This window comes from Ictidomys tridecemlineatus, chromosome 7 (assembly GCF_052094955.1).
Source record: "Ictidomys tridecemlineatus isolate mIctTri1 chromosome 7, mIctTri1.hap1, whole genome shotgun sequence".
Classification (NCBI taxonomy): Eukaryota; Metazoa; Chordata; class Mammalia; order Rodentia; family Sciuridae; genus Ictidomys; species Ictidomys tridecemlineatus.
This window is the reverse complement of record NC_135483.1, coordinates 95,216,735-95,505,092: the sequence shown is the minus strand read 5'-3', so window position 1 is coordinate 95,505,092 and position 288,358 is coordinate 95,216,735.

Below are 288,358 nucleotides of genomic sequence, written 5' to 3'. Positions count from 1 at the left end.
TATTTGTCCCGTTCTTTATTTATTTATTTTTTTTTGGTGAAATGAGTTCTGGAACTACAACCTAGGGCCCTCTTGAAAAATGTTCTCTACCTATAGCCTGATTGCAACTCCTGTGTTTCCATTGACAGATTCTATTTTCATCAGATCAGAATAAAAACCACTTCACTGTAATGTCCCTGTTTGAGCATTCAGTTTAAGTCCTCAAACCTACTATAGAAAAACAAAAGCACTGATGTGAAAATTGCTTCCCAATCATTCTCTGCATATTTATCAACTCTGCTACTAATTTCAGAAAATAATTATATAACTTTACTCTATTGCATTGTTATTTGTTACTTGTTAGGTGTAAAACTTATTTCTAAATTAAATTAGGTCAAGGAGAATTTCTTCCTTCTTGTCTTAATTTTTTTCTCTTACAAAATTCCCACTAAGTACTGATGTGTTTAACTATTACAGATATTGCTTTTTAGAGCCAAAAGAATAAGTTCTCTTTATTGAAATACAGAATACTTCATCATCCAGGATTTTCTCCTCTACCTCGTCCATTGAAGCAAACTCTGAAAGTTGCCAATGATGTCATTCCCACCTCAATAAGTTGACTTTACTTCTTTTAAAACTATATAGAGGGGCTGGGGATGTGGCTCAAGTGGTAGCACGCTCGCCAAAAACTATATAGAAATGAACTTATAAAGTATGTACCATGTAGCATCTAGCTTTTTTTCACATAGCTCAATGTTTCTGAGATCAGCCTATGTTATATGTGACAGTAGCTCATTATTTTTAATGATGTGTATTATTGCATTGTATAAAACAAGTTATTCATTAATCTGTTAATGACCAACTGGGCTGTTTCATTGATATGTTAATTATAAACTATTAATATGGAGTCATAATTTTTTGTGAGAATATGCTTTCACTTCTATTTGAAAAAAATAAATAACAGAGTAAGGTTGCTAGGACATCAATATTTAATAATATAAAAATATTTAAAGGGCTGGGGATGTGGCTCAAGCGGTAGCACACTCACCTGGCATGCGTGTGGCCCAGGTTCTATCCTCAGCACCAAATACAAACAAAGATGTTGTGTCTGCCAATAACTAAAAAAAAAATAAATATTAAAAATTCTCTCTCTCTCTCTCTCTCTCTCTCTCCCTCCCTCTCTTTAAAAAAATATTTAAAATATTTTATAAAGAATTTATACCTTTATACACTCTCAAAAACAATGAATGAGAATTCTAGTTGCAACATATTCTTGCCAACACTCGATCTTGTCCTTTTAAAAATAAACTTTATTGGGTATATTTAAGGTATAAAAGTTATGTTGTGAGATGCATATTGATAGTTAATATAGTGAAGAAAATTAGCACCTATCAACTCACATATATATTTTATTTTTGTTGCAAGAGCTTATAGAATCTCATTTAGCATGAATTCATACACAGTGCAATTTTGTTCTGTATTAATCCTAGTATTATTAATAAGCATTCTTAATACCTATATCCCACATACCTGCTACTTAGCATCAGACCTACATCTCGCCAATTTCTTCTTTGCCTCCACCCCTGGCAACCACTGTTTTGTTCTCTATTTCTCTATATTTGATTTTTTAAAGTTCCCACTTATTAGGGAGATTGTGCAATATTTTTATGAAATACACAGAAAGAAAAATATTGCACAATCTCCCTAATAAGTGGGAACTTTAAAAAATCAGATATATGTTTTATTTCACTTAGCATAATATCCTCCAGGCTCATCCATGCTGTACTTTGGAGCTTAAAACACACACACACACACACACACACACACACACACACACACACACATATGTCTATATATACTCACTACATTTTTATATATATGTATATGTATTTATATAAAATCACAATTTTTTTATTTTATCATCACAGTGTGTGTATATTAGTATATAATTGTATTTTTATTTGCATCTTCCTGATAACTAAGATTTCTTATTGGCCATTTGTGTTTCTCCTTTTGTGAACTGCTTATTCAATTATTTTGTCTATATTGTTGAGCTCTTTGTTTTGTTAAACTGAGTTGTAGGAATTCTTTAATACTATAAATAAAAAATAAAAATACCTTGTCAATACATGCATTTTTTGCACTTAGTGACTTGCCTATTTATTTTCCTAAGGGTGCCACTTGATAAACAGCCACTTTTAATCTTTATGAAGTTCTTTCATTATTTTATCTCTATTGCTATTGCTTTCCATATCTGCTTTAAGAAATATTTGCATACCTCAAGGTCAGGAAGATGTTCTTTAATGACTTCTCCAAGAGTTTTATTGTACTAGTGTTTGCATTTGGGTCTATAATTCACCTCAAAATATATTTGTGCTTTGAACTAGTAACTTAAGCTCATATTTAAGAATAATACACATTTTGGTTGCTCTAGAACTACTTTTTGAAGAATTTATATTTCCCACTAAATTAGTTTGGTCTCCTAATAAAAATTAATCTCATTTGTTATGTATAGATCTATTTCTGCACACTGTTTTGTTAAATTGATCTATTTTATCTTATGTTATCTTGAATGCTAGAACTTCATGGCAAATGCTGGAATCAGATAGAATGAGTTCAACCTTTTCTTCACTTTTAAATAGCCTTAGCTACTTTAGGTAGGTTCTCCCAACATAAAAATTTTGAAATATTTTCCAATTTCTGTAAAAAAAAGTCTACAGAATTTTGAACAAGGTTACATTACATCCTTCAGTTAATTTGCAGATAATTTACATTTAAAAAATTATTTGTTCTTTTTAGAAATATGACAGAATAATGTATTTTGACATATTATTACACTTACATGGAGTATAACTTATTCTAATTAGGATTCCATTCTGTGGTTGTACATGATGTAGAGTTTCACTGGTCATATATTTATATATCCACATAGGAAAGTTATGTCCGATTCATTCTACCTGTCTTTCTTAATCTCATTCTCCCACCCTTTCTTTCATTTGTCTAATCCAATGAATTTAAGGTAGGGGGAGGGGAGAAGAATAGAAGTTCACTTATTTACATATTAACAATACTGTTATCTTCCAATCATAAGCATTTTATATCTTTAGATTTATCTAACTCTTATAAATTAGTTTATCAGAAATATTGGAATATTGAAATGCTTTCAGTAGAGAAGTTATTTATTACATTTAACTATAAGAAAGCATTTTATGTTTTTGAATATAACAGTAATTGGTATTTGTTTTAATTTTCCTCTCCCAGGTGTCTGTTGTTATTACACAAAAATATAAAGGACTTTGTCTACTGGCTTTGTGATTTAAGACATTGTTTTATTAATTTAATCATATTAATAGTTATTTGAAGTTTTCTTAGATATCCTATGTGCAAAATCATATATTCTGTGGCTAACATAACAATGCCAATACAAATGGTGAGATTAAATATCCTTGACTTTTTCCAAATATTATGGGGAAAGATTTTAATATTTCACTATTGATTATTGTATATGGACTATTAAAGATTTGTGTTGTGTGTGTGTTGTGTGTGTGTGTGCGTGTGTAAATCTACCTATTGTATTAGGTGTTAGTAGTTTTCAGATTGTATTAGTCAGATATATATGTGAATCAATATATTGTACTAGTCAGGTTTTTGTCCTTGTGACCAAATTGCTTGACAACAGCTTAGAGGATAAAAGTTCTTTGAGATTAATTGTTTCAGAGGTTTTAGTGCACAGTTGGCTCACTACAATGCTCTGAACCTGAAGTGATATAGAATATCATGGTATAAGGGCATATGTATTAGGCAGGGTTCTCTAAATCATGTATTCTATGGCTAACATAACAATGCCAATACAAGTGGTGAGAGGAACAGAATCAACAGAAAGTATAATAATAAAAGGGATTTGTTAGGCTGGTTTACACGACCAGAAACTGGACAGTCCACAATATCCGTCTGCAAGCTGAAGAGCTAGAAGAACCAGTAGCTGCACAGTCCAAGAGGCTGAAGCCTCAGAACAAGAGAGATCAATAGTGTTATCCTAGTCTGAGACCAAAGGCTTCTGGAGAATCACTGGCAAAGTCTGCTTTGAAAGAGTGAAGAAGTGAGAGTCCCATATCTCAGACCATCACAGCAACAATCCACAACCCATTCAAGAAGAATGGAACTCGCATCTGCTGCTGCTTCCTTGTTGTTCCAAATTTTATTCCATCTAAGCCATCATTATATTGAATGGTGCTGCCCAAGCTTAGGGAGGGTCTATCCCACATGCCAATCTTTCCTAGTATGTCAACACCCTTGTTGACATACTCATAAACTTCTCAAACATTGGCTTCTCTTAATCCAATCAAAGGGACAATTCTAATTAGCATTGCAGCATAACAGGAAAATTACTTAGCTCATAAAAACTGAGAGAAAGAGAGAGAGAGAGAGAGAGAGAGAGAGAGAGAGAGAGAGAGAGAGAGAGAGAGAGAGAGAGAGAAGGGAGGAGGAAGAAGTCAGGGGTATGAAATAGTCCAAAGTCAGGTCTCCAGTAAGTTACCACTTAGTAGTCCATTCAAATCTTTAATCCACTAAAATGATTAATCTATTGATGAGGTTAAAGCTCTCATAATTCAATCTTTCTCTTCTAAACATTGCTGCCTTGCCTAACACATGAACACTTTGGGGGCACTCCAAGGAGTTTGGCTACATGGATCTAAACCATAACACCTAGATATAAAATTAACATGTATAAAATATATACAGTTATATGTAATTACATATTATATATGTCAATTAACCTATGTACAGTTATATATAGATTTTAGGTTAATAGAGCTTAATGAACATATATAACCATTTCAGTTACATAAGTACATATATTATGTATGTATATATGCTACACATAAGTATATATGGGGCATGCTTAGCTGTTACAAATATGTTAGTATAAGTTATATACAGGTAAATTAATATAGGTTATTAAGTATATATAACAGTTTCAGTATGCTAATAGTATATACATATTTTAACCATAGAAATGCAATGTTGATTTAACAAAATAACTTCAATCAACATAATCATCACATTAATAAAGTAAAAAACTATGATAATTTCAATAAATACAGAAAAAGTTAGGGATAAAAAAACCCAAGTTCTTGTAACTCTCATTAACTAGAAATACAAGAAAACTTCTCCACATTACAATGGGAATGTGTCTGTGTGAGAAAGTGTGCATGTGCATTTATTTGGAATTTTGTTTGTTTAAAGCTACCTCTAATTTATAAGGTACATAGAAAGAGAAATTAATTTCATGTTGAGATTTGGATCCCATTCCCAAGATATCTCATTATGTGTATGGAAATATTCCAAAATCTGAAAAATGTCTGAAATCTAAAACATGTCTAGACCCAAACATTTCACATGAGGGACACCCAACCTACATATACATCTAATAAATTTGATCAAAAAGAGAAAGAAAGAATATTCATTACTAATACCAGAAATACAGAAGCAACTTCTACTAAAACTCCTATGGACTCTGAAACAATGAAGTGATATTATGAATAACTTATTACCAAGATGGTTAGCAAACTAAATGAAATGAGCAAATTCCTTCAAAACACAGTTTTCTCTGCCAAATCTGACATTAAAAAGAAACAACAACAACAAAAAGAAACAACAACAAAAAAATAGATAGTACATCTACCAAAGTAATTTAAAAAAATAATTATAATTCAAATGTTTCCACAAAGAAACCTTTGAGCTACAGTTTAATTCTTTCAAACATTTAAGTGAGAAATAATGCCAATCTTTCCCAGATTTTTTCAGAATGTAGAGTAGGAGGGAACATTTCCCTGTTCATTTTTTGAGGCCAAAATAATGCTGACAATAATAAGTAAACCCTAAGAAGACTATTACAAGAAAAATAAGTTACAATTTCACATCACTTATCAACATAGACGTAGAATCCTAAAACAAAATAAAATCAAACTGAGTCCAATGACATGGACATTTTAATAATATAGATTTTCTCTCCACAAGATGAGAGAGATATTTAAAGAGAAAGAGCCACAGATGAGAATGAGAGAAGAGCATACAAATTAGCCCTGTAACAGTATCAGGAATAAAATAATGAAATTACCACCAATTCTACAAATATTAAGAAAATACAAATTTTAAAAAGACAGCTAAACTTATCCAATTAATGTCATTTTTACTCATTTCTATCAACAGAGCAATTCTTTTCTTTTGAAAGAATGTGGAAAGAGACAATAAACTGATGTTGAAACTTCTAACAACAAAAAGAGACTTAACAGCTTTGGAATTACTCCTAACATATTCATGATATGACATATTGTGTGATTAAGAAAAAGAAAAAAAAATCATACATTCTTTTGAAAACTGCAGATTATTCCTTTGCTTGTTTTTGTATCATTTGTTCATTTACACACTTAAGAGGCACATTATAATCCATGAGCAAAGTTAGAGGGGATTAAAAGATAAACTTTCTTCTTGATATTATTAATTGGAATAATGCATTTTACATCTTTTTAAAGATTTGTTTTTGTCTAGAGGCATGTGTTTCTTCTTTGGAAGCCCTAAGGTCCTAAAATATAAAACAACTTATTGTTTTTTCTTCCTTTAATCTTGAAAATAACCCAGAATGAATAGCATAATTATGAGGGAGCCAAAACAAAATGTTGAATCAATGGAATTTTTTTGAGAACACCAATAACAATTGCAAAATTATATTGTTCTTGGAAGCATTTGTCATAGCTATAAGTTAAAATCGTTAAAATGTTCTTTCCATGGTTTTTAGATCAGAAACATACCCCAGTCACTCTCATTGATCTTGACCTATGAAAAATAAAGCTATCTTTTTTCCTTAGGGAACCTGTAATTTGGCCACTTTTAAATTGATTAAATGGGAAAGCTCACAAAAACCCTCTTATAAAGATTGTTTTATTGCTACCTTTGTAATTATGAATTCATGATCTATGAGTTACTACATACACAGCAAATATCCTGTAATTATGAGTAAAAGGGAGGAAGGGAGAGAAAAAATGGGGAGGAGAAAAGAAAGAAAGAAGAAGATAGTGAATGATACACCTGATAACCTGATATTGCTGATGGTCTGATTCTTTCAAAAAACGTTGGAACTGAAGTCTCAGTTTTAATTTAACACAGCATCAACATCCACATGTGAATTTAAGGATCTATTACCAAGCATTGTCAATTTTGTCCCATACCCCTAAAAAGAAAAAGATCAAGTTTAAAATCATACTAACAAATCAATACTTGGCTCAAAGTGTTCTTGGGAGTGAATCGAGTTATCACAGAATCTATGTTAGTTGAATTTATATTTTGCAGTCTATATTTGTTCTTACCACAATTTATCAACTCAACTCAAGAGATACACTAATTTCTTTTCAAGGGAAAAACATGTCTTTGATTACTCCTTATTTTCTTATGCAGCCTGTGATTTGTTGATTATTGTTTTTGCTACGGTTCTTTGAGATAGCATCCAAATTCAAAGGAAATATCTCTTGCACGTTGGCAATTTTTTTCTTGGCCACTTTGAGTATCCAAGTCCACTCAGGCTCAATCACAGAGTCCCAAGAAAGCTGCTTGTAGAAGCTTCATTTAAAATTTGTAGGTTTGAAAGTTTAAGGAGTGTTTTATATATCTCAGTAAAATAGCTCTTTCTTCTAAATAATGAGCACTTGCTTTTAATTTATCGGGTTTCTTTGGTTAAAAAAATAAAGACTTTAAATACTCTTTCTGTTTTAGTGTATGATAGTAGAAGTGGAAATTTCCAGAGCAATTTAGACAAGTACAATCAAAACTCAAGGGTTGGTGACAAGGTTGGTAATAGATATATGAACAGAAAGAAACAAGATAAAGTTACAAAACAATTTGAAGTAATTCAAAACAATGGAGCAAGTTATTTGGTACTTTGAGGGAAATAGACTATATATAGAGTAAGAATGCCAAACAATGCCTCAAGAGGCCATTATAGTCACAATGAGGAACTGATAAGAAGGAATTACGCTCAAGACCTGGCCTCCAGAATCAAAATCTAGAAGCATAGACTCTAGGAAAGGAATATTAAAAAAAAAATTCTCAGGTGCTTTTTAAAAATAAAATCAAATTAAAATTTGAAAATATATGCTGTGGGAGGTCAATTTATAGGAAATTCTGAAGTATTGTATTATTTCTGGATTGGGGAAGAAGAAGAGGAGAAATAGATAAAACTGAGGTCTGTTGTATACAGTCCTTGAATGGCAAACTTTTATACTCAGATGTCCCAAGTACCATTCTGCATAGTAGATTCAGCAATTCAACATTAAAGATGAAGACTCATGCGATTGAATATTTGGGGGTAGATCACTACTATAGGAAAGCCCAGAACTGGAATTTATCCTTTATTATATCTGACTCTAACATTCCACTTTACCATTCTAAGGTTTTATTCAGTACTGTTTAACAGTGTATAGATGAAAACTGGTGTTTCAGTGATATTGTATTATGTCCAGGCTGTGCTCAAAAATAGTGTCCTCGGTGATTCTGAGCCGCTTAGTCACCAGATGCTATCTAAGACCTTGATCCATTTTTCACAAGCCCTAAAGGTAACACTTTCATTTCTTAATTGAGGAGCTTTTATACTAATACCCTAGAAGGGCTGATTCAGGCTGCCTGCCAATGAACCACACGGGCCATTTTCTTCTTATAACCCAGTGAAAACTTGCTCTTTAGAACACTGTAACTTACATTCCACAGTCTTGCTCTCAATTCATCCCACATTTTTTGATTTGGGGTCACAGCTTCCTTGCACTATCTGGAAAGAAAAAGGTAGGACACCCATTTAATGGAAACCAGTAAAATGAAAGACAACCTTTGAAAAGCAAGAAACAAAGCTTTTTTTTTTTTTTTTTTTTTTTTTTTTTTACCTTTACATTCAATTGACAGTTCAATAAATATTCGGTCTTTGGTTCTGTTCGTGTTAATCACTGCTATCTAACGCCCCAGCAGAAGCTCAGGCTCACAGCCAGCTGTCCAGAAGTCTGAGTTCCTGGCCTTCAATCCTTGCTATTGCTGTGACATTAGGTACACAGGTCTTTGGGAGATAGCGCTGTCGCTCTGTAGCTTTGGATGTTTAACCTGCAGAATCTCCCATAGTTCTTGACTGTAGGTTGGAGAGCGAGGTCTACAGGCAACCTTATTGCATAATTATGTATGACTTTATCCTCACTGGAGAGGGCTGAGCTCATGCACTTGTTATTTACTCATGGTATATTGCCAATCTATACCTAGTGGTCTCCAGTGATTATCATCTAATTCAGGGTTAAGGTTTTTTTTTTTTTTTTTTTTTTTGCTTCCATCTTGTCAACCAAGAAAATGGTGGGTGTTTGAAGGTTTCTAGATTTTTGTAAAGTTGGAAAAATGTCAGTTTTTGATTTTTGCTTCTTAAAGTGTGCCCTCAAATCTCAAATTTCCTTCCTTTCACCTTCATCTTTCTCTTTGTTCCTTTCTTGTACAACATGTTAGGTGAATTTATAGCCCACAAATTAGATATGTATTTATTCTCCACTAATAACATATTGACTAGATAATATCTCACGGATATATTTTGTTGACTTTGTGTTTGCACTTTGAATTAATGGCAATTTTTTTCCTCTACAATGTGAAAACATTTGCTCAAACATACAGAAATTCTGACTTTAAAATGGTAATTTGTTTAAATTAGTGATAGAATGTGATGTTTCTCTCACCTTTGAGGAAAAATAACCCAGTTGCATTTTAAGAGTTAAAGGTATTTTGCCTTACTCTCTTCCTTATACACACAATAGGACTTCCAGAGAATTATTACTATATGTTAAGGATACAAAATTGATTATTTACTCCATGGACAATCATTCTAACTTTCATTCTAATTCCCAGGTTACCCACCACTTTGATCACTGGAGCAAAAGAAATAATCAAAAATTATGTGCATATATCTCTAGATAAGTATCCTCACTACAGTAGCATTTATAATGATTTTTTCAATGATAAATACATGAAATGTATAATAGAAATAATGTTTAAAATGTAAATCACAAGACATCCAGGATAGTATATTTGTATTTATTGAAAATGTTTTTGGTGACTGCTTCATTTTTAAAGACCTTTAAATGATGTTTAGAAAAATGATACGGTTGATAAAAAACAGTGATAACAAAATAACCACACAGTTATAAATGGGGAGAAATGAAGCCTTAAGAAAATGAATTGAAAATATAAAATTTATATAGTCAGTTCTCCATATCCATGAGTTTCACATCTGTGGATTCAATCAACTGTGGATCAAAAATATTCAGGAAATAATTGGTTTTGTACTGAATGTGTACAACTTTTTTGGTCATTATTTTCGAAACAATATAGTATAACAATTTATTTACTTACAATTTGTGTTGTGCTAGGTATTATAAGTAATATGGAGATGATTTAAAGTATAGAAGGATATTTTAAGTTATATTCAAGCACTATGCCACTTTAACATGGGGCTGGGGCATCTGTGGGCTTTGGAATGCAGAAAGAGGAGTTACTGAACTCAGCCCCCACAGATAACAGATATCAGTAGACAACTATGTTCCATATTTTTAATATTTATTTTTTAGTTGTAGGTGGAACCAATACCTTTATTTTATTTTTATGTGGTGCTGATGATGGAACCCAGGGCCTCACACATGCTAGGCAAGCGCTCTACCACTGAGTCACAACCCCAACCTCTGTGCTCCACATTTAAGGTTAACACTGACATAGTGCTACAGTCATTGAATATGATAATAACGCTGCCATCCTCAGTCATTCTTGAACACCCAGGAAAGCTTCTTCAGTTGTTTGCCTAAATACCATTATCACAATGAGTCTTTCTATGATGTGTCTTAAATAAATGCAATATCAATCTCTATTCATACCTTAGTGTTTCTGTCTCCTTGTTGCTTGCTCTGTTCTTAACTCCATCTGTAACAAACATTCACTTATTTTTTTTCCTACTCATTTACACCCATAAGAATGTATCTTTCTTGGGGGCAAGGATATGGGTCAATTTTGTTCTCTGCTTTACCTTCTGCTATACATTATTGCCTAGTACTTTGTGGACTATCAATAAATATTTGTTGAATGAATTGATAATCACATGGAGTTGAATTTTTAAAACAATTTTAGTTGTAAATGGACACAATACCTTTATTTTATTTATTTGGTTGGTTTTATGTGGTGCTGAGGAACGAAACCAGTGCCTCACACATGCTAGGCAAGTTGCTCTTCCACTGAGCTACAAATCTAGCCCCTAATTTTTGTTTTAATATTTTACATTATGTTTTTTAAGATTTATATTTTGCATTATGCTTCTTAAGATTTATATTTATATTTTTCCAAGTTTCATTCTATTATTGAATTTAGAGGAAAATAAACAAAAATCCTTTGTTTGAGGTGGCTTTTGTTACCATGACAGTAACTCATTTTATCCCCCGTCACTAAAAACTAAGTGACAGAGTGCTTCACTGAACATAAAAGCAAGAATAACAAAAACAACAACAACAACAATAAAAATTACTTTTTCTTTTTCAAGGTAGAAATAAAAGAAAATCTAAAAGAAAAGTTATTGTCTTCAAATGGGGAGAGTCATAAGTCTCATGAGGCGTGAGGATTGCAAGGTATGTATTATAAGGAAGAAAACTAGACTAAAGAGAATTAGAAGAATAAAGTGACCTACTAAGAATCAAATTTAAATGGCTAGAAACACTAAGGTGCTAAAAAAATTTATAAGCTCAGCATATGAACATTTCATGTTTTTAAATGGCTTATGAAAATATATGAAACTCAAACACCTTAGTACAAAACTATAAGGAAAAACCTTAAAGTGAGAAAGAAATGTTTGATTAAATACTATGAAGATTCCAGTTTTCAGCTTACAATCTTTTTACTTATTTACTAGTGATATACTTAATATTGATGTTTTTTTTATTATCATCCAAATAAAACAAAGACATAAGGTATTATGGTTTAGATATTAGGTATCTCCCAAAAACTCATATATGAGAAAATACAAGAAAGTTTAGAGATTAAATGATTGGGTTAGAAGAATCTTAAACCAATCAGTGAATTAACCCCCTTGATGGGATTAACTGGGTGAGGGCTGAAGATGGGTAGGGTGTGGCTGGAGGAGGTGGGGCATTGAGGGCTTGTCTTTGGGGTATAAATTTTTTATCTGCTGAGTAGAGTCTCTCTCTGCTCTCTGATCATCATGTAAGCTGCTTTTCTCTGCCACACTCTTCCGCCATGATGTTCAGCCTTATATGGAGGCCCAAGGAATGGAACTGGCTGTCTATGGATTGAGTCCGCTGAAACCATGAGCCTTCAAATAAACTTTTCCTCTTCTAAAATTGTTCTTGCCAGGTCTTTTAGTCACAGCAGTGAAAAAGCTGACTCAAACCTGAGGTAATTTATTCAGGTTTTCACGTTTATGGGTGGTTATTCTATGTAATATCTAAATACATTAGGACACCAGTCTCATTTCACTCATGCATTGGTGTGATTCATTCTTATTAAGAAATTAAAATATTAATTTTTGTCTTGTTTGAAAGTCAAAAGAATCAATATTGCTTGGAACTTATACTAGGAAAATACAAAGTAAGATACTTTGAAAATGGAAAAAGCATACAGCTCTACAGTGCAAAATGGGGAGATCAATTACACAGGGGCATTAGGGAAGGTTAGGTGTGAGAACAACTGTATATCTTGATTATTATGTGATTACACAGTGCATATATTTTTTAAAACTCAGAAACCATACCTCAAGTGGGTGCAGCTTCTTTTATATGAATTATAGCTCAATGATATTGATATCATTAAAAATGAACTATAGAAAATGAGCATGGTTAGGGAAAGGCATGAAGATTTCCTTTAAACTTCCCAATGCACAACTCAATTTTCTATTCGAAAGCCATCAGCATCTTTAGTCTTTTAATAATTTCTGCATTTGTTCCCAAACCAAACTTACACCACTCCATCTCTTATTATGCACCCACATAGACCCTCCCTTTGAGCAGGGTCTCCCAATAACATGCCTTGCCCTTTCCTGACTTCCTCCTCTTCCTCATAACATCTTTCACCTCTGTGTACAGTCACTCCACTTATTGATAAACACCAATTCATGTAGTTGCCATACGAAAGCCTCCCTTTTCCCATAAAACCTCTTTGGCTTTTCAAAGAGAAATCTATCTTAATAGGATAACCTTAAAATTTTAGTGCTGCCACCTTTTAATGCACTGATTATTATCCTAAATGGGCTTGCACCTCCCTGGTATCAGGCATCTCACTTAAATGCTATTGAATTCTCTATCATGCTTTTCATATAGTAAGTGGTCTCCCATTATCTGTTGACTGATAACCTATATACTATAAAAAGCTTCCGATTGTATGGGGAAAAATGATGCCAAAGAGTCAAAGACATATTGTTTCTACTTCTGCAGATTTGGAAGGTGGATAACTATAATTAGGAACAAAAGAGAAACATAATGAATCAATTTGATAGCAAATAATAACACAAGATCAGTAGGCTCTCTTTTCTTCATATAGTTCAATGGAATTATATAGATGAAGAATGATGAAGGAAGGGATAAGAATATTATAATTACAGTTGCCTTCAATTTCATCATATTAATTTAGAAACCCTAGCAACTGTGCTCCACGGGAGACAGAAAATGATGGATGTTGCAAATTACTGTTTCCTATAGCAATGTGGGAGTATTCCTTCAACTGATTCTTATCAATGGTCAAAGCAGGACCAGCAAATTAGTGTCACTGAAGTGAATCCTTTCCAATTTAATTATATCGGGTGAAATCATGAAATCGAAGCCAATTCTTTACAAAACACAATTTATAACTTTCAAGAGATGGGCTAGAAAAATAATTCAAGCAAACAAGTGAATTATACACATTGGAGAATGAAGGCCATGGGAACAATTGGATGTAGGAGGAATATCTTTTTTGAAATGGAATGATCTTTACTCTCTCTCCTCCCTTTTGTATGTATGTGTACATGTCTATGTATGCATAATACATATGAGTATATGTGTGTATACAATATATCAATTATTAAAATTTGGAAGGAAATATGCACCATATAATTTAATGCATATGTGATGAATACCTATTGTTTTTCAGATATTGTGTGATGTCCTGCAGTTGAAGTTATGAACAAGACACAACTGCTTCACTCAAGCAAAGTTAGTGAATGATTCAAAAGAACGAATGGAGCATTTTGAGTCCATGGTACAGGCAAACACAGTGATATAACAGCCCCCAGAAGAGGCTGGGAGCAAAGTAGAGCAAATAAATCATCCACCATTACTGGCCCCATAGGAATTGTGTCACTGATGGTGAATAAGGGAGAGAATGATAGGAAAGTTCCAGTAGAGGGAATGGTGTGTGTGTGTGTGTGTGTGTGTGTGTGTGTGTGTGTGTGTGTGTGTAAGAATGTGATCAAATTCAGCCTAACTTGTAATTTCCTTATTTATTTCCTGTTTCAACTGAGCTAAGCCAATTTGAGTCACTCACTATCATGGAATCGTTTAATGTGACTATTAGTAATCTCTGTTATTGAAAGAAAAAGAGTGATGTGACTCTATTTACCTGACCTAATTTCTAGTTGTGTGTAAAAATTAATAAGGTACTTATACCAAATTTTGCCATATTTAAAATCATTGAGAATTATCATGCAGAAACCTGGCTACTCTAGGAAGTTAAGGCTTGCACAATTTCTGCTCATTTTCTTCTTTCTTTTCTTTTGTGTACTGGGGATTAAGCCCAGGACACCTTTTCAGTAAGCCCCATCTCCAGTCCTTTTTATTTTTTTTGAGATTAAGGTTTCACTAACTTGCTGAAGCTGACCTCAAACTTGTGACTCTCTTGACAGACTCTCAAATTGATAGGATTATAAGAATGCACTACCATGCTCCATTGCTCATTTTCTGTTTATCTCAAAACAAGAAATTTCATGAAAAATTCTCTCTAATTAAAATGAAACAATACTGTGGTGGCAGAATCAGGCAAATTTCTTAAGATTGCATCGCAGATTCCTCTAATAAATGGACCTCTAGACTGAGGATTCTGCTCCAAAGGAATTAAATATCTGCATTAAGCAGGTCATTACATACCACTTATAATTACATTCATCACATTGCATACTTACTTAGTATTTTAAATATGAACTAACTGCTCTGGGTTTAAATTAAAAGAACTTCATAAACACATACTCTACTCTCTTGATACAGTCAGTGCTCTACATGTGCAGTTTCTACATGTGCAGATTTAACCTATGCAGATTTAGATCCATTTAACTATAGATCTAAAATATTTGAAAAAAAAAACCCAGAAATATCTTAATAGTGGAAACTAAGGTTGACTTATTTGTATTGATTTATAGTTTCTGTTAAATCAAAGGGATTCCATTCAAAATGACTTTGGCCACTTTTCCCCTAAACACTCCATCTGATCCCTAGTTACAAATCTGATTGATCCATTTGATTTCCAATTATAAGGAAAAGTACTGAGAGAGATGGGCCTAGATGCCAGCTGGAATTTAGTGTGCAGAGAAAGTTTGAGACTGTTTGGGATTATCCTGGTAGGAAATCAGGTCATGATAAGTTCAAAAAAAAGAAGAAGATATGAAAAAAATAAATACATTTTGATTCTTTTTTCCTAAATCATTTCCCTCAGTGTTTTACTTGTCTTTTTCCATTCTAAAATAAATAAATAAATAAATAACCCAAAGAAAGAGACTGAGAAAAATGGCAAGTGATGGATTGAAGTCTGCAAAATGGCAGACGAGAAAAATCCCAGCCCATATCTTCTCACAAAAGCAATGATTGACAACTACCCACATGTAAGGATACCTCTAGAAGAGGTCCAGAATACAACCAAGAAGTACAGATAAGTTTTCACTTTAGTGAACTAGAAATAGAAGACCAAATTAAGACCAAAGTCAGCCAAAGAATTGAAAGAATACACAGTAAAGCAAAAATAAGTTAAAATAATAACAGAAAATAATAGAAAAAAAAATCTACCAAACTAAAACTGTTTTTTATTCAAAAGATAAATAGAATTGAAAAACCTCTTCATTAGACAAATGATAAAAATAAAGATTTAAGATTCAAAATCAGAAGTCAAAGGAGACATTACAATGGATACTTCAAAATAAAAGAATACCATGAGACTATTATGAACATTATATGCTGACCAATTGGATAACTTAGAAGAAATTAAGAAGTTCCTAAAAATATACAACCTTTCAAAACTAAATAAGGAAAATTAAAAAGCTGGAACAGAACAAGTTTGAAAAAGGAGAATTGAATAAGTATTTTAAAACTTCCCCCAAACAATAACAAAAGTTCAGGACCAGATGGCTTCATAAACTCTCAAAAAAGAATTAATATAAGCCATTCTTAATTCTTTAAAACCCAGAATAATAGGATGTTAATTCCAGACTTATTGAAGAGGTCAGTATCACATTAATACTGACAACACAAGAAAAGAGAACTTAAGACTAATGTCTGTAATGAACACAGATGAAAAAATTCTCATTACAATACAAGCAGAATTAAAAATCAGATTAAGAGAATCCTACACTATGTGCAACTGAGACTTATCTGGGATATGCAAAGAAGGCTCAATATATGCAGACCATCCCACTTGATGCATCACCTTAAAAGAAAGAAAAGATAAAAACACACGCATTCATCTCAGTAGATGAAGGCATTTAACCAAATGAAACATCCATTCATGATAAAAACTCAAAAAATAGGCATAAAAGGAACTTAATTCAACACAATAAAGATCATATATTAAAATACCAAAGCTAACAGCATAATCAAGGGGAAGAGTTGAAAGTTTTCCTCAAAGATTTTATATAAGGCAAAGATGTCCACTCTTCTCTCTTCTAGTTAACATAGTGCTGGACATCCTAACCAGAATAGCAAGGCAAGAAAATGAAATAATAGGCATCCAAATAAGAAGGGGAAATATTAAACAATTTTCTGTTTGCAGATGACATAACCAAAGAGTTGTAGACTTGGACACTTAACATTTTAAGTGTTGATGAAGGAAATTAAAGACCATATTAATTAAATGCGAAGACATTTTGTGTGCATGGATTGGGAAAAGTCATATTGTAAAAATGTCCAGCTATCCAGAGAAATCTACAGATTCAATGCAATCTACCAAAATTCTAGTGATATTCTTTACAGAAATAGAAAAACACAGTTGGAAACACACACACACACACACATACACACACACACACACACACAAAGAAATCCCAAGTAGCTAAAGTAGTCTTTAGCTAGGACAAAGCTGGAGGCACCACGGGTCCTGATTTCTTTCTTTCTTTTTTTGGAATCAGGATTTTTGGAACCTGAACTCAGGGACATTTAACCACTGAACCATATCTCCAGTCCTATTTTATATTTTATTTAGAGCCAAGGTCTCACTGAGTTGCTTAATACCTTACTTTTACTGAGGCTGGCCTTCAACTCACAATCCTCCTGCCTCAGCCTCCTGAGCTTCTGGAATTATAGATGTGAACCATTGTGCCTGGCCCCCAGCCATTTTTAATTTTTTATTTTGAGACAGGGTCTCACGAAGTTGCTTAGGCACTCACTAAGTTGCTGAAACTGGTTTCTGCCTCAGCTTTCCAAGCCATCGAAGTTACAGGTATGTGCCACTGCACTCAGCTTCCTGATTTCAAAATGCATTACAATGCTTCAGTAATCATAACATTTTGCTCCTGGCACAAAAACAAATTTATAGATCAAAGGAATATAAAATAGAGCTCAGAAATAAATTCTTACATCTACAGTCAACCAATCTTCAACAAAGCTAGAAAGAACACACAAGAGAAAAGAATATTCTTTTTAATAAATGTTGAAATAATTAGGTATCTCCATACAGGATAAAAACATTGAACCTTTATCTTATTCTATGTATGAAATTCAATCAAAATTTATTGGTGTAAGACATGTAACTCTGAGAATATTTGAAGAAAATATAGAGGGGACACTTCTGAAATGGGCCTAAATAATATTTCTTATACGACACTAAAAACAGACAACAAAAGCAAAGAGACAAGTGGGATTGCATCAAACTAAAAAGCTTCTGCATAGCAAAGGAAATGATAAACAGAGTAGAGACACAACACATGCACTGGGAGGAGATATTGGCAAACCATAGGCCTGAAAAGAAATTAATATCTAAAAATAAAAATAACTCAAATAGCTAATAGCAAAAAAAAAATTCAATACAGTTAAAAATAAGCAAAACCTAAATAAACATTTTTTTCCAATGAAAACAAGTAAATGAATAAAAAGTATATTAAAAAGATGTGCAGTATTATTGTCATGGAAAAGAAAACTTAGAAAACATAATATGATATTATCTCATAACTGTGACTATGGCTATTATTTTTTAGAAAGTTACAATACTGACACATATTGGCCAGGGTTTAGAAAAAGAGGAATGCTTGTGAACTGTGGGTAGAAATATAAATTGGTGTAACCATTGTAGAAAGCATTATGAAAATTTCTCAAAAAATTAAAAATAAAAATAAGCAACAACTTCATTACTAAATTTATAGCTACAGGAAATGAAATCAAGATTTTGAAGAGATTTTTGCACTATCCTCTTTATTTCAGAGTTATTCACAATAACCAAAATATGAAAACAGCCTAAATGTCCATGGACAGGTGAATGGATAAAGGAAAATTTTACGTGTATACATATATATGTTTTATATAGCCAATATATATTAATATATGTGTACTAATGAGTGAATCACATCACAAATATACTAATGCATATTTGATGTGTAAAATAATAAATATAAAAATATATGGAATATATATAATGTAGGGGTGACATATTTCATGTTTTATTATATGTACATATGAATGGATAACTACAAATTATATATGATAAACATATATACACACATATGTATTCCATTTTATATATGTAAAATCATACATATGATTAAAATTATATATATGAATTGACAGTAATATGTATTGAATAATTTTTTATTTGTTATCCTTTATTATCAATTTATTTTCTTTATCCATACCATTTTTATCCATCTTTTTATGCAGTATTAATAATTATGACTGAATATTATTCAGCCATTTTTAAAAAGGAAATCTTATTTTTTGTGATAGCATGTATGAACCACACACATGACATTATGTATTATAAAATAAACCAGACACAGAAGACAATACTGCATAAGCTCATGTATGAGGAATCTAAAGTAGTAAAACTCATAAAAATAGAAAGTAGAAGATGGTTGCCAGAGACTATAGGAGGAAGATATGGGGAGATGTTAGTTAAAGGGTACAAAGATTCATTTCATCTCACTTGGGTCAGAATGACAATTATCAAGAGTACAAGTAAAAATAAGTGTTGGCAAGGATGTGCGGAGGAAAGGTACATTCGCACATTGCTGGTGGGACTGCAAATTGGTGCAACCACTCTGGAAAACAGGATAGAGATTCCTCAGAAAACTTGGAATGGAAATACCATTTGACCCAGTTATCTCACTCCTTGGTGTAAGGTTAAATTTAAGTTTTTCTCTCCTGTTAAGTTTAAGTTTTGCTTTTCTGTAAGTTTAAGTTCTGTTTTCCTGGAACCCGAAACTTCTGTTAAAAAACAGTTACTTATGTCAAAATGTACCCTGGCCCAACACCCCCTGACAAAACGCATGATTATTCTGTAATGGTTATTTTGTAACAACCCCACTCTCACACTCTAACTGCCATATGAACTTCCCTGTTTAAACACTGTATAAAAACTCTGCTTAAGCTGTACTCAGGGCTCCAGTTTCTCTCAGGAGAACTCTGGGCCCCAGCATGCTGGTCCCCACCCCCCCCAATAAACCCTTTGCTTTTGCATGAGACAGGTCTCTTGGTGGTCTCTTCCTCCGACGTTTGCCTGACCCTAACACTTGGTATACACCCAAAGGTCTTAAAATTAGCATAGTACAGTGACACAGCCACATAAATGTTATAGCAGCTCAATTCACAATAGCTAAGCTATGGAGCCAACCCAGGTGCCCTTCAACAGATGAATGGATAAAGAAAATGTGCTATATATACACAATGGAATATCACTCAGCCAAAAAGAAGAATGCAGTTATGGCATTTGCTAGTAAATGGATGGAACTGGAGACTATCATGTTAAGAGAAAAAACCAATACCTAAATATCTAAAGGCTGAATGTTCTCTGATATGTGGATGCTGACTCACAATAAGCTGGGGGAGGGAGGAATGAGGTTCACCCAATTGGACAGAGGGGGGTTAGGAAAAGAGAAGTAGGATGGGAATGGGAACGACAGTGGAATGAATTGGACATTACTTTCCTATGTTCATATATGAACTCATGACCAGTTTAACTCCACATCATGTATAACCACAAGAATGGATGGGAAGTTGTACTCCATGTATGAGCAATATATCAAAATGCATTCTACTGTAATGTAGGACTAAACAGAACAAATAAAATTTTTTTAAAAGTTTTATTTGGCAAAGTGAAGAGTACAAAATTTCAGTCATGCAGAGGGAATAACTTCTGGAGATCTAATGTACAGCAGTAAATTATAGTTAATAATAATATATTTTTAATTGAAATTTATGGTGATTATATGAAATATTTATTAATATTAAGGTATCCCACTATACATTTTAAATATACACAATTTTGAATTATACCCTTGTAAAGCTCAAAAAAGTTACAGGTGGATGTGCTTTTCCCATAATTATAATGATATTCCAAATTCATGTATGCATTTATGTGGAAAGTATTAAAAAATTACTTTTCAGATTCTCCTACAAGGTGGGCTTTTAATGAATCAACCACCAAATCTCAATGGTGCAATTTAACAATGTTTACTTCATGTTCACACTATGAGTCTAGTGTGGAGTGGGAGTTACTACACATACAGAGTGGAGATTGCTGTCTTGTAGCTGAGCCATCTGGAACACAAGGCGTTTAGCACCAGGGAAGAGAAAGCATAGGGGTTGTATATGAGCTCTTAAATACTCATGCTCCTGACGCTTCCAATCGTAAGAGAGGCTAAGAAATGCAAAATGTTACGTGCAATATCTACTGGCTAGCTATTTTTCTCATCAATTTTTATGGATCAAGCAGGAATCATGGGAGAAAGCTAAGAAAATTGTAGAACATGCTTCAAGTTGGGAATTTGTTGTTCAAATTCTATCATTAAGAGAGTCTTCATACACAGAGGAAATGGCTCCTGAGTTAGCTAGAGTACAGTACAACACTTTTTAAGATACAGCAGACTTTTGCCTTAGAGAAGCTTGACCAAGGATCTAGAACGGAGGCTGAGATTCCACTAAGAATTCAGTCCCTAGATGTAAATTGTTCTTAAGGGTGAGTAGAGCACAGAGGATCTCAGGTTTCTATTGACATACACCTCACACAAAAGGTGCCCAACTCCATTCATAGGCCAGGTAAGCCCTCTAGTAATAGAGCCATGAATTCTAGTGCCTGCCCAGGGGCGATTAAGTCTTGGACGTGGCTTCATTAACTATGTTCTTCTTGGCAACTCATTTAGACAAACAATTATGTGCTTAATTTTTGTTTCAGTTTTAGTTTCTCTTCTAAACCATTGTATCAGAAATGCACTTCAGATTTTCAAGCATTAAATGTTTTTTTCAACTGGGTATGAAAGACATGTAGAAGAATATACTCTGGAAAAAATATTCCTGTAATTGCTTCTCTGAATAAAAATTGTGAATCTAATCATCAGAGAAGTTTTTACTGTCTGTGTTTTTTTTTTTTTTTGTGTGTGTGTGTGTATGCACACATGGGCATATGCATACCTGCAAACTGTCCCCTTTAGCCAAAAAATCTTAGGTCTCTCTGCTTTGTTTATGACTAATATAGCAGTGAATAGCCTAGCGTGACAGTGTTTGCAGAGCCATGTCCCTGAGAATTTTTCATTTCATACATCATTTACAACTGGCCCAAGTGATCCCATATATTTTAGACCTATATACTTTCACTGAAGGAAGGTAAAATAAAATATATATTTATTCATAAAAAGTGCAGACCAGTCATGCATTGCCTCTTCTTTCCACTTCATCCCATCAGATTGATAGTTAAATAGAAAAAAAAACAAAAGTGCCTGAAACACTCCCAAGATACAAACCAAATTTGGTACTGCAGGACTTCCATTTGTCTTTTTATGAAGGAATTCATTTCTGCTGCATTCTGTCCTGCTGCCTAAAACATGTAGCTGAAAAAAAACCAAAAAACAAAAAACATTTGGGAGAGAAACAGCCTCAGGTCATTGCCCAGAGATCCTTGCGTCCACAGTCCAAGAGTCCAAGATAAGTTTCTTTTTCCATGCCAGTGACTTAAATCTGCAATGACTTAACAGGCTGTATCTCCCTGTGCCTTGTAGGAGTAAAGTAATTTTAGTTCAAAAGTGAACACTGGGAAAGGTGCAAATTGATACACTTTTGTGTAGGGGTGAAAGGAATTTCTCCTGTCTCTGAGAATGAAATCTTGGTCGGCTGAAATAAACAGGAAATAGGTAGAATAACAGGAGAAAAAGAGATCAATTGTTTTCTTTGCATGGGCAGCACAGGAAGGAGTGTACCCAATAGCCCAATGAAGTTTAGAGGTTTATGGATCTTTCTTCATAGGAAAGTGTGAGCTGCAGGTAATCTTCGAGGGGTAATATGTAATTTTTAGGGGAGTTGAATGGACCAAAAGGCAGACACTATTCAATCAGGAAGTTCCACTGGGCTCTGGGAATGATGCTTGCCTTTCAGTCTCTTCCTCTGTGATATGAGTTTAATCTAGCTTGGTTAATGAAATTTCAATAGATCAGGGTAATCACATTCCTTTTAGGGAACTTCAAAGCATATCCTCATCCAGCATCTGCTGATCCACAGGTACTTTAATTTAAAATGATCAGCATACCAAAGTGCTATGTTTTGGGGTGACATTCCCTAGACTCCTTCATTTGCAGTGAGCGTATTGGAACATCTCGACTCCCTCAGGCAGACCCTTTGTTGGAAACTATGTGTATAACTAAAAGTAGAGCTGTGGTTGTAGCTTAGCGGTATAGTAATTTGCCAGCATGCATGAGACCCTGGTTTGGCCTTTAGTACTGCAAAAGAAAAGTAAATAAACATGAAAGTAAAAAATTGGGCTCCTCCTGTAATACTGATGGTTGGGTTAAGACAAGACACCATAGTTCTAGAGGCAGTTCAGAGGTGAGGCTAGTAGAGCATGTTGAAATTCCTGCCATTATGTAGCTCTGTATGGTGTTGCTCTACCTTCTTACACCTAGGTCTCTTGACAACCACAAATGTGTGCTTTCAGCTTGAGATTTGACTGCAACCCAGCAGTATCTGCCTTACTTCCAACACTGAGAGTCACTATTTCTTCTGAGAATTCCTGTGAACTGATAAGATTGTGTCAAGCTTTACTATAGTTCATATTACAGAATAAGTATTTGTTGCTTTTTAAATATTTTTATATTGCCATGTATTAAATTATAATAATGGTTAATATTTATATAACAGTAATATCAGATACTGCTACATATCACAAGTGTCAACTTATTTACTTATTTAATCTTTAGAGAATCTTGGAAACAATTAATCATAAGAACCCCATTTACCAAAGAGAAAACTGAGACTCAAAGAGGTTTTGTGATTGGCCCCAAACCATGACTCAGAAGCATCAAAGCTAGGGTTTGAACCCAAGGAATCTATCCCTAGTATTTATGGTTTTAATTATTACAACTGTGTGACTTTTAGAAAAAAAATGTACATACTTCTTCTCAATAGATTATGGTGATTTTCTTCCAGAATATCTCTTCTCATAGCTACACACACACACACACACACACACACACACACAACTTGAATAACACTTCTTTTAATATCCTAACCCACAGGGTTCTCCTTTTCCATGCCACCACTATTGCCTGTGATATGTTTTGTTAATGATTCCCTTAAAATGCAGATGACTATTTCCTACCTGTTTCTCACCTAAAAGTGCTGTGAGCACTTTTAAGTCATGTGCAATATTTTCATTTTTTTTTGTAAATCCCTGGTATCTAGCAAAGAGATGTGAATGAAATAGGTCCTCAATCACTATTTGTGGGATGAATAACACTCATATTCCAGATTTGACATAAGATATACTTTTTCACATACCTTCACACACTAAGCCCGGTCGTTTTATGAATCAAAACTTGACATTGAGCAGTCATCAACAAAAGTAGAAAAGTAAGGATTTCTGAAAACTCCTTCATAAAAGCAACAAGGAAACTGGGGAAATTTGTCAAAATCCAGTTTTTTGAAATTCTGAAAATTAACTGAGGTCTTCAGGGCAGTGTTTCAGAGGAAAGCAATCAGGGGAGTATTTAATTAAGAAAAAAAAATGACCAGTGTTCTTTGTAGAATTCTAACTTATATTCTGATACCCCTCTAGCACCTCCATTGTAGCCCTGAAGAATACCCACAATCCCAGGAAAAATCAGAATCCTGGTAGCCACTTAAGTATAGAGGACAGAGTGGAGTTAGGGTTCATTCAAAGCCTATTTTAGAGAACTGCAACTATTAGACCCCAGAATATGGTAGAAGAGAATGCCCATACTTTTAAGGTCTAGATTAAATTGTTCAAATGGCTGTGGTCTGTGAATATTTAGATCTCACGCAGCAACAGAGAGCAGGTAGAGCTGAAAGAGACAGGCACAGGCAGGGAGAGATTGAAAAAAAAATCAAACACTACAGCAGGAATAAATTCTTGAATTCAAATTAGCATCTTATTGGAAGATACAGCCTTGCTGAGAAAGACTTGAAAACATTAGATGACTGAATGGACTCGGATATATGAATTAAGAAAGAAGGAAACGAATCTCATTAGTGGACTGATTGCTATAAATTATTTCATCATTATTTGATTAGACCTTAACATATTAAACCTGTGAAATCATTTAAATATACTTGGCCACCATCCTTTACCTGTTAATTGACAAAGTTGATAGAAGAGACTTAAAAAAAAGAGGTATTGTTTGTTCTACACAGGTACTGTTTGTTCTACACATAAATAACCTCATTTCTACATGGTTAAACTATACACTATCAAAATTTTTTTTAGGAAAAATGTATGGGGAAAGGCTAATAACTGAATGGAATGGTTAAATAAGTCCCAAACTGCAACAGATCTGAAACATTGCCTATCTATACACTAACAAGTTAGCAAGACACTGTTTTATTTCCACATTAATACAAATATACCAACATTTTTAGCATTTTAGGTTGGATCCCCAAGCTCTGTCATTTCATCAGGTGACTACAAGAGTGTGATGCTACCTGTACATGCTGTGAGGGTTAACAACTGAATGGGGAGCCACACAATTATGAAACTCATTGCAGATATGTCATTCTTCCCCTGGGGAGAGGTACAGGTGAGAATAAGAGATTTTTAAATTCTGGAATCTTCTGCAGGGAGAGGGCAAGGTCTGTGGGTCTATTACATTGGCAGAATAGGCAAATAACTCCAGGAAAGACAGATACTTAAGTTCCCCTAACTTCCAAGGTGAGTTTCAAAAGTCCTTTCATCCGGGTTATTGGTATTCCTTACTCAGAAAGCCCAAGGCTTTCAAAAAATGTAAAACTCTTCACGAAGACTTGTTTGACCAACCAAGGCCATTATCATTTCTTGCGAATTAAAATAACTAGAGTGCAGGGATTTGGGGCTTTGAGAAGGAAAGAAGAGTTTCTCTTATAAAACAACCTATGTCACTAGATCTGAGCCAAAACTTGCATTTTGGGGGTGGGGGAGGTTGGAACATAATTTTTAGAAAATGATAATATTAATGGAATTTCAGCATGCATGTAATGCCACCATTTCAAACACTCTTTTTGTGTCATATGTTTTGAAATATTTTGCATGTATTTTTCACACCTGGTACAGGAATGCCCATGCTGAAGAAATGTAGTGTTTCCTTGTCTCGATGAGTTACTCAAGGAGATGTCATACTTATCTGATCTATGTTCTTATTACCTCCCTTATCTCTTATGTCTTGGGAGCATGGGCACAAGACTCTTCAGTGTGTTACAAGTAGCAACATGTGGCAAATCTTTGGAGAGTCAGAACACACAACCTAATCTCCTTGGCACAGACTCTGTGCAGGTGACATTATTATTACGGGCCATATTGATGATAGACTTGATCAAGCTGGAGTATTGCTTGTTGCATGATCCATTGCATGTCCCCTGTGTTCTCTTTGAACATGGCCATCACTTTAGTTGATTGGCTCAGATTTCCTCTAGCTGCTGTTGAATGCTGTGTGGCCTCTTTCAAAGGCTCATTACCCACAGCTTTGCAGTTTATGTTAACTTTCACTATCATGACAGTGGCCCACTACTATCTTCCTTTTCTCCGCTAGGAAATCAAATACTCTTTTCTTTCAATGTTTGAATTCTGTTTTTAAGAGGGTACTGTTTAGTCTTATCTTCACAAATCATTATTGTTAACTTTATTCTTTTCTTTTTCAGTTATGATCAGTTTGAAGCTACTGAAAAGTCACCACAGCATAAATGATAGAGAATCAGCAGACTTAAATCATCAGATTCCTTGCTAACCCAAGGTCCCTGTTGATAGAAATTAGTGATTCTGCCTTGTAGAGTTCAAATCAAGCCAAACAGACAAGCTGTTATTCTAACTCAAATTTTATAACCAAACCAAATTGAATTTTTATGCAGGAATTGCTTGAATCTCGATGACCAAGATACTTATGGTCTAATTAAAAATGTGGGTTGCTTCTTGGCATGCATATAATTTGAAATTTTAATTCACTCTGGTAATGGAAAATCTTATTCACATAAATTTAACCATTTCATCAAGATGATTGCTGTTATAGTTTACATATGAGGAGTCCCTCAAAAGTTCATGTATGAGTCAAAGTAAGAAAATTTAGATGTGAAATGATGTGTTGTGGGATCCTTAACCTAATCAGGGTCTTAATCTACAGACAAGGATTAACTGGATGGTAACTGTAGGCAAGTAGGGTATGGCTAGAGGACAAGTGTCAGGGGCTAGAAGGAAGTTCTCCTTCAAAGAATAGCCTGCCATTTACAAGAAACAGCCCCCTGGGAGACATCCTGCCTGGGAGACATCCTTCGGCCATCTGTCTTTCTGAAACATCCTGTGGTTATCTCACCTTGTGCAGACATCCAGCAACTGCCGATAAGAGAGCTTCCCCATCCTCAGCATATAAATACCTCTGTGTGAATAATAAAAATTTGCAGCTTGATCAGAACTCCTGTCTTGCTATCATCCCTCGTGTCTCTTGTCCCTTCATTCCTTCCCGCCTAGGTTCACCGCCCTCATTGATGTGTCCTGCCGGTCAGGACAGACAAGGGTCACTGGGAGTTTGTCTTTGGTGTTTCTATCTAGAAAAGAAACTTTCCTCTTGGATACAAAAACTTAGAACACTCACAGTCATTTACTTCAGGTTTTTGAAGTGAGCCCTTATGTCTGTCTTTGTGAGAAGCATAAGGTTTGGGTTCATTCATGATAAAGTTCATTGTTTCTTCATTCAGAAATAATTCAAACAGACTCTTGGTACTCAAATCATGTGTGGGGGGTTTTTCAACTTAACAGTCTGGCCTGAGTTACTCTGGAAAATCTAACCTGATTTCTCTTTTATTCCACTTTGACAGAGGATCGCTTGACTTCTTTGACATGTTCTATTCCAGGGTCAGAGATGCTGTTATCTGAATAGTGACTTTCTGAAGTGTTTTGGGTGAATTTTGCATGTAGTCTGCCTCCTTTCCTTCTGAGTCTTCATCAGTGCTGTCCTCATGATTCAGTTTGGTGTGGAGGTGGCAGTGATATAGATAGATTGATCCCATGACCCGGGCATCTTCTTCCATGAACACTGAATATCTACCAGCTTCACGAGTCCAAAGAGGTGGTGAGACCCTCAGATGATAGGTTCCTAAAATACAGTTTATTGGTTAACAGAGAAAGAGGTAAGCCAGAATTGGGGAAGTAGGAGAAAGGGACACTCTTATGAAGACTTATCAAATTAACTTCAGTGGTTCATTCATTCCCCTGTCTCTGCTATGTTGAAGTCACAATGAGAGAAGCAAAATTATGAAGGTGGGAAAGTTCAGTGCAAATAAATATTCACAAATGGATGCTACAAGACAGTGAAAGTCTGAGATTCGTTGCAGCTGTGGGATCATAAGTGTTAGTGGAATCCTGGAGTGGGGCCTACAAGGGCTCTTGTTGAGTTCTTGGATTCATGAGGCTATTTTGATTTAAGGAATGAAGCACATTTATCATTTCTCTGTGTTCTTTTTCAAAAGCTGGTCTAAAGTTCGTCTTGAAAGCCAAAACAAGTGTCTACCCATCAAAAACAGTAAACTTTTAAGAAGAGTAAAGTATGAAATTTACTCCTTAAGGGTGAAGTCATGACTATTGGCCAAAAGAGCCTGCTTCATGAAGAGGATGGTCAAGGGCTGGGTTCGAGTCTCAGCACCACACAAAAATAAATAAATAAAATAAAGATATTGTGTCCAACTTCAACTAAAAAATATTTTTTTTTTAAAAAAGAGGATGGTCAGACCCAAGGTCAATTCTCTTTCATAAGCGCGCTCTCTCTCTCTCTTTCTCTCTCTCCATACCACTGTGTCGTGTGTGTGTGTGTGTGTGTGTGTGTGTGTGTGTGTGTTGACATATATAGGAGTCATGATTTTCCCTTTCTCATTCTAAATTATACACCTACATAAAATAAATTAAGCATTGGTCTAGTTTTGCAATAATTCAAACATATAAAAACTAACAAAATGAAATTCAAGAGTACAATATCATTTCATAAGGTCCTATTTTAGGTATTGTGAGGTTTGGTATTATTTTTAATAAATAAAATAGAAGAAAATAAAAACTTTATATTTTGCAACATGTTTGATTTTATTTGGAATAGTTTGCATTGACATCTCATATTTTTCCATATGAAAGGATTGACCCTAAATGAAACTGAAAATTTGATGGAGACCATTTCACTGTTTCCTAGCACAGACATTGTTTTTCAAAGATTTTTTTTCCTATAGAAGTAGAGTTTCATGTCAAATCCACTGTCTTTCTTGACTAAAGAAAACAAAAATTTATTGATTATTTTTAAACCGTTACTAGGTAGATCACTGCAAAGGAAAATGTCAGGAGCACGGAGGAATATTAAAAAGATGCCCTTACCTAGACGGAGTTGAAGAACCATTTACAGACAGAATATATATAATTATTAAAAATAAACAATGCAACACATTGCATGAGCACTGATAGTAAACTTGATACACAACTCAAAATGATATACAAAGATAGGGGAATGGAGTGAAACCATGGATACAATTATCCTTCATCCAAGGAAGGCATTTAACAATTTTCTGACAGGAAATACTGCTACAAAATATTTTGTACCAATTTGAAGAATTCCAAGAAATCTCTATCTCCTTTTCTTTATATCATATCCAATGCCCCTCCTAAAAACAAATCACATCTCTCTAGACACTTCAAATGTCCTTGATACAGTTACAGGAAGCGGCACCTTGATGTTAATATTGTGGGCTTGGGCCCTTCCAGCCCTAATACTTGTGTTACTTACAGTGAGATGGGCGTGGTCTGAGGAGGAATGGGCGTGGCCTGAGGAGGAATGGGTGTGGCCTGAGGAGGAATGGGCATGGCCTGAGGAGGAATGGGCGTGGTCTGAGCCCCCCTCCTGACCGCCTCCTGGCCAGTAAACTACTGTCTTGAGAATGATCAAATAGAAGAGTGGGGGACAATACCAGAGGGATAAATAAATAAATTGAAAAATAATAAAAGCTTCTAAATGAAAACATGTTCAGATTGCAGGTGGAACATTCCCTCCTTACTTCCTCCTCCTTCTCTTTCTCTCTCTTCTACCTTTCTTCCTTCTCTCTTTTCTCCACCCCTCTTTCCTTCTCTTTTCCTTCCTTGATAAATTAATTTAGAAATCTCTCAACAATTTGTATGTCGTGGGCAAAGGCAGTGTGTTTAAAGCTTGTTCTCCTCACGCCAGCCTCTCTCTGGTGCTAACCTCCTCCTTCAGCTCCCAACAAATGACCCAGAAGCTAAGGTAAAGACAGCTGAGGACTTCTGCTAGTCAGAGACGCCCCCAGCCCTGCACCAAGACATCAGTGGCTTTTTAAATGCAGTCCTGGAAACCAGGAGCTCCTTCCCTCACACGAGGTCGCAAAGCCCTTTGAATTCCATGGGAAAAGAAGCCCTTATTTCAGAAATAAACTTTGAAGTTGTTTGAAGATGAAAGTGGAGACTTTCCTCTGAGCCAGTGTTGAAGCAGTGGGGAGGGACTACCGGTATTTTGAAATGTGCTTCAGAAAACCTTATTAGAATTTAAAAGGATTGTGCAAACAGATCCCCTATGGCTCTCTCCCACTGAAAGTATGTGACAAGGTTTTAAGAGCATAACTGAGTCTAGGGCTGGTGCTAACTCCTGTCAAAGTCTTGTTATTTGATTATACAAAATGATTTCTGATTCAACACAGATGATGGAAAGCAATTATTTTCAGAAACTTATTTGTGAACCTAACTCTACTTACTCCCTCAATCTCATTTAAAATTAGAGAAAAAGAAGAGGGTTACCTTGCACTTAGAGTCACCTCACATACAAAATATCACATTTTTCTTTTCCTTTTGTGGTCTTTGGCTTTGCCTCTGTCAATAACCAATTGAACTATACTAACTTACAAAATGACAAACAGATCCTACCTTTTGTAATCAATTATTTTAAGAATCATTTGAAATACCTTCATATAGGTTACACTAAGCACTACTTACTGGATTGTAGATTATACCCATATATATCTACTTTACATCAATCTTCAAAGTGGAAGTTATTAATCCTGTTAAACAGATGAGACTCTGAGACATCAAGCAGTTCTTTCCAATCAACTCAGATATAATCAATGGAACTGAGAATTGTGATCACAGAATAAAAGGCATGTGCTATTTCCTTACAGTTTATTATTAACTGATATAGGAACTGTTCTATCCATCTTCCTCATTAATCAATGTTCTGAACAATCCAAAAGTTAAACTGGTCTAACCATTGAAAAGCATCATGTGCTGAACTGAAAATTCAGCATTTCTAACCAGTTTAGGCTTATTACTTGACAACAATTACACCAATGGGAGTAATCAGGCAGAAAAGAGTTATGTGTGGATTAAAAAACATGCAGGTCAGAAGTTTGGAGCACCTGAGTTTAGTGTATTGTTAGACAAATTTTTTTTTGGTACTGTGGTTTGAACCCAGACCCTCACATATGCTAGGCAACTTAGCAAACTAGGTGACTGATTTTTCTTTTTGTCTTGTAAAAATATAGAAGTAAACTTACAATAAATAGTTTTAAGAAGAAAAATTGATATTTAGGTAGACTCCTATAATGTCCTTAAATTTTTGAAACATTTCCCAACATATGTTCCCTCTTATGAACTTTCAATTTAGCCCTTCTGCCTTTCTGCTTTAAGACACAGCCATGCGGGAAAAGGAGAAATATGTCCTAAATCAAGGGAAAGTTGAGGCGAGACCTAAGGAAGAAAGGATTTTAAAAGGAAAAGGGTCAAACATCAGATATGGATGGTCTACTTTCTAAACCCTGATAGTTTAAACTCCACTGCGGTGTAGAAACAAGCTCAATCCCTGCAGGAATCCTACAGTAGGTCTTTCTCTGGTCTGTCTGTGCTCGGTTCAGGGAAATCCCAAGCCCCTTAGGAAAGCCTTATATTTAGCATGATGCAGGAACTAACCACACGCTGCTGTCCAAAGATTAGAAAGGTATGAGATGTCCTCTGATATCTCATGTAGGAGACAAGGCCAGAAAGTTTTAAGGGGAAAGGATTGGGTTATGAAAGCCTTCACCCAATCAGTCAATTAATCTCCTCAGAGAGATTAGCTGAGTTAATTGAAGGGTGTGGCTGGTGGAGGTGGGTCATTGAGGGTGTGCCTTTGGGGATATGTTTTGTCTCTGGCAAGTGGAGTCTCTCTCATTCCTGGTGCCATGTTCTCAGCTGCTTGCTTCTGCTGCACACGCCAGCCATCATGTTCCGTCTCACCTCAAGTCCCCAGCAATGGAGTTGGTCATCTGTGGATTGAGACCTCTGAAACTGTGAGCCCCTAAATAAACTTCTCCTCCTCTAATTGCTCTTGTAAGGTCTTTTGGTGACAGCAGAAAAAAAAAAAAAAGTCGACTAAAACATTCATAGACAATTAAAACCCAGAATCTGGCGCAAAAATATCTTGGCACGCGTTTGTAGAATCCTGAACATAAATCTTGGCCCAGAGTGTCATTATTCTATAGGACACCTGGGGTTGGAGTGGACTAGGAGACATATACCATAGGACTAGATGATATAGCAGAACATATGCATTTCAGAGGTATGTATGGTATAATTTTCAGATGAAGCAGGACTAATAAGGCATAAAACTCTATAAATACCACTCCAGATCACTCAGTGCCCACATAGGTTGATGGACATATTCTACAAGATCAGAAAGGAACCAAACAACAACACATACACTGCAAGCATATTAGAATTCTGACTTCCTGATAACAGGACTGAGTATATTAATCTTTAGCCAAGTACCAATGCACTACACTGTACTCATGTATTAAATTGTTTATATAAGAGAGAGATGTATGTAAACAATTTAATACATGAGTACAGTGTAGTGCATTGGTACTTGGCTAAAGATTAATATTAATCTTAATATTATATATATTAATTCTAATATATATATATAAAGCGGGATTGAAATCATACTAACATTTACGTAGTGATATGTGGTTTCCAAAATGATGTTATGTGTATAAATTAGACATTAGAGTTTTTTTGTGATGATAATAATACCCTCAATCTAGTATTAACCCAAATTACTGTACTTAAACCCTTAGATGCTTCAACTGTCATGAGGTTCACCCTGACTTCTTCCACTATGTTGTCCCCACCCAATAATATATGTGAATCTCTTTGTAGTTCAGGATAGCCAGGGGGCTATTTCTGCCTACCTCTACTTCATCAGTTTGATAATACATCCAGGCCTGGTTCATGGACAAAGAGATTGACTACAATATAAGGAAGGAACTCTAGTGAATACAGTAGATTCCTAGACCTTTGTGTCTTTTCTTCTGTAGGAGTACTTTATCCATAATGCTTGCATCACCTTGAGGATCAAAGATGATGCTCACAATCTTCTTACCTAGTACAAAAGCTAGCCATCTGGTTCCATAATCAGAGGCAGAACTACTACGTAATTATAAGGTAGACCTTAAAGCCAATTTGCCTGGGTTCAAACATGGGTTCTGCCAGTTATTAGCTGTATGTCTTTGAACAAGTCACATAACTTTCTTTGTTCCTTAATATTCTCATTTGTATAATGGACATAAAGTATGGCACAACATTATTATGTCATAGTACATGTGTTGGGGTAGAGAGCCTTTTAAAGACTCACTCATGTAGATATCTGACCCTCACAAAATATTACTTATATATCTGGACCCTAGGAAAATGTGTGCCTACTTTTCTGATGAGAATATTGCTGAGAATTCACATAAATAATATTTGTTTCATAATGAAAAAAAGTTGTCATTCTGTCTATATTTCTACCAAAGGACCACCTGGGACAATTTATGTACGTTCCTTCTTACCAGGAATATGACTCAATATTTTAACACACTAACAGTCTCATGAGGTGTGTATTAATGTGTCCATTTTATGGGTGTGGAAATTGAAGTTCAGGGCTAAAAAGGGAAGTTAACATTATTAAGTACAAGGCATGTGCCATATACCTCTTTACATGTATCCTCTCACTGAATGTTGCCAGACAGATCTTATTATCTCCATTTTCAAGATGTGGAAACAGATTAGGAAAGAACTCAGGGTCACACAAAAGCTTGGATAAGAATGTGAACTTGTCTTGAATCTAGTCTACATTAAATTTGTTTTCCTCTACACTTTGATGGCTCCACATTGGCTACTACAATTTTTCAAACTTGAAATACTTGAATAGTTAAGAGTAATTATTAGAGATAGCCCACACTTAAACTAGTTATAATGTTCTGTAAATGTGTGTAAACAAAAATGAGGTATACACTATTTATATTATGTCTAATTCAATTGTTCAACCAGTATGACAACAATATACTAAATGTAAATAATCAAAAACTATGAAATTTGGCCAGGTGTGATGGTCTATGCCTGTAATCCCAGCGATTCGGGAGGCCGAAACAGGAAGGAGGATTGCAAGTTCAAAGCCAGCCTCAGCAAAAGCAAGGTGCTAAGCAACTCAGTGAGATCTTGTCTGTAAATAAAATACAAAAAAAAGACTGGGAATGTAGCTCAGTGGTTGAGTGACCCTGAACTCCCCGCCAAAAAAACTATAAAATTCAATTAGCTATTTCATTTTACTGCCATGTTAATGTCATAAGTCAAAAACCAAAGAGAGACTTGAACCATAAATGTGAGCCTTGGTGCTAGGATAAAGGTGCTTCTGAATCCACTGAGTTCACATGCCTCCTATGGTTGCACAGTGGAATGATTCCACTCCCTACTGGGATCTGCATTCCAGCCACACAATGCCTCCAGTCATAGTAAACAGGCATTTGTCATAATTGGCAGCGCTAATCTGTGTAGTGTGACACATGGTCATGTGAGGCATTCATATAGCTTCTGGCTTGTGTCCATTAAAGTATATGGTATCCCAAATATAGTATCCCCAAACATTATATGGTCTCCAAATGCCAAACAACAACAACAACAACAAAAAAAAAAAACTTTCAAGCAATTCAATTTAGGAAGTAAAGTCTTAAATCTAGGGAAAGATCAATTTCACATTATGAGTGGACAAGAAAAAAATCTTTTAATTGCTAAGATAACTCAGAATATTACCAAAGAGAATAACATTTTGACACCATATGCCAAATTAACGATTGTCAAATATCCTGACAATATATTAAATAATAAATTTTGCCACTTTCATTAAAAACTAATTCCTATTTTGACTGCAAACAGCATATCCACAAAATAAAAAGTATGATGCCAGTATGAGGTAGTGCTTATTTAGACTGCCTTCACTCAGATAATTCAATATTTTTATGTGTGCATATACATGATTACATTTGTGTCTGAAAGCACTAAATGTTCAAATTGTCTTCATATTATTGTTAAAATGCACACACACACACACACACAAATGCACACAAAGCCATACAAACACATACATGCAGCCTATTTAAAAATCCTAGTTGAATAAACTCTAACCTTTATAAAAGTTCAAACTTCTTAGAATGACTTTGGAAAACTCTGAAACCTAGATTTTATATAACTTTTCTAATCTTTTAGAATTATTCATGTGACCTTTACTCTTTACTAATGCAAAACTGTTTGTATTTTTTCTGCACATGTAACCCCATTACAAGATTCCGTATCGGCACATGCTGACTCTTCACCTGCAATACCTTGCCTTTCTTCAAATGCTTTGTTAGTTCTATTTCAATGATCCTTTATAAAAACTTCTCTCTTCCTCACCCAAGCACAAAAATAGCTGAGACCTTCTTGCTTTGCGATACTGCAATCTCTTCTACTTACAACATTTGAGGCCTTTGTCAGACTGTTTTAAATTTGCTTTATTTCCTGGACATCTCTCCCATCAGTTTGCTCCTTAAAATTGAGAAAATGTCTTATTCATTTCAGCTTATGTGGCACTTGCTACAATACATAGCACAGAGTAGGTGTTCATTAAATGATTATGTAGTAATGAATGTACTAGATTCTGCAAAGACATATCAAAAAAGCCATGGGCTTTAACAATAAGGAACTCAAATCTAAGTTACATAATAATTACATCCTAGTTGTATTAGCAGAAAACAAATGTCTTGAAGGAGTAATAATCAGAAAAATTGCTGTAGGAAACTAGGAGAAGAAAGTCATGGATCTGGAATGTTTGATGTGGTGGCATTTGCTAAAGCAAATTGGCATATACAGAAAATGATCCTTACCATCCTCATGGAATTACATGTCTCTTTCTTTGGAAAGAAATTGTAAAATAACAGAACAGGCAGAAGTTAGGACAATGGGTAAGAGACAGAGGAAAAAAAAACAAGATACAGAATAGTGTGTATACACCTATTTGAGTAATATGCAGAATTTAGGAGAGGCTTGCAGTGCATAATATATGTACTACAACTCAACATCTCCCTTATTTAGCATGAAAGACACAATCTCTCCATGACATGCTGCCAATATGGTGGCACTCAAGTGGGAATACACAGATTGTCAACGCTGTTGGTTATTCATGTCTACAAACCAGCCAAAGATGGAACACATGTAGAGCAGGGAAAGAATTGAGTTTGGGCAGTCTAGAAAACCATTACTCACTCACTGAAAAAAAAAATATTGTTCTGTAAAAAAATGCACAATCCATGTTAGTCGAGTTATGAAATCAACTCAGAATGAATTTACAGGAGTTAAACAAGGGGCCTTTAGAAGGAGGATATTTCAAAGCAATTTGCTTAGTGAATTTTATAGCCTAGGGGCCTGACATCTGCAGACAGCCAAATGCCTGTAGGAAACTAACGAGGGAACATACAAATTAACAGCATGCAATCTAAATTTATAGCATTTCTTAAGAGAGGTGAAAACATGATCAAAAGAACAAGAGGGGAGTAAGTAGGTGAAAATCATTCCTGGCAGCCTTATTCTTTGCATTTATTGGAATATAAATATTTTCTCTAAGATGTGGATATATTTTCCTTCTTTAGTAAAAATTAAATAATAAAGAGAAGGCTCCAGACCTAGATGGACGAGGGCTCACTCCCTGGTCCTACCCCCTAGAAATTGGGTATCTCCCTTGAGTCATTAATTTTCTCATTTGTAAAATGAACAAAATGAGCCCTAGCTTTCAGACTATTGTATAAAATTGCAGCATTTCAAAAAAAGTAAAGAGAACTTTAGTGGTGCCACCAGAGATTTTAAGGTAAAGGCCTAAAATCTAGGGATCTCAACAGACCAGGCTCAGCTACCTGTGCATTAACTAGTGTGACCATGATAGGAAGGAAAGATAAAAAGGTACAGGGACCAAAAGTTGTCTTCAAGGGGCTTAGAGAAATTTGAGCTTTTATAGGAAAGGGACAAAGATAAGTGTTTGGGCCTTGCATGGCTAAGGTTTGGCATTGGCATAACTGGTCGAGTAGGGTATCCTGGTAAGGCTATGACCTGGTTGATCATTTTCTCAGGACTGTTTCTTCAAAGCTTCAGGAAAGCCATTGTTCCACCATGAGTAATTGCTCCCACATAGGAGAAAATTCCACCGTGGTGTGATCTCTTCTGCAAAGCTGGCCATTGCTTGGGTAAAGTTTGGATTCCTTGCCCTAAAGAAGGCTAGCAATCAGACATGCTCAGAACAGAGTGGCTCAGAGGAAAGGGTTAAACAGAAAAGGGAATCAGAGAAAGACAAAATAGTGTTGGTTAGGTCAGTGGCTGGGTCTTCCTTCAACAGGATCTCAATAAAGGCCACTTTGTTGCAAGACTTTAGGATTGTTTTGTTAACCATGCATCAAGAATTACCAACACTCCATTTTTTCTTGCCAAACTGGAAACTGTAAAGCATAACTATCTATTTGTCTTGATAAACTCCAATGTGAGGAATGTTCTTTCCCAGCTTGCTGATCTTTATGCCAACTACTTCTGGTGATCGGGGAACATGCGCTTTGCCATATGCTATGGTTTGAATATGTCCTTTCCAAAATTCAGGCATTCAGGCCACAGTGATAGTATTAAAAGGTAGGGTGAAGGGCTGGGATTGTGGCTCAGCAGTAGAGGTCCCCGCCTAGCACGGGCAGGACCCATGTTCGATCCTCATCACCACATAAAAAAATTAAAGACATTGTTTTGTGTTCATCTACACCTAAAAAATAAATATTAAAAAAAAAGTTAGGGTGACTAAGTCATAAAGGTTCCTCCTTACATGACTAGGCTCAAGGCTCTTATAAAAGAGGCTCCACACAGCATTTGGCTCATTTATCCTTCTGTATTTTGCCACGTGAGGACACAGTGTTCCTCCTCTAGCAATAAAAATGTGGCACTTTACTATGTATATTTAAATTTTGCCCTTATGTGATATTTACTCCTCTAGGGCAGGGGTGCCTTAGAGTTTTTGGTGACTATTGAATGTCACTGACTTTTTACGACCATGATGATGACTGTATTTTGGATTATTCTATAAAATTCACTGCTTTTCTCCAGAATCGTAGTAGTTACTCTTAAATAAGTTAAAATATGCAATCAGGCACTCATATTTGCTTAATATATAGTTTACATTCGTTTAAATCAAACAGGTAAAGATATAAAAATGTGGGATAATATCCATTCATAATGCTCTTAATATTTACATGGGTATATAAAATATGAAGCAGTATTATATATATATATATATATATACATATATATATATGTGTGTGTGTGTGTGTGTGTGTGTGTGTGTGTGTGTAAACATTATGTCTCATTAAATGGAGTTTGCTTTTTGTAGTACTTGTAATCAGTTGTTCAAAATACCTAAAATTTTATAATATCACTATTTCCTTAACAACTTACAAGTTGTTTCAAAAGTCATTTTTAGTTATTACCTGGGCTATTATCTAGATGAGCCATAATTAACTGAACTTTTGTCTAGCCAAGATGGGTGGGAAAACCACATTCTCTCTTATCAGTAATGATAGGCATTTCTCATGCTCTCCTCCATGAGTCACATTGAAAATGTGCTACTTATTTTGTGTCACTGTGACCAAAATACCTGACAAGAACAACTTAGGTGAGAAAAATATCATTCTGGGCTTCCCATTTCAGGGGGGTTCAATCTATGGTCAGTTAACTCCACTGCTCTGGGTTCTAAGTGAAGCAGAATATCATGGTGAAAGGGTGTGGTAAAGGAAAACTGGTTGGATCATAATAAGCTGAAAATCAGAGAAAGAGGGAGCTTGTGAGGACAAGAAAAGATCCCTAAGGCCAGGCACCTAGTGACCTACTTCCTCCAGCCACATCACACCTGCCTATAATTACCACCCAGTGGCCCATTCAAATTATTATTCCATCAAATGGCTCCATCCACTGATGAGATTATTGCTCATATAACATATCCACTTCACTTCTAAGCATGCCTGCTTTGCCTACTAAATGAGTCTGGGAGAGACATCTCATATCCAACCCACAACAGATAGGATTGCTTTGAGTCTCTGACTCACATTGGTTAACTGTTCGTTTCTGTTTTCTGTAGATGAGTTATGAAATTCAAGGTCATTACTCCAAATAGGAATTGCTTCTTTTTCATATTGACTTAACAGGACTCAGGGAGGACTCTCTTCCTTTAAGCTTTCTTACCCTAAACACTTTTCTCTACAGACCCAAGGTAAATCCTTCCCACAATGGTGGGAAGGTTGGCCAGTTCTGCAGGTTTTTATCTATAACTCTGGCACTATTCATTTTCCACTCCCACAGGTTCATTTCAAGTCAAGATTTTTTGGAGGCTAAGTAGGGAAGTAGCAAGTAGAAACTTTTTTCAAACAAACAAAGGTAGTATTTTGATAAATTCTAACATATGATCATTGAATTTGTTCTATGGATTAGAAACCAAAGGAACAAAAAAAAAATCTACCTACTCTATCTAGCCAAAAAAAACCAAGTTTGGAACCTAATGTCATAGATCAGATTATTATCTGGTGACAGTTTTCATAAAAATGCACAGAAATAAGTGCACAGTAAAGTGTATACATCTGACTATCCACTAATAGAATCACCCTAGAGATTTTCAGCCTGATGCATTCCAGTGAATGCTCAGCAGTGAAAGATTTCTACTGTCATTAATTAGTTTCACTTTTTCTTGGATATCATATTTAAAAAATCAGATGTGTACTCTTTTATGTTCACTAGATGCATCCATGTTATAGTATGCATTAGTATTATATTTCTATTCCATTGAAGGAATAAATTAAAATCTATTTATTGAGTATTCTGTTGATGAATAGTTGGGTTGTTTCTGGCATTTTCTTCATGTTTCTAAGGACACATTTTTCCTCTTTTTTGTGGATAAATACTTTGAACTTAATTCCTAAATCATTGAGTTGACATTGCTTTAAATTTCTAAGAAAACATAAAATAGTTTAACAAAATTATTGTAATGTACACATTGTTATTAGCAATATTTGAAGTTTCTGGGTGTTATGCACCCTCATGAATATTATGAATATTTGGTGTGTGTTTTCATTCTTTCTTTTTTCTTTCCTTCCTTCCTTCCTTTTTAGTTTAGTTTAGTTTAGTTTTGATACTAGAGATTGAACCCAAGGGTGCTTAATCCTTGAGCCACATTCCCAGACCCCCACCCCCACCCCATTTGTTTTTAGCTCTTATGAGCTTTTATTGTGAGTTATAAAGAATTATCACTAATAATCCAACAAAGGAAATAAAATGGAATAAAAATTGCATAGTTGTTCCAAATGAAAAGGGGGGAAAAGGAAAAGGATAACAAAGAACAAATGGAACAAACAGAAAACAAATATCAAGAGAATTAAATCCAAACATTACATTGATCTTGACATGTCATTTGAAAAAAAAATTCACTTAGGCAGTTCAGTTAGAAAAATTAATCAAAATTAATAGTTAATTAGCATGGTATGAAGTGTCAAGTTCTTCACTTTTGAGAGGAAAAATATAGATAAGGAGATTTCAAATAGAATTGGTAAAATTGTGGAGCTATTTCTCTGCAGGGGTTACATGCCGCAGTCTGGCTAGGCACAAATCACAAGCCACTCAAGCAGGAACAAACTTTATTTCCAAACTCCACCAGCACACTCCACCCAGGCTCCCCAGGAACCTCTCCCGAATGCCACCCACGTGGCTCCTCCAGGCACACACCACACCAACCAGAAATCCCTCCTCCTGACCTTCCCTAACCAACTGGAACCCTCCAGGAATCCGAGAACTCCAAAGCAGTGAGCAAGAGCGTCCATTGCCCAACAGTAAAGGTCAAATATACAATACAATCAATCCAGCATCACAGCAATTATATATAGCTTAACTCAAATCATCATCTCAATGGTTCGCTGGCGTCACCTTTCAAACATTCCCTCTAGCAAATGCCAGGCGGACTAGGGCCTTGGCTCTCAACAGTTACATAATTATTATTATTATTTTTTGCAGAAAGATGGTGTTAAGCAATTTTAGATAGAAATAATGAAAAAAATATTTAAAGAACTGAAAAGACATGATTTAGAAATGAAGGGGATGAAGGGAAAAAGAAACATGAATTTGAGAAAAGAAATAGATAAACCTTGAAAAGGAGTCTTAGTGGCTAGTGGCTGTTTTGTCAGTATAAAAATAAATACAATATGATGTTGTTGGTCTTGTTAGGCATTGCCGATATTATTTCTCAATAAAGTTGCCAGTAACAAGTCTATAAAATGATAACTTAGTGTTTTATTTTATGATTTTTTTCATTTATTTTTACCAATAATTTTGTATATAAATTCTTAGATGTTCACTTCTAGTTTTTTTTTTTAAAGTTTGTGCAGTATTATACTGAAACTAATATCTAATCCTTCATTCAGACAGATACAGACATATTGAATAACAATTAAGAAAATACAGCCATGGTGTGGTGGCACACTTCTGTAATCCCAGTGGCTTGGAAGGCTGAGGCAGGAAGATCACAAGTTCAAAGTTAGTTTCAGCAACTAAGCAAGGCCCTAAGCAATTTAGACCTTGTCTCAAAATTAAATAAATAACAAATAAATATAGCTCAGGATGTGGCTCAGTGATTAGGTGCCTGGGTTCAATCCTTAGTACCGAAAGGAAGGAAGAAAGGAAGGAAGGAAGGAAGGAAGAAAATATATTTATATATTTAAATATTTTTGTTTATCTTAGCACAGTTTGCTTCATTCTTAGTTTTCTGAAATACTAACACTGGTTTTGGTAAAATAATGATCATAGATGTACATATTGCTCATTTATGTTAAATGAATATATTCTATTCAATTTGTGATGTATATGACAATTTTATTGCTCTGAAGTCAGGTATCCTGGGCAGAAATAGTGTAGGAAGCCATGAAAGAGATATTTTTAGGAGATTTTCTGTAACTCTCTAGAGATATTTCTCAAATACTATAATTCTAGGCCCTCAATATTTAAAAAAACAAACAAATAAACAAAACCAGTGATCTGCCTAAGGGAAAAAATGTGTCATAGTGTAAAATTAATACAGACACACAGCAGCAGTGCTTCATTTTTGGATAGTTTAGACAATTCAACTCTTGGGTATTTGAAACTTTTGGTTATTTAGAATGTAAATGTATGCTAATTTTTTTCCAAAATTCTCTGAACTGAATTAAATAATATTTTCAGATACATTACTGCAATACTAGATGATTCCTACCATAAACTAGAACTGGATCACCTTAAAAAATACCCTTCCCTTCAAAGTCACAAAGTCCCCTTGCCTAAAATCTCATTTACTTATGAATCTAGATTTTATGTGTGTGTGTGTGTGTGTGTGTAGCAATAGTCTTTATTATTTGGTAAATTTGACAAGAGCACGTTTAAAATGGAAACTATGAAGCCATAGATGTATTAGAAAAAGAATTAATAATTGCAAGTATCTGAGTAAACTGCATGTAAATCTACAATTATCTCAAAATTGAAAGTTCAACTAAATATATTCGATGAAGGAGAAAGTAAAAGAGGAAATGAAAATAAACCAAAATTATTATAAAGAACATAAGAAAAAATTGTGAAGCAGGCTCATTATGCACTGGCTTCCAACGTGTCTGATTTGGTGAGACAGAACACCCATGCAGTCAAAAGTTATGTGGAAGGATTTTGCATATCTGCAGCAAGGTTCAGTGGAAGCCTGGGATTCATTTGGGGCCAGTCCCTCAAGCTCAGAAAGCTGCCGGGTGGATAGAACCTCATGCTCGTGTGTCCCACTTGTACCACACTGGAGGGTGCTAGAAAGCAGCCCACCTAAATTATACCCTGGGGCAAGGTAACTCACTGAACTAAAGCATCAGTGGACACTCTGTTTCTAGGAGAAACTGTATAAGAGCCTGATCTGTTCTGGCCAGCCCTTCTTTGTCTCAAAATTTGACATGCCTAGAATGTTCTAGTTATTTTTGAGAACCATCCTGATAAAGGGGGAAGAAGTGGGCTGGCCCAAGATCACCTGGAGAAAGTTGCTGCAAAATTTAAATTAAACCATAAAATATCATTCCCATACCCATAAAAAGGTTAAAGTTCAAAACAAGAGAGAGGAAGCAAAGGTTGATGACACAAAGTATTAGCAGGAGTAATTCTCATACATTGCAGTTGGGAATAAAAAATTGTTACATTCATTTTGAAATGCAATTTAACTGTACTTACTAAATGCTAACCATCCATTCCTATAGTATGTGATCCAGAAAATAGAGTGCATATGTCTTCTAAAATGTAGGTACTTAGTAGTCTTAGTTATAATATCAAAACATTGGAAACAATCCAACTCTCCATAAGTAAAAGAATGGATAAATAAATTCTGGTATATTTCATGCCATAGATACCTGTACAGCAATTAAATATAATAATTTAATGAAATAACATGGATGACCCTCACAAGCATTATGATTACATGGAGTAAGAATATACATTATAGGATCCAAATTGCGATGTTCAAGAACAGGCAAAGTAAATTAATAAAGAAAATTAGAATGATGATTATATCTTAGAGGGGCTATTTATGATGAATAAGTTCAAGGGAACATTCTGGTATTCTTGAGCATTTCCTTGATCAGAATTTTAGTCATGTGGTTGTACACTTAGCTGCATACTTGAGATTTGTAAACTCAAAAAACTTCAAAGTTTTATATATACTGTCTTTAAAAATAAAGACATTCTAAAGATTAAGCATGTGATAAACTACCAGAAGTCAAATACTAAGAGAAAAAAAAATAATATCATTTTCATGTGATCAAATAATTTGGGAAGTTTTCATCATCGCAAATATTCTCACCTCAATATAAATATTAGATATTATATGTGAAAATTACTTTGAAATTGTAAATTAAAAAAAAACTTCCTGTATGGAAAAGTAATCTCAACTGGGGATATAATATGGGAGGGAGAAGTTCTACACTGCTTCGTTTGTTGAAGACATCACTATATTATTGCACAATGTGCTTAGGATGTCCATGGCTACTCTGTCTCCAGGGTAATATTTTTTTAAAAATGTTCAGTGTTAAAAGGTAAGAAATGAGGTAATATATTTTTTAAATGTTTTCATCAAATGAAAGGATAGCTTGAGAAATATGTTTTAGTGTCTCAGAACATTTATTTACATTCCTTCTATTTCTGGGTGAATAGGTTTCCATAGAGTTATCTCCAACTCAAAAAAGGCCTGTTGCTAAGAGACAAAGATACTCTCCACTAAACTCCCTGGGAGTTTGGGCAGCACTTCATGACATGAGATTAACCAGGAATCTAAAGTAACTGGGTTTCCATCTCAGCCATTTGGAGGGCTTCAGGTGATCTTTGTATTATCTTGTTCATTGTATTTGATTTTTTCTACTAGATTGGACAGGAGAGAGATTTTAAAGGAAATAAAATGATTTAAAGGACCAAAACTATCTCTCCAAGCTATAAAAGGCTTGAACAGCAGAACTATGTTATAAATTTTCAAGTGTAAATTTTCCAGAAGATTCCAAGGCTTAATGGTATTCCTGGAAACATCCATTCCAAGCCCTTCTTCATCTACAGAAATGAGGGTATTATAAGACAGGACAAATGAAAAATATGATGATATAGGACCACTCAGGTGAAAATGAAAGAAGCAGAGTTTGAATTCTGCCATTCCTGCCTGGGAGGCCAAGTGGTTGATATCACACCTGCAAGATGTAGCCTGGAGCATGGATTCCAGAGCTTCTGGAGTCACTGACCAACAGCCTGTGTACCAGTAGCATATGCAGTGCTATGCATAATACTTAAGAAATGCTTGTTCTCTGAGTGATAGGTTATTGATTGGAGGATGTTTGAACCTGATAGCTTAGAATCAAGAACAATGATAATTAGTTTAACATTGAGGACAAGAATATCTTTATCTCAACTTACCACTATCCACAGTATTTAGAAACTTCAATCAGAGACTACTACAATTGACCTTAACTAGATTAAGAATTAGGGTAAATGTTTTATGACCAAAACATCAATGGCATTAATCAAGGCCCCCATATTTTCCAGATCTTAATACAACTGTGAACTTGCTGGACACATGGAAATGCATGGGTACTTATGTAACCTTACCTCTGAACTCTACATTTCTGAAAATCATCTCAACTCTTAACATTTGATAGGATGCTAAAGTGTTATAAATGACCTAGCATGCAGAGACTCCCATACCTAACACCTTTATCATATAGGTACATAGGTGATAGAGGGTATGGGTGATGGAGAGGTGTGAAGATACATTTTACTCCATAACTAGTAAAATGCACTCCTCTTTCCTCCTCCTGGAGTCTGTGGAGTCTGGGTCCTCAGTCACACGGAAGTGAGATAATCAACTCTTTAGTTCATAGCATAGCAGATTTGATGACTCCTACAACTTCTCATATTTTATTATAGTTCTTATTTACCTAATATACTCATGAAATGTTTTTCCCCTTGATTATCTTATGTTTCATGCCATATTTTCCATCTCAAAATAGTATCCCATGTAGTTCTCTATATTTTTTTAGAGCTCTATGACTTAGTTTTCTATGCTTTTCTTTACTCAACATTATGTTCTTGAGAGTCATCTGTGTTACCGTGCATACATTTTATTCATTGATTGTCACTCATGTATATATTTTTCATCATATAAACTTGGTTTTAATCTACCTTATCACTGATAAATATTTGAGATATATTTGTTGTTTTAGTCAGGTTTTTTTTTCATGTTGTGACTAAAAGATCTGACTAAAACAATTAAAAAGGAGGAAAAGTTTATTTGGGGGCTCACAGTTTCAGAGGTCTTATTCCATAGAAGGCCGGCTCCATTCCTCAGGGCTTAAGGTGAGGCAGGACATCAGGGTGGAAGAATGTGGCAGAGGAAAGCAGCTCACATCATGATCAGAAAACAGAGAGAGAGAGAGAGAGAAACTCCACTCTCCAGATATAAGTACATTCCCCAAAGCTGTGCCACTTCTGGTACCAGTTTTTATTTTAGTCAGCTTTTTACGTTGCTGTGGCTAAATGATCTGACCAGCACAACTATAGCCGAGCAAAGGTTTATTTAGGGTTCATAGGTCTTAGTCCATAGAAGGCTGGCTCTGTTTCTCAGGGCTTGAGGTGAGGCTGAATATCATGGTGGATGAGTGTGGCAGAGGGAGGCAGCTCACATGATGATCAATGGCAGAGAGAGAGAAATGCCATTCAAATATACCCAAAGCCAGGCCCCAGTTCCAACTTCTCCAGCCACACCCTACCACTTCAATTACCACTCAATTAATCCCTATCAGGGGATCAATTCACTGATTGGGTTAAGACTCAATTATTTCTCCTCTGAGCCTTCTTGTATTGTCTCCCATATGAGCTTTTTGGGGACATTTCACATCCTAACTTTAACATTGTATTTTGCTATTTTACTCAGGGCCATTATATTCTGGCATCTTTATTTAAGAGTATCTTTATGGTACGAAACTTAGAAAGGGAGTTCTTGGAGTTCATGGCACAAATATTTTAACTTCTCCCAAACAGTGCTATTTTTTCTTGGATTTCTATTTTGTTTTATGTTCTCACACATTCACACTCCCGCTAGCAGTATGTGAGTGTCTTTGACCTTTATAGTACACGTTTTCAGAAACTAAGTTTTTTGCAATCTGTTTATAACCAATGTTATCTCATTGTGGTTTTAATTTGAAAAAAAATCCCTGATTACTTTTAGATTAAATATTTTGGTTTTGTTTTGTTTTGTTTTAAGAAATAAAAGACAACATTTAATGGCTTTAATGGCTTTAAAACAATGTAATTGGTAGGATTGTCTCAAGGAAATCAGTAATGCACAAATACATGATCAATGTAAGTTTCTTAGAAGGTGCTCTATTTCTTTTAATATTAATTCCTTTCCCTACTATGTAAAATACTAATAGATTGAATATTTTTTATATAGTGACTGGCTACTTCTTTGTAAAGTACCTCTCAATATTTTGTTCTTTTTTTCCTCTTATTAGTATGAAGAATCTTTATATACTGTGGACAATAATTCTTTGTTAGACATAGTTCATATTTCAAATAGCTATCCTAGGTGTGAAACATCTTTTCTCCCTATCGTGGGTGAATAGATAAATAGGAGGTATTAGGTTTTAAATATTTAAGTCTATCAAATCTTTCTTAGTTTGTAGCTTGGTTACAGAATATTTTTCTATACATGATGTTAGAGTGCTTTAATATTGACTTGGAAAAAAATTGTACTAGGAATTGAACCCAAGCACCCTTAACCTCAGAGCCACCTCCCCAGATTTTCATTTTTTATTTTGAGGGTTTCTAGATTGTTTGGGACCTTGCTAAATTGCTTAGGCTAGCTTTGAACATGAGATCCTCCTGCTTCAGTCTTCAGTCACTGGAATCAGAAGGGTGTGCCACTGCATCTGGCTTGACTTGAAAATTTTTAGTTCTGTTTTTGACATTATTTTTAATCCAACTGGAATTTATATTTGCTTTCAATACTAGGACAGGGACCAATTTTACATTGTTTCTTCTAATAATTGTGGCAGTAGTTTTATTGTACAGTCTATTTGCCATTTCATGTTCTGGGCTCCCTATCATTATGTTATTCTATTCCTCTATCCATGTCCACAGTTCCTTCCTTTTGTCATTACTGCAAATTGTGATAAGTCCTTGGATCATGGAAGATAATTTTACATTCATAGTTTTTTTTTGTGATTGTCTTGTCCATAGGACTCTTTGATCATCTATACATCTATACATTTTAGGTTCTATGTGTATATTTTCACTTAAAAATGACCTTGAAGTTTGGTTAGTGCTATTGTAAGGATCTTAGATGTTCCCCAAAGGCCTGTGTGCTAAAGGCTTGGTACCCCCTATGGCACTATCAGCACCTCAGAAGATGAGGCATTGTGGGAGGTCCTTAGGTCTTGGGAGATGTGGCCTTTAAGGTGATCCTGGGACTCTACCCTCCTTTTCTGTCTTTCTTAGGTTCTTGGGTCCTAAATGTCAACAGTTTTGCTCTCTCAGGCATTCCTACTGTGATGTGCTACCTTACCACAGACCCAAAACAAGGGTTATCAATCATGTACGGGAGACTCCAAAATAAATATTTCTATATACGTTGATCAACACAGGTATTTTGGTATAGTGACAGAAATATGAATAATACAGTTAGGATTACATTAAGTCTCATTCAATTTCAAAAGAACTGAAACATTAATATTTCATTCTCTCTTCAATGAATACAAGATAGCTCTCTATTTATAAAACCTTTTGTAAGGACTCTTAGTCATAAACTACTTTTGTAAAATTCTTCCGCATTTAAAAAATATTTATTTTTAGGTAATTTATATGACTGATGCTATTGTAAAGAATATATTAATCTATATTTCTCTGTTATACATTCATAGCAATCAACAGAATTTCAGACATTGATGTTTTGTTCAAGAATTATAGAGAAAACTTAATGAATTTTAATAATTTATAGTAAATGCTTTAGATAATTATATGTATAAATAGAATTTTATTTATTTTTCTCAGCTTCGTATATTTCATTTGCTTAAATTTACCTTTTTCTTCATTCCTTTCTTTATTTTTCAGTGCTGGGGATTGAACCCAAGGCCTTGAGCATGTAAAGCAAGTGTTCTACCTTTAAGGCACATGCACAGCCCTTTATTCTTATTTTTAAATTAAAATTTCCACTGCTCAGTTAAATTATACAGTGTTTCATGTGGGATTTTCTGAGACACTTTTTAAAATATTGAACATTCCTCTTCCATTTCTAATATATCAGAAGGTTTTAAGAAGAGTAGGTATTGAATTTTATCACATGCCTTATTGATATCTATTAAGACAAATGTAGGCCAGGTGTGGTGGCACACACCTGTGATCACTGCAGCTGGGGAGTCTGAAGCAGGAAGATTGCAAGTTCAAAGCCGGCCTAAGCCACTTAGCAAGGCCCTGCAAATTTAGCAAGACCCTGTCTCAAAATAAAACATAAAAAAAGGGCTGGGGATGTGGTTTAGTGGTTAGGCACCCTTGGATTCAATTCCTGATACCAAAACAATAAAAAGACTTCCTTTTCCTTTTAAACGGTTGAAACACTCTTTCACATATTCTTATTCCTCTTTTTTTGTCTAGTATTAAAATTGCTTTTTCTTTCCCTTTCCTTCCTTTCATCCATGTTTAGTTACCGCAGTCCTGCTGCAGCAAAATAACCTGGGGGGTGACGAGCAACTTATGTAGATTGATACAGCAGGAGTGGGAGCCGTTTATTGTAGGACAGGAGGGGTATATATACATTCCACACAGCTAATCTTAACTAACATAAACTAGATACAGCAGTCAACCAATAAGGAATCTCCACACTTAACAGCTCACTGGCGCCACCTCACGAACCACTCCCTCTGGCAAAATGCCAGGCACCATCCTGACTATTTACAGACTCTAACATTTAGTGACATTAGTTTACATCTCCTCATTTTGTTTGTGTTTTCTTATGCTCTTTAGATGTTTTTCTTTAGATGCTTTTCTTCAAAGTTTCATTTTGTAGGGACTGCTGTAACTTTGACTCACCTGGACATAGAAACAGCACTCTGGGAGATAGCCGCTAGCTTGCATTCTTCCTGGTGATTGTCTACATTGGCAGGGCATCTCATGGGAAGGATCCCTACTGTGGCAATCTAGGCCAAGCTATTTCATGCTTCTGTGACCCCCAGGACAACTGTTGAGGGCCACAGCCGAGTTGGGATGACGCATGGTATTTTTGCCAGAAGTAGTGGTTGAGAAGTGACTCCAGCGAGTTCTCTCGGAGTTCCCCATGGAGTTCCAGTTGAGCTCTCCCAGGGATTCCTGAAGAGTTTGCATTGGTTGGGGAAGTGCCAGAGGAGGGATTTTCCGGTTGGTAGTTCCTGGAGGAGCCAAGTGGTGTTAGGGAGAGTTCCCAGGGAGTGTGTGTGGAGTGTGCTGGTGGAGTTCAGAAATAAAGTTTGTTCCTGCTTCAGTGGCTCCTGATTTGTGCCCAGCCAGACTGTGGCAGACAACCTGCCTTTGAGCAAGTGCAAAGTACTTCTGCTTTTCCTAGAGACTGCCACCATTTGCTGACAGGGCCCAGTTTAAGGCATAGGAAGAATGCAACGAAAGAAGGAACACTCAAAACTAGGCCTTCCATTTCCCCATTACTAGCTTTGTACTAAGCCAAGCCCTAGCAGTTATCCATATTCCTCTATCAATGGCCTTCATGGCTGCATTCAAACCTCAGGTAGACGATAGGGAAGATCATAGTTAACCAAGGATAATAAAGATTGCTCTTTCCCAGCATGTAGTACAGCTGTGGAATCTGTCCCTCTCTCACTCTATGTTATGATTTCCTTCACTGGTAAAGATGCTGTGGCTGACCACCTATGTAAGTGGTTTCAGTGGTAAAATCTGGAATGCTTCTCAGTCTGCCTTCTGTGCCTCCTCCAGACTTAGGTGGGGGGAGGAATCTTTCAGCCTATGTTTATGCCTTCCTTCTTATTCTTCATCATGGCACTTGCTGTACTGTTGTAGTATAGCTCATAATATTATGTTTCTCCACTTGACTGGTTTCTGCATGATGTTAGGGAACAACTATTCCTAGCTTTCAGATCAGTGTTTGAGCACAAAGTCAGGCCTAATACATTCACTCCGTGAATGGGGAATTTGAAGTACAGAGAAATTAAATGACTATTTCAAGCATCTAAGAGACACAGCCAGAATCAGAATCAGAACAGAAGTTTCCTAAATACCAGCCCAGTGCCCTTTGTACTGTTTCACACTGTTCTGATTCATTTCCATTCAGTTTAATGCAATTCCATATATTTTCAGTAACATAAGGCATCCTGCCAGGTATTGTCAGATATATAATGTGCACTATTTTGATCCCCTAATGGAGCTGGCACTTAACCAGATATTTTGATGATATGTATCAGCACATTAGTAAATTATTTATAATATATAATTATATATACACATATATATGCATGTGTGTATGAGTGTATAGATAGATAGATAGATACCACAACTATTAGATTAGAAATAGTAAAAGTAACCATATAATAATCTGTGAAAATTTTTTCATTAGTTAACATGCAGTTTTAGAAAAAGGAAGTATAAATGTAACATATCACTTCTGCTTCAAAGCAAACCATTTAAAAATGGCTACTTATATTAAATCAACTTCATAAGCAAGTACTTTGTTCTAATATAATTTTCCTTTTTATGCTGATTCTTTAAAACATGCAGTAAGTATTTTTGAATTATTCTGTTTATGAGTAAAAGTTAATGTGTCCAGTTTTACAAAGGAAAGGTCTAAATTTGGAATACATATTTTTATTTTTACCTAAGATTAACATTATATAGCATGATTTTCAAATAATAAAATGTAGACTTTTTTTTTCTTTTTTGGTTCTAGGGATTAAACTCAGGAGCAATCAACCACTGATTGCTGTCAATCAACCACATTCATACCCCTATTTTGTATTTTATTTAGGGACAGGGTCTCACTGAGTTGCTTAGCACCTCAAGGTGACTGAGGCTGGTTTTGAACCTGCGATCCTCCTGTCTCAGTCTTCCAAGCTGCTGGATTACAGGTGTGCGCCACCACACCTAGTTGCTAAAATGCATATATTTTAAATATACAGTTTGATAAGTCTGACAGACAATAAATGAATGTAACCATTGCTTTGCAACCAACCACCACTGCCCTTTACCCAAAGTAATCACTGATGCAATTTCTGTCACTATAGATTTCTTTTGCTTGTTCCATAACTTTACATAAATGCACTAATAGAAGAGCTGGGGCTGTAGCTCAGTGGTAGAGCACCTGCCTCGCACACGTGAGGCCCTGGGTTTGATCCTCAGCACCACATAAAAGTAAAGATATTGTGTCCAACTACAACTAAATATATATTTTTTTAAAAAAAATGCACTAATAGAAGACAGATTCTATTCTATCTGGATTTTTTTTTTCTTAATGTATTTTTTTAATTTGATATTTGTGTAGGATGTTGCATGGATCTAGTTTGTTGCTTATTGTTGGTGAGCACTACATATAGAATATACCACAATTTGATTATCTGTTTACTGGTTGACGGGCATTTGGGAATTTTTTGTGCAATTTTGAGTAAAATCGCAATGAATATGTAAGTCATATTTGTGTATGTTATTTAATTTCTTGTGAGTAAGCAAGCTGTCAGGAATAGCTTTGTTATTGTCAAGCTGTTTTCCAAGATTTATACCATTTTACATTTCCACCACTCATATGAGAGTTGTAGTTGTCTTGTGACCTTAACTACATTTATTGTTTTTAAGAGTAGTCCAGTTGTTCTCAGAGAAAGACAATATTTTCCTATTGGCTGGATGACTTAAGGAGAAGATCAAAGACAATATCAGCTGGGCCATAGGGAAGAAGGCTGAGCGCTCATTAGCACAGCGACTTCTCAGCTAGGGAACAGGAAGAGGATCATGCAGAGCTGACCAATCATTACAAACACTCCAAAAAGCAGTACAGGGATAAAATTTGTATTAATCAGTGTTACAATAAGAAAATAATAAAAAGGAAATCAGATTTTCAAAAATTAAACTTAAAGATATATGCTTTAATTTGATATTTTGTTATTTTTTGAAATTAAAATATGATTTTCATAAGAAGCAGCACATATGCCAATTTTTTATTTATTTTTATTCTTCCCTTTTCATAAATTCCTTGACAAAATACCAAAGATAGTCTCACTGTGTTAAAAAGTAAGAGTCTAATTTTAGAATTTAACTATTTTATAAAATTTAAAGTTTGGGGGAAACCTTGACATAGACATTTCATGATTGGCTCTGTGAATCTTATGCTTAGTCTCAGAATTAATTTCTGTGTCATGGTATCTTTTAGTGACTTCAAACTATAAAATATTTTCAGCTGGAAAGGGCCTTAGAAACTATCAAATCACAATGACTTCATTTTTTAGATGAGGAACCTGAAATCCAAGTGAAGAAGTATCTTGCCACTTAGTTTCTTTTGGTAGCCTTAGGAAAAGAACTGAAAGGGGTGTTCTGTTTGGTTGTTTTATTTGACCTGGTTCTCCACTATTATTGGTGTATATCAGATCAGTAAGCCACCTCTTATTATTTCTTTGTCTCCACATATTATTGAACTATCCTCAATATGATTCACCTGTGCAATTGCTGAGTTCTGGCATTTCCTGATAGTATTAGAGTGTGCACAAAACAGAAATCCATTGCCTCAGGAGGAACCAATTGTAACAGTAACCAACTTGAAAAGAGAAGGGTGTTGTTTATTTTTATTTTTTAAAATTTTTGTCAGAGACTTTAGAGATCTATTAGGAAAAAAAAACTGTTAACACTGTTTCCCTAAATTAAAAGTATGTGTTTTGAGTCTAATTCTCCTTTTCCCCTGTATTAAGCCACTTATAAAATAAAAGCTGATATGATTATTATAGACTTGCCTTTTCTGATTGGTAATTTTATAACGTTTTACAAAAACTCATCTGATGCACAGTCCTAGGGATCTTGCCAAAATATTGCATGGCAAACTGAAAATAGCTCATGCAATTTTAAGTTTATATCCTTCTTTAATGTTTTTTAATTATTAAAAATATTTTATTAAGGAATTATTTACATTCAATAAAATAAATCCATTTGAATTGTGAATTTTGATGAATGTTGGTAATTGTAAACCCGAGTCTTCCATTGCAATCCCAATATCCTGATGTTCCTTACTCTAAAGAGTTTCTGCCCTTTATAGTTGATTCCTTCTCCCATTATGGGGCCAGGCAACCCAGATATGACTTCACAAATAAACCCCCTGAGCCTGGGGACTACATTATGAAAGAATTTTTCATTTTGAATTTAAGTTTTTCTTTAATATAAAGAAGTTTACTTTTTTGGTCTTTTTCTGTTTGAGCAATTTATGTCTTTCAAGGAATGTATTTATTTCAGGCAGCTTTTCAAATATTGTTCATAATATTTTTTTCTGTATCTCTAGTGATGGTCTTTCCATTGCTGATATGGGAACTAGTGTCTTCTATCTTCCCCACTCCTTGTCACTGTGACTAGAGGTATATCTAATTTGTTTTGCAGATTTTTAAAAAATCTGCTTTATATCTTTATTTTTCTTTTATCTTTCTTTCCCTTCTTAAGCTTCTCTGGATTTAGCTTTCTCTTCCTTTTTATCTTGCTTCTTTGGGTAGAAGTTTAGATTATTCCTCCTTTTCTAAAATAGAAATTGAAAGCTCTGAATTTCCCTTGAAGCATAGATTTGGATGCATTCTCTAAAAATTGTTATGATTCCTTTTCATTATTACTTAGTTCACATTATCTTCTAATGTACCTGTAATTGACTTTTTCCTTTAGATATTTTTTGCTTTTAATTCAATTTATTTAGCATGTAAAAGACAATACACATGACCCTAAAGTTGCAAAGTTCACGAGTATGATTTCTTCTTTAAGTCAATGACTATTTGGATGTATGTTGTTAATGTCCCAAAATTTCAAAGACTTTGCAATATCTTCTTATTTTATTTTTAATTCAATTTTGTCATGGTCAGAGAACATGCTCAATATGGTTTCAAATGATTTATATTTATTGAGACTTGTGTTAAGATTTGTGTGTTCTATTCTATTAAACATTTTTGGGTACTTGAAAATAATTCATTTTTAAAATTTTTAAGATATAATTCTCTGTGCATGTATATTCATTAAATCCAGATGTTTGACTGTCATTGTTTTAGTCAGCTATTTTTATGCAGTGACTAAAAGATCCAAGAAGGAAAAGGAAAATTTATTTGGGTACTTCAGTGTTTCAGAAGTCTCAGTCCCTAGACAGCAGGCTCCATTCCTCAGAGTTGGAGGTGAGGCTGAACATCAGGGCAGAAGAGTATGGCAAAGGTAAGCAGTTCACATGATGATCAGGATAGAGAGAGAGACTCAGATAAGATATATATATATCAAAGGGACACTCCCAGTGACCCACAGTTAACTCCTATCAAGAGATTAATTCACTGATTGGTTTAAGGTTCTCAGAACCCAATCATTTCTCTTCTAAACTCCTTACATTGTCTTACACATGGGCTTTTGGGGGACTTCTCACATTCAAACCATAACAGTCATGCATATCCTTCTTCACCTTTCCTGTATGTGTTTCTAGTCCTTATATCAAGTACCAACAGAGTGATGTTAAAGTTTGTAACTATTTTATGGAAATTGCCTATTCCTAACTTTAATTGTGTCAACTTTTATTTCATATTTTCTGAAGCTCTGTTACTGGGAATTTACCCATTTCTGCTTGTTACAGCTTGATGATGAATTGATCCTCTGATCATTATGAAGCGATTCTCTATATCTACGGTGAGGCAGTTTGCTTTGAAGCCGTTTTATTCTAGGCATTAGGAATATTGAGTTCTTGAGATTCTGCATTCTGTCATTTTCCTCCAGGGACTGATGCTCCTTTGGTTTGAATAGGTGATTTTTTTGTTGTTGGTTTCATACTGAAGAGTTGTTCCTCCTGTATCTGCAGCCTCAGATACAGTTCAACTCTTCAGTCCTTGGATGAGCTGCTCTAAGCCAGTTCAGCCCAGGTGTGATTGAAAGTTGGGCAGATGTATGGCTAGGAACAGTTGGTGACTTTCTTCTCTGACTTATGCCATCTAGAGTCCATAATTTCCCAGCTTCACTCTTTTGTATTCCCAGACAGAATACATAAGGACTTCTCCTGTATATCAGTCATCATTTTTTTTCCCCAGGGTAAATGCATTTCTGATAGGTGAGATCCATTCTTTTCCTTTTTTAGTCATCAATTTATGGACGAGTGACCTGGAACATGTCTGTAAAGTTGACATCATGTTAAAAGGTATAGAGATGGGAAATTACTTGTGTTAAGCACATTCCTTTCATCTCTCTGCTATTCCTTTTCTTTTTAGGTGGTTGTTTTAATTCTACATGAAGTTTTATAGTTTTATGCAGGGATTGGTGTCCCGTCTGCCATTCATTGTCTATATATGAATGTGGAAGTATCTATGAAGACTTAATTCTTAAAGTTTGATATGGGTCAGAGGAGTGCTATTAGGAATTGCCTTACCCTATCTTTTGTCATCTTATTAACATATTCCCAAGAAATTTTTTTGAAAGCTTGTAAATATTAAACTATTCCAGTTTTGGTGATTTTACAAATATAGTAACTGTGTATATATAGTAAATAAATATAGTATATTTATTAAATAAATATACCTACTAACTAGGAACCAATGACTCAATTGTAAAATTGTTCAATTAGTACACGACTTCCTAGTCAAAACATATTAATCCTTTCTAAATCTTCAAACAAAGTATACTGTTGTACAATATTGATAAATGATTAGTATAAACTCCAGAGCTAAACTATCTAGATTTGGAATTAGCTATGTATTTTACTACTTAGGTGGCCTTGGAAATTTTACTTAACCTCTCTTTACCTATTTAATGGGGTGCTTGTTAGAATTAAATTAGCAGAATTAGAAGGCTTTGAATTATGTCTGGCATATAGTAAATGCTTAATAATTTGAGCCTTTATGACTGTTGCTATAGTATATAATTAGAAAAAATGGAAAAAAATATGATAAAGATGATGTGGATCTAAGGACAGCATATTGAGATTGTATTTACATGGGATAATCTAGCTGGGGAAATTTGGGGAAAATGTGTGTAAGGTGATTTAGAATTAAGATTTTATTTACAATATCTGGTAGTATTTAAATTTTTTTTTCAAATGGCTTTTCTTTCTCAGCACTGATAGTGATTGATGGAGAAAAGGAGACTAGCAATATTTCATCCCCAGCCTAAGTTTGTAAAAGTTGCAGTTATTCAGTTATTCTCTCAGTCAGGGTAAGTTAGATTTAGCTGTGATAACAAGTAGAAATTGAACTAATAAAAACAACTGGTGCTTCTTTTCTTCTGTGGGTTGGCTAGAACTCTGCTGAGCTTCATTTATATTTTGACTCTAGGATTCATGATGGAGAGACTCCGGATCTAGAACATTGTGACTAGGGAAAAGAGAAAGTGCCAAAAGATTTCACAATTGGCCATTGGTCCTTCAACTATGAAGTGACACACTTATTCATTCTCAACATAACTCATTGGTCTGAACTATTTATATGACCCTTTCTAACTACAGGAGGCCAGAAAGTTCTAGACTATGAAGAACTTAGCTGTAAGAGAGCAGGAAATATTACTGAGAACCATTAGCCCCTATCATACTTCAAAATAATATTAACAAGTGACATATTCTTATTATAATATTTTACTTTAGGACACAATTTAAGGTAGTATTCGCTGCTGTCACTCCGGTTCTTCCACTTACCTGTCAATAGGTATTTGGTAAATCACACCCACTATTTGGTTTCTATTGTCTCATTAATGAAATCTGAAGGTCACATAAGCGTATCCCTAAAGTCCCTTGAAGTTCTGAAATGAATCCTAAGCACAGCATATATATATAAGGGATCCTCATAACCAAGTCAATAGATTAAATATCATCAAGTTAAACTCAGTAACTTCTGTGCTATCGAGTGCCTTGAATTATCTGCTCAGATACTTTAATCAGCTTTGGAAAATAAAAATCATCCCTTTCTAGTAAGTATATTTACACCATAGTCCTTCCAAGGAAATGGTCTCTCCCATTTTAGTTACAAAAGTTAGAAAACTGACAAAGGAGATCATTTTTTGTCTTAATGTTTTATGAGAACACTTGAAGGTTTATCTTTCTTGAATAACTTCATTGCTTTTCTGATGTTTTTGAAATGTTAAATAAACTTAGCTAAGGGATTTTTTTTTATTGCACAACTTCTTAAATCACAACAGGTAATGCCTTACATAAAATATGAATGTCACTATCACCACCATTATGAATGGTTATCACTTTTGATTAAAATTAAATTAAATAGCACTTGAGAAATAAGGAGAGATTTAATTATACTATAGAACTGTCAGCCTTTCATTTTTTAACATCTGTTAGACACGCATGCCAGTAGCCACGGTCTGGAGTGTTTGCCAGATACCTAGTCAACAGACTCCAATGAATCATCTGAGAGCCGAGGCAACATGATTCCAAACACGAGGCTTTCCAACTCTGACGAATGAGTCCAAGTTAAATACATTTAAGTTCTTGCTGGTTCTAATTTTTCTTCATTTTGTAGGGGAAATGAAATTGTTTACAGGGTTTTTACTTTTCACTATTAGTCATGATGGATTTGATCTGGCACACCACATCTGTGCTGTGGTGAGAAGCTGGAATTTTCCTCAGAGAAGACAAGCTTGTTTTCCTGAAATTCAGGGGCCAAATATGCACTGGGTTTTGCCCCTGTGTGATGTTTCTATAAAAGTTATTTTTAACTCTGATACTTAAAAGCCAAAATCGTTGGGACTCTCAGTTCTGGAAAATGCTTTTGGCTTAAACAGGTTTGGATCGATGCTAACTAATTAGCAGACAGGCAGGAGGTTTGCAAGAGGGAGCCGGTGATGCATTTCTGATAGGTGGGATCCATTCTTTTTCTTTTTTAGTCATCAATTTATAGACAAGTGACCTGGAACGTGACTGTAAAGTTGACAGGTTCCCTGGGTCTCTGCTTCTTCATCATTAAAGAGGATTCAGAAATGATGAACATTTTTTAGCTTTAAAATCGTGTGGTTTTTAATAGTCATTATATGCACAAGGTCTTGATGATTCTTTCTTCTTTTTTTTTTCTTGAGATCCTGTGTTTATTTCACAAATAAGATTAGATTGCTTTTAAAATAACCCAAAACGCCATTTTTCCATTTGTAAGATAAAAAGTTAGAATTTCTGGGATATTATTACCACTGTCCTATGTTGTTACCAAGTATGCCTAGGAGGCATCTGAGATTTACATTCTCTGCAGTCTCCTTCAAATCTGTGGATGAATAGCACAAGCCTTTGGCATTTGTGATTTTCTGAGCAGTCCTTTCTCTGTGCTACAGCCTTCCCCAATTCATTGCAGTCTGTTTAATTTCCTTGCAGGTACTTTTGCCTTCAAGGCAATATTTTGGTGCTGTCTTGGGCTCCAAGGCAGATCTGAGATGTCATGGCTCGTAAAAGGGATACTTATTCAGTGACATTCATCAAACGTGTATTTGAAGCCTGTCTCTCTTTTTACCCATCGGACTTCTGGATTAGCCTCATTTCAATTAACTTATTTAGCAAACAATTACTGAGCATCCTCTGTGTCCTAGACATGGTTCTCATTCCTTGGGTAGAGCAGCGAGAATCACAATATTTTATTCTCATGAAGCTTTCATTTTAATCTTGAAGTAATTTGTGACTTTTCAGTCATTTTGTCTCGTGGGCTCCCTTTGGTAACAGCTGAGGAAAACAAAAAGCCATTGGCATCAAAACATTTATAGGAAAAGAACCAGTGTTAACCATTCACAAAATGGTAAGGGAGGTTATAATTTATTGAGTTGTTTTGAGTGTGTGATAAAACGATCAAATTTTTTTCCTCAAAACATTATAGTCCAATTGCTATATTTGAACAATTTAGCACCATTTTAGAAATGAGGAAGCCAAAGATAATAAAAGAATATAACCCGCCCAAAGTTGTACAACTTAGCAGATATAACATCATGATTGAATCTGGTTTTCCCTAACTTCAAAGCCTTACTCTTACCTTCTTGCCATATTGCATATGGAATAAATAGCTCTCTGAATAGTAGAAACTGGGGAAAGTTAGAAATTCTTGCCATCATTTTTTTTTCCATTCATCTAATTAATCCTGCAATCATCCTCGGGCTAATTATGATTTATATTAATACATTTTCCCTTATGAGAGGAATAATGAATAAAACTATTACCAGTTGCTAACACTTCATTGAAGTCTTATCATAAAATTCCCAACTATGTATAATAAAGAAGAGAGTATTGGCTTTGGAGTCAAATATCCTTTTATTCCCTCTCTTGATTTAATAGATGATATGTAACCACATTTTTAAAAAACAAATAAACAACCTTAGTTTGGTGTTTATTGTTGGTATGATCAAACTGTAAAGGGTTTGATATTGTTTTATTCTTGCAAGCTAACAAGTTAGTCCCACAAAGTATCACTGTAGCTGCCAGAGGACCCAAGACCCCTGGGTCAGAGGCCCATGATTGCATTACTCATGTCATGCCAAGCAGCATGCACCTCAGCACATTGATTGCTGTATCCTCTCTCCACCTCACTTTCTTCTGGGCCCATCCAAAAGGAGTAGGTGACTCCTGCATACACAGCAGGTTGTTTGTAGGGAAGAAAACCTGACTTCAGGAAACTCAAAATTTGTAAGAAATAATAATAAGGGGAGACACAGAGACAAGATACAAAGGCAGGAAGGTTACTCCTTGTCCAAGTGACCACTATTATTTATATCAATAGGTTACATTAGGCCATTAGTACCATAACTACATTATTGTTTAGAGAATCAGTAAGGTCACTTATTCTGCAGTTGCATTTCACAGTTACAATATGCAATGTCAGGAATTTTGTGAAGCTCTCATGAAAGTCCATTGTCTAAAGTTACTGGTAAGCAGGCAGATCCTGGAGCACCTGGAGCTTGGTGAAACATTGTAGTTATCTAGCAAGCAAGTTCCTTTATTCCAAAGAGTTGTGCCTAAGATCAAGGTGGAAACTAATAAAACTCTTAAAACAGAACATTGCTACAGCAGCCAGGCATCCCATGTCTTTTACACAGAAGCTTCCCAACAGCCAGACATTCTGTAGCTTTGCACCGAAACTCCCTAGCCACCAAGCATGCCACAATCAGGAAGTTTATCAGAGACCTCAATACCAAACGCAGAACCCCTACAATTATTTTTTAAACCAGTTATAAACATACTTTTCCTTCCCTCTTAAGGGGACCTTGTATCTATTTTACAAAGCTCTTTACTAGATAAATATTCTATAACAAATTGTTGAGAACAAATGCAGAGGGTGTTCCTTCTTGAAAAATCTGAAAAATATAACTGTGTTAGTGAGCTTTCTGTTGTTGAGACAAAATACCTGAGAAAATCAACTTAAAGGAAGTTTAAGTTGATTTTGGCTCATGGTTTCATAGGTTTCAGTGCATGGCTGCTTGGATCTGTTGTTTTGGTACTATGGGGACCTTGCATGTTAGGGCAGAGGGTGTGGTAGAACAAACCTGCTCACCCAGAGACTCTGCAGGCAAAGAAAGAGAGAGGAAATGGCTGGGGATAAAATAAAGCACACCCTCAGAGATTTACTTCCTCTAACAAGGGCTTGCTCCTAAGTCTCAACCCCCTGTCAATAGCTCCATCATCTGAGGACCAAGCCTTCAATACATGAGCCTTTGGGGGACTTGCAGATCCAAACTATAATAATAAACAACCCATTACAATAGCCATGGGGTAACAGTGCCCCTTCTTCATGAATGGCACTTCTCAGGCATAGTTGACTGTGTTTTAGACATTGTAACCATATGCCCAGAAGTGAATCTATTTTTTTTCTCCACCTGTACCATCATATTTGTACTATTTTCACTTTTCTTTCATCTTGACATTCTAACTTATTTACTTTTCTTTTTAAAATTTGCATATATTTTTATGCAACATTTATAATGCCTTTAAAATATTGATTAACTGCTATGTAACATATCAATCCAACATCCTAGTGACTTAAACATTATTAATGACTAATTGAATCTCAGACTTCTACGTGTTAATTGGATGGCTTCCTCTCTTTATCTGAGTTCATTCCATGCTACTTCATTCAGCTGGAGAATAGCCAAGTCTAGAATGTCCAAGATGGCTCCACTTTCATGCTAGGCATTTGGTGCTGGCCTTCATCCTCCATATGACCTCTTCCCCTTAGAAGACTAGACTGACCTCCTTATCTGGTGAGCCTCTAGGGTAACTCACCGTGACGTCTGTCATATTCTATTGAAAGCAAATTTCAAAGTCAGACAAGACCCAAAGGGTTGAAGAAACAGAGTTCATCTTTTTCTGAAAGGAGCTACAAATAAATTGTGGTCATAAATATTGTATGCAGGTGAAATTCTAATGAGGTATCTTTTCTCCCTGTGACTCTCAGGAAATCACATCTCATGTTTAGAATTTAGTTTCTCTGCCAGTAAAATTGAAGATAAATGTAAAAGACAGGGGAAGGTCCCTTTCTGATCTCAATATCTATTCTTCTAACAGAATTTCTGAAGTGCTATAACCTGATACGGGTTAGACCGGAGCAAAAGTGGAAAGAGAGTATGGAGATTGAGCTACTGAAGGGTTATGTGAGCTTGCAAGTGGCCAAGGGCATCTATTGGCATTGCTTGCAGTGTGCTCAGAAATGCTACATACAGTCACTGAATGGGAAATTTGTAAAAGAGATGAGACCAAGATAAATAAACTATTTAGTAATTTTGTTTAGAGTAAGTCCACTAAACTAAACCATGCACTAGCCTAAATCGTTCTGAGCATGACTACAAAACCCTTAAATTTAGATTCTGTACTTCTGTAGTTTTCCTCTAATTGTTATATTTTAAAATAATTTGACATCCATATTATTGACAATAGCCCTTTAAACATACCTGGAGTTCATATCCAGACCCCAGTGACTAAATGTGCTGTTACTAAATGTTTTCTTTGTTTTTCAGAATCTTTAGATGCAAAACACACACTCAAAAAAGATAGGAATAAACTCAAATAAATCCAATTTGCTGAAAAATTGATTTGTTTATTAAAATAGCAAATGAAAAAATTGCCAAATTGATTAGGATATTTTTTTTTCAAAATGTGTTTATTGCCTCTCAGCACTTTAACTGGAGTTCTTAGTCCACTTTAGCTGAATGTCAGGGTCATGGATATTGTATATTCCAGTCAGCACATTTAATCTTCAAATGGATTTTCATATATGTAGATTTCTCTGTCTTCTGCATATTTTTAAGGTTTTCTTCAGCTCTTGCATTCGACTGCCTCTGGAGGGATCATGGCTGAAGTAATTGTTCTACTTCCTCTTAAAAGTATTTGATATGTTATGGTAACTAAGATTACTTGAGGATTGATCATATGGCATATTATTTTTTCTGCAAGTTAGCTTTTGGGAAATTAGCTTTTGAAAAATTTGTCATTTTATAAATTGGTTAATTGAAATATGTGTCACTTGATGAGTTGGTTATTTGTGGAGTTTGTCATTTATTGAACAGATAATTCCAATAATTGGATATCATTGAGTTGACCTAGAGTTAGGAGCCAGCTAGCACCAACCAGTCCATGACAGCAGATTGTGAACTTGTCTTTCTAATTTTTAACCTAATGATATGAAACTGGTAGTTTGAAATTGATTATCCTAGTGGTATTTAGACCACAGAAATCTTTAAATAATATATGTAAAGGCACTTTTCTTTTAAGGAAACCAGTCTCCTAGCACACCATTAGCTAAAATTCATCAACTCTTATTAGCAAACCAATTGAAAATTTAATTTCCTGTGAAAACTTTCTAAAACCAGCAAAATAGTCATGGTTTTCAGAGTATTATTCAAGATATAAATTTGGTATTCATTACCTCCAGTAGGTGATAAAGATTATGATATAATAATAAAAATTTCAGCTACTAACTCTTGTATGTATCTCTTCTCTGTATCAAGTACTGGACAGGTGACTTTACACGTTTTTTTTTCACCCTTCATTGTTAGACTAGAGTAAGTAGATAGGTTTTATCATTCCCATTTCACGGGTGAGTAAATAGTAGCTCAGCAACAACCAAGGTCTAATTTCAAAACTATTTTACCTTTATTTCATATCCCTCTGGGATTAAGATCTAGTAGTTCAACAAAAGAAATTATTTCATTTTTAGGATAAGGAGGTTGGGGAAGTAGGAGAATGCTAAATGTCATTATTATTTAATTGACCCAAACTTATAACACTAATGATATAATTTATAAATGCACCAATAGACTGAGAATACAGTCCTTAAAACGTATACAGTGAATATTTTGTCTTGGTTCCAGCATGCTAAAATTGATTTGGGTCATCTGTTACACTTTCCTAAATATGTGTCATCCCCAAGTGATATTTCTTCATCAGAAGAGAATTCTGGAAATGAATACTGCTCAAATAACTACACTGGAGATTAAATGGTGTTTTAGAATTTGGAGAGCTATTTGGTAATAGTACACATATTTGTACCTCACCACTGATCTATAAATGCACACTCCCAAGCACTGCAGTGAATGATGGCTTAGCAATAGCCCATGATCTTCAAATCAACTTCCATGGAATAGGCTGTGAGCTAGGCACCATGTGCTAGCTTAGCTAGGACAATAATGATTCCAAAAGGCACATTGCTTGAGTCTTAGGTGATATTCTCCTTGTTAATCTTTAGGATCTATGATAAATTTGTTTGGTACCACTCTTTTTAGTTTGGTTCTGTTTGTTTCCTCTTCAGACTTAAATCTTCTAAGGAAAAAAAAGAGAATCTTACTTAAAAATTAAGCGCATGGAAAGAGGCTACAGATGGAAGAGATCTTTGCCACTTGCTCCTCAGGGCATTCATATCCAGATATAAAGAATTCAAAAGCTTGACACTAAAATGAAAATAACCCAATTAATAAATGGGCTAAAGAACTAAGCAAACACTTCTCAAATGATGAAATACAAACAGCCAATAAATATATAAAAAATGTTCAACATCTCCAGCAATTGGGGAAATGAAAATCAAAATTAAATCAAGGTTTCATCTCATTCCAGTCAGGAAAGCAGTTATCAAGAACAAAATAATAGTGATTGTTGTCCAGCATGTGGCAAAAATTGTACACTCATACATTGTGGGTGGGACTGCAAATTAGAGCAAACACCCTGAAAGGCAATGTGATGGAGATTCCTCAAAAATTTAGAAATGAGATCACCATATAACCCTGCTATCTCACTACTCAGTGTATTTCTAAATGATTTAAAATCAGTATACTATAAGGATGCAATCATATCAATGTTTATGGCAGCACAATTCACAATAGCCAAGCTGTGAAAACAACCTACGTGCCCTTCAACAGAAGAATGAATAAAGAAAACGTAGTGCACATACACAATGGAGTAATACTCAGAAATAAAAAAGAATGAAATTCTGGTATTTGCTGGTAAATGAATAGAAGACTATAATACTGAGTGAAATAAGTCAGACCTAGAAAGTCATAGGTCAAATATTTTATCTGATATGCAGAAGTTAGTGGAAAATGAGGGTGGAGGGAGAAAGAGATGGAGAGAGAGATGGAGAGAAAGAGAGAGAGAGAGAGAGAGAGAGAGAGAGAGAGAGAGAGAGAGAGAGAGAGAGAGAGATTGGTTAATCAGTTAATCCAGAGATTTCAAATTTTTTTTAAAAAATCAAGGGAATACAAGGAGGGAGCATGTAGGAGGACTGTTGGGATAAGTCAGGAAAAGGAAAAAACAGTCAAATTAATCTGAACTAACTTTCTAATATACATATACTACAGTGAATTTCAACATTATGTATATCCAAAAGATACTTACTTTAAAAAATTGAAATTATAAAAAGAATTTTAAATCAAACTGAACATGGTGGCACCTGCCTGTAATCCCAGCAACTCAGAAGACTAAGACAGGTGAATTTGGAAGTTTGAGGCCAGTATCAGCATTTTAGTGAGACATTTGACAACTTAACGAGTCCCTTTCTCAAAATATAAAATGAAAAAGACTGCTTAGTGGCAAAATGCCCAGGGTTAAAAATAAATAAATAAAGCTTAGGAAAAACATTACTATTTAATATTTAAAATCCAACAGATTTCTAAAGCAGTTAATAAATCAGTTTAAGTAATCAACACATATTTTTTTATCCATATTCCAGGCTAACATTAAATTAATATATAAAGTACATAGGCGAACCCTGGAGAGAGTCAAAGAGGATTGTAAAAAGTATGCCTTTACATTCTTATTATCTTTCTCCTGCTTTTTGCAAGTCAAAGAAAAAAATAAAAATAAAGACCCCTGTTTGATGGGGAAGTTGTAACAAGTTACTAAAAATGAGAATTACTTTCCAATTTTAAAAAAAATATTAAATACTAATAACCAGGCAACTATGTTTGCTATTTGAATAAGAACTTACATTTTGATAAAAAACAAGCCCTTTTATTGGTAAGAAGTCTCATATTTCTTGTTCATTCATTTGCCAGACTGGTGAAGCATGGGCTACCAGAGGCAGTTGGTAGTTTCTAATGGCGCTGCTGAAGTCATTCATGGGAAGAAATGACATATGATAAGCCTCCCACTCCAACCATAGCCACTACAATTCTTTTATTTTTTTTTAATTCTTATTTTTATTGGTACATTATAACGACACAAAATAGTGTAATTCGTTGTAACATATTTCTATATGCACCTGTCAATTTGATCACTTTCATTGCCCAGTACCACCACCTTTGCTCTCTTCCTGTGCCCCTTATTCTCTTCTACTCTACTGTTTTTCTTTCTATGATCACAAGATCCATTTTTACTTATTATTTTCTCTCTAGCTTCCACATTTGAGAGAAAACATTATTGTTAAAATGGCCCTGTCACCAAAAGCTAAGTATAGATTCAGTGAATCCTCATAAAAATACTGATGGCATTCATCATAAAACTAGAAAAAAACAGTCCTAAAATTCGCACGGAAGAATAATTGACCCAGAATAGCCAAAGAAACTCTGAACAATAAAGGCAATGCTGGAGGCATTATAATAACAAATCTCAAAATGTTCTACAGAAACATAATAACAAAAACGGCTTGGTATTGGTACAGAAACAGACATGTGCATACCACTTCTCTTTAGAATAGAATGAGATAGAATAGAAGACATAGAGACAAATCCACACAGTCACCTGATCCTTGACATAGTGCCAAAAACATATTTTGGAGAAAAGACAATGATTTTGACAAATGGTACTGGGATACTGGTTTCCAAATGTACAAGAATGAAACTTATGCCTCTCTCTCACTCTGAACAAAAAGTCAACTGGTGGTGAAGATCTAGAAATTAGACCAGAAACTGTCCAACTGCTAATATATATATAAATTAAATATATATTTTAAATATATATATCTCCAATATGCCAACATATAGGCACAGGCAACAACTTCCTCAATAAAACACCACTGCAACTGAATTAGATGGAGTTTTCCTTTTATCAAATGCATATGGATTTTCACGTCTAGTCACTCAATTACATCAAAACGAGATCATATTTGGAAAAAAAATAGGAAATGAACCAAAATGAATTCATAAATGTCTCATGAAATAATTAGAAAGGATATTTTTAAAATTTATATTCCCAAAGCATCTAATATAATGCCTTGAAGTTAGCAGGAGATTAACATAACTTTACTGATTTACTTCACTCAGCACATTTCTCTAGGTGTCTGATTGTTTTAACATTTGAAACTAATTTCTGATTTCTTCTACTTGTGAATCCAATGAGTTGCATAACTTGAAAATAGGATGTGTCTCAAAGTATAGAAATGATTGGAAATGTCTAAAGCAAAAAATATTGACAGTACTGATAATAACACAGAAACAAAACCTTCTGTGCATCAAACATCTTCATAGACCCTGTGGGACACATGGGTGGGTAACACTGAGCAGTTAGTTCAGTGGAAACTGAAATGCCAGGAAGATTTTGCTAAACTCTCCTGTTTGAAAATTATGAACTTTCAAAGAAGGAGAAGGAGGTGAAGAAAGGAAAATCAAAGAAAAAGAAGAGAAAAACAAGTTTAAAAGATTTCTGTGGTTGTTTCTCTAACCCCACCCCCTATTTTTCCTACTGGGATTGAACCCAGGGATGCTTTAACATTGAGCTATATTCTCAGTCCTTTTTATTTTTCATCTTGAGACAGGCTTTTGCTAAGTTGCTTAAGGTTTCACTAAATTGGTGAGATTGTCCTCCAACTCACAATCCTCCTGCCTCAACCTCCCAAGTCTCTAGAATAGGCATGTGCCATCATGCTCAGCTTTAAAAACACTTTTCTTTTTCCCCACAATTTCTACGTGGGAGTTACTTTTCTCATAGTGCTAAACTTGGAAGGAAAGAGGGATATCATGAATGCTCCCTTGGCAGCATTCATATCAAGTTTCATATCTCAAGGGTAAGAACTAAGAATTTCATGGTTGTTATCATATTTGTCAGTGGAGAGACAATGATCATTGTTGTAATGGGGAGGGTGAAGCTTGTATCTGGTACTATTATTATCTTCTGGTACTGCCTTTTATTTTTACTTCAAATAGCTCCTACTTTTACATTTCTAGGAATCCCAGGACCTACCTACTACTCTCTTCTCTCTTTCTATGAAGATTCTGCTTTCACTTTCATTTTCACTAAATGAAAGTTATATGTAGCAAGAACTGCTCTGAGTTCTGCTTTTTATACACTTTCCCTTTGTTTTATGTGTTGTGAATGCAATCATAGTAAGTTCTGTTGTGCATATATTTCTCCCTATATTTCTCATACCGATGACCAGCATTATGAAAGTTTGCATCTCTCTGTATGCCCTCCTTCTTGGATGAGTACATGCTCAGACTTAATAGATGAATGGATTTTTTAAAAAAGTAATGTATACACAATGGAATACTATTGAGCTGTATAAAAGATGCAATTCTGTCTTTTGCAGCAACATGCATGAACCTGAAGGACATTATGTTAAGCAAAATAAACCAGGCACAGAAAGACAAATACTGCCTGATATTGCTTATTTGTGGAATCTACAAATACTGATTTTGAAGGAGAAGAAAGCAAAAATACTGGTTACCAGAGGCTGGGGAGGGTGATAAATGAGAAATTTGCATGACTTTGTCAGATTTGCCTTAAGGAAAAGAAAGTTATATGTAGCAAGACTACTCCACGTTCTGCTTTTTACATAATTTCCCTTTGTTTTATGTGTTGTGAATGCAATCACAATACTGAAATGTGGTTTTTATTTGAGTACACTGAGGCAAACCTATAATAATGTTCTCCTTCTGCTTACTCATATATGCCTTTGTGGAGTAGATGCCACATCGTAGGGAAATCCTAGATATCTTTGTGTTTGTCAATGTTGATTTGCTTTGCAATGTTAAAGCCATAGATCTCATGTCAGCTGGGGATATGGGGATAGGAAGGATAGTAGAATGAAACATCATTACCTTATGTATGTATATGACTACATGACTAATATGATTCTACACCAGGTACAGTCAGAAAAATGAGAAATTATGTTTGATGTATCAAAGTGCATAAATACTTTCTTCTATTGTGTACAACTGATTAAAACAAATTAAAAAATTATAAAGTAAAAAAAGTTAAGCATTTAATTATAAATGCATACTGCTATATCTATATATGTTAAAACATATACAGAAAAGATACAAAATGTAAAAAGCTAATATTTCTAAAAAATAAATTTTATTAGAAGTTGGAAAAAAACAGCAGCACCAACAACATAGACACACAAAAAACTTCATTTGCTTTCAGATTAAGCTCATTGATAGTTTAGGGAAATGCAAATTCTTTACCAGCACTGAATACTACTGTGAGGGAAAATTTGCTTCTCCTCCTTCCCTGTACCAGTTTCAGCTAGCAGCATAGAGTTCTCTTTCATGCTCTTAGGAACTTAATACTTGTTCTGTTTACGTCTCTTCTTTGATTTGGTCTTTTGGAAAACTCTCTGTGGCAGTCTTGGAGCCACTCTGTGGTTAAGTCTAGGGATTCCGACTGGGCCGATATTAAGTTCTTTTAAAGCTAACAAATGAGCTGCTCTAAATTCAGATCCCACACTTCAGAGCCAAAACACAAAAACAATCTTCTTGCAAACAGTTGATTGGGTTTGCCACTAGTAAATTTCTCCCTCAAAATGAGAGGCAAGATACAGGGAGAATCTGGTATTTGAGTATAAAAGGCATTTACTCCTGTTTAGAGGTTCTGCAGATGACACTTTTTTTTTTTTTTGCATTAGCTACAGGATGACCCAGCTGACAGTCTTTCCCTCATTCATATCTTGGTTATGCAAGTTATTTTCAAAACATAACATATCACTTATCCCTAGAAAAGGTAAAAAAATATATGCTTTGATCATTTAATAATAACTGTTTAGTTCAGACGATGCTGAGCTCAGTAGAAGTGTTCCATGATTGATTGACTTTTTAAAAAAATTTTTAATTTGCTTTAATTAGTTATATATGATGAAAGTAGGATGCATTTGTGCATTTTGATATACATAGATGGGATATAATTTCTCATTTTTCTGATTGTACATGGTGTATCATCACATCAGTCATGCAGTCATATTTGTACATAGGTAATAATGTCTGTTTCATTCTACTATCTTTCCTATCCTCATATCACCTCCTCTCCCTTCCCTTCATTTCCCTCTACCTAATCTAAGGTAATGCTATTCTTCCCTAGTGCCCTTCCCACCCTTATTGTGAATTAGCATCTACCTGTTAGAGAAAACATTTGGCCTTTGGTTTTTTGGGATTAGCTTATTTCGCTTAGCATGATAGTCTCCAACTGCATCCATTTACCTACAAATGCCATACTTTCATTCTTCTTTAGAGCTGAGTAATATTCCATTGAATATATATACCACATTTTCTTTATCCATTCATCTATTGAAGATTGTCTTTTGACGTCAGCAAGTTTGGGGAACAGCAGAACTTTGTGGAGTATTTGTTGGGAATCTCCAATAGAATATCTTAAATTTATAAATCCCAGGTAGATCCAGTCTTTCATTTTCCAAGCATAAAGACAAAATGTTCATGTCACTTAAACTTACAACTCCCATGACACAGGTATTTTTCTTCTTTTCTATTTCTTTTATATATTCCGCTTTCCAACTTTAATTCTTCACTCTTATTACGTATGTGGCTCAGCAGGGGACAGAAGGTGTTCATGAACACTGAATGAAATGGGGATACTATTTTCTATAGCACTAAGTGTGCAGCTATAAAAAGAAATATTAATAACTTCCTTGTTCATCCTTCCAGTCAGGATTATTGGGCTATTTATTTGTCACTTTTCATCTTTTAGTATGGTGTGCAAAATTCATGGTGCCATCAGGAAACAGCAAGTCAAATCCAGTGCATAATTCTGGACCAAAGCCTAACCTAGAGTAAAAGAAATACCATTCAAGACTTCATTATAACACTTGAGAAAGAAAACATTAATAAGGACTATGGATCAATTTATCAATACCAAATTTTCTGAATTTAGTGACTTTACTATGATCATATAAAACATTCTATTTGTTATGAGGAAGATGTTAAACTATCACAGGAAAATGATTTTTAAACCATTTGGTTCTATTATCATGTCTTCACATATAAATACCAAGAGAGAAAACAGTAAAACCAATGTCACACGTTAAAATTGGTTAATTTGGATGAAGGAATATAGGATTTGTCTGTACGAATTTTAGAAATCTTCTGTAATTTTGAAATTCTTCTAAATTAAAAGGTTTGAAAGGAAGTGAGTAAAAATCTGAACAGATTTTAAAGAAGGGCTTGGCATGGCTAGGTGAAACCAATAAAGATAGAGAAGCATTCTAGGGTGAAGAACAGCAGGAAACCTACACCACCTGGAGGTCTCAAGGTCCTGATGGAAGGAGCATTGCTTGCAGACCCCAGAGTGAACTTCAGCTGTAGTGATGGGCAGGCTGCCCAGGGGGAGTTGTGGCCCTATTCAGAGGAATAGAAGCCAGCTGAGAAATAACTGGAGGAATCAATACCGCCATCTTTTCTTGTTTTCTTGTCTTCCTATTTCTGCTGGCTTCTCACCTGGGTAAACTGAACTACAATCTAGAGGGATGAGCAGTTCAATTGATGCATTTCATAGAGGAGGAGCTGTTGGAGCACGGAACAGGTGTGAATAGAGTGGAGTGTGGAGTTGCAGGGCATAAAGAGAGTGCCGGCACATGGAGTAAACCCTTGGCCTTTCCCATTCCTTCTTCCTTCTTGAAGCCAAAGCAACTGAGCTTGCATGAGTCTGCCTTTCTGAATTCCTCTTTGGATCTGCCAACCTGCCTGTGAGGGTGAGTTCTCATCTATCTCATGGCCATTTAATAATCTATGGGGTGATCTGAGCAGGGCAGGTTAGCTTCTGAGGGTCCAGGGCCTGTGGTTGCCAGGACTACTCCTGACAGTGTGGGCAAGTCTCCTTTATCTTGGAGCCAACATTCAGCAATCCCACCTGCCTGCCCATCCAAACCACATTCCAAATTTGATCTGTATGTGATCTCTATCTTCTGATGCCTTCCCCCCCTCTTTAACTATTCAGAATTCAGATGTAGAGGACTTTTAAAAGTATTATCCTTTAGAATGTTCTTATTTAATCCCCTATAAGAGTATTTGTGAGGTTGGGATGATTTTGCTCCCCAGAGGACATTGAGTATGTCTGAGAGATATTTGGTTTTTACCACTAGAGAGAATACATGGGTAGTACCACAGGTGCATCTCAACATCGTACAAGGCATAGAGAGCTCCTCACAATAAATAATTATCTAGGATCAAATGTTGATAGTACTAAAGTTGAGAAATTCAGTCCAACAGTGTTCAAAGGGGAAAAAAAATTAAGGACATGATCAACATCAAGGATCTCATATACTTGTGCCTAGAAAAATAAAGATGGAAATCAATGTAATTCAAATGTAGGTGTGTGTGTGTGTGGGGGGACTACTCAATGAGTTTAAATCCTCCTAGCAGGAGCTAGAAAACTAAAACAACCAAATGGGCACAAGTGACCTGGGTGCCACAGCACGTGCGTGCCTGTAAACTCAACAACTGGAGAGGCTAAGGCTCAAGGATCCAAAGTTCCAGGCCAGTTTCAGAAACTTAACAAGGCCCTCAGCAAAAGCTTAGTGAGACCCTGTCTTAAAATTTAAAAAAAATAAATAAAAATAAAAAAGAAAGAAAAGTGTTGTAGATACAGTTCAATAGTAAAACATTCCTGGGTTCAATCCCCAGTATCAAAAACAAAACAAAACAAACAACAACAACAACAAAGTTATAGAACAAAAAAAAATAAATAAAATTATAAGGCATGCCAGGTGAGAAAACGTCAGGGGAGAAGAAAACTTAATATCTGATACAGTGTGGTTAAGGAGAAATTCAGTGTAAAGGTAACATGTTCCTTTTCTAATTTTACTAGGTTTGACTATTTTCGAGTTAGGAGTTTCACATCCAAACACTTTCTGCCCTTCCACTGAGAAAAAATGAAAGTATCATAGATAGGTGCAGAGGGAGCTCATGACTTCTGCCAGCTCTATTTTGAAGCTTTTAGACATTTGGTGAGCTTTTTGTTTATAGTTAGATTTCACAGGACACAGTAGTTTTAAATCTTAGAATCACAATGTTTTCTGAATTCCTTCCCTTTAGATGTCTAGAGATTATTCTGTATTCTAATATCAAAGTGATATAATACCCAGGAACTAGTTTTGTAACTTTAGTCATAAATGTCAAGTTTTCTTAAAGATATTGGGTGAAAGAGCTATACTATTAAAAAGAGTGGTATAGACATGGCCTTAGACTATTTATGATAGAAGTCATTATTTCAGAAATCTTAGACACAGTTTTTTTTTTCTGAAGAACTGAAAATCTTTTCCATGACCATTTTTAGAGATGGAACTTTCAGAGAGTGGTTTTCATTGTGCAGAATGAGAACACAAAGGACAGAAAGGTTAAAAAAAATTCCAATAGAAAGTTTTGCAGAAACTGGATTAATATATCAAATTTGCTAGATACAACTGTCAGTATTTCTTTTGTAAATACTGAGTTTATAGACTGAGTGTTGAGACTTTTAAAAACTATCTGTAAATATATATGTGTGTGTGTGTGTGTTTGTGTGTGTGTGTGTGTATAAATATATATATGAATAAGGTAGGACCTGTAACCAGCTGAAATTTTGTTATTATAACCAGCAAAGGAAATTGATGTCACATTTGAACTTTTAAATATAATTTAGTGATTTAAATTGTTTCACTCTCAAGATCACATTATTCTGTATTTCCTGGATATGTCCATAGTTTTCCTGGACAGACATTATTACCTTCAAGAGAGAGAGATTTGTTGTTGTATATTCAAATATGGGCATTGCATAATTTGGTAGATTTCATTCCCCACTACTTTCCCATGATTTGTAGGTTCTTGAAACTCTTCAAACATAAACATCAGAAATTCTAAAAAAACACTTGTTTTTTAATTGATTAAAAAAAATGATAGCGGAATGCCTTACAATTCTTATTACACATATATACCACAATTTTAATTCAGTCTTCAGTTGGTAGAGTGCTTGCCTCACAAGCACAACGCCTGGGGTTCAATTCCCAACACCACAAAAAAAAAAAAAAATCAATGTATCTAAAAAACACTTGTAATGGAAAGACCATATTCACAGATTTGAGCTATATATGAATTATTTTTTCTTTTGTTGGTTAATTTTTATTGAATCATTTTAGTTATATAAAGCATTAGGATACATTTTAACATGATCACAAAAGCATGGGATATAATTTTCTCTAATTCAGTCTCCAGAACTTCTCCCAGACCTCTCCCTCCATTTTTCCCCTCCCTCTACTCTGCAGACACTTCTGCAATTTATATATATATATATATATATATATATATATATATTAGTGTCTTGTGTATATACTTGACACTGGGATTCACTTATATGAAAGTTTGGTCAGATTCATTCCACTGTTCTTCCCTTTTCCTGTCCTTCCTTCCTCCCCCTCAGTCTCCTTAGTTTTCTCTACTGATTTACCTTTATTTTGATGAGATTCACACTCCTTTTTGTTTTTTCCTTTCTCCCTTATTTTGGATTAGCTCCCACCTTTGACTTTTGAGACTGGCTTATTTCACTTAGCATGATAGTCTACAGTTCCATCCATTTACTGAAAAGTGCCATAGTTTTATTTTTCTTTATGGCTAAGTAACAATTTATTGTGTGTGTGTGTGTGTGTGTGTGTGTGTGTGTGTCTCATTTTTTTTATCCATTCATCTGTTGAAGAACATCTGTTGTGAATTGTGCTATTATAAACATTGAAGTGGCTGCATCACTGTAATATGCTGATTTTAAAGCTTTTAAATATATACTGAGAAGTGGGGTATCTAGGTATATGGTGGTTCCATTCTTTTTTTCTGAGGAATCACCATATTGCTTTCCAGAGTGGTAGTACTAATCTGTAGTTCCATCAACAATGTATGGGTGTACCCTTTTCCTCACATTCTCACCAACATTTATTATTATTTGTATTTTTGATAACTGCCATTCTGACTGAAGTGAGATGAAATCTCAGTGTAGTTTTTATTTGCATTTTCCTAATTGATAAAGCATTGGACATTTGTTTTTCAAATATTTGTTGACCATTTCTATTTCATCATTTAAAAAGTGTTTGTTTAGTTCCTTTTGCCCATTTCTTGATTGGGTTATTTGTTTTTTGCTATCTAGATTCAACACCTCCCCATCATAGTTTTTCATAGAATTAGTAAAAAGTAGTCGTGAAATTCATTTGGAAAAATAAGAGTCCAAAATAATCAAATCAATTCTTAGCAGCAGGCATCAGAACACCAGACCTAAAATTATACTACAAAGCTATAGTAACAAAACCAGCATGATACTGACACAAAAAGAGACATAAAGACTAATGGAATAGAATAGAAGACACAGAGACAAACCCACATAAATATAGTTATCTCATACTGGATAAAGGAGCCATAAACATGCATTGGTGAATGGACAGCCTTTTTCACAAATGTTGCTGGGAAAACTGGAAATTCATATGTAATAAAATAAAATTAGAACCCATCTCTCAAGCTGCACAGAAGTCAACTCAAAGTGGATCATAAACCTAGGCATTAGACCAGAAACCTGCAACTGCTGGAAAAGAAGGTAGGCCCAGTACTTCAACATGTTGACATAGGAGCCATCTTCCTTAATAAGATTCCTGAAGTACAAGAAATAAAAAATCAATAAGTGGGATAGCATCAGATTAAATAGCTTCTGCGCAGAGAAGGAATTAGTTAAGTGTGGAGAGAAAGCTTACAGATGGGAGAAGATCTTTGCCACCTCTTCCTCAGGTAGTATGTTAGTATCCAGAATATAAAAAGAACTCTAAATAAATAAATAAATAAACCTAATCAATAAGTGGGCAAAAGAACTATTCATGGATTATTGAGAAAGTATATCTTGTGAATATTTGTGTTGAGATTAGCATTGTATCCAGCCGAAGAGTGGGACATCTGTTGATAATGCCTTATGAATTGGCTCATTTTCTAACAATAGCAACCTGAAATAGGGATGCATCACAGATCATTCCAAAGCCATTAGCCATAACAACCTAGAGATTATTTTTTCATAGCTATTAGTTATCATAAACATAGATTGTATCATCAGCTCTTAGAGGTCTCTAATCAATGCTTTCTTATCAGTGAATAACCATCATATTTCTAAAATAGGTATGTTAAATGAAAATATATATTTTAACAACAGCACAGCATCACAGAGTAATGTTGATTTAAATAAATCAAAACATCATAAATCATCTTGTCAAATCATATAATCACAGTATTATTACAGATTTGGAGATTGATGAAAACAAATTCATGGTTTTCTGTTCTTTGTGAACAGAGGCTAACAAGTTCTCAAATCAAGTAAAAACCTACAGATAGGTGAATGTGGCCAGTGTTATGTTGAAAGGCTCTTGCCACCTGTATGCCTTTCTTTACTTATTGAATACTCATCTCTACTGATAAACCCTGGCTCAGATGCAACATTTAAAGGCATCTCTTTGTTTGCTTGTCCTTCAGCATGCTGATTCAGCGTAGCTAGGAATATTGCTTTCGGAATGAATTATTTCTGGAAATATAGTCGGCATGGCCCAGAATGCTGATTCAGCAAAGTAGTGATGAGCAGTGTGGGGAAATGTGAGAATTTATTGCTGCTTTTAAGATGAGGGCCGAATCTTTAGGATGAGGTAAGGTCGATAGTTTGCTTGCTATTAGTCTGTTTGTGCCGTGTGCTGGGGACACAGCGTATGATCGTTTAGATAAATGTGGTTCCAAGCTCTAAAAGAAACTACTTAGAAAGTAGAATTCTTATTTTAACTACTAAATATATTTCATGGATTAGCTCTTTGTTGTTTTCAATTCAATTTTTAAGTACATCATAGTATAATTCTTGGAAATGTACATATTTCATAGTTGAAAAGCATTTACGATACTAAGTAGCCCAAACATACCTTTTATGTTTCTGATAAAAGCATAAGTTTTCAATTTTACCAATGCCAAAATCCCTCAGCATAGTTGTAGCTATTATTGTGAGTCATTATGAATAAAAAAATCATAAAGACTCTGATTTGATGTGAATACAGTGTGTTGAGTTAAGATAAGGGAAAGACTAGTGAATGTAGGAGAAATTGAGAAAACCTTAAAGGATTTGAGTGGGGCTTTATGCTTTTTCTTCTATACAATATGCAATTAATAAGAATTTTTAAGTTTAAATGAAAAAAAGTGGTCTTACCAAATACTTTACACATTATAAAATATGATTTAAACCAAGCTAAATTAAATAGATATGAACACTACAAAGAAATAAAAACAATTAAAAGATAGATGAGGTAGCATAAGGCATTGCAGATAAGATACTACTAAGTCTAAAACATGTCAAATTTAGAGATCAGTTTTCCTTGATCAAAACCGAGAATCTTCAACAGTGCCAATAGACCTAGAGAGGTGCAGTTACACTGCATGGTGGTGCTTGGAAAATCAGCAAACCTGCTAGAGACCTTAGCTGAGTGATATGATGGGTCATGAATCAGAAATGATGAGAAGCTAAATAAAATGTGTTTTCAATAACTATCTCACAGAGCATTGAAAATTCACCCTAAAAAGAAGAGCCAAGGGGAATTTTTTTTTTTTTTTTTAGTTGAGAAGCTAAATGGTAAGTAGAAATTTAGAGAGCTGATTTAAAGCCAAGATTTAAATAAATAATGAGTGCTGGGCAAAAAATTGGGAATTTTAAATGCTACAGAAGCAGGCTTTTTAAAATCTGGATTGGAAATGTCCTTTAATGGCTTTGGGAATATGGAGAAAGAAAGAATAGTAAAATATAGAGAATGAGATTAATTGGATTATGTTTTAGGAAAAGACTATTTTTATCCAAAGCATATGATCAATACCTTTATATTTTTTTTTTCTGTCAAAAAATACAGAAGAATCTCCAGTGGTTTCAGGTGGAGGAGCAGATATAAAACCAACTTTTCTTCCTGCTGTTCCACTACTTAGGGAATCATCTATAAAAAGGTTGTGTTTTGTTTTGTTGTAATTATTATTCAACCAAAACTGAACCTTCATGCAGGTATTCACATCTGTGTATTTTTAAGTCAAGGTCAAATTTTGACTTAATGTGTAACAGGAGGATATCTAACTAAACTTTTTTTCACTCTGTCTGGTTCGCATGTGTGTGTGTATGTTTTTCCTCTTTAATTCCTACATCTCCTTTCAATTCTCCAGTTTTCAGTCCCATCTCCCAGGCCTCGGAGTCAGTGAAACTTGCTTCGGAATACTGCCATTCATTCCTGTCCTTTTTCTGTGTAGCATAGGTCACAGGACCTAAAGTCTCTGAACTTAATTTAGTGAATCTATACTATGTGGATAGTTAACAGCTCTCTCAGATCATGATTAAGTGAACCAATGACTTCTATTATATTCAGAACAAGCACTGAATGTATGGTGATTATAACAGTACATAGGTATTGAATTTGCTAACTATTTTTATTTCTTTCCTCTTTATGATATATGTGATTCTTTCATGAATATTTTCCATTTCAACCAATCACACAGAAACCTTTCTTTACTAAGTTTCTAAAGTCACTGTTTTGGACCAGCAAATCAAGCTCCATATTATGAAAAGGCAACTCTATAACATATTTGTCTTCTCTGGATCTGTTTTCTTTGTCTGTCTGTTTGTGTATCTATCATCTGTCATCTATCTACCTGTCAGAGAGACAGGGAAAACTTCCCTCTATCTCCTGAGAGTTTGATAATTGAATCCATGATCTATACTGATAGTATACAAATTAATATGAAACAGTTATACAAATTTGTAATCTTTATGGAGGCATGACCTGAAAAATAAGTAAATACTCCCAAACCTGGAAAGATCTAGAAGTTCATAACCCTCTTTATAAGAAGAGTGTGGTCAGGGAGATTTAGGGAACTTGAGGGAAAGTAAATGACTGAAGCCCTCAGAGAAACAGGTGATAGGCCCTGAGTGTGGTATCAACCTTTGTGGAGGGACAGAGCTGTGACAGTAAGATTCCTCTTCAGGATCATCTTTAGACAGGTTTGTTAAGCTCAGAGAAAGCCTCTTTCAAAATCTATTGTTCCCCTACTGTCCTTGTTCCAAGTACTCAGCATACCAAAAATCATATTTTGATGCATCATTTCCAGAATTCCTTCACATCTCTCTATCTACCTTTTTGAATGTCTTTACTCGTATCTACCATCTCTAATCACTGCACTTCAGAGTCCAGAGACAAAAGTGTAAGTCAGGGAGGAATAGCTGATATTCAAAGTTTAGGGATGCATTTATTTTTTCTTTGAGAATGCTGTTTATCATCAAGCCCAAAGCTATCTTTTTCAAGGCATCCAATAGAACCTGTTTGACCCAACCGTCAGCTGAATAAGATATATAGCATTCATTATTTCTGAGATGTGGATATCAAATTATTTGCCTTTTAGTGAAAGTTACAATTTTATGGTTGTCAAGTGAGATCTGATTTCAATTGGACATAAATAATTGCTTTTATGTGCTACCAAATTTAAAAGAAAAACAAAATAGTAAAACATCTGCAATTTCAATGTGTTTGATTAATTTATATTTTTAAGGTTTTTTAAAGACTAATGATCCTATAATAATTTTCTAATATCCTCTCTCTCTCTCTCTCTCTCTCTATATATATATATATATATATATATATATATATATATATATATATATATATCTCCAAGCTTATAAATAAGATTAAAAGTATATGTGTGTATATATATATATCTTTTTATGGCTTTGCCATTTGCTACTAGAATAGCAAAACACTCTTCTAGTTAAAAGAATAGAATATGCTTTCATAAATCTTTGATTTATTTCAAAATAACAATCCTGTGTGCCCTAGGCCCACAACAACCAACCTCAACCAGAGAACAAAATGACTATGATATATAGAGGACTGTTTAATCTGAAACAGAAGCTAAAGTTACTCTCCTGAAATATTTACCCTCTTTCGGCACAATTTTTAGTCTTTAGTCCAGCTTTATTTTGCAGTTTGTAATTTGAACAAATGCTTGCATCTGAAGAGGTAGACGCTGGTGAGTGAAATATTGGTCATAGGGAGACTTGGAAGAAGTTTAAGTTCCACAAAGCACAGGGGTAGGGAAATGCCTCTCGTCTTTTCCTGTCTATCTTCCTGGTATGGAGACACACTCAAATTTCAGCTCAAGAACCACACAGCAGAATGGTAAGAACATAATAGTGGCTTGTCATCTAGAACACCAGGAAAACAGTGCCCTGGGATCCGAAGAATGTTAGGGAGATCAAAGAAAGTGAGTAGGTTCAAAAAGGAAGCCATCTCTGAGGTTTAGGAGAAAATACCTAAGCCTAGAAATAAGATTAAACACACACACACACACAACAACAACAACAACAACAAACTTTTCATGTGAGTCAGCCAAGAACTAGGCAACCTGGCTGGCTTTAAGTGTCTTTTGGAAAGTTTTGGCATAAAAGGTGACTTTTAAGATGCAACTACTCATAAGAAGGAAATAAGTTAACTTCAGCACATCTTTTCATAAGATTTAAAAATCCATCTTTTTGTATAAGTAACAGTGAGGTGTAGGAAAAACACATAAATTTATGAAGTATAAAACCCTAACTCTAGTCCCAGTGACATTGTTGATGAATAGTGGAGCCTTGGACAAGTAAGTGGTTCTCATTGAACTTGTTTGCTTTATGATACAAATGTATATTCCTATTGTGTGTTAAAAAATTCTTGGATCATATTAATAAAAATGAAAAGCACAACAATCACTTTTTGTGTAAATATTCAAACAGCTATGTACCCCTCTTGAATAGTTATACTTCTCATTGATGGTTCCTGATTTTTCATTATAATTGGATAGATAGTATTTTCATATATATTAACCCATTTTATTCAAATGCAGCTCCAGGGAGACAGGCAAAAATAATGTCATATTTGCATATTATCTTTGAATTTATGGAGTGCCAATTCATGGTTTCATTACAGTTATTACTGCATGATGAAATAGGGGAAATATTAATCACATATTTTACAACTAAGGATATTGAGGGTCAACTAGTTTAATTGAGTGTTATGTCCAAGACTACATCTTATAAAGCCAAATCTGAAGACAAGATATCCTGTCTCAGTGTCTAGTGCTCTTTCATCCATTATGTTGCTGTGTATTGAGAGACAAAGTGATCTACTCAAGGTCACAAAGGGGATTCATATGCTCTGCCTCCTGGTCCTTCTAAATTTCTAATATAATATGATTTTACATTAGTATTTAAGCATATAACTTTAGAAAAATACAGTATCCTTTATAGTATTATGTTTTATACATAATAATGTTCTATAAGATGGGCACATTAACATCAGTCTTGCAAGATTCTAATTAAAAAATAGCTTTAATATGAACAATGTCACTGCCACAGTGTCTGACAGGTAGCAAGCACAATGCTATTGTGAATACTGCTATTTTATTATTATTGTAGTGCCTGTATTAGCCAGAATCCTTCAAATAAGCAGAACCAATAAGATATTTAAGATGGGATTTATTATGGGTATCAGCTCGTGTGATAATGAAGGACAGGAAGTCCTACATTCTGCTGTCTGTAAGTTAGAGAACCGGTAAAGTCTGTAGTATAAGTTGGTGTGAGTAAGAGACCTAAGGACCAGAAGAGCTGGAGATGTAACCCTCATTCTGGGCCAAAAACCTATCCCAGGAATTCTGATGCTCAAGAGCATGAGCAGATGGATGTACCCACTCAAGAAAAGAAGGAGGATTTCCTTTTTTTTTTTCTTTCTTTTTTTTCTATTTAGGACTCAAGGGATTGAATGATACCTATGCACACTGGAGAGAGTGGAACTTCTTTACTTGATCTGCTGATTCAAATGCTGATCTTTTCCTAAAACACCCTCACAGATGCACCCAGAAGTAATGTTTTACCAGCTATCTGGGCATCTCTTCATTCAATCATAATGCTGACCATCACAGTGCCCATCTGTATCACTGTCATAGATGTGGGGACAGTCTAATGTCCTGGCAGTTGGCCATTTGCTGCTGATTCCTGACCCAGATGACTGGTCACTTGGACACACATACCTGTGATCTGAGACTAAATCATTCAAGTCCGAGGATTAATTCCTGCTCTGTAGGAAGTTCCCATGGGTTCTTTTGGGGAATCATTTTTATTGGTAAGAGAGACATATCACTGGGAACAAATCCAGTCATGACCTGCAGACCTGCTAATCTGAATTGGTTCAATATTTAATTTTGGCTTATGGGGAAAGAAAAGACATGAGGTCAGACAGACACAGGATCTGATGATAACTTTGTCAATTAATAGCTGGAATTTTGAGTATTTTACTTAATTTATATTTCCCCCAGACTCTTATCTGTGAAAACAACTTCTATAATGATTTTATTTTTCCAAGGTGTATTATGAATCAATTAAGTGAGATGCCATATATAAAATTTCTGTCATAGAGTGAACACTAAGATGTTTATTTCAATTTCCTTTTCTTCTACCATTGAGAGTTTGGGGATTTATTTGTTTTGTTTCTGGATTTCTGTACATTTCTATGTGTTCTCCAAACTGTTGTCCTTAGGTAACAGGGACACTTCTAATCTTGACTGTTATGGAAAACAATGATTCATGTTTATTGAAGAATTACTAAACATCAGGCATGGAAATTATTTCCTTAAATGCTCTAAGTTTTTAAATATCTGTTGTAAGGTATATTTGGGCATTATTTTACTATTAAGTTGAGGAAATTACAGCTTAGGAATTAAAATAAACTGGTAAAATTATATCTTAGACAAGTGATAGGGGCTGGGTACAAACCAATCTCTCTACAGTAAAAATATGTCCTTATAACTAACAGGTTAAATTATTTCTCTAAGCAAATATGAGCGATATACTCTCTCTGTGTCATCAGATTCCGGAACCTGGTCAGGGATCCTTTTGGCACTTACAGCCAAATTCTCAGCACAGTACTTCACTTAAGGTAATCACTGGGTAATACAATGGCTAAAGATGCAGCATGCAGAGATCCCTGAATTTAAGAACAGAAACACAGGGTGAGTTTGACATCTCCAATTACCCTATGAAAATGATTAGTGATGAAAGATGCCTAATAGTTCATACCTGGGGTTCACCACATCACATATTTTCAGAAGTCATTTCTTAGCCATTTGAAAACATCAATAGAATGAGATTACCTAGAAACACAGGAACAATCACACAACAAATGTGTCATAATGATTTTGTCAGACAAAACTCCTAAATTGCTTGATTCACATATTTGTTACAGACATCACAGACATGCAAACATCTAGCTGTTTTCTAACATCCAAAACAATGATAATTTGTCATCTGTCATTGTGCAGTGTGATTCCAGATTAAGCAAACAATAAAGCATCGTTCTGACTACAATTTTGGGAAGCATAACAGTTGCATTTTAACAGAAGGAAAGCAAGATCAAGAAGGAACTTGGTATACTAAAAGTTAATAGAGAAAATGGATGGAGTGGGCAGGGTTGGTAGCAATTATACAGTCCATTTTTACTTGCATCTCAAAGCACATTCAATCTTCTCAATACATCATGTAACCAAGATTATTTTGAAACTTGAGAATTAATATCAGGACTAAACCATATATTAATTAGTCAGTGATATGTTAAGACATTATTTGAATAAAGCTATATAGTGTGTATGTTGCTTTAAATTTTACAAACTCTTGCTTCATTTTATTCATCTATATATCCATGGTAACTGATGCGTACCATATTTCAGCAAATGTGTCTTGAATGAATATAAAGCACTTTTCACACATTATTCTATTTATTTTTATAATAACCCTGTGAAGTAGTTATTATTACCATTTTTCTTGTTTTTCAGAAAAGTTAGTCTGATTGACATAAAGAGTTGTTCAAAGTCATCCAGGTAGACAGTAGCAAGAAAGAACTTGAACATACCATGTTTTCTAACTTCAAAAGCTCTATTCTTTCCATTATACTTTGTAGCTTCTCTCTGGAGAGACTATGACTTGACCTGTAAAACACTGGAGTGCACAACCAAAATCTGTAAAATCAACCTTACTTGTCATTCTAGAATTTCCGTGTATAATAAAATCCCCATATTTTTAATTGTCTTGTCTCACACTATCTATTCATAATATTTAATATGCCTCTTTTTGTTCTGTGGTTTTATCCTGTTCTATTGATTTTCCCAACAAAGCCCTAGGGAACAGGTGTGATAAAAACGGGAAGAAGGTGTTTTTGTAATTATGATCTGGATGAAAAGACTTATCTCTAGAAATGGAGTAGGCAAGCATTAAGGATTTATACCAAATTAGATCTTTTGTCACTCCATCAAAAGAAACATGAACTCTGGTACATATTATTTTAATGTGTGAAAAAATATTTGATATCATACCTTTGTTTCTCATTGTAACACAAATACAGAAAACCTACTCTTTTTCATGAAGGTCATTATTTCTAACTTAAGAAATTATTATTGGGTCCAAAATTATACAGTAAGTTCTTAATGAATATAAGACATCTGTTCAAAGATGCAGGTATCATAAAAGAAGTCAAATTGTATAAGACTTGAGGAAGTCACCATATAGAAGAATAGGGTTCCTATTTATACTAATACAATATGTAGAAGGAAGTTGAGTGAAAATAATTTCTGTGAAACTAGTTTGCAATTAGAATTGCAGAATTTTGGGTCACAGTAAAGAATAAATTTTGAAATAATCATTGTATCTTTCCATTGCTCCTGAATTTCTACTCCCATCAATGTTTACTTTACCTTCATAGTTATCAAAGAGTCAAATAAGCAGTCATCTCTCTCCTTTTGCTTAGGTTTTTATTGCCAAAGGTATCTTGTCATAGTTGCTTTAGCATTATTGTTAACACAGATAACACTTTTTGAACTCCCTCCTTTTTCTAGAATTCACCTCCCAGCACCCTTTGGGAATGGCTGCAGAGCCATTGCTTGATGGTATCTCCTGTGCAGGATATCGTTAGCCTAAGATGTGATTCATTCTGTTTTGCTTTTTTTTTTTTTAAAAAAAAAGTGTTTTAATTAGCTATATATGATAGTAGAATGCTTTTATAAACTTTGATATATTATACATAAATGAGGTATGATTTCTCATTTTTGATTGTCCATGTTGTAGAATCAAATCGGTGATGCAGTCATATATGTACATAGGTGATAATGTGTGTTTGATTCTACTATCCTTCCTATCTCCATATCCCCTCACCTCCCTTCACTTCCCTCTACCTAATCTAAAGTAACTCTATTCTCCCCTAGTGCCACTACCACTCTACCTCTTTGTGAATTAGTGTCCACATATCACAGAAAACACTTGGTCTTTGATCTTTTGGATTGGCTTATTTCACTTAGCATGATATTCTCCAGCTCCATCCATTTACTGGCAAATGCCATAATTTCATTCTTCTCTAAAGCTGAGTAATATTCCATCAAATAGATGTATGTACCAGATTTTCTTTATCCATCCATCTATTGAAGGACACCTAGTTTGGTTCCATAGTTTAGCCATTATGAATTGAGCTGCTTATGCTTTTAATGAATACACTTCCACCATGAATTTCTGCCCATTTGTCTGAATTTTATTTTTCTAAGGAAACAAAAACATTTTGCTTTTACTTTCATAGGATGATAAGAAAGAAACATACACGTATTCACGCAAACACAACTGATCCTCATAAAAATACTTGAAATAACACCTCACACTTAGTTAACTTTTATTGAGTATTAACTGTTAGTTTTACTAGCTGTTTTTCATTTATGCATGAAACAAAGTATTCCAAAACTCACATTATTCTATTGTAAAATGAAGATTCATTCAATAATTCACCCTAGAAATATTAGTTACTTTGTACTGCTTTTTGAAGGAATAAGTGAGGTAACAAGTATTAGGTGCTTAGGACAATGCATCCTGATTCTTAAGCACCAAGTAAATATTAGTTGGAGATTAGGAAGAATAGTTAGGCTCATGGAGAAAAAAATAGAATATTGCTGGGATATGAATTCAGGGGAAAGGATTGTCAGTAAACTGAAATGAAAAAGAGATCCAGGGAATAAATTCAAGAAACAGCAGAGAACAAAGATGGGAGTTACAGAAGATCATGCAGAAAATGGTTTGTCCCCAGATGGTTGAAGGATCATATATCATACCCCAACTTTCCAGCTTTTGTTTGCAACTTGAGACAGAATCCAGAATGTAGCTAAAGGGGAAACTGGGATGAAAGAAAATGAAGATTTATAAGGACAGGGTTTAGAGAAATATGGTTAAAAATATCAAAGTACACAAGCAAAATAAAAAAAAAACCAGAAATTCCAAAAACCTGAAAGATCTGATCAAAATGATGTAGGTGGCAGTGGAGATTCAATTCCTGACAGAAAAAAAAAAGGACCTCAGATGACAACAGAAAGTCTTCCAATCAGGATCCAGGGAATTTAGGAGAAAAAGTGAAGTCATGTCATCTTTGGACAAACCAGGAACAAAAGCTGACAGCAAATGAGGTGAATAACAGGAAAACCTGCATGTTGCAAGGGCAGAATTCTACAGAGGTGCACGTTTCTATATTCTTGGAAACTGAAGCCAGAGACAGAAACTACCTGCTCTTGAGAGATCATCCGTGTACTTCCAGTGTCATTAAAAGTGTGGAGCAAGAGACTTGTGAAACAGATGTAGCTGAAGACCACAGCAGGTCAAAATGAGAAAGGAGGACAGAGTATTCATTCAATGCTGCCTGAGATCCTCAGGGTTCACTCCAGCTGCCACCTGGTTCTGATGTCTGCTATTGGCCTCATCTCTTTCCCCATCAGCCCTGGAACTTGCTTTAAGAATCCACCTTTTTTCTTGATGTTAACAACAAAGCAAATATGGACAGCAGAAAAAGGTGTGTGTGTGAGCTAGGCATGTGCTGGGAAGGTTGGGAGGAAGGGCCTGTCCAGATTCAAGTATATTTTTAAAAAATAATGAATGAAGCAAGTAGAGAAAGTTAAGCATGTACTCTAGGATGCACCTAGAAAGATTTCCTTATCTAATGGCAATAGCCCAGGATTAGGAAAGAACCAGTCATGTTGTCTATGTGAATTCTGGTACCAGTAGTTCTTTTAAACTTCTATTTCTCACTAGAAATTTATATTGAATTAGATGCTTAATTACCAAAGAAGCATATGACTTCATATAAATAGGAAGTCCTAAAATCTCTTGTTCATCAAAAGAACTCTTAATAGCTAATATGTCCAATGATTTTAATTACTCAATTAACAAAAACAAAGCAATTAAAGAACATAGTGACTTTCCCATCACAAGAGCACCAATCAAGTCTCTTTATCATGCTGCCATCAAAGGACAGACATAACATCTGTGATTGAGATTAATTGTATAATAAGTATTAGTTCCCAAAAGGTGGTAATAAATTGTGACAGGCATACTTAGAAAAAAAAAATGCCAAATTCTTTCTACCTCAGAAAGCTTTTGGAATGTGTCTGTTATAACATGTAAGTATTAACCATGCAATAATTCCATCAAAACGAAGTTGACTATCATAGAAACCAAGCAGTAAAAAGTAGTCACCTTATTTTTTTTTCCTCATTCAAATACTATTCGATCACAGGAAAAGTAAAACACACATAATATGAATTGGGGGTGTAAAACCCTTCAAACTAATTCAATTAAGTCTCAAGTCCAAGAAAATTCTTCCTTTGCCCTTAAAATGTGGATTCATGTGTGTCACAAGCCCACTTATCCACAGTGGGTGCCTGAGACGTCTCCTGTCACAGCCCCTCACATGCTAGGTGTGTAGGTACATTTTTGGTAGAGCATTAGTAGATATGTCTGATAGATACCTACGGGTTCCATTTTAGAAACAGGAGTGCAAATCGATGAAAATCATTGAAAAACATTGTCACTCTCTTTGTCTTCACATTTCTGATCTCCTTCTGAGTTTGAATTTTGAAAACCTGAAGGTCCATATGTATGGGCTAAGCCTAAGAGAGCACAGCACTGGGAGCTCTAGGTCTGCATGGAACATTATATATATAAAAAAAAAAAGCAGAAAAAAATGCCTTTGTGTGGTCTTTGTGTGGCCCAAGCTGCTACAAAGGAAAAGTAAACCTCTAGGTGTTCAGGGCCAAACACCGGGTACTTATGGTGTCCCAGAGGAATATGTCTTACCTGATACCTGTAGACAAAAATCTAGGGATTCAGGGGTCTAAGAAATTGTCATTCCCATCAGAGGCAATATTTATGTTTTAGTTCTGATTTTATTTCTGTGACTCCAAATAGAAAATTTTTCCAAATTATACCCTGATCCTGTGATTATTGCTTAAGACAACATTTTGTGAATGGTAACCATGGCGGCATTACTCTGTCTTCAAGTTTTAGCCCACAAAGTGATGCCCTTTGGGTTACAGGAGTCATATAAAACCAAACACAGTCATGCCTTTTACAATATAATTTTAATTTCCTTTGATCTTCAGAGGGAAAACCATTGCTATGAGAGTCAGAGAATAAGGCAATAGACTTGAAAACTTTTATTTTTGCTTATTTTCAAGTAAAAGAATAAGAGCAGCAGAGTTCCCCTCCAACGGCACTGTGATTTGGCTCCATGCAGACTCATTTCACGCTGGGTTTCTGACAGTTTGACAGATTCTATATCTTGCTGAAAATCTGAGCCTGTGGAGAACCTTTTGATGGCATAGTTAAATTCTTTCTCTGGGGAACATCATTCCTTTCAAGGCAGCTCCTAACATAGGTGTATCTGCATTATAGATGTTTCTGCAGGTGAACTGAACTAGTGGGGCAAACATAAGTTCTTAGGAGGCCTCCAGAAGGTAGTAGGACCCCTGGCACTTAGAGCCAGAGCAGAGGTGCGTGACATTCAAAAGAGGAATAAGCCCCTATGAAGGCAGATGATACAGGGGGCAATGCCACTGTAATTCAGCCAGGAATATCACACATGCCAAAGAAACTTGCCCAATACCTGTTAGGGTGAAGCATACATTTTCTAGAAAATTCTAGATAGTGAAGTCTATAATTTTTTTTTTAATAATGTGTCCTCCTATGGGAATAGAAAAAGGGGGGGGCAGAGAACTATGAGATGATCCCTTTTGTCAGTCCTTTTCACACAATGCTAAAATAAATGTTTTGCTCATTTCCCAACCAAACTGCTTTTATTTTTCAACAAAGCATTTGTTTTATCACTCTACGTATAGCAATGTTGGTGCATAGAAGGCATTTACAATGTTAACTCACTACAGAGCAATAGTAACAAAAACAGCATGGTACTGGTACCAAAACAGGCAGGTGGACCAATGGTACAGAATAGAGGACACAGAAACCAATCCACAAAACTACAACTATCTTATATTTCATAAAGGGGCTAAAAGCATGCAATGGAGGAAGGATAGCATCTTCAACAAATGGTGCTGGGAAAACTGGAAATCCATATGCAACAAAATGAAACTGAATCCCCTTCTCTCGCCATGCACAAAAGTTACCTCAAAATGGATCAAGGAACTTGATATCAAATCAGAGACATGGCGTCTGATAGAAGAAAAAGTTGGCTCCCATCTACATATTGTGGGGTTGGGCTCCAAATTCCTTAATAGGACACCCATAGCACAAGAGTTAATAGCAAGAATCAACAAATGGGACTTACTCAAACTAAAAAGTTTTTTTTCTCAGCAAGAGAAACAATAAGAGAGGTAAATAGGGGGCATACATCATGGGAAGAAATTGGTACTTACACTTCAGATAGAGCCCTAATATCCAGAGTATACAAAGAACTTTAAAAATTAAACAACAAGATAACAAATAACTCAATCAACAAATGGGCCAACGACCTGAACAGACACTTCTCAGAGGAGGACATACAATCAATCAAAAATTACATGAAAAAACGCTCACCATCTCTAGCAGTCAGAGAAATGCAAATCAAAACCACCCTAAGATACCATCTCATTCCAGTAAGATTGGCAGCCATTATGAAGTCAAACAACAACAAGTGCTGGCAAGGATGTGGGGAAAAGGGTACTCTTGTACATTGCTGGTGGGACTGCAAATTGATGTGGCCAATTTGGAAAGCAGTATGGAGATTCCTTGGAAAGCTGGGAATGGAACCACCATTTGACCCAGCTATTGCCCTTCTCGGACTATTCCCTGAAGACCTTAAAAGAGCATACTACAGGGATACTGCCACATCGATGTTCATAGCAGCACAATTCACAATAGCTAGACTGTGGAACCAACTTAGATGCCCTTCAATAGATGAATGGACTAAAAAAATGTGGCATTTATACACAATGGAGTAGTACTCTCCACTAAAAAATGACAAAATCATGGAATTTGCAGGGAAATGGATGGCACTAGAGCAGATTATGCTAAGTGAAGCTAGCCAATCCTTAAAAAACAAATGCCAAATGTCATCTTTGATATAAGGAGAGCAACTAAGAACAGAATAGGAAGAAAGAGCATGAGAAGAAGATCACCATTAAATGGGATTGAGACGGGGGAGGGAAAGAGAGAGAGAAGAGAAATTGCATGGTAAAGGAAGGAGACCCTCATTGTTATACAAAATTACATATAAGAGGAAGTGAGGGGAAAGGGGAAAAAAACAAGAGAGAGAAATGAATTACAGTAGATGGGATAGAGAGAGAAGATGGGAGGAGAGGGGAGGGGAGGGGGATAGTAGAGGATAGGAACGGCAACAGAAAACAACAGACACTAGTATTGCAGTATGTAAAAAGTGGATATGGAACCAATGTGAATCTGCAATATGTATACGGGGTAAAAATGGGAGTTCATAACCTGCTTGAAGCAAATGTATGAAATATGATATGTCAAGAGCTTTGTAATGTTTTGAACAACTAATAATAAAAAAATTAAAAAATCAAAAATCAAAAAAAGAAACACAAAGTAGCATGTGTTATGATTAAAGATAGGTGAGAAAATAAATTATTATTTGATAAATGATATGGAGACAGAACTTGCCATACAAAAATACTGAATTGAACATTTTACTCATATGAAAATGGATTTTAACAAAATGAAAGTTTAAATGGTATGCCATGGAATTAAAACACCACCAGGAAAAAATAAAAGTCAAATTTGGTTTTGCAGTTCAGAAAAACTTCAAAGATTTTCTATGTACTGAAGTGCTGACAGCAACCACATAGAAAAACATAATTTGCATAAAAATAAAAACTAAAGATTAAAAAGTTACCATTATCAGTAAGTAAGAAATTGTAAAGTAAAAGAATCATACATTATCTGTGGAAGATCAAAGATTAATAGCCTCAGTTGGGTGAGGTGGCTCATGCCTGTAAAGCCCAGTGGCTAGCGAGGCTAAGGCAGGAGGATCAAGAGTTCAAAGCCAGATTCAGCAAAAGTGAGGCACTAAGCAACTCAGTGAGATCCTTTTTCTAAATAAAATACAAAATAGGGCTGGGGATATGGCTCAGTGATTAAGCACCCCTGGATTAAAAGAAAAAAGATTAATAGTCTCAATGTACAAGAACTTTCATAAATAAATAAGTAAAAAAAATCCCAATATAAGCAAAGTCATATAAAGTAATTTTCAAAAGAGGAAATGCAAATGGTAAGTAGTTTTGTTTTGTAAAGTTTAAATCATTTGAAAAGTTTAATTAATGTAGTAATCAAAAAACAAAATTTTATAGTAAAACTTGTTGCCTACTGAATTAGGGGGGAAAAAAAGAGGTATAACATGATATATCCAGTGGCAGGAAGGTCACAATGACATGGACTGTGTAGAGTCCACTGGTGGGAATGCACCTTTCCAGGAGGCACTGATCTATTATACCAATTAGGAGTTAAATTATCCACAGCAAAAGCTCAAGTGCTACTGACTTAATTAAGGTAGTTTATTGTCTCGTATTATGAAAAAACTGGAGATGGAAAGTCGAGGGGTAGTCTGTAGCTTCATAAACTCATCACACACATTCTCCCCTATGTGCACACACACACACACACACACACACATACACACACACTCTCTCACACACACACACCACATGCACATACAGCTATTTCTAGATTGTTCTTCCTGTTCCCAATGCAGTTACTGGAACTCCACACAGTGTTAATATTCCAGTCGTCACATTCAAGGGCTAAAGGCAAAATAGAAACATGGGAGAAGATAGGACTTTTCCAGAGTCTAATATCCATTAGGTCTTCCTGGCTAGAGCCATACCACATTATAGTCTATAGGCAAGGGTACATGGTGAGTCATATTTTTATAGGGGTCTTTTACAAAAGAGAATCAATTTTGGATAGACAAACAGCAGTGTCTCATAGTCTCAAAAGTTCATACTTTTATAACCCTTCAATACTACATATATTTACATATACACAACTTATAAAAATTCATCTTAAAGAATACTCAGTCAGGCATGGTGGTGCACACCTGTAGTTCCAGTATAAAGCAAGAGATTCTCTTTATCTCAGGAATCAAAGCCAGCTAGGCAACATAGTAGGACATTGTTTCAAATAAATAAATAAATAAACTATTCACCTACAAATTGTATTTATTTTAGAAAAGAACTTCCAGATATCTGAAAAAAACAATTTTACTAATATATTCATAAAAGCAGTTAATAATGGTGAAAAAATTAGAAACAATGTAATTGATCAATAACAGTGGAAGGGCTAATTTAATCAACTTATACACATGTTATTTGTTTGCTAGGTTTACAAATATTTCAGAAAAAAAAGTTAGCAGTCACATATATATAATATTGTCAAGGGAAAAACACTCAAATATCTCTCCATCTACAGATATTTACAAATACACTAACTACCTCAATTAAAATGTTAGTGCTTATGATTGATTTTTGAGGTTCTAGCAATTTTAATGTACTAATCCTGCTTATTTGCAGTTTTCCAAATAGTAAGCTTTTGTATGGATTTGATGTTGAAAAATATATGATAATATTTTTTTTCTCATGAACACCAATATTTTTAATGTAGTAACAATGTAGATTGACCATTTTTCATGGGAGTATGTTTGAGAACATATATCTGTACCTTTATGTCATCTCTCTGGCCTTAATGACAAACTCTTATTCTGTTCCCTAGTTACATAAGCATTGTCTAGTGATGGTCACTTCTGCCTTCTCTGCCAAATGGCCCATAATTTTCTAAAAAAAATACTTCAGTATGATTTGCTTTTCTACTTTAAAATAATTCTATTTAACACTATATGACATAGTTGTATTTTAATTATTTGTGATAGAAGAAATCAAACTTGTTTAAAAAACATAAATTTGTATCTTTTATAAAATTTAACTATATTTGAAAATGGTCATATATATATATATATATGACCATTTTATATATATATATATATAATATTTATATATATATATATATTAATCTATACAGGAGAGGAATTGTGGTAAAATTTATAAATTAACTTTTTTAAAAAAAATAATAACTGATAAGTTAAAATTTCTCCTGATGATTCCTATTATATTTAAATACTGAGAAAAGATCAGATTAAATTGTATATAATTTTTTGGTATCCACAAGTTCTGCATCTGCAGATCAACCAACCAAGGACCAAAATTACTTGTCAAAAAATTGTATCTCTATTGAATAGGTACAGATTTTTTTTAACACTAGTTTTTCACCATTACAGTGTAGCAACTACTTACATAGCATTTACACTGTACTGAGTATTAAAAGTAATCTACATATAATTTAAAGTATATATGAGTATATGCATAGGCTATGTACAAATATTAGATAATTTGATATAAGGGACTTGAACAGTTACAAATACTGGTATCCAAAATCTTTCACGGACACAAAAAGAAAACTGTATAAATATAGAATATTATTTTCAAAAGTTTTGAAAATTTCACATATAATTTTTTAAAAAACCATAAATGTAGGGTCATTAGAATTTATTATTCAGAGCCTAACTTGCTCAGCAAAAGAAGTATGTCTTAGTCTGAGAGATAACAATAATGGCATTGACAAAGATGGTACATGTTTTTAACATGACCAAGTTGTTTCTGGAATCAATTTTCTTAAATAAATTTATTGATATTTTCTTAAAAGAATGTAATAATAATGGAAAAAAATGAATCAGGTCTGGTTGCTCACACATCCTGGGCATAGTGCCTGCTTATCTTTTCATTCACTGGGAAGGCTTGCCAAGATTACTTGAATCAAATGTTTCTAATAAAAATTTTCTTATGCCCCCCTGTCATAACCTTTTGCCATCCTTCTTTTAAAACAACACGTGTTCAAGAAATACCCTCTAAATGTACTGAAGAATATTCACTCAGGTGAATAGGCCCTTAAAAATTCATACTGCCCCTACTTATGACCTGGATGTCTGTGATACAGTAGCAAACCATGCTTAGGCCTTTCTTCCCACTTTATGTACTCGATCATCATCATTAGGACTATGTAAACTCATAGCTTCATATAATGCAGCAAAATTGAGTAATCCAACAAATGTGTTCTTTTTTGAATAGTAGCAGCAAACTAAAGGTTCTGTATTCTCATAGGAACCCAAGCATAGATGTTTCTTCTACTTCCAAAACTTGAATAACTAGAGGAATAAATCAGAGCTCCATGATTTACATCTTCAGGGATACCAGGGAGGGAGAAATATCATACAAACCCAAGAATGCATAATTAAGGGGAAAGTCCCAAAACCAATAGAACAGGAAACCAACAATATGGTGGGACAGTGGTAAAAAGATGGATTCAGTGATGAAGGGGTATACAGAAAGTGGGGTTTAGAGAACACAGGAGACACTCTACTTTGCCAGGAATGTCACCAGGGATGAGAAACATTGAATGTATATCTAGGTAGAAAAAAGGTCATAGTACATGGTTGCTTAAAAAAAAAAAAGAAGAAGAAGAAGAAGAAGAAGGAAAAAAAGGAAAGAAACAGATAAGAAAAATAACATAAATAGTTTCATAGCATAGAAAAATTTCCATCTCACAGTAGTAACTGTAGAAGCAGTCTTGAAGAGAAAGCCCAGGGAGGTAAATCACCTATCCTCCCTCCTTGGCCTTCTGCTACCAAAAGCCCACCCAACTGTGAACATACCTATACACAGGTAGTAATGTGCTCAAAGACCTTATCACAAAAAAAGTTTGACTCATTTAGCCAATTACTAGTGTTCTAAGAATAATAATTTTAAAAAGACATTTGAAATATCCCTTCAAAGTTTAAATTTTGGTAATATTGTTAAGTTATTTTAAACTATTTTCTCTATACTGCTTAATATGTCAAAGAAGTAATTATGCTAATGAGATTAAAATTCAAGATTTTTCAATATAATGCAAAAGCCAAAAGCATAAGAAAAAATATTGTAGTGTTAAAGTTAAATTAAAATTATCATCAATTGCTGAGGATGATGGTGCACACCCATAATCCCAGCAGCTCAGGAGGCTGAGGCAGAAGGACTGCAACTTCAAAGCCAGCCTCAGCAAAAGCAAAGTGCTGAGCAACTCAGTGAGGCCCTGTCTCTAAATAAAATACAAAATATGGCTGGGGTATGTGGGTCGGTGGCCGAGTGCCCTGAGTTCAAACCTGGGTACCAAAAAAAAAAAAAAATCATCAATCGATTATTTAAAATCTCTATTTACCTATCTATATCTATCATTATTTCTTCCTCTATTTTTATGTATCTCTACCTATCTATATTCAAGTTCAAAAAGACCCAGAAACATATCTTTGGTAGCAGTGAGCATCACAGTGACCAGATTTGGTCTTTAAAAGGTCTCTTCATTATAAAAAAAAAAATAGCAAAGCTTCTGTAGAAGTGACTTTTAACATAGTTGAGAATAGAAAGTGACCCTGAGACAAATTATGCCAGGAACAGGGCAGTTTTCAAAGCTAATGAAGGAACTTTGGGGAGATGGCATTAGTGGTAATATATTTTTAAAAACTATTTAAAAGTAATTTCAGTTTATAAAAAACTTAAGAGGAACATACAGAGATTTCTCAAATACCTTTGTCCCCACACATTCATAGCCTCTTCCACTATAAACAAGTCCTGGCCAGGATTATATTGTCAAGAGCCATCAGTGGGCTGTGTGTGGACCGATCACAGCCTAAGGATAGGAAAATTTGGTGTCTGGGAACTTCCAGTGGACATTTCCTCTGGCTGACTGCCCATACACATTGGGAGCCCTATTCCTCTCTGCCTGGTCCCACACAGCACCAGAGACAGGGTGACTTGCTATAGCTGCACAGCCGCTCTGAGATGGGTGTGGCCTTCCGAGATGCCAATCAACCTGCTAACTGCAAGACATCGTGAAGCAAGACTCTCCCCCTGAAACCTTACCCCTTCCTCTGATGCACCCCCTTAAATAAACCACAGGAGCCATTTTCTGATTGTTTAGCTCCAGCTTCTATGTGGACTGGACCTATCAGAGGCTCCACATTTTTGAAACTATCTTTCTGATTTTGTCTTTTGTTCTTCTAAGTATTCTAGACTTTAATTTCTTAGGAGGCTTACACCCTCCTTGCCAGGAAGAAGAGCCTCCTAACAAGGTGCTGGCCACCTCCCCATATGATGTATCTGTTACAATGGATGGACCTATATTGACACATCATTATTACCCTAAATCCACAGTTGACATTAGGGTTAACTGTTGGTGGTGTACAGTCCATGGGTTTGGACAAATGTTTAATGATGTGTACCCACCATAATAACATCATACAGTGTTTCCACTGCCATACAATTACTATGTTCTGCCTATTCACAGCTGCCTCTCTTAAAACCCCTGAAAACGACTGATCTTTTTATTGTCTCCATAGTTATACCTTTTCTAGAATATCATATAGATGGAAAAATACAGTGTTAACCTTTTCAGATTAATAAAAAGTTAACACTGTATGTTTCTTTCACTTAATAAAAGTATTTAATATTTCTCCATGTCTTTTCATGGCTGGATAGCTCATTTCCTTTTAGTGTTAAATAATACTACTTGTCTGCAAGTACTTGTTTATATACTCAATCACCTATTGAAAGATATCTTGATTGCTTCCAAGTTTTTTCAGTTATGAACAAACTGCTACAAACATCTGTGTGCAGGTTTTTGTGCAGACATGTTTTCAAATCCTTTTGGTAAATACCAAGACCCATGGCCACAAGGTCATATGTTAAGAGTGTATTGTAGGGTGCTTCCAAATAGCTATACCATCAGAATTCCCACCAGCAATGAATGAGAGCTTCTGTTGCTACAATTTTGCACCAGTATTTGATGCTCTGAGAATTCTGGATTTTGGTCATTTTATTAGGTGTGTATTAATAGCTCATTGTGGTTTTGTGTGTGTGTGTGTGTGTGTGTGTGTGTGCTGCTGGGGGGATTGAACCCAGGGTCTTGTGCATGCAAGGCGAGCACTCTACCAACTGAGCATATCCCCAGCCCTCCATTTGTGTTTTAATTTGCATTTTGCTAAGGACTCAAAGTCCTTATATTTTTCATACTTATATTTTCATATATGTATTTTCATCTATGTATCTGTTTTGGTAAGGTATCTTTTAAGATCTTGACTCTATTGGTTTTATAAAATGGTTTGTTATTGTTGAACTTTTGCTTTCTTTGTAAATTTGATATAGCAGTATTGTTTTTCTTTCATTAGGTAACTTTTGCAAATATTTTATCCCATCATATAGCTTGTATTTTCATTCTTATAATGTCTTTTGCAGAGCAATTTTTTTATTTTAATGAAGTTCAACTTATCAGTTCTTTCATAGTTTATATCTTGGGTGTCATATCTCAATTTTCATTGCCAAACCCAAGGTCATCCCTTTGTCTGTAACACATTAAAACCAAATTAATATTAAGGTAACAGTGGTAGTAGAGCTATAGATCAATAGAAACTTATAGATTCACAGGTTATAGTAACAAAATGCATATTTCCCTTAAGAAAAAATGCAAAACTCTATCTCTGCCATGGGACTTTTATTTTTCTTTTATTATAGTGAAACTTTATACTGCTCTAAGCCTCCCTGGAGACACACAAGAAGTGAACCACCAGTCTAGACAGACCATCAGTAGTTATTTAAGCCACAGGGAGCTGAGTGTGGGTTTTATGGCTTCATGGTAAAGCTCTTGGCTTGCATGCCTGAGATTCTCGGTTCCATTTCCAGCACCCAAAAAAACAAAACAGCAACAGAGCAACAATTCCTGATGAAGCTGTTATCTTGCAAGTCTACTAATTTTTCCTATGTTATTATCTTAGTCTGTTTTGTTTCACTATAAGAAAATAGCCAAGGTTGTATACTTTATACAGAAAAAGGGTTTATTTAGCTCATAGTTCTGTGAGGCTTAAAGGCATTGTGTCAACTTCTGTTCCTTTCTGGTGAGGGCCACATGGTGAATGTCATCACAGTAGTAAGAGCACATGCAGAGGAGGTTACATGGGTAGACAAGAAGTCAAAAGGTGGGGAGAGGTCAGGTTTGCTCTTTTATAACAACTCATTCTCGTGTGAACTAACTTCCGACTGTGAAAGCCAATGTAACTCTATCTCATGATGTGGAGCCCTGTGAGCTAGTTACTTTCCAGTAGGCCCTAACTCTTAGAGCTTTTACCACCTTAGCACCATCACCTTGGAGACCAGGCTTCCCAGACCTGGACCTTTAGGGACCCAAACTATATATACATATTGGGATTTTTATATTTTAAATTTTACATTTGGGTCTGTGATTCATTTTTAGCTTATATGGTGAATAGTGTAAGGTCTAGTTGTCTATGTCTAATTTTTTTGTTTTTGTATGTGGATACCCAGTTGTTCCATTTGTTGAACAGACTATCTTTATTTCCTGTAGTGCCTTTGTTCCTTTGCCAAAAGTCAGTTCATTTTACTTATACATGTCTATTTCTGGGCTCTCCATTCTGTTCCATTGATCTATTTGTCTGTTGTTTTACCCATACCATAGTATATTTATTACTATGGCTTTATAGTAGGTCTTGAGGTAGGGTTGAATAAGTCCTTTGACTTTTTCTTCTCCTTCAATATTGTATTGTGTATCCTGAGTCTTTTTGTCTCTGCATATAAACTCTAGAATCAGTTTGGCAATATTTACAAAATAACTTGCTGAAATATTCAATTTATATTCCATTGAATCTATAGATCAATTTGGAAAACAATTGACATCTTGGAAAATATTAATTCTTCAAGTTCATGAGCCTAAACTAGATCCTCATTTATTTAGTTTCTCTTTGTTACTTTCATCAGAATTTTGTATTTTTCTCATATGGAATTTTGTGCATTATTTTGTTATACTAAATATTTCATTTGGGGGCCAGCATGAAGCAGCCTATTGGCTTGATATCACAATGAACAAACTGAAAAAAATTAAGAATAAAATAATTTGTCAATTAAAACATTAAACCAGTGAAAATCCATGAATGACCCCAAAATATTGAGAGTGAGACAAAAAGACAGAAAGAGGAAAAAAGTTACCATTGAAAGTGACAATGAAACCAATTCACTCCTTTGAAAATTGGTAACTAAAAAGAAAAGATAAAGCATATATCCTAATTTTGAATTGCAAACTATTTTGCATAACCAAATAAACCCCGGTGAGAAGGGAAAGTTCTAATTTAGATAAGAATGACAGCTAATAAATGATGGGACAAACAAATCATACAACTCCTAATGAAAACATCAAGTCAGACAAGATTATGAATTGATGTCTAAACTATTAGTCGTATGGTTGATGAGAAAACAGGGAATGTTTATGTTGATATTAAATTATGCCATATTGTAGCTTCTAGTTGCAAGGAAAGAAATGCATGTATACCATGGAGGCTCAAATTACCCTTAGTCTAGTCAAAAGAATCGTGTCAATATTAATGGTAGGACAAACCAGGTAGTGTGTGCTTCCTGGTGAGGTGGAGTACAAAGCAATTGATAATACCTAGGGCTTATTTTGGAAAAAATTAAGACCCTCCTTATATATAACTTTAGATTATAGAATCCACAAAAGACAAACAACTTGAAGGCTATCACAGAGACAGGGAAGGGCCAACTTTCTCTAGGATATCAGGCCAAATCTCATAAAAAAAAATATAATAGGTCAATACAATGACTTTCTAGGTAAAAGCAGTTGAGAGTAAACAAAATTAAGTGGAATATATGTCTTGTAATAGATTCTCTTAAGAACAAAATAGCTGTAGGACATTTGGGGGAAATTTGTGTATTGAAATTAGTGGAATGTAAGATAAAAATATATTGTATGGAAAGGTGGAGGTTGTGAACTGTAGAAATCATTATGAAATAGTTTGTACAGCATAATTTAATTGTGGTAAAAAGCACGTATTCAAATATAAATATAAAAAAGCATATTAGAGAACATAGCAAACGTAAGAAAAGCACTACTCTGTTGGAGATTGGAAATAAGTATTCTTCTCTTTCCCTTTCCCTCCCCATCTTCTTTCTACCTCAGAACTTTAGTCTCAATTTTTTTGCAAACTTTGTTATGAAAATATTATTTATTTCAAAACAAAATATTATCATACCTAGGTGACATTCACCTAGCAGGAGATCATTTTGATCATCCAAAGTGGGTGTCTGTATGAAGATTGTTTTGAGAGAATAGAAAGGGGGCATTTGGACATGTGCAAAATAATTTCACAGATAGCAAACAAAACAAAACACAAAATTCATCCAATATACCTACATCTGGCTCCAACTATATTATCTTCATAGGTCTCTAAGGCATTAAGGGTGCCTGTGACATCTTTGCTGAAGATGCTATCAAGTGTCAGAGGTTTTTCTGCTTCTATCATGACTTTGAAGTTCAGCTGTATGAAGGTAAATCCTGACACCCTCAGAATGGTTACAGGCATACACTACTATTCAGGATGGAGCCAGCTCACCAATCTCCTCAATCTCATTAACACATTATGTTCGTTTTTATAACTTTGCATCTGGACACCTTTCTGTTAATGAATGATAAGGAAATATTTCAACTTTCTGCTTACCAAAGGAATAGAAAACTAATGCTTTCATTGACATTTCCTCATTGGGCTCTTTTTTTCCATCTGCTTAAATTATTCTTTTTCTTAATTTGTTTTAAAAGCTTGTTAATCATACATGTGGAATAGAAGATTGACAGCAACATTTTATATTTTATCTATTCCTATAAATAAGAAATCTAAAAATTTAATTGTACAAAGTAAATCAGCATACATATTTGCCTAGTGAAATATAGTAAAGTTCATACTGAAGCCTGTATTTCTCAAATAATAGGAACCTCTGATAAATGATAAATATATTCCAATGGTCCAGTTAGAATTCTAGCTTTAAAAAGAGAGAGACTTGTCAGATTTCCATTCTTCCAGAAACATGTCCTAAGCTTCCATTTCTGGAGGAAAATACATTCAGGAGCATTCCCATGTCTCAATTTTGATGCCTAAAAATCAGCTATGTCTTCTTAAATAAAGTACTTGCTCCCAAGTTTATGAGACATGTTCTATCATGGCAAAGGGTTTGATTTTTATTTAGAAAAGCTTTTACTACTAAGAATCTTCATGCTCTTAAGGATAATGAGTGTCTGAGTGTGTGTGCATGTGTGTAATATACACTCCTATCTATTTGAGTACATATATACATTTTATAAAACCAATATAAATTTGAATTTTGATCTTAATCTTTAAAAATCTTCATTGTAACATCCTATTGTTTTATTTCCTGGATATTATTAGAGACATATTCAAATGTTTATGTATCATAATATTCTTCTTCACAGTGTATCTATTTGTCTATATGTTTATTTATTTATTTTTGCTGTACTGGGCATGGAATTCATAGAGCTACATCCCTGAGCCTTTTATATATATTTATTTAGTTGTGGATGGACCCAATACCTTTATTTTATGCGATGCTGAGAAACAAACCTAGTGCCTCACATGTGATAAGCAAGGGTTCTATAACTGAGCTACAACCCCATCCTATCCCCCATTTTTAAATTTTTTTTTTTTAATTTTGAGATGGGGTCTTGCTAAGTTCCTGAGGCTGGTCTGGAACTTGGGATCCCTTTGCCTCAACCTCTGGAGTTGCCAGAATGACAGATGTGCACCACAACAACTGGCTTGACTATAAATTTTGAAACAAGATCTTTATCCAGCTTTTTTATAAGAAAAAAATTAAGAAAAAGATAAAATATCTACTTATCAGTGAGTAGTTAAATACGCCTTGGTAGCTTCTCAGGAAGACAGTGTAACATTGAGGAAAATGAGGTAGCCATACATTGGTGTTTCTCAACAAGGGGCAAATTTGCCCTCCGACAGCCTGAGCAATATCTAGAGACATGGTTGGCACAGGTGAGGGAAGGAAGGTCCTGCTACTTTGTCCAGTGGAAAGAGCTGGGGATGCTGCTAGCCATCTTAAAATGCACAGGACAGCCCCATATCAAAGAATCATCCCTTACAAAATGCATCCCACAAGGTTGAAAAAGCTTGATTTATATCTATACTAGCAGGGAAAATTGTACACCTCATACGTTTAGTTAAATAGAAGCAAAGAACAAACCAGTACATTAAATCATGTATCAAATAAGAAATTATAGAATCTCCACACTCCTATAATCTATGCAATAATAAAATTGATATTCTAGACACCAGCCAAAAAGGTGTGTGTGTGTGCGTGTGTGTGTGTGTGTACACACACCCATATAGGATCTTCTTAAGCCTCATAACAATTTATGTGATATGTTTAGGTAAACTCATGTAAGGAAAACGAGACATAACAAGCTTAAAATTTGTCCTAAGGACACAGATGTGATAAACTGTACTTATATCCAGACAAGGGGGAGAATTTGCACCAAAGATTTAATAGGGGGCTATCTCCAAGAAAGGACTAGAGGAAGTACTTTTAGAAAATTGTTAAATTTTATTAGTTGTAAATCAAATCATCACATTTTTTAAAAAATAAAGTGTTTTAGTCAGCTTTTTCGGCACTGTATCTAAAAGATCTGACCAGAACAATTTTAGGGGAAGAAAAGTTTATATGGGGGCTCATGGTTTCAGAGGTCTCAATCCACAGACATCAGGCTGTATTCCTTGGGGCTCAGGAGGGGCAGAACATAATGGCAGAAGAGCATAGTGGAGGGAAGCAGAGAAAGAGACTCCACTCTCCAGCTAAAAAATACATACACCAAAGCCACGCCTTGAGTGCCCCACCTTCTCCAGCCATGCCCCACCCCACTTCAGTCACCACCCACTTAATCCCATCAGATGATTAATTCACTGACTGGGTTAAGACTCTCACAACCCACTCCAATCATTTCTTTTCTGAACCTTCTTGCATTGTCTCACATGTCTTTTGGGGGTCACCTCACATGCAAACCATAATATAAAGTACATTAGATAGTGTCTAATGAAAAGAGGCAATTCTTTCCCTCATTCCTTTGCATTTGTACTCCCCATTCTCTAGAACTAATCATTTTTAACTTGCTTAGTTGATTTCTTGTTATTTATTTTTTCATTCCCAAATAAACTCAGAAATCTGTAGAATTCCTACTACACAATTATCATTGAACTCCATGTAACCTTTCTCAAATAATAAATACCCATCTCTTGGCCTTCCACTGCAGATAATTTCTAGAAAATAGATATTTAGCATCATCATTGCACAACTATATTAATATTAGAGCTGAAATGTACTTTGATTAACTTTGTAGTTTTTCTCAAGTAAAGTAATAATGTTGATTTTTAAATAATTTTTATATTAACACTTATTCCTAAGTTCTCAACTAAAATTCTCACTTTCATACTTCTAAGGGCATGGATAAATTATCTGTACATTTTTTCTTTCAGTCTTCTCTCCTTACATTTCTCTTTTCTCCTCCTCTAGTTGGTATCAGTTTTCCTCTGTTCCAGATGCAGAGCATTTATTGAGGATTTTTCTCCCTTTATCTCCAGAGATTTCTTATCTCTTCCTTTTGGCATGCACCCGCCCTTTCCTTGACCACCATGACTTCTCTTCTTCAGTTTGCCTCTCATTACACTGAATAGAATCTTTGTTTGTTTGTTTGTTTAGGTTTCTGTTCTTATTAAAGTATTCTTCATGTGTCTGAAAAATAATGTTTGTTCTAATGTAAAGAAGACAAGACCTTCTATGCATGGGCAGAGCTCATTAGCTACTGGTCCAGCTCTTGTGAATGTGGTGATTCTTTTGAAGAAACTCCAAATAATAAGGAACATACGTTTGTTATCTAGTCTTGAATGTATTCACAATCTTGCAGCCCACATTCTGAAAACCTAGGAATGAATTTAGGGCACATTGTTGATTGCATACAGTCTCTGAGTCTTTGGTAATCCTCCTCATTCATCCCCTCAGGCTTCCTTAGCATTCTGGAAGATCTTCTAGATCCTCTGAGTCTCAGCTTTCTTTCTAGATCATTGTTCTTATATAAAAAGAGTATATTTTTTCCAGAAAGTAAGCCTCAGCCTTCCATAGGAGTAAGAAAAATGTAGTAGTCCCCCAACCATGATCTGTGGTTTCATTTTTCAGCTTCCATTACCTATACCAACTGAAGTCCAGACATATTAAATGGAAATTTCCAGAAATAAGCAATTTAGACATTTTGCATGTGCCATTCTGAATAGCTTGATGAAATCTTGCCATAATTCAGCTCCATCTACCTGGGATATGAATCATCCCTGTGTCCATTGTGTCCACACCATATAACGTACCTGCCTATGAGTCACTTGGAAGCTGCCTGTGTCATCAGATCAACCATTGAAAGAAAAAGAAACTACATTCACTTAACTTTATTAAGTGAATAATCATTCTATTTACTATTATTCATTATTGTTAGTTTCTCCCTTTATCTAAGTTATAAATTAAACTTTCTGATGGGTATGTATAGAAAAAAAAAACCATTGTATTTAAGTCTTGATACTCCCCTTGGTTTAAGGCATCCTCTGGAGATTTGGGAACAAATCCTTTGTAAAAAAGGGGGAACTACTGCACTGCACTTTCCTGACCTAGAGGAATAGGTTCATTAAATTTGGAGATGTGTGTTCCTTGTAAGTTTTTTAAGCAAGCTACTGCTGTTGCTGCTGCCTGTGGTTTTTTTTTTTTTTTTTTTTTTGTGTGTGTGTGTGTGTATGTGTATTTAATTCAGGGACTCATGCATACTAGGCAAGTGTTCTATCACTGAGCTATGTCCCAAACCCAGTCTTCTTTTTAAAATCATTTCCTATATATATGCCTTTAAATAAAAATGTGTATTTCTAATTTGTGGGACTTTGTCGTGGCTTGTGACACATGTTTACTCTTCCTTTTTCCTTATTTTTACCTTCAGTATTGCCTAAACTTGATAAACCACAGTGGTTTTAGATGTAACCTGTGCTTACATTTAGACAAGGGGAAGAATTTATATCAAATTATACCAAAGATTTAAAGGGGGGCTATCTCAGAAGGAAGGACTACAGGATGTATTTTGTAGCAATTTGTCAATCTTTTAGTACTGTACCAAGTAATCACAGTTTTTCTAAATACAGTAATGTTCAATGGTATCTAATGAAAACAGGTGATTTTTTTTCTCACTCCTTTCCATTTCTACTCCTCATTCTCTAGAAGTTGGTATTAACAATCAGATTTATAGAACACATTAAAGTTCATTGAGTATCAAATTTTGTTTAGTTTAAAAAAGAGAATTGGACAGGGAGAAGAGCAGGCAGAACAGCAACTTGCAGATGTCTCAGAATTCCCAAAGGAAGATTCTAAACCAGTCATTCTCCCATGAAATCCAAATCACTGGGGGAGAAGAGTAGGGAAAGCCATAACCAGGAGTGTTGATTTATGCCTCATCCTCACAAACTCTCCCATTCCCTGGTGAAACTGAATCTCATCAATTCCTATTATGCTTCAATTACAGCTTATTTACCACTTTCACATTACTCATCAATAACAGTTTGCTTGAAGAATAATCTCCACAACCAGGTACAGGATTCTGATCTGGTATGAACACAGTAGGATGATCATTTATCTTACATTTTCCTTACAGTGGTTTTTGAAGGCAAAGCTATCCAAGGCTCAAATCCTCAGGTGTCCCTAAGGCTAGAGGAAAAACAAGATGAGCTATTCATCTTGCCATTGGCACTTGGTGGAAAAGCTAAAACACAAGTTCTCTGCTATTTATCCATTCAATTTTCATCTTATAAAACTTCTTGGAAATTTTATTGGTCATCCTTTCTCTTCTCCACAATCCTGTGTGTTTCTGCTGTCTTCTCATAGAATGTAAGGAAGGAAACAGAGGAACATGTGTATGCTTATTTGGCCGCATTTAAGTATGAAACCACATTAATGTTTTGGATACATACATATTTTAAATCATAGAAGAAAAGGCTAAAAGGAATAATGTTTTTCAGGCATATAAATCAATTTTATAAGAAATTTTTTTAAAATATTATATTGTTTTCAACAGTCAACAAAAAGTGATTTTAAAGTGGCCTTATGGGAATAGACATTTGCTTGATGTGAAAACCATTTCTCTAAATTAAAATCACATAGGAAATAAATTCTGCATGAACATTAAATGTAGAAAATATGGAAATGCTACAAAAATCTACTGATCTTTCAATAAAGTGTGCATTTATAAACTGAAAAGTACTAACAGCACTTGATATTAAAATACATATTTTGAATAAATTATACAATATTATGCAAGCAGTTGTGTATTTGTAAATACCATTACAGGCATATCACATAGAATTTTTGTCAGTTAAATTCTTGTTTATATAGCACCTCTGACTTTTAATATCTAAGTTTTATAGAGTTTATATACTTTATCAGTATATATTATATCTCATATTTTTATATGATGTTTTTAAAACAATATAGAACTTAGAAAAGATTTCAGCAATATTCCAAATATGAATGAACACAAAGGATATCAGGACCACCTCTAGGGACTCTGAACTGAATATCAATAAAGGGAGCTTGGTTTTGCATGTGAGGGGAAACCTGGGGCATCATAGCATTGTTTTTCTTGAGAGATGCTGCTGGGGTCCAGTCCTAGCGGGGTCCAGTCCTAGCGGGGTCCAGGGAGTCCTGAAGGATGAGTGGCGTTGGCGAAAAGATGAGACAGGAGTCGCTTCCTTGGAGCAATCTCCAGAGAGAGAGCTCTAATGCAGCTTTCTCTGGGTCATCTTTTATTACAATTTTTCTCATCATTATAGATTCCGAATACGTCATTGATTATACAATTCCAAAACTTTGCCAAGATATAATGTTTCCTTAACCATAATTAGGAGTATAGAAAAATGTAACATCAATTTACATTTTTCCAGGATGTGACTTTTTAGTTATCAATCATTAATAAAATGCGTCACTAATTTACATTTTTTTTTAGATTTTCCCAAGATGTACTATTTTCTTATTAATTAATGCCAAACTACGTAACCAGAATCTAAGTCTCCTAAGCTATCATTAACCTTTATTTTTTTTTTAAAGAGACAGGGAGAGAGAGAGAGAGAGGGAGGAGAGAGGAGAGAGAGATAATTTTTTAATATTTATTTTTCAGTTATCAGCAGACACAACATCTTTATTTTATTTGTATGTGGTGCTGAGGATCGAACCCAGCGCCCAGTGCATGCCAGGTGAGAGCGTTACTGCTTGAGTCACATCCGAAGCCCAACCTTTAAATTTTAAAGTACACCTGCACTTTCATTTCTAATCTAAAATTCCCACCTAAAAAGGTCCCCTTAAATCTTATACTGAAAATATCCTAAAGTTTATAAACTATTCTTGAAACATATCAGAAACCCATACAGCTAAAAACTTAAGAATTCTAAACCCAAGAATCTAAATCTAATACTTCTAACATTATTCTAAAAATATGTCTTATAAAGCTACTTTAATTAATTCCTAAATTTATTCTCATAAAACTGGTTGAGCTGCAAAGAGTTTCTTTGTTTCTTAGTCAAGGTGCACTAGTTCTTATATCTTTATAATCTTTCTAAATAAAAAGTAAGTTCTAAACATCAGTCCACTTTCAGCCAATATTAAGTATGTTCATCATAAATCCCTATTTAAAGTAAAAGAGGGTTTATAGAAATGAAAAGAATGTAAACTTATACATCTTAACTTTCCTAAGTGTATAACATAACTTTCGTTAATCAAGAATGAAACTACACATGGTGGATTTTGTACATTACACATAATGATTAGGTTTTCTAAGAGGCCAGAAATATGGGCTTAGGTCTAGTTGATAAAATCACTGTGGTGCCTAAAATTCTGGTGACCTTTCAGAGAATGACTGTTGTCCATTATCAGTTTTGTCCTCAATGTTCTGAGATAGTAGAGCAGCTTCCTACTTTGTCCTTGATATGCTGAGGGGTAGTGGAACAGCCTCCAAGGCATGAACCACCTGTTATGTTCTAGCCATCTGAAATTTAATTTGGTTTGGCATTTACCATACTCATGCCTCCTGTCAGGAACATGAGCGTGAAAATGAAAAGTCACAATTACATAAAAAAGGGTCTCATGGTTTTGGTTTCCCACCAACCAGCGCGGCTTTGCTAGCATTCATTCTCACTGTGACCCTGTCAAGACAGTGGGAGATCGGCTTTGCCAGCATTTATTTTCACTGTGACCTTGTAAAGCAGAAAGGGGCGCACAAGATCAGAAACCATGGAACAAGAATGAGGCATCCAGATGGTTTATTGGGAGGCTCCCAGTCCAAACCCTTTTCCTTGGTGCTTTTTAAATATTTAATCCTGACTGTTGTCCAGTGATAAAATTGAAATTGATCCTCATCACATGTGTTTGAGAAAACTATAAAAGCAGAAACAAAGTAAGTTTACGAAGGGGAAAGTCATTAAACATTTGGAAGAATGGCTTTGCACTCAGCATATATTATTTCAGTGAAATCCTATATGAACATAAAGGAAAATAATATACTTTTATTTCTTATATATAGACTTCTCTTAAAGGTCATGTTTAGTTTTGTTCAGCCCTGGTTTATTCTACATGTTGTTGCTTGACCTATATGTTTGTTATAAAAATAAATTAAAGCCCCTAATGTCAGAGTGGAACTTTTAATTACTTCTTAAAATACTCTTGTTTGGGATGCATGTGTCAATGATGAAATTTTCAATTATCTGGATAAATTGTTGTCTAATTGTTATGGAGGGATCCTCTGATGAGTGCTATTTGCCTTGATTTTCATTCTTTGTGATATTATCATTGTCCCAAGTTTTTGTTGTGATTGGTATTACTTTTCTAAAACTTTTTTTTTTCATTAGGTATAAATGTTTATCTGTGTTCTCTTTTAGGTGAGTATAGGAAGGAATGAAACATTAAATGGTCTTATATTATTTTTACCTAGTCCTGTAATGTGTTTACATTTATTATGCTTACTGATAGAGTTTTCTCTACTCATTTATTTTGTATTCTTTGTTTGCCATCCATTCTCTGCATTATCCATTTTTACTGTGTAAAGCAGAAAGGGGCGCACAAGATAAGAAACCACAAGAATGAGGCATACAGAAGGTTTATTGGGAGGCGCTCCTAGTCCAAGAAAGGGTGACAGCTGGGGAAGTGGCAAGCAGGAAAGGCAAGAAAAATGCTAATAAGGGTACCTGGAGGTAGGAGGGACTAGGTCGTCTAAATTGCAGCTACAGACAACAGGATGGCCAAGTTTAAGGGGATCCCATTGTCGAAGATTGGTCAGGGCTGATTGAATTGAAGGGGCAATTCCTTCTGCAGGTGGGAACCCGTGGTGGTTGGGGTCCCTTGCCTTGTCAGCTTCTGATTGGTCATTTCCGGTCTCATCAGTCAGGTTAAAATTCCTGCCCACAGCTTCAATGAGAGGGGAGGGGGAAGGGAAGCCTGCTGACCTAACATACTGTCCTTCCTGTTTTATTGAGGCATTTTTCTTCATCCTCTCAATATATTATTTCTCCTGGTTTTCAGGCTGTTCATTACATTTCTTTGGCTTTTGTGATTACACTTATTTCTAAGATACCTATGTAATAAATTTGTTCTCTCTTCTCCTCATGGAGAATAATGCTGTAGATCCTAGAAGTTTACTCATAGAAAGCTCCCTTCCCTGAATCTTGCTATTGTTCTGTGGAATTTTCATTTTTTTCTCTTAAAGAAAACAACACATAATTATTTATGACTTTTAAAGGTTAAGAGCTCAACAATTGGAGAAGACCCTAGAGAACAGGAAGCCAACCAGTGCACATTCTGCAAAGAGGAGGGTCACTGGGGAGGGAAGCATCCCTCTGATGCTTCCAAGAGAAGCCACATATGGTCAACCAGACCCTCACCCATCCTGGAAGATGGCACCACCGGTAGAGGAAAGATGACCAAGAAAAAGAGGAATTGCACACATTCCCAAGAGTGATCTCTGAGGAATCTCAGCTGACTCTTAAGAGTAGATAGAAACAAGGAAAGTTTGACCAACCTGGTCTTAAACACCTGGCAGGGGAACATAGCCTAAGCACAGTCCTACATAGACATCTAAAAGGAAAAATAATAATTTTCTGAATGTAACTTAAGATGTACACCATGTCAGCCCTACCAAATATAAGTAAAGCTGGAGCCTATCAAAAAGGGTTCTTTGGTGGGAGTGCCTAATAATAATGATCCCAAAGGACTTTAGAGTCACCACAAGCTTGTCCTGAGTTAACTGGAACCTGATCTCATAGACCTACAAATTTTCCTAACCACCTACATTGATAAACTCAATCTGTTTTTTACCAATATGTTTATGAATTACTATCTTCATGGTTTTCATAGACAGATTGAAATACAAACAGCTTTTCTGCTAATTGTTTACAAAAAAAGTAATGCTTTGCTGTCTTGTTTATTGTTGTCCCATCATGATCCCTGCCACAGGTATGCCTTGTCCAGTCACCTACCATCTATCACTGTCACCTCTGGACGGCTCTGATGCTGAATACCCTTAACTGTCCATACTCTCACCTGATAGAGAACAAAGACTTGGGGTTATTTCCCCCAGTTTTGTCCTCTTTCAGCAGGAAGAGGTTTGGAGATGTTATTGCCCATTTTTCCATAGAAATGGAATGTAGAAGCTGACAGTGGAGAAAATGTCACAGTGGTCCCTTTATGCTTTAAATATAGCTCTTGCTGCTCTGCCCCTGGAACTTATTTTTATAATGGACTTGTTTCTTTCTCTTCCTCTATTCTTGCCTAATCTCTCTCCTCCCTAATCTCAGGAAAATGGGATTACCTTTCTTCCCCATTTTAGGCAGATTGATCTGTCCTTGATTACACACCCACCATAGGAATGAAGTAATCCAGACTTTAGGGATGGTTATCAGAAGATCTGAGAAATGACTCTCCCAAATTAACAGTGACTTACTACTGTAACAAAGAACAGGTGGAATGTTGCTTTTGAATAAGCTCTTTAAAAGCCCCCTGTTCCTGCTAAGGGGCAGAAATATAGCTTGTGAGACCCGAGTCTCCATTTCTTCTTTGTTCCTTTTTCAAAGAGAGAGAGAGAGAGAGAGAGAGAGAGAGAGAGAGAGAGAGAGAATTCAACAATGATTGTTTTTCAGTTTCTATGCTCAGTGTTTCTTGTATCCCTTCCTTTCTTCCTTCCTTCCTTCTTTCCTTCCTTCCTTCCTTCCTTCCTTCCTTCCTTCCTTCCTTCCTTCCAAGACAACTTTTCTTCTGTTAAAGTGCAACAATTCATGATACTTTTAACTCAGACCTGAGATAAAGTACTAGTTTTTTGCATTAAAAGTGTTTATATTTTGGGCTAGCTCAGTGGTAGGAAGAGTGCTTACCTATCATGTATAGGTCCCTGGGTTTGATCCCTAGCATTCCATCAGTCAATCAATAAATATTTATATGAATATCATACTATGCATTTATCTTCTGATAATATGGCTGAGTTACCTTAGCCTTCGTGAGGTATTACTTCAGTGTCTTAAGGTTTTCATGCTGATAATAAAAATTTACCATTGGCCTTAAAGTTACTGCTTTGTAGATAGTCTCCCATTCTCAGAATTGAGATGAGACTTTGTCTTTAGTAAGATGTGTAATAGCTTTACTTTTATTTTTATATGTGCTACTTATTTTGCAGAATTCACTTTTTTCCAATTCTGGGAAATTCTTAATAATTACTGGTTCCAATATTTATTTTCCTCCATTTCCTTCTTTTCAGAATTCCATTAAAAATGTTGGAATCTCTGAATTAATCCTTGTCTTTTAATCTATATTTTACCTTTCAATTTCTTTGTCTCTCCATGCTATGTTCTGAACAAGAAATCACATTTACGCAGTAATCTTTAATACTGCCAAGCTTAGAGATTATGCTTTTTTGTCTTATTTTCATTTCAATGGTTATGTTTTTTTTTTTTATTTCTGGTATTTCTAACTGGTTGTTTTATATCTACTTGATCTTGTTTTGTTTCATTTTATTATTTCTCAAAAATAATTTAATAGTGTTTTGAGTAAATGTCTTCATTTAACTCTAACATTTCAACTTTTTTCCCAATAGTATTAGCTCCTCTAGCAATTAATTTAGTATTCCATAGATATCTTGCCCTATAGTTTCTGTTGCTGTATGGCTTTTTATATGTGTTTAGATACTTGGATATGGAGGCTTTACTTGAGTAAACTTCAGTCTCTCTCTCTCTCTCACTCTCTTTCTCTCTCTCTCTCTTTCTCTCTCTTTCCTTTTGCTCTTTCCAGCTCTATTAGATACTTTGAAAAATATCCCACTTATTACCATGTGAGGTTGTGATCTTGGGCAGAACCTGACCCAGAGATACTAGGTAGCTTGACTACATCTCTGTCAGTGAGTGGTTTACCCTGAGACTCCCAAGTCCATGGTGGTCTTATTAAACTGTTCCAGCTTGTTAGTGGGGAATTTGTCTGCATGTGAATTTTGTTTGTTTTTTGCTTACCTTCTTCCAGGCATACAGACAGTGAGTTTGGCTCTGTTCAATGAAATACTTACGGTTTATAAAACTTTTGCTCTAAATTTTTTTCCTACTGTTTTATTTTTATTTTTTTTAAATATTTATTTTTTAGTTCTTGGTGGACACAACATCTTTGTTTGTATGTGGTGCTAAGGATCGAACCTGGGCCACACACATGCCAAGCGAGCACGCTACCGCTTGAGCCACATCCCCAGCCCCCTACTGTTTTATTTTTAAATTGACACATAGGACTGGGGTTATGGTTCAGTGGTAGAGCACTTGCCTACCAAGTGTGAGGTGCTAGATTGGATTCTCAGCACTGCCTATAAATAAAAAGAAAATAAAGGCCTGTTGACAACTAAAAAATATTTTAAATAATTGACACATAATAATCTCACATATTCACAGAGTATATGTGATGCTTCAATGCATGTTTAATTGTGTAACAATAATATCAGGCTATTTAGCATCTCCATCACCACAAACATTTTTTTTTTCATTGAATTTGGCTGAGTGAATTTTAGATTTCTTCCTTATATATTATTCTCTATTGCAGTTTTTCAGAATTGTAAGCTTACAAGAGCCATGCTGACCTGAGACACTATCCATTACTTGCATGTTACAATATTGAATGACTCAATTAAATACCTATTTTTATAATTTAAAAAATTTTACTTGACATTGTGCTTAATATTTAGATATACATTTTAACTCGTTTTTTTTTTCTTAATATATACTGATTTTTCCAGTGCTAAAGGTTAAATACACATTCCCTTAAAGGTATAATTTCATAAATGAAAATTTTTAAATTAGACTTTTTAAGGTTATTCTTAAATTAAAATGAGAATATTTTCATATTAGAGGCACACATTTAGAATCATGATATTATATTTCTTCTTTCTTTGATGATGAAACTGAATAAACCAAAAATTTCTAAATATTAACTTTAAATACTAAAAGTCAGCAAGTAGTTATTTTTAAGTCATGCTGTAAAATATTAAAGAGAATTTCATGATCAATGGCTTTATTCTCTGTGAATCTGAAAATAAAAGAAAACTATTAAATTATAGAATTTGTTTTCTAGAATTTGAATTTAGAAAAGAAAACTAGGCTCTTGTCTTATGGCAACATACTTACACCTGGAATTGGAGCTGCCTTGTCCCAACGTAACACATGAGCATCCCATGGTGTATGGTGTCAGAACAGGGAAAAGACCTGGGCCGTGGTTCATGCCTGTGACTAAATTTGCCTTTTCCCCCTCCTTAATCTCCATACCCTACACAGATCCCAGTATGCTGGTTCACAAAACCTCTAAACGCTGAGTTCTCCTCTAACATTGGTGGTTAGGAATATTCTCCTCTCAATACCTACAAAATATTACAATTCCACAGCTGTCACTATGCTTTCCTAAGTCAGCCATATTTCAGGAATTTGGGAACCCAAAGAACAATCTAACAATTCTTGATCTTCCCTGGCTTGGAAAATCTTTTTCTTTTAGCTGGAGTTTATTTCCCTGATGGGCTAATCCAGCAGCTTTCACCTGTCCAAACTTTAAATGAATTTAAAAATTTACAAATAACCAAGTGCCATCCCAGACAAATTAAATGGTTTTAGTGATATGCTTTTCAAAATGAGATCAGCAATCTCCCTTCTGATTCTAATGTGCAGCCTTTAACTAAGAACCAAATGCTCTCTGCAGTGGTCTTGCTCAGAAGTCCTCAAATGTTAGCAGGCATCAGAAATACCAGTGAGACTGGTTAATTCAGATGTTGAGCCCCCACCTCCAGAGTTTCTGATTAAACAATTCTAAGGTAGAGCACAGGGATTTGGACTTACAACAAATTCCCAGGTGTTGCTAATGCAGCTGGTCATGGGACCACCCCAGAGATGGGCATTTGTTAGCAAAACCTGGGAAATAGGAGGCAGCTGGTAACAAAGTAAAGATTAAGGTTAGAAACAGCAGCCAGGGGTGGATGAGAAGTTAAAGGTGAGAAGTTTAATTCATGGTGAACACATGATATGCAGTCTTGTTTAATTTGTCACCATGTAATATTTTCAAAAGAATTTATTGCCAACACTTGAAAAATAGGATTTCATACCTGGTATGGTTTGGATAGGTGTCCCCCAAAGATGTATATGTTTCAAGTTTGGTCACCAGCTCATAGTGCTACTGGGAGGTGGTGGAACCTATAAGAGGTGGGGGCCTCATTTTAGAAGAAAGTGAGGTCATTGCAGGGGTAGGGGGTATGTATGTCTTTGAACAGATACCCCAGCCTCCCACTCCCATTCTTTGATTCCTGGCTGCTATGGGGTGAGCAGTTTCCACAGCCACGTGCTCTCATCATGATGTTCTGTCTTGCCACAGGCACATGTGAAACAGAGTGAAGTGATCATGGACCAAAATCCCTAAACCATGAGTCATGTCAACATTTCTTTTTTCTACATTATCTCAGGTCTTGTCATAGTGATGAAAAACTATCACAACACATAATCATGATTATTGGCTTTTTTATAAAAAAAAATAAGAGGACTTGGCCATTTGAGACATGCATTGCTTTACATCAGCTGGATGAGCAGAAAATTTCCATTCACCCACGCCCTGTAGTCTCCAACTTGAAGTGTCTCTATTGGCATGCTTCCTTTGTCTATGTTCCACACTTGACTCCTGCAGGTATTTGAGTTTGAGACACTTGGTTTATTCTTTATATTCTAAACTCTTAGTTGTATTTCCCAACTGTAGGACATAGGAAAAGTACCTGTTGTTCTTTGTTAATGTGCCAGGAGCAGAAAACAATAAGAAGTTCTCAGGTCAAATCAAAAAATTATAAAATGTAGTGCTAGAAATAAAATAATCTGTGCAAATTTTAGAGCTGAAAGGAACGTTAGAAATCATGAATTTCAACCAAAGAATTTTATAGATAAATGTATAAAATTCTAGATAAAGATGCTACATTTTAGAGATGTGAAGTGATTCCTATAATGCTTCAAATATAGTTAGGGTTAGACCCAGTTTGGTATAGTTAGTGTTCATTATGACGTACTCTATTGTGCAGTCAGAGACAATTTTTTCAGGGTCCAGGCAGGTAAAGCACAGGATTGAAGCTGAAGCCCTGAGTACAAATGCCAACTGCAAATACCTGCCCAATCTGAAAGAGGCTTCAGTTACTCAGTATTAGTCAGTTGTGGCTGAAGAGGAATGAAGGCTTTGAAGGTAAGTCAGACTTTCTGACTTGCTTAAAAAGCTAGATATCAGCCAGGCATTGTGCGCATGCCTGTGATCCCAGTACTCAGGAGACTGAGGCAGATGGATTGCCACTTCAAAGTTAGCCTCAGCAAAAAGAAGGTGCTAAGCAACTCAGTGAGACCCTGTCTCTTAAAAAATATACAAAATAGGGCTGGGGACGTTTGTCAGTGTTTGAGTGCCCCTGAATTCAATCCCCAGTAACCCCTCACCCCTGCCAAAAAATAAATAAATAAAAATAAAGGTACAAATCAAATCATCTGCAAGACAAAATAAACAATGAAGTATTAAAATAGCCAACAACACTGAACCTTTGAAAACGTGAATCTAATCCCTTTCCCAGCCCCATTCAAATAATTCAATGGATTCCTGCTGTTCTAAGTTTTAATCTTTTCATCAACATGGGCCCCAATGTGTCCATCCAGTTTGAACAGCACTGAAACTTTCTCTCTCACTTTCAAACACTTAAGGCCTTGCTATTCTTTAAACAAGGTCCACCTCACTCATGGGGTCCAAACTTTCCCAATTGGTCATAAAAACCACGTTAACATGCCCTTCAAAACCACTTATTTTTCTTAAGTGTCTCTCACAGTGGTTTATATATTTATCATTTATATGTTTGTCTGTCTGATTGTATTTGTATCTTCATCTGCAAATTATAGGCTGCATGAGATTCCACCACTGCATACATGTCTGGCAAATAACCCACATTCCTAATATAAACAATATAGAATAAGCAAAAAGATAGAAAAGCCATTTTACTTTATTATCCCTTGAATCTCAGAATACACTCAGCTAACCACTTTGATCATTCTGATCACAGTGTGTCGGCAGGACAGTTCCTAGAGATATGAACTTGTATAAGTTTCTTATATTCTATGAGGCTAGTATGTGTAAATATGAAATAACTATAATGCTTCCATTACAGGATTGTTTTGAAAATTATAATGGGACACTAACATATAAATGAATTTTTATTTTGCATTTTGTAATTCAAAGGGATAACTAATAGATGAACATTTGAATCTTCTAGGATGATTTTATTTGGTTATAAAGTTCAAAGAACTTTCTTATAATGAGATGTGCCCCCAAAGAAAACCCCATGTCTCCAGAGATAATGCTATCTCATCAATGGAGATGTTTGAACATAAACTGGTTGACCACTTATAACAACAGATTTGACTGTCAACTGTGAAAGAATTAGATTAGTGCCTATAACTTCTTCTGATATTCTGCATTTTTTTTGTAACCCTGTGAATTAAATTTATTAAACAAAAATGACCCTCATCATTTGTTTGTAGTCTCAGCACTGGGTTGATTGACTTTCTTTTGTTATGTCTCCTGATTATGTTGTACCCCTTAAAGCCCTGCATTTATGCCTCAGTAGTCTAACATCTTGCATGCTGACTCCTATTGAATAGGATGAAAGCAAAAGTGGCCTGACAATTTACACCCTGCATTTAAATATTGGTGTCAGGGAATTATTGGCTTTAACCTTAACACCATTGTTTCATGATCAAACATTATCCTTCAAGGATTGTTTTTTAACTGCCCAGAGGGAGATCCTTTTTTTTTTTTTTTCTGAGAAGAGACTCTCAGAGTCAAGCTATTATTTTGTGAAACAAAGAAACTGGCTGAAACTATTGAGCTTCTCTGTGTAATCTGATTGGGTGCCAAGAATTATAGAACCCAAGGAGAATATCTGTGAAAACAAGCATCCTCATCACTGTGCTTTTTCATTATTTTAGAGACAGTTCATCTGTGAGACACAGTTTTAATTCACTCCTTAAGTCAAGTGGGAACCACTCCAGGAGGGCACAGCCCCTGCTCCCAAAGCAGAACCCATTCTTGGTGGGGAAAGACAAACAGTGACAATGAAAGAAGAGAGGTGAACATGTTTGCCTGCCAGCAGAAGACCTCTTGTTTGGAAGGGCCTGTAGTGGAAAGTCTCTGTGGTTATGAAAACAGTTCTAGAATGCTTGGTATTAGAAATTTTGAACCTAGAGATTAGACAGATGGGAGAAAGAATGGAGCATTATTGGCGGAAATATTGACTAAAGACTTTCTGAGTTGGTGAAACATAAAATTCCTGAAGGCATTCATGGAAAAGAAAGGAAGTCTTCTTTACAGAGAGAGGTGTTTCAATAAGAATGATTATTAGTTTATATGAAAGAATTTGTGCATAAGAACAGTAGCCTGATTTAATCAGGGCTCTGGCCTCTGTCTCTTAACCTTTGTACTTGTAGTGACGTCCTTTCTGCCCTTCAATTGCTGGCAAAGGGATTCACTTCCCACCAACTGGAAGGGGTATATCTCCCTACACTGATACATCCTGATTTGATGAACCAAATCAATCACCATAACAAGACCAGACCTGTCTTCACAGTTATGCAAGTCTCCCTATATATATATATATTTTTTTTAACAAGTCTTGTGGTTTTAGTCCTCAGTTCAAAACAGTTTTGAAAATGTTCATGGTAATTCATTAATAAATTATGATTTTTTTTCTGTAATAAAAATATTTGGCTTTAAAATATTTTATGGAAATAGAACACACAAATGGAAGTGATTTGTCATTATAAGAATTATAAGAATAAGTGACCACCAAAAAGGTACAAATAGTTATATGACCAAATATCCAAATAAAAGAATAGAGTACTCCCAGGAGAACAGAAGCTCCAAGCCCGGGGCTCCCCTAACCACTGCCCTCCATTGTGTTATCACTGTCCTGATTAATAACACAGTCTTTTACCCCGTTTTGAATTTAATTTTGATACAGTGTATTTGATTTGTTTTTCTTTGGATTTTTTTGTGTTATGCATTTTAGGACTTAGTATGAAGGGCTGTTCTCATGTTTATATTGTTATCTCTCATTTGCACGATTTTGCATGGCTTCTTCCTGTAGTGTTTTAGAAATTTCTTTTTAAATTCTTCTGTTAGTTATTTAATTCATTTCCCCTCTAACTCCAGTGTTGAGAATGGAGATAGTAATTTTGAGACATTTTTAATAATATAAATAATTACTTACTAGTTCCCCTTAGTAAACTATGCTGGTTTTTATTGCAACTTTATGCCCAGCTTTTTACTTCAAATTGTTAATTTTAGAAATCAGTAACTACTGATGACATTTTTAATCTTTTCTTTTCCTTTCTTTCTCTATTTTATTTTATTTAGTTATTTTTTTGCTAACTTTGGCAGAATCTAATTTATTTTTCACTAAATTTTTCTCTTGCCCATTATACACATAGGTAGATTTCATTTTCTAACAAAGGTGAGTTGGGCTAATAGAATAGAAGTTTGCACAGGTAGATGATTCCAGATATGACCAGTAAAAGCTTCATCTGCCTGGTCAATCTTAGTCTTCTCCCATTGTCCAGCAGGACATAACTGGCCCAAAAGTAAGATCACTCACTAATCATTGCCGTTCACCTATTTGAGATCCAGACATAAACTTGTATTAAGTCACTGAGATTTGGATTCCTCACTTGTACTCAATAATTAACAATGCATGACTAACAAAATAACCTTATTATGGCACTATTAAAAATTAAGTATGTTCAAAAGTTTCGATGTTTATCAACCGTTCACATATAATACTTATCCTTTGATTTGGAATTTTGATGTACACTTTAACCTTGTGCTGACTTGAAAATTTATTTCAAGAACACTTGTTTTATGGAGTGATATACTATCCATTTTTATGCATGAACATGCATTTATTTATTTATTTATTTTAATTGTTTTTTCCTGGTTGTTCAAAACATTACAAAGCTCTTGACATATCATATTTCAAACATTTGATTCAAGTGGGTTATGAACTCCCATATTTACCCCATATACAGATTGCAGAATCACATCGGTTACATATCCACGTTTTTACATATTGCCATACTAGTGTCTGTTGTATTCTGTTGCCTTTCCTATCCTCTACTATCCCCCATCTCCTCCCCTCCCATTTTCTCTCTCTACCTCATCTACTGTAATTCATTTCTCTCCCTTGATTTTTTTCCCTTTCCCTTCACATCCTCTTATATGTAATTTTGTATAACAATGAGGGTCTCCATCCATTTCCATGCAATTTTCCTTCTCTCTCCCTTTCTCTCCCACCTCTCATCCCTGTTTAATGTTAATCTTTTTCTCATGCTCTTCCTCTCTGCTCTGTTTTTAGTTGCTCTCCTTATATCAAAGAAGACATTTGGCATTTGTTTTTAGGGATTGACTAAATTCACTTAGCATAATCTGCTCTAGTGCCATCCATTTCCCTGCAAATTCCATGATTTTGTCATTTTTTAGTGCTGAGTACTACTCCATTGTGTATAAATGCCACATTTTTTTAATCCATTAATCTATTGAAGGGCATCTAAGTTGGTTCCACAGTCTAGCTATTGTGAATTGTGCTGCTATGAACAGAGATGTAGCAGTATCCCTATAGTAAGCTCTTTTAAGGTCTTCATGGAATAGTCCAAGAAGAGGAATAGCTGGGTCAAATGGTGGTTCCATTCCCAGCTTTCCCAGGAATCTCCATACTGCTTTCCAAATTGGACGCACCAATTTGCAGTCCCACCAGCAATGTACAAGAGTACCCTTTTCCCCACATCCTCGCCAGCAAGTGTTGTTGTTTGACTTCATAGTGGCTGCCAATCTTACTGGAGTGAGATGGTATCTTAGGGTGGTTTTGATTTGCATTTCTCTGACTGCTAGAGATGGTGAGCATTTTTTCATGTACTTGTTGATTGATTGTATGTCCTCCTCTGAGAAGTGTCTGTTCAGGTCCTTGACCCATTTGTTGATTGGGTTATTTGTTTTCTTATTGTCTAATTTTTTGAGTTCTTTGTATACTCTGGATATTAGGGCTCTATCTGAAGTGTGAGGAGTAAAGATTTATGAACATGCATTTATACCTAAATGTACTTTGGTGATATTTACCTGTGATGTCAATTTTTGTGCACTAAACTATCAGAATTTCTTTATTGTAGGTACTTCTGCTTTTTTTTTTTTTTAAGGAGTCCTCTGAATATTTTGCAAGGAAAAAATGTACTTAGGAATGCAAGGACAGGTGGGCAGAGCAGTTGAAGGTTAATGTAGGGAAACAACTACCACAGTGACTAAAAACTCTGAATGAACTTTTACCCTGTCATCTCACTCCTTCCCTTTGTATGGTCTGTGCCAGGCACTGGAATTTTGCAGAAAATATTGCTTTCTACCAGACCACTGCTATATTTCCACATAATTTCACAAGGCTTCTACAATCTTTCATTCTATGATAAATTAATTGAAAGGTCTTATATACTCATGGTCCATTTTCGGTAAATCATTTCATGAAAAAACCTATTTATTATAATTTCAGTGGAATTTTTCCAGGGAAAAGAGAAAAATACTTTTCCTTTTCCAAACTGGAAGCTTTAATTCTTAGCCTAAGTATGTAGTTGATTTCATAGGCAATTGCTAACCCTGCAATTGCTTGCTTCCTGGTTAATTTTAATTTTTTTCATATTTATTCAGCTATAATTGACAAATTAAAACCATATATATTTAAAGTACATAACATAATTTTTTGATATACATATATTGTATAATGATTGACTCTAGTCAAGATAATTAACTCCTTTGCCACATTCCCACCCCCACTGTAAATATTTAGGTGTAAATTTTAGAAGCATAAAATTTTAAAAGCCCTTAAGCTTTTATTGTTCTTTGTTTTCTTTTTTAAAGCAAGGTTTTATTAAAAATCCTTTTTAATAAAGGAATTTGAAGGGTCTAGATTATTTACAATTCAAACAATAAAACTATTATTTAAAAATATTCTTTTGTATTTCTTGAGTTCTTGGCTATTTTAACATTTCTAATCATTTGTTTACTAACTGAATATGCTTGTTATTCTTTTATTTAGCACAGAGTTGTATTTAGTTGGTTTATATTTGAGTACTTCTACTTACAAATTTTCATTTGTCTTCTTATAATAACTGAAACTTAAGACTTGACTCTTAAGATATATCTCATTTCCCTTTTAATTCTCTATGAATTAGTATTCCTATGTAATCTTCAGACAAGGATAAGATCAACTTTATTTTTCTTCTACAAATTAATGAGTTATTGTTTATGTAGAAGCTTTTTGCCATAAAATGGTAAGATAAACATCCCTTTTACCAGTTTAATCTAAGACTTTGGGAACATTTATTATTTTGTAACTCTACAGAACACTTAATATCTACTGCTTTGAACTTTGACAGCTCTTAAATAGATACTGTTACCATCTAGGGGAATTGGGTTTCTTGTCTCTGTTCAGCAAAGTATTGAAGAACAGGACAAAGAGTAAGCAGGCAGCAGATTTATTGCAAAAGTAATGAAGACAAATTTTTCTGAAGAAAAAGGGCCCCAGAGTTGAGAGTCTGGTGAAGGATTTTGACCTGTTCTTTTTAAGGTCCCTATAATTTCCTTTTTTTTTTTTCCTTATCTCCTCTCCTGTCCATCTGCTCCTCACTATTATTGATTGGCACCCTCTGTGTCCACTGTGTGTTTTAGTTTTTCTATTGGATACCCTGCTTAGGAGCATGAGTATAGAAGTATCTGATTTGATCCCCAACTTGTGTCTATGAGCATTTTTTTTTGAGTAGGAAGTTGATCTCATGAGAAGACCCTTTCCATGCTCCTTTGGTCTGGACCTGCCCCTGACCTCCTTACTGGCCATCTTGCCCTGGCTGCCTGTAACCTTCTACATCTCCCTTATATATACAGTCTATTCTTCATATGTTGAACTATTTGTCATTTCAAGTGTTCCACAAAAATTTCAACTTTGTCTTTTATTTAACCATTTGTATATTCTACAGAATTAGCTCTGCTGGTGCCTCTTAAAATTTTCCTCCTTGGCTTTTGTGTCTGTGAAATTTCTTCTTTGAGTCTCTTTATCGTAACTTATTTCATCTAATTTCATGGAGGCTTTATCCTCTCGATTTTCCTGAAGAAACAACACAGACATTATCTGATGTTTTCTTCTGAATCTTTGTGCAAAATACACTTTTCAGGACGGAATTAGATTCTGAGTCTTCATAGAGCAGGTGTTCTCTCTGGATGTTGAGAAATTTTCCATGTTCTTTTCATACTAACCAAAGGAGACATGTCTGTTTCCTGATGTATAATGACATAGGAGTGGCTATGGATTTAGTGTAAGGTTATTTTGCATTCTTTCCAAAGTTTTGCAGAAAGCGTCACAAATCTAGTGTCTAAATATATACTGTTTTGCTCTAGAGGGGGATAAGGAAAATTGCAACATACTTAGCAATACAGTTTTTTTGTGATCTCTTATCAATCTGATGCCAATGTACTTGACTGTTAGTGGAATTGCATCCAGTTTTTGATGCTGGGTTGATTGTTTTTTAAATATCTTTATTTTATTTATTTATTTTTATGTGGCACTGAGGATCGAACCCAGGGCCTCACACGTGCTAGGTGAGCACTCTACCACTGAGCCACAATCCTAGCCCCTGGATTGATTTTTACATATTGATTTTTGAAGCCAATTCAAATCTTACAATGTGTAAGATTGGATACATATATATCCATCCATCTCTCTATATTTTTCTATATTTTTACAAATATGAGTGGAGTTTTCCAAATTTAAAAATATATGCAAATTACAAATATATCTCAAAATACATATTTCCCAGAAATATATATTTTGAAAAAGTATATATTGTGATTATTTTAGTAAAATCCTGGAATAAATGGAGAGCAACATCCAAATGTCTGTAAATATGTGGTCATCTTGCTGGAAATTAAATTTTTAAAAATTGTAATTGAATTATGAGATCATTATAGAAGGATCATAAGTAATTATTAGCAGACCCCTGAGCAAGGTGATAGAAGAAGACACTTGTCTAAAAATAATATTTTGGAAAAGGAAATCTGAATAATTTTTAGTTATATAACCTTCATAAGTGAGAAATTTTATTCACTTATAATGGGCTTTATACATTTTGATGTTTAAAAATGTTATCTAAATTAAAAATGGGCTGGAATGATTGGATTAAAGTTAGTTTGCATTGTAAGATGATATTGCAGAGTAGAGGCAAATGAAGGCTACTAATGTTTGGAAATTTAAAATTAAAAACATTTAAAAATTTAAACTTGTACTGAATATGCTCAATATATGAGAACTGTTGTGTTCCCATGCAGGCTTCTCTAACTTGTGTGTCTAATTTAGGACCTAATATAAATCCTCATACACATATATTAATTGTTGAGTTACAATATTTAGTAAGAACAATGAAAATAGAAGTAAAAAATCATATGTGCTTTCGTATTAAATTTAAGATAGAATTCTGATGCTATCATGTTCTAGCTATAGGGTCACAGTCAAGAATACATAATACCTCTAAGGACAGTTTTCTCATCTATAAAATATAAAATCAGGACCTACCTCATTGATTATTGAAACTAGAGGAAACACTTGCAGGTGTGGTGAAACAGAGCTAGAAATGGGGTGAAAATTGGTAGCCATATTATAACTAATTTTTTTTTAAACCTGCCTCCTTGAAAACAGAAAGGAAAAAAATTCATTTTAAAATTTAAATGAAATAAATTTAAAACATTATTTTATTATATTTGGGTTTATAACATGTCAAAACTGCAGAAGATATATTCTATGTAAGCATGTTGAAAGGAGGCTGGGGTTGTGGCTTAGTGGTAGAGTGCTGACCTAGCATGTGCAAGGTGCAAATCGCAAGGTGCTGGATTTGATCCTCAGCACCACATACAAATAAATAAATAAAACAAAAGTATTGTGTCTGACTACACCTAAAAATTTTTTTTGAAATATGTTGAAAGACAAAATGAAAAAAAAAAGGCAAATTGGCAATATCTTCAAGTAATTTGTCTTGACTTCATGTTAACCTCAACTGTCACTTTGGAATAGAGGACCCACTTTAATATCTGTCACACTGTCAGCATCCTAGAATGAAACTTATACTCTGAAAATAGGTATCTCATTTCTGTTTTGTTGAAGTTAGAAATTATATTTTCAAAACCTGTGAACATTAGGTTCTCTCCTGCCATATGCATCACACAACAGCTAACGTATATGCTGGATTTCAGTGACAAGATACTGGAAAATATTTGCTAGCAATCATACTGCTGAGTCCAGAATAATGTGATTTTTTTTAACCTCAGACCTTTGTATTATTCATAGATCTCACACACACATTTAAAAAAATGTTGAAAGAATGATAACTATGTGGCAATTCTAGAATAGTGAAATAATACATGTTTTATTGTTTGGTAGGAGGGATAAAATTTTTAGTTACATGTTACTCCAGTTTTTTAAAATGCGGCAAAGATATAGAATACCAATCCTTAGTGCTAATCAGTTCTTTAATGAATGGCACAGTCTCTATACACATAGGGTTCCTAGTCATTTGTGAAATAAAGATGGCTAAAATCTGATATGAAAATATAAAAATACAATTTAGGTTTTTTTCCTATGTCATAAAATTAAGTTTTCCAGAATTAAGCTTGAAGGGAAGAGTAGAAGAATCTATTTAATCAAGAGCTATAAAGACCAAGAGAAGAACAAATATACCCTTAGTTTTGTTCATCAAGCACAACTGTAAAAGTCAGGATAGAATACTGCTCAGAGTTGCTAATAATCAAGGTCATTCCAAGGAGAGTGTGTGTTGAGTCTTTTCTGGCATTGCATTAAACCTGGGGATAGTTTGGAACTCGATCATGTTTATAGCCCTATCTCTACTAGAGTACAGGGACTCAGCCTTGGTCATCAACTTTCAGCCTCCAACACCTACATTTTCATTTGGGATTCCTGTTAACCCATGATAATTGCTGACTGGTACAGAAATGGGTTTTCTCTCCCCACCTCTCCCCCCCCAACTGTGCCCCTTGACCCTTTTACTACTTTTCCCAAAAATTCACATACAGATGCCATTTGCTATTTTGTAAATCTCACTACTAATGGGAAAATATAGAATAAATTGCATTGAAGAATTTAAATCTTTTTGAAAGTTTGGACAGCCTCTGCTCTGAAGTTCCTACTTGTTAATTCATTTGAATAATTAAGTGGGTATCTTGATAATATGGATGGAAATTTCTGGATGGATATTTAATTTTTTTCTCCTGTCATCTTAAGCTTTCTGTAGTGAGCCCTCAAGCAAATAAAAAGGAATGACTAAATCTTCTCCTTATCTGGAATTAGAATACATTTATTCTCAGCCTTTTTTAAAATAAAATTTTAGAACATAAAGGACTCAGTTAATTTTACTGCATTGTAGATTAAGAAAAATAATATTATAATATTTTGAAATTCACTTGGTGGAGGGGGGAAAGCCAGCCAGAACTTTTCCTTCCAAAACATGACTGGTTTCCTTCATATCACCTTATTTTTATTCTGTTTCTGTATTGTACTTTGGCATCCCTTCCACCATCTTCTAAAGGAATGCAAATATTTGTCCATTTCCTCCAGATTTTACCATGTCTCATTCAGCAGTAGGGCAGGAATAGACTTAGAGATTCTCCTGTAGAACAGAATTCCAGAATCCAGACAGGTCTGGATGGAATGACAGGTACCAAAGATCCCAGTAGGAGCGAGGTCAGGATGGGAAAGCAATTTAACTAGGGAGAATCTGGAAGGCATAGAGATCTGGGAAGGCAGTTTCAGGAACTGCAAGAGAGATCAAGAACAGCCCTTGTGTTTAGGAAACAATGCAGGGATATCCTGATTGCTGGGCAGGACTGGGAGGCTCAATGTTCTCCTGAATTGCCCTCCATGATAGCACAAAGATATTCAGGGTTATGTCTGCAGTAGAGAGATGATGCCTAGAGATTTACCTTACCTCTGTGAAGGTTGGGGATAGAGATAAGTCTCACTGCAGATCCTGACAAAATAATAAGGTTGGCTTGTAAAATTAGATTTAGCTCAGCAAAAAGGACCCAGTAATAACACCCTCCAATCACACTTATTTCTACCTCCACTGTGTCATTTATTAATGTGTTTAGTTTATTTATAGATCTCTCATATGAGCTCATTTGTCATCTGTATTCCAGTGACTCTGTGGTTTTCAGTTTCCATCTTTACAGTGGTCCTTCCCCTATTCTTACTCTTGTGTTTCCCATTCTTAGATGGTGTGAATATCACAACTCTGGCTCACAGATATTTCATCATTTTAAATGTCAAAACACTTGAGAAACAACAAGAGAAATAGAGAATAGTTAGTTAGTTTAGATAGACCCACTCCTCCAGGGAGTGGGTCTGGGAGGGATGCCCCAAGAACTTTTCTCCATTCACACCTGCTTGTTTCAGCCAGGAGGGTAGGTGCTCATCAAAAGAGAAAGGGAAACTTCGAACTTTTCATGTTGGCCAGCTAAAGTGTGGAAGACCTAGTAATCACTTCAATGATAAGACCTCTGTGCATTAATATTCTGTTTTATTTTTCTCAAGAGTTTATATAAATGAAGTTACAACTAAATAAAATTTTAATTGCAGAGCATAATTCCACTTTAATTCTATCACATTACAATGGAAATGAAACACTAAAGACATAACTGACCTCTTGTACAGTCATTCATACAAAAGTAATTCTTGTTTATCTTATACCATTTTTGAACAAGAAGGAAAAGAAGAAGGAATATTAAATATTTGATGCGTTTCCCTTCAAAAAACAATCTTTTTAATGAATTCCCTTACAGTTTTTTTCTTGCAAGCTTCTGTTATTTTAAATTATGCATATGTAACACTGACTCTGAGTTCTCTATCACTTAGGATTATCTAAAACTTAAGGGTCTCCTATTTTCCATTCTACTTTCATTCTGCTACTCATCCAGAGATGTCTAAAAACTTCTAAATGTGCTTGGGCTCCCTATCCATTTCAGGTTTCCTGCTGCTGTGTTTTCACAACACGTTTTACTGACCTGCAAATCTTTTTCCCTTTCCATATTCTCCCATGAATGATATAACACTTGCTCTCTTGCCCAACACAGCACTTCCTGAAGTCTGCTGCACATGTCTGCTTCAGTGAAGGCTTGGAGGGAATGAAAGGGGAGTATAGCACTCCCTAAGCAAGATGAATTTTAAAAGTCTGTGTCTCTGGCTTCCCATCCTTAGCAGTATAAAGGCATTGCAGAATATCTGAAATTCGTTTTTTTTTTTTAATTAGTTCATTTGAATTCTTTGGAACGACTCTTCTAACCTTTATCGAAATGCAGCCCTCCACTGCCCCCTAAATTTTTATTTCCAAATACGAGAGGAAGTAGAAAGCACAAGCCCAAAACTGTATGAACATTTATTTTGAAAAAGTATGAACTTATGTCCCATTTACCTGTAATGACAATAAACTAACTGGTATGAGCAAAATTCTAGGTTTTATTATCTAATATCAAGATGCAATTTACCGTCAAATAATTTTTTTTTCATAATTCATTCCTTTATAACTGCCATTCCCCAAAAGGTCCAACAGAGAAAATATATTATGGATAAGTGTGTAAATAATGATTTAAAAATAAAAAGCAAAAAATAAAAAATAAAAAAGCACATCTGTGGAACTCTCTGACAAGGCATCTTCAATATGGTTTGTTTTAATTTTTAAAATGTCAGCAGGCCAAGCATCAACTGGAGTTTTCCAGTGACAGAATAATTACCAGCCACCTATAGTTTCATTCTCAGTAGAAATTTTATACTTCACTTGGAGAGAAAATATTTCTGCTATTTCCCTTGCTTCTAAAGACCCTGTAGTTTTTTTTTCTTTCTTTCTTATTTCTAATGTGTGCAGCTGAAGAAGGTATAAGCTCTCCAAATTCTATCAAGCTTTCACAGATGTCAGAATAATGCCAGGTGGGACTTTGAGGACGAATATATAAAGCCAGCTTTGGAGACTTGTTTTGGTAGTTGTTTTTCCTTTCCTGAATATTTGTATTCAGGTTGTCTTGAACATGAATTATCTTAGGTATTATCAGTTTATCTCCTCCTAGGTTAACCTCCTAAGACACAGCATGGATGCCCCTCTCTGCTGGAGGCTCATCCTCTGTCCCCAGTGAGATACAGAATAGTCCACGGTGGGGTTCATTCTTAGGGTATAAGTTCTAGGGCTTCCAAAATTTCCCAGGTCATAAATGGAAAAGATGTCTCTATGGATTACATAATCAAGATACTTAAAATTCACCATGGTTTATCTTCTCTCTCTTAAGGTTCCTCTAATCTTAAGTATCTTTTCATCAAATCTTATCTGAGAAGAGGAGCAGGACCCAAAAGGAAATGGAAGGTGGGAAGATGGAACTGGAATTCATGACTTCCATCCCTTCAACCCCTCCTGGAATCCAGTACTTTCTGAAGGGTGTCTTGCCAGATTACAAAATTCAATATCGTTTAGCTTGGCTTAAAACATTCCATGGATGAAAATGTTTATGTGTTGAAATTTTGAAAAACAAGGTCCCTGTTATATATCTTCTGGTCTGTACAACTTTCTTTTTGTACCTGCCTGATACCCTTCTAGGCTAAACTTGACTTAGCTGGCATGACTTCTGGGGAACTTGAATAAGGGATATAAAAATCACTGAAATACAGGTGAGTATTTGGGTATAGTCGGGTAAGTAGTGGCTGAGATAGTAGACTGGAGAAGGACATCCTAAAGAGAACTTAGTCACTCAAGACCTCAGTTGGAATCCAATGAATTGAAAAAGCCAGAACCAGGGGTAGGATGGTTAAGCATAAAAGTGTTATCCACTCTTTGAGGGTGAATAGGAAGTTGTCTGTTATCTCTTACCTTTGATGGGTCTTTTATTGTGTCTAAAGAAAATTTTTATACGGACTGGCTCTCTGTGAAGACTCTTGAAGATCTACACTAACTTGCATCTAGGATTTCTGGTTTTTACCTCTGTTGAGCTACTGTGGGTCCTTAAACAGGCCACATTCACCTCAAGACTTTACCTTTACCTACCTCATTTTATTCCCTATAATGTCCTTTCCCACTCATACACATGACAAAATTCTATATGAAGCCCTGAAGATACAGTTGCAGTATATTTTACTGTCAAGTCCTTCTGCATTAGTTTCTTAACACTATTAAAACAAATTATCACAAACTGATTGACTAATGTAACAGAAATTTATATAATCAGAAGTCTCAAATCAAGGTGTCAGTAGAGCCACACTCCCTGTAGAATTCTTGGAGAGAATTTCTCTCTGGGTTCTCCTAGTTTCCGGAAGATTCTTGTGTTTTGTGGCAGCATAACTCCTATCTCTGCCTCCATGTTCACATGATGTGGCTCTTTAAGTCTTTTGTCTCCATGTCACTCTTCCTTCTTATAAGGACACCAGTGATTTGATTTAGGTTCATCCTAACCCACTATGCCCTTTTAATAATGAGCAACCTAGTTGAATGTGCAGGGTCCCTATTTTCAACTAAGATCACAATCACAGGTTCTGTGGACATGAATCTGAAAGGTCACTGTTCAAACCAGTACAAAATCTCCCATTAATCTTTCCTTGTTCCCATAGCCCATGGAAAAATCATTTTTTTTTCTGTGTCACAGTATAGTTTAGTACAAATCTCTTTTTGTAGTTATTGTACTGTGTCATAGTTTCTTTAAAAATGACATTACCCCCTACCAGTTTGATAGTTCTTTAAGTATGGAACATATGTATTATTTATCATTGTACCCCTAGCTCTCCACACAAACTAGTTCACAGTTCCTGTCAAGTTAATGTTTGATTGCAAATAAATTCTTGAGGATCTCATAAACAGGGACACTACAGTGGATTCTCACTTTTTTCCAGGATTATTATTCCTCATAGAGTGTCCAATATATTTTGTCAAAATAGAAACATAACTTTTCAATCAATGTTCATTTTGGTAGCAATGATGTTTCTACCTTTCTCCTAGTTATTTCATCATATGTAGCTCTACTTTTCTAGAAAAATTAGCAAATGGGGTATCCTTAAAAGTTATTTATTTCGCCAAAGGTGTTTAGTTCACCTCCTGAGTCAATAATTTTTCCTCATGTTTTTCTCTTTTTAAAAACTAATTCTTAAGTAGTTTCTAAAATAATTAAATCTGTTTTACTTTACTAAACAAAGGATATTTTGACTTACTTAATATGCTCTTATTACTCAGAATCTTTATGACCATGAATTATTTTCTGAGCCGAAATAAAATGATTCAGAAATTTGACTGTGGTTTCATATTTAATAGCCTCATATGGCAAAATAATAATAGATAATAGCATTGATTCCGATCTAAGTTTCAAAAAGTTGGTATCATTTAATTTTCACAACAAAGGGATGAATTTGGCACTATTATTCCCCCTTTACAGATTAGGAAGCTGAAATTTAAAGTTATTAATTGATTTGCCCAAGGTCATCTCTCTATTAAATGGTGGACGCGCCAAGATGAACCCTTTAAAATTAAGCACCATCATTGACTTCCAGTGATATTAGTGCACCAATAGGCAATTAGTTCTTACTTTGATTGCCATATTTTGCATAAATACTTTATTTTCCCTAGTCATCGATCACTTCTAATTTTACATGTGCTTGTGTGCAGGGTAGAATTTGGATACCGAGGCCTGGAAAGCTGTAACTATGCACCTTTCTTTGGTGTGGGTGCATGTGTAACATGTATCATACCACATTTCTCATGGTAGGGTCCTGCTATGGACACTGGGCCTTCTTACTACCAGTGTGTTTTGTTATTGTTGTTGTTGTTGTTTACTTTTATAGACAGGTGGGCTACAGTCAATTTAGTAAGTTTCATATTAAATTTCTACATGGGTTCTTCAGTCAGATCTATGAAGAGAATGGAAGGAACTGTAAGGACGAGTAGTTAATATTAGCTCTAGGACCAGTGGTGAGGTTGGGTCTACATTGTGCAAAGGTGGAGTGAACACAGGGAATCATAGAGGTAAGTTGCACATGGAGGAATGTTAGGAAAGGTGACCCCACTGCTAACTGATGAAAAATCAGAAAATTTGAAGGGCATTTTTTTTCTCTTACTATTTCTTTGTAGATTTCACTCTCATGTTTATCTTTCCTTTTAATATCCATCATCTCTGTTTTTCATTGCTTAGTCAAGAAATTAATTAGAAAGCATTCATACTTTATATATAAACAGAGATATAAAAATTGTGGTATATATGTGTATTAAGAATTGTAATGCAAAAAAAAAAAGATAGTGTTACCTTAGATTAGGTAGAGGTAAGTGAAAGGAGGGGAAGGCAGGGGATGTGGGGATAAGAAAGTAGAATGAAACATACATTATTACTGTATGTATGTATGTGTGACTGTATGACCAATGTGATTCTACAATATGTACACTCAGAAAAATGAGAAATTACGTCCCATCTATGTATGATACACCAAAGTATATAAGTGCATTCTACTGTCATGTATAACTAATTAAAACAAATATTTTTTAAAAGTATATAAATGGTATTTTGAAAAGACTAGGGATTAGAGAGAAATTGAGAAACTGACAGGCAAAAGTTTGGATCTGCGAGGACCTAAAAGTCTAAGGCAGTCAAGTAGGGTTTTAACAAGTTCTGGAATGCCATAGACTCTCTTCGTAGACTATCCGCTAGATAATGGCAAATAAAGACTGTAATATAACCTAGATTGGGGTTTTCTTCCAGCTGATTCAGATTCCCTGGTAAGTTGTTTCTAGGTACTACTTGAGGAAAATAAATATTACCATATGAATTTTTTCCTCTTTGCTGTGTAGCCTAATTCTTTTATCTTTCAAGGAAGAAATTTTTCTTAATAAAATTTATAGTTTCATTCAATTAAGATTACAATGATTTGATGAATGCCAACTATTTCTTGACTTTGCATTTCATATTAATTTTAGTTAGCTTGAATTTTCTGAAAGGACATTTTTGAGGAAAGCTAATTTTTATCTTTTGTACACTGCCAAGGGTAGGAGACTAAATATGTACCATATAATTTTCCCTAACACTCAAGCACATCAGTTGTGGGTGCTCAGGAATACCTGTTGTGTGGTTGACTATTTTGATTAGAGGTCTTGAACTTTAGTCCCTCTTTACAACTCTATCCCTGACATTTTTTTATTCCTTTCCTTTTGTGTTAGTTAGCCTCAGGCTACTATAACTGCTGTTTCTGTTCTCCCAACTAAAAGGCTCAGGGGTCACTCCAGGTAAACTGGGCTAAGTGGGCTGTGCAAAATAACCACACAAGAGACACAAATCCCCTTTTATTGAGGAGAAGCTATTCAAATGAGGCAAGGGGTCAGGTTTCAGGGGGCTGAGTCTGTCTTCATGCTGTCCACTGTCAGCAGGTTGACTGACATCTGGGTAGGCCACACCCAAGGGCACAGTAAAAGAAGTGGACACACACAAGGCACTTCCATGGAAGATTCTATCCTAAACAGGGCAAGGGGTTATATTACAAAGGAACAGGTGAGCGTAGCTTCACCCATGGGGCTGTAGGAAGCCATGACTGGGCATGAAGACACAGTCACTCGAACCCTAGAAGAGCGGGGCAGTCTAGCAGCATGGGTACCTGACGCCACATCACCCATCAGGGGAGTTAACTCAGTCATGTGTGAGGTTGGTCTCCCACATATAACAAAATTCAATAGACAATTAATTCTATAAAACCTAAAATTTTTTTACCTCACCAGTTTTGGAGATTGATGTCTAAGATTCAATGGCCCTATTGGGATGGATCTCTGGCGAAGGCAACTCATCATGATAGAAGTCTGAGTTGAAGTGAATGCCCACATAGGGAGCCAGGAAGCAATGAGAGAGGATGATCAAAGGCTCAGGTTCCTTTGCGGGTATGCCCCAGTGACCTAAGGACCTCCCATTAGGCCCCACCTCCTAAAAGATCCACCACCTTTCAGAGGCGCCACCCAGAATACCAAGGTTTTAAAGCATGAAACTTTGGGGAGGTTATTCAACTTCCAAACAGCAGCACCTTTTCTCTGGCAGGCTGTTCTGCTACCTTTTCCATTTGCAAAAGCTAAAGCCTGGCCTATTATCCTCACTTCCAGCCTTGATTTTATGATTTCAATGATCTGTACCCTCAGGTGTTTTAAACCACAAATAACTGCCCTAGGGGGAAAAAAATGTTTGAGGTTAGAAACCAGTACATACAGAAAATAGTTAAGCCTGAAAATGTGCAGACTTTCAAAGTCACCTATGACAGTCATCAAGGTGGAGGGACTATGAAATAACACAATGTAAAGGGCATATAGGTGACAGTTATTAATACCAGCGTGATTGATTTCATACCCTTGAGATGTACCAAACTTTAACTCCAGGTTCAGCAACTCCATAATTTATGTAAGTACAGTGTGTGTCAGTTCATTAACAGGTTATTAGGAAGTCTGGGGAAGATGTTTTAAAATGTTCTCAGGAAAATCTTGGGGGAATGAACCAGGAAATAAGATTATATTAAATGTTACCAAGAAAGGTGTACAGTGTGTTTGTGTGTATGAGAGCATGCACACACCCGTATGCGTGTATGTGCATGAGCACTTGTTTTTATAATTAATCTACCTTTATTGTTAGTCAATGGATTCCATCAGGTTGTATGGGTTAGCATTTAACCTGGGGCAAGATGAAGGTTAAGTTCTGAAAACTAGCTGGGGATTCACATGAGGTTTTTACTTTCTGAAGCTTGACCTTCGTGTTCTTTTGTGTTGTTTCATACAGTCTTCCAGACAAGTAATTTTTTACATGAAAAAATACTTACATAAATATATTTTATAAATTTGATGTTAAAGTTCAGTTTCCTTCATTTTAGGCAAAAATGAAAGGTAGGAAACTATTTGCAAATAATTGAGAAAAAGCATCACTGAAGGCAAAAATGGTCTAATAGCATTTTAGAGTCAGTTATCTTGGAGACTAGCCTGAGTACCTGGTTGTGGTTCTAGGGTTTCATCTTAAACCCTCCAGATCGCATTCTCCTTGGTTCAGTGGGCAGCTTCCCACAGCAATGGTGGAATAACAAGAGGAATTAAACAAATATAAAATGCCATTTAAGGCCTAGGCTCTAAACTGGCTCATTATCATATTTATCCCAATTTCATTGTCCAGTTAAGCTCAAAATCAATGGAACTGGAAATATATTCTGCTTTTAATGACAGGCACTTCTAAATACCATGAAAAAAGGATATGGATATAATGAAGAATGAAAAAATGGAGAAAAGATGGAATCTACCCCCACATGCTGTAAATTCAATCTTTTACATTCACGGGACTTCTGAGTTCCTTATTTGTGAAGCAAACCTGAATGAACTCACTGACAGGCATACAAGTATTAGAAGATAGTTGTTATAATTACCCTAAGTCTCTCCTAAGTTGGTTAAAAGCCCTTTCATAAGTTTGCTTTCTTTCTTTCTGTGTTCCCTCCTTTAATGACTAGATCCCCTTGCCTTTATGTGTAACCTCCTTTGGATTTGTGAATATGGTCTGCTTGACCAGGTTTCCTTTTAACACATTGCACCAGCCACTGAACTGAAAAGTTCAATTAATGTGAATGTTCTAGAGCTCTAGTTCCCATGTGGCAGATGAGTATATCTGTAGCTATTGAAAAGCCATTTTGCAATGCTGTTATTTTTCAGACTGCTTATGCAATTGAAAACCTCAAAACTTTTCTGTAAGGTCTCTTGCCAAAGCAAAATTCTTGCAAGCATTATTTGACAGGTTGATCTCAGTTTTAGATCTGTTGATTTTCATACTGTGATTCTTGTGATTACACTCAGAAGAGAAACGAAAGGAAAATAAAATGGTGTGAATAACAAGGAAAGCCTTCCTTTGTATTTCATTCTAAAGGTCCTTTTTTTTTTTATCATTTTAAGATGATGAAACATCGTAACCTATCTGTGCTTCATTCCTGCTCTCTGAGTTAGTTGGAATCGTTTCACTGTAAGGAAATCTACTGAAATTTTTCCTTTTGATGTGTTATGAAAGTTTACATTTATTATTTAAACTCAAGTTCTCTTTCATCTTGACACAGATAACATTTTAAGAGATGTTATATAATTTATATTGTTATATTTTGTTTGATTAGAGTATGAGGCACAAATTTATAATCAATCCATGATTATTTATTGAAAACACTATTTGTACAGAATTGTGCTGCATTTTGTATTCATAAAAGACTTTCAGAATACCATATGTAAATATGTTGATAAGAATATAGAAATTCTTTGACTAATTACAATAATATTTTATCTACTGTTCAGGAGTAGGTAAATTCTAAAGTTTAATAAAAAATATTTGGAATGAATAAAAATCTCTGTTAAGAAAAAATGTTATATTAGCATGATGATATGTGGAAAAATCAGAGAAACCAAGATTGGTAACACACTAATACTAGTTAGTAATGTTGAATCTTATAAATACAAATTTATTTAATAATGTCTTTATTGCCACCTTGTACTTTTTTGACTGAAAATAATACATGCTTTGTAGGAAAAAAAATAACAGATAATACATTTTGAGGACTATCAGTCATTCTATCTTCCTATCAGTCTAAAAATGAGTTTTAAAAATAGTTATTTATAATGTTCTTTATTCATATGGAAGTATTTGACCCATCATTATATACTCAGTACTATGAAAACACAAGTAACCAAGTTGACTGTGCATATAGAAGTGACAATATATCTCAAACTGATGAATTCAGAAGTACCTCCTATACTTTGAGTTCTCCATGGGAAGTAATTATGAACAATTTTGGATATTAATGTATGAATATTGAAGAATTTTATGCATATTAAAAGAGATAAAATACAGTAAACTACCATGCATTTATGATTCACCATAAAAGAGGGAACATGTTTGAAAATACCTATAAGCCACAACAGTGTTATATCTGCCAATCTAGATTTTCCCTCTGTAAACATGCATATACACAGTACAATATCATTTGTGTTTCAACTTGTACATATGGCAATATGCAGTATATGGTTAAAAGTCTGCATTATTTATTAAATAAAATATGTAGTTTCTATGTTGTTACTTAATTTTTTATATTTCTAAAATTCACATGAATAGTATCATGCTCTATAAAAAATTTTAAATGCTTCTTATTTTACTCTCTATCATATTTGTGAGTTATCCATGTTTATGTACGTGCTTTATTTCACCTCAGTTTGGTGTTTCATTGAATGAATGAATTGCAATTTAGTTTTATATTTCTTTAAAAGAAGATTGCTTCCAATTTTGGCTTTTACAGTGATTCCTTGAACATTTTAATATATGACTTATTTTGCTTATATATAAAAAATTTCTTCAGGGTATATAACCAGAAGTGGAATTCCTGAATCATACATAAGATATATTTGGCAACTTTAAAATTCAAAAAGCTTTTAAAGTGGTAGTATGTTACGATAGTAATGTGCCTGGTTTTATCATGTCTTTTTGGATTTAATTGAGTAAAAATTCCTAGGTGTCTCAGAGAACACGTTGGCTCAGGGATATGAAAGAAAATGTTATAAAATTCAGAAAAAGACAGGGAGTGGTCTGGAGTTCCAAAGTTAATGAGGTAGATTTTGATTCATCATATTCTGGATTCATTTTTACCTAAGCTTATAGCTACAATTTATTTCTTATGTTTTTAGTATGGAAACATATTAAGATATCAATAAATTTACTGAGGAATGTTTTATGCTTTCTTCCCACAGTTGTTCCGTAGTTTTAGAAACAGTCTCATTTATGTCACTACTGCTAAGAGTGGATACTTCCCACCGCATTAGAGACTAGTGTAATTAGCTCACCATTATCAGGGGACCACACGAAGACAATGTTTCATAGAATTACAGAATGTTTAAACCAGAAAAAAAAAGAACTTTAGAAATGATTCACTTCAATTCCTCATGTTACAAATGAACAAAAATAATGTCCATGGAGGCTTAAATAATTAGTTCACCATTCTGTAGCTATGTAGAAGAAAAGGAAGGACTAGTGAGATCAGAGCAAAGGACAGGTAGCTGATTATCAAAGAAAAGGAAGTGGGTGGATGGACTCACCATCTCTGGGTTGCTAACAGTCTCTCAGGGAGGGGAAGGATCACACTTTCCAACACAAGCCATCACTCCCTGGACCACTCTCTTTCTGCTGTTTTAGTCACTTTGGGTCACATAGGCAGGGTGGGAGGAGGGGGCATGAGAAGCAAAGAAAACAGAAATCTATAAAAGGGGCAGGACACCCCCAACTCCTTCAGGCACCAGCTCTGGACCCCCTCCTCTCCAGAGGAGTCTCTCTCTCTCTCTCTCTCTCTCTCTCTCTCTCTCTCTCTCTCTCTCTCTCTCTCTCTTCCTCTCTCCTCTCTCTCTCTCTCTTCCTCTCTCTCTCCTCTCTCCCCTCTCCTCTCTCCTCTCTCCTCTCTCCTCTCTCCTCTCTCCTCTCTCCTCTCTCCTCTCTCCTCTCTCCTCTCTTTCTTAAACAAAATTTACCTTCTGAGCTTGCCTTGGTATTTCTTGAGTGTTTAATCTTCAACACTGGAAGAAAGAGGACCCAATCCTTAAGCATTCTATTCTCTCTAAAATCTTACCTTATCTACTGTTTAGGTCCATTATCACTGACTGCCATATTTCTTGCTCATATTTCTGTTTCTTCTCAAATCATTGAAAATGACATGATAGATTTAAATATTCTTCTATGAAATATTTTTGTTTTAGTTTTTTTTTAATACTAGGAATTGAATCCAGGGGCCCTTTACCATTGAGCTACATCCCCTGTGCTTTTGTATTTTATTTTATTTTGAGGCAGGGTCTCACTGAATTGCCCAGCCTGACCTCCAGCTTGTTATCTTCTTACCTCAGCCTCACAAGTTGCTGAGATAACAGATGCTCGACAGCCTACCTAGCTATTTTCATGGAATTTTTTTATTGAAATATTGTTTCACATTTATAGAAGATGCTATTAAAAATACAGTCACGTTTTGCAAATAAAGCTTTCATAATTTCAATGTAGAAAAATTAGACGTATCAGAAAAACAGCTCAGTTTTGTAATGAGAAAAAATAGTAAAGAGTTCATAAGATTGGGGAAAAGGAAAAGTTCATCAGAATACTTTCTGAGGGCTGATCCTCCCTTCCAGTCCTCAGGAAAGGGTATCATGTAGGCTGTGCTGGCCAATGCTGGTGTGGGGTCTCAGCAGCTGCACATGATGCATCTTGCAAACAGAAACACCCAGGAAGGGCACAGAGGATATCTTTGAGAGAGCTGGAGAGAAGGCTAGATAACTGAACTCTGCCTTTCTGTCTAAGGGATCAATGCAGAGGCAAAGGAAATGATAAATCCAATATATTTGAAAATCTTAGAGTAAAAAGCAAATGCAGAAATTTTTTGGTTTTGAAATATTATATTAATGGTGATACTTCTGTATCTCTGAGAATTAACAGCCACAGTATAGCAAAGACAAAACAAAAGTATCAAGACCATAATAGCAAGAACAATGACAAGCAGCTAGAAAGCTGGAGATTATTTTTTTCTGGGTTCCTTTTTGTGTATATTCCTTGGTTTGTAGGCTGTGGGCCTCAGTACAGGGATTAGGTTCTGGCAGATTTCACTCTGAAACACTGAAAAATTGAAAGGATTTTTTTTTTTTTGCAATACCTAACAAATTCTGGAAAATATGATCAACAACTTGCATATGCCATAACACTAGGAGGAAGAAATAGATTATCGTCCTTGTCAGTGTATCTTTATTGCTTCAAAAGGAAAATACTGCAGTGTTAAAATACATTTTAAAAAGAATAGGTCAATAAGCTGAAATGTTTGGGTGATCAGAAATCCTTATTTTTGAACAATTAAATCACATGCCAAATAATGTTGAAAAAAGTCCCTGGAACTTAACAGAATATCTCTTCAGAAATTGAGTTTTCTGTAAGTCACCGCTTAGTTGTTTTCCTCTGGTGGAGAACATCTGTGATAATTTTAAAATAGGAAACTTATCCAAGACAACACCTCTCAAGGTGGTAGCACGTTTCATGCCTGAAATTTGGGGCCATCTGGATTTCTTAATTAAAGTAGTGAGTCTAGTAACTTTTTCTTAATTAAACTAAAAGTAATGAATTTCCTGCTTTCTATGTCTTTTATTATTATTAGATATTAAATATTAACAGCATATTCAACTGGAACTAAGACCAATACTGCTATGCTATAAGGGAACGTTTGTACTTACTGAATTTTATGGTAATACCCAAGGTGATCTTAAAATTTTTGTATTTAATATTTCTTTCATTTTTGAGTGATCAATTAATATATTCTTGGAAGCCCTCTCTATTAAGTCAACTCTGAAAGTAACCCGACAATTCTGTTTTGTTTTATTCCTTGTAATTATTATGCCTCAATGACAGGCATTAGATTGATCCCAAATATACACATATACAGTCACACAAATGGTTAAAATATCTAGGCATTTTCCAAATATCTTATCAATCAATTCAGTTGGCTTTGATATATCTTTGTGGATTCAAATTCTTAGCAACAGTAAAATAAATATTCAGAAACAATAGAAAATTTCCAGGCCAATTCATCCAATTGAGTAAAATCCTTTAATTGCTTTGATTTGTCTCTGTAGTTTACAATTACCAATCAATTCCAAGCAAAGAATCTAAAAGTGATAAATTTAGAATACTTTCCCTAGAATGGATTTTGTTATACAATATTCTATAGTATAAATTTAGAACATGGCCATAGTTCCCTTGATTTTTTTTACATCTTTATAATGCATATGATTCATTTCAGATACTAGCTGATGAATCAAAAAACAATTTAAAAATAAACTAAAAGGAGGGTGTAATAGGTCATTGATGCTATCATGATACCTTTGTAGAATCTACATTTCTGGTTCAGGGCTTGAATGAAACTATTTATGTTATTTAGCCAATATAACACTCTGGGAAGAAAATCCATCTTAGAAGGGAATTAAAGAACACTTCCAACTTTTAGGGTAGTTTTGATGACAATTGAATTACTACCTCACATAAACAGTTATAAAAAGAAAATTGGATGAATGTTTTCCCTTGTAATTAGAAAAACTGAAAGGTAGAAGTCATCATCAAAATTGTTGTCATCATTCTGAATATTAAAGTTTAGTTTAAAGAAACCAATGAATAGCTTTAAATGCAAAACAAATGCATTGACTAGGAACCAGTAAAAATGCACATTTATGCACTTATATGGTGTACCAGTGTCATCTCTTTAATATGTTTTCATTATGCATTTGAAAGGACATTATAGTTCCAACATGCGTGGCATCAAAAAGTTACTTTGGATTACTTTGAGAACAGTTAGTTTAGAAGCCATACTCTTTTCTATAACCTACTAAAAATTATACATTTCATCTTTCCCATGCTTCAAAAATACTCTTTCTTAAAATATAGAAATTTATCACAGTCTCTTGCACAAATTATTTAATGCATGGGATTTGTTGGAATTTGTGACAACATGGGCCAAACATTTCTTCCAATAAGTACTTGGTCTGAAACAGAAAGTGTTATAATCAAATTGTAACATATTTTTACTCTTTTTTTTTTTTTTGGTGGTGAGGCTGGGGATTGAACGTAGGGCCTTGTACATTCTAGGCAAGCACTCTACCAACTAAGCTATATCCCCCACTCTAATATGAGAGATGAATATATTGACCCTGTAGAAGCATGGGTAATAATAAGTTGAATACATTTTAGATTCATAGAATGTATGTTCAGATTTCTAAATGTCTGATAATTTTCATCCAGCTGTAATCAGTTTTTTCATCTTTTTTTGATCATTTACTTTTGTGCAGACCTAATGCTGGAGTCTGGAGGTATCTGTAACCTGAAAGTTCTCTTGGTTTGGGGAGGGGTTCACAGAGGAATGTTAATATTTATCTGTGGTACCCGTAACCGAGGGCCACAGATCAATTACGAAGTAATGTGGATGATTACTTTAACAGGGATCTGCACAAAATTTAGGAAGTTTAAATTTTGGTAAACAAAGAAAAACATATCTTCAGAGTTAGTAAATAGGCTGCCTCTAGTATGACAATATGGAAAGGTCACATTTCAAATTCAAATTGCTTTGAAATGAAATCTCAGAAGTCTCAACTGTGTCAACAGGATCTGCTGTGTGATCTAATTGGCATTATGTAATCTGCCTCAATTTCCTCCTTTCACTTTAGCTTAGATTTTTGCCTTCTTTTTAGCCCACATGTTCACCTTTCTCCATATGGAATAAAATTACATCTTGCATATGAATTTTAAGTTCATAAGCAATCAAGTATTAAGCAGCTTGTCTAAATTCACAGAGCAATTGGGTGATGAAGCAGAAATCTGAACCCAGGGAAAGGGGACTCTGATCTTTACCACAATCCTTTACTGATTCCTTCGACATGCTGAGAATTGCTCATGATCTTTAAGAAGACCTCTGAATCCTCACAAAACTGTTTAAATTGTAGCTTACGTGATTTAATTGGAGAATTCTTTACACAACTTTTGATTTCAATAGTTCCAACTGATACCACCTTTGCTTTTCTCTGCAGGGTGATGGGCCAGAATTTAGGTTCAGGTAATAAACCAAACTTCAAGAAGACCACAGCCTCTGAATGGAAGACGGCAGGACTTCACTCACAATGAAGAGCAGGAATTGTGAGAAGTATGTTCTGGGGATGGGCTGATCAATAGAGGAAATGCTTCATTTCTGATCCAAATACCCCTACCACCCTCTATTGTTTCCACACTATGACAAGGGGAAGTCTCTTGGGAATGAAATAAGTAAATATATTTACCCTCCTTCTTGTGAAGTTATTTTTATCTTTTTATGGAATGAAATTTCAATTATACTATTGAATTTATTTATAAGCTATTACTGAATTATACAAAAGTGTAAAAAAAGTGAGTAATTAATTTCCATAAAATAAACACATGAATAAAAACTTTTATCCAGGTTAGGAGATGGAAAATCAGAAGCCATTCTTGTGTTTTTATTAATCATTGTATTCTTTTCCATATACTAATACAATACTATCTGGACACTGCACACCATATATTTGTATTGGTTCTTTTTGAACTTTAAATAATGGAATCTATTTTATATATTCTCTTGTATCTGGTTTCTTTCACTAAAATTTATTGTTGCTTTGGCATGTTGTAGCATTTCACTTATGTTTATTGTTGTATATTATTTAATTTTGTGAATGTGTCATGATGTATTTATTTATTTTATTCTTGATGGATATATATATATTTTTTTTAACCACTTTGAAACTTAGACTGCATCCTAAATCTTCTGTAACAAAGAAGCTTAAAGGGGGTGGTGTAAAGCAATGGAAAATTATTGCCTGTAGTTCTGGGTAATAGAAGTGTGAGGTCAAGGTAATGGCAGGGCTGTGCTCCCTCTGACACCTGTAGAGAAGCCTTCCTTGCTTCCTCTAGTTTCTGTGTTTGCTGGCAATTCGCATATTTCTTGACCTGTAAGTGTGTTATTCCAATTTGTGTTTACATAGTCACAGACCATCTTTCCCATGTGTATCCCTTCTTTTCACAAGGACAACAGCCTTATTGAATTAAGAACCCCCCCCCCACTCCAGCATGGTCTCATCATAATAAACTATAGCTTCAGCATCCCTACTTCCCAATGAGGTCATATTCTGTGGGTTAGAACTTCAACATACCTTTTTGAGGAGCACAATTCTACCTGTAATAGTTTTTCCCAACACAACTTCTATGAACATTCTCAGGCACATCCCTTGGTGCACACATGTTTGTATTTATATATACCGAACAGTACAATTGCTGGATCAAAGTATATGTGTCTATCTAGCTCTAGAAGTTACTGCCAGATGTTGGTGCCAATTTACAGCTCTCTCAACAGAACATGAAAGCTCTAATTCTCTTATAATTTCCCTAATTTGGAGTTTCTCATCTTACTTTATTTTAGACATGTGGGTGGGTAACTAGTGGTATTAAATTTTTCATTTTCATCTCTCTGGGTTATTAGTAAGATTGAACTCTTTATCATAATTTTACTGTTGTTTAGATATACATGATAATACTTCTTGTCTTTTTCCTATTGAGTTGTCTTATTCAATTTTCTTGCTGATTTTTAGTAGTCCTTAGTAGATAATGCAAGTAATCTATTTTTCTCATGTCTTCCAAGTACTTTTATCTTACTTTTTACTCTTAATAGTGTTTCTGAATAACTAGGAGTTCTTTATTTGGATGCAGTCCTATTTGCCAAATTTTTCATTTCTAATTAGTGCTATTTTATTGTATTTTTAATCCATCTTTTCCTCATCCAAGATTATAAAGATAATTTTCCCAAAGTTTTTGTTCAAGGAATTTTATTATTTAGATCAATACTCTATCTGAAATTATTTTTTACATATGGTTAGAAGTCATTTTTTTCTCATCTGTACATTCAATGACTCTGTCATCATGGATTAAACAGTTCATACTTTGTCCAGAAAGTTCATACTTGGTCCACTGTTTCCCCATGCTATGTTTCCATCTCTCTTTCTCTCTCTCTCTCTCTCTCTCTCTCTCTCTCTCTCTCTATATATATATATATATATATATATATATATATATATATATACATATATATTTATTATACATAATTATATGAGAATTAGAGCTCTATTGTGCTGTTGATCTCTCTATATATAAACATATAATTAACATATCTGTAATTAACATATCTGGAAAGTTTATTTAAAAGGAATTAATTATAAATGTATGCATAGATCATATATATCTATATCTATATATCTAACTATATATCTATATATATATAGAGAGAGAAATAGGCAGAGATATTCATTATATATATATTATATATATGGGCAGAGATATTCATATATATATAGAAAGAGAGAAAGAGAGATGAGCAGCACATGAGAGCTCCAATTCTCTTATAATTATATATAATATATATTATATATATACACATATATGTAAATATATATGACTCTGCATCCTCTGTTCTGTGTTGTGATGATATTAATCCAGTCGGGAATCAGAGTCTTTGAAAACTGGGTATCAATTCTTTCAAGTGTGTGTCAATTTCTCCTTCAGCCCACTCCTGCAATCCATTCTTTGGGGTCTCTATGCAATGTGTTTCCAAGGGCCATTCTTCCTCAACCAGGAACCAGGGCTGGACTTTAGCTGGAAGCTCTGCAGAGATTCCAATCTTTTAGCCACCTCCTTTCTATTCAGTAAATCCTGTAGGGATGAGTGGCCCCAGATGCCAAGCTTATTCATCTGAAATCTTGGGTCTCAGTTTCAGAAGTTCTTGATGCCTTGGAAGCTCTTCACTGGCTTCTATTAGATTTTTATTATTTTATCTGAATCAGTTTGTTTTAAGATGCAAGGATAGTCTGACACAAGCTAGTTAATCATTGCTTGGAGCAATTGAACTTTTGTTGTATTTTGGATTATTTCTTGTTAGATAATCTCTGTGTGATGACTCTAGAAAGAATGAATACCTCTGCCTATTTCAATAATTATGATGAAGAATAATTATATGAATATTCATGCCATACCAACTAACCTGAAGCCCCAAGACAGAGGGGAAACTTGACAATAGTAATTGCATAGGGCACCACTTTATTCACACTCCTCTTTGTTAAGGGATGACAAGCAAGCCTGCAGTACGACTCATATTTTTTGGCCCCAATAACCACCATTTATAGCTAATGCTTTATTCCACCACTTTATTACTCTTCCCATTTTATTACCCTGTTTAACCTTTGTGAGTCCAACTCCAGTTTCTATGTCTCTTTCTCTGTTGCCTTTATTATCCGCTGCCTTTTTTCATTCCTATTTATTTTTAATTGGAGGGACTTTATTTATCTCCTATGAGATAAAGAATTTAATCATAAGATTTAGCTGCAAGGATTTCCAAGACCTTGTTTGTTGTCAATGACACTCTATTAAATGAGCAGGTAAAACTGTTGGAAACCAAGAAACTACTTCGAAGAAAGCAGAACTCCCAGCCCATTAGCCTTATCATTAGTCTCAGTCTCAATGTGTCTAATTTGCAACATAATTCTGTTAGGCAGGGTCTTAATAAGAAACAGAGGACACCATCAAATTAACATATCTGGAAAGTTTATTTAAAAGGGATTAATTATAAATGTGTGCATAGACCACTAGGGAAAGTGCAGGGGAATTGGAGGAACCACAGGGCTTGAAACAACAGCAGAGCTGTCACTGGCCCTAGGCCCAAATTGCTGAGTAGAGGGAAGTCAGGAAAGGAGACATTACTAGAGACAAGGAGAGAGAAATATACACAGTATCTACCTTGAGAATATGCAGTCAATTCAATAAACACAACTACTTTAAAGTAACACCATAGTGGAAGATAAAGCATCTTGAGCTCACACTCCTCCCTCAGATCCTCTGTCTGGGTTCACGTTGGCCAAGTAAAACAGAAGTCAGAATGCACAGGAGGCCATTGATGTGGTCTACCAGGGGCAGCCTTGGAGGGCAATGCAGAGACCAAGAAGGACAGAGAGCAGATCTAGGAGAACAAATGGAGATGTCTCGCCAGTCTGCAGATTTTATACTTTCACCCCTATTTCTGCCCTTTATCAGGGTGAAAGTTTTGATTTAAACACAGGGAGTACTTTGAAGTCCCATCACTGTGTGGTAACAACAATTTAGTTATATTCTCAGGTGAAATATAAAATGTTTGTCACATCTTGTGTTCTGATGACATCATAGAGGAAAAGAAGATGGAGAAAGACACAACATGGTCATATGAAACCACTGTACTCCCTTCTCGGTAGTTGCTCATTTAAATTGGAATTCATAATGGTCTTTTCCCACCATGAAAGTTTTCCTAGCTTATGCCAGCATATCAGGTGACCAAAACCTTCATTCCAACATGATCTGTCTCCTTGATTTTTCTTTTGGTTGAATGGGCTATATTTTATATGGGAATATGGGAGATGTTCCAGGTGTCCCTTCTCTACTTATTGATGCAAAAGAATAAAGAGTTCTCAAACACTATACAGCAGTCTTGAGTTGAAATTCACTGGAATAATTTCTCTGACCCCAGGTAACTTAAGTTATAAGGACTCCAAATATACTTAGCCCAAGATCACAAACACACTTATCAAGGACTCCTCTATTGGGTTACTATATCAATATTAATAGGGTTGTTTACCAGACCTATTTGTCCTAGATATATGAACAGTAATAAGTACCAAATAATCTAGGGAATCACTTTAATATCATTTTCCAGGACATCCTATCACTTTATCAAGCCAGATGTTCCTAAATGACGGGACATGTGGAAGATCAGTGAATTCTCTATAATTGGGATCTTTGATGTATTTTATTTGCCATAAAATACATTCTGTGTTCAGATGATGTGGTGGGTCAAATCATATTCCTTCAGGGTTCAGATACACCTGGAACATCTGAATGTAACCTAATTTGGCAGTAGGGGTTTTTGTGTCTGTGATTATGTAAGGGTCAAGATGAGACTACTGAGTTAGGGTAGGTTCTAAATCTAGTGAAAACATCCTTTTAAAAGAAAATAGGACACATGGAGACACAAATCAATGGGATGATGGATACAGAGAGTAGAATGATGTATCTACCAGCCAAAGAAAGCCAAGGATTGATGGAAACCACCAGAAGCTAGAAGAGAAGGATTGGATGTTTTCTTCTTCAGATTTTCAGGAGGGAAACTATTCTACTGATGCTTGTGGCTTGAACATTCCTGGGCCCAACTTATGCACATGTTTCTGCTATTCCGTAATGAAATGTTATCATGCCCATATAATTTTATGATATTATATTCTCCATGACCCAGTTAGTGATGTAAAATTTGTGCTGTATAGGCACTTGACATTCTGTGGTCAGTCTTTCAGTTTCTAATAAGGTCAGAAGCAAGCCAGGAGCAACCTTTCCAATTGTTGTTTTCAGGAAAGGGAATAATCTTAAAGAAAATCCTAAGGATTTGTGCTGAGGTTTTCCTATTGCATGGGTTCGCCAACATTTCTCTCTGCAATAGACACTTGCAGTATCACTAGGCCTGCTCAGCTATAAGACCCAATCTGTTCCGCTCAAAGCCTCCCCATGCAAAAAGAACTACCAAGTCACTATCTCTTTCTTAGCAATAGAAAGTACAGGTACAGAGTCATATCTCTCTATGGAAGGTATATTTCAAGTTTATGAATTCCCAGACACTTCTTGATATAGTAATTCTGTGAGATTCAATAGGGTTTTCTTCCCATTCTTTAACATGCAATGTCTCACCAAGGGATCAAAGGTACTCATTGCTTCCTGTGAAACTGTTTCAGTTGGTGTCATATGATCAATGTATGGATCCACATGACATTTTGTGGAATACGTGGGTGAAAAAAATTCCTCTATCATATAACAAGGTATAAGAGAGATGATAAAGCTCTGGGGCAAGAGAGTAATAGTCTTGGGAAAAATTCATGATCCATCCTATGACATTTATAGCACTTCTTCTAAGGGCTAATTAGCTTAGTTCCAAATATGGGTAAAAGACTATATAAATCTCCACCCAAGCAATTCAAGCGAGGCTTTTTCAAAGATGACCATGATTCTCTTCTGCTCCTTCATATGTAACATTAAACACTTTACAAGTTTGCCCATCTGTTCAATTTCTAGGGACCTCCTGATAAATGACATTATGAAAAAATATCTATGAGTTAAAATATTCCTCATACAATTCCATTCTTCTGGTATATTTTGATAATTGACCTAACCTATCTAAAAGCTAAGAATGATACAATTCTGGGGTCCTCTTATGCCCATTGAAATCAGGAAACCTACTTGCATCACTCTCCCCTACCACCACCGTCTTCAAGAACACGGGTGGCTCCCTCACCAATCCCCATACAATTACGTCTTCATGGTGCAAAGACTGTTGTTTTGTTTTGTTTTGCTTTTTACTTTTGAGCCTTTCACATAATAAGTCCATTCTCACAATCTCATTCTCCTTAACTCTGAAATCTTTTCTGTATAGTATGCCATATAAGTTTTCAGCCTTTTGACACCATTAACTGTGGGTCATAGTGGGTCCAGGTTAGATTATCCAACCTAGTGCCACACTCAGGTCCTCAAGCCTACCTATTTTTCAAATATAGGTCAAGGACACATATTAATATAGGTGAATTTTGCTCCCTTGAGTTTTATATTTTCTATTTTTTTGTTATAATAATCATAGAATCTACCTTCCCCACATTCTCCAAGTACCTGCCCAAACTGATCAGCAAGCCTTTTGAACGCTTTGGATTATAAACTATCTGCTCAAAAGTAGGCTTCTATTTCATATGTGCCTGTAGACAAATGAGTGGGGCTAAAAAGAAGAACCAGCAGTTACTCCCGTTATTTGAAGCTTTCATACACAGAAGGTATTTTGACATGTAAGTTTTCCACCCTTATACGTTGATATGCCCACATACGTTAAAATGATCTTTCACAATGGTGAAGATGCCATTCCTTACCAATAGGCCCTTTTGCTTTGCCGTGAGAAACATGGTATGGTAAAGAACTAAAGCAGTGCAAAATTCTGTACATTTTCCAAACAGACCCAGACCTGGACCTCAGTCTTATTTGTTCTGCAATTAAGGAAAATGGTTTGAAGCTGCCTGGGTAACCTTGTGCTTCTCCACATATGCACTTAATTTGTATACGTAATTCTATTTTCCCTTACATAGCTTATTAAAGTTTAATAGGGAAGCCAGGTAATCCCTTAATCACTCTAGTGGTGTTATCAGCTAAGTAACTCAGATCTTTGATCCCCTCTTGCTCTGTTCTCCATCTGCCTTTCATCTCACGCTGTCCCCAGTGTTCATTTGAGTAATCAGGATGCCATCACATACCATAGATTACCCGTGCCCCTCCTGTGTCACACTCCTCTCCTCTGTCTCCCAGCAAGGAGGCTACCCTGCAGTACTCCAATATATGACTAACACGACAGCAGAACCCAATATGGAGGGCCATTTCAGTATAAATTACTATATCCGTCAGGGAATCCACAGGAAACAGATGGCACATTCAAATTAGGATAATTTGAGGAGATTTTATTTACAAAGTGACTAATTACAAAGGTATGGGTGAGGAATGGGGAAATCAAAAGAGATAGTTCAGGTACCTGGAGCTAGTAGCAGTAGCAGAGCTGTCACCATTAGCCATGGAGAGATTAAGGGGAGGGGGAGGATTAGGAGCCAGCTTGAGGCTACATCAATTAAAGGGAACCAGAAGGACAAATCCCTTTACTCCAATCTCATCTGGCCTAGTGATTTTTCTCCTGGTTTAGTCTCTTCAAATCTCAGCTTATAACTCACCTCCTCAAAGAATTTTCTTGTTTCTAATGCTCCACTATTTCCCACTACTCTACTACTCTCTATTTTTATAGCATGTACCAATATCTATGTGTGTCTTCCTTAACTCTTTACAATCTTACATTCCATTATAATTCCATGGTAGCAAAAATTATGTCTATCTTATTTTTCTTGTTGTTGTCCCCTTAAAAGTCAGAAGAGTGTGTGTCACGTCATATGCCATCAGCAAATGTTTGGTAAATTATATAAAGGAAGAAGCGATTGAAAAATACCGTTTTCTTTTAAAGAAAGGTGATAAGGATGGAGAATAATAGTTTTCCTTTATTGGGGAAGAAATGGGGAATTAGAAAAAAAAGTGAAAAAAGAGAGAAATTAGAGGGAAAAAAGAGAGGAAAGAGTTAAAGATGACGTAAAAATGTCAAACATGGGGCAAAGGGGTAATTTGGAATGGTTTAGAAAATTATCTGGGAATTAGGGTGTTTGAGGAGATGGTTCTATATTTAGTCTTGGAAATGTTTAAGGGGCCTGAGGCTCTTCTAAGTGAAATGTATGAAAGACACATTGAAATAAGAAAGGGCCTTTCAAGGGCTTGCGTCAGGAGTCGACAACATAGAAATTATGAGTAGTGATGGACTCACATTTTATGTGTCTCCAATGTCTGATGTTTCAATCAAACCGAGCCATATCAATCAATCAACGCATATTGAGTGACAGCCTCCTTTAGGCCCAATTTCACGTACCAACTAATTTGTTGGCATAAGAACAATTTTATTTTGGAAGCTTTAAGATTTTGCACATCTATTTAGGTTGATAGCAATGTTAAACAAAGATACTTCAGTAGGTGAAATGAAGGAGAAGAAGGAAGAGAAGGACAGGATGCAGTGAGGAAGGAAGAAGACATTTATTCCTGGACACAGTTTGTCATTGTGCTAGGTCATGTCACGTAACACCTCATTAAATTCTCATGACAGCTTCAGAAGCAAGATATTATTGCCAATATGAAGATGTTCTAAGTGTGGATCAGAGAGCATCGGCAAATTTCTGGGGCTAAAAATTTTCAGCTGACACCAAAGCTCAGATACTTTCTATCACTCTCTGGTTCTTCCACATGAAAAGAAAAAGTACAAGCATCAAAGATTATGTTGATACATACCCTATCAACCTATTTAAAAAATAGCAACTGTTTTGCTTGTGTCCTCTAATGTACATTTTGTTGTTGTTGTTATTGTCTCCTCTAAGGTACATTCTAACTTTTTAATAGGATTTGACTCTTTTATTCAAATCTACATTACAGGTCTTACTTATCATCTAAAATGACTGTCTTTCCTACCACATCTCTCCTCCTAACCACTTGTCTTGCTTCTTTTTTTCCCAGGCTATCCTTTCCTCCTGTCCTCTGTGCATTCTGATATGCTCAACTTCAATTATAGCTCCCAACAATGACATGGGGCTGGAGCCAGCCTGGAGCCAGAATTTCCTCCTGAGGCAGCCAGACAGCAATGGTCACTGTGACAACTACAACCTGAGCAGATTTTAGAGGAGTCCATTCATTTCTGACTCAAATTTTGAAAAAGTCTACCCACTTGATCATTTGATAGTTTATTTAGAACTTATAATAATTGTCATTAGCACGTTATTTGGCAGGTAGCATGTCAGCATGGGGAATATGTGTTGATATCTGTAGTTGTTGTTTCTTGAAGACTTACAATATGTTGGGAGATAAAATAAAGACAACTGTGGGTAAATTTCAGAAGCACAAGGGAGGTGACTAATTCATCCTCCCAGTGTGGATAGAAGCCTTCAGAAAGGACATGGTTCTTGGACAGAGCATGGAAGAATGACTAATATTTATCAAGGGGTGGACCAGTGCAGGAAAAAGGCAAGTTATACCCTGAATTTCGATAAATAGAAGAGCTGCCCAAGAATCCACTGCAAAAAATTATAATTAATGCTCAGTTGGCTTTATCAACGTGTTTCTGCTTATAACATAAAACTAGTAATTTAATAGATTACTGAACTTACAGGAGACTGTTTTTTTTTTTTTTTGGATAGATCCTTTCACTAACTATATTTTCAAACAGGAAATATCTTCTGTCATATAATAAGACATATTGAGTATTTTTCTTAAATGCAAAAATTTTATGCAAGCAGCTTTTTGTGTGTGTATGTCTGGCTCTGAAATGTAACTTCTGCATCTAGAACTTGGTAGAGAGAAAATTTCTTTAGTATGGCAAAATGATGCTAGAAGACAAAGCCGCCTTTGTTGATCTCACCTTAAGTCATCCCCCTTCCATCACGGGCAGTTCCCATTGTCATAGCAAATTAGCTTCCAGTGTGCTCTTCTCCACCACAATTCTTCCACTGCAAAACATTATGGCTTCACTGATATTCTGTCTGATGTCCTAATGTTCTTGCTCATCGTTACCCTTAAATGTAATATCATTTTGATTATTCTCGTCCTGGAAACACTCTAGTGTGTGGAGATAAAAGAATGGTTATCCTTCATGTATATTCTAACTGCCTTGCATTACCTTTCACTCTGTAAATGCTGCTTGGAAATATGACCCCAGTGGCTAGTTACTGGAAAAATTTACAGTGTGCTTTCCAGAAATCTATAAAAAAGACAAATCTCACTTTTGAGGACTTAGGCTCTGCTTTTTTCTGGGTTGTCTGTATTTTATATGTTCTATCTTGTGCTTTGTGATGGAGAGTATAACTCAATATTGTGGTGGTTTTCATATGATTAAAAATGGCATGGAGGGGTTAAAAAAAAAAGGTACCAAGACAGCAGCAACTCGGCCTGTCTGACACACATTGTTGGCTGCAGGGAAGCTGCTTAGTCCCTGTCAGAATCTGACATCGTTTTGTGGAAGTTGCTCAGGAGATATGGGAATCTAATATCTGGCTGCCTTCAGCACACATTTTTCAATGCTCACTTTTTTCTTTCCCCCAAAAAACAAATGTTGAAACCTTTTATAAGCAATGAGCAATTCAATCTAATACAAACTGTAAAATGGTGTTCAGGCATCTAAACATCAAGTTCTCAAATACTCCCAATACAAGCTTTCAGCTACTCACACAGGTTGTAATTATTCTGAAATTCCAAGTACACAGTATGGCTGGTTTAAGACTTGAAAATGACGAAGTGGTGGTGCAACAAATAAGTATTTGTCATTTTAAAGTTTTTATGTGCTTTGGCCTCTGTAATAACACTACAAGGGAGGTATGTGTCATTGCTGCAAGTGAAACTTAGAAAGTATAATTAAATTACTTAGGATTACATAGATGACAGGTAAAGGAAATATGTAATTTAAATTCCTTGCATATTGTCTAATATATACTGCTGTTCAGAGGTGAGGTGAGATTCAACTTTAGTATTCTACAGAGCCATTTCCAAGTGCTTAATGAATTTGACAATATCCAGGAGACTCAGTACTTTTTCCAGTGGAGGATTAACTAATGGGTTAGGGAGGGAAATGAGAATTAGTACCTAATTTGCAAACTTCTCTTATTTTATTTATTTTTATAATTACTATTTGGGGAACAACCTAGCAAAAATTCAACAACATATAGTGCTATCAATTTTCCAGGAAAGTAGATCAATTTAAGAAATGGCTTGCAAATGAATAATTGATAAGGACATGGTAAATAGTAATTTTAATCCAGATCCCTAAAATATATGGAAGAAAGCTTAAGAAACTTGTGACAAAATGAATTGTTTTATTGACTAAATGAGAATTTTTTCAGGTCAGAATGGTTTTGATGGGTCTAGTAACTGAAAATCAAAGGAGAATGAAAGACTCTATCCAACAGTATTTTTTCTTAATATACTCCCTCAATACAAAATTAGTTTAGATTCAGACCAACATAATGTTTAAACTTTAAAATATATAATTTTTTAATTAATAAAATTTATTCCCCTTTATTAACATTTTTATGATAATTATTTCTCTTAATTCAACTAACACTTTCATTTTAATGGCCTTAAGAAATATGGAGAAGTATTTAGACTCATGTAAAACTATAGCCCTTCATGATGTATGTACACAAACTCAATTGGGATGATGTTCTCTATAATTTATGTATCAATATTTTTCACTTAACTTTAAAAACCATTTTTTTGTAGTTGTAGATGGACAGCATACCTTTATTTTATTTTGCTTATTTTTATGTGGTGCTGAGGATCAAACCTAGTGCCTTACACATGCTAGGCAAGCACTCTGTCACTGAGCTACAGTCCCAGCCACATTCATTCAACTTTTTATCATTCTTTTTGTGTGTTACTAAATGTTTTCTTCAGAATTGTGATTGTAATGACATTTAATATTTCATTATATGAACATACTTATTCAGTTGTCTTTCTGCCAATAGGTATTTAGATTGTTTTCATATTTTTATATGTGATTAAAAATAGTGATATGAATATTTCTGTCCCTAAATCATTGCTCACATCTTTGATTATTTCCTTAAGAGAAATTCAAAGAAGTAGAGTTATTGCCAGGAAAAGCATAAACATCTGAATATCATTTGATATTGACTTTCGTAGAATTAGTAAAAATTGTTTCCTATCAGTTAGAAATTGATATACTTATATTATTTTCAAAATACATAAGAAACTGCATGTTTTTACACGTTAATTCTCCATGTAGAGTTTATGTGACACCTATAATCATTAACAACTTTTAATTGTTGTATTACTTATAATTAATTCATAATCTTTAACACTTTTTCTCTCACAATCTAAAGTTTTGAATTGCAGGCCTTTGGGGATTTTCTTTTGATCAGAACATTAATAATTTTATATTTTAAATGTTAAATATTGATCCCATTTAAGTTACTTATGGTAATATTTAAAGCATATGTTTTTTAAAGTGCTCAAACTTACTATTATGTTGTATCCCTCTTCACTTAAATTTATGAAGACCTTCCTAGCATGACTACATTTTATTTATGCTTCTTAAAATTTCATTTGCATTTAAGTCCTTAATCAACCCAGAATTTTATTGACTTGTGTTAGATTTATCACCTGTTGATATAAAGTGTATGGACAAGTAGAAAACTTAAATCCTCTACCTAATTTTTCTCTACATCTACTTTTGATCTTTTCCAATCCAATATCAACATTGAAGCCAGAGTAATTTCATATCTCCAGGCTTCCTTTTTCTTGTGTTAAGCTTATGACCACAAAGAAGTGATAAACTCAGACTGATTCCTATGATCTTGGAACTTTTTTTGGACTATAGGCTAATTTATAAGAGCAGTTTTAAAAAAATAAGGTGAAAGCTGAAGTCTGTCAGTGTGTGATATATGGCAAATAAAAAATCACTAAACACACATACATATCATAAGAAAGAGAGTACCAGAGAAGGCAGGTATAGATTGCCTAATCAACCAGGTTGAATTTGAGTTAGAACTTAAGGAAAAAGTAGGAAATACAAAGTATTGAATTGGAACACAAAGAATGGCAATCCAGGAGTAGAGAATAGTGTTAGTAATATTGACTAAGGGAAAATAAGTATAATGGACCTTAATTCAGCAAATAGCTTCTTTGGGGTTGCCTCATTCCTATGTGAATATAGTCACATGAGTTGATAATAATGCATGGATGGAATTATACTACAGATTGGCTACATAATGTATGAAAATCCAGCTAGCTTCTCTAGGTTTCCATTTCCACTCACTGATAATGTTAAGAAGGTAGATTTCTAACATTGCTTGGAAAATAAACAATTCTGGGAGTCCATGATTCTATAAATGCTTAGCATTTTTAGATTGCTTGGTGAACTGGTGAGGGTTGTAGAAGGCTATGTATCAACTCTACAATCATTCTACACAGGTAGATATCTACTCTTTTCCTATTCAAGTCAGGTGATTCATTTCTGTTTATATTACATTTTTTTTCTATCCTGGCCACATCTAATTCAGACTGTTTTTGACTCGTATGCTCAAAAAGTGGTAATAATTTTTATCAGTATTTATTGCATATGTAATAAGACTCACTTAAATTATCTAATTACTTTGACATAAACATAATTTTAAAATGTCAAGAAATGCCCTTGAAATCAACCCATACTGAGAAACATTAACCCACAACCCATTAAAGAAAAAAAAGTTTAATATGGAAAGAAAATGCCATGGGAAAAATCATTTAGAGAAAACTGTTGGTCAGACTAATCCTAAGTCTATGTTTTGCTCAGTCAGTTTTGCTTTCTATACATTTTACTGAGTTGTCATGCCAACCTCCTATTTCTTCTTAATGTGAAGATGGCTGAGTGTTAACCAGGACACTTGGAAAGAGGTTGTGAACTCCTAAACACATGTGATGATTTAGGGTGCAGTGTGAAAGTTCTCAAATGTGTTCCAGTCATTTTAGTCTTCTCAGTCTCATATATCCCTCAGGTCATACATTGCTTCCTCCTGAGAAAATAATTCTGAGCTCACTCATGATGAGTGCTGAGGAGCACTCTATGTTTTAGTATTTTCACTGGGACAAAAGTTCTGCTACCTTTGTGCAAGTCTTCCACTTACATCAGAGTGGATATTGAATTGTATTGCTTATAATTTTAGTAATGTTGTTATCATATATAATTTTGGAAAGCTATATGTCAGAATTTTTCAGAGAACTCTATTTTAGGCATTTCACTTCAGGAAATACAATTTTATTTTGTAAATAAATTAATACATCAAATTTTAGAGATTGTTCATAGATAAATTTTGTTAGCTCATAAAATATTCCACTGTGCAAAAGAACCTATGAATTGTTTCTGTTTCTAGTTCTTTAGAAGAACATACTAATTTGATTTTTTTAAAAAATGCATGATAACCTAATTCATTTAGTTGAATATGAAAACTAGTTTCTATGTTTAATGTAGTTATGAATTATAGTCTCACAAATCTTATAATTTTATCAATTTATTATGAGAGCACATATGCAATAAACCCAAAACATGATCTGCAAACCCCTCTGTGGACCTTAATTAATCTTTGATTCTCCCACTCACTTCCCAATTTCACTTGTTGGAACATTATTGCTATCTCTTATGAGGAAGTCATTGAAGAAACTCTCAAGAAGTTTAGAAAGGAAGGAGTGGGAATAGGGATCAATTTGTAAACCAAGGGAAAGGAAAAGAGCATTCTCAATTTTAAAATGGTAGACTACCTTGGTATTTTTCAACTGGATGCTGAGAGCTCAATCAAAGTGCAATCAAGGGACACATATAGTTTTCCTGGAATCTACATAATACTTGGGAAACACTATGCTGTTAAAATCATGATTTAACAAGGTAAGATGACCCCTTTATTGATGATATCTGAAAGCATTCTACAAACCCCCAAATTAACTTTATATATCCCTTTCACATCTAGCACAAGTGACCACTATTTATTTATCAATGGTGATTCCAGTACTGTATTCATCTTTCTTTCTGAGTTGCTGAGGATGGCCTCAAATTTTTGATCCCCTTGCCTCAATCACCGGAGTAACTAGGATTACAAGCATGTGCCATTGTGCCCAGCTTTTGGGGAACACCTAATCTAAATAATAACAGAGACCAACAGGGCAGAAAAAGATGATCCAGGGGAGAAAAGAGGAGAGGGAAAGGGAGATATTGAGGAATGAAAATGATCAAATAATATTATATTATTATATCACTATACCAGAATGAATCTCACCATTCTGCATAATTAATATAAACCAATAAAAATTAAAATTGAAAGAATCAAGAAAGACAGATATAAAGATAAACTAGGTAAAAATTCTGAACTTAAACTATATCACTGAAAGGGTACATTAGCAAATTTATACTGTCAAGAAAGATACAGTAAGATCAAAGGTGAATTAATTGAAATTATTCTGTCTGAGTCCTGGAATGAAAAATTATAAAGAAAAATGAAGAGAACCTCAGAGACCTGTGGGATGACATTAAATATGCTGACACATACATACTGGGATAAAGAGGAGCAGTGAGAAAAAGTGGGCAGGTTGGAATTAGAAATATTGACTGAATCTGCAAATTTGGTGAAAAACATTGCACTTTCAATCAGCATCATGAGCTTCCATTATAATAAAAGTAACAAGATTCATGTCTAATCACATTGTAATATAATCACAATTGATCAAAAGACAAAGAATCATCAAGAGAGATGTTCACTAAAGGTTACCAGCTGACTTCTCATAAGAAATAATGGAAGAATGTAAAGGCAGGACATGTTGAAAGACCTGACAGAATGAAGACCATGACCAAGAAGCCGATATCCAACAAAACTACTCTTTAATAATTAAGGCAGAAACAAGACATTCCTAGATAAACAAAACCAGGGAGACGGTGTTGTTCAGAGGCCTGCCTAGCAAGAAATACTCATAGGACTCCTTCAGGCTAAAATGAAAATAGTGGGCAATAACTCAAGTCCACATGAATAAATAAAGAGCACTAGCAAAAGTAACTCCACAGGTAAACATAAAAGGCATTACAGACGCATTTTTGCTGTTCTTTTGTTCTCCGTGTGATTTAAAACAGTACATAAAACAATAATAATAAGCAATAATCATAAAACTATGTTAATAGAATTATAATTTATAAATATATTTTATATGACAATAATAGCACAAGGAAGAAGGAGGAATCAGAGCTCTGTAGAAGTTACAGCTGTATTCTTTTGAAATAAATTGGAAATTAACTGAACTTGATTATTATCTGTAATCCCCAGGACAACCACTAAGAAAGTAACTCAAAATTATAGCAAGGACAGAGAAACTTAAATTGCACACTAGAAAATACCCATTCAGCACAAAAGTAGGTAATAATGGAAGAACAGAGGAAAAACAGCAAATACAACCTGAAAGATGTAGAAAACAATTGGCAAAATGACAAACTAAGCATGCCTTAATTACTTTAAATGAAAATGGATGGAACACTCCAATCCAGAAGCAAGTGTTGACTAAATGCACAAGAACATCTGAAACCACCTTAACAAACTCTGTAATTGGGTGTGGTGAAAACCTCTGTCCCACAGAATTTAACAGCAATATCTCAGTGGTTTTTGTCAAGGCTGCATGGTACACAGGAAAAAAAAAAGAAAGAAAGAAAGAAAAATTTGGTAAAGTGCAATTCATTGTCAATATATATAATTGTTCTTATGATTGTCAACATTCGGGATTGAGAAACTGGGACAAACGCGTAGGTAGTCAATAGTCAAGATCTGTATTTTGTTACTTCAGCTTGCTTTGGTTGAAGTTTGCTTTTCATTCCTAGTTTCTTAATATGGAAGGTTAGGCTACTGATTTGAGATCTTTCTGTTCTCAAATGTATGCATTTCCAGTCATAAGCTCCCCTCGAAGCACTGCTTTAGCTGTGTTCCATGTATTTTGTGTGTGTGTGTGTGTTTGTGTGTGTTTTGTGGTTTTGTTTTCAAAAGTTAAAAACCAAGTCTCTGGATTCCAAAATATTTTATTTCATTTCAGCTTATTGCACAGAATATTTATTTTGCTTTAACTTATCAAGACAAAAAGGACATTCTCTTTAGTAGATAAGCTTTATGTGTAGAAATGCCAACATTTAATAGGAAGCCATCTTACCCTGTAACCATGAAAAGCAATATACTGATACACTCGGTTTTTTTGTTGTTGTTTTGGAACCACTGGGTGCTGTGACTGTAACTCCAACTTATGTAAAAGAACCTGGGTTATTTTGCCTCCAAGAGAAATCACAGTGAACATTATAAAAGGGAGTTGATGTTTGTAGCCTGAAACCCCCTTTTCAATTTCATTTTATAGATTCTCAAAATACAAGTCAAAAGTGCCTTCTTTTATTGTTTTCCAAACAGTGTTGTTGCCTATAAGTTCATTGCTAATATGACTCAGCAATACACACTTTGCATTTTGTGCATTTCTGTGGTTGTAAAATGTAGTAAGTTTTATTTATGTCGTTTAAAATTGCCTTCTGCCAACTGCAACTATTAATTTAGATTTACTGTATTTTTAAAAAATGTTATTACTCATCTATTTGTTTTGCTTATTTTTTTTTCCATGAAGATTTTATCTGGATTTTGATGTTGGCTTCTCTTAAAGAAACAAGTTAACTAGGATTTACCTTTATATATTTTTTGTTGTTGTTGTTTGTTTGTTTTGCAGAAGAAAATTATGATAAGGATCAAATGCACAGTAACTAGAGAAGTAGTTATGAATACTCAAGTCTACTTTCTTTATTCAATTTTACTGAGGCAGCACTGCTTTGGAAAAAGCTTGACATTTGGAGTGGGACATAAGGATTTTTTATAGTCCACCGTTTGTTTATGTTGTGACTCTAACATAAATCATCTCACTTTTTAAAATCACGGTTTCCTTTATGATGGAGTGATACCAGCCTTGAGAGATTAGCATGAACATAAGTGACATTTGACAACCTAGGAGTACTTTATAAATGATAGCTAATGTTTATTATTAGCTGTACTATAATTAATTAATGTCTCCAGAGCCGAGCAAAAGTTCTAGAGAAGTTTACTGAAGGCCACTGGCCTCAAGCTAGTAATACCTTGGAAGCAATTAGACCTTTATTTTGTAGCCTGTGAGATACCTTGCTAGTTTTCTACCTATGGAGGCAAGATGCAAGAGAGATACTATTTTTCCCCGAATCTCCATGTTTCTCATGGGAATCTGCCTACATTTTCTCCAAATGACTGTGCTTATAATAGACGCGATCGGCATTTTAGCTATTTCATTACATAACTAGCTACTGGGATTGAGGTCCCTGGGGCTGTGATAAAAATCAGGAAAGCAAACACATTAGTCAACGATGACTAGGTCTAATTCTGCCACTATACTTTCTTTACATTTATGTTCTTAACAAGAAATTGACAAATTCATAGTTTGGATTATGTAACAACAGCTTATATTTTAGTAGCACCTGCTTTGAAAAATTTACGTTGGGTTGTAGCCAGTATTTTATTTGTTCTCCCAATGATCCTCTGAACTATTTTAAAAGGAAAAACAGAAAATAAAATAAAATAAACTCTCAGCATTATCATTCTGTAACAACTATGAGGAAACTCCAAAAGTGGAAAAGGAAAGAATTTATGAGACTGGGTGCTGGGAAAGGCAGCCTGATAACCCTTCCCTAGTTGCATTAGAGTGTGCCTCAGGCCTGGAAAAGTCCCTTGCCTGTAGATACAGAGCCCTCACAGCCTACACTGGGCACACAGTCTTGGTTGGAAATATCTTTCCCTGTTCTGGGTTTGATGCATTTCTTTTTTTTTTTTTCAAAAGAAAATAACTTTATTTTATATATTGAACCTTTTAACTGAACTTATTATATAATATCTATAATAATATTACATATTCTTCTTCAACAGAACAAACTTTCAAAACCTTTTTATTCCATTAAATTGATGAACAAAATAAGCCAATATTAAAACTGCTTTTTTAATTTGAATTATCTGATAACACTAATAGGTAAAGCTATTCTTTAAAAAATTTCTTCTTCTTATAGTACTAGCTGAACATTTATAGCTATCTCTTCATAAGAAATCATAGAGTAAAAATTAATTTTGATTCATCTTTTTTTTTCTTTTTTATTGATTGTTTAAAATTGTTAAACTTCAGCATGTGCATCACATGACACCTGGCCAAGCCCACTGGTGTTTCCTGGTTCCAGGAAAGGAGAGAAAAGATCTTTCACCTGCAGCTAGAAGTATACGTGTAGAGGATCTCTGCATGAGTTGAAAGATAAGAGCTGCTGGTCCCAGGGTGTTACCAAAAGCTCAGTCCTTGTCCCTGATACCAATTCATGCTATTTTAATAATGAGGACAGAGTTTTGAGAAAAAGGAAAAAGAAGGTTTACTGCTTTGCTAGCAAAGGAGAAGCACAGGGGACTCTTGTCCCAGAGGCTAGGATTCTGACCATCAGAGAAAACAGAGGGCTTTTGAAGAAGCTATTCAAAGGCTACCTTCCAGGTGTTTCCTGACAGGGGGTCCCAGGTGTGCCCAGAAAGTGTGTTGAAATTTAGATTTAGATCCTGTGGCACATCTCTCCTTCCTCTGGTGGGTGTGTTCAAGGACAATTAACTAGGGGAAGAAAAGATAACATTGTCTCCTTAATCTTGTTAGGGAGGGGGAGAGGGGAGAGGAGAGAAAATAAAAACCTCTGTCCTTTTAAAAATAAGCCTCAGAACAAGTGGACCACTGTTACAAGGGGATACTCACTGAAGCATCTCTTGCTCTGTCTTTGCTCTGAGTAAAATGAGGGTCTCTCTAGTGCCTCTGAGAGACTTGTTTTTCTTGGTGACTCCCATATCTGCAAACTATGCAGTGAGTTGACATCAGGGACTGCTGCTCTTGCTGGTGGGCATTGTTAAGCTCTTTGTTCTTCAGCTTCTCCTAGTAGGACTCTTCCCCTGGGGCCGGGAACAGGGTGTTATGGTTTAGATGTAGTGTCCCCCAAAGCTCATGTGTGAGACAATGCAAGAAGGTTTGTAGGAGAAATGACTGGGTGATAGCCTGGATCTAAACAGTGAGTTAATCCCTGATGGGATTAAATGAGTGGTAACTGGAGGCAGGTGTGGGGTCCACGGGTATATATTTTGCATCTGGAGAGTGGTATCTCTCTCTGCTTCCTGATCATCATGTGAGCAGCTTCCCTCTGCCACACTCTTCTGCTATGATGTTCAGCCTCACCTTGATACCTGAAGAATGGAGGGAGCCTGCTGTCTGTGGGTTGGGTTGAGACCTCTGAAACTGTGTGCCCCCAAATAAATGTTTTCTCCTAAATTTATGCTGTCAGATCTTTAGTCACAGAAGCAAAAAAAAAAAAAAAAAACTTGACTAAAACACAGGGATCACTTACTGGACTTGTGTGAATGACTACATGAATGACAATGGTCATTATTGTTGTCCTTGGTGCTACCATCATTCACTTGAATAAATGTGACCAGTAATTTTTCCATGACTTTTAAAAAAATTGCTTGCATTTCATATATTGTTACTTATTGCTAGAGAATGGTGTCATGTTTGTTTTCTTGATGTTAAGAATGATCTTAACATCAAGAATGATCATCATTCAATTTCTTTCTTTTTCTTAGGCATATTATTGAAGTACTATGTATGGAGATGAGTTTTAGCATTCTTATGGTTTTCCTACAATTTATTAAAATGATTTTGATGACTCATCCCTGTTTTATTCAAGCTAATTATTGCTTTTCTGTATTTTACAAATTCTAGACAATAATTTCCTATATGTGTTATTATTTTTCTGGATTTTATTCATTATATTTCCATTTTGAGAAATGGTACCTGAATTCTGACTATTCCATTTATTTTTTTGTCAATATGCTCAAGAAATCTTGATGCATTGTTTCATTTTAAGTTTTGTAGACATCTGGCCTGAAGATCTTATACTTGTTACTTTATCATTTGGAAACTAATTTCAGAAATTCTGTGACATGCCCTTGAAATGTATTAAAGAGAAAAATTGGAAATGACAGAATTGATTTTAGAGAGCAAAAAGAATGTGTTTACTTTCCCTTTGTGAATATCTTATATTCTAAATCAGTGTTGCTCAATAGCATTTTCTACAATGGTAGTGATACTCTATGATAAACGATATTGTAGCCATTAGCTATATATGGCTATTGAATATTTAAAATGTAGCTAGTGTTAATCAGGACCTAAATTTTTAATTTTATCTAACTCTAATTAAATTAAAATCTAAATAGCCACACATAGCTAGTGTTTACCATAGAAACAAAGCTGTGTAGATCTTATAATGTATGTGCTTTATGTAATCTTCCAATAGTACTTTGGAAAATGGTCCATCTAAAATCAAAAGAGTTACAAAAATCAGTTGTAAATTGGAAGCAGCATTTGGAGCCATACAAAACTATATTGAATAAAGCCACTTAATCTCTCCTGGTCTCTTAAAAAAGAAGTTTAAAAAAAATAGATATTTTTTCTTAGCCTCACCATTAAAGGATATACATATATATATATATATATATATATATATATATATATATATATATATATATATCGAGAGAGAGATAATATATAGATATATAGATATAAGCATAGGTTTGTATAGATATATGTTGTGTAGAGTTAAATATGCATGCTAACTCTAGAAAATGTAAGGGGCTGCTCAATCAGAAATTTGAGTTCAATTTAAGTTTCCACTACTGTGAATCTTTCTCTACAGGCTTACCACAGAGCATTTCCTACTGGTCAGTTTAGGGGAACTTTTTAGAAAAGCAAATAGAGAGAGGGTTTTTCTCCATATTGTACATATTGGTAACTGAATGCAATGTGCTATTTCATCTAATATCTAATATTTCTTTGAAAATACAAACACACTTACATTACAGCTGATGATATAATTCATTATTTGCCTCTTGTTCTAAGTCGTGTGTGTGTGTGTGTGTGTGTGTGTGTGTGTGTATGGTGGGGGGTACCCACATAGATCTGACTGAAGCCTAACCTACACAAGAAGAAGAGATCTATTCATTTCCCTTGTGCATTATATTTTATTAGTCAATGTTCTGTCAGGAGAAATTCAGCCAATCTAGTGAAAACTGGTTGCATGTACTGAAAGTGCTGAGGAAGAAAAGAGGGCAGTGAATTAATTCAACCATTAATGTCTGCAGTAAACAGCAGTCACCTGCCCCTCTTACCCAACAGAAAAAATTGGAGAGGAGGTGTCAGAGCCTTCTAAGACTAAGGACAGTCTGCGTGGATACTAGGTTCACTTTGTTGAAACAAAGAAAGTTGAGCCCTGTGGTTAAAGCAAGGTATTTTTTTAACAGATATGCACATTTTAAAATGCTGCCAGATAAAGTAAGAAAGAAAGAAAGAAAGAAAGAAAGAAAGAAAGAAAGAAAGAAAGAAAGAAAGAAAGAAAGGAGGGAGGGAGGGAGGGAGGGAGGGAGGGAGGGAGGGAGGGAAGGAAGGAAGGAAGGAAGGAAGGAAGGAAAGAAGAGGAAAGAGGAGGAGGAGGAATAAGAGGAGGAGGAGGAATAAGAGGAGGAGGAGGAGGAATAAGAGGAGGAGGAGGAATAAGAGGAGGAGGAGGAATTAGAGGAGGAGGAGGAGGAATAAGAGGAGGAGAATGTGGCTTCTTCCATTCTCATACCATCTGATGTCCCACCAGTGCCTCTTACTGGTAGAGCTTTCCAGAAGCCAGCTGTCAAATAGCATCTGAATATTCTTAGCCTCACCATTAAAGGAAAAAGAAATCAGTTGTGGGGATCAAAAACAAAGGTTTGTTACTGGGATATTGTCTGTCAAAGTCATGAAAACTTACAAAATTCATAGAATGGTTAGTTTGGAGATCTCTAAGCTTCTTGAATCTGTGTTTTGGTGTGTGACTTTATTTTTAGATGATTCCCCTTCTTCCATTTTAGAAAAAATTCTGTAAACTTCTCCCTTTTCATGTCTGATATTCCAGTTAAGAAAAGATTAGACTATTTAATATACTCTAGCTCACAAAAGCTCTTTCATCTTCTATATTCTACATGTTTCTATATGGCTAGTTTCTGTTGACGTTTCTATAAGTTGATTTATTCTTTCCTTATCTGAATTTCACCATTGAGAAACCCATTGAAAGCCTTCTTTACCTACATTACTGTATTTTTTTTTTACATTTTCATTTGATCTTTTCATTGTTTTGAGATATCTTGTAAAATTTGCCTTCTGAACTTGTCTGATGTCTACTTTAAATTATTGATCATGTTTATTTTCAATTTCTTGGGAAATTGACTCAATATCTGTGTAATACCTGAATTTTGTTTAGTTGATTTTTTTTCTCTTGGCAGTATTTTTTTCCTTTTAGTCTTCTTATATCTCTTATGATCTTTATTCTTATATCTAGACCACTTGGGGTGGGGATGTAGTTCAGTGGTAGAACACTTGTTCAACAGGCATGAGGACCAGAGTTCAATCCCCAACAGCACACAGAGAATTAAACTAATCCAGGACTCTTGTATGGGACAGTTAATGAGTATGGTAAGTAGATTTTTTTTTCCTGAATATGAGCACGAATTTCTTTCTGCTTTGCCTTTAATATGCGGACTGGGGAGTGGATTTGAGGATGAGATTTGCTGTTACTGTGGCTACTCTTAGGGCAAAACCAATTTTAAGGTTCTAAAATGTTAATTCATACACATTGTGGAAGCTGTTTCCAGAGAATTTTAATCCATATCTGTTCCACCTGTTGCATTGTGTCTAAGCAGGTTCTCTTTTCCCTCTTCTGCTAGCCTCCGGAGCCTCTGGTTTCACTCATTCTTTCATTCAACCAGTGTTTTGTAGGTGCAAGCCCTCCAAATGATAGATAGGGCCATGGTCTCTCTACACCATTTTTGAACTCGAGGATTTAACATTTGTACTGAATAAGACTTTAAATTAATTTGATTACTTATTAAAAATAAGAGAACACTTCTAGGAATTTTATTTTAGTTGAATTTCATCCAGAGATTAATTTGGTGTGAATCCAATTTTATGTCCCAAATATTCTAACCTAGAAAAAGAGAATATTCGCTGTTTCATAAAGTTTTTCTTTTGTGCCCTAAGCTGACATTCTAATGCTGTTTATGCACTTATGGTTGAAAGATTTGCTCTTCTTTAATTTGATGGAATATTCCTTGTGTAAGAGTTCTTTAGATAAGCCTACTTACTGAATGAAGAGGAAGAAAAGTAATTAAAACCTCACATTCTTTGCCCACATGAAAAGCCCAAAACAATTTGAAGGAAGCTGAATCAATACATCAAGTGACTGGTTATTTAAAATAACAGCTCCTATTGTTAGGAGAAAATTAGTTTCTGACTTTTTTTTCCTTCTCATTAGCTTTTTGGTCTAGATGTGAGCAGGAAAAAAAAAACAGTTCAAAAAATAGGCAAAATGTGCTTACTTTTACAAAATTATGATATATTTTTATTGAGACATTGAAATATTATTAAAATTAATACGTGTATCAATGATTTAGAAATGTATTCTCATTTTTAATTTATTTTAAATTTTATTCTAGATAACTTCAATAATTTAGAAGTTTTACCATGTCTTCTGCTGTAGTTTGGATTTTGAATATTCCCCAAAGCCCTGTGTGTTAAGGACTTGGTCTCTAGCCCATGATGTTATTGGGAGGTAGTGGACACTTTAGGATCTAGGATCTAGTGGGCGGTCTTTAGGTCATGGAGGGCATGTCCTTGAAGGGGACGGTGGGACGCTAACCCTTTCTTATTTTTCTCTAATACATCTTCGCCATAAGGTTAGTAGTTTTGCTCCATTACATGCTCATGCTTCCGTTGTGATTTTCTGACCCTGAATCAGAGGCCTAAAAAGAATAGGCCTGACCAAATATACACTAGAACCTCCAACACACTGAACAAAGGTAAACCTTTGTATAAGTTGGTTATCTCAGGCATTTGTTATAGTAATAGAAAGTTGACTGGCCTACCTTCAGCTGTCTACCTAATAAATGCATCTAAACCTGTATTCTCTGTGTACATGGAGTTGTAGAAACCTGTAGATTTCGGCTTAGCTATTTCTTATGACATCCAGCCCTGCACTTTCAACTATAAAGCTATCAGTTTGTCATGTGTGATGTGCTAGAATTCTAAATTCAAAGGGTGCTAAACTTCATACTTTTATCCTATGGACTCTTGGAAAAGCTTTTTTCCTGATTCCCCTGTTAATCATAATAGTAACATCAACCTCAAATCTTGGAATTACATATAAGTCAATATGTACTCCCCCAAAACTATACACTTTCTTTTTCACAAATGAACAGGACTTTGACTAAATGCACTATTTCCAGAAAAAAAAAATCTCCTTACCACCTCTCTACCTTGAGTTTTGACACCTACATAATCCAGGTTATAGTACATATCTCCATTTTCCAGATACCATTAAACTTTTATTCTATGTCAGGCACTGAAAAAAACAGAACTAATATATACCCCGAATCAGAGATCTTAGCATCTAGCTGGAAGGATCCATAGTGAATAGTTCCATCATTAGTTATTGACACCCATGCATCCCTAATGTATTTTGTCCCATTTTCCATGCAAGAGAAACTGAAACATTGCTTTCCAGGAAATCTCCATAGACATTCTCCAAGGTCCCTATAGCTGGGAGGTTTATATTGTACTTATAATGCCAATTATGCATCTAATTTTAAATTATTTAACACCAATTACTTTATTGTGTGCTCAATACAGATATTCAACTTTAAATATCCACAGTTCCTGGAACTGATAGAAATGCCATGAATATAAAGTATAAAATTGTGAAATGCGTATGTTTTAACAGAAACAGACTGTTTTAAAATTTCTTCTGGCTCTGTTTTCCTGCTGTTTTCATTGTTTTTATTCTTCATTACCAAGAAATTATAGAGCTGTCATGCTGCCTTATAATTATTCACTAACATAATGTGGCACATGCTGGATTATTTTATTACATGTTATGAGAATAACAATAAAACCAAGCATGGTGCTTGGTAAACAAACAAGTCCAGGAATTACTCCAAGGTAATTCTTTCCATCTTCTGTGAATGCATGTTGTAGTTGAACATTTAGAATAAACAGATCCTGCCTAATGGTATTCTGACACTCTATTATTTTTTTCTGTTATTTTATTTTGCTTTTGGAAATGTATAAGAGACAGTGACTAAAATTACAAAATAAAAATAAGTGCAGAGGATATGCTACAAATCTACACATGTGTGTACATGAATGTGTACATACACACATACATATATGTGCATGCATATGTGTACTTGCATATATATATGTGCATGCATATAGACACACATGCATAAATGTACACATACATGTGTGTGCGTGCATATATGGATATATATATATATATGCATATAAATGTGTGCAGATATATAAGAATATATTTTAATGAATGGAATTTCATTGTTTGACCATTTTCTTATTGATTATACTACAGTACAAATTTAAACCATTTCTTCAGTTCAAGTTCTTCATGAAAGAATGAAAATATAGTACTACTGAAAAAAGCATAAGAAATTGCAACAAAATTAACAAAAGTAGCAGATGCATTGTTTTCTATTGATAATTTGACTTTTAATTTTGTTTTTCCTTTCTCTTTCTTCCTTTATGTATTTATTTATGGAGGTACATAGAGTTGAGCTTAGGGCCTCATGCATGCTAAACCAGCATCTTCCAATGGAGCTACAACCCATCCCAGTGATTTGATTTTAATGAAGTATGCATTCATATTTCTAGAACTCCAAGTTAAAAGTGGCTAATCTTTATTAGGGAAATTCTAGGTAATTATATTATTTTTCTTAACAAGAGGCATATATCAATGTCACAAATGATGTCATTTGGAAACCCACTGGTCTTAGTGATAGCTCTATTCTTTGTATGAAAATAGTCCTTAGTAAGCAAAGATGAGATCTTGGAAAGGATAGTATTTTTATAGAATCTAAGGTAGACTGGAAAGGCAATTATTTAGTGAGATACTGTCAATAATTTTGATATTTGTTAAATTTTTTTTTCTTCCCTAAATTTAGGTAAAAGAAAAGCTGAGTCACATGCTTAAGCTGAACTTGTTCCCACAGAGGTCTGTAAGTGTAAATAAACACATATTGATCTATCAACACAATGGTTCATAAATTAAAAATACATATGTTTAACTATTGTTTATGTTATACTCTTTCACTCCTCATTTTCCATGGCTCATTAAGCCATCACAACACTGAAGTTTCACTATGCACATGTAGCTTATGCCCAATTTGTTAAAAGGCATCTAAGCAAGGTAGCCAGAATAACTTCTGCTTTGAATGCATGCCCATGTAGAAGGGAAATAGCAATCAAGAGTAATCTGAGTTTGCTATTAAAATAATAATTGGAGTCATGTTATTTGCTGTTCTTCTAATCAGAGTCTGGTCAGTAACTGTGAACTGGAGAGAATAAAACAATGACCAAAACATAGGAATAAGTATCTTTTCCTAGCAAATTGTCCTGTGTGTCCTGATGAAATCAATGTGCAGTGCTCAGGGGCTATCTTTAAATTGACTTTGAGTTATCTGAATCATTTAAACAGGTCATTTCAGTAATGAATTTCTTCATAATGTATCATGTCTGGCTGTGTGACTACATGAATACTCAGGAAACACACAAACACATGAATAGAAGTTCTAGAAAATGTGTACTTTCAGTATTTTTGTTTTTTAGAGAGAGAGAGAGAGAATTATTTAATATTTATTTTTTAGTTTTCGGTGGACACAACATCTTTATTATATTTTATGTAGTGCTGAGGATGGAACCCAGCGCCCCGCACATGCCAGGCGAGCGCGTTACTGCTTGAGCCACATCCCCAGCCCAAATTTCAGTATTTTTATGAAAGAAATCTCTGCAGACAACAAAATTATAAGTTGAGACATATATACACTCAATTACTCACATAAATTATTTTTTAAAATTTTAATTATCCTGGGAAATATGTTTTAGATAATTATTACAAATACAGTTTGATAAGTTAAAAAATTCAAGAAAGAATGAATTCTAGTCATTTGGGGGTTGGTAAACTTTATTTTGAATTAAGCATCCATAATATAGAAACACATCAACAGTCTGGATGTGATTTTGGAACTCCTATATCTTTTGCCATTTGTTCTTACACAAATTTGCTCTTATTTTTATACATATTTCTGTGGGATTTAAGTTATTCTTTGAGAAAATATTCACAAACTTTTTTTGTATGCAGGACATTTCACATATTGAACTGCTGTTTTATATTAATAAAATGACTGGGGTGTGGTTTTCTTATTTGTGAATCTTTTCCCAAATAGCTTAATTTGCCAGCACAGATGAAGATATTAAACATTTTGATGTAGGCACCACTAATTTCCCAGTTGGAGAATTCTCAGGGTGTGTGTGTGTGTGTGTGTGTGTGTGTGTGTGTGTGTGTGTTGATTAAGTCCTTCTGACAAGGACAAAGATACTTCAATCAGCCAAATTCAATGAGCTGGTTTATTTTTAAGAAATTACTTTTTACCAATAGAATATATGCCTTTATGTAGCAAAAATCTACTTTAACCAATAATAGTCATTTCGCATATGCGTTCAATCAGAAAATCACAAGGTTGGAAATAGAGTACCTACCTAGAATTCAAGGAAATAGCAAGAACTTATCATTTTCTGAGACTGACTGAGACTAATCATTGTAAGAGGTATAACAGTAGCCATTCTCTGGCATTGACCTCTTAGTACATTGTCAAAGAAACAAGAATGCTAACTAAAGACTCAAGCAAAGATATAATGCAATATAAAAGCATGCAAAAGGAAGATGGAAATACAACATATAAGTATGTCATTTTACTTTGTATGCTTTATAAGAAATAGGGTGTTCTGGGTGGGCAAAATGATTTTCAAGTTTTAAATCAACATGTTGGTGCTTGTTAGTTGCTAGATGGGAGAGGAGAGGATGGTGAGCAGAGCCACTGGGCATCAGAGCTTGAAGCCATGATGTTGGAGGACATCCTCAGCCTTCCTGAAGTTGATGAGGCAGAGACCACCAGGAGATGTTACAAAGCTGAGGCCTTACGAGAAACTGAGGCAATGGGAGGATTCCCTTTCAAACCCTGATTCCTGCAACCAAGTCAGCAAGATTTTAAACATGTTGCTCAGAGCAATAGGAATGAATTTATTGAAGGAATAGGAAAAGGGAAAGGGGACACTCTCAAGGGAGAGTGTCTGTCCCCTCAGAGAGAAGAGGGACAGAGTGCCTCTTCTGCACTCCAGTTTTATTGGGAATCCCAGAGAGTCCCATCCACATCTACCTCTTCACTTCTGATTGAGAGCAGAGTGACAGACTTTCAAGTCCCTATTGCCATGACCACTCCATGTCACCTTGGCCCATGCTGACTGATTCTAATTGGATTCTTAGTCATGTTTACAGGTTTTATAGTTAGGAGGAATTATTCTTATCTTCTGGGATCTGGTCTGTGAAAAAGGTCACAAAGTCTCTCCCTTCAAAATAACTTGGATTCCTCTTATCAATGTTATTTCCTGAGTGCATTTCCTTGTAGATAACAGGTAGTTGGCTGAGAAATGCGACATACCCTGTCCACTTAGGCCAGGCAGGGCTGCAAGGCAAATTGCTTTTTATTTTTTATTTTTTCATTTTTTTATTAGTTGTTCAAAACATTACATAGCTCTTGACATATCATATTTCATACAGTTGATTCAAATGGATCATGAACTCCCATTTTTCCCCCATATACAGATTGCAGAATCACATCGGTTACACATCCACATTTTTCATACTGCCATACTAGTGACTGTTGTATTCTGCAGCCTTTCCTATCGTCTACTATCCCTCTTCCCCTCCCCTCCCCACCCCTCCCCTCTTCTCTCTCTACCCCATCTACTGTACTTCATTTCTCTCCCTTGTTTCCCCCCCCCCCTTTCCCTTCACCTCCTCTTATATGTAATTTTGTATAACGATGAGGGTCTCCTTCCATATCCATGCAATTTCCCATCTCATAATTCACAATAGCTAGACTGTGAAACCAACCTAGATGCCCTTCAATAGATGAATGGATAAAAAAAATATGGCATTTATACACGATGGAGTACTACTCAGCACTAAAAAATGACAAAACCATGACATTTGCAGGGAAATGGATGGCACTAGAGCAGATTATGCTAAGTGAAGCTAGCCAATCCCTAAAAAAGCAAATGCCAAATGTCATCTTTGATATAAGGAGAGCAACTAAGAACAGAGCAGGGAGGAAGAGCATGAGAAGAAGATTAACATTAAACAGGGGCGAGAGGTGGGAGGCAAATTGCTTTTTAGAAAAGAAAGCCTGTGGGGGTCAGCACAGTGGGCCCATTTTATAGAATTACTCTCTTAATCTCATGTTCCCACCATCCTCATCTGTCTGTCCCCTAATATGATGCCCTCCCACACAAAGCAGAAAAGAACAAAGACCAACTTGATTTGAGAGGGCTGAGGGTCATGAACTGCCACCTAGCTTCACACATGAGTCAGGAGCATAAACGAGCTAGTTATGGCTGTATACTGCAGGAGGGGTTGGAATTGGCTAGACAATTTGCAGGGCCTGGTGAGAGATGAAAATGTTGGTCCCTCATTCATAATTGTGAAGAATTGCAGACTGTGATATTAAAGCATTAAATCAAGGGTGGGTCCTTCTAAGCACAGAACCCTGTGCAGCTGAACAACAGAAAGGTGGCCCTGGGAAGAGTGGAGCAAAGCCAAAGAATTCATATCAAGGCATCCTCTTTAAAAAAATGTGGCAATGATAACAAACTATAGGAACGATGTTACTCAGATTATTATTGCTTACATGATGTTTTCCCCTCAAGCTTCATCAACGTTTTAGTGTCCTGTGGCAAGGTAATGCACAGGCAACACTATTTCACACAAACAAGTAGAATTAGTTTTTATTTCTTATTTCTAATTAGTTATTAAAATAGTACCCAATGGGAATTTAACAATGCATTTGAATTTGTTTATTTAAGATGAATTATTTTATAGTCTTAGTTTGTAGTCTTAATTTAGTATACAAACCAGCTAGTAATGAAAAGAATTTTTTCATTATTCAAAGTCAGGAAGATTGCATGGTACATTAAAAATTACATTTGGGTTGTATCAATAACATTGACAAAAGTGTCAGGGACTCAATTAAATTATTTAAGTCTGTAAAATTAACATGTATATGGCTGTAAGTGAATCAAGCTATTTTTTCTTATTTGTAAATCCAGGGCCTCTGAAGTCCCTCTGTGTGTGTATGCACACATGCATTCCTGCTATACACACTTGGGCACATACATACTCATGTATATTTTAAAGAATTTCACCAAGGAAGGAAAGACCATGCAGTGAACCTGAGGCTCTTAGAATTGCTGTATGTTAACAAGTGGAGAGAACAGCAACAACATTTGAGGAATAAAATTTTTTTTTAAAATCTCTTTATGCTTTTCTGATTCTAGGGCTATTAGACTACATCTAGCAGCAAGATATTTTTGTATTTCCAGAATGAATAAAGGTCTTCCCTGGGGTTAATTACAAAGAAATGAAAGTGGTATCCATTCTGATCACATTATGGTTATCATTTCTCTAACAATAATACAATACAAATTAGAGGGGACAAAATTCCTCAGAATTATTGCTGGGCCAGAACCTTATCAAAGTAAACATTTTGTGCCTAAGAAATGATGGTTGCCCACAATTTACCAATCAGTTTTAGATTTAAGAGAAAAAAATCTGTTTTCTTTGAAAAGTCATTAATGGAGCTCCTGTATTTGAAAGTCTAAAGCTGTCCGTCTCACCCCTTACTCTTGGTTGTCATTGAAAATTATATGGAGGTCTGAGCAATGACAAATCTACAGGTCTCTCACTTCCAGAGATATTGAAGAACTGATAGGGATTTGGAGAGAGTTCTGAAGTTATATGTTGTTTAAGTTCCCCAAATAATCTCCATGTTTAAGGCAGTTTTGAAAACCTTTGTTTCTGGATGTACATGTGTCCAATGTATGTTGTTCATAGAGGCAAAGAGTAGGAGAAGATGTGCTTTCACAAGGACAGATCTAGTGCTCCAAACTTCTGAATTTGGTCAGCACTTCCCTGTGCATGGTTTGGTACCTTAAGGCTGGGAACTTTATAAATGGAGATCTGAGCCTGCTATGTCACATGTACCCTGACATGGCCAAACCCTGGAAAGGATGCTTATAGACAGTAGAGGTTAAATCCCAAGGTGCTGTGTTTGTGGAGACTGGGCCAAGGTGCACCCAGTGAAGGAGAAGCCACATCACTGAGAGAACTCCTGAGAGATGTTGAGAGCTATTACTGGAGAGAGATAATGTTGATTCTAATCTTTGTACAGTGACTGGCTGTGTTAGCATGTTTGCTGAATAAAGAAAGGGACCAAGCAGATTAATGGCTTCTGTCTCCTTTGCCTAAGACTGAGTCCTTGAGAAAGAAATCCGAAAACAGTCCCATAATGATGAGATCTAAAAATGAATAATTTCATAGGCAGAATCCAAAATCACTACAACAAACAGCCGAATACAGCTATAGACCACCAAATGGCTTTTATTATAGCATGAAATACTGGCTAACAGTGTGGGTACCAGGAGCCAAAGAACTTACATCCCTTCTGCTTATAAGCTGCGGAACCCTATGCATGTCAATACAGTTCTCTAGGTTCAGCCCTCTCACCTGTAAAGTGGGAATTTTAATATTAGATAATTTGAGAAGTTGTTTAGAGGCAGAAGTTCAAACAGGAATAGTATTGAGTATGTGGTAAGCACTCAATATATATCAGTGAAACTGATTTTGAGGATAGTGCAACTCTTATTGTCCAAAAAAAAAAAAAAAAGAGAGACAGACAATATTACCAGTAATTTAGCGGTTGCTATGCTAAATAGCTTAGAACTCAGAGCCAGCGGGACAAACTGCTATCAGGAGCTGTGAAGGGGTGACTTACCACCAGGCGCACTTCCATCTGTTGCTGTTGATTAAACATGCCTTTGGAATTAAAGTTGTCACACGCTAATTATAAAGCTGGCGATGGCTGATTCATGTGCCTTTGAAATACACTCCCAGAGTAGCAGGTAAACAGTGTCAGCAATTATAGCATCTCATTAATTCTGTAAAAAGTGATAATATTAGTTTGAATTACGTGGTTAATAGTCCCCTTTTCCAGAAAAAGTGAAAATTGTGGAGGGATTGAAAAGCTTCCAGTCTGCTACCAGATGTGAAATTTAAGTATAAGAGGGAGACCTAGAATTCGAAGCAGGGAGTTTTTTCCTTGGCAAGCAAATATTATGCTAACTGAGCTTAGCCTGGTGGCTCAAATGCCACTTCCATAACTGAAAAGCTCAGTTTGTTCCAGGTTTCCAAGAAACGATTCCCCAGAGGGTCAAGCAAATGGAGCAATCTTCTGCACCTCCACGTACACTGCAGCCACCCTGAATTTCACTGGGCTAATGCCACAAGTCAACACCAGTTAAGAGAATTCCAGGCCTGCACAAGATATTCAGGCAAGCTGTTCAGTGTGTGTTTCATTGTCTGGATGATTAATGCCCTAGATAAGACTGTGAGACAGAAATTCTGAGAACAAAAGGGTCATGAAAGATTCTTTGCTTGTTTGTTGCTAAACATGCTTCTCCCATAGTATTTTTTTTTTCTTTCAAGGTTTTTAAATTTTTTAACTTTTTTTTGTTTTTGTTTTTCCATATTTTTATTGGTGCATTATAATTGAACATAATGGTGGCACTTGTTGTTATGTATATGTATTTGCACATACACACACACTAACAAAATATTTTGCCATAGTTCTTTCATAACCTGTAATGTCACAATATTTTGGGAGGCAGAGTAATAATAAGCCACTATACATACTCTCTTCCATTTATACAGCAAATTTTAGAATCTTCAAAGTTTGTAGATGCTTTATAGTGTTTCCTTTTAAAGCCTTTTTATCATGGAAGAAAAGTATCTGCCTGGATTACCTATATTACAAATATCTCCCTAAACATAAAAAGCATTGCTCTAAAGGCAAGAGCAATGTGTTTACAAGGAAATTAAGATAAATCTACTCATTACTCTTTTTATTTAAAAAAATATTGATGATAAAATTCCACTTGCAAATTCTGCTTACTTACAAATACTGGGGCCACCAGTATATCATTTCTTAAATTTAATTTTACATTGTTATAGTTGGCCACTAATCAAAGGGAGACAGGAAATTATCATTTAAGTACTGACTATCGTCCAGTCTTTCTATTATATTTAATATTCATTCTCAATTCCCATTTTAAAGAAGAGAAAAAGGAGGCTTATCGAAGGCAAATTACCCAAGGCTCCTCTCCATAAGAAAAAAAAAAAAAAGAAAAGTCTGACTCTAAAATGTTAAACTTTGTACTACTTCTTGATACTGCAGAACTATTATTTATGTATGTCAACAGAGCAAAGAAACATTGATGTCAACCATTAAAATTAAGTATAAATCTGATATTTAGTGTGATTAAATGACAGGTTACAAACTGGGTTGGCCATCAAAATCAAAAACTTAAAATTTTGGGCTTGGGGATATAGCTCTGTTGGTACAGTGCTTGCCTTGCATGCACGAGGCTTTAGGCTCAATCCCCAGCAAAAAAAAAAAAAAAAAAAAAAAACAACTTATTTTTTTTCCTTTTTGTTGATTTTTTTTGGATATAAAATTTGTTATGGGGAGCTGTTAAATATGTTTTTCAAAACTAATATTTTCCTTGACTTGAATGATAAAGGACATAGGATTGGAACCACTAAGATTAGTTGAAAGCAGCAGGCTAAAATTAAAGGATTATTGGATTCAAAAAATCAATCTAAGTTTAATACTTTATTTTTGAGGGGAATTGAAACACTGATGTCTAATGTAACCTAATTTTATAATTTGTAAGGTATATATCTTCATACTTCTTTTTGAAGCAAACAAATGAAATTATTAGTTTTAGCTAAAGTAGTTTTAAAAATCTAAAAGATGGTGAATTGATATTTAATTATTTTCAAAGAAGATATATTTGACCAAACTGAAGTTTTGATTTTTCATTAGTTCCTGGTTGTTAGCTTTTTTGTTACTGTGACCCAAGTACCTAACACAAACAGCTTAGAGAAGTCAAAGTTTATTTTTGCTCAGTTTCTGAGGTTCAGTCCATGGTCAGTTGGCTCCGCTGCGCTGGGCCTGAGTGAGGCAGAATATCATGGTGGAAGAGCATGGGAGGGCAGGAACACTGATCAGCTCATGGCAGGAAGGAAACAAAGAAAGAAAAGGGCTTGGAGGAGGATCTAGTTTGCATGTGCATGCCCCATGACCTACTTCCTCCAACTAGACCACAACTACCTAGAGTTTCCATCTCCTACCAGTAGTCCACTCAAATTATTAATCCAACAAATGGGTTAAACCACTAATGAGGTTAGAATAGTCCACTTTCTTCCCAAAAGCCTCATCTCTGGATATGGTTGCATTGAGGACCAAGTCTTTAACACATGAGCTTTTGGGGGACACTGTAGATCCAAACTACAGCATTAGCTATTTTTCAATTATTTTCAATAATTCTAGAAACTAATTCCCAAAGCCTCAATTATATCTTGTTAAATCTACTACTGTCAGGGGTACAAACTCAGCAAGATACAAAACAGACTTTGGAAATTAGTTTCTGGAGGCACCAATGTAGGATTTGGAGGATTTTAATAGTCTGTGTGGACATAGGAGCTTTTGAGATTTCGACTGTTCATGCATATTTCTGATCTAGTAGAAAATTCACACGTATGAAAGGCAGTACCTTCTCACATCTGGGTCCGAGCAGTAAATTGTGATCTTCTGGAAAAATTCATTGTCTTTCAAAGGCAGTCTGTGTCCCTTGCCTCTTAATGTTGTGTTCAAAGCTCAGTAAGCAGAAGTGTTATTCTAAAAGGCTGCAAATTTTATTCCCACACTCCTTATTAGATCTCATAATAACTACCTAAAGACTTTCGTTAATCAAATTGACAGCAGGACCAAATGGAAAAGACTAATGTTGGGACTTTGGCAGTACTCTTTATAGATAAAGGGAAATTACTCACATTTTAGGGCTCATCAAACTCCACAAATGCCCTTCATCTCCCCAGTTGAATGTGGAAACATTTTCATCTCGTATCATTACAAAAAACAAAAAAACAAACAAAAAAAAACTCCCCTTACAATTCTTATTGTTGCAATAATTTCTTCTTTAACTAAGGTTTTGAGTGTGTGTGTGTGTTTAGGGATCAAATATAGGTACTTACTCATGCTAATCATGTACTCTACCAGTGAATTACATTTATGTCTACTTTTCAACAATTGAAAGACCAGTGCTATTTATCATAATTTCAGTAGCATACTAAATGTCTTATTTGATGACCTCTTTAGATTTAAAATATCTATGAATAACAGCAGATCAGAAAGAATAAAAGATATAGTTGTAATCTGAAGATCTGTGTCTTGGTATAAATATTTCTCAGTAAATTGAATAACCCTGTTCCTATCACTAAAGTATCCTGTCTTAGTTTATAAAATTGTAACAATTATTATTGAGTGATTTTTCAATTCTCTGGAAAAAGTTACTACCTTAATCTTAGCTTTTGTAGAAAATATATATTAAATATAGTGAACATAAGGCCCCTTTTAATTCTAGAAATCCAAAATAATGATATTTAAATTCGAGTTGGACTTTTAAAACTAACCATTTGTAATTCCTTTTAGTTTTGAAATGATTGTATTTAATCTGAAAACACCTGTTTGTGTCCTAATTCATTTCTTAGAAGAAAAGAGAAGCTATCCAACCTGGATTGCATTTGAAAGATTTAAATGCATAGAGACAAGAGAGTAAAGTGATAACCAAAGACAGAGAGTGGAACAATTGGGGAGATGCAGGTCAAACAACACAAAATTTAAAATAGGAATGATATCAGTACAGCATGACTATAATTAATAACAGCATATTATATACTTGAAAATTGGTAAGAGTAGACTTTAAATGTTCTTCCAAACAAAAAGGCATACAGGAGGTAACACATGCTAATTAGCTTAATTTAGTCAATCACCAAGATATATATCTATATCTATATATATATATATATACATATATATATGTATATATATATATCAAAACATACTATTGTACAACATATATACAGTTTATTTTTCTCAATTAAAAAGTAAATTCACTTTAAGAACCCAAGACAAAACAATTGAGTGGACTGATGAATGATTAGTTTTATGAAAGAGATTAGGCATATTCTAATATGATTTCATAGAATCTTTATTTTCTGAGCAATATCACTATATCCATTTATATGTCCACAGCTTTTGAACTCCTCTGGTAAGAAAACACATGCACATATTTATGTGCTGACTAACACCAATGGGAAATATAATGTCTATTGTTTCTCTAGACTTATGGATATTGAAAATGGCATTTCTTATTTTTCATTGTAATGCTTTCTCTGCATCCTGCAAGTGCTGGAGATTGTACTAACTCAAAAGGGGCATGCAATTTTAGCGAAGCATATATCAGAAAATAAACTTACTGGTGAATTTCAACCAGCTACCCTTCTTGTTATGGCTCTGCAATCAAAATATAAAGGGAAATAGCATTCTGACACCATTCATAGTCTAAGTAATAAACAACATCTGCAAACACTAAGAGATAATATTTCCTTATGAAATTTTCATTTTTTACCAAATTTTAACATGATAATTTAATGTATTAATGCAATAAAGAAAGGGTTAAAGAGTACAGACACGAGAGAGATACTTTATAAAAGGTAAATAATGGCATGTCAATTTTCCCCTACAAATTGCTAGATTTAATGAGTGATCATATATTACATATTAAATATATTCTAGTAAACTTTCGATCTTCATTGGCTAACCTGAAATAAGTGGAATATATGGGTTCTATGGTTTGAATTTTGAATGTTCCTCAAAGGACTGTGGATTAAATTGGTTAAAGTAGGGTGGCACTGCTTGGACATAGTAAAACCTTAAGCATGTGGGTCCTAATGGAAGGTTCTTTGGTCACTGGGGATGTACCCTCAAAAGGAATTTGGAAATCCTACATATACTCACACTTTTTGCCTCCTGCATTGAGATATGACCACTCATTCTGACATACAATCTTGCCAAAGATGTGCTTCCCTTACCAGAGACCAAACCAATGGGGACACCTCATCTTGGACTTGACCCTTTAGATATATAATCTAAAATAAACTTCACTTTATTTTATAGGTATCTTGTGTCAGGTCCTTAGTTATAGTGATTCAAACCTGATAATACAATAAGTACTAAAGCCTATAATCTGGATCTCTATATAGATTAAGAGTATCTTAGTCTATGGGTTATTCCCCTTAGACTTTTTGTCCTTATTAATTTTTTTGAGGTGAAATTCACATAGGTCAAATTGATTACTTTAAATAATTCCATTGCTTTAGTATGATAATAATATTGTGCAACTACCATCTCAATTTAGTTCCAAAATACTTTCATCACCCCAAAAGTAACTCTGTATCTACAACTGGCTGCCCTTCATTTATCTCTCTCCTCGGGCCTTGTCAATTACCAATATGCTTTGTGTCCCTATGGATTTGTCTGTTTTGGATATTTAAAATAAGTGAAATCATAGAATACATAGTCTTTTGCATCTGACTTCATTCACTTAGCATAGCAATTTCAAGATTCAATCGTATCTCATAGCATATATCAGTATTCCATTCCCTTGTTTTGACTGAACAATACACCATTGAATGCATGGATCACATTTTGATTATCCATTCATCCACTGATGGGCATTTCCAGTGTTTTCACCTTTTGATTGCTGTGAATTATGGTGCTACAAACTTGAATATACATGTACGTTAGTCCTTGTTTTCAGTTCTTTCAGGTACATACCCAGGATTAAAATTGTGGATTTATATGGTGATTTTGTGTTTAGTTTTCTGAGGAATCACAAAATTATCTTTCCAAGTGACTGATCATTTTTAAATTCCATGTACCAATAGGCAAGTGTTCCAGTTTCTCTAAATCCTCACCAACACTTATTTTCTTTTTTCCTTTTCTTAATTATAGTTATCCTATTAGGTATAAAATGGTAGTACCTCACTGTAGTATTGTCTTGTTTCTTATTAATGACTAATGATGTCAAGCATTGTTTCAAGTGCCTGTTGCCCATTTGTATATATTCTTTGAAGAAATATCTTTTCAAGTCTTCTACCCATTTTAAAAATTTTATTTATTTGTTCTTTTTAGCAATTTTTAAGTTGGGTTGTTTGTCTTCTTATGGCTATGTTGTAAGGGTTCTTTATATATTCTGAATACAAGACCCTTCTGTGTGCATTACACATATTTTTTTCTCATTTTGTAGGTTTATATTCTCCTTGTTGATAATGTCTTGCGATGGCCCCAAAGTCTTAATTTTCACAGAGTTCAATATGTAGCTTTTTTTTTCTTTTATTACTCTTGTTTTTGGTATTCTAACAATGTTATTATTTATATTTCTTTAGGGCTTCGTGTGTATAAGATGATGTCATCTGCAAACAGAGAAAGTTTACCTTCTTTCTTTCTGATTAGACAACTTTCATTTCTTTTGCTCAGATCTTCAACATTCTGTACATGTTGTAAAGGTCTGAATGAAGTTGTCCTCAGTTGATGGTATAGTTTTCCCAGCTAAGCAGTGAGCATAAAGACAAATTATGTCCACTGTCCAAACTTCTCAGCCACAGCATGAATATGAAAAACTGTAGTTTCCTTATGACATTAAAGGGGAGCAGTTGTTACCCAGCAGGAAACAACTAGAATAAGAGTCTAGTAATAAAACATTGCCTCTCCCAGTAAAGAGTTAATGAGTATAAGGAATCTGACAGAGTTTCAACAATAATGAATACTCATTAATGTAAGGTCTTTATCCATCATGCCCCAAAAGGTTTGTCTACATTATTTCTACCTGAATTGGTAAAATTCATTCCCGTTTAGCAAGGAGGAAATCAAAGTCCTATCCAGGTGGTGCATGCCTGTTATCTCAGTGGCTGAGGAGACTGAGGCAGGAGGATTGAAATAGTCAACGCCAGCCTCTGCAACTTAGCAAGACCCTAAGCAACTTAGACCTTGTCTCAAAATAAAGTTTTTTTTTCCCCAAAAAGGGGCTTGGGAAATGTAGCTCAGTGGTTAAGCACCCTTGGATTCAACCCCTGGAATCTAAAAAAAAGAAAGAAAACTCAGGTACTACCTCTACCCAACCCCTACTATGCCTCCACCAAGTGTCTAGCATGCTACGACTCTTTGTCTTTTATTTTTTAAAATAGGTTTTATATACCAAAACTCAAATCCTTGTATAAAACAAATTATCTTGGAAGTATTTCTAACACAATCTTTTATAGGAATGGGTCTATTATGCCAAAAAGACGAAAATAAAAATAAAGAAAAAGAGGATACTTTCAGAGAGAGTACATCTCTCTTGTAACTATTGAATAGTAATGTTTTAGTTTTAGGAGAAATTCTGGGCCACTCTTGGATAAAAACAAGCTTTTCACTTTTCATACTTCCTCTCCAAAAGAAAAGACTTAGTAATTTTATATTTTATAACTACTTAACTTTCTGTCAGTAATTACAATATAAGAAGTCTACCAGAACACTTTTCTGGTTGTCCTTAATCATATCCTTTACTCTGTAGTAAGGAAGAATATAATTTTTATAAGGTCTGTGCTTTTATATTCCTGTTACTATTTAATGTGGACATAAGAACTGAGATACATATAAGTTTTAAATATATAGTTTTGCTAAAGTTCACTCAGATATTACTGGTGAAAGAAGCCCTCAAGGAAATAGAGGAATAAGTAATTGAATCAGAAACATTCACTGGGTGCCTGTAGTATTGCTCTCATAAACAGGACCATAAGAGTTAGAAGGCATCCCATTAAAGTGTTTCTACCCTCTATTGGACATTTTCTAGGTGACTTATGTGTGGCGCAGTGGAAGGAGATAAAATGGGTCCACATGTATTTATACTTTCTAGAAACGCTGAATCTCACTGATGGAGAAAAGACAGATGAAGCAGTTAAAATAAATTCAAACCCACCATAGGAATAAGAGATAAAATGTGAGCCACTTCAGGCATGGTATGAAGGGCTTTGGAAGATGCAGATAGAAGGAGCCCAGTAGAATTTATAGTGCAGGTTGAAGTGCATCTGCATTTTAAAGGAAAAAAAAAAACCCTAACATTCTAATTTTGAGAAGTCCAATGCATATGTTGTTGAAAAAAATATATTTAGAGAAATCATGGATAGTTCGTTATTATTACATGAACTAAGCACTGAAGTTATGTATAGAAGTTGAGTGTAGAATAGTGGTTACAAGGGCTAGAGATATGGCTCAGCAGGTAGAGTGCTGGCCTCGCATGCACAAGGCCCTGGGTACAATAACTAGCACTACAAAAAAAAAAAATAGTGGTTGCAAGAGAGTAGAAAACTGTAGGGGAGGGAGGGATGGGAGAGCTTGATCAACTGGCACTGTGTTAGAGCTAGCAAAGGAAACACATGCTGGTGATGTATTTCACAGAAAGGTCAATAGATGATGAGAATCCACTGTATATTTCATGAAAGAATAAAGGATTTTGAATGTTTCACACAAAGAAATGAAAAATATCTGAAGATATAGCTATGTTTACCCTGATTATATAATGTTATATAGTGAAAGATCAAATGGTACCTCATAAATATGTATAATTCTTATGCATCCATTAAAAATACTTAAAAAGGAATGTTCTCTCTGATATGCAGATACTAACTAATAAGTGGGAGGGTAAGGAAGAACAGAAGTAATATAGATCGGACAAAGGGAAATGAAAGGAGGGGAGGGGGAATGGGAATAGGAAAGATAGCAGAATGAATCAGACATTACTTCCTATGTTCACATATGAACACATGACCAATGTAATTTCACACCACATACAACCAGAAGAATGGGAAATTGTACTTCATGTATATAAAATATGTCAAAATACATTCTACTACCATGTATAATTAAAAAGAACAAATAAAAGAACTTTACTTATGTAAAAGTATCTTACTTTAAATGAAGGATTTTTTTTTTCATTCTCCATGCTTTTAAGATATCTTTTTGTTTGTTTGTTTGTTTATTTTTATGTGGAGCTGAAGATTGAACCCAGGGCCTCGCACATGCTAGGCGAGCGCTCTACTGCTGAGCCACAACCCCAGCCCTAAGAGATCGTAATATATATATATCTTAGAATCTTATTTTACTGAAATAATCTATTTCTGTGTCTTTCTCCTTCACTGTGCTATGTACCTTTTGAAAATAAAAATGATACCTGTTTCATTTTATGTACTTATTGCTTTCCATGGAAGACAGCAACTTATAATTAAAAAAATGAATCATAAGTGGGTAATTGAGTCACCAAAATGGTACTTTTTAGTCAAAGGCAGAATTAGAAGTGAAATCTGAAGTATTTTAGACACTAATGCCCATGATGCTTTCACTAAAATGTGCTGTTGACAAAAACCTATACTGAAAATATATATGAAAAATTAAAATTCCTATTCCTGAATATCTTGCATATAGACCCCATGCATCTAATATATCTGAAACACAACAAAAAATGTAACAATTGAACAGTCACCACAGAGGAAAGCCAAGGGGATGGGTAAATAAGCAGTATGTGACTAAACAAAAGAATGCACACTAAGTGTTTTGTCACCTTGCAAAAGAAGATAACTGTAGAGAATTATAGAAAATATGCAAGAGGAAAACCATAGCTCACTCTCAACTGCAGATTAAGACAAAGATCACATAAATCAGGATGACCTGCCAATCATATCTTCTTCCATGAATCCAGCACGTGGTGGTGCCTGTGTTCAGAGACATTTTTGGGCCCCGAGCAAGTACTTTTTAGAAATAAGAAAATATTTGAATGTAATCTTTGGCAGCTTTTCTTCATCTCCTGGATCAGTGGGAGAATAACAATTGGACTGTGGTTCCCACTGTGTAAGTAATATCTTCAAATGTCCCCTCCTCAGGCATCAGCCTCATTTTTTGGGTAGTTTCGTGTTATTTCTAGAAGTCAAATAATTAGCAGCATGGAACCAAGCCAGAGGAGGTCTCTAGGCTGTGTAGTATACTTGGAAGGACTGATTATGAGATCTTGTAGTTGAACAATTGTAAATTAAGACACTCAAGGCAGCCACAGAATATAAGAATATATGAGAACCTTTCACATTGACCCTGTCACTTTATTAGAAGACAAGATTTTTTTTTTTTAAGTGAGTAAAACAACTTTCAGGGCTGCTTCTAAATCTGCCAGACAGTATAGAGATGCAAAGTTTATACCTCATACCTCTCCCATAACCCCAGTTCCCAAACCTATAAGGTGCTTGTTGTTGACTTGCATGGTTTGAAAGCTTTATGTGACTTGTTTAGGCTAATTGATTTGTTACTTGTGGCTCTCAAAAGACCAGTTTCTCTGTTCAACAATTCAATCATATCCTCTTGGTATGAAAATAAGATAAGTCAGGCATTGAGATTCAAGAGGGTGGATGAGGTAAAGCCCACATTCACGTCCAGGTAGCTGAGAATGGGGACACATAGATGCAGGTGCTGATGTTTTCAATGAATCCCAAATATTAGGCTTCAATATTAATTGTGATCCAAGAGTTGCAGTTTGTTATACTTCACTCAACACAGTAATCTTTGTGTCTAATTGCCATTAGGTAAAAACACATGGCACGTTTCTATGTACAATGACACCTGGTGGTGACACCTCTTCAAAATGGAATTTTTAAGGGATCTCCATACTGCTTTCCAGATTGGTGGCACCAATTTGCAGTCCTACCAGCAATGTATGAATATGCCTTTCCCCCCACATCCTTGCCATCACTTATTGTTGTTTGTATTCTTGATAACTGCCATTCTGACTGGAGTAAGATGAAATCTTAAGAGTAGTTTTAATTTGTATTTCTGTTATAGCTAGAGATGTTGGACATAGTGGGGTTGGGAGGGGGAGCATGGGAAGATTAGACAAACTCTGGATAGGGCAAAGGGGAGGGAAGGAAGGGAGGGGGCAAGGGGTGAAAAAAAGATGGTGGCATGAGATGGACATCATCATCCTAAGTACATGTATGAAGACAGGAATGGTGTGAATATACTTTGTATACAACCAGAGATAGGAAAAAATGTGCTCTATATGTGTGATATGAATTGTAATGCATTCTGCTGTCATATATTACAAATTAGAATAAAAAATAAAATTTAAAAAATATTTACTATATCAATTATGAGCATTCCAAACTCTAGTAGTGAAATCACCTCTTATTGTTAACAATAGAGGATGTTTTTTAATGCCACATTAAGGACATGGTATTAAATAAAAATAAAAAATACTAAAATAACTCAATATGCAGATATGATATGAGTTGGTATTAAAAATACATTTTAAGGGGCTGGGGATGTGGCTCAAGTGGTAGCGCGCTTGCCTGGCATGCATGCGGCCTGGGTTTGATCCTCAGCACCACATACAAACAAAGATGTTGTGTCTGCCAATAACTAAAAATAAATATTAAAAAATTCTCTCTCTCTCTCTCTCTCTCTCAAAAAAATACATTTAAAAAAATTAAAACCATTCAGTTTTTCTCCTCATTCTAGGTAACATCAAAATTAAAATGGTTTTTGAACTCAGTAAATTTAGATTCTTCATAGGGATAAAACAAATAGACTTCCTGTGTGTCTGTGTATGCACACATGTGTGGATATCATATGAACTTCTAGTAGTTCTGTTACTCAAGAATCCTGAATGGCACAAGGTAAGGTAAGAGTGAATTTAGTGCAACTGTCACCAGGAAGGCCAAATATAAGCCCCTTTCTGACACTGAAAACTGACAACACCTCAGTTTAGATAAACAATTTTTTAAAGTGTAAATGCAAACCTTGTGTGCTGGTAGCTGCCTGTAATCCCAGCCTCCTCAGCAGGAGGCTGAGACAAGGAGGACTGCAGGTTCCAGGTTAGCTTTGGCAACTAACCTTGATGTCTGAAAAATGCTTTAGTCATTTGATATAGGCAGCTCTGGGGTAAGACTCTCCTTGGGCAAAACAGCAGTTCCCCTGATACAGGCTCTGAAGAAGCTCCCAGCTGAAGGTTGTCTGTATCAGGGGAACTGCTGGAGGACTCTTTAAAGTATAGTTTCCCAAAACTTTCTGCAGGAATCCTAAAATTGTATGTTAGTTTGGTAAGGTCTCTAGGACATCTTACTAAGAAATAGATCTTAGCAAGCGATTTACAATGATTAGGTACTGCTCCTTTTGCCGAGAGGCCTGCCTTTCTAGCATCTACTGTGGGGAGTTGAGGGTGCAGAGAAACCCTCTGGAGATGATTTCAGAAAATTGCATCTACTTTATTGTGCAGCAAAAATAGCCTTTTATAGTGGGTATGTGCCAATTTACATGTAACAGTCATGATAGGCCAGAGGTGATAAACAGCATATCATATTACGGGAGTTCAGACATCAAGAGTTCAGAAATTTCCATGTAGCTCCACCCTGTACCAACAGGGGGAATAGCTCCTTGTCAAAGGAGCAAGGAAATGGCACTTGCCAGTGTTCTGTCAGCACTCTGTCCCCAAACACAGGCTTCTCTATTAGGACTTCCCTGCTGCACAATGACTAAGATGAGCATTCCTCCATGAAGGTCCAAGGTCCAGGCCCTACAACACTACTTTAGTGGTATAAATAAACTATTGCCAATTAAAAGTCCTTTTTCTTTGTGAACTTGGCCCAGGATTCCTTGAATTCTCTTTTCAGTTGACTGTCCTACTAGTTCCATGTACAAATTTACCCAGATCTTATCTTTCTTACAGTGGTAATGGTAAGCATTGTTTTTACCTCAATGATCCACATAACTAATTTCCCCAAACTAAAAGCAATCTTTATAAAAAAGGTTACATAATGTTATGGACTAGTCTATTATTGGTTTGTTTTTTTTTTTACCTGCTATAAACTTTTATTTTGTATTACCATTTAATTTCACCCTCTATGAGAACTTTTTTTTTTGGTGGTGATGGAGGTAGGGGTTTCCCGGAATCTAACCCAGGGCAATTTTCCATGGAGCTACATCGTCAGCTACATTTGAGATGGGTCTCACTAAGTTGCTTAAGGCTTTGCTAGGTTGTAGAGGCTGGCTTTGATTTTCCATTTTCCTGTCATAGCCTCTTGAGCCACTAGGATTCCAGGTGTGTGCCACTGCACCCAGCTTGTGAGAACATACTTTTGGAAGCCCACTAGCTCCTGCTGATGTGAAGGCTAGTCTTGCTTTACCATAAATAGCTAATTCTGAGAAACTACCTATTCTATGAACTACAAAAAAAAAAAACTGTTGAAATGTTTGCTTCTTGATTATTGAAAAAAATCTATGTATGAGGTAAACTAAGACAAAAGTCATCTTTCAGACTTCATCCAAGTATTTCGTAAAAGCACTGCTTTCTAATTGAATCATCAGAACTCAATTAATTTGAACTCATTTGAATATCCCCTTTTTGGTACATTCCCTCAAATATATATGCACAGGTAGGCAGAACTGTTGAAATAAACACACATACACACACACACACACACACACGTACATCCAAACACACAAAATACCAGCGAAAAAATAATACTCTAAATGATTTGTGTGCAAATCTAATGATAAATATTTTCATGTTTGAAAATAATACAAACTCAATTTTTGTCTGTAGCAGTGAAGGCAAGATTGACTTTTTGCCCACAGATAAGCATATAGGGAAACAGAAAGAATATAAGAAATTGAATGATTTTACATTTGCACAAAGTAGTTTTGAACAGACTTAGTGTAGGCAGATTGATAAAAATAAACATTTAGCTCCTATACTCTTAGATCCTTCAGGGAGTGATCAGACTCTATGTTAAAAACCTGGCCCCACCGCATTCACTGTCAGGAACTGTAGGAGTGATCCTGAAGGTAACCCTCAATTTTATTTTATTTCAAAATTATTTATAAATTATTTTAAAATACAAATTTCTAAATAGCTTATATTGGAATTTCTGATTTAATATAGTTTAAAGTAGTTTAGTGTCATGAAGTGATTTCTAAATAACATTATATATTTAAATATTGCAGAGAATTTTTATTTTCTGCATTATCTTGTTACCATTTGTCAATTTCTCAGGGTATCCTAGATTGAAATCTGTTGATTTGAGGCAAACTGCCACTTATATGCATATACATAAATGTGTTTTAAGAACATCCAGCTATTTTGTTTGTAGTCAAAAGGACCAGATATTTGATATAACCATCTTTTCCATCAAAGTCAGCTTTTATTTATGAACACAAATGTAATTTTATGAAAGGAAAAATTGAAAGACTGAAAGAAGTAGTGGTTTTAGAGTGTCACCCATGGTATGTTAATGCTGGTTCCAAAATTTTCTAGTTATACTCACTTTGTGTAGCAGACATAACCTATAAATTTAAATCTACATCTTCAGATGGAAGGATTTTTTTTTTCTTTTTTTGTATCAGGGATTGAACCAGGGTTACTCCCACTGAGCCAATTCCCTAGCCCTTTTAATATTTTATTTAGAAACATAATCTCACTAAGTTACTTAGTACCTCACTAGGTTTTTGAGGCTGGCTTTTAACTTGCGATTCTCCTACCTTAGTCTCCTGAGCCATTTGAGATTACAGGTATATACCACCGCACCCGGCATAGATAGAGGCTTTAATATGTGTCCAGCAGGATTGTGGTGAGAATTTAATAAGACATATATAAAGTGCCTATGGAAAGGTGAATGGAAGCTATTAAGCTATTGTGCAGGGCTTATTAGAGATTCGCAGATACCAGGTATCTGCAGGCAATAGGTTTTGTACCATACCCTCAGGCAAAGATCAAAATCCTTATCAAAGAAAAGAACAAATAAATATATAAATTGAAAACTTACAAGGAAAACTGATTCATTCCTTAGAGGATTTAGAACTGGCATTTATACGCTCATTCTTGCATTGATTCATCCAATTAAAATTATTATTGGTTAGATACTACAAGGAGAGAGTACTCTACACCACTGGGCGGGGAGGGGGGGCGGCGGGGGGCTATAATTTTTTTAAAAAGCCAGGTCCAGTGGTATGGGCCTGAAATCCTAGTGGTCAGAAAGCTGAAGCAGGAGGATAGTGAGTTCAAAGCCAGCTAAGCAATTTAAGGAGGCTCTAAACAATTTAGTGAGACCTAAATATATATGTATGAAAAGGCTTGGAATATAGTTCAGTCAGTGAGTGATTGAGCACCCATGGGTTCAATTCCTGGTATAAATAAATAAGAAAATTAACAAGTGTTGGTAAAGACATGGGGAAAATGTAACCCTGACACTTAGCTGGTAGAGACGTCAAACAGTTTATCTTTTTAGAATAACAGTTTGATGATTCATCAAAAGCTAGAAATAGAATTCCTATATGACCTGGGAATTGTACTCTTTAGGGAATACCCCAAAAAATTGAAAACTGGAATTTACAAAAATAAACTTACACATTTTTATAGCAGCATTAATTCACAAGAGTCATTAATTCACAAGATAGTTATGATCCAAATATCTCTCAGTGGGTAAATGGATAAATTTTGGTAGTTAGATATAATGGAATAAGTGAAATACATGCTACATTTTGGATGAATGGATGAATCTAATTTTGGATGAGTGGATGAATCTCACAAACATGCCAAGTGAATGAAGTTAGACACAGAAAGACTTAAGCATTATAGGACTCCAGTCATATGAAATACTAATGGTAGATAAATCCACAGAGCCAGAAAGTAGATTGGTGATTGATAAGTGCTGGGAGGGGAAATACAAAGCAATTACTTAATAGGAATGGGGTTTCCTTTTGAAACCATGAAAATATTTGAAACTAGATAGAGGTGATGGTACCATATCATTGTGAATGTACAAAATACTTCTGCCTTTAATAATATGCTTTGGGTCATATTAAAACTTTTCATGTGAATTTACTTAGAATTTTAAAAATCTCCCTTTTAACCACAGACTTTGGAAGATATAGTATCTGCTACTTACAATGATATATCAATTGTCTTCACTGGTTAATGCCACAGTCTGGCTGGGCACAATTCAGGAGCCACTTGTCAAAAGAAACAAACTTTATTTTTACAACACACATAATGGACAACACAGCTCTTCAGGAATTCCCTCAGAGCCCAACTGCCACCACCAGCTTCCCACAAGCCTCTCAACCTCCCCCACCCCTCCTGCTCTTGAGGCCGATTGGCTGGGTCGCATGGGCAGAGCCAAAAAAAGTCCCCCAAGGAGCAGCTCCGTGGTCTGAAAGGGCGGGGAAACAGCCCAATGAGCATCAATGCAGAGGAGCCAATCAATTGGCACTAGAAGCTTGCTGGCAGCTGGAAGTTTGCTGGGGCCCCTTCAGCTATGGCTCTCAACAGGTTAATATATATGATGTTACAAGTTCTAATACATTGTAGGAATTTCATCAGGGAGGGGTGGAAGAGGTCCCTTAGACAGGACACAATTAGAAAGGAGTTATTGAAGGTGCTGTTGTTTATCTGAGAGGCACCTAAGTACAAGGAAGTTTAGGGTAGTAGAAAATGGGTGAAAATGTGAATGGGTGCTGAGAGATAATAGTACTAAATTTAAATTTCTCCATAATTTTGGTGAGATTTTCCTGCTTGTGGGTAAATGAGATCCTGCATTTGCATACACATTGTGTTTAGTAAGAAGTTTCTTGATAATTTGTCAGCCCTACACTGCCAGGGATATGTGCTCAAGCTCGTTTACCTATACATATTGGAGTGCGTGTGTGTGTGTGTGTGTGTGTGTGTGTATGTGCGTGTGTGTGTGTTTGTGTACACATGCATGTGTATGTGTTCATGTAAATGTGTGCATCTTTTTTTGCACCTAATTTTTTGCACCATTTTTCACTTCAAAAGTTTTACTGTTACTCTTCACTTGAAGATTTGAGGGAAACATATAGCCAGGATCAAAACAAAGCCCAGTTGTTGGACCCCTTGTTTGTGAGGGTTTGATTTCCCCACTATACATACAACAGCATATTTTACATCATCTTCACTTGCTAATTTTAGTTTCCTGGTGCTAGTTTTCATCTTACATATTGAATCTGACTTTTTAATTGAAATTTTCTGGCAGGTGGTTCAAACCAGTGGGGAAGAAGTATTTTTCCATGTGTTTTAAAGAATGGATTTTATTACCATATTTGTGAGGAAATGTTTTACATTTGTAGCAAATCAATAAAAAATATAATTTGATTTCTAGTCAGATATTTTATTCTGACTCATGGCAGGACAGGTGGAGGCAGGGAAATAGGGATAAGGACAGAGTTTTTTATTTTTGTGGAGAAAATCAGACTTGGGGCAACAATTATTCTATCTGCTACTTTTGTTAATTTTATTTGAAGTCAGAGAGATTTCTTTCAAGGTCTGCTGGGGAAAAAAGAATCAGATGCCAATGTCTAAATCTATTACAGAATTCATAGAATAAGTGTCTCAACAATGTCAAGCTAGACAGCTGATGGGAATATCCTTTTTTAAAAAATCTTATTTGCACCTTAATTTAAATTCAATAATATCCTTTATTTTAATTTATTCTGATAAACATATGAGTGTAGTAATGTAATTCCCCAAGCTCAATGACAAGGTCTGTGTTGTATTAATTGTGTATTTATGGAATTTAAAATAGTGCTGATTTCATTTTCATAGACTGGTGTGATACATTAATGACTAAACAAGCTAGATGATTTATTTTCATGGAATCACTATCTCTAAAATAGCCTCTGATTTTCATCTGTTTCATTACCAAATTAAACTTTGCATTTGGTATCTCCTCATTGCCTTCTATTGGAAGGACGTTTTAGGATAGAGAGTCTTTGTTGTGACTAGCCATCCATAACTTTATGCATGTTAGAGTTTGGATCATAGGTGTCCCCCAAAGGTCCAGGTGACAAAGAATTGGTCCCTAGACTATGGAACTTTTGGAAGATAGTAGAAACTTTAAGAGATGGATCCTTATGGTATGTTTTCAGGTCACTGGGGATATGCCCTTGAAGGGGACAGTGGGATGGCCCAGACTTCTTTCTATTACTTCCTGGACATAAGATGAGCAGTTTTGTGCTGGAGATATAGCTCAGTTGGTAGAGTTCTTGCCTCACATATACAAGGCCCTGGGTTCAATCCCCAGCACATACACACACACACACAAAATAAATAAATATATAAATAAATAATTTAAAAATAGAAAAGAAGAAGATGAGCAGATTTCATCTGCCATTCACAACCCCTCCATGATGGGCTGCCTCACCTGAAGCAATCAGAACAACCAATCACAAGTTGATCAATTTAGGTATTTATTACAGTGATAACAAATCTGGCGAACACGGTGCACTTTACCCACCCTACTCTATTTGCTTCTGCTACTCATCTCCAACCTTCTGGTCCTTTCTACTCAAGTCTCCTCAGTGCTCCATACTTGGTTCTAGTTTTGTGCCCTTTCCCATTCAGCATATTAACTCAGAACATAGATATAAAACAGGATACTCAGGTCAAAGAAGAACTGGAGACAGCAACTCTACATTGGAAACATCCTGTGGATTGAATGTTCTCTGGGCAATAGATATCTGATTTTAAGGGCTACAGTTCTCTGATGACTACAGTCCAAGTGATGACGGCATAATCCTAATTTAAAGGACTATATTAGTACTGTTATGTCTGTGCACATGTGCTGACTTAGGGATCTGTGTGTTCTCTTCTTGAACAACATTCATCAATATCTTGTCCAAAAGTACACAAGTTTATGTGTATAAATAGGTGACTTGAATTTCCACTGGGCTACGTTATTAAAAGCTGAATGTGTACCTTTTTATCATGAATGAATTAAAAGAACTTTATAAAATTCACCATCAATATCTTTTCCCTTTACAATACTGCTTATAATAGATCTCAGGGTTATAAAAATGTTTTTGGAATTCCAACATGGCGGCGGGCGCGGAGAGATCAAGTCTCTGACCTCTTCAGCTGTGCAGGCATAGGGAGTTGTAAACAGCCTAATTCTGTTTGCTCAGGATCACTAGGCAATGCTGAGCTGACGTGGCTCTGGGACGAGCAGTCTGGGCCTCTCAGAACACACACTGAACCTGGATCGGCTGAATTCAAGCTCCCGTTCGCCTGCTTCCCGCAGACAAACAGCTGTGACTCAGCACTAATCCATCCGGCTGAAACAACTGGTCAGCCCTTCTGATCCTACGGAGGTAAATGCCAACCGAGCCTTCATAGGTAGTGGCCACAGGTTTGAAACGGGGCTTGGGAGAGACAGTAAGGACCCACCCGTTGCATTGGTCACCCGACAAAGGGAAATGAACTGTCGCCATTTGCAAGAGATACCACCATGGCAGACAACTGACGTCATCAGACTGCGGCGGAGGAGATAACTTCATTGAAACCTGCGGCTACAGGTGTGTAATCCCCTAGCCTTCCCTCTCCACACATCGGGGAAACCTTAAGGGCCAATCTCAGCTCTCCCGTGAACACGGTAGCCAGACCAAGGGAATTAGAGGTGCCCCGGGACCCGCGGCGAGGGACTACCGCTCCCACCAGTGCTGACAGCTGAGGTCTCTTGCACCAGCTACCGGGGGTGTGGCTACCGGAGGGGCAGTAAAATTCGCTGAGGATTCTCAGCCCCAAGGTCTACAAACTTAGGGTCTGAGGGATTGGCAAACTGGAAGAGTGTGCCCAGTCATTCATGACAACAGGGCTCCCGGGAGCAGCAGACCTGGCGTGTACCCAGTATTGTGGTGAGCGGCACCCGTGAGAGGGACCTGGCTAGAGGAAAATTGGGGAAGTGACTAGACACAAGAGGAGGCCCTAGGCACCCAGGATTGGAGACTCGCCCAGTCTGGGAGGAGGAGCTGCTGCACAGTAATTGGTTTCCGCATATTGATAGGAGAAACTTGGCCTGGTGGTCACAGCGCCACCTACTGGAAGAGAAGTTAATCAAACTCTAAGATTGCATTTATTAGTTGTTTTTTTTTTTGTTTGTTTGTTTGTTTGTTTAATTTTGATTTCGGGTTTTCTTTCATTTTCATTTTTCTTTCTTGTTTTTTTAATTTTTTTTACAATTTTTTTTATTATTTAAAAAAATTTTTTCTTTTTTTATTCCCTATTTTTTTTCTTCTTTTGTCTTTTCATTTCTTTTCAATTATCTTACCCCCCCTTCCTTGAATTCTACCTGCTAACTCTCATTCTCTTTAGTGACTTTTTCCCTTCCCTTCTAATACCTTTCCTCCCAAGCATCAAATAAATTTATAGGAGTAAACAGTAACTCAGCAGTCAAACAGAACAAGAAGTAACATGAGCAGCTTCAAAAACCAAGGAAGAAAAGGAGTACAAACAATGCAGGACAGCCTAAATATTCAGGAGGACCTAGAGTCATCAGAAAAATGGTCATATAAAGAATTCAAGGAACACCTTAGACAGATGGAATGGAACCTTAAAGAGGATACGAGACAGCAAATTCAAGCAGCGAAAGAACACATTGAGAATGTATTACACAAACAGATAAAAGAAGAAGTTAAGCACCTTTATCAGGAGATAGAGATTATAAAAAAGAATCAAACCATAATCTTAGAAATGAAGGAAACTATAAACCAAATTAAAAACTCAATTGAGAGTATCACTAACAGAGTGGAGCAAGTAGAAGCCAGAACGTCAGATAATGAAGACAAAATATTTCATCTTGAAAAGAGTCTAGCCAACTCAGAAAGGCTGGTAAAAAATCACGAGAAAAACATCCAAGAGTTATGGGATAACATAAAAAAACCAAACTTACGAGTCATCGGGATAGAAGAAGGTACAGAGATTCAAACCAAGGGAATGAGTAACCTGCTGAATGAAATAATTACAGAAAACGTTCCAGAAATAAAAAAGGAAACAGATATACAAATTGAAGATGCATACAGGACACCGAGCACACAAAATCACAGTAGACCAACGCCAAGACACATTGTTATGAAGATATCCAATATACAGAACAAAGAGAAAATATTAAAAGCTACAAGAGAAAGGAGATAGATTACATTCAGGGGTAAACCAATAAGGTTAACAACGGATTTTTCATCACAGACACTGAAAGCAAAAAGGTCATGGAACAATGTATTTCAAACACTGAAAGACAATGGATGCCAACCAAGAATTCTGTATCCAGCAAAATTAAGCTTCAGGTATGACAACGAAATAAAAATCTTTCATGATAAACAAAAGTTAAAAGAATTTGCAGCCAGAAAACCAGCATTGCAAAGCATTTTGAGCAAAACACTACACGAGGAAGAAATGAAAAACAATAACCAAAACCATCAGAGGGAAGTGCCTCGGTAAAGACAGAGGGCGAGGGGAAAAATAATCATGGAGAAACAAACTAAATTTTTTTTTAAAAAAAGGATAAATAATCAAACATGGATGGAAGTACAAACCATATATCAATAGTAACTCTGAATGTTAATGGCTTAAACTCTCCAATAAAGCGACATAGGCTGATGTCTTGGATTAAAAAAAGAAATCCAACAATATGCTGCATCCAGGAGACACATCTGATTGGAAAAGACATACACAGGCTGAAGGTGAAAGGATGGGAAAAAATATACCACGCACACGGTCCTCATAAGCAGGCAGGGGTGGCCATCCTCATATCGAATAAAATCGACTTCAAGACTAAGTTGGACACAATGAAAGCAGTTTTAAGAGGGAAATTCATCGCCTGGAGGTCATACCTCAAAAAAAGGAAAAACCAACAAATAAATGAGCTCACACTCCATCTCAAAGCCCTAGAAAAGGAAGAGCAAAACAACAGCAAATGTAGCAGAAGGCAAGAAATAATTAAAATCAGAGCGGAAATCAACGAAATTGAAACAAAAGAAACTATTGAAAAAATTAACAAAACTAAAAGTTGGTTCTTTGAAAAAATAAATAAGATTGACAGACCCCTAGCCATGCTAACGAAGAGAAGAAGAGAGAGAACTCAAATTACTAACATACGGAATGAAAAAGGCAATATTACAACAGACACAACAGAAATACAGAAGACAATTAGAAATTATTTTGAAAACCTATATTCCAATAAAATAGAGGATAGTGAAGGCATCGATAAATTCCTTAAGTCATATGATTTGCCCAGACTGAGTCAGGAGGATACCCACAACTTAAACAGACCAATATCAATAGATGAAATAGAAGAAGCAATCAAAAGACTTCCAACCAAGAAAAGCCCAGGACCGGATGGGTATACAGTGGAGTTTTACAAAACCTTTAAAGAAGAATTAATACCAATACTTTTCAAGTTATTTCAGGAAATAGAAAAAGAGGGAGCTCTGCCAAATTCATTCTATGAGGCCAACATCACCCTGATTCCGAAACCAGACAAAGACACCTCAAAGAAAGAAAACTACAGACCAATATCTCTGATGAACCTAGATGCAAAAATCCTCAATAAAATTCTGGCAAATCGGATACAAAGGCACATCAAAAAAATTGTACACCATGATCAAGTAGGATTCATCCCTGGGATGCAAGGATGGTTCAATATACGGAAATCAATAAATGTTATTCACCACATCAATAGACTTAAAGATAAGAACCATATGATCATCTCAATAGACGCAGAAAAAGCTTTCGACAAAGTACAGCATCCCTTTATGTTCAAAACACTAGAAAAACTAGAAATAACAGGATCTTACCTCGACATTGTAAAAGCTATTTATGCCAAGCCTCAGGCTAGCATCATTCTCAATGGAGAAAAATTAGAGGCATTCCCCCTAAAATCTGGAACAAGACAGGGATGCCCTCTATCACCACTTCTATTCAATATAGTTCTCGAAACACTGGCCAGAGCAATTAGACAGACGAAAGAAATTAAAGGCATAAAAATAGGAAAAGAAGAACTTAAATTATCACTTTTTGCGGATGACATGATTCTATACCTAGAAGAACCAAAAGGGTCCACAAAAAAACTACTAGAACTAATAAATGAATTCAGCAAAGTAGCAGGATATAAAATTAACACGCATAAATCAAAGGCATTTCTGTATATCAGCAACAAAACTTCTGAAATGGAAATGAGGAAAAACACTCCATTCACAATATCCTCAAAGAAAATAAAATACTTGGGAATCAACCTAACAAAAGAGGTGAAAGATCTATACAATGAAAACTACAAAACCCTAAAGAGAGAAGTAGAAGAAGATCTTAGAAGATGGAAAAATATACCCTGTTCATGGATAGGCAGAACTAACATCATCAAAATGGCGATATTACCAAAAGTTCTCTATAGGTTTAATGCAATGCCAATCAAAATCCCAACGGCATTTCTTGTAGAAATAGATAAAGCAACCATGAAATTCATATGGAAAAATAAAAGGCCCAGAATAGCAAAAGCAATTCTAAGCAGGAAGCGTGAATCAGGCGGTATAGCGATACCAGATTTCAAACTATATTACAGAGCAATAGTAACAAAGACAGCATGGTACTGGTACCAAAACAGACGGGTGGACCAATGGTACAGAATAGAGGACACAGAGACTAATCCACAAAGATACAACTATCTTATATTTGATAAAGGAGCTAAAAGCATGCAATGGAGGAAGGATAGCATCTTCAACAAATGGTGCTGGGAAAACTGGAAATCCATTTGCAACAAAATGAATCTGAATCCCCTCCTCTCGCCATGCACAAAAGTTAACTCAAAGTGGATCAAGGAGCTAGATATCAAAACAGAGACTCTGCGCCTGATAGAGGAAAAAGTTGGCTCCGATCTACATATTGTGGGGTCGGGTTCCAAATTTCTTAACAGGACACCTATAGCACAAGAGTTAATAACAAGAATCAATAAATGGGACTTACTTAAACTGAAAAGTTTTTTCTCAGCAAGAGAAACAATAAGAGAGGTAAATAGGGAGCCTACATCATGGGAACAAATTTTTACTCCTCACACTTCAGATAGAGCCCTAATATCCAGAGTATACAAAGAACTCAAAAAATTAAACAATAAGAAAACAAATAACCCAATCAACAAATGGGCCAAAGACCTAAACAGACACTTCTCAGAGGAGGACATACAATCAATCAACAAATATATGAAAAAATGCTCACCTTCTCTAGCAGTCAGAGAAATGCAAATCAAAACCACCCTAAGATACCATCTCACTCCAGTAAGATTGGCAGCCATTATGAACTCAAACAACAACAAGTGCTGGCGAGGATGTGGGGAAAAGGGTACTCTTGTACATTGCTGGTGGGACTGCAAACTAGTGCAGCCAATTTGGAAAGCAGTATGGAGATTCCTGGGAAAGCTGGGAATGGAACCACCATTTGACCCAGCTATTGCCCTTCTCGGACTATTCCCTGAAGACTTTAAAAGAGCTTATTACAGGGATACTGCCACATCGATGTTCATAGCGGCACAATTCACAATTGCTAGACTGTGGAACCAACCCAGATGCCCTTCAATAGATGAATGGATAAAAAAATGTGGCATTTATACACCATGGAATATTACGCAGCACTAAAAAATGACAAAATCATGGATTTTGCAGGGAAATGGATGGCACTAGAGCAGATTATGCTTAGTGAAGCTAGCCAATCCCTAAAAAACAAATACCAAATGTCTTCTTTGATATAATGAGAATAACCAGGATCAGAGCAGGGAGGAAGAGCAGGAAGGAAAGATCAACATTAAACAGTTACAATAGGTGGGAGGGAAAGGGAGAGAAAAGAGAAATTGCATGGTAATGGAGGGAGACGCTCATTGTTATACTAAAGCACTCATAAGAGGTTGCGAGGGGAATGGGTAAATAAACAAGGAGAGAAGTGAAATACAGTAGACGGGGTAGAGAGACAAGATGGGAGGGGAGGGGAGGGGGGATAGTAGAGGATAGGAAAGGGAGCAGAATACAACAGATACTAATAGGGCATTATGTAAAAATGTGGATATGTAACAGATGTGATTCTGCAATCTGTATTTGGGGTAAAAATGGGAGTTCATAACCAACTTGAATCTAATGTATGAAACATGATATGTCAATAGCTTTGTAATGTTTTGAACAACCAAAAAAAAAAAAAAGACTAAGTTAATCAAAAGGGATAAAGAAGGACATTTATACTGTTGAAAGGAACCATTCACCAACAAGACATAACAATTATCAATATTTATGCACCAAATAATGGCGCTGCGACATTCATAAAACAAATTCTCCTCAAGTTCAAGAATCAAATAGACCACAACACAATAATTATGGATGACTTCAACACACCTCTCTCACCACTGGACAGATCCTCCAAACAAAAGTTGAATAAGGAAACTATAGAACTCAATACCACAATCAATAACCTAGACTTAACTGACATATATAGAATATATCAACCATCATCAAATGGATATACTTTTTTCTCAGAAGCACATGGATCCTTCTCAAAAATAGACCATATATTATGCCACAGGGCAACCCTCAGTAAATATAAAGGGGTGGAGATAATACCATGCATTTTATCTGATCATAATGGAATGAAACTGGAAATCAATGATAAAAGAAGGAAGGAAAATTCCTACATCACATGGAAAATGAACAATATGTTACTGAATGATCAATGGGTTACAGAAGACATAAAGGAGGAAATCAAAAAATTCTTAGAGATAAATGAAAATACAGACACAACATATCGGAATCTATGGGACACAATGAAAGCAGTTTTAAGAGGAAAATTCATTGCCTGGTGGTGATTCCTCAAGAAAAGAAAAAAACCAACAAATAAATGAGCTCACACTTCATCTTAAAGCCCTAGAAAAGGAAGAGCAAAACAACAGCAAATGTAGCAGAAGGCAAGAAATAATTAAAATCAGAGCGGAAATTAATGAAATTGAAACAAAAGAAACTATTGAAAAAATTAACAAAACTAAAAGTTGGTTCTTTGAAAAAATAAATAAGACTGACAGACCTTTAGCCATGCTAACAAAGAGAAGAAGAGAGAGAACTCAAATTACTAACATACGGGATGAAATAGGCAATATCACAACAGATGCTACAGAAATACAGAAGACAATTAGAAATTATTTTGAAAACCTATATTCCAATAAAATAGAAGATAGTGAAGACATCGATAAATTTCTTAAGTCATATGATTTGCCCAGACTGAGTCAGGAGGATACACACAATTTGAACAGACCAATATCAATGGATGAAATTGAAGAAGCCATCAAAAGACTACCAACCAAGAAAAGCCCTGGACCGGATGGGTATACAGTGGAGTTTTACAAAACCTTTAAAGAAGAATTAATACCAATACTTTTCAAGTTATTTCAGAAAATAGAAAAAGAGGGAGCTCTTTCAAATTCATTCTATGAGGCCAACATCACCCTGATTCTGAAACCAGACAAAGACACCTCAAAGAAAGAAAACTACAGACCAATATCTCTAATGAACCTAGATGCAAAAATCCTCAATAAATTTCTGGCGAATCGAATACAAAAACACATCAAAAAAATTGTGCACCATGATCAAGTAGGATTCATCCCTGGTATGCAAGGCTGGTTCAATATACGGAAATCAATAAATGTTATTCACCACATCAATAGACTTAAAGATAAGAACCATATGATCATCTCAATAGACGCAGAGAAAGCATTCGATAAAGTACAGCATCCCTTTATGTTCAAAACACTTGAAAAACTAGGGATAACAGGAACGTACCTTGACATTGTAAAAGCTATCTATGCTAAGCCTCAGGCTAGCATCATTCTGAATGGACAAAAGTTGAAGGCATTCCCTCTAAAATCTGGAACAAGACAGGGATGCCCTCTATCACCACTTCTATTCAATATAGTTCTCGAAACACTGGCCAGAGCAATTAGACAGACGAAAGAAATTAAAGGCATAAAAATAGGAAAAGAAGAACTTAAATTATCACTATTTGCAGATGACATGATTCTATACTTAGAAGACCCAAAAGGGTCTACAAAGAAACTACTAGAACTAATAAATGAATTCAGCAAAGTGGCAGGATATAAAATCAACACACATAAATCAAAGGCATTTCTGTATATCAGCGACAAAACTTCTGAAATGGAAATGAGAAAAAACACTCCATTCACAATATCCTCCAAAAAAATAAAATACTTGGGAATCAACCTAACAAAAGAGGTGAAAGATTTATACAATGAAAACTACAGAACCCTAAAAAGAGAAGTAGAAGAAGATCTTAGAAGATGGAAAAATATACCCTGTTCATGGATAGGCAGAACTAACATTATCAAAATGGTGATATTACCAAAACTTCTCTATAGGTTTAATGCAATGCCAATCAAAATCCCAATGGCATTTCTTGTAGAAATAGATAAAGCAATCATGAAATTCATATGGAAAAATAAAAGACCCAGAATAGCAAAAGCAATTTTAAGCAGGAAGTGTGAATCAGGCGGTATAGCGATACCAGATTTCAAACTATATTACAGAGCAATAGTGACAAAAACAGCATGGTACTGGTACCAAAACAGGCGAGTGGACCAATGGTATAGAATAGAGGACACAGAGACTAATCCACAAAGTTACAACTATCTTATATTTGATAAAGGGGCTAAAAGCATGCAATGGAGGAAGGATAGCATCTTCAACAAATGGTGTTGGGAAATCTATATGCAAAAAAATGACACTGAATCCCTTCCTCTCGCCATGCACAAAAGTTAACTCTAAATCGATCAAGGAACTTGATATCAAATCAGAGACTCTGTGTCTGATAGAAGAAAAAGTTGGTTCCGATCTACATATTGTGGGGTCGGGTTCCAAATTCCTTAATAGGACACCCATAGCACAAGAGTTAATAACAAGAATCAACAAATGGGACTTACTTAAACTAAAAAGTTTTTTCTCAGCAAGAGAAACAATAAGAGAGGTAAATAGGGAGCCTACATCCTGGGAACAAATTTTTACTCCTCACACTTCAGATAGAGCCCTAATATCCAGAGTATACAAAGAACTCAAAAAATTAGACAATAAGATAACAAATAACCCAATCAACAAATGGGCCAAGGATCTGAACAGACACTTCTCAGAGGAGGACATACAATCAATCAACAAGTACATGAAAAAATGCTCACCATCTCTAGCAGTCAGAGAAATGCAAATCAAAACCACCCTAAGATACTATCTCACTCCAGTAAGATTGGCAGCCACTATGAAGTCAAATAACAACAAGTGCTGGCAAGGATGTGGAGAAAAGGGTACTCTTGTACATTTCTGGTGGGACTGCAAATTGGTGCAGCCAATTTGGAAAGCAGTTTGGAGATTCCTGGGAAAGCTGGGAATGGAACCACCATTTGACCCTGCTATTGCCCTTCTCGGACTATTCCCTGAAGACCTTAAAAGAGCATGCTACAGGGATGCTGCCATATCGATGTTCATAGCAGCACAATTCACAATAGCTAGACTGTGGAACCAACCCAGATGCCCTTCAATAGATGAATGGATAAAAAAAATGTGGCATCTATACACAATGGAGTACTATGCAGCAATAAAAAATGACAAAATCATAGAATTTGCAGGGAAATGGATGGCACTAGAGCAGATTATGCTTAGTGAAGCTAGTCAATCCCTAAAAAACAAATACCAAATGTCTTCTTTGATATAATGAGAGCAACTATGAACAGAGCAAGGAGGAAGAGCAGGAAGAAAAGACTAACATTAAACAGAGTCATGAGATGGGAGGGAAAGGAAGAGTAAAGGGAAATTGCATGGAAATGAAGGGAGACCCTCATTGCTATACAAAATTACATATAAGAGGTTGTGAGGGGAATGGGAAAATAAACAAGGAGAGTAATGAATTACAGTAGATGGGGTAGAGAGAGAAGATGGGAGGGGAGGGGAGGGGGGATAGTAGGGGATAGGAAAGGTAGCAGAATACAACAATTACTAATTGGGCATTATGTAAAATTGTGGATGTGTAACCGACGTGATTCTGCAATCTGCATTTGGGGTAAAATTGGGAGTTCATAACCCACTTCAGTCTAATGTATGAAATATGATATGTCAAGAGCTTTGTAATGTTGTGAACAACCAATAAAAAATAAAAAATTTATAAAAAAAATGTTTTTGGTTTACTCTCTTATGGACAACATATTAACAAAAATACAGAGGAAATAAATCTGCTTTCTTTTTAATCTAATTAATTTTTTAAAAAATTTCTTGCTTTCTTTTGCCTCAGAACTCCTTTACATTCTTAAAAGTTTACCGGGAACTCCAAGGATTTTCTGTTCATGTGGGTTATATTTTTTCAATATTTACTGTATTCAATAGATATAAATATTTTCTAATATTTGCTATTGTATCATCATAATAATACATCATTACTAAAATACTTTCATACAAGATGACTTTATAAAGAATTAGCATAATGTGTGACATTTATTTTAAAGTATTTAGACATTTAATAAACATTGTTTTATATATATATATATTTGTTATATCCAGCAAATGTGATTTCACACAGAAGACAGATGACCTTTGGAAAAGCATCTGTAGCAAACAGAAGAGGATGAGTATGAAAAAATAAACTTCTTAACCTTGTTCATGGTATTGACCTCACAAATTCCTGAAAGGGTCTTGGGCACAACCAGATATCTTCAGACCATATTTTGAGAACCCCTGGATTAGATAATGACTATTGACATGAGCTACGAAATAACTTTGTTTTCTCTTGAGCCATATTCCACCAGTTCTTTGAGGGCTTTAGGAAGATCTGCCTCTCTTGTGACCACTGAGCTGTGAGGATGATTCTCACAAGCCTGGAACTGGCCTGGTATGGTTTGACCAAATACCTGCTTCATCCAAGCAGGAAACATAATTAGTAGTGGTGCTTTGTAATGACATCTCAGAGGATTTTCCAAGCAGTTTATATCATTTTGTCAGATTTGTATATCAATGACAATGAGATTGATAATTTGCGCCTGATCTTGGTGAGACAACTCCCAAGGCAGTTACTTTGGGGCTTGTTACAAAGCTAGCATGTTCCAGAGTGACGTGCAAGGGTACAAGAAACCTGAATCAAGACCTTATTTTGCATTTCCTAGATTCCACAAATATTGGTAACTCCTTATGCAGAGAGAAACTGTCTTGTATGACCTTTAGAGAAGAAGATTGGTGGAGTGCATCCTGGCCTCCCCTACCATGTCTGTGAGATTTTTTTTCTGTGATGCATACTCCTACTTCAGTGGCAATAATGTATAATGTCCTAGCAAAAATGTGTATGGGTAAGCATTGTCATTTTGGCTCCTGTGCATCTTCTTTATCAATTGAACCCTGTTTGATGGCCCCTGTTAATTTAACTTTCCTAATGATTCCAGCTCATTTTGTTCTCTCCCTTCTGTGAACTCTGACAGTATGTAGTATGTTGCATGCTTGGCATCTAATTGCACTGTGTATATTGTCATCTTTAAATTGGTTCCTAAGTGTAGATCGTGTAAATTTTCATTTAATTGTAAGTCTTTTCATTTAATTACAAGTATTTTTTTAAACTGAACATTACTTTGCCTAAGTTGGGTTTACCATAATTCTTTTTGAGAAGAATTAAGCCCATTTTATTTTATAAAAGCAAATGGCTCATTTATGTACCATGAAACAAAATTATCACAATGATTATGGTGGTTGTTAGACAACTGAGCATCACAATATTTGTCAATATCCCAATGTCTATTTTCTTTTACATCACTGAGTCACTAGAATGATTTTAAGAAACTATCAGTAAAGGATATGTTTAGATATGCTGCTGTTTCATTTGTTTTCTGTAACTAAGATAAACTTTATCAATAATGTAAATTCCATAGATTCTCATTCTAAGATTGCTGATGTTCTTACAAAATGAGAGACTTGTATAAAGGATATAGCACATTTGCAAATCAGTTGTCAGAATTTAGCATAGACATAGATCTCAATGACTATCTTTAAAATAAGTTCATATTTATTAAGTTTTTTTTTTTAAAGTTCACTAGTGTAAAACAAAAATTATAGAAGGCAATAGTTTGGGACTGAGCTCTTTAACTAGGCCCCAACAAACCAGAACAAACCAAAGAGGAGTCACTCAGACTCAATGCCCCATAATCAAACTGAAACCTCAAAGAAATAGGTGGATCCCTAAACAGATCAGCTTGTGAGGAAATGTAAGTTTCATAGCCACAAAATTTTTAAAAAAAAAATCCCAATCAACCTAAGACACCATAATAAGAAAGTTCTGCTTTAAGCCTTAAAAGAAATTAACCGGAAGTAATCTGATGTCATCTGCTCTTTTTCTATTATTTCATTTCCTTCTTAACACCTTACAAACCGCTGTTCTATCATGTTTTAATTCCCCATGCTCTTTTCTCCCCTAGGAGAATGAAATGTTGCTCTGTTTCATGAGTTGAAATAAAGCCAACAAGATCTTAAAACCAAATTCACTATGATTTTTGTCTTTTTTGACTTTAGACATAAATTCTAGTCCTCATACAGCTACTTTGAACGTACAAAACCCTCTGTGGATACAAGTTGGTGACTTCAGTGGTTCTCAAGATGTGGTCCTGAATCAGCAGCACCAGATTTCTACAGTCCTGCTGTGACTAGGACACAACAGCTTCTTCAATAGCTCCAAACCCAGCTTCCCATCAAAACCTCTGTGGAGGCTTTTAAAAAGTGCTGGTGTCACCCACAGAGACGATTTAATTGGTCTAGGTTGGAAGTAGGCAACGTCAATTTAGAAAAGTTCCCCAGGTGATTCTAACATGTAGCCATGGTTGGAAACCAGCATCCTAGATAAGTTTTCAGGCCACTCAAAAGTGTAGTTATGAGGCTGTTTCGAAGCCCCCGGAAGAGTATATAAAGTCAAGTTTTTTTTTTTTTTAATATCAGGCATATTTCTGTTCCTCTTCTGTGGCCTTCTTTAATACAGTTTCATTGAGATATAATTACAAAAGAATAAAATCCATCCTTCAAGAGTGCATACTTTGATGGGTTTTCATAAATGTCTACAGTAATGCAGCTACAACTGTAACTCGGATCACCCCCATGTTCCCCTCCTCCCTTTGTAGCCAATGCCCTACTTGCCTCTCAGCCCCTAGCAACCACTGATCTGATTCCTTTCCCCACACTTTTGCCATTCCCAGAATATCATAAAAATAAAATCGTATAATATATAATCTTTTATATTCTGCCTTCTTTTACTTCTTTTACTTAGAATAATGATGTTAAAATTCATCCATGCTGTTGCATGTAACATTAGTTTTTCCCTTTTTATGGAGAAATGCACCCCTTAATATGCCACGATTCGTTTATCCATTCCTCAGTTGATGAATATTTTGGATATTTCCTGTTTGACGCTGTTAGGAATAAAAGTGCTAAAAATTTTCCTGTGAGTCTTTGTGTGGCAGAGGATGTCATATCTCGTGGTTATGTATGTACCAGTGGGTTCAGTGAGTTGTAAGATGAGGGTGTGCTTGATTTTATGAGATATTAATACCCTGTTTTCAGAAGCCAATTTCTTCTCATCAGCAATATGTAGAAATTCCAGTTGTTATGTATTCTCCACAGTACCTTGTATTTCCTTGTTATTTTTTGTTTTGACTTCATTTGCCTATTTTTGTCATTCTAATAGATATCTAGTGGTATTTTATTGTGACTTTAATTCTCCTTTCTCTAATGACTATTGATGTTGAACGTATTTACCATCTCTATCTCCTTTCTGTAGTGCATATTCAAAACTTTGCCAAAATATTTAATTGTTGTCTTACAATTATAGGCTTGGGAATGTTTGTAATATATTTAGAATACCCGTCCTTTGTAAACTATATACTTTGCAAAACATTCCTCAAGTGATTTTTTTTAAATATGATTTTTAACAATATGTTTTCAGCTGCAGGCATTTTTAACATGGACAAATCACAACTTATCAAATATCAACTCCCATTGTTCATATTTTCTGCCCTAAGAAACCTATGCCTAAACCAAAGTCACAAATTTTCTGTATCTATTTTCTTCTAGATGGTCTATACAGATAAATGTATGTATTTTCATAAGACTAAGATGTATGTGGAGTTCATTTTTTTATGTGGTACAAGGTGAGTCTATTTCTTGATTTTCTTTTTTGTTCCTCTATTTGTCTAATGTTATGATAAAAAAATTGTTAGGGTTTCTAGGTCCTTCTATTTCCAAATATATTTTAAGTATAGTGTTCTTTACCTGTATTCTATCTCAGTTGCAGGTCTTCTACGTGTTTTTACTAAGTTGCTGTCTATTTGTTCTATTGTTTACTGAAAGAAGAAAGTTGAAGTCTTCAGTGATGTGTAGACTTGTATATTTCTCCTTTCTGTTAATCATTTCCTGTTTAGCTTATATTTTGAAGCTAAATTGTTTAGTGTACACATCTTTAAGATTGTTATGTCGAGTTTAACTGATCCTTTTCTTAGTATGTTAGCTCCCTCTTTAACTTTGGTTATTTTTCTTGTTTTGAAGTCTGTTTGGTGAGCAGTAGCGCCTTATTTTAAATAGTGTTTACTGGGTATGGTGTTTCCATTCTTTATTTAACTAGTCTTTATTTTTAAAATGAGGGTTTTTTTATAAGAATCTAGTAATGTGTTCTTGTTTTCTTCATCAAATCTGACAATATTTAATTTTGTTTAGACTATTTAGATCATTTCTATTTTTGTAGGTATTTAGACTCAAGTATACTGTAATAATCTTGTTTCCTCTGTGCTTTGATTTTTCTCTCTATTTTATGACTTTCTTCTTTATTGAGAACGTGTTATTACTTTCATTTTGACTCCATTATTGGCATGTGAGTTGAACTTATTTTGTAATTATTTTTAGGGGTTGTTCCATGCTTTATAGTATAAATCTTCCATTATCCTAGTCTACCTTTTTCTTACTATATAGATTAAATCTTTTTTTTTTTTTGTATAACGAAAACATTTTAGAACAATAAATTTCTATTTCTTTCTTTCCCTTTTTCTTATACATTGTAATAAAAACTGTATTAGAAACTCCTATTGCCTTGTTACTATATTTGCTTTGGATAGTCTTTAAAAAACATTAAAATAATAATAGAAAACATAAAATTTTGTATTAACCTGTCTACTGGTGCTTTTTCTTTCATCATGTATAGCTTAATTTACATACAGCATCACAATGCGCCTCTGCATATGGAATATTCTGATAGGAATAACTTATCTCCAATTTTGTTTATATGAAAAAGTCATTGTTTCATCTTCATTTATGAAAAGTACTTTTGATCAGTTTAGAATTTTGCATTGACAGTTTTTTTCCCCTCTCAGAATATAAAGACATCATTCAATTTTCTTCTGACATTTGCTTCTGACAAGAGGCTCCTGCAATTCTTAGTTTTGTTCTATACACATTTTTCTTTGTTTCCACCTATAGCTACACTGAATATTTTCTTTTTATCTTTGTTTTTATACAATTGGCTATTAATTTTTGTAGCTTTATGTGTGAATTTTATAAATTGACATAAAAATCATTGAATACCATGTCATATTCAATACATGTGCATGTGATATAATGTTCAATTCTGGATAAACATATCTAAATCTGCAAATATTTATCATTTCTTTGTGGTAAAACATTAGAAAATTTATTTTCTATGTTTTATTTGGATATATTTTTAAAATATACTTTTGTAATGATAATAATTCACACGTAAAGCTTTGTGGGTATGAATTTTATTGATTTGTGTTAAAACTTTGGAAAATTCTTGGAACTTATACCCTTTTGAGGGAATTGTGCTAGGGGTGGGCCTGGACCTCATGCATGCTAGAGAAGAGCTCTACCACATAGTTATAGCCCATACCCCTCAATTATCTCCTTAATGATTTCTTTTTTTTAATTGGTTGTTCAAAACATTACAAAGCTTAATGATTTCTTTTGCTTCATGTATGAGATTGTAAGTTAATTCATGAGTTCCAAATTTTTGTTGGTATCTAATATCTTTGGGGTATAAATAAAATAAGACACTGTTTTAATTTTTTTTGAAGTACCATACAAGGGAGACAAAGAAAAATTAAAACTTAATAAGGAATCATAAAAATGTTCCTTTTATACTGGAAAAATCAAGAGATATTTCCATCTACAATTTCAAATGTGATTTTATGAAGATTGTTATACTTAAGGATTAATTTCTGCCTAAATTTACACAATTCAACTTTTGTTTGTAATAGCACTGCCTGGTAACCAGAACCCTTGTGTAATTCTGTCTTCTAGGGACATGCAGCACCTCCTGCATGCTGCATCCTATATCAGTGGAGATCAGTGTTGAATTTTACAAATCCAATAAAACTTAATAATATCATATATTTTTTAACTTTCCTACCAAAATGAACATTTTATATTGCCAAAACCTTTGCCTTGTCTATTGGCTACAGCTTAATTTCCTTCTCTAGTCTTTTATTATCATAACTTAAGAAATTACTAAATTGATAATGCAAATGTAACAAAAAGTACTAGATCCATTATTTTTTTCTTTGCATTGGACACTGACTTTACCTTCACAACACCTATGAGGTGAATCTAAACATCTGAGTGAAGAGAGGGAAAAACCCATGTCCCATAAGTGCCCCTTTTTTAACTCCCCAAAACAAGCACAATATGAGCCCTTATATTAATTCCTTGTTATTATCATTGGTGAAGATAATAAAAAATAGAGTATATAATTTTTTAAAAAGTCCATAAAATTGTATTAGCTCTGTGTTGGTTTCAAAATACTCTCTTACCCATTTCTCACTTTTCTCATCATAAGCCTGCAAAGTTGGCAGGGGAGGTATTATTACCCCTGAGGAAAATGGTGTGCATGGTTCAGAGTAATAGGGAATTAGGTGTGTCTCACATATAACACAATGTTCTGCCAAGCAAGCTCCTCAGGCTACAAGAAATCACCAAAGATTTCCTTTGTGGACTCATAAAAAGAAAAATAAATAGGGTGTGACCAGGGGAAAATTGTATTTGCAGGCTGGGGATCAAGAGATTTGGGATCCTATCTCTGTGTAGCCGTTTACTCTCTGACTCAAGCAAGTCGCTTTATTTTAATTTTTTTTTTTCATTTGGGATAAGATGAAAATGGTGATTACATTGACTGCCCGGCTAGATATGTTAAATGAGCTATTAAAGCCAATAGAACTACTCCTCCACTCTTAAGTCCTTCAAAATGCAATGATTTGTAGCATCTGCCAATTCCTATAGTATAAATAATTCCAATTGATAGTTACTATGGAAAGATGATTGAGTAATAAGGGAGTGATGATTTTGAGTATTTTATCTCTGTAACATTTTTATTATGGTTATATAATTTAATTTTTAATAATGGCAGATTTAACAATCAGCTCTCACAATTCCTGAAAATCTAATAATTGTGACTCCCATGCCAGTTATAGCCAACCTCACCTCATTCCCTTCCTGGAAATTAGGATTGTCTCTTTTCTTCTGATTTTCTCTTGTCCTATGACCAAATCATTCTGGGTTTGAGTTCTCTGCTTTTCTGGAACCTCCTTCCCCAAGCCTTTTTCCCACATGGGACTATGATCTTCAGATTTTGATTTTGCCTTTTCCTGAACATGAGTGTCCTCAGCCATTAGCGCTTTTGGTCTGGGGAAACAGAGTACCAGGCTCCCATATCACTCACGCTGCCTTCTCTTTGGATTCAACCATGGATAAACCTGAGCTTTAGTGACCCGTTGAAAGCCATACAACTCAGTAGCAGAGCGGGGACACCTGTGAGTCCAACAGCACCTGCATCCTAGTCAAGGCCCGCAGCCTGTAGCTGGATGGAGGAGTCCCAAAGCCCCTGTGGGTGAATGAGACATCTCTCCTTTGTTACATTTTCCAATCTGTGGCCATATTTCCTCAGAATGTCTTCTCCAATGCCATTTTGGAGTTATTCCCAGTCTCCTGACATCTTTCAGGGCCAAGAGTGCCCCTTTTGGAGGTGAATAATCCACAATAATGAATATTGACTTCCAGGAAGTTAGACCAAGATGAAGTGTGTTGCTCTGGATTTGCCATATGTGTCCCTTAATAGCTTGAGAAAAAGCTCCAGAGAACCCAATAAATTAGCACCAGAGACTAGTAAAAAAGCCACTGGGTTGCTAGGATACCTGCCTGGGCACCTGTTTTATTATAGAGGCTGTAAGCGGGAAAACAAACAAGGACAATAGCTACCTCAAAGAAATACAAAATGCTTGCTAGAAAGTATCAAAAGAAAATAAAAATAGATAATCATCGGTGAAGGGAGACCTTGCTTCACAGCACACGTTAAGTTTGAAGAAATGCTTATTTTTTTATATATAGTTTTTCAAAGGCTTGAAAAAAAAGTAGCAGCAGTCATGACAACCTGTAATTACAGCAGTAGATGAGATGAAATTGTTCTATTGTTACTTCCTTGTTCTTTGTGTATTTTAAAGAATCAAAGCAGACTTTTCCATGGCAATGATCCATTAACTATGAGGGTTCATTTAGGTTGTGTCTACACAGGAGAGGGCCATTGATCAAGTCAGTCAAATTCAGCAGAACAACAAAAATCCATTAAACCTACTTTTGGAGACTAGTAAACAAAACTGTTTTCTATGTAGGTTTCACTGAATTTTAATCGTTCACTAAACAAAAAAAAAATTTTAAATTACTTTAATAGGCCCCAAACTATGACTGGCAGCACAAGCTTTCACAGATAACAGAAGAAGAGCCCTGCTACAGTAGGTAAGGTTTCTTTGGCATGTAATTCAAACAGTTACCCCAATCTTCACACTGGCACTTAGGGACCCTGCTCTGGTAGGTTAGATGGTAGCCAAGAAAAATCAGAATGAAGGAAGATGTTCAGAAAAAATTCTGTCCATGAGAGTTCAGAGATTTTCTCCACATACTAATCTGTGCGCCCATTTTCTCGTCATTGGATTCTAGTGCTCTGTTACTGCTACAGGTGCATGAGATCTAAAAGCAAAAGAGAAATACTATTTCAATAGAAAACAAAATATTTGGAGAGGGCATCATTAGAAAAGGATATAAATCAACTGCTGGTATTTAGTGCAAACATTGGGGTGTTGGGAGAAAATGAAGGTCAAATGAGCCAAACAGACTTCTTAGCAAATGGGCCTTGAGCTGGTCTTGATAGAAAAGAACCTAGATGAGTGTGGAGAGAAATGGCGCACTTTCCAGAAATGCCTCGTTATAAATCATTGTTTTGTTGTGCTATAGAGAAAATGTTAAATCTGTAATAGTAGCTATATTTTCTTTTTCTTCCGAAGCAAACGACAAACCAACCTTAAATGTTTCACGTCTTTCTCACCAGCTTTCCCCCGAGACTTCAATTCTGATTTGAAGGGATGGTGATGAATTCTGAGAGCAAAATTCTATTGCCAAGCCCCTTCTGGCTTACTCTTGCAAACTGAATTATTAACTTAGAGAAGGCCAGAGAATTAAATTTTTTTCTTCATTAATTCATGAAGAGCAATCCCCTCCTTTCCTGTCAGCCATGATCCCCCCACCACCTGCCCGCTCCCCAGAATGATCTAATAACAGCAGTGTTTAACTATTCTTCTTACTGTCTTCACCAAGTATCAGGCATTTGGTAGATGCACATTTTTACAAAGGTATATGTGGCAACTATGAGATCAGGATGCAAATGAGAGGTTAAAGAATCAAGAAAGTTTTCTGATTCTAAACCCTGATATCTCTCCCAAGTGTACCTCTAGAAGATACCTCAAATATGAAAGGGATTCTCTCCCGATCCTACTGCAGGTACTGTTGAGGTTTTCTCTAGTTCAGGTTTGCAGGATCAATGCTGGTTTATCTTCCTTGACTTCTGCTATAAGAGGATGCGTAGATATCCTTTTTTATTAAAGATCATTCCTGCCCATAAATTTTCATTGCATACAAATTGCTTCAGTGCCCTACAATCCTTTTTTTTCCTTTGTGCATTCCTTTTTTCTTTTCTCTGTGCTCCCCGGCCTTGCTTCCCCACAGCATAGGAAGTGGGAGGTAAGGGTGCATTTTTGAGCTTGCTATACTACTAACATAGACCAAGCATGTTTGTGTCTTTTCACAGTGTCCAAATTTATTGACTAACAATGAGTTCACAAGCTACAGCACTTTCAGCAGTTGCAAGTCACCTGATAGTCAACAGTCAGACAATCACAAGTTCTTTTATTTCATTCCAATCTTAATTTCTAATGTCTTGAACTCTCAGTCATACTTCGCACAATGATACGTAAAGGTTAAAAAAAGACTGTTGAAGAGAGTTAGCCACTGGCAGTCAGGAGGCCCTGAACAGACACAAATGTAAAGATTTGCTGTAGGTGATCAGTTTTAAGGAAGAAGTTCCATGAAGTGGTTAAAATCAAGGCAAAGTTGTGAGGGTCTGCATGGATGATGGTTTCAGAGTGTCAACTTGGAGTGGCCCTTATGTTGTGTTCACAGGCAAGAGAAACTATGCTTGGATAAAGCCTGGCGACAGAATTGGAGGTTTGTTGCTTTGGCAAGTTTCCTGGGCACGGTTCATAAGAAATGACCAAGCAATAGAGTGAGTGCTGCTGTGTTCATGTGGGGAGTTGAGGATTGGGGGAAGGCTTCTCCTTTTGAGTCTTAGGTGAAGGGGTTTATACCTGGTGAGGTTGAGGTAAGATTGATAAGCTTCTACATCTGGTGTTGCTGATGTGGTTTGGGACGCTCACGTGTTCAGGTACTCCTGATTTAGTTTGAATTGGCATGAATAAGCTATTTATCAATTTGTGGCTTAGGTTGTGCTGGGCAGATGGTGGTTGTTGACTTGTACAAATAAGGTATAGAGTCATTCTACCTTGGCACTTGCTTTCAAAATGGAGTAACTGGTGGCAAAATACTGCTTTACAAAATAGAGTAACCCAGGGTTAGACAGAGCCTGAAAATTATGTTCTATTTATCCTGGAGTCAGTCACAGCAGGGCATGGCCTGCTCTCCACAGGGAGAGATTGAGGGAATCTGTCTCCAGCCTGTTCTCACCTAATGGTCCTTCATTCTTGGTAATAACACAACTTTCCGAGAGCAAGTAGTGCCAATTTTCCCATGTTCTACCCCAAATCTTTTGTCTATAGAACCCAGCCTTCAAAGCCTCTGATTGTTTGACCTCTGTACAATCTGAAAAAAAACAGAACTAGACAAAATTTGCAAATGTGAAACACCCTAGTTAAAATGAGATAAGATAAAAGTGAACCCAAGCTTGTCTCTTATCCTCTTATCATAGGCTCATGGACACTTCCTGGCAGGAGCTTGACTATAAGACCTTCCCAATTAGATCCCTGCAGTGTTGAATAAATTGAACCCTATGAAATAATTTTTAGAGCTCAATTATTACTAACAGCTCTTATTGATATGTAATTCATATAACCTACAATTACTAACAGCTTTATTGATGCATAATTCAAATAAAATATAATACACCAATTTAAGACGTCCAACTTAGTGGTTTTTAAGTACATTCAGAGAGTTATACAATTTACTGCACAATCAATTTTAGACTATTTTCAACACCCCTTAAAGAAAATTCATACTCTTTAACTGTTTCCCCTACGCCGATCCATTCCCCCAACCCTAGGAAAATAAAATCTGTCTCTTTAGATCATCCTACTCTGGACATCATATATTGACGGGCTCACACAACACATGTCTTTTATGACTGGCTTATTTCACTTGGCACAGCATTTCCAAGGTTTGTTTGCATTGTACAAATTCTTACTTACTTCCAGTCTTACTTACTCCATATCCATCCTCCACATGTTGGTAAAAGGTTATAAATAAATTATAAATCTATTATTAAATAACTATAGTAATTAACTATACATTTACTACAGGAAGAAGTCCAGTGTCCTTGGCATTGCAGATCATCTTTTTTTTAAAGCATCTTAACAATTTTTAAGTGAGTAATTTAGTAGTATTAATTATTTTCACATTTTATGTAACCATTCTTCCGAATGCTTCTTTCTTGCAAGACTGGAATTTTATACTTTTGAAACAAATCCGCATTCCCACCCCTCCCCAGACCCTATCTACCTGATTCTGTTCTGCATCTATTAATATGACTACTCTAAGTGCCACATATAAGTGGAATCATATAATATTTGTCTTCTTGAGATAGACTTAGTTTAATATATTTCCAATTTTTTTCTTTTTAAGGTGGTATAATATTTCTTTGTATGTATACTGTACAATTTGCTTATCTAACTATGGATGCTTGGGTTACTTCCCCAAGTATACTTTGGATGTTATGAATAATGATACTATGGATATGGATATACCATTACATTTTTGAGAACCCAATTTTAATTATATGTATATAATTAAAATTAAAATTATAATTAAATATATAATTATAATTAAATTACATATATAAATTAAATATATATATAATTATAATTAAATATACATATATAATTAAAATTGGGTTGTCAAAGAGGAAGTAACCTAAGCATCCATTGTTGGATATATATGTGTGTGTGTGTGTGTATACATGTGTATATATATATATATATATATATATATATATATATATATATATATAATTATAAATATAAGGTGGTATCTCATTGCTTTGATTAGCAACTTATTAGATGTGCCCATGTGTTACTTGTATGTCTTCCTTGGAGAAATGTCCTTCAAGTCTTTTGTCCATTTTTTTTAAACATTTTTGTTACTGAGTTATAGGAATTTATTTTAATGTCACCTGGCTATTAACTCCATATGATCTGGAGGTCCATGGGTTGCCATTTCACTCTGTCCTTTGCATCCCATAAAAGTCTCAATGTGGGCAAAGTGGACAAATAATCTTATTCCATGAAAGTCTGTGTCACATGAGTTTGCACACTTGCCCTTAATTTTAGCCCTGTAGGCCATGCCCTCAGGAAATGTGCCACTGTCATCACCTTCATCACCCTACTTTCCTACCCAGGTACCTTTCACACCGTGGGAGGAAACTCCTGCAAACTGATCCCCCTGTATGTGTCAGTGCAAGCAGTTTCTCAGACAGCGGGAGGCTAATGCCTTCCATTGGCTCGCAGCGACTTCTCTGTAGGACTCAGCTTCAGACTGCACTGTGCTGTTCTGGCTTGCCCACTGTTTTTCTCTGATTTCTACTTTGGACCCTGATCATGAATTATTACGTTTATGTCTCTTGACTGTTTAAGAGATTGTGCGTGATGACGCTACTTTTCTCACACCCTTCTACCATATTAATATCTATGGCCAACTTTGAAACTTCTGCTTAGGAGTAATTTTCTCACATAAAAATGAGCATTGTTCTGGTTATTGTTATTAACATCAATGCATTTTATGTATGGAAGATTTAGTAACATCCTGGTAAAAGTCATGTTCTCAGTATGCATTTACTATTGTGGTTGTTTCTGTTACACAAGTCATACTAGATCCCTGAGTGAGCTGCTGCTTTGTAGTACTGGGTCAGTGCTTGGTTACTCCTGTACTCCTGGCATGGTCATTGAGCATCCTCCTCTGCCTTGGGCTGCCTAGTTCTAGCATTAGTCTTATGTTATCATCATCATAACAACAACAACAACAATAATAACAATTAAAAATACCACTAACCAATAAATCTTTTTTATCCACTTTTTGTTGTATTCTGGTTTGCTTCCAGTTGAATTTTATTTTAATTAACATAAGAAACAAAATACAACATTAATTATAGATATATACATCTATGCCAAATGTAGAGCTTCTGTTACCAATTAATTATACAAAGCAGCTTGGTCCCAAGGTGGAGAGCATCCTCGAACACCTTACTTCTTCTCCCTTAAACCTAAGATACCTGGCCTGTGCCCATGCCTCTGGCTTGATGTCTACTGAAGCTGAGAGAGACATGAGGAACAGAAGAACACATTGCTTGACCCTACTACTAGGGGATTAGTGGCTCTTTATCCATGGAGGTGGAAGTGTAAGAGGAAAACACAGATGGGTAAGCTAAGGTGCTCTTAGTGAAGAGGAGACAATAGATAGAAAAGGATTCACCACACCTGGAACCTGACTGTCCCAGTCACTGGACATTAAGCTAATAACCTGTGATTTCAAAATCTGATTGACAATTCCTCCATCTTTAGAAAGGCCCTGGTCTAGAAGGTGGTTCAACAGCAGGGATTTCCTGCATGGGTATAAGTGAAACATGGGCAGAAGGGACAGATCTTTCCATGATTCAAAAAATTATAATGAAAAAGCCAACTGGGTAGAAAATAAATAGCCTCAAATCACCTTCATTTATTTATTTTTTTTCCTTTTCAAAACGTAAAGTTTGCTGACATGTTCAGCTCATAGTGATTCCTTCAGTCATTCTACTTTCTTTTAATTTGTGCTGATCTGTAAATGTTATCACAATGTAAACACTCTCTCTGGCTTCAATTCACAAAATGACACAGGAACAATCTCAAATTTCTCCCAAATCAGCTCAAGTATAATCCTGTGTCTTTCAAAATAAAAAGTAAGTTGGGGAAAGTATGTTTTATTATTTATTATTTTATTATGTTTTTATTATAAGTAGCTTTAAATTTCTGATCAAACTCAATGAAAAATTAAAGCCATAACAGGAAATAATAAATGAATGCTTAATTTTTCTGTTTGGTTAATGCTTCTGAAAGATAGGTCATTATTAATTTTTATAATTTGAGGATGCAGTCAGGCAAGGGAGGCGGTTATAAGGGAAAAGACAAACTGCTAGCTACTAAAGCTTCTAGAACATACCAGGGTTCTCAGTATATTTTTCACTCAGTGGTGAACTGACAGCACAGTTTTCCACCCCAAATCCACTCTCTCTCTCAAGAAACCATTTATACTCTTTATCTTCCACACATAATAAAACTATGTGATTGAGGACTCACTTTATAATAGGAGAACACTGGGGAAAGACTATAGTTTAGGTCAGTCATCGAGGCCTCTAAAAGTGGAATATATTCCTGTGGCTATGCTCCTTCCTCTGGGTGAGCATCACCCTCTGTTTCTCTCATTCTCAGAACTTGAAGTTCTTATAATTGAGCTGAGAGAATTCTAGTTCTCTGAAAAGGCCTTGTTGAGATATACTCACAGAAATGGTTTTGGAAGAGCTGGCGTTACCAAAACGACATCCATTAGAGATCTTCACAACCCTGATGGCCCCTGAGACCATGCACTAGACTCCTGAGTGCCAGATGCTTTCACTGAATTATCTGAGCACCTGGACTCCATCTTTAAGAAGAGTGGAAGAGAAGGCATGTCAGTCTCTGCTTCAACAGCCAGGCGTAGCTACACCAGATGTTTTGACGTGTGTCGGTAGGGCTTTTAACTTGTAAAATCTTATGTTTTTTTTTTAAAGAAGTATAAGAACTCTTAAAAAATCTGTAAGCTTGAACTAATGATTTAATATTTTTTAATTTATCCTGAGGAATTAAAAAATGAACATAACATGTATATTAGAATTATTAACAGTATATAAATAAATGCATTTTACATAGCCTGATATATAGTACTTAGTTATCTAAGCTTTACTGTTTTTGGAATTGATTAGTTTATTCATTTACTTGTACAGTTGTTATGATGGAAAATGACCCACTTAAGTGAAGGCATTTTGTTTTTTGAATTTATGTATCTTGTGTCCTACCATAAGGTAGGACATATGAGTATATATAGAATAATATATGAATTTATATAGAATAATAACTGGTTAAAAGAATTAATATTTTTATTTATTTATTTACTTATTTATTGGTCCTGGAGATCAATCCCAGGGACTTTTGTGTGCTAACTATCCCTCTACCAATGAGCTACACCCCCAGTTCATGAATCATTCTTGAATAGAGGAATGGCAATACATTTTGTACTGTTTCTCTATTTCTCAGTAAAGAAAACATTTTTATGTACACATCCCCTTACATTATGAGAATGTGGGGAAGTGGAAATAATACTGAACCTGTATCGTAGATGTTTGAGTTTACACGCTCCTTACTGTCTGGGAATATCCTTACACTTCTCTATGTTAAGGGTGTATTCTGAGCCTATTCACTTTTTAACTCTTTGTTAAGGAAAATAGTGCAATTAATATGTTCACTTGATTTATAGAAAGAATGGGGTACTGACCATGGTCAAATAGGTATACAGTACATCTAATTGAATATAATATCGATAAATCTCCAGTGAAACTGTTAGTTTGTGTTTTCTACTTTCCATTTGATAGTGTAAAAAACGAGCCACAGGTGAATTATTTACCTTATCAATCTTCACAATAACCTTTTGAGTGGAAGAGATGGCATGTTAGTTTTACAGCCTAACATCCTTATTAAACTACAAACTTGCACTTTGGGGTTATTATGCCCAATATGGCAAAGATGGAAATATATAGCACTTTGTAAATTTCATTGTAACTCCATTCTTCTGAAAAAAATTCGTAAATGTCATTTCCAAGACTTGCTCTGAAAATGTCCCCCTTTTCTTTTGGTTCCCTCCTTCTCTTTCTTCTTCTTCTTTTCTTTTTTCTCTCTCCCTAAAACTTCTGTGAGTTCCCTGCATAGTATGCCAATTGTCAACTTTCCCCTCTTCTGGGAATCTAGGGTCATTTATTTTGAGAGGAAGATTGTCCCATGTCTTGATCTCCATTCTTCACCCCTTTCTTTGAAGTTTGAGATACTCAGAGGCCTTTTATTAACTGAGCTAAATCCCACCCCCCCCCCCCCCCCCCCCCCCCCCCGCCCAGAGACCCGTTCTGTAGCTTTATAAAAGTTTGCACTCTCCGCGGTCGTGTCACAAATGTTATCGGTGGAGGCCGTGAAAAGCGTAGAGTGCTGTTATGTCCTGTAAAAATTATGTTCCCCAAACAATTTCCTTGCTGCAAATAAATCTCAGTGAGTGCTGTGTTTGCTGAACATTGAAATTAGAAAGCAGCTTCCCAAATCGCAGCATCCATTGCTGCTTTTCTCTTTTGCAGAGAAACTCTCTGCAAAGAACCAAAGAGTAAAAGCTGGGAAAAGATCCATGGTGCATCTCTCAGTTTCCAGTTTCTGGTGACCCTGATCCAACCAAGTCACCCAAATAACAGTGAGACCTATGGTGTCTGGTCACAATATTTTTTTTTTGTGGAATTTGCCAAAGTGGGTGTTCTGTGGTGACTACAATCAGGCATTATTCATTTTATACCCCAGAGCCTAGTTAATCTATGGCAAACAATAGGTAAAACTGAGGGTTTTTTTTAATACTAGAAAGATGATTCAAGATAATCTTAGATATTGAGTTTAAGCTAATTTTAAATATACTTGGTTCTTAGTGCTTTGTTGTTATTCAACTCCTTAGACAAAAACTGACCATCTAAAGGACCCTATTACCCCCACGTTTGGTGTCAGAGAGATCTAGTTATTAGAATCAGCAACAAGAGGAAAAATGGAGGGGTGTCCCTTTCTCTGGAACTGTGTATTCCCTCATTTCTACATCTTCCCTGATATTTTTTCAGTGTTCTATCTTTGTAGTTCAGAGATTTTTCTTCTTTATACACACATATATCCCAACTTAAACAGTGAATGCAAACATATTAGCATTTCTAAATGCCAATTCCTAATTTCTTCTAATATTCAAACAATTCAGTCAAGCCAGGTTCAGTGGCACATGCATGTAATCCTAGCAGCTTTGGAGGCTGAGGCATGAGGATCACAAGTTCAAAGCTAGCCCCAACAATTTAGTGAGGGCTTAAGCAACTTAGGGAGACCCTGTGTCAAAAAACAAAACAAATAAACACGCAACAACAACAACAAAACTGAGGTCATGGCTCCATGGTTAAGTGCCTCTGGGTTCAATCTCTGTTACCAAAAAAAAAAAAAAAAAAAAAAATTTTCTATCAATCTGTACTAGGAGACAAAGGCATTGGTGCCCAAACTTGGAGCCAAGGTATATTCCTAGGATAAGTAATATTAATTCAATACATGTTCACTATGAAGATACCCCATCATTATGGAAATATGGGTTTAAAGAAAATTGGTGGAAAAATTTCCATGGACTTATCTGTAAGAGCTGCCATTTCAAAGGTCTCTCTCTGCCCTTTACCTACTCCCCCTGAAATAGAAATGTGGATTCAATGACTCCCTGAACTTCTTGATTCGTGAGCAACATTAATTGAATGTGAGTCTCCTGGTAAACTAGTTTCTCCCACATTTCCTAGGCCATCTCTACTACAAGCCCAGAGAAGTTCATACATCAGCCTTGTTACTTTGCCCCATTAAACACTTTAAAGCCTGTTGGTCTTTGGCTTTTAATTTCAGTAATTATCACTTAGGAGTGCTGGGTACCTCAGGACACCAGTCTTAATTAGTCATTTAGAAAGCAATTCCCTGCAGCTAGTGACAAGCGAGAAGGAAGCCAACTGGGCCATAGAAATATTTAAGGTAGTACCTTTATTTTCTCCTCTTCATAAGAGTGAAATACGGAGTGATAGTTTTTTTTTTTCTAGATATCCAACATTTCATCTACTTAAACTGAGCAGCCAAAGCAGTTAATAATGAATGGATGTGTTGATGTTACAGTATAAAAATTAGCAAGGTATGGAAAAAGATTTATTTATATGTGTGCTAATTATTCTTAAGAATATTCTTGGGGCTGGGAATGTGGCTCAAGCGGTAGCGCGCTCGCCTGGCATGCCTGCGGCCGGGGTTCGATCCTCAGCACCACATACCAACAAAGATGTTGTGTCCGTCGAGAACTAAAAAATAAATATTAAAAATTCTCTCTCTCTCTCTCTCCTCTCTCACTCTCTCTTTAAAAAAAAGAATATTCTTAAAAATAGCGAGTGGCTAATATAGCTGCTGACATCAAGTAATATTGTCATTAGAGACAGTGTGGCCAACAATTGTATTGGGCATAAAAATAGGCAGTAAATAAAATACCATTTTCCTGACCTCTTTGGCTACTCTTGGGGTCTATTGCAATAACAGTCAACATCTACATTTCAAAGTCTTAACACAAGATTTTTATTTAAATTTCTTGATTATGTGCTAGTCATTCATGAGGGAGTTATCCTCAATGACTCTTTTCCAAAGTGTAACCTATTGGTTCAGATAGCTAGTACTTTATTGTGAAATTATCTATAACCCATGGCTTCCAAGGTTTTCAAAGAGGGTTAAAGCTATTGCACTGGTAATTTTTAAAGCAAGGATTAGAAGTAGATTATAATTAATTTCTTTCCCCGTTATTGGTCAGAATTTATCCATATGGTCCTCGAACTGAGTGCAAAAATCATGGTCTTGGGATTAATTTCACTTAGCATTATCTCCTCCAACTCCATTCATTTACCTGCAAATGCCATGATTTTATCCCCCTTGCTTGCTGAGTAATATTTCATTGTGTATATATGCCACATTTTTTTATTCACTCATCTACTAAAGCGCATCTAGGTTGGTTCTACAGTTTAGCTATTGTGAATTGTGCTGCTATAAACATTGATATGGCTGTGTCCCTGTAGTATGCTGTTTTTAAGTCTTTTGAGTATAGTCCGAGGAGAGGGATAGCTGGATCAAATGGTGATTCCATTCCCAGTTTTCCAAGGAATCTCCATATTGCTTTCCATATTGGCTGCACCAATTTGCAGTCCTATCAGCAATGTATGAGTGTGCCTTTTCTCCCACATCCTCGTCAACACTTATTGTTGTTTGTATTCATAATAGATGTCATTCTGACTGGAGTGAGATGAAATCTTATTGTATGTTTTCTCTGATTAAGAACAATGATTTATAATAGGGTAAGGAGGGGGAGCATGGGAGGAATAGACAAACTCTAGATAGGGCAGAGGGGTGGGAGGGGAAGGGAGGGCATAGAGGGTTAAAATTGATGGTGGAATGTGATAGTCATCATTGTCCAAAGTACATGTATAAAGACATGTACTTTGTAAATTGTTGTGAATATACTTTGAATACAACCAGAGATATGAGAAATTGTGCTCTATATATGTAATATGAATTGTAATACATTCTTCTGTCATATATAAATTTTAAAAAATTAATAAAATTTTTAAAAAATCATGATCTTCTCACATGGACAGGAAGAGGGGAAGTTGTGGTGAAAATAGTGTGGTTTCTGCTTCAGTTGTTTCTGCATTGATTTGGGGTAATATATTTTAAAATAAATATTATTTTTGAGGAAACTATGTAGAGTTGATTTTTAATGTTTAAAAATGGGTTCTTAGGTTGTGTACAGAGTTATGTATGCAGGTTAAATACAGAGTTGAATATCTTTACTTTGCAAAAAAGATAAATATATTCAAAAGACAACTATAATATAAATAGTTCCATGAGATCAAAGTTTTTATTTGTCTTATTAATTACAAGAACCCTGGTACTAATAACACTGCCTGGAACATAATGCTTAATTTTTTTTCTTTAAAGAGAATTAAATCATGTGTCCCATGATAATTGATGATACACAAGTTTCATTCCCATCAATCATTTTTATCAGGTACCATTTTTCAATTTACATGTATTGAATAGGATGTGCCAACAATCATTTTTATTGCATAATAATTCAGTAACTGTTTTGGGGTGACCCTTTTTATAGCAAACTCCAGAAAAATCACAACAGTAGCTGTCAGTGGAACTACACCAAGGTTTCTGAAGACAATGGCTTCTTTGTCCACGCAGGTTACAAATAAATTTCAAATAGAGTTTGGTTAGCATCTTTGCTATAGTTGTGTTTTCAGTGTCTCCCAAAGCCCCATGTGTTAGAGGTACATTCCCCAGAGTGGCACTTTTGGGAGGTAGTAGAAACTTAAAGAGGTGGAGCCTACCTGAAGATACCCTACAAGGGGAGTGTGATACCACAGAGTGATCCTGTTTCTTCTCCTTTGTGCCTCAACCATGGGGTAAATGGTTTGCCACGTGTTGCCACCACAATGTGCTGCCTCACCACAGGCCAAAAGCAACCGTGCCAACTGATCTGGACTAACATCTCTAGAAGGGTGAGTAAAAATAAGCCTTTTTTCTTTATAAGCTGATTATCGCTGGTATTTGTGACAGTAATGAAAATCCGGCTAACACAACCCTGAAGGAATTCTAACTTCATGTTTCCAAAGATGCTTACCAACATGGCTTCAGAGTAAACTAAGTATACACAGTACCCTTTAAAAAATACACATATTAGACTGTTACATTTGACAATGAACAGCATAGATAGAAAAAAAAAACCCTGCAATAAAGTCTTGTTGGAGTAGTGCTTAACCTTTTCCCCAGAACAGAAACTAAAATAACATGCTATGCAATGATTCACAAACACAGTCCTTGAATTTTTGCCCCATACACATGAGTATTGTTTGAAACATGTCTTCTTTGTGGCAGCAAAAGCTTTCTGTCACTGTGTTTGGCTGAGTTCACAGATCTGTTATAATCTGAGGCTTCCCTATCACTTCTCTAGCTCTCCTTTTTTGCTAAGTTTTATTTTCTGACAGGACCTAAAACCTTTGACCACCGCCATGGTTACTGCTGCTGGTGGAATCATCATAGACAGCTTGATTTCATGGTTTGGCGAAGTATTGGCTTCCACCATCACAGGGGCCAGAACTTTTCACCTTCAAAGTTTCTTCCATTCATGGGCCCCAAATTTGAAGATTAATCGTTTTAATTGCCAAAATAACTAACAATCACACCTCCACAACTGTTTTCACTACCTTTAGCAAATTTTTCTTCTCCTTCGCCATTACCACAGCTGCTTTAGCTTCCACTCTGACCATTAAAAACCACTTCCCTAGTGTTTACAGCCCTGTTAATCACTTCCATAACTTCTGCTTTCTCCAGAACAACAAGGGTTCCCGGTTCATAACCACCATCATTACCAAATCCATTGTAGTCATCCCTACTGTCACTGTTGGTAATGTCACCAGGACCACTAGAGATTCCTCCATGAACAAGGTTGACATTGCCACCAAAACTACCTCCATGACCGCCATCAGAATTTCCAGAATCGCTTCAATAACCTGCGGCTGGATGAAGCATTTGCCATCTCTTACTTCACTAAGAGTTTTCCTCACTTCACAGTTGTGGCCATTTACAAGACAGTATTTCTGAGTATTTTTTTTCCACCAAGTTGTGGTATCCAAAGGTTCAAAAAGTAAAGCCCCTCTTCTTTCCTGTGCCTGAGTTAGTCACAAGTTCAGTCACTTCTCTTTCCCAACATTGTTCAAAATAATCTCACTGGCGATGTTCTTCAACATCTTTTTAATGCCAATAACAAAGATTTTTAAAATTAAGTGGATACCTGGTCTCTGGAATCTCTTCTAGAAATAGCCCTCTTTGGCTCTACAGCTCTTCCATCCTTCTTCTGTGGCCTTGCATTCATGGCGGCATCCACCTCCTTCTACAGTGGCCTGTGTGACAACCCAAAGTCCAAGGAGTGCTTGCAGTTTGGATCTCTCACTACCACACAGTCTATGAGTGTTCTCGTTGCTTAAAATGGCTCCTCAGATTTCCACAGGTTATTTCAAGGGTGAACCTCTTTGAGCTCTTTAAGTGACCCTGATGTAGACATGATGGCCATATGAGAGAGACTCCAGTAATAATTTCTCCTCAGTGGCATTCATGGAAAGAAAAATATTTTTAAATAACTGAAGATTCATGATAGATACCAAGTTTTTCTTTCTTTCCATTATATCCTAGTTGCTAGAGTGTAGTTGACTTTCAGTAATTGAGGAGAGGGGAAAGGTGGGATTTTGTGAGTTCATTTAATTTTGATTGACTATTTTAATCACAAAAGAAATACATGAATGGTTAAGGTCTTCATTCCTGAATACCTAGTATACTAAGAATGAAATTATTTTCTCTATCTTTCACATCACCCCAACTGATTGACTTATGAAAGCTATATACTTCATTCGAGGTACAGTGAGCAACTATAGAGAATAGTTTCTCTCATGAAATTGATAATCAGATCAAATACAAATAGACAGATACATTAGGGGGTGTATTTTGTTACATAGTTACCCTGCAAAATTGGGAGAAAGTCGCATCCCAAATTTGGTTGGAATACTGAGACCAATGGCATCACCCACAAACATAAACAGGGAACATACTGAGATCTACAGGCAGGACACTGGCAGGTCTGAAGTAGCTTGAGAGAAAGCAAGAGGGTAGGAATGAGTGTCAGGTAAGTTTGCACGTGAGTAGGATCTTACAGGGATTGAATTTCCTGCTGGTGCCAAAGGAAGGAGCCCTCCCACTTTCTCATGAGCTTGCCCAGCTATTGGCCCAAGAGGAGTGAGAAGTGAGACTCTTAACCTGTCAGCAAGCAGTCTTCAAGACATGGCAGAGACAGATTCTTATTTCATTTATGTTGCACTGTGACATGTGCTAAGGAGAAAATTGTGGGGAATGAGTAATGTTGAGAAAGTTGCAGTTTAGTTAGGGTGACCAGAGAAATCTTCACTAGTGCCTCACAAGGCTAATTCCTAGTTTACTGGGCACATTGCATCCCTACTGACCCAACATGAAGCACTCAGAAATTACTGGTATTTCAGGGACCAATGTAAATGCTACTATGGACCAAAAAGCAATTGGGAATGGCTGTCCTTGCTGAGCTCTCTAACTCCAACTTTGAAATCAATTAGCTTTTTCAAGCAACCAGATTTTTCAAAAAAATCTGATTTTTGAGAAGACTAGAGGTTTTTTAAATTATTAATTAATTAATTAATTAATCTCAATTAGGTACATATGAGAGCAAAATGCATTTTGATTCATTGTATACAATTGCAGCACAACTTTTCATTTCTCTGGTTATACAAGAGTGTTTTTTTTTTTTTTTAATAAACAGTCTTGACGGCTTTCTCTGAGTTAGCTCACAGTTGCCTTTGGCTAGAAACTGAAGTTACAGCCACTACACATTCACTGAATCCAGGATTAATTCCCATTATTCTGCTTATCTTGTCAAAGAATTACATCTTTAAATCCATTATTGCTTCCGTAAATACCCAAAGACCAGCGTATAGTTTTGATATCAAGTCATAGGGATGGGTTATGTATATAAATCAAAGACCAGGAATTATTCCAAGTATCACATGATTATACTAAAGTAATTAGACATCACATAATTAGCGAATTAATTACTAAAAACACATAGAAGACACATTACATGTCACCCCACTAGTGTTTGTTACTATAATAAATTGCCACCCATCTAGAAGTTTAAAATAATATATTTATATTACATAAATATAATGTCAAAAATGTTTAAAACAGCTTTACATTTGATGTCAGATGTCTACACTGTGTCTCACAGGGCTGCTCTTGCAGTGTGGGAAGGATTATGCTCTTTTCTGAAAGTTCTGGGACAGAAACCTTTCCCTTCTGCAAACTGGTAACTAGTAGAATTTGTTAGGAATGATGTCCCCATACCCTTGCTGGTTGTCAGGTAAGATTATTCCCAGTGACTAGAGACTGCCTATATTGCTTGGCTCATGGCCCCTCCCTTTGATTTAAATCGAGTCATGGTGGATTAAATCCTGCCCAACCCTCTGCATCACCCTCGTCTTTTCTTCAGTGGTCACATCTCTCTGACCATGGCTGGGAAAAGGTCTCTGTTTTTTTATGGCTTGCATAATTAGTTTGGTCCCATGTGGAGAATCCATGATCACCTCCTCATCTCAAATCTATAGCCTTAATCACATCTCAAAAGTTTCCTTTGTTATGTAGAGTGACATATTCCCCAAATCTGGGTTTAGGGTCTGCCGTTGTTATTAGGCTACTATTCTGCCTTTCATGTTGATTATTATAAAGTTTCATCCAAACTGTGCAGATATGATGAAGCTTGTTACCTCGTGCTAATTTGCCAGACACTTCACAATTTTTTGTTACTATTATTAATATGATTATTAGGAACACTGATGATGAAAATGTGAAGAAAACCCAATATTATTTCTAGTGGCCCTAATAGGAAGAAAATAGATGGTCTCTGTATAGATGGATACCACACTAAATTTCTGGAAAAGAACATAATAAGTAACCCATGGTTTACACAATGCTTAATATTCAGGTAATTCAAAATAATACTTATAAGTTCTTTTTGTAGATGCAAAAGTTGGGTATAAGGGGAAAATGAGTGAGCACCTCCATTCCTAATGTTTTTTACTTTGATTCTTTTTATCCACAGATCAATGACTATAAGGATATTCATCTTGCTTTTTATTTATGCTCTTCAACCCATTCACATATAGTTTCATAATCTTCTCATACAAAGAAGAAAAAAATATGTGAGACATTACAATTATATATCCAAAATAGGTAGAAGATTCTAAATTATTTTGTGAAGATGTGGATCTACTTAAAGAAAGAGCAAGACAACTGTTAAAAATAGGTAAAACTGATGATTCCTTATGCCAGGTCTTGGTTTGATTTGATTTCAGAAGTACTATTATTTGTGGTATTATTATACTATTATTTATGCACTTTATAAGTGAGGAAACTGAGGCAAGATATAATTAGTTTTTTTAAGATGATGCACCTAGAAGAAGATGCGGCTAGCTCTTAGACTCTGGCAATCTACTCTCTTAATGGGAATGTTGTCTGCCAGTTCCTCCTCAGGTTTTCATTCGAGACAGCACCAGTTCCTTGTACCATTTATTTCTCTCTTCCTTTTGCAGACACATAAAGAAGGAAAATGTATACATCACTCAACCAATGGCCATCTGTATCTCACCAAGTTGCTATGGCATGGAGAGTGTGAAGATAAGTGAGAATTGGTCTTATCACTCTGGTTACATCTGCTAACTCTCCTCTAGCAGTTAACATCTTCATTTGACATGTCTTTCCCAAAATGGAGGTGTGGAGTACCTGGAAGAATGATATCCATCTAACTCTGTAGCCACTGTGGATTGACTGATAACAAATCTTTAAGGGCCATATGGTGGTAAAATCCTGCGGAGTATACACAAACTGTAAAAACAGATTTAGGAGTGTATTCTACCATCAATATGCCAGCCTTGACATGAATAACTGCCATTAGTATTAAAAAGAATTTCCAGGTTAAATCTCCCAGGAGAAAAGATCCAAGCCCTGTCATCTATCTCACCAACATATTAAATTATTTCTTATGGAGCATGTGGAATTGCCCAAATCAAACACCCAAATGGAGGCAGTAGAGTTTTAGTGGTGATGGTTCTTAAGGAGGGGCGGAAGCTGTTTGCAACCATTTAACAAATTAATGGTCCAATATAACCAGAATCTATTCCTTCCCTATAAATGAGAATGGTGTCATTTATTCTTTCAGTTGCATGCAAAGTAGTTGGAGGACATCTGAGTGCAAAATCTGGATCATGACAGAGGTGTTTTTAGGCTTATCAGATGCCACAAGTGGGAACATCTTAGTTTTAAAATATGCGATTTTATTGTTCATACCTTTCCCAAATAAAAACTCCCCAAACAGGCATTTGTCATTATCTCCACTATTTATTGTATAGTCTATTTGACATGAGTTAAGATCCTGCTAGAGCCAAGCAGATGGCTGACACATTCAGGGTCTAGAGGTGGCGCTCCCAAGAAAACAGAGAAATAGGGTGGCTTTCAAAATTCTTTTTTCAAACCTGATATCCTCTGCGAAAGGGCTGAAAATATGGAAGCTGTAAAAAAATAAATAAATCCATTAAATCAATGGTATGCAATTCAAGCATTTTTGATGAAAATCAGATAAAATTACTTGTCTTTAAGATCAGTATTCCGTAAGACCATGTCTTCTTCTCCCAATTATATAACTTTTTTATATGTTTCACTATTCATTTTGATTTTGGTCAGTACGTCTTTCTCACACAGGCCAAGTTGGACCTGCTCTGTGATGACTGAGCTCATAACTGACACAGTTTCTGCATCAGGATGGGTGAATGATATTCACTGTATACAATCTTCAGGAATCAGTCCCCTTCTCCACCCTCCACACCCAAACCCAGGCCTCTAGCATTCATTCAACTCCCCAAATACTTTAATGAAACTAAAATTACTATAAGACTTTCGCTGACTTTGGTAATTAGAAACAGATCATTTGGACTTAAGGAAGTTTAGATTTATAGTGGCTTTCTCGGGAGGTAGCTTCTCTTGGCCTGATGGTGTCCATGCTAATGCCATTTGCAGTTCTTGTTATGTGAACATGATGGCTGCCTCAGTTGACAGCAAGTTTGTCCCCATACAAGACAAGTAAAAGGAGGAGATGGTAAGTTTATAATGAATTCCATCATTTTGACTCTCATAAGCAGGGAATTTTCCACCTGAACCTTCCAGATAACTGAAACTTTTTTCTGAGGTCCAAACTTGAATTCTTTTTTATTTTTTTATTTTCTGGTACTGGGGATTGAACTCAGGGGCACTGGACCACTGAACCACATCCCCAGCCCTATTTTGTATTTTATTTAGAGACAGGGTCTCATTGAGTTGCTTGGAGCCTCATTAAGTTGCTGAGGCTGGCTTTGAACTCTCAATCCTCCTGCCTCAACCCCCTGGGAAGCTGGGATTACAGGCTTGCACCATCCCACCAGCCCAACTGGAATTCTTTTTATTTTTTTTAAATACACAACAACAATGGAATGCATTACAATTCTTATTACACATATAGAGCACAGCTTTTCATATTTCTGTATATAAAATATGTTCACACCAATTTATACCATTATACATGTACTTTTTTTTGCATTACAATTCTTAATACACATATATACCACATTTTTTCTTATCTCTGTTTGTATATAAGTATATAAGGTATGTTGATACCCAATTCAAGTCTTCATACATGTACTATGTATAATGATGACCATCACGTTCCACCATCGTTGCTAATCCCCTGCCCCCTCCCTATCCCTCCCACCCCTCTTTCGTATCTAGAATTAATCTAATCCTCCCATGCTCTCCCATAATGCTAAGTGAAGTTAGCCAATCCTCCCCCTTAAAAAAAAAACCAAACTGGAATTCTTAACTATGTAGAATTGTGAGGCAGACTGGAACTGGCTGTGTTTGGTATTTCAAACCTCTATAGTTATAGCAGCAGGGGAGAAATGCATTGGAAATGGCTTTCGGGAAGTCAATCACAGTAGCTACTTAATAGCTTGCTTGAGTATAATTTAATTTTGTTTATATTAAGCTTGTTTCTTTAATAATTGAGAAGTCATTCAAATGTCCAGAGATTTTGATGAAATAACTTGGATTTTTCTCCATCCCTAATTTCTGTACAGCCTTTTGTACAAATCTCATTTCTTTCTTCCATTTTCCTGAATTATTTATCTTAATTTTATTAGAATAATTTAAAGATACACTCTCTCTTTTGTAATTGATCCCTCAACTCTAACCCTTCTTGAAGCACATCTGCACTTGGAAGAGAAATTAAATGGAAGCTGAATTTCAGATCTATTTTCATTTCGAAATAATATTGTACAATTGGCCTCAAACAGAAATTCTCACCAGATGGGTTTTGCTAGAGAATTTATGCAATTTATGCATAAAGTTTATTATAAATGAGTTTAATCACTCATTGAAGCAAAATCTTTCTGGATCTTTTTTATTTCTTAACTTACTAAATAAGGAAATGAGTATTTTCAGCTTGCTTTTTTTTCCTGATTCACCATGAACAGAGTATTTTCTCCTCTTACCTGATTGATCTCTAATTTTAATGTGTCCCAATGAGTTCCATAGTGTGATAGTCATAATAATACTCCCTTTTCTTCCCCATAAAATGTCCACATCCTAATACCTGAAAGCTACAAAAATGTACCTTGAATGGCAAAAGGGGCATTGCAAATGTGATTGGGATTGAGAATATTGAGATGGAGAATATCCTGATGGGTTCAATTCAATCATATGAATTCTTAAACTTCTAGCAGCCTACCCAGCTGCAGTCAGAAAAAAAAAAATGGAGGACTATAATAAAATCAGGCAGACTCCACTGTTGCTGGATTTGAAGATGGTAGATAAAGTGGGCTACCAGCCCACTTTAGGTGACTTTTTAAAGCTGTAAAAGGCAAACAATGGGTCTCTCCACTAAAGCCCCCAGAAGATAATGGAGCCCTGCTTCCACTTTAATTTTAGCTTAGTGAGGATCACGGGGGATGTCCGCCCTGTTGTGATGTTTTAAAACACCAAGTTTGGGAACATGTGTTACAGCGGCAATAAAAAAAAACTTGTGACGATTTTGGTACCTGAAAGCAAAGTGCTAATGTAATAAATTACTAAAAATGCAGAAAGTGGCTTGGGGCCCAGATGATGAACAGAGGCTAGAAAAATTGGGGACAGCATAATAGAGAATACCTAGATTGCCTTCCATAGACGACAGAACTAGAGACATAGAAGATTCTACTAGTGAGGACTCAAGAAGAACTGAAAAGCCTGGCAGGAAAAAATATATCACTTTAGAGAGCACCTAAACTGTTGTGAACAAACTGTTGATCAAGAGTTGCTGGTGAAGGCTTAAAAGGAAACGAATATGTTATTAGAAAGTGGAGGGAAGGGGATCCTTGTAAGCTCAGTGCAACTGTGTCCTGTAGTTTGGTGTAAATAGAACCAGTCAGGGATTTCTCAGAACTGCGTTATATATGTGATCGGATTCTTGCTGCAAACAGTAAGGTAGGAGAGGAATGTGGGAAACTGAGGGATGAACTGTTAAACAAAAGAGAACTGGGACTTAATTTTGGAAAGTTTTATTCTAACCGGTTGGCAAAAAGTGCTGAAATTAAGAGAACCCTTGTCAGGAAGAAGTCCTCTAAAGACAAGACTGAGGATGTGGTTATTTGACCTTTTGCTAGTGACTTAGAAGGATGTAAAGGTCAGAGTATTCAATCACATGAAGACTCTAAAGAGATTAAAGGTGTGACTCCAGAACAGATCAATCACAATACAGAGCATCTTGAAAGCCTGAGGACTTGTGCCTCCGCTATATCAGTAAGAGCCAAAAATGAGTAAGGGGTTTCTAAGAAAGATCTGTAGATGAGCCTCCTACTGAGTCCAAATTAACATGCACAGGAAACCTACATGGTTCCTGAGAATTCTATACATTAGAGCCAATGGTAGATTGAATCAAAAGGAACAGAAAGAGTACAAAACAAAACAAAACAAACAAACAAACAAACAAAAATTCTCCTGGAAAGGAAACAGATTGATGATACTACTCAGCTATTAGGCTGAGGGTGGAGCTCAGTTATAGAAGACTTGCATAGCATGCACAAGACCCTGGATTTGATCACCATGGCAAAACAAAACAAAACAAATAAAACACCTACTCAGCTCCAAACACATATGTATAACATTTCCTCTCTCTTCTGAGAATTGGTTCACAAAGCCAAGGAATAGAACTTTGACCTCAGAAAATGGAGCTTTGAGTCAAAGAGTATTATTTGCAGACCTGGAAAGCAAATGTAGCTCACTTGGCTGATTTGTATATTTCTTGTTACCAGTGACTGTTTCCCTTTCATTTTATTCCATTTTAGGACAAGAATGTCTAAAATCGTTTTCCTTTGTCTTTTCCACCATATTTTGGAGTCAATAACTATTATGGTTTAGGTTAGGTATTTCCCACAAAAGCTCATGGATGAAACCAGGCAAGAAGGTTTAAAGGTGAAGTGATTGGGTTATGAAGTCTTAACCCAATCAGTGAATCAATACCCTTATAAAGATTAACCGAATGATGACTCTAGGCAGGTAAGGTGTGTCGGGAGGAGGTGTGGGCTTAGAGGTGAATATTTGTTTCTGAAGAATGAAGTCTCTCTGGTTTTTGGTGCAATGTTCCGAGCCACCTTATTCCATCACACTCTTCTCCATGATTCTCTGATTCACCTTGAGTCCCAAGGAATAGAGCCAGCCTTCTGTGGACTGTGACCTTTGAAACTGTGAGTGGCAAAATAAACCTTCCTTCCTATAATTATTCCTGTCAGAGTTTTGTTTGTTTGGTTGGTTGGTTTTGGTTTTGGTCACAACAGCAAAAAAGCTGACTAAAACCAGAACTTAAGTTTCACATGTCCACAGACAGAGAATTGTTCTCCAAAATGAATTAGATTCTCACCCATACATAATTCAGATGATATTTGGGAGTTCTGATCTGAAGAAATTTAGATGTGATTTTTGGATTTAGAGTTGTTGCTTAATGTTGAAATTTTGGAGGACCTTGTGATGTGGCAAAATTTCTGTGCATGGGAGACAAATGTGAACCTTAGCTGTCAGGAGATGGGCTATGGGAGATATAATAACTATACCCACAGAAGATGTCAATATTTAACACCTAGAACCTGTTTCCTTATATATCAAAATATCAGTTGTGATTGAAGTTGAAGACCTTAAGATGGAGACATTGTCTGTATTACCTTAAACTTAAAAGTAATTGAATTGAAGGCACAACTGTGTTAACATTCAGCGAAGCAGGAAAGCTAGTTTCTGCCTGGAGGACTGTAAAGGGGAGCACCCAGGAATCTTAAAGTGCCAATAAGATCATGTAGAAGTAGCAAAGATACCTAATAAATATTTTATAAACTTAGTGCTCACTGCTGATCTTTACATATAAGACTGATCTTAATAATCAAACACTTTAAGAAACAAATTTAAAGTTGGACCACATCTACATCCCAGAATGACCATTCCATGGGCCATACCTGGGACAAATCTGAAGTCCACTACAAAAGTTTTGAAAACAGATATGGTATTGGACCATAGACCTCAAGAGGCAAGTTTGAACTCACCCCAAACCTGATCAGTTCAGTGACCTACTAATGAAGGACTACAGGGCCCCAAACCCAACGTTAGGAATTCTAACCCCTGTGCCCTACAGGATGTTCCCATGTACAACCCCCATGTTAAAACCCCACAAGCTGCACGTAACACTCCCCAGCTGCACTTCCCAGCTGCACGTAACACTCCAAGCTCTATACAATGCCACCACCAGATGTTCCATATAGATAATCCTGGGAAGGCCAAGCTTGAGCAAATAGAGTAAAAACAGGAACTAAAAGAATAGGATGCAATTTATGGGTTTCTTTTCTGAGAACATAAAGTGGAAAAACCAAGTTTACCCCCCAGGTGACCCCAGGGCTGAATTCTGAGGAACCAATAGAATGGCTGTTGCGGTGCTAAGCTGAAAACTAACCCCCTTCTCCCTATAAAAGACCTGTATCCCAAAGCCCGGTGTGCCAGTGTCACCAAAGCTCAGGCTGAGGTATTGCTGTGCACCCGCAGGCGCCTGTGAGAATAAAACACCTCCTGCTTGTTGCAGCCAGTGTCTCGTGTGGTTCCTTCTGGGTTTGGGATCTGCAGATCTTTTCACTAAAACAAATATAATAGCTTTTCCACAGGATTTAAACAAAGAATTCTATAATATTCAAAATGCGGAAAATATAACCTAAAATCACCCAATATTCAAAGAAACATAAACATTTTGACTCTCATGTGAGAAGACAATGGATGGATTCCAAAACCAAGATGACACAGGTGTTGGGATTATCTGCTGAACACTAAATTAGCTATTATCAAAAATGCTCTGAGAAATATGAATATTTCTGAAAAACTGTAAAAATAGAGAGCTTCAGCAAAAGAAAAAAAAAGACAAAAAAACAGATTTGAGAGATGAAACAGAATTACCATAATGGAAACCTCACTGAATGGACTTAATGGCAGAATGGAGATGAAAATAGAACAGTCAGTACATTTCCAGGTAGAGTGAAAAATTACACAAATTTTCTGAATTTGAGAATGAGAATGATTCACACACACACACACACACACACACACACACACACACACACACCACATACCACAGAAACTCGAAGTGAACAGAGTTGAAGGATCCATGAGAAAACAATAAAAGATCTGATATTTTATTATGAGACTAGCAGAAAGAGAAAATAAAGAGAGTGAGACTAGAAAAATATTTGAAGAAACGATGACTGACAACTTCCTGTGTCTGGCCCCAAACAAACCTACCAATTCAAGAAGTTAGCCAGTCCTCCCACACAAAAATTAGAATTGGGAGCATTCTAACAAACCTGTGAAACGAAGACCTGTGAAAACTCTTGAAAGCAGCCATACAAAAATTATATAGTACCTATAGTGAAATAACAACTTGAATGAATATGGAATTCTTATAATTAACCACTGCATTAAGGTAGAATTGAATGCTGTTTTTAAAGTATTGATAGGAAACAACTCTGAGACCTATATCCAAAAAAACATTTTATTGAAGAAGGAAGTATGAAATAAAACTAGTTATTTAAAGGAAAACTAAGAGAATCGATGTACAGCAGATAGAAAGTAAAATAAACTTGGAAGATCAAGTTTAAGGGAAGAGTAGCAGAACTGGAAAATATCTGGGTAAATATTATTTTATTCTTTTCTTAATTCATTAAAAATATGTAATAGTTGAGATCAGTCTATTATTGCCAAATGAGAGTTTCCTCATATATAGATAAAATATGGATGAGATACTAACACATAAGGCTGCAAGGGACCTACATGGCATTCATATTTCTATATTCCAAATGACATGATGAAACATTGATTTTGAGTAAACTATTTAAAGTTAAATATGGAAAAAGTTATATATGTATAATATCATTCATATTTATTAACCTATTAATAATTACATTAGGACCAGCGACAGATCAGGCCCAGCGGCTGGTTGTGGGCCGGAGCCGGCCCCACCCCCAGTGCCTGCAAAGTAGGAGAACCAGCGACCCACAGGCAGGTCAGGCCCAGCAATCTGCGAAGAGACAGAGCTGACACACGCGCCTGCAGGGAACAGGGTCCTGCGACCCACCAGCGGCCTTCTGTGGGGCAGGCCCGTCCCCTCCCCCAGTGCCTGCAAGGTAGGAGGGACTGTGACCACCGGCAGAGCAGGCCCAGCGGCTGGTTGGGGACGGAGCCGGCCCCACCCCCAGTGCCTGCAAGGTAGGAGAACCGGCGACCTACGGGCAGGCCAGGCCCAGCAATCTGCGGACAGACAGAGCTGACACACGCGCCTGCAGGGAACAGGGTCCTGCGACCCACCAGCGGCCTTCTGTGGGGCAGGCCCGTCCCCTCCCCCAGAGCCTGCAAGGTAGGCGGGACTGTCACCTCTAGCAGATCAGGCTTAGTGGCCTGCTGAGGGGCAGGACAGTCCCCTCCCCCAGTGCCTGCAAGGTAGGCGGGACTGTGACCACCGGCAGAGCAGGCCCAGCGGCTGGTTGGGGACGGAGCCGGCCCCACCCCCAGTGCCTGCAAGGTAGGAGAACCGGCGACCTACGGGCAGGCCAGGCCCAGCAATCTGCGGACAGACAGAGCTGACACACGCGCCTGCAGGGAACAGGGTCCTGCGACCCACCAGCGGCCTTCTGTGGGGCAGGCCCGTCCCCTCCCCCAGAGCCTGCAAGGTAGGCGGGACTGTCACCTCTAGCAGATCAGGCTTAGTGGCCTGCTGAGGGGCAGGACAGTCCCCTCCCCCAGTGCCTGCAAGGTAGGCGGGACTGCGACCAGCGGCAGATCAGGCCCAGCGGCTGGTTGTGGGCCGGAGCCGGCCCCACCCCCAGTGCCTGCAAAGTAGGAGAACCGGCGACCCACAGGCAGGTCAGGCCCAGCAATCTGCGAAGAGACAGAGCTGACACAAGCGCCTGCAGGGAACAGGGTCCTGCGACCCACCAGCGGCCTTCTGTGGGGCAGGCCCGTCCCCTCCCCCAGTGCCTGCAAGGTAGGAGGGACTGTGACCACCGGCAGAGCAGGCCCAGCGGCTGGTTGGGGCCAGAGCCGGCCCCACCCCCAGTGCCTGCAAGGTAGGAGAACCGGCGACCTACGGGCAGGCCAGGCCCAGCAATCTGCGGACAGACAGAGCTGACACACGCGCCTGCAGGGAACAGGGTCCTGCGACCCACCAGCGGCCTTCTGTGGGGCAGGCCCGTCCCCTCCCCCAGAGCCTGCAAGGTAGGCGGGACTGTCACCTCTAGCAGATCAGGCTTAGTGGCCTGCTGAGGGGCAGGACAGTCCCCTCCCCCAGTGCCTGCAAGGTAGGCGGGACTGCGACCAGCGACAGATCAGGCCCAGCGGCTGGTTGTGGGCCGGAGCCGGCCCCACCCCCAGTGCCTGCAAAGTAGGAGAACCAGCGACCCACAGGCAGGTCAGGCCCAGCAATCTGCGAAGAGACAGAGCTGACACACGCGCCTGCAGGGAACAGGGTCCTGCGACCCACCAGCGGCCTTCTGTGGGGCAGGCCCGTCCCCTCCCCCAGTGCCTGCAAGGTAGGAGGGACTGTGACCACCGGCAGAGCAGGCCCAGCGGCTGGTTGGGGACGGAGCCGGCCCCACCCCCAGTGCCTGCAAGGTAGGAGAACCGGCGACCTACGGGCAGGCCAGGCCCAGCAATCTGCGGACAGACAGAGCTGACACACGCGCCTGCAGGGAACAGGGTCCTGCGACCCACCAGCGGCCTTCTGTGGGGCAGGCCCGTCCCCTCCCCCAGAGCCTGCAAGGTAGGCGGGACTGTCACCTCTAGCAGATCAGGCTTAGTGGCCTGCTGAGGGGCAGGACAGTCCCCTCCCCCAGTGCCTGCAAGGTAGGCGGGACTGCGACCAGCGGCAGATCAGGCCCAGCGGCTGGTTGTGGGCCGGAGCCGGCCCCACCCCCAGTGCCTGCAAAGTAGGAGAAGCGGCGACCCACAGGCAGGTCAGGCCCAGCAATCTGCGAAGAGACAGAGCTGACACAAGCGCCTGCAGGGAACAGGGTCCTGCAACCCACCAGCGGCCTTCTGTGGGGCAGGCCCGTCCCCTCCCCCAGTGCCTGCAAGGTAGGAGGGACTGTGACCACCGGCAGAGCAGGCCCAGCGGCTGGTTGGGGCCAGAGCCGGCCCCACCCCCAGTGCCTGCAAGGTAGGAGAACCGGCGACCTACGGGCAGGCCAGGCCCAGCAATCTGCGGACAGACAGAGCTGACACACGCGCCTGCAGGGAACAGGGTCCTGCGACCCACCAGCGGCCTTCTGTGGGGCAGGCCCGTCCCCTCCCCCAGAGCCTGCAAGGTAGGCGGGACTGTCACCTCTAGCAGATCAGGCTTAGTGGCCTGCTGAGGGGCAGGACAGTCCCCTCCCCCAGTGCCTGCAAGGTAGGCGGGACTGTGACCACCGGCAGAGCAGGCCCAGCGGCTGGTTGGGGACGGAGCCGGCCCCACCCCCAGTGCCTGCAAGGTAGGAGAACCGGCGACCTACGGGCAGGCCAGGCCCAGCAATCTGCGGACAGACAGAGCTGACACACGCGCCTGCAGGGAACAGGGTCCTGCGACCCACCAGCGGCCTTCTGTGGGGCAGGCCCGTCCCCTCCCCCAGAGCCTGCAAGGTAGGCGGGACTGTCACCTCTAGCAGATCAGGCTTAGTGGCCTGCTGAGGGGCAGGACAGTCCCCTCCCCCAGTGCCTGCAAGGTAGGCGGGACTGTGACCACCGGCAGAGCAGGCCCAGCGGCTGGTTGGGGACGGAGCCGGCCCCACCCCCAGTGCCTGCAAGGTAGGCATACCAGGGACCCATCGGGAGGTTAGGCCCAGCAACCTACGGAGAGACAGAGGTGCCCCTCGCGCCTGCTGGGTAGGCGGACCTTCGACCGGCCAGCAGAGCAGACCTAGGGCCCGCCAGCGTGGTAGACAGATCGCACCAATTGGTGGAGGATCACAGCCACCATCTGTCCTGCAAGGGAGACTTTTCAACTATACAAGAGCAATATAAATAAATAGAGGGAAAATCTCAAAAACACAACAGCTTCACCAAGCAGTAAGAAACGCCAGCAGTATGAAAAGACAAGGAAAGAAAGGACCACAGGCAATGCAGGTCAACTCAACTCTAGAAGAGGTAATAGCTGCAACAGATGGAATGTCAGACAGAGAGGTCAGGATATACATGCTTCAGATGATCTGGAGTCTCAAGGAAGACATGAGACAGCAAAATCAGACAATGAAAGATCACATTGACAAGGAACTTCATAAACAAATCCAGGAAGTAAAAGATCAATTTCACAGGGAGATAGAGGAAATAAAAAACAAACAAATACAAATCCTAGAAATGCAGGAAGCAATAAACCAACTTAAAAACTCAATCGAGAAAACTACCAGCAGAGTGGATCACTTAGAAGATAGAACATCAGACAATGAAGACAGAGTATTTCAACTTGAAAAGAGCATAGACAGCTCAGCAAGTCTGCTAAGAAACCATGAGCAGAACATCCAAGAAATATGGGATAATATCAAAAGACCAAACTTAAGAGTCATTGGGATACAGGAAGGCACAGAGCTCCAAACCAAAGGAATAGACAACTTATTCAGTGAAATAATACGAGAAAACTTCCCAGACTTGAAGAATGAGACAGAACCCCAAATCCTAGAAGCCTACAGGACGCCGAATGTGCAAAATCATAAGAGATCCACACCTAGACACATTATAATGAAGATGTCCAACATACAGAATAAGGAGAGAATTTTAAAAGCTACAAGAGAAAGGAAGCAGATTACATTTAGGGGTAAACCAATCAGGATAACAGCTGATCTCTCAACACAGACTCTAAAAGCTAGAAGATCCTGGAATAACATATTTCAAACGCTAAAAGAAAATGGGTTCCAACCAAGAATCGTGTATCCAGCAAAATTAAGCTTCAGGATGGAAGATGAAATTAAAACATTCCATGATAAACAAAAGTTAAAAGAATTTGCAGCTAGAAAACCATCTCTTCAAAAAATCCTTGGCAAAACACTACAGGAAGAGGAAATGGAAAACAACAATGAAAACCAACAGTGGGAGGTAGGACAGTAAAGGGGGGGAAAAATCAAAGAGAAAAACAAATCAGGTTTAACAGCATTAATAAACAAATATGGCTGGAAGAACAAACCATATCTCAATAATAACCCTAAATGTTAATGGCTTAAACTCACCAATTAAGAGACACAGGCTAGTTGAATGGATCACAAAACAAGATCCAACAATATGCTGCCTTCAGGAGACGCATTTGATAGGAAAGGATATACATAGACTGAAGGTGAAAGGTTGGGAAAAATCATATCACTCATATGGACTGCGGAAACAAGCAGGAGTGTCCATACTCATATCAAATAAAATAGATTTCAAACCAAAGTTAATCAAAAGGGATAAAGAAGGACACTACATACTGCTCAAGGGAACCATACACCAACAAGACATAACAATCATAAATATATATGCCCCAAACAACGGTGCTGCTGCGTTCATCAAGCAAACTCTTCTCAAGTTCAAGAGTCTAATAGACCACCATACAATAATCATGGGAGACTTCAACACACCTCTCTCACCACTGGACAGATCTTCCAAACAAAAGTTGAATAAGGAAACTATAGAACTCAATAACACAATTAACAACCTAGACTTAATTGACATATATAGAATATACCACCCAACATCAAGCAGCTACACTTTTTTCTCAGCAGCACATGGATCCTTCTCAAAAATAGATCATATATTATGTCACAGGGCAACTCTTAGACAATATAAAGGAGCGGAGATAATACCATGCATCTTATCTGATCATAATGGAATGAAACTAAAAATCAACCATAAAAGAAGCAAGGAAAAATCATGCATCACTTGGAGAATGAACAATAGGTTACTGAATGATCAATGGGTTTTAGAAGACATCAAGGAGGAAATTAAAAAATTCTTAGAGTATAATGAAAACACAGACACAACATATCGGAATCTATGGGACACATTGAAAGCAGTTCTAAGAGGAAAATTCATTGCTTGGAGTTCATTCCTTAAAAAAAGAAAAAACCAACAAATAAATGATCTCATACTTCATCTCAAAATTCTAGAAAAAGAAGAGCAAAACAACAGCAAAAGAAGTAGAAGGCAAGAAATAATTAAAATCAGAGCTGAAATTAATGAAATCGAAACAAAAGAAACAATTGAAAAAATTGACAAAACGAAAAGTTGGTTCTTCGAAAAGATAAATAAAATTGACAGACCCTTAGCCATGCTAGTGAAGAGAAGAAGAGAGAGAACTCAAATTACTAGCATAAGGAATGAAAAAGGCAAGATCACGACAGACACTTCAGAAATACAGAAGATAATCAGAAATTATTTTGAATCCTTATACTCCAATAAAATAGAAGATAGTGAAGGCATCGATAAATTTCTTAAGTCATATAATCTGCCCAGATTGAGTCAGGAGGATATAGACAACCTAAACAGACCAATATCAATTGAGGAAATAGAAGAAACCATCAAAAGATTACCATCTAAGAAAAGCCCAGGACCTGATGGGTTTACAGCAGAGTTTTACAAAACCTTTAAAGAGGAACTAATACCAATACTTTTCAAGCTATTTCAGGAAATAGAAAAAGAGGGAGAACTTCCAAATTCATTCTACGAGGCCAACATCACCCTGATTCCGAAACCAGACAAAGACACTTCAAAGAAAGAAAACTACAGACCAATATCTCTAATGAACCTAGATGCAAAAATCCTCAATAAAATTCTGGCAAATCGGATACAAAAACATATCAAAAAAATTGTGCACCATGATCAAGTAGGATTCATCCCTGGTATGCAAGGGTGGTTCAATATACGGAAATCAATAAATGTTATTCACCACATCAATAGACTTAAAAATAAGAACCATATGATCATCTCGATAGATGCAGAAAAAGCATTCGACAAAGTACAGCATCCGTTTATGTTCAAAACTCTCGAAAAACTAGGGATAACAGGAACATACCTCAACATTGTAAAAGCAATTTATGCTAAGCCTCAGGCTAGCATCATTCTGAATGGAGAAAAATTGAAGGCATTCCCTCTAAAATCTGGAACAAGACAGGGATGCCCTCTCTCACCACTCCTGTTCAACATAGTTCTCGAAACACTGGCCAGAGCAATTAGACAGACGAAAGAAATTAAAGGCATAAAAATAGGAAAAGAAGAACTTAAGTTATCACTATTTGCAGATGACATGATTCTATACCTAGCAGACCCAATATGGTCTACAAAGAAACTGTTAGAGCTAATAAATGAATTCAGCAAAGTGGCAGGTTATAAAATCAACACGCATAAATCAAAGGCATTCCTGTATATCAGCGACAAATCCTCTGAAATGGACACGAGGACAACCACCCCGTTCACAATATCCTCAAAAAGAATAAAATACTTGGGAATCAACCTAACAAAAGAGGTGAAAGACTTATACAATGAAAACTACAGAACCCTAAAGAGAGAAATTGAAGAAGACCTTAGAAGATGGAAAAATATACCCTGTTCATGGATAGGCAGAACTAACATCATCAAAATGGCGATATTACCAAAAGTTCTCTATAGGTTTAATGCAATGCCAATCAAAATCCCAACGGCATTTCTTATAGAAATGGAGAAAGCAATCATGAAATTCATATGGAAGAATAAAAGACCCAGAATTGCAAAAACAATACTAAGCAGGAAAGGTGAATCAGGTGGTATAACGATTCCAGATTTCAAACTATACTACAGAGCAATAGTAACAAAAACAGCATGGTACTGGTACCAAAACAGGCGGGTGGACCAATGGTACAGAATAGAGGACACAGAAACCAACCCACAAAACTACAACTTTCTTATATTTGATAAAGGGGCTAAAAGCATGCAATGGAGGAAGGATAGCATCTTCAACAAATGGTGCTGGGAAAATTGGAAATCCATATGCAACAAAATGAAATTGAATCCCTTTCTCTCGCCATGCACAAAAGTTAACTCAAAATGGATCAAGGAGCTTGATATCAAATCAGAGACACGGCATCTGATAGAAGAGAAAGTTGGCTACGACCTACATGCTGTGGGGTCGGGCTCCAAATTCCTCAATAGGACACCCATAGCACAAGAGTTAACATCTAGAATCAACAAATGGGACTTACTCAAACTAAAAAGTTTTTTCTCAGCAAAAGAAACAATAAGAGAGGTAAATAGGGAGCCTACATCATGGGAACAAATCTTTACTCCTCACACTTCAGATAGAGCCCTAATATCCAGAGTATATAAAGAACTCAGAAAATTAGACAATAAGATAACAAATAATCCCATCAACAAATGGGCCAAGGACTTGAACAGACACTTCTCAGAGGAGGACATACAATCAATCAACAAGTACATGAAAAAATGCTCACCATCTCTAGCAGTCAGAGAAATGCAAATCAAAACCACCCTAAGATACCATCTCACTCCAGTAAGATTGGCAGCCATTACGAAGTCAAACAACAATAAGTGCTGGCGAGGATGTGGGGAAAAGGGTACACTTGTACATTGTTGGTGGGACTGCAAATTGGTGCAGCCAATTTGGAAAGCAGTATGGAGATTTCTTGGAAAGCTGGGAATGGAACCACCATTTGACCCAGCTATCCCCCTTCTGGGTCTATTCCCTAAAGACCTAAAAAGAGCATGCTACAGGGACACTGCTACATCGATGTTCATAGCAGCACAATTCACAATAGGAAGACTGTGGAACCAACCTAGATGCCCTTCAATAGACGAATGGATAAAAAAATTGTGGCATTTATACACAATGGAGTATTACTCTGCATTAAGAAATGACAAAATCATAGAATTTGGAGGGAAATGGATGGCATTAGAGCAGATTATGCTAAGCGAAGCTAGCCAAGCCCTAAAAAACAAATGCCAAATGTCTTCTTTGATATAAGGAGAGTAATTAAGAACAGACTAGGGAAGAAGAGCACAAGAAGAAGACCATCATTAAACAGGGTTGAGAGGTGGGAGGGAAAGGGAGAGAGAAGGGAAATAGCATGGAAATGGAACGAGACCCTCGGGTTTATACAAAATTACATACAAGAGGAAGTGAGGGGAAAGGGAAAAATAATACAAAGGGGAGGAATGAATTGCAGTAGTGGGGGTAGAGAGAGAAGAGGGGAGGGGAGGGGAGGGGAGGGGGGATAGTAGAGGATAGGAAAGGCAGCAGAATACAACAGACACTAGGATGGCAATATGTAAAGCAATGGAAGTGAAACTGATGTGATTCTGCAAGCTGTATAAGGGGCAATATGGGAGTGCATAACCCACTTGAATCAAAATGTGAAATATGATATATCAAGAACTATGTAATGGAGGGGTAAGACAAGATAATACAAATGGAAGAAATGATTTACAGTAGAAGGGGTAGAGAGAAAAGGGGAGGGGAGGGGAGGGGAGGGGGGATAGTAGAGAATAGGACTGACAGCAGAATACATCAGACACTAGAAAGGCAATATGTCAATCAATGGAAGGGTAACTGATGTGATACAGCAATCTGTATACGGGGTAAAGTTGGGAGTTCATAACCCGCTTGAATCAAACTGTGAAATATGATGTATTAAGAACTGTGTAAGGTTTTGAACGACCAACAATAAAAAAAAAAAAAAAAAAAAAAAAAAAAAAAAATAATTACATTATATGAGAGTAGTCTAAATATACTTATTAAAATAGATATTTGGAAAGAATATAAATAACAATCCAACTCTATGATATCTATAGAAAATTCACTTCAAATTTATGATAAATATATAATAAAAGCATAAGGCACATGGGCAGGCTGGCCTATTAATAATTACATTAAATGACACTAATCTAAATATACTAATTAAAATATATGTTTAGAAAGAATATAAATAACATGATCCAACTTTATGACATCTATAGAAAATTTACTTCAAATTTATGATAAATATATAATAAAAGTAGAATGTAAGAAAAACTCTGCAATTGCAATGATGAAAGATAACAAGTCTAGAGTGGTAATCTTAGAATCAAATAAAAAGAATTACCGTGGTAAAGAGAGATAATCCCTATTGACAAAGTGATAGTTCACCAGGAACACTTAAAATTTTGAAATGTGTATGCATCTAACAGCAGGGACTCAAAATCTATGAAAGGAAGTAAAGATAGAGCCTCAATTATAGTTTATTTCAATGTGCTTTTCTCAGTAATATTATATAACTAATAGAAGGTTAGTGAGGAGGAAGTAGGAGAATTAAACAGCATCATGAATTAACTAATGGATATTTATAAGACACCCCACCCAAATACACTTGAAATACTAATACAAGTAGATCATACTCAGTCTCATAAATCAAACCTTAACAAAGATTAGTGATTGAAGTCATATAAAATGTTTTCAGACCATATAAAATTAAACTAGAAATTACTAACAAAAACTCCCAAATTAAACAACCCAATCTAAATAACCCATGAGTCAGAAAAAGCAGCATTAATGTAAGTTAGAAAATACTTCAAAAAGAATGAAAATGAAAATGTTGTTGAATGCAGCTGAAGAAGTGCTTAAAGGAGTATTTATAACATTAAATATTTAGATTAATAAGGAAGACAGTTTTAAATCAATAGCTACTTCCACATAAGAAAACTAGAAAGGGAAGATGAAAATGAACCCAAATCAAGCAGAGAGAAGGAAATACAAGGATAATTCCAAAAAGGAATAAACTTGAAAACAGAAAAAAGATTAGAGATGAAGCAATACAAAATGAAGTATCTCTGAAAAAAAAAAGAAAGCAAAATTCATAGAACTCCAGAAAGACTAATGAAAAACAGGGAAATTGCTGATATTGGGAATTAAACACAAGGCATCTGCTGCCAATCTCACGGGTATTGAGAGGATGAGAGAATCCTGTGAACAACTCCATGCACAAAAATGTGACAGCTCAGGTGAAATGACACAGCCCTATTGCAGGTGCTTTTTGAATGGGTCAAAATTTTCAATATTTCTCTCCCTGGGCACATCAACTTAAAATTTCTCTCTTACTTCTTTCCACAAAGGACTGGTACAGTCAAAAATCTCTATACTGTGTAAAGCAAATCATATAACTTATCTGCTCTGTATTCTTGAATTCTTCCAATCATTTATTATTAAAAAATTCCTGGCATAAAGGTTCATCATAACCGGATCAGTCTACTGCCTGCATCTCTTTGTGTGTCTGTGTTGAAACCTATCTGTTAGCCTAACATACAGTTATTTCTCATATATGCATGCAGGTGACCATCCAAGATTTAGAGTGAAAAACTCCCATGCTTTTTGGAAATCTAATTCACTTCCTCTTTGAAGGTATATTTTATTCTTCTAGTTAATTTATATGCTCTCTTCCATGCGCTCATGTTTCAAATACTGTATGCATCTCATCATGTCTGTGCCTTTACTTGCAGGACTGCCTTCTATAAAAATGTAAGATTCTTATATGCAGGGGCTGCATCTCTCTGCGTTTGTGAAAATTCGCTGGCGTTCACAGGATTCAGCATATAGCAGCCATACAGTATCCTTATATGCACAAGGTGTATGAATGAGGTTATAAGTTCACAGATTTATAGAAGACTCCAATAGTCAGAGCTACTAAAAAATTGGTGCAGCACTTTTCATTTCATTTCTAAATGGAAAATTAGTGGGAATTAAGTATATGAAACATCATGTTCTTTACATTTCCCAAAGGGATAACTTGAAATTTATTTCTTAAAATATTATTAAATGTAAATCTCCCAATCTTGAACTTAAATGATCATTAGATTAATATTATTTTGTGAAATAAAATTATAAAAGTATTTTCATATTAGTTGCACATCCTCTCTCTTTCTTTTTCCTCTTCATGAGAGCAAAATATATAATGTATAGTCACACGGTAGATGCAAAACACCATTATATTGGTAATAAACATGCAATATTAAAGATTGATAAATTTACCAAAGAAATGTTTCCATAAAATATTGCTCCATCATTTCAGAGTCTACAGATCCTTAAGTGAGATTGTTCTAATTTATAACTTTTTTCCCTGGGACCTGATGTATCCCTGGCAAAATCTTCAGAAACAGTTCTTCTCACTTGGTATTTAGTAGGCCTCTTGACTTGCATCTTGTGCCATTTTCACTCTGTCTCATTATACTCAGGGAGAAACGTTTTGGCAATGGATATAAACTTATTTGTATTGTAAGTGGGTTTGTGTCACAATTGGTTTTAAAGAAGAGATGGAATATTTTTGAATTAGAAGCATTGGTATGCTCCATTAGGTAATTCGGCGTGACAAAGTGACTCATCTGGATGACAGATTATTCTTGTGGAAGAGAGACAAATCAAACGTGACATTATTTTCTCATAGTCTGCATTTCTTCACTTTTTCCTCCTAGATATTAAACTAGTCAAAACAGCTCAATTGTTTGGAATGGATCCACTATATCAATACATCTTTTTTTTTTGGAAAAGAAAAGCAACAGGAATCTTGGGCAGACTTTAATTTCTCCACAGGGCAGCAGAGTCATTATTTTTTTGTGTTTCTCCTACAGAGAACCAGCTCTTCTCTGCAGGAACATAACTCTCTCTGTGGAAAGGTTAGTCTGCCTTGAATCAGGTCATCGAGGAAGACCTCAGACAAAGTCTGGCTGACCTATCTCCTTGCAAAGGGGACTGCATTAGTTATCCTGCTGTCCCCAGGGCTTCCAGCAGAGTGAGGACTTGGACAGGAAAGGTGGCTGCTCACTCAGAGGCTTAGAATGGGATTGCTGCTGAAGTTGACAGTCACAGAAAAGACAATGTCAATAGGTTTGCGAAATCCAGATCTATTGGGTTTACAAAAGAGTCGTTAGATGCCCAGGGTTTGAGGGTGGAGAATGACATCAAAGAATGGGAAAGACTCTGAGTCACTTGTCCAGTTAGGTCTATTCCTTTGTCATTGTACACGGGAAGAGGACTGCCGTTCCTCAGGGTGGCAAGGAAGCAATGGAAGAGTTCCCTGAATAAGTGGCCAGTGCTCCTCTGGGGCAGCATACCCATGGCTATTTGGGGCTTTAGTTCAACGTTTGGCTTCTCAGAAGTAAACACAGCCTTCTAAGTAAGGCCTGAATTGACATAGACTATAATTTTCTTCTTGACTAGTGTTCCTTCATGAGTCTTACATATGAAATGCTATGGCTCTGCTTACATCTTATGTAAGGTTGTTCATTCTGTCACAGCATAGTCCTGTTCTTCAAGTGCCCAGGAACCTTCCAGAAGGTCCCGACATAGGCTAAATGCTCAACACCTTCACCTCGGACAACCCAACATGGTCTTCCTCACTCCTTCCCCTAATGGAGACAGAGGCTGGTTATTCTCTCAAAGCCCTATTCTCTCATAATGTTAGCTTTCACATACTTGATATCAGGTGACTTATTTGCATTCTTTTTAAGTTAAAAGGAGCATTTTTGGAGAGTATCCTGAGGGATGATTTAAATAGCTCTTCTTGAAATTTAATTGTAGCTAAATGAATTTATGAAAAGTCACTCAACCTCATCAAGTAGTTCAGAAAAATAAAGTTAAAGCTACAGTGAAACACATATTATTTATAAAATTATGGAAAACTAGTAGAGTAACATCTAATAAATGTGAAGATATTATGAAATGGACATTTTGCTAGAAAGAGTGTGAACTTTTATAGAAAGATAATTTGGAAGAGGCCATTAAAATTGAGAATGTCAGTATCCTTTGACCTATATTGTAAAAATGTAATCTCAGAAAAATTATACATTAGTCTGTAAATATACATGTAAAGAAAATTTCTCTGTAGTATGATATATGTTGCAAAGCATGGGCAAAGAGTTATTGCAAAGCAAAAAAAAGAAGTTTAAAAATAATTTGTGTTAAACTTAAATTCTAAAATGGTAAAAAAAATGTGATAAAGCTGTGTTGGATTATCTGATAATCAGGAAGAATATTTATAACTATAAGAAAAAGAAATTGCAATAATATTTGTGTGATATTACCTCACCAAAAAGAATCCCCCCCCCCCAAATTCCTACTATGTGTCAGCTACACTATTAGCTTAATTGTTTTGTTTTTGGTATTGGGTATTGAACCCTGGGTGCTTAACCACTGAGCAACAATCCCCAGCTCTTTTTTTTAATTATTTATTTTATTAGAGACAAGTTTTCATTGAGTTGCTAAGTGCCTTGCTAAGTGGCAGAGACTAGCTTTGAACTTATGATTGTTTTATTGTGTTGAGAAAGCAAAGTGTTATATTGAAATCATTTTATTTTCCTGTGTAATTAGTACCTCATTTTACTGGTTTTACTGATCATCTCAAACTTCATATCTGAACATACATTTAACATTGAAAGAAAAAAAAAGAGAGATTGGCACAGTGGCACATACCAGTAATCCCACCTACTCCAGAGGCTGAGGCAGGAGGATCTCAAGTTTGAGTCCAGTGTGGGCAACTTGTCTGGAAAGAGAGAGAGAGAGAGAGAGAGAGAGAGAGAGAGAGAGAGAGAGAGAGAGAGAGAGAGAGAAGGGAGAGGGAGGGAAGGAGGGAGGAAAGGAGAGAGGGAGGGAGAGAGAAATGGGATAATGAAGTTTAGGTGAGATAGCCAAGATTCTTAATAATTCCTGTATGCTATTACAGTAACTGACTTTCTAGGGCTCTGTCCCCAAATCCACAGGGATTTGCTGTTATTCTTTATCCACAAGAGAAGGTAAACTTAGGTAAATATTATTTTACTAAATGGTGCTGTTCAAGTTAAACTGAGATTACAAACTAAAAACAAAACAAAGTCATAATGAAGGAATGTTTTGAAGTGAAAAGAACATAAATTTAGAGTGGAACTTGTGGCCTGGCTCATCTCAAGTGCTGAGGTTTAAGAAGAGAGTATAAAGAGACAGAAGTGTCGGTGTGAATTAGCAGAGTCTAGTCCAGCTGTCCATCTTCCATCACCCCAAGTTGGCTGGGAGACAACAAAGCAATTGTTCTTTTGTATCCAGTATTATTTTGCCATCAAACAGTAATTATGTTTCTCTGGAGAAACAGAACCAATGATACATGTGCATACCTTTGTTAGTCTTATAATAGTAGTTGCTGATTTTTCAACATTTTCTCTGAATATATACATGCACACTCTCAGTATGAATATATTTACATATATATTAATTATATATTAATTAAAATATATTGATAACTACAATTAATATTCGTATATAAAAGGAGTTTTACTATAAGAAACTGGCTCACTTGATTATATGACCTGATGTTTGGGAAGCCTGCAGCCTGGAGACCTATAAAAGTTTGGTCCAAGTCAAAATGTCTGAGAACCAGGGAGAGCTGATGATGTACATTAGTCAAACAATGAGCTAGGGCAGAAAAGGACAAATTCTTCTTCCTCTGACTTCTGTTACATTTAAGTTAACAATGGATCAGATCACGTTCATATTGGAAAGGGCTAACTTCATTTTGAAATACCTTCAACAATGCACCCATAAAAAATGTTTAACCTAGGCACCTCGTTTTCAACTCCAACTGACATAAAATTAATTATCCTTAACAATAATGAAGCCAGATTTAAAGTTAGGTAGTCAGTGTAGTTAGATCGGGTCTAATATCGAGTGAAATCTAAAATGGAGGCCATGCTGAAAATGATTCAGGGAAATGCAGGACAACTCATGGAATATTAATGAAGTCCAGGAAAAAGCCCAAGGCCAGAGCCCATCCCAAAGAAGTGTTAATGAACAGCCCCCAGCAAACTTGAAGGTGCTGACTTAGAAGTCCTTCCTGCCCAGATTACTTCTTTGGCCCACCTGTGTCCCACCCCTCGGGCCTTCCCACCTACATTCCATCACTGAAAGAACTATAAAAAGGGGAGACAACTGAACTTCCACGGTTTCCACCTCTTGGGTCCCCTTCTTCCTCCTTTAATAAACTTCTAATTTCTACTCTGTCTTTGCTTTGGCGTGCTTTTTTGGTGTTATTCTTCAACATTGGGGAAGCAAGGACTCCTCACCGGTCAACAGCAGTAACAATAATACATATAAGAACATTAAAAATTTAACAAGTATGGCTAAAGTTTGATTGTATATGATATGTTAACCACTACTCTAAGTGCTAGGGATATATAGATCAAATTTTACAAAGATTTTATCTTAAAAAATTCAGGACCAAGGGAGCTGGGGTTGTGGCTCAGCGATAGAGCACTTGCCTACAGCGTGAAGCCTTGGGTTTGATCCTCAGCACCACATAAAAATAAATTTAAAGATAAAGGTATTGTATCCAACTACAACTAAAAAATAAATATTAAAAATAAATTCAGAACCAGGACTCCTCCCATAGCTCCACACAGCCAGATTCTATATTCTAGAGTTTTACAAACATATACATTCACTATATACAAAGTATACTAGGGCTAAAAGGGGGCTTATCAATAATTGAATTTATTACATTCAATTTATAAATGACCAGTATTTAAAACTCAATCTCATCCCTTAGTCTGCATAAGAATATTCTGGAGAATATTGTGGTAACCGTAATTCTTGGGTTCCAATCTGAGAAACCTCGGGGGAAAGTCCAGAAATCTGAATTTTACAAAGCATCTTTTAGGACTTTGATGCAAGATTTGGGTCCACACTTTCAGAAGCAGTAGACTAGACAGTAGCTGTAATATGGCCTGTCACTGCTTGATTAGAAATTCCCCCCATCCTCATCAACATGGTTGCAGATGTAGAAGCTATATTAGATATTATTTCCATCACCACATAACTTATTTGCTCAAAGATTAGCACCTGCCCAACATTGGTGGCAGAGAAGGTGACTTGGGAACAGACTGTCTTGATAGAATTTCTGTTTGCTAATAGTAAGGATCAGACAACTAATGTTTGAGTATGTGCAATAGGTTAGTCTCCATTCCAAGTGCCAGAGATCTATTAGTCATGAGTAGGATCACGGTGATCATGAAAATTAAAAGGGAACTCCAAATTTAGCATAGCTTCCCCATTTCCCTTCCCTACTTATTCTAGCTTGATACCCCAAATCACACTTTCTATGTTATCTCTATCCATTTTCCATTAATCCATGTCCCTTAGTGAATGTGATTCTCAGTTATGACTGACAAGTCAATTTTATTTCAGTTCCTGTGAGGCTATCCATCTGGTTCCCACTTAAAATCAACCTGAAATTCTTTAGCAAGGTAGAAGATGCTGGGAGTGGGGAAAGGACAGTTTGGGTCACCAATCTGAGCAGCTGGAAGAACAATAGTGTTTTAATTCAACTCTCAGTTCCAGCTGTTGGCTAACTCTCCGCAGATAAGAGATCTGCTCTTCCTCTTCAGGGATTCCCTTTATGTTGGGGGTGAGTGGTTATTTTGCTTGTTGCAAGAGGTTTTGATTCCTTTGTGTGGTTTCCTTCCTGTGTAGTAGAAATGAAGCAGGATAAATATCCTTCTTGCTAAAGAAAAGTAATTGGTACAATGTCCTGCCACAGGTAGGCTTTGAATGCTTTCAAAGCTGACCTGCTAGCCTGTCTAATTTATTGTCCCTGGGGGAAAAGTTTATAGCTAGAAACAAAAATAACCTATTCTTAGATTCTCCAAAAGCAGCTCCTTTGTAGTTGTTCGGCAAAGGTGTTGTTGATATATTTCTTAAGCTTTTTTTTTTTTCTTTTTTTTTTTTTCAGAAAAAGAATAGTAATAAAGATACAAAATAGAAAAGTTCAAGAGACAGGCAATTATCCCAGAAAAAATTTCACCTTAAGAATGATAAAAGAAAAATAAAAGTATAAAACACCCTGGGATATTATTCACTGTAAGACCATTTACAGGGAGAATATGATGCAGTGTTTTTTAAAATGCCAAGGAACTTTTACTCAAGGAAACTCACCTCAAAATTTTGATGTATGGTAGAAAGAACACCTGATTAGGAATCATCAAACTTGAAATTGGTACTGACTCTTTGTGGTTCAGTGTTCATTCTTTACCCATGAAAGGAGGAGAAGAATGATATCTCTCAACTAAATTGCGTGAAGAACAAATTGATGATTATGAAATGTGTGAGGTAAATTATAAAAGGCTGAACAAATATGAAATTGTCTTTTATAATTTACACAGAGTAAAATCTACTCTTTTCAGTATGTAGTTCTTCAAGAGTTGAACAGTCACATGGTAATATAGCTATATTCATAATCAAAATTGTACAACTTTTCCGTTCTTATCCCCCAAGACATCCTTGATGCTTCTTATTACCTCTGCCTTTGGCAAAAACTGATTTCTGTTGTTGTTGTCAAAGTTTTGCCTGGAGTCTGTCTTCTTTTACTTAGCATAGCACAGTTGAAAATTATTCATGCTGATGTCCATTGGTCTATTCCCTTCTACTACTATATGGCATTTGATTATATGGATTTATGGTAGCATATACGGTTTATACCTTGACTGAAGAATATTCAGTTTTTTCCTTTTAATGATTATGAGTAAATCTGCTGTAAACATAGACACACAAGCTGTTGTATGAACAGTTTTTAATTTCTCTTGAATGGATACCTATAAGAAGGATTGCTGGGTTATATGTCAAATGCCTATCTATGTTTATATAAAATATTTCCCCAACTAGCTTTATTATGTTATTCTACTCATCAGCGTATGAGAGTTCTAGTTCCTCTGCATTTTCACTAGAATTTGGTATTGGCACATTTTGTTTTGTTTTGGTTTGGGCCATTATAAGAAATTCTAGTTGTGACCTCTTTTCATTTTAATTTACATTTTCATAATACCTAATGATGTTGAACATGTTTTATGGTTTATTTGCCATCTACATATTTTTTTAATGAAATGTCTGTTCAATTTTTTTGCCCATGATTACAAATTGTTCTTTCTCTGTATTATTCCATTTTAATATTCACAACATTCAAATTGGGTAGGATTTATCACTTTGCTATTACAGATGATAAATCTGCATCTCAGTGTAGATTATAAGCATGTTAAAGAGATGCAGAGATAACAGATGTCTGAGCTGGAGTGAATTCATAGTCTTATCTGACGGCAGAACTCATGCTACTAGTCCATTGTTCTTCCAAGAAGTCATTGCCTTCTTTTAATTTTTAATAGTCTATCACATTCTGGTTGAGCTAAGGGAAGAGGTAAACATTGAGGATGATCAGAGGGCACTTTTGAATCTGAGTTCATCTTGCTTCTGTTTTCAGCAATATAGGAATAAAACAATGGTCCTGCTTTAAATGAAATAAGAAATACTTTGTTCAGAGCCAAATGTGTAACATGATCTGGGAACACATGGATTCATGTTACCTTGAATGATATGCTCCACTGTGGAAGAGGGCACATGGACTTTTATAGTCACAAAGCAAAGGAAACTCATAAATCAATACATTTACCAGGTAGGTTAGTGGGAACACCAGGTAGGCAGACTATGGAAAGCAGGAAAATCTATAGGTTTCAGATGTTATAACATTTTAGCTTGAGGGTCAGTGAAGGCTAGAGGTTTGCTAAACTTAGTAATACATTCTGCAAAGCATGTCTATTGGTTATGAGTATATTATATCAGATACAGAAGTTAAGGTACCTATTGAAGGCCCTAAGGTAGTCCAAGAAAATTTTAACTCTCAAGTTACAAGATTCCATCTCTCCATATTCATGATGGTCTAGTCAGCCAAAGTTAAGCAGTCCACTGGATCTTTAATACAGAAACAGCTTCTTCAGAGAACTTCAGTTCACAGGAAGTAGTTCAGTGTTCAATAGCAATCATGTTTTCTGAGAAGGTGTAAAAAAGGGCCCCTGTTTTGAATCAGGAAACAAATCTGCTGGAGAAACTGTAGGTAATTTAGGCAACCCCAAGAATAATTTTGGGTTGCCTATGTTTTTGGCGTATTCATGTCTCTACTCAGTTAGTGAATCAGAGTTACTAAGTATTTCCTAACTATTCTCCAGAGGGACAAAAGCGGCTTTTATATGACAAATATTTCTAAATGAATACAGATATTCTGTGTATAGGAATAGGGACCTGAACCTAAATTTTTCTCTACAGAAAAACCAAGATTATAAAAATTGTGCAGTGAGTGCTGTTGATTAAAATTGAAGTATGTGGCATGTTTAGAACAGAGGATTAGTTAAGTAGTCACCATATAATATGATTGCTTACTATGTGCCAGGAATTTCATTAAATGTTCTCAATAATTCTAACAAATCCATGAAGTAAATATTATCATCTTAATTTTACATGTGAAGAAATTGACATTTTAAGGGATTAAAAAGACAATATTTCTCAAACAGTAGACCAGGAAAATGTGATTCAATTTGAATTTATTGGACTACAAATTCATACATTTAACCCCTCTGCTGAACTTATCGTTTCCTGTAAAGTATTTTGAGTACTGCAAGTAGTTGATGATATTTCCAGTTATTTCTCGATACTTTGCACAGATGTTCAAGGCTTGGCCTTTTTATCAGTAGAAATTGGTTATATATTATATATACCTTATTCCTAAAACTATAAGAATTGAATGCTTAATAATCCACTAATACCAATAAAATGCATTTTATTTGTCTGAGTATGAATTACATGAGGCCACAATCTGTGAAATCAGAAATAAAACAAATAATAATGGCTATTAATTATAGTTGTAAGTGTGCAATAAAAGAAAAGGAAAATTTGTATCAGTCAGTATTTAATCAGGGAAAGAGAACCATTATTATTATCAAAGAATAAGGACCTAGGACAGAAGTTAGAGATAACACACTTTGGAGAGGGGTTTGGGTACCTAGGGCCACAAAGAGAGCTAGAGGTTGAGGGAATGGTCCTAACTAACCTCCCAAACACTGGTGCAGGTGGGAGAGTCAGACTTGGAGGAAAGCCTGGTTCAGGCAAGCCCACCACCAGGGCGTGATGGAGAAAGCTGTGAAACCTTCTTCATCTGGTAGACAGCCTGGGATTATTATTGCCAGAAATATGGAAGATACAGACGTGACATAGAGTATGCCAAGATGGAAAGAGAAAAGGAAAAACATTATGAAATATGAATGAGTTATATACTATTTTCTTTCATGGAAATTGTGCTCAACATAAGGGTAAATGGAAAAAAACAGTATTTAAGAAAAAAGCAAAAAAAGACTAAATTTAGTATAGGACTGATTTTGTTTTAAAAATATGCTATTGAATACAAACTTCTGAAAGGGAAGCACAGACATTTCAATTTGACACAATTCTAAGTAGCAGGGCTCTGGATGATTTGAATTTTTTAAAATAATTAACCACATTTTAAAAATATATAAATAAACAAGGACAATTTTACATTTTGTGAGAAAACAGTATGGTTTATGTATCATGAATTTACCTTTATTATTAAAGGAAAGCAGACCAAAAATATAGCTAGGGACCATATGAATTGAGAATTTCATATAAAATGGGATAAATTTTGTCCCTGAAAATTCATACGTTGATTTTCTTATCCCTGTATTTAGAATATAACTATATTTAGAGATAGGGCCATAAGAGAGGTGATTAATTTTATTTTTTTCAGTTTTTAAAATCAGTTTTAGTTAATTATACATAAAAGTAGAAAGCTCTTTGATTCATTGTACACAAAAGGAGCAGGATTTTTCACTTCTCTGGTTGTGTGTGAAGCAAATTCATACCATTCATGCAATCATACATGTACCTAGGGTAATGATGTCTGTCTCATTCCACCATTTTTCCTGCCCCTTTACCCCACTCCTGCCTCTCCTTTGCCCCTTCAAAGTTCTTGCACTTATCCCATGCCCCGTCCCATATGGATTAGCATCCACTTATCAGAGCAAATATTCAGCCTCTGGTTTTCTTAAGATTGGCTTAATTCATTCAGCATGATATTTTCCAACTCCACCCATTTACCTGCAAATGCCATAATTTTATTCTTTTAATGCTGAGAAATATACCAGAGTTTCTCTACCCATTAATCTATTGAAGGGCATCTAGGTTTCTTCCACGGTTTAGAAATTGTGAATTGTGCTACTATAAACATTGAAGTGGCTGTGTTGCTGTAGTATGCTATTTTTAAGGCTTTAGTGTATAGACCAAGGAATGGGATAACTCTGTCAAATGGCAGTTCCATTGCAAGTTTTCTAAGGAATCTCCACACTGATTTCCAGATTGGTTGCACCAATTTGCAGTCCCACCAGCAATGTATAAGTGTGCCTTTTCCCCTGCATCTTTGCCAACCATTATTGTTGCTTGTACTCTTGATAACTGCCATTCTGACTGGCATGAGATGAAATCTTATAGTAGTTTTGATTTGCATTTCTCTAATTACTAGGAATGTTGAACAGTTTTTCAAATATTTGTTGATCAATTGTATTTCTTCTTCTGAGAAGTGTCTGTTCAGCTCCTTAGCCCATTTATTAATTGGGTTGTTTGTTTGTTTGTTTGTTGGTGTTTTTTGAGTTCTTTATATATCTTAGAGATTAGTGCTCTATCTGACATGCATGTGGCAAAAATTTGCTCCCAAAATATAGGCTCTCTGTTCATCTCATTGATTGTTGCTTTTGCTGAGAAGAAGCATTTTGGTTTAAATCTATCCCATTTATTAATTCTTGATTTTATTTCTTGGGCTGTAGGAGTCTTGTTAAGGAAGTCAGGGCCTAATCTGACATGATGAAGATTTGGGTCTACTTTTTCCTCTATTAGGCATAGAGTCTCTGCTCTAATTCCTTGAGCAGAGGTCCTTGATCCACTTTGAGTTGAGTTTTGTGCATGGTGAGAGATAGAGGTTTAGTTTCATTTTTCTGCATATGGATTTCCAGTTCTCCCAGCACCATTTGTTGAAGAGGCTATCTTTTCTCCAGTGTATGTTTTTGGCACCTTTGTCTAATATGACACAACTGTATTTATGTGGGTTCTTCTCTGGATCTTCTATTCCATACCATTGGTCTACATTTCTATTTTGGTGCCAATACTATGCCATTTTTGTTACTATATCTTTGTAGTGTAGTTTGAGGTCTAGTATTGTGATGTCTCCTGCTTCATTCATCTTGCTCAGTAAGGATTGCTTTGGCTATTCTGGGTTTCTTATTGTTTTTAAATAAATTTCATCATTGCTTTTTCATTTCTATAAGAAATGACATTGGGATTTTACTTGAAATCAGATTGAATCTGTATAGCACTTTGGATAGTATGATCATCTTGACAATATTGATTCTGCCTACCCAAGAGCATGGGAGCCTCTTGTATTTGCTCTTCCAATTTATTCTTTGTTTTTCTGATATTATTTCATTGAAGAGATTGTGTAGTCCTTTGGTTTCAATCTCTATGCCTTCCTCTATCCTGATAAATCTTAGATTTTGTCTTTTGATGCTGTCCCATAATTCTTAGATGTGCAGTTCATGGTTTCTTACCATATTTATTGTGTGGTCAACTTTATTTTCAAGATTGTATATTTTGTCTTTGTTGTCTCAGGTTCTGTTTTCCAAGTGGTCTAGTCTGTTGGTGATGCTATCTATTGAGTTCTTTATTTGGTTTATTGTTTCGTTTATTTCAAGGATTTCTGATTTTTTTTTTCAGAATCTCTATCTCCTTCTTGAAGTAATATTTTGCTACCCGTATTTGTTCCCTTATCTCTTTGTTGGAATAATCAATTTTTGTCTGTATTTGCTCACTTAGGTCATTCTTTAATTTACAGATATTTTAATTATGTACATTCTGAACTCCTTCTCTGACATTTCATCTACTGTCCTGTCAATGGACTCTATTATTGTATTATCTGGGTTTTGGGGGGGCACTCTCCTCCCCTTGATTTTTCATGTTGTCTATGTGTCTTTCTCTCTTGCAGTGCAGATCTGAGGTATTCCAGCTTTTACCCTATAATTTTGTAGTATTACCTTCAGTTTACCAATACCTCAACTTTAAGGGGGATATCAGTACCTAATTCCACCAATATGCATCCATAAATCTATTAACTTCTATTTTGACATTTACAGATTTGTTGCTACAAACAGAAATGTTGAGCTTGGTTATCTTGTACAATACAACCAATAGGTTTGCATAAGGGTTTAAAGTTTCTAATGGTAGACAGAGGTGGGGGAGCAGGCTGTAATGTTTATGAAGTAGGATGTGAGAATATAGAGGTATTAGATTATAGGATTAGTGAAAGGGTAATCAAAAGAAGTTGGCTGTTAGCAGGAGAAAAAAGAGAGCAAGGCAACCCCATGCAAGGTCCACTGTTGCCTCTGCACTAGGATGGTGTCTGTTAGCACACCTAGTACAGATACCTCTGGTGTAACCGGGCCCACCGGGACTTCGGTCATAGTTTTCCAGGTCCTGATTGTTCTCCATAAATGGAAGCAGACATGCCCTAGTGGGTGATGTTAGTAGTGTCAATCCTTGATGTTGGGATTCCAGGCCCCAGTCAGTGTCCCAAGGTGGAAGCTACCCCAGCTAAAGATGGCTGAGGCAGCAATGGAGGTGTCCTAAGATGGAGGCAACCGCTTTCCAAGATGGGGCTGGGAGGATGGGTGGTATGATGGCATTAGGTGGCCTATTCAGTGATGCCGCAGTGTGGTGTGCTGTGCTGGGATGGGCAGCTGCCCTCTGGCCCTGTTTGTTGTTCCATGGTAGAGATTACCATGTGGGGAGGGCTATGGTGGTGGCTACAATGTCCCAAGATGGAGGTGGTTTGGGTAGAGCCATATGTTGGTGAATGGGGATGTGCAGCACATGGGCATGGTGTTCCTCTCTGGCAGCAGGAAATGCAGTGAGTCCATGATTAACTTTAAATGAGGACCTTAGTGTGGTCTTTATAAGAAAAATAAATTCAGAAACACAAGGAGACATCAAGCATACATCTGCATGGACCATGTGAGGACATAGGGAGGAGATGGCCATCTGAAAGCCAAGGAGAGAATCCTCAGGATAAACCTCACCTGCAGACACCTTGGTCTTGGAATTCCATCCTCTAAAACTAAGGGAATAATTTATGTTGTTAAAGTCACCCAGTCTGTGGCAATTTGTTATGGTAGTCCCAGGAGACTAATAAAGTGACTTCTAACATCTGACTTTTTAAATTTCCTCTAAACTTAGTAACTTGCTAATTGTTTAGCTTGCATTTTCATAATTTGAAAAACTTGTCTTTGTCTTTGTCTTTAAATAATATAGAAATTAAAGAACAAATATCTCCACCTTTGATACTGACAGGTAAACTGAATTTTGTGTTCCAAATGAGATACAAAGCAATGATTTCTAATACATTGCAAACATCTGTCCTAATGTAAGCCAACATCTTATTGTAGAACAGCAACACAGATGTTTAAGGCAATACAGTCTGAATAAGTCCTTGAAGGCTGTTTTTACCAAAGACCATGTGTTTCCTTAAATCTTAAATTTCAGTTAATGACTTGCTTAATATTTCTTCCTTTCTTTTTTCCTTTTAAATCTCAACTCTTCCCCCTACCTTCTCTCTCATCTACCTCACCTCTTTTGTCTAGGTAAAGACAGTTCAGTGTGATGTTCTCTCATACTCTGCACCTGAGCTGTTTCATACATTGCTAATATAGGACATTTGTGTTCTAAGCATTTTGCTTTCTTAAACTATCACACCTACTCTGCCAGGACCAGGGTGATTGTAGGAATAATCCATTTTTCTTTTTCTTCTACAGCCTTTTCTTTATACATCTTGTTTGTAGGTATATTTGGTATGATTTCTTGGTAAAAAATCAGTTTGGATTTATAATTTTGGGGATCTTTGTTTTTTTAAATCATTTCAACATTCCAACAGATATTGATTATTTTATGCAAAAGTATGTCATAAAAAATAGCATTCTTCATATCTTTGCCCCAAATTAATCAAAACTGTTTGCAAAATACAATATAATAGAAGAGCAATTTATTTCCCAAATAATTTTTATTTGAAGGAAGAAGCTTTCTAACAGATAAGTCAATAATGCTATATTTTGAACATGCACTCTAAAGTTCATGTATTGGAAACTTAATCCCCAAATTTGTTTGATGATTGTATATGGAGGTGGGGGACTGTGGGAGGTAATTAGTTAGATTGGGCAATGAAAGTGTTGCTCCCATTTAGCATTAGTGGTTTAATATGAGGACTTAAGACCTGAGCTAGCACACATACTAAGGCTTTCACTACTATGCCTCTCTCATGTTATAATGAACTCTGAGACCCTTACCAGATGCTGAGAGGATGCTGGACCATGCTCTTGGAGTTGCTATCCTTGAGAATCCTGAGCCAAATACTCCTCTGTTCTTTATAAATTACCTAGTTTCATATATCTTGTTATAGCAATAGAAAATGGACTAAGATAGATAATAGATATATTAGGATGTTAAATTATGCATTCTTTTTATTCTCCAGAAGAACTTATTTAGAGAGCCCAGAGAGATTAATATACTAGAGTTGGACATATCAACCCTTTTGGAGTAGAAGGAAATATCTCAAAGAATAATATCTGCTGGATACATTTCTCGTGGTTCTATTTTCCAAACAGGAGGACAGCACATTATCAGTGATGTGCTGCAGGTCTTGGGAGCTAGAGCACAAACTCAAGGGGGTCACTTGTGTGTGCTGTCACACTTGTGGAATACCACATTCCGTGTCGGTGCCTTATTTTCAAAGAAAGTCGTTAACCTGGAAAGACCTGCAGAGGAGACAAATTAGGCTGATCTGGACTGCGGAGACAGGGAGGGAACCATGCCTTCAAGCAATGATTCACAACACCTTTTTCATTCTCTTCTACCTCTAAGATTCTTAGAAACTTTCTTCAAATAACATATGTATTTGAGTGATTATAGATCATAGTTGTATGTTCTTTCTCCTGCTCCGTTCTAGGATACAAAAAATAGACTTTTTCATTTTCCGTTTTTGCAAGAGTGAGCAAAGGATAAGAGTGTCACACATAATCTTTTCCCCCTGGTACTGATGATAGAACCCATGGGCTCTCCCACCGATATACACTCCCAGACCTTTTATAAACTTTATTTTGAGACAAGATCTCACTAAATTGCCAGGGTGGCCTCCAACTTGCAATCCTCCTGCCTCACATATAATCTTATTACCTGGTACAACATACCAGTCACTGCAGATTCCGAGACTCTGGTGAGCCACCAAGTTAGAGGGTGTGACAGGGAGGAGAGATGGCACATATTGGCACACTGAAGAGTGGGCTGATACCATGGTATCAATGTTAATATATCTTTCCTCAAAATATCTTGACTTTTTCAATAAGCAGATAAAATCTAAGTAGCAGTATGACTTGTATTCTTACAAATGAGCCACAACCATCTACTTTCTCAAAAACTACTGGATATATTTATCTACTTTTATATGTGACTGACCTTAAAAATCTCATCAGAGGCCATGGAAAGCTAACCCACAGCAAATATTAAGCTTGTGCACTCTGTGTCCTTTGCTGGCAAATAGTTACCCTCTGGTGCCTGACAAGCCAGGAGTGTCTAGTTAGAGGTGCAGATGTAGAAGCAGTGTCTTAAAGTTGTTTGCATTTGACTTCAACCCTTGACAGCTACAAACAATTCTCCCAGCCCCCTAAAAGTTCCTCAAACATAAAAAATGGACACATTTTTCCTTCTATACTCCAGTCAACAGGAGGTGACTGTACCTTCCAGGAGGTCACTTTAAATGAGGATAAGCAGTTTGTGCAACAAATCTCTTATAACCAGCTTGGGCTTCTTCTATGCTGTGAAGATCCTTACTTTCAGAAGGAATTGCTTCCTCTTCTGCCTCAACCCCTTTGTCCTCTTCAGCCATAACAGGCCCCGGGGCCTCCTGACCTTATCTGTCAAGCAAATGAGGAAGGGCTTGATACTGGATGCCCAACCTGCCCAAAGACAAACAGCTGGATCATTTAACATCACCCAAACTATGGAACTGGATGTTTGAAGAAACAATAAGAGTGTAATGGGGGCTGGGGATGTGGCTCAAGCGGTAGCGCGCTTGCCTGGCAAGCATGCGGCCCGGGTTTGATCCTCAGCACCACATACCAACAAAGATGTTGTGTCCACCAAAAACTAAAATGAATATTAAAAAATTCTCTCTCTCTCTCTCTCTCTCTCTCTTAAAAAAAAAGAGTGTAATGTTCTAGGAATATAATTTGGTGTTAAAGAAGAATTATCTTGAGAAGTAAAAGAAAATTGTCTAGAGAAATTCCCTTTTTTGATATGTCTGAATGAAACCTTTTAAAAAATATTGAGTTTCTTAATATGAAAGACATGTCCATGCAGTCCTGCTGTACAGCATAAATGTCCCTGTAACTTGTTAGGCTGAAAAAAATTTTCTGTCTGATTCAGTAGAACACATGACATTATTACACATAATAATGCAGACTCTCCCCTTTTGCCTTCTCTATGTTCTTATTAGAACAGTGTGTGTGTGTGTGTGTGTGTGTGTGTGTGTGTGTGTGTGTGTGTGTAGATTAGCTTTCCAAGAGATTAACTGACAACAGGACCACTCTGACATCTAGTTTTTCTAACACAGTTTGAAAGAGTCAGCTGCAATTTACCCAAAACACAGAGTTCTGGCTGTTTGTTATTTCAGTGATCATTAAGAGAGACTGTTTTGAGTGAATAAAAATTAAATTATTTGCTAAAAAAATTATTTAATTTGTGAGGTTTTTGATGTTTTATGTATTTTATAATTACACTGCATATGCTCATTAAATTCCTTAATGTCTTACATCCAAGGAAGAAATTTAAGAAAACATGTATAAAGAACTTTACTTTAAAATCATTAAGTGCTTATGTCTTGGTTAGAAAAATAAAAAACGGGCAAATTGAATGAGAATGTAAATAAAAAGCTAATTTTTTGTCAAATAATTATGAATAAGTTTTGCATATGATTTAATATTTAATATACTATTGTTTAGTCGATGCAGTTTTTGAACAATGGAATTGTATATCAAGAGCTTTAAAATGTCAGTCTTGCATTTCATATATATATATATATATATATATCTTTTTTTTTAGTTGTAGTTGGACATTTATTTATTTATTTTATGAGGTGCTGAGGATTGAACTTAGTGCCTCACATGTGCTAGACAAGCACTCTACCACTGAGCCACAACCCCAGCCCCAATCTTGCATTTCTTAAAATATAACTTTAAGAATATTTCTAAGTACAGAAAAAGGTTTCACTTAAGATTCCAGAAAGTTGGAAACATTTATAAAATAAGAAGCTAGCAAAGTAACACCAAAACTACTTGACAACATGTTTTCAACAATTAAAATATTTTTGACAAGGACTATTACTGGAATTAGGAAATGCTCAACATGAAAACTTAAAATTAAAAGAACAAAATACAAATTATGACTATGTATTTTGTCTCATTTATATTGCTCAGGTAAAGTATCAGTAACTTCATTGCTGTTAATTATTTGCCATTGCATGCATCTCTTACCCATTTAATCTTGCTGGATAAATATATCCTCTGCACCAAAGAAATTAGTTTACTTTACTCTAGTGACAACTATAATGTGGAAAAAAGCTAATATTTGATAATCAGTTTCTATACTGTAATATTTTATTCCAGAAGTTAAAGTCATAATTCACTTATATTTCCTTTCTCCATTTAAAAAAGTTTCAGTCAAAATTATTCCTGAGATGTGGCTTCCTAATAACTCTTAGAATTTATCTGCTTCGGAAATGATTTGTAAATTATGAAAAGGGATAAGAGTGGACTTCCCACTTGGTTTAGCTGCACTTGGATGCAGCCAATGATAAACCTCACTAATTCCTCTTCAATCAACTGCATGCAGAGAGAAGACAGTAGCACCTGTCTTAATAAACAAGGTGAGGATGGCAGAGCCAAAGTCAGCAGGTTTGTGTAAATCTGCTCATGGAGAATTTTATCTTGAGGTCATCACATTAGAGGTTTCAGCCCATATGGCACCTGATTAATAGAGACCAGATAGATCATCTTCCTCTGAGCCATATTCTCAGGAATTGATAAGATGAGAACAATGTCATTAAGAAGATTATTTGCAGTGAGTGAGGTCAAAAAGAAATAGCTTAATTACTATATCATAATTATTAATTTAATCTGACTAGCTACATTTTGAATATGATGGTAATTTTTATACTTTTTATTTTAAAAGCAATTCATGTTCACTAGGGACAACTTTAAGCAATAGAAATCAATGTTAATGTTTTGGTATGAACTAAAGGGACTGAGGAAAATATCATAGATTGACATCATTTTCTTTGGGCAGCCACCTCTTCCCAGTTCCTTAGTAATTTTCCTGAGTCAAGGTATTTATATAGGGCCAATATCATGTCCCGGGACCAAGTAGTAGGCATGTTAACTAGACTTGGTCTATCAAGGTACTCTCTCCCTTTCAGCCACAGACATTGGTTGAAAATGGCTAAATGAACCTAAAAAGAGGTCAATTTGAGGCATTTGTATATATTTATTCGAGCTGTTGCCTGAATAAAATATCTTCCTCTTCTGCTGTCACCACATATTGTGAGAATGCTAATTTTAAGGCAAGATATGAAAAGTATGCATTATAATTTGACCTGGTTTTTGATATAGATGAAGTAAAATTTAATTCTAGACTTTTTTGGGTAAGTGAACCAAAAGTTTTTAATCTTATTACAATTGTTATCATTTGTTTAAATTAACAGGTTGAAAATTATATAAAACTATTAATAACCACTATTGTGGTTTTATATATATATAATCAAAACTATACTTTAGCTAATAGGTTAATGATCATTTGTAAGATATTTGCATGAGTATTGGTTTTCCCTCTTTTACTTAAGCAGGGATTGTTTTGTATTCCTAGCCCAGGGACACTTGTATTTGTTTCATTGATTGAACAGGAATTTACATTTGCAACATGTATTATTTCATATAGATATAGTTTAACAAGCAATTGAATCTTAAACGTAGTAATATCTTTTCAAGTTGGAGAAAATGTGTAAAAAAGTATTTTTATAATCTACTATAGTTTATGGTCAAGTTGCAAGATTCATAACTTTTATTTAAAATTCAGACTTTGGGGCTGGGGGTAATAGCTCAGTAGTAGAACACTTACCTAACACACACAAGGCCCTGGGTTTGATCCTCATTACTGCAATAAATAAATAAATTAAATAATAAATAACAGAATTTACACTTTAGAGAAAGTCATTTAGGAATGGTAGTTGATTAAACTCCAACTTATGTATAAGTAGAAAATCAGTTTTCAGTCTCTGGCAGAATAATTCTTTAAGCTCCAGCAACACAAATAAATCCAAATAGATCACGAGGGAATGAAAAATCTTTCTAGAACAGAGTAAATAATTTCCAGAAAGAAAATGTTCTTCCTAGGTTAAAGAAAAGCTAATGAAGAAAATCACCTAACATATACCAACACTAGATATATGGAGAGTCTTATAAGTGATTGCAAAACCAGGCAGTTTAAAATAATTGTTTTAGGGGGGAAAGGAGGTAAATGAGAGGGTCAGACAATCCACTTGAAATCCTGATGGACAAAAGATGCAAAGAGGACATTTGTGTTGTCCTATAATCCACACTGTAGTGTGCCAAAGAGTCCCCCACCTGCCGCAATTCATATCTACCATGTTTGAAGGTGGAATTTATTTACTCAATGTAAGAAATGTAATGTTATTTGAAAACAGGATAATTGCAAAAAGAAACAGTGAAAAGCATTGAGATAGAACCATTTAGAGTGGGCTCCAAATCCAAGATTGATGTTCTAATAAGAAGAGCAGAAGACACAGATACCCTGTATTTTTTGCAGTTTGTTATAAAAGGCCTAGTACACTATTACAGAAATCTACTCTACGTGGCATACACCCCCATGCCCCCACAAATCTGTTAAGTGGATGATATTTTGATACATTGACAGAAGAGGGCACTTTTGAACTAGAAATCATTTACAGGAGAAGTTGGCAATTTTTTCCTCAAAGAATTGAAGAATACTTTAGATTTTACAATCTTAAAACACAAATTCTAGAGCATTAAACAGGTGGTTATATATAACCATTTAGAAGACAACTACTGAAAAACATGACAAATATTCTTAGCTTGAAAACCATATTGTTTTTCTAATTGTCAGATTTAAACCATGAACCCTACTTTGCCATCACTTAAGGTGAGCTGTGTCTAGGATGTATAAAGAACACACAATCTTTATATCTACAAAGCAACTACAAGAAAAAAAGTTGATGAAATTTCGCTGATTTGAGGTGGGAACACTTAAATCAATCCCCTGTGGATACTGAGGTATCACTGTCCATTCCTTTTCTTAGAAACGGAAACATATTATCTAGTTTAAATAAACCTTTACAAAAAATTCTTTACAGAGATTCCCAACATAGGTGGAAATAAAAGATGTTACTTTAATTTAATCTTACAGGAACATATAAAATATAATGTTAATAAATTTCTGGTTCCCAGTGGAATATTTAATATTTGAATATGTTGGGTATTGTGAGTATTGAAGCTAAATTTATTAATCAATTATTTCAGTTAATTTTAACAACTAAAATAATATACCAAAGTTAAATCATATCTAAAACAGTTTCAGGTTTATGTTAGAGTTAAAAAATGAACTGATTTAAAGATACTAACAGATATGGAGAAAAATTGACCTTTTTTTGGTGTGGTGAGGTAACCAAGGATTGAACTCAGAAGCATTTGACCACTGAGCCACATCTCCATCCCTATTTTGTATTTTACTTAGAGACAGGGGCTCACTGAGTTGCTTGGGGCCTCACTAAGTTGCTGAAGCTGGAGATTTGAACCCTCCTGCCTCAGCCCTCAGAGCCACTGGGATTACAGGATTATACTACTGCACTGGCAAAATTGTCCTTTTTGTAACACATTAAATGGATTTTTGGTGATTTTTTTTTTAACCAAGCTAGAGTTTATTGTGTATATCTAGGACAAAGCTTATGCATACATAGCACTTTCAAGTTTGTTTGAAAGCAAAACAGTGATAAGAACACCAGTTAAATATTTCTCCAGTCAACTCTTGGGGAAGGTCTTGCACCAGCAGCTGATAAAATGACAACCTTAGGAGTTCATTAAAAGAAAATTTGTAGATTATAATTCCAAAATTTTTTTGTTTAACTGAACTGGAGAAGGAAACTTCTGAATGCTACACCTTTCGCTTCCCAAGTAAAATAAAAATTGAAAAATAACATTTATTTATACAGCCTTATAAAATTTTATGCCAATGTGTTATATTACTACTTATTCTTGAACCACTACTAGAAGCTCTTCTGAATTATATCCTGAGAACCAGTGCATAACTCTGCTGAGGACCCCGGGAAGTCTTCTGCAGCTTCCATAGTGCACTTGGGTTCTACATGGGCTCCAAGCATGCCATGTAATTTGGTCCTGTAGCCCACCCTTGTGAAAGGGAAACTGCTTCTTTCCATATTCCCCAAGGAAATGAGCTAACATCTAGAAAAACCCTGCATCTACTGACCTAGGACACCTCATCAATCACTAGTCTGCATGAACTCTATCACCTGATCCCCTTGAATTCAACTTTACATTTACTATCAAATTCAAGGTATTCTACCACAAGATATAAAAAGGACAGGAGTCTGGTCCATCCTTGATTGATGGAAGGTTTTCCAGACTTTTCTATATAGAAAATTATAATGTCAGGGTTTCTCTCCTGTAACAGAGAACACAAAAAGCAAGTCACAGGTTACTTGGAAGACTGAGAGATTATAAATGGACATGAGGAAATTTTGGGGCAGTGATAAATATGTTCATCATCATCACTGTATGATAAACTCACATGCACACTCACACATATTAAAAGTTGTCCAATTGCCCATTAAATAATGTATACATTGTGCTTTGAATTTTATATGTGAAGTCCATGTGTTAAGGGCTTACTTCTACCAGGCACAGTGGCACACACTTGTAATCCCAGTGGTTTGGGAGGCTGAGACAGGGGATCAGGAGTTCAAAGCCAGCCTCAGCAACTTAGTCAGACACTAAGCCACTCAGTGAGACCTTGTCTGTTAATAAAATACAGAACAGGACTGGGGATGTGGCTCGGTGGTTAAATGGACCTGAGTTCAATCCCTGGTACCCAAACAAAAAAAGGATAACTCCCCAGTTTGGCACTATTTTTTTGAGGGTATAGGTCCTTTAGGACTTAGTGGGAGATCCTTAATTCACTGAGTGTGAGCCCTGAAGGGAATAAGTGGACTCTAGTATGTCTGTCTGTTTCTCTCTCTCTCTTTCTCTATTGTCACCTTCTGGCCATAAGATGAGTGATTTTGTTCCACCACATGCTTCTGCCATGAAGTACTGCATCACCGCAGATGCAACGACAGGGAAACTGATCATGGACTTAAACTGTGAATCAGATTAAACCTTTTCATTTTATAAATTGACTCTTGGGTATTTGATATAGAAACAGAAAGCTGACAAACAGTGCAGCTTATTAAATATGAATTATGACTCAAAAGTGATATAACTACATCAACTTTTTCTTCCTATTCTTTTCTATTCATATTTTCTTTTGACCTCAACATACATTTATTAATTCTTCACTGCTTTTAGCAAGACCTAAATATCAACTCATTACACATACAAATTTATTTGATTTAATAATTATCTTTGGTTATGAAAAGCACTCCTTACCAATATTTAAGAAGATTTTGTCTCTTTCAGACATTGTTTAAGATTATGAATAAGATTAAGATATCTTAAAATTAAGATATCTTATGTTAGGTACTGAGCATTACATTCATAGAATCACAGAACATTAATCCTGAAAGGAAACTTAGTGATCTTTTAGTGCAGCAGTTTTAAACATTCATTATACATGTGATTTTAAAATAAAAAATAGATATATTTAGGGTATAGTGGCACACACCCATAATCCCAGTGACTCTGAAGGCTGAGACAGGAGAATTGCAAGTTCAAAGCCATCCTCAGCAACTTAACGAGGCCCTAAGCAACTCAGCAAGACCCTGTCTCTAAATAAAATATAAAAAGTGATGGGGAGGTGGGTCAGTGGTTAAGCACCCCTGGATTCAACCTCCAGTAACCTCCCCCCAAAAAGATATGTTTAGTAATTTTTAAACAAAATTTGAATTTTATTTAGATTAAAATGAACTATACAAAATTGATCTTCATCAAAATTAGCAGCAATAAAGCTGCAAGATATGCATTTTGTAAGTTTTCCAAGTTAGGATTTTTTTTATTTCACAAAATAAAACGTTGAATTTTATAATATTCACCATGTATCTTATTATCATTTTGAAAAAGCAGGGTATTATACTTCCCAAAACTTAGGATACACCTATTATTGTGTCCTCAGAATAAAAAAAAATGAAAAAAAAATAAGTCAAATTTTGTAATAGAATTTCTAGATTGTCTTTTTTTAATCACTTCATTTTGAATAAATGAAAAATAAGTCGTGGATTAAGGTACTCTTAACATTTTATCCAAGCCCACTTCTGCTTAATGAATAAAACAATGAGATGAATAGATGAGAACTAGCTTATATTCCCATGACTGCTGCGTCTAGGATCTGGCATTAAAAGCCAAGTCACTGCATGCTCAATCAAAGTATTCTGACATTTCAGAGGGAACATAAGAGAAAAAAAAAACAGTAAATGAGAGAAAACTGTTTTGCTATATTTACCAGTCTTGTAGATGAATGATCACTTTGCAAGTGGTATTTGTTGCCTTTTTTCTAACCTGGGAGGATAAAGTCACACGAACATACAGTTAATTTTTTTTTTTTAATCTTTCAAATACACCTCACACAGAGCTTTGAAGAGCATAGATCAGAATTTCAGAGGTTGGAGGTTAAGTATTTTGTGGAAGACAGAGAACATAGTAAATGTACTGATTGTGCTTCTCAAGCTGTGGCTCTTTCTTGAGAAACAGAAGGTTTCTTTCTCTAAAGAGTGTTTTGAAGGGCTATCTACTGTTTATAAGTGTCTGTGTCTTATAAAACATGTATTACTACAAAGATAAGTTAAAATTGAAACTGGATGGGATGAGATGAACATCCACGCTTTGAAGCTCATCCCTAGAAATGTCAAGAAAAGGATTTCTAAAAAAATGTGGCATTTATACACAATGGAGTATTACTCTGCATTAAGAAACGACAAAATCATAGAATTTGGAGGGAAATGGATGGCATTAGAGCAGATTATGCTAAGTGAAGCTAGCCAATCCTTAAAAAATAAATGCCTAATGACTTCTTTGATATAAGGGGAGTAACTAAGGACAGAGTAGGGACGAAGAGCAGGAGAAGAAGATTAACATTAAATAGGGATGAGATGGGGGAGGGAAATGGAGAGAGAAGGGAATCTGCAGGGAAAGGGAAGGTGATCCTCAGGGTTTTATAAAATTACATACAAGAGGAAGTAAGGGGTAAGGAAGAAGTACACAAGTGGAATAAATGTTTTACAGTAGATGTGGTCGAGAGAGAAGAGGGGAGGGGAGGGGAGGGGTGGGGGGATAGTAGATGATAGGTTAGAGAGCAGAATTCATCAGACACTAGAATGGCAATGTGTAAATCAATGGAAATGTAACTGATGTAAACGATGTGATTCAGCAATCTGTATACGGGGTAATAATGGAAGTTCATAACCATTCTGAATCAAATTGTGAAACATGATATATTAAGAAAGATGTAATGTTTTGAAAGACCAACAATAAAAAAATTAAGAGTTAAAAAAGAAAAAAAAAAAAAAAAAAAAAAAGAAAAGGATTTCTAAATCTTAAAATAGTCATTCACGTTACAAAAAAAAAATCACTACAGCAATGTTTAACAAATATCAAGTAGACTTACATTAATTCCTTTCCTACGGCCTCAATTCTCTTCACTGAAAAATAGAAATAATAAGACCTGTCAATGTTTCTGAAATACTTGAACAAATTAGTATACATAAAGTGCTTGAAATAGAATTAATGCATAATTATATTTATTGAGATAGGCTGGAGAGCCTTAAGTAAATTGTTGCCAATCATCTTTGAATCCTTCACAATTCACTTTCTGATCATCTTCTCTGATCCAAATTATTCTGCTTCCTATGAGTATATTTAGAGATAAAGTGAATTGTATTTGTTGAGAAGGGTTCAGAGAATACCTGTTTCTGCCAAGATATTTTGCTAATTAATCACCGGTGCAATTTAGTCATACCAATCTTTGTTTGTCACCATGTATAAATAATCCCAATGGGGGTGCTTGAGCACAGAATTGTGAGTGTGTTCTCTGCCATGCCTTTCTGATGTTGCAAACTCAAACACCTGCTGGCACTTCTATGCAATACAATCTTGGGTAGGTCATTGTCAAAGTAATGTCACATGCTAAAGTATGTTACATTTGCTAAAACATCAGAATATGATTTTTATTTATGTATTTATTTTTCTAATAATGGATCATGTAGAGTTTAACATGGGATATGACTCAGGACTAATGTAGAACCCAGATAAGTTATCTGTTGTAAGCAAAAGAAAGCATCTATTCAACTGGAGGCTCCAAATGCAGAAAATATCAAGGATAATGTTAAAAATTATTGACTTAGAACTTCAAGTTGCAGCTGCCACATAGGGGACTAGAGGTAGAAGATTCAATTGTGACAGTCCACTAGATGATGTTTCCAAGGACAGTTCTACAACAAAGCTTCCATAGTGCTCTGCTTTTGGATGTCCCTGAGGAGTTTTCTCAAGATTGACCAGGTGCTCTGGACAATTAAGTACAGCAGCTCTCCTCGCTATTCCTTTTCAACTACTTTAACTCATCATATGACAGTTCTTGCCGCCGTCTGGCTGGGCACAAAATCACGAGCCACTCAAGCAGGAACAAACTTTATTTTTGAAACTGCCGCCAATGCCCCGTATGCTCCGGGACCCCAACAGGAAGTCCCTCCTCTGGAGTTCCCTCCTACCGCACTTCCCCAACCAATGGGAACTCTCCAGGAGTCCCTTAGCAGGCCGAGGTGGACAGCAGGGGTCTAATATCCATAAGAATGCAGATCTTAACATAATCATATCATCTCAATGGCTTGCTGGCATCACCTTTCAACCAAAAATACTACTTGGCTATGGCTCTTAGCAAGTTCTGTTATAGAACTATCAGGATGTTATGGAGAAGAATAGCTAGGTTCCAATCATGGTGGTATTGCAACCAAGGATAGCTGATTCCTCAGACATCATATATCCACTCTACACCAGAAGATCCATTCCTCAGTCATCTCACACTGAGAGACACATAAGGAGTTTTAACCATTAAAATGTGAGAAAATGATGTATATATCCACCATGGCTCCCCATATCATCTCTGTGATGACTGAAGTGGGTTGAATTGTGGCTAGAAAAGGAATGTCTCCTCAGAGTCTTAAAATGTGACCTTAAGCAGAATGAGTGTCTTTGCCCATGTCAGGTAACGATAACCAGAAGAGATCCCTCTGCATAAGAGTGGGCTCTAACCTCAATGTTAAGCTATAATGGAAGAGAAGGGAAAATAGACACAGAGGCACACAGAGAAAAAGGCCATGTGGAGATGCAGGTGGAGATAGGAGAGCAGCCAAGCCAAGGATCAGCAAGAATCATTAGTAGCCATCAAGTCTGGAAAAGAGTCATGGAGTAGATTCTCTATCCCTCTGATTTCAGACTTCTAGTCTCCAGAACTGTGTGTGAGAGAATAAATTTCTACTATTTTAATTTACCAAATATATGGCAATCTGTTATGGCAACCCTAGGAAACTAATAAAGTGATCTTTGAGATTATATGTTAAATTGGGTAATGGAAGTCAGATTAAAGAGTCAGCTGGTTGCTTCTGAAGGGCTGTGAAGAAAAATCTTTTTTATGACTCTCACCTAGTTTTTGGTGGTTTTCTGGAGATGATTGGCATTGCTTCAGAAGCCTTATCCTGATCTCTGTTTTCTTCTTAGCATTACATTATCCCTGTGTGTGTCTCTATTTTCCCCTTCAATACATATACCAATCATATTAGATTCGGACTCATCCACCCTACTTATCTCAGTTTAAGTAATTACATATGCAAAGTCTCTATTTCCAAATAAAGTTATATTCTTAGATGCAGTGGATTAGATAACCAACATATGACTTTGTTGGGGGAAGGGACATTTTTCAATGTGTAACACTTCCTTATTGTCTAAGTCAATTTCAGCTTTGTTCATAACCAAGTTAAAATTACCCAAAATAAAGCCAAGAGGACCCTTATACATTTCATCCATTTGTATTTGAAACTCTCATTCAATGACCAAAATAAGCCCTTTCATTCCCAAATTGGCTAATTAGCTTTTTAACCTCAATGTCACTTTGGAATACATTTGCAAAGCGATTCTTCTAAGGCTATTTGATCCTAAAGAAAATCTAGTTAACTGAATTTCTGTGCTGACACGAGGTAGTCAAAATTTTAACTCAGAAATGAATCCTCAGCATGCCATACAAAAGGCATAGGTTATGCCCCCTTCCACAAGGCTATTAAACGCAATCCTATCCCTTAGTAAACACTGCTACTTAGGATGGGGAAAGGAATTTTAAAAAGCTCCAAATCTCAGTGACTTGATATAATTCATGTTTCTTCCTCTTGAGTCCAACAACGAATTTACTGTTGAAGTGGTTTTCATGAAGCAAGAATTAAAGACAGGCAGTTAGTGTTCATAGGTAATCGGGTTGGATGGGGAAAATGGAGGCCAGTTTGAGTCTGGGATGTTGGAGACCACCCCTGGGAAATTGGAATGTTCACATCTCCAGAACGCTTTGAATACCAAGATTACCTGCCTGTACTGCCCCTCCAGAAGGTTGTTAATGAAGCACCCCCAGGACAGACAGGGAGCTGCTAATTAATGCCCACTGTATTGCTGCTCCCTTCCGGCCCCATCACTCCACTTGGCCCTTGCCCCTGACCATCTGCTTCTCACCTTTTGGCCATCCCACCAGCATCTCCTGGGCTTAACCCCATCTGCAGGGAGGGGAAAGAAAAAGGGGAAGAGAACAGGAGAACAAAGAAAGTCTAAAATGTATAAATGGGGCAGAATGCTCTCACTTCTTGGGATACCAGAATACCAGCCAGGGACCCCTTCTCTGCACCAGGAGAAGTCTGTGTTACTATTTTGTAAATAAAACCTGCTTTATATGCTTGCCTTGGCACTTCTCTAATGTTCAAACTTCAACATTTGAGGAAGCAGAACTTATCACTGATAACCAGCAGTATCAGTCCTGGGTACCTGCCATCTTAGCAATGGCTAAGTGAAATATGCGAATGCACTTTTGACTGGTTCAGACCACTGCTAACCCATTATGGCAGCTAGGTAATTAGAAAATGTTGCGTGATCTAAGTAAATTAGAGTGGCTTTTAAATTTGAGGTAAGATGATCTTTTCTCAAAGCAAATGAGCTACATGGGGAAGGGAACTATGTCCAAACAACAACAATTTAAAAAAAGCCATGGGAAAATGGGAAATGAAAGTCAAGTAAATGACAAAAGTCTATAACTTGGACCAGAAACATGTATTTTAAATGATTTTATGAGAAAGAGAGAGAGAGAGAGAGAGAGAGAGAGAGAGAGAGAGAGAGAGAGAGAGAGAGAGAGAATTTTTTAATATTTATTTTTCAGTTCTCAGCGGACACATCTTTGTCTGTATGTGGTGCTGAGGATCGAACCTGGGCCGCACGCATGCCAGGCGAGCACACTACCGCTTGAGCCACATCTCCAGCCTCAGAAACATGTATTTTAGCAGTGCTTTTTCCTTCAAGATATGTTAACTTTCTATGGTGTGATGTATTAACTTTATTCTTTTGTCATTTCATATTTAAAGTTTTCTTCAAAAGGAAAGTGCACGTTTCTTCATGTTCATTTTATGTGCGTTACTTATTTTGTTTTGGATACTATTACAAATGGAAAAGATTTTCCACATTAGAATGTTTCTTAATATGAATATATTCAATTTTTCTTATAATATCCAAATATAAATTTAGTGGAGACATCATTTTAAACTCATGTGCATGTTATTTATCACATTGTTATTTCTCTGAAAAATAATAGTATTTAAAAATTTTGAAATGTTTACCTTAATTTATAAGGTGACATTCTATATTTTCCAAGAGTCATCCTTCTGTTTTCTTGTGTTGCTATAAAACATCATATGTATTATCCATATGGGAAGAAAAATTACAAGTGTGAAATTTAGGATCTTGATTAATGAATTTTTCTTTGAGAGAAGAAAACATTTCAAGGGTCAAAGTTGTAGAATGTTATTCTGCATTTTCTCCCATTTACCTAGACTGATTTTAATGACATAGAAAATGCTCCTGACTAGGAAGGATGCCACCCAGTTGAAAGGACACAGAGTTCCCACTTTGACAGAATGCATATATTGCTGGAAGGACAGCCTAAAGAAGCATTTGGTGAGTAAGTACAGAAAATAATGTCAGGGCATGATCTATAGTGAAATGTAATGAGAAAATATTGTATTACTGGGATGAGATCAAAAATTGAAATGAAAACTGCAACACTATTTATGTAGAATGATTACATTTTAAAGAGCATCTGGACTTCAGTGCAGTTTGCAGATTGATAAACTGTGCAATTAACCAATATCCACTTTACTAGAATAGCAAGTCAAGCGATCAGATGAGACTAGGTCAGAAATATGCAATGGTTTCCTATTTATGGGGTTTAAATATATTTCAGAAATTGAACCAGAGCTTTTCCATTACTTGAAATAAAACATACTCTTTATTTCTTTATTTATTTTTTGCTTTTTTATAAACATTTGGGTTGTGTTTCTCTGATTCTTTCCATTTCCAGTACCTAGCAAAAGAAAATTTTCTGTGACATTTTTAAATTCGTTTCTTCCCAATACTCTGATTTAATTAAGATCAATTAATAATGCATACGATGCTAAACCTGAATTATGCCAATGTAAAGGGTTATTACAACACTGGGTTGTTGCATTTAGTCCTGCGTTGCTTCACAACACATAGACACTTGCTCACAAAATCTTACTACCACAAAATTGCATTATGATCAACATATAGGTAATATACTAATATTGTTTACAACTAATTTCACCTTTTTTTTCTTTTGTGGACCATGTTTCTTTAGAGTTTTTCCCATCTTGTTTTGCTGCTGTTGTTGTTTTTTTAATGAGCTCCTATCAAGTGTTGTTTGTTATGCCCAAAACATTCTTGTCTTCCGGAGTGATCCAGAGCAATGATAAACACAGATGGGAAAGAGGAAATTGCATAAGGATAACCTTATGCTGTAATGATGAAGAGGAATCTGCTGTTCCATTCATAGGAAAAGTACCTAAGAGAAATGACCTGTGGGTTGTGTTTTGAAGGATAAGTCAGAGATTCACAGAACAACATAGGAGATGGGAACTGGGGAGTTGTGAGTTTACCCAGAGGAAAATCCATACATGTTTCCAGGTACAGGTGGCGCATTCCTAGTCCAAAACAATGAGATATGTCAAATGTGTAGTAACCACTATAAAATGAATTCCAAGAGCTAAATTTGTTGAGGACTTTTCTTGAGGCAAAGCTCCAAGTTCTTTATATATATTCTTTCTTATTAACCCTGAGAAGCAAGTGCATTTATTTTTACACTGTATCATGTGTGCAGAATAAAAATTGCTCACTTTGGTAAGCATACAGTCATATGATCATGAAGCTATAACTAGACAGGAAGAAGTTTAACATGGAGCTAATTGTAATGTTTATTATCTTATCTACAAGTGATACAAATTCTGCAAAGTTTTCAGTGGAAGGGTTGAAATAGATCAGTCTGGTTATTCTGAGAGAATGGAACCAGGTCACTCACAATGCAAGTAGAGACACATCTGGAAGATATACTGCAAACACATGTGATTCTGGGACCAAGAATTACAAAAAAACGTGAGAGGTTAGAGAAGATTCATCTTGACTTCTGTTGGTGGCTGAGAATGATCTGCTTCCTCCACACAGCCAATAACTTAGGTGAAAATGTTTAGTATAAGCAATAATCTTAAAAAGAAAACTAAAACACCAAAGAACAAAACAGAAAGTTTATGTGGATAAAAGGTGATAACATTTTCACAAATAGCATTCCTAAATAACAAGATCATGGCATTTGCAGGGAAATGGATGGCATTAGAGCAGATTATGCTGAGTGAAGTTAGCCAATCCCAGAAAAACAAATGCCAAATGTATTCTCTGATATTAGGGAGGTGACACAAAATGGGGTAGGGAGGAAGAGCATGAGAAGAAATCTAGATAGGAAAGAGAGGAGGGAAAGGGAGGGAGAAGGGGAATTGCATGGAAGATGGAAAGAGACCCTCATCGTTATACTGATTACATGTATGATGATATGAGGGGAAAAAAAAGAGAGAAGTGTGTCACATTAGATTGGGTGGAGAGAAAGGAGGGGAGGGGAGGGGAGGGGGGATAGGAAGGACAGCAGAATAGAATAGACACTACTGATTGCTGTATGTATGTGACTGTATGTGACTGTAGGACCAATGTGATTCAGCAACCAAAGGAGTAATTATACCCCATTTGATTCAAATGTATGATATGTCAAGATCACTGTACTGTCATATGTAACTAAGTAAAACAAATAATAATTTTTAAAAATGGCATTCCTCTCTTCAATCCCGCTCTGTATACTGAAACAAAAACCACCACTTCACAATTCCACTGTCAGCAGCCACCATGCCTGGGTGTTCAAAGACACAAGTTGAGCATCCTGCTCCCCAGCAGGGGTTTGGATCTTTGATGTCTCCCAATAGCCACACATTGAAGACTGGTCCTCAGCCTGTGGCACTCCTAGGAAGTGATAGAAACCTTAGCAGACGAGTCTAAGGTTATGTTATTTGAGACACAACCTTGAAGGGGATATTGGGAACCCAGGCTCTTTCTCTTTGCTTTCCGGTCACCATGAGGTGACCATCTTTTCTCTTTCATGGGTTTCCTGCTGTGGTGTTCTGTCTCCCCACAAACCCAAAGCAATGGAGCCAGCTGCTATGTCTGAACTCAACCAACAGCCAAAATAAAGTCTTTTCCTCCTTATGGTTCGTTTTGTTATTTTGTATTGCTGGGTGTTTGGACCCAGAGCCTCACACATGCTGGGCAGGTGCTTTACCACTGAGCTGTATTAGTGTTTAGTCCTAAACTGATAGGACTGGGGATATAGACTCAAGTCTTTTGTCCCAACAACAGAAAGCTGACAACACACATCCCTAACTGGAAATCTGAACGGATCGTAAATCCCACACTGAGAATTTCACACTTGACTTCATGTAATAAATCACAGTCAAAATAAAAGTGCCCTAAAAATATCATATGAGTTTACCTTCAGTCTATGTCTGGGATATGAAACATAAGTAAATGCTATGCATAGACTTGGGTTCCATACCCAGAATATCTCATTACATATATGCAAATTTTCCAAAATTTAAAATCTAATCTACTTTGGGTTCCAAGCATTTCAGACAAGGAAGAGTCAATCTGCATGTTTCTATCATTAGGTCCCGTTTGTCTCTATTCTGAACAAAACTGAGAGGAAATTACGGAAGCCTAAATTTTCAACCACAGAAGAAGTTGTTTCTAAATGTACCATTTCAATAAATGAATTCTTCACATTTAATGCTTCATGATAGATTTGTATTTTGATTAATTGATAGAAGAAATAAAATATGTAAAGAAAATTCATAAATCAAAACATACTTTCTTACAAGCAGCTGTGAAGTCTGCCATCAGTGCAAATCTGGAGGAATTTGTCCCAACAAAGAAGGCAGGAGGAGAAGTACTTGGGCAGCACAAAAGACTGGAAGACAGAGTAAACCTGATCCTGTTGCTGGGAGTAATCCTATAACGAAAGGTCAAAATAGCTGTCATTAAGTGTTAAAATGGATGAAATGTAAGATGTTGATACACATGCTCATATATGCCATCACAAAAATTGTCCAATTTATATTCTCAAAACCATGGTGAGAATTCCTGTTTAATTATACCTGCTATAATTATCCCTGACAACTTTCCTTGCTTTGAAGTCTGTTCCAAAATTAAAATAGCTGTTTTTTTATTATTGTTAGCATAATGTATCTTCCTTCATCCATTTATTTTTTTATCTATATGTGCCTTTATGTTTAATGTGTGTTTGCTCAAAAAAACATTTAACTGAGTCTTCTTTTTTGATCCTCTGTAACATCTTTTAATTGGCACAGTTACACCATGCACATCTGTAACTGCAGCTACTTGGGAGATTGTGGCAGGAGGATCTTAAATTCGAAGTCAGCCTGGACAAATAATGTTCACAGTGATTATGGGTACAGTTGGAGTTATACTTGTCATGTTTATTACTCTTTTGTCTTCTTGTTTTTATTTTTCATTGTTTTTCTGCCTTTTGTGATTTTAATTTAGCATTTCATATGATTTCACTTTCTTTATTTTCTTAGTATAATTGTACTTCTTTTTTTAAACTAGTTTCTATAAAGTCTGTAGTAAGTATACATTTACAACTACTTCAGACCTACTTTCGAATAAAACCATTGTACTTGCTATAGTTAGAAAATCCCCTCCAAAATTCATGTTTAAATTTAATTGCCAGCGTAACATATTAGAAGTAGAAATTTTAAGAAGTTATGGTACCACCATGGACTCAGGAAGTTATAGCAGAAGTGAAGGAGTTAGCAGAGTAGTTCAGACACTCTTTTCTCTCTCATTTATTCTCTTGACATGTGATACATTCCGCAATGTTACGACACAGAAGGAAGAAAATCATCAGATGAGACCATTTAAACTTGGACTTCCCAACCTAAATAATCATGAACTAAGTAAACTTTTTTGCTTATAATTGTACTAGTTTGTGGTATTGTGTGATAGTAGCAGAAAATGAACCAAGACACCACTTCACAGATAGTTCAAGTACCCTGTAACAACAAATTAATATTAATCCTTACCTCCCATCCCTTGTGTCATTGTTGCCAATCATTTCACTTATACATAAGCTTGTATATTTACACATAAATAAATAAATTTTCACATATGTATGGGCACACATAATCTAATCTATTTTGGCTATTATCTTCAATGAGCTATTATATCAACTAGCTATAAGAGAAATAAAAAGGTTTACCTTAATTTAATATAATTTAATATTTTTTATGTAAAGCTGAGTTTCTCTAAAAAAATCTTTTCTAAAACCTTTCTTGCTAGGCATGTATATTGTCAGAAATTCACTCATCTTTTCATTTTCACATCTTTATTTCAGGTGGGTAGAATGGTGCACATCTGTAACTGCAGATACTTGGGAGATTGATGCAGGAGGATCATAAATTCTAAGTCAGCCTGGACAAATAAGCAATATCTTGTCTCAAAAACTAGAAAATCAAAACAAAACAAAACTGCTAGGACTATATTCAGCAGTAGAATGCTCCTGGGTTCAATCTCCAGTGTAAGAAAAAAAAAAAAGTCTACTTCTCCTTCACTTTTGAAGAATAATCTCCCAGGGCACAGATTTGTAGGTCATTGGTTTTTATTTATTTTTCTCTCACTGCTTCAAATATTCACGCCACTGAATTCTTGCTAATGTGGTTTCCGAGGAGAAGTCAGATGCAATTCTTATCTTTGCTCCTATTTAGGTCAGGTGTTTCTCTTCTGGCTTCTTTCAGATTTTTTTTAAATTTTTTTTTATATCTTCAGTTTTTTTTAGTTTGAAATGATCTGCATAGGTGTACTTTTTTTTGCCGTTTGAACTCCCAGCACCCTGTCATCATTACTTCTATTTAATTTCATATTTTGTAATGTGTACAGCAGTGCCCACTTTTACACCTTACAGGGCTTCCTGAATATTTACAGATACCAAAATATACAATTGTCAAGTGAAAAGTGACAACAAGCTACGTATTATTACCCAGATGATATTGGTGTTGGGTCATTAGACCTGACCGATTCTCCAAAAGAATTTCAAGCAGATACTTGTTATTAGTTCAAGCTTTGTTTGGGGGGAATACATACATTTTCTTTGATAATGTCAATGATTTGGTCTATTCTTTTCATGTAAGTTCTTTGTGTGTACCTAGTTTTCTCCTCAAATTATGCACACGGTAACTTTTCTGTTATTTTATAAATCAGTGTGTTGCCTGTTCTTAATACTGAAAAGATAATGATGTGTTATATGTACATAATCATTAGGGCCTTCAAAAACTTTTTCTCATACTGGATGAAGGATCAAATCAACATGGCAATCCCACTGTATAAACTATTTAGATAATTCACCAACCCAGAACACACTCTTGAATTTTTTTGTTGCATGTGTATTTCTAATGACCTTAGGACTGATGTTTCCTTCCTCTTCTTGGCATATTCACTAAGATATCCAAGGTTATTTGCATAATCAACTCCCCTGCCTGTTTTTCACTCTTGCTGTGATAGAGATTGGTGCATCATAGCAGTTTATAAACAAATATATATTTAATAGAACAATAGTTTATGCATATGTATTAGCATTTCCTGTTTTTATATTGTATAATATAGTACACTCTATGTTTATTTTTCACTTTCAGATTTCATTATGCAGTTGTGGCATTTAGAATTTATTTCTATCAATTATGATATTTCTTTCATATCAATGTTAATTTAAGAAGCTTCAGAGTTCAGTTAATCTGAGCCCCTTTTACATGGTTCCTTTGTCTTTTTTACATTACTTAATTCCCTCACGTACTCTTGAAATAATCCCAGCAATCTAGCAATCATAGTATATTTTAAGTCTATGTTGAATTTTTCCTGTCCCCAAATATGAAATCAATCTCCTTCAAAGGAGTAAAGCTGTTTTTCCAGTAGAGAACACACCGGAAAACAAAATCGTAGGAAAACTATGAGCACTGGTGAAGAAATTTGCTTTTTGTTGTTGTTGTTATTGAACTTTTTTGACTAAGCGCATGGAGGTATTTGCTTTCATTTGTATTTCCAATTAAACATTGTTGGTGTTTTAATTTTTTCTGAGATAAAGCTTTATTAATCACTGATTTTCTATGACTTTGAAAAGCTAGAATTAGCAGGCAGAATCTGTACTGATTCTGGGACTGAGGTTCTTTGTCTTGGCTTGGTACTGCTTACTGGGTTAATACAGCCTGAAGCCAAGAGTCACTAATTATAATTAAGAAAAAGATAAACATCCACTTACTGAATTTTGCCTCTGTGAAAGATACATTAAGATACATTAAGCTAATATAAGTGAATTAGTGTGACATGAGCCCAATAGTAATGAGAACATGGATAAGGTACAGTATCATATGTAGATCATATACATTTTTACTCTTAGCATACTCAACCTCTAAAAGTTCTTACTCCTACAATCCAGGTTTCCTAAAATACCATGATTCACTTTCCCTTACTCAAATGGCAAATTCCACCTTGCTAGGGTGGAATAGATATTTTTAAAAAGGGCTCCCGTAGATGTTAATATGAATTCAGGGAACAGTGTCTTATGCTTAAATAATTGGGCAATGCTGGATTGAAAGATATTAAATGATTTTTTATTACAGAATTTCTCTGAGCCTTTTATATTCTTAGGTAGAGAGTGACTCACCTGCTTGAACATTTTGAACCTCTTTAAGAAACACCAAAAATTTCATATATTTAGCACATCATTTGCATAATACTGACCTAGAGGAATAATTGAGATTATAGCCAGTATTTAAAGTCTGAAGTAGAAATGAAATATATAACCAGTTGTATACTACTTAAAGCAATGTGGCATTTCTTGTTAGCAGAGAGATAAGTTGGTGGATCTCAGATTTGATGCTTATTCAAACCATATGTGTTATTCAAACAAATAAACATGAAACTCTGTGCCTGGTCCTCATGATCAAGACCGACAGGATGCTTTCTGTAGGGTAAAACTCATTGATTCTAATTTTAAACCGGTTTTAGAACCATTACCATATTGAAAAGTTCAACACAAATAGACAAGACCACAAAGATTTGTAAATGAATCTTGAAGAAGTGTCAAAATAATATCTATAATTCTGTGTAGTTTCTGTTTGAGAATCTTCAGTTGGTTAAGCACTTTTGTGCCTGTTATGTAGAGTTCTTTTGTAGCAAATAAAACAATGGAAAAATGATTCTTATTAACATCAATAAAATAGGGGCAAGGTTGGCCTAAGGAATGATATAAAAGTAATATGAAGCAAAAATAGAAAAGAAAGGACATGTTTTACTCAGCTTTTCATAACTGTGACCAAAAGCCCTGACAAGAACAATTTAGAAGAGGAAAAGTTGTTTTTTATTGGGGGGGGTGGCTCATGGTTACAGGTGTCAGTCATAGATGGCTGACTTGTAGCTCTTTGAAGCAAAACATCAGAGCAGAAGGGTATGGCAACCTGGAAGCAGAGGAGCTCTGCTTACCAAGGACAAAATATAACCCCAAAAGTCATGCCCCCATTTACCTACCACTTCTAGCCACACCTCATTTGCCATTAATATCTTTCAACCCAGCATTGCCCAATTATTTAAGCATAAGACACTGTTCCCTGAATTCATATTAACTTTGTCATCTTGCTCAAGAGTCAATTTTAAGAGGGATTTGCAAAATGGACTACTTGGTCCTTACCTAGAAGAAATGATACTCAAAATAGCACAATAAGAAAATAGATTTTCCTTACCACTTAAAAGGAAAAAAAGATGATAATCAGTTAAAAAAAACAGGTATACAGTAAAAATTACATTTTCTTGTCTACCACTCCAAATTTCTATGTACAATATGAATAGTATTGCTGTAAAAAGTTCCAATCTGCAAAAATTCAAAATTACATATTACCCAATGATAATTATATTTGTTAGCAAAGATTTTCTCTCATGATTTCTTTATTGAACAAATCTTCCTAATTTCATTGAAAATATTCTAAATATTCTATTAAAAAGATGACTTCACAAATGTGTTTCAGTTGTCCATTGTCTCTG